At 45.2% G+C, this 265,534-nt stretch overlaps 51 protein-coding genes and 1 long non-coding RNA gene across 106 annotated transcripts in view; 31 read left to right on the forward strand and 21 right to left on the reverse strand.

Moving 5' to 3' along the window:
• LOC6549625 (SH3 and multiple ankyrin repeat domains protein 1) overlaps nt 1–6,663 on the reverse strand; it is a 63,062-nt gene extending 56,399 nt beyond the window's left edge. For all 4 annotated transcript variants that reach the window (XM_026979847.1, XM_026979846.1, XM_015156910.2 and 1 more), the window contains exon 1: nt 6,030–6,663. The gene's annotated coding sequence lies outside the window, so the exon portion shown is untranslated. The remainder of the gene's footprint in view (nt 1–6,029) is intronic.
• Nucleotides 6,664–14,738: 8,075 nt separating this feature from the next.
• Nucleotides 14,739–19,587, reverse strand: LOC6549624 (KAT8 regulatory NSL complex subunit 3). 4 transcript variants are annotated; one of them, XM_015156903.2, is made up of 7 exons: nt 19,311–19,587; nt 18,083–18,399; nt 17,496–18,022; nt 16,993–17,438; nt 16,697–16,925; nt 15,709–16,293; nt 14,739–15,654 (listed from the first exon to the last, which is right to left on the reverse strand). In XM_015156903.2, exons 1-7 carry the CDS (start codon nt 19,464–19,466, stop codon nt 14,909–14,911), a joined length of 3,006 nt encoding a protein of 1,001 aa, XP_015012389.2. In that variant the 5' UTR covers nt 19,467–19,587; the 3' UTR covers nt 14,739–14,908. The 4 variants fall into 4 exon arrangements, with proteins under 4 accessions (XP_015012389.2, XP_015012391.2, XP_001975685.2 ...); XM_015156905.2 differs by having other exon boundaries at nt 15,709–16,428; XM_001975649.3 differs by lacking the exon at nt 19,311–19,587 and adding an exon at nt 18,537–19,155.
• Nucleotides 19,588–19,623: 36 nt separating this feature from the next.
• LOC6549373 (ATP-dependent RNA helicase DHX8) lies at nt 19,624–23,595 on the forward strand. The gene is made up of 2 exons (XM_001975647.3): nt 19,624–22,889; nt 22,976–23,595. The coding sequence occupies exons 1-2, from the start codon at nt 19,715–19,717 to the stop codon at nt 23,521–23,523; spliced, it is 3,723 nt and encodes a 1,240-aa protein (XP_001975683.1). The 5' UTR covers nt 19,624–19,714; the 3' UTR covers nt 23,524–23,595.
• LOC6549372 (cytochrome c oxidase assembly factor 5) lies at nt 23,538–24,237 on the reverse strand. 2 transcript variants are annotated; one of them, XM_026981149.1, is made up of 3 exons: nt 24,144–24,237; nt 23,695–23,911; nt 23,538–23,635 (listed from the first exon to the last, which is right to left on the reverse strand). In XM_026981149.1, the coding sequence occupies exons 1-3, from the start codon at nt 24,176–24,178 to the stop codon at nt 23,594–23,596; spliced, it is 294 nt and encodes a 97-aa protein (XP_026836950.1). In that variant the 5' UTR covers nt 24,179–24,237; the 3' UTR covers nt 23,538–23,593. The 2 variants fall into 2 exon arrangements, with proteins under 2 accessions (XP_026836950.1, XP_001975682.1); XM_001975646.3 differs by having other exon boundaries at nt 23,695–24,037; nt 24,144–24,220.
• LOC6549371 (transmembrane protein 39A-A) lies at nt 24,197–25,888 on the forward strand. The gene is made up of 4 exons (XM_001975645.3): nt 24,197–24,600; nt 24,669–24,904; nt 24,959–25,520; nt 25,590–25,888. Exons 1-4 carry the CDS (start codon nt 24,331–24,333, stop codon nt 25,851–25,853), a joined length of 1,332 nt encoding a protein of 443 aa, XP_001975681.1. The 5' UTR covers nt 24,197–24,330; the 3' UTR covers nt 25,854–25,888.
• On the reverse strand, nt 25,845–27,706 carry LOC6549370 (probable cysteine--tRNA ligase, mitochondrial). Its single transcript, XM_026981148.1, has 2 exons — nt 27,608–27,706; nt 25,845–27,551 (listed from the first exon to the last, which is right to left on the reverse strand). The coding sequence occupies exons 1-2, from the start codon at nt 27,664–27,666 to the stop codon at nt 25,880–25,882; spliced, it is 1,731 nt and encodes a 576-aa protein (XP_026836949.1). The 5' UTR covers nt 27,667–27,706; the 3' UTR covers nt 25,845–25,879.
• Nucleotides 27,707–27,877: 171 nt separating this feature from the next.
• LOC6549369 (GDP-fucose protein O-fucosyltransferase 1) lies at nt 27,878–29,561 on the forward strand. The gene is made up of 2 exons (XM_001975643.3): nt 27,878–28,030; nt 28,086–29,561. The coding sequence occupies exons 1-2, from the start codon at nt 27,913–27,915 to the stop codon at nt 29,174–29,176; spliced, it is 1,209 nt and encodes a 402-aa protein (XP_001975679.1). The 5' UTR covers nt 27,878–27,912; the 3' UTR covers nt 29,177–29,561.
• Nucleotides 29,562–29,570: 9 nt separating this feature from the next.
• LOC6549368 (eukaryotic translation initiation factor 3 subunit M) lies at nt 29,571–31,323 on the reverse strand. Its single transcript, XM_001975642.3, has 3 exons — nt 30,988–31,323; nt 30,693–30,872; nt 29,571–30,639 (listed from the first exon to the last, which is right to left on the reverse strand). Exons 1-3 carry the CDS (start codon nt 31,030–31,032, stop codon nt 29,701–29,703), a joined length of 1,164 nt encoding a protein of 387 aa, XP_001975678.1. The 5' UTR covers nt 31,033–31,323; the 3' UTR covers nt 29,571–29,700.
• Nucleotides 31,324–31,427: 104 nt separating this feature from the next.
• LOC6549367 (solute carrier family 25 member 35) lies at nt 31,428–33,567 on the forward strand. Its single transcript, XM_001975641.3, has 3 exons — nt 31,428–32,022; nt 32,088–32,223; nt 32,726–33,567. The coding sequence occupies exons 1-3, from the start codon at nt 31,775–31,777 to the stop codon at nt 33,251–33,253; spliced, it is 912 nt and encodes a 303-aa protein (XP_001975677.1). The 5' UTR covers nt 31,428–31,774; the 3' UTR covers nt 33,254–33,567.
• On the forward strand, nt 33,554–34,758 carry LOC6549366 (solute carrier family 25 member 35). The gene is made up of 3 exons (XM_001975640.3): nt 33,554–33,905; nt 33,967–34,102; nt 34,210–34,758. The coding sequence occupies exons 1-3, from the start codon at nt 33,658–33,660 to the stop codon at nt 34,738–34,740; spliced, it is 915 nt and encodes a 304-aa protein (XP_001975676.1). The 5' UTR covers nt 33,554–33,657; the 3' UTR covers nt 34,741–34,758.
• A 253-nt stretch (nt 34,759–35,011) lies between these two features.
• On the forward strand, nt 35,012–36,647 carry LOC6549365 (solute carrier family 25 member 35). Its single transcript, XM_001975639.3, has 3 exons — nt 35,012–35,570; nt 35,884–36,019; nt 36,073–36,647. The coding sequence occupies exons 1-3, from the start codon at nt 35,323–35,325 to the stop codon at nt 36,610–36,612; spliced, it is 924 nt and encodes a 307-aa protein (XP_001975675.1). The 5' UTR covers nt 35,012–35,322; the 3' UTR covers nt 36,613–36,647.
• On the reverse strand, nt 36,517–36,930 carry LOC113564289. Of its 2 annotated transcripts, none has more exons than XR_003407881.1 (2): nt 36,712–36,930; nt 36,517–36,649 (listed from the first exon to the last, which is right to left on the reverse strand). It is a non-coding gene; the product is annotated as an uncharacterized LOC113564289 (long non-coding RNA). The 2 variants fall into 2 exon arrangements; XR_003407882.1 differs by having other exon boundaries at nt 36,517–36,661.
• Nucleotides 36,931–36,940: 10 nt separating this feature from the next.
• On the forward strand, nt 36,941–39,431 carry LOC6549218 (receptor expression-enhancing protein 5). 2 transcript variants are annotated; one of them, XM_026980527.1, is made up of 4 exons: nt 36,941–37,214; nt 38,761–38,993; nt 39,053–39,152; nt 39,213–39,431. In XM_026980527.1, exons 1-4 carry the CDS (start codon nt 37,064–37,066, stop codon nt 39,272–39,274), a joined length of 546 nt encoding a protein of 181 aa, XP_026836328.1. In that variant the 5' UTR covers nt 36,941–37,063; the 3' UTR covers nt 39,275–39,431. The 2 variants fall into 2 exon arrangements, with proteins under 2 accessions (XP_026836328.1, XP_015011651.1); XM_015156165.2 differs by lacking the exon at nt 36,941–37,214 and adding an exon at nt 37,645–37,949.
• Nucleotides 39,432–39,441: 10 nt separating this feature from the next.
• On the reverse strand, nt 39,442–40,073 carry LOC6549217 (probable 28S ribosomal protein S16, mitochondrial). Its single transcript, XM_001975637.3, has 2 exons — nt 39,827–40,073; nt 39,442–39,761 (listed from the first exon to the last, which is right to left on the reverse strand). The coding sequence occupies exons 1-2, from the start codon at nt 39,941–39,943 to the stop codon at nt 39,489–39,491; spliced, it is 390 nt and encodes a 129-aa protein (XP_001975673.1). The 5' UTR covers nt 39,944–40,073; the 3' UTR covers nt 39,442–39,488.
• A 74-nt stretch (nt 40,074–40,147) lies between these two features.
• On the forward strand, nt 40,148–48,708 carry LOC6549216 (zinc finger protein 436). 18 transcript variants are annotated; one of them, XR_003407880.1, is made up of 13 exons: nt 40,690–41,026; nt 42,788–42,921; nt 42,999–43,078; nt 43,555–43,857; nt 44,194–44,390; nt 44,457–44,562; nt 44,631–44,955; nt 45,023–45,187; nt 45,250–45,397; nt 45,465–45,610; nt 45,668–46,283; nt 46,739–47,124; nt 47,503–47,573. XR_003407880.1 is itself a non-coding variant. In XM_026980520.1 (12 exons), the coding sequence occupies exons 1-12, from the start codon at nt 40,901–40,903 to the stop codon at nt 47,668–47,670; spliced, it is 2,514 nt and encodes an 837-aa protein (XP_026836321.1). In that variant the 5' UTR covers nt 40,690–40,900; the 3' UTR covers nt 47,671–48,708. The 18 variants fall into 18 exon arrangements, 15 of the variants coding, with proteins under 15 accessions (XP_015011655.1, XP_015011653.1, XP_026836326.1 ...); XR_003407879.1 differs by having other exon boundaries at nt 44,457–44,559; nt 45,468–45,610; XR_001448475.2 differs by having other exon boundaries at nt 44,254–44,390; nt 44,457–44,559; nt 45,468–45,610.
• Nucleotides 48,709–51,435: 2,727 nt separating this feature from the next.
• Nucleotides 51,436–65,026, forward strand: LOC6549215 (titin). Its single transcript, XM_026980958.1, has 5 exons — nt 51,436–53,633; nt 53,753–54,019; nt 54,168–54,235; nt 54,292–54,353; nt 54,410–65,026. The coding sequence occupies exons 1-5, from the start codon at nt 52,074–52,076 to the stop codon at nt 64,873–64,875; spliced, it is 12,423 nt and encodes a 4,140-aa protein (XP_026836759.1). The 5' UTR covers nt 51,436–52,073; the 3' UTR covers nt 64,876–65,026.
• A 45-nt stretch (nt 65,027–65,071) lies between these two features.
• On the reverse strand, nt 65,072–67,875 carry LOC6549212 (vesicular inhibitory amino acid transporter). Its single transcript, XM_001975632.3, has 2 exons — nt 67,003–67,875; nt 65,072–66,937 (listed from the first exon to the last, which is right to left on the reverse strand). Exons 1-2 carry the CDS (start codon nt 67,353–67,355, stop codon nt 65,641–65,643), a joined length of 1,650 nt encoding a protein of 549 aa, XP_001975668.1. The 5' UTR covers nt 67,356–67,875; the 3' UTR covers nt 65,072–65,640.
• LOC6549210 (putative transcription factor SOX-15) lies at nt 67,431–79,478 on the reverse strand. Its single transcript, XM_001975630.3, has 3 exons — nt 78,182–79,478; nt 70,028–70,722; nt 67,431–69,853 (listed from the first exon to the last, which is right to left on the reverse strand). Exons 1-3 carry the CDS (start codon nt 78,232–78,234, stop codon nt 68,232–68,234), a joined length of 2,370 nt encoding a protein of 789 aa, XP_001975666.1. The 5' UTR covers nt 78,235–79,478; the 3' UTR covers nt 67,431–68,231.
• A 2,752-nt stretch (nt 79,479–82,230) lies between these two features.
• LOC6549596 (40S ribosomal protein S23) lies at nt 82,231–83,506 on the reverse strand. The gene is made up of 3 exons (XM_001975628.3): nt 83,404–83,506; nt 82,823–82,982; nt 82,231–82,576 (listed from the first exon to the last, which is right to left on the reverse strand). Exons 1-3 carry the CDS (start codon nt 83,405–83,407, stop codon nt 82,309–82,311), a joined length of 432 nt encoding a protein of 143 aa, XP_001975664.1. The 5' UTR covers nt 83,408–83,506; the 3' UTR covers nt 82,231–82,308.
• Nucleotides 83,507–85,260: 1,754 nt separating this feature from the next.
• Nucleotides 85,261–96,352, forward strand: LOC6549595 (monocarboxylate transporter 3). Of its 5 annotated transcripts, none has more exons than XM_026981366.1 (4): nt 85,261–85,279; nt 86,504–86,657; nt 93,239–95,120; nt 95,206–96,352. In XM_026981366.1, the coding sequence occupies exons 3-4, from the start codon at nt 93,242–93,244 to the stop codon at nt 95,358–95,360; spliced, it is 2,034 nt and encodes a 677-aa protein (XP_026837167.1). In that variant the 5' UTR covers nt 85,261–85,279; nt 86,504–86,657; nt 93,239–93,241; the 3' UTR covers nt 95,361–96,352. The 5 variants fall into 5 exon arrangements, with proteins under 5 accessions (XP_026837167.1, XP_026837166.1, XP_026837163.1 ...); XM_026981365.1 differs by lacking the exon at nt 85,261–85,279 and adding an exon at nt 85,291–85,726; XM_026981362.1 differs by lacking the exon at nt 85,261–85,279 and adding an exon at nt 85,853–86,058.
• On the reverse strand, nt 96,260–101,193 carry LOC6549594 (dynamin-like 120 kDa protein, mitochondrial). Of its 6 annotated transcripts, none has more exons than XM_001975626.3 (14): nt 101,013–101,193; nt 100,612–100,909; nt 100,415–100,550; nt 100,152–100,268; nt 99,978–100,052; nt 99,328–99,917; nt 98,899–99,272; nt 98,676–98,840; nt 98,429–98,616; nt 97,226–97,698; nt 97,049–97,167; nt 96,901–96,985; nt 96,628–96,832; nt 96,351–96,572 (listed from the first exon to the last, which is right to left on the reverse strand). In XM_001975626.3, the coding sequence occupies exons 1-14, from the start codon at nt 101,039–101,041 to the stop codon at nt 96,508–96,510; spliced, it is 2,919 nt and encodes a 972-aa protein (XP_001975662.1). In that variant the 5' UTR covers nt 101,042–101,193; the 3' UTR covers nt 96,351–96,507. The 6 variants fall into 6 exon arrangements, with proteins under 6 accessions (XP_026837161.1, XP_001975662.1, XP_015012386.1 ...); XM_015156900.2 differs by having other exon boundaries at nt 98,438–98,616; nt 101,013–101,178; XM_026981359.1 differs by lacking the exon at nt 100,152–100,268 and having other exon boundaries at nt 98,438–98,616; nt 101,013–101,178.
• Nucleotides 101,194–101,535: 342 nt separating this feature from the next.
• On the reverse strand, nt 101,536–105,647 carry LOC6549593 (SNF-related serine/threonine-protein kinase). The gene is made up of 9 exons (XM_001975625.3): nt 105,195–105,647; nt 104,661–104,931; nt 104,376–104,594; nt 104,122–104,297; nt 103,693–104,059; nt 103,505–103,630; nt 103,324–103,450; nt 102,598–103,260; nt 101,536–102,535 (listed from the first exon to the last, which is right to left on the reverse strand). The coding sequence occupies exons 2-9, from the start codon at nt 104,864–104,866 to the stop codon at nt 101,828–101,830; spliced, it is 2,592 nt and encodes an 863-aa protein (XP_001975661.1). The 5' UTR covers nt 104,867–104,931; nt 105,195–105,647; the 3' UTR covers nt 101,536–101,827.
• Nucleotides 105,606–109,183, forward strand: LOC6549592 (ubiquitin carboxyl-terminal hydrolase 20). The gene is made up of 5 exons (XM_001975624.3): nt 105,606–105,838; nt 105,936–106,302; nt 106,358–107,165; nt 107,224–108,620; nt 108,700–109,183. Exons 1-5 carry the CDS (start codon nt 105,755–105,757, stop codon nt 108,984–108,986), a joined length of 2,943 nt encoding a protein of 980 aa, XP_001975660.1. The 5' UTR covers nt 105,606–105,754; the 3' UTR covers nt 108,987–109,183.
• Nucleotides 109,184–109,375: 192 nt separating this feature from the next.
• LOC6549622 (SET domain-containing protein SmydA-8) lies at nt 109,376–111,833 on the forward strand. The gene is made up of 6 exons (XM_001975623.3): nt 109,376–109,765; nt 109,833–110,284; nt 110,571–110,999; nt 111,065–111,172; nt 111,262–111,446; nt 111,518–111,833. Exons 1-6 carry the CDS (start codon nt 109,634–109,636, stop codon nt 111,757–111,759), a joined length of 1,548 nt encoding a protein of 515 aa, XP_001975659.1. The 5' UTR covers nt 109,376–109,633; the 3' UTR covers nt 111,760–111,833.
• An 826-nt stretch (nt 111,834–112,659) lies between these two features.
• On the forward strand, nt 112,660–118,303 carry LOC6549621 (multidrug resistance protein 1A). The gene is made up of 9 exons (XM_001975622.3): nt 112,660–112,861; nt 113,727–113,952; nt 114,015–114,298; nt 114,471–116,424; nt 116,481–116,786; nt 116,852–116,991; nt 117,053–117,614; nt 117,677–117,823; nt 117,897–118,303. Exons 1-9 carry the CDS (start codon nt 112,746–112,748, stop codon nt 118,086–118,088), a joined length of 3,927 nt encoding a protein of 1,308 aa, XP_001975658.3. The 5' UTR covers nt 112,660–112,745; the 3' UTR covers nt 118,089–118,303.
• Nucleotides 118,304–118,305: 2 nt separating this feature from the next.
• On the reverse strand, nt 118,306–122,161 carry LOC6549620 (heat shock 70 kDa protein cognate 5). The gene is made up of 6 exons (XM_001975621.3): nt 121,803–122,161; nt 121,638–121,684; nt 120,803–121,381; nt 119,246–120,350; nt 119,044–119,184; nt 118,306–118,984 (listed from the first exon to the last, which is right to left on the reverse strand). The coding sequence occupies exons 1-6, from the start codon at nt 121,890–121,892 to the stop codon at nt 118,886–118,888; spliced, it is 2,061 nt and encodes a 686-aa protein (XP_001975657.1). The 5' UTR covers nt 121,893–122,161; the 3' UTR covers nt 118,306–118,885.
• A 337-nt stretch (nt 122,162–122,498) lies between these two features.
• LOC6549619 (dnaJ homolog subfamily C member 11) lies at nt 122,499–124,853 on the forward strand. The gene is made up of 6 exons (XM_001975620.3): nt 122,499–122,790; nt 122,856–123,432; nt 123,488–123,785; nt 123,838–123,954; nt 124,012–124,435; nt 124,496–124,853. Exons 1-6 carry the CDS (start codon nt 122,716–122,718, stop codon nt 124,625–124,627), a joined length of 1,623 nt encoding a protein of 540 aa, XP_001975656.1. The 5' UTR covers nt 122,499–122,715; the 3' UTR covers nt 124,628–124,853.
• A 118-nt stretch (nt 124,854–124,971) lies between these two features.
• LOC6549618 (beta-1,4-N-acetylgalactosaminyltransferase bre-4) lies at nt 124,972–127,148 on the forward strand. Its single transcript, XM_001975619.3, has 5 exons — nt 124,972–125,286; nt 125,355–125,656; nt 125,722–126,145; nt 126,205–126,423; nt 126,489–127,148. Exons 1-5 carry the CDS (start codon nt 125,162–125,164, stop codon nt 126,628–126,630), a joined length of 1,212 nt encoding a protein of 403 aa, XP_001975655.1. The 5' UTR covers nt 124,972–125,161; the 3' UTR covers nt 126,631–127,148.
• Nucleotides 127,149–127,197: 49 nt separating this feature from the next.
• Nucleotides 127,198–134,228, reverse strand: LOC6549617. 3 transcript variants are annotated; one of them, XM_026979866.1, is made up of 7 exons: nt 133,989–134,228; nt 130,173–130,258; nt 129,908–130,107; nt 129,634–129,839; nt 128,514–129,568; nt 127,978–128,169; nt 127,198–127,909 (listed from the first exon to the last, which is right to left on the reverse strand). In XM_026979866.1, the coding sequence occupies exons 2-7, from the start codon at nt 130,239–130,241 to the stop codon at nt 127,775–127,777; spliced, it is 1,857 nt and encodes a 618-aa protein (XP_026835667.1). In that variant the 5' UTR covers nt 130,242–130,258; nt 133,989–134,228; the 3' UTR covers nt 127,198–127,774. The 3 variants fall into 3 exon arrangements, with proteins under 3 accessions (XP_026835667.1, XP_001975654.2, XP_026835666.1); XM_001975618.3 differs by having other exon boundaries at nt 133,953–134,228; XM_026979865.1 differs by lacking the exon at nt 133,989–134,228 and adding an exon at nt 133,613–133,827.
• Nucleotides 134,229–135,013: 785 nt separating this feature from the next.
• On the reverse strand, nt 135,014–136,958 carry LOC6549420 (selenide, water dikinase). Its single transcript, XM_001975617.3, has 2 exons — nt 136,807–136,958; nt 135,014–136,440 (listed from the first exon to the last, which is right to left on the reverse strand). Exon 2 carries the CDS (start codon nt 136,426–136,428, stop codon nt 135,232–135,234), a length of 1,197 nt encoding a protein of 398 aa, XP_001975653.1. The 5' UTR covers nt 136,429–136,440; nt 136,807–136,958; the 3' UTR covers nt 135,014–135,231.
• Nucleotides 136,959–136,969: 11 nt separating this feature from the next.
• Nucleotides 136,970–141,317, forward strand: LOC6549419 (chaoptin). Of its 3 annotated transcripts, none has more exons than XM_026980566.1 (10): nt 136,970–137,234; nt 137,292–137,543; nt 137,600–137,760; nt 137,818–137,987; nt 138,047–138,649; nt 138,705–138,959; nt 139,018–139,629; nt 139,685–139,779; nt 139,840–140,727; nt 140,797–141,190. In XM_026980566.1, exons 2-10 carry the CDS (start codon nt 137,443–137,445, stop codon nt 141,188–141,190), a joined length of 3,279 nt encoding a protein of 1,092 aa, XP_026836367.1. In that variant the 5' UTR covers nt 136,970–137,234; nt 137,292–137,442. The 3 variants fall into 3 exon arrangements, with proteins under 3 accessions (XP_026836367.1, XP_026836366.1, XP_001975652.2); XM_026980565.1 differs by having other exon boundaries at nt 136,970–137,228; XM_001975616.3 differs by having other exon boundaries at nt 137,019–137,543; nt 140,797–141,317.
• A 2,571-nt stretch (nt 141,318–143,888) lies between these two features.
• Nucleotides 143,889–167,656, forward strand: LOC6549418 (potassium/sodium hyperpolarization-activated cyclic nucleotide-gated channel 2). 9 transcript variants are annotated; one of them, XM_015156170.2, is made up of 16 exons: nt 143,889–144,234; nt 145,078–147,443; nt 153,334–155,130; nt 158,918–159,083; nt 159,250–159,488; nt 159,564–159,727; nt 159,877–160,013; nt 160,060–160,212; nt 162,006–162,101; nt 164,693–164,842; nt 164,907–164,983; nt 165,178–165,489; nt 165,621–165,715; nt 165,775–165,863; nt 165,922–166,238; nt 166,382–167,656. In XM_015156170.2, exons 2-16 carry the CDS (start codon nt 147,373–147,375, stop codon nt 166,515–166,517), a joined length of 3,999 nt encoding a protein of 1,332 aa, XP_015011656.1. In that variant the 5' UTR covers nt 143,889–144,234; nt 145,078–147,372; the 3' UTR covers nt 166,518–167,656. The 9 variants fall into 9 exon arrangements, with proteins under 9 accessions (XP_015011656.1, XP_001975651.1, XP_026836363.1 ...); XM_001975615.3 differs by having other exon boundaries at nt 160,075–160,212; XM_026980562.1 differs by having other exon boundaries at nt 143,889–144,212.
• A 559-nt stretch (nt 167,657–168,215) lies between these two features.
• On the reverse strand, nt 168,216–170,411 carry LOC6549417 (tudor domain-containing protein 5). Of its 2 annotated transcripts, XM_026980567.1 has the most exons (7): nt 170,048–170,411; nt 169,875–169,993; nt 169,676–169,805; nt 169,121–169,606; nt 168,858–169,060; nt 168,428–168,800; nt 168,216–168,370 (listed from the first exon to the last, which is right to left on the reverse strand). In XM_026980567.1, the coding sequence occupies exons 1-7, from the start codon at nt 170,237–170,239 to the stop codon at nt 168,260–168,262; spliced, it is 1,614 nt and encodes a 537-aa protein (XP_026836368.1). In that variant the 5' UTR covers nt 170,240–170,411; the 3' UTR covers nt 168,216–168,259. The 2 variants fall into 2 exon arrangements, with proteins under 2 accessions (XP_026836368.1, XP_001975650.1); XM_001975614.3 differs by having other exon boundaries at nt 168,245–168,370; nt 169,676–169,993.
• Nucleotides 170,412–172,933: 2,522 nt separating this feature from the next.
• Nucleotides 172,934–220,221, forward strand: LOC6549416 (protein Shroom). Of its 4 annotated transcripts, none has more exons than XM_026979983.1 (10): nt 172,934–173,420; nt 184,456–184,749; nt 194,653–194,885; nt 195,670–196,043; nt 196,612–197,344; nt 197,413–198,409; nt 198,493–198,674; nt 217,776–219,231; nt 219,296–219,553; nt 219,624–220,221. In XM_026979983.1, the coding sequence occupies exons 2-10, from the start codon at nt 184,543–184,545 to the stop codon at nt 219,885–219,887; spliced, it is 4,704 nt and encodes a 1,567-aa protein (XP_026835784.1). In that variant the 5' UTR covers nt 172,934–173,420; nt 184,456–184,542; the 3' UTR covers nt 219,888–220,221. The 4 variants fall into 4 exon arrangements, with proteins under 4 accessions (XP_026835784.1, XP_015011665.1, XP_026835786.1 ...); XM_015156179.2 differs by lacking the exon at nt 172,934–173,420 and adding an exon at nt 177,227–177,415; XM_026979985.1 differs by lacking the exon at nt 172,934–173,420 and adding an exon at nt 177,424–177,602.
• A 406-nt stretch (nt 220,222–220,627) lies between these two features.
• Nucleotides 220,628–224,145, forward strand: LOC6549414 (spermatogenesis-associated protein 20). 2 transcript variants are annotated; one of them, XM_001975611.3, is made up of 5 exons: nt 220,628–220,955; nt 221,016–221,153; nt 221,475–222,932; nt 222,996–223,201; nt 223,264–224,145. In XM_001975611.3, exons 1-5 carry the CDS (start codon nt 220,804–220,806, stop codon nt 223,725–223,727), a joined length of 2,418 nt encoding a protein of 805 aa, XP_001975647.1. In that variant the 5' UTR covers nt 220,628–220,803; the 3' UTR covers nt 223,728–224,145. The 2 variants fall into 2 exon arrangements, with proteins under 2 accessions (XP_001975647.1, XP_026836348.1); XM_026980547.1 differs by having other exon boundaries at nt 220,880–220,947.
• Nucleotides 224,146–224,250: 105 nt separating this feature from the next.
• On the reverse strand, nt 224,251–225,800 carry LOC6549558. Its single transcript, XM_001975610.3, has 2 exons — nt 225,610–225,800; nt 224,251–225,440 (listed from the first exon to the last, which is right to left on the reverse strand). Exons 1-2 carry the CDS (start codon nt 225,670–225,672, stop codon nt 224,661–224,663), a joined length of 843 nt encoding a protein of 280 aa, XP_001975646.1. The 5' UTR covers nt 225,673–225,800; the 3' UTR covers nt 224,251–224,660.
• A 552-nt stretch (nt 225,801–226,352) lies between these two features.
• LOC26526601 (activity-regulated cytoskeleton associated protein 1) lies at nt 226,353–228,771 on the reverse strand. Its single transcript, XM_015157335.2, has one exon. It carries the CDS (start codon nt 228,652–228,654, stop codon nt 227,890–227,892), a length of 765 nt encoding a protein of 254 aa, XP_015012821.1. The 5' UTR covers nt 228,655–228,771; the 3' UTR covers nt 226,353–227,889.
• Nucleotides 228,772–230,096: 1,325 nt separating this feature from the next.
• On the forward strand, nt 230,097–230,925 carry LOC26526179 (activity-regulated cytoskeleton associated protein 2). Its single transcript, XM_015157271.2, has one exon. It carries the CDS (start codon nt 230,264–230,266, stop codon nt 230,843–230,845), a length of 582 nt encoding a protein of 193 aa, XP_015012757.1. The 5' UTR covers nt 230,097–230,263; the 3' UTR covers nt 230,846–230,925.
• Nucleotides 230,926–231,254: 329 nt separating this feature from the next.
• On the forward strand, nt 231,255–233,697 carry LOC6549557 (general transcription factor IIH subunit 1). 2 transcript variants are annotated; one of them, XM_015156181.2, is made up of 6 exons: nt 231,255–231,300; nt 231,467–231,735; nt 231,796–232,134; nt 232,194–233,159; nt 233,216–233,391; nt 233,447–233,697. In XM_015156181.2, the coding sequence occupies exons 2-6, from the start codon at nt 231,582–231,584 to the stop codon at nt 233,570–233,572; spliced, it is 1,761 nt and encodes a 586-aa protein (XP_015011667.1). In that variant the 5' UTR covers nt 231,255–231,300; nt 231,467–231,581; the 3' UTR covers nt 233,573–233,697. The 2 variants fall into 2 exon arrangements, with proteins under 2 accessions (XP_015011667.1, XP_001975645.1); XM_001975609.3 differs by having other exon boundaries at nt 231,264–231,343; nt 233,447–233,693.
• Nucleotides 233,698–233,865: 168 nt separating this feature from the next.
• On the forward strand, nt 233,866–234,870 carry LOC6549556. Its single transcript, XM_001975608.3, has 5 exons — nt 233,866–234,003; nt 234,060–234,176; nt 234,231–234,397; nt 234,449–234,559; nt 234,679–234,870. Exons 1-5 carry the CDS (start codon nt 233,914–233,916, stop codon nt 234,857–234,859), a joined length of 666 nt encoding a protein of 221 aa, XP_001975644.2. The 5' UTR covers nt 233,866–233,913; the 3' UTR covers nt 234,860–234,870.
• Nucleotides 234,871–234,925: 55 nt separating this feature from the next.
• LOC6549555 lies at nt 234,926–236,066 on the forward strand. Its single transcript, XM_015156182.2, has 5 exons — nt 234,926–235,164; nt 235,224–235,340; nt 235,409–235,629; nt 235,695–235,805; nt 235,868–236,066. The coding sequence occupies exons 1-5, from the start codon at nt 235,057–235,059 to the stop codon at nt 236,046–236,048; spliced, it is 738 nt and encodes a 245-aa protein (XP_015011668.1). The 5' UTR covers nt 234,926–235,056; the 3' UTR covers nt 236,049–236,066.
• Nucleotides 236,067–236,175: 109 nt separating this feature from the next.
• LOC26526377 lies at nt 236,176–237,264 on the forward strand. The gene is made up of 5 exons (XM_015157309.2): nt 236,176–236,324; nt 236,383–236,496; nt 236,633–236,862; nt 236,920–237,030; nt 237,083–237,264. The coding sequence occupies exons 1-5, from the start codon at nt 236,223–236,225 to the stop codon at nt 237,252–237,254; spliced, it is 729 nt and encodes a 242-aa protein (XP_015012795.1). The 5' UTR covers nt 236,176–236,222; the 3' UTR covers nt 237,255–237,264.
• A 115-nt stretch (nt 237,265–237,379) lies between these two features.
• LOC26526588 lies at nt 237,380–238,510 on the forward strand. The gene is made up of 4 exons (XM_015157334.2): nt 237,380–237,550; nt 237,609–237,725; nt 237,783–238,177; nt 238,240–238,510. Exons 1-4 carry the CDS (start codon nt 237,455–237,457, stop codon nt 238,508–238,510), a joined length of 879 nt encoding a protein of 292 aa, XP_015012820.1. The 5' UTR covers nt 237,380–237,454.
• A 14-nt stretch (nt 238,511–238,524) lies between these two features.
• Nucleotides 238,525–239,301, reverse strand: LOC6549554. Of its 2 annotated transcripts, XM_001975606.2 has the most exons (3): nt 239,122–239,301; nt 238,983–239,066; nt 238,525–238,925 (listed from the first exon to the last, which is right to left on the reverse strand). In XM_001975606.2, the coding sequence occupies exons 1-3, from the start codon at nt 239,215–239,217 to the stop codon at nt 238,560–238,562; spliced, it is 546 nt and encodes a 181-aa protein (XP_001975642.1). In that variant the 5' UTR covers nt 239,218–239,301; the 3' UTR covers nt 238,525–238,559. The 2 variants fall into 2 exon arrangements, with proteins under 2 accessions (XP_001975642.1, XP_015012385.1); XM_015156899.2 differs by having other exon boundaries at nt 238,525–239,066.
• A 75-nt stretch (nt 239,302–239,376) lies between these two features.
• LOC6549553 lies at nt 239,377–240,433 on the forward strand. Its single transcript, XM_001975605.3, has 2 exons — nt 239,377–239,637; nt 239,692–240,433. The coding sequence occupies exons 1-2, from the start codon at nt 239,437–239,439 to the stop codon at nt 240,202–240,204; spliced, it is 714 nt and encodes a 237-aa protein (XP_001975641.1). The 5' UTR covers nt 239,377–239,436; the 3' UTR covers nt 240,205–240,433.
• Nucleotides 240,399–241,232, forward strand: LOC6549552. The gene is made up of 3 exons (XM_026980497.1): nt 240,399–240,613; nt 240,672–240,770; nt 240,829–241,232. Exons 1-3 carry the CDS (start codon nt 240,518–240,520, stop codon nt 241,192–241,194), a joined length of 561 nt encoding a protein of 186 aa, XP_026836298.1. The 5' UTR covers nt 240,399–240,517; the 3' UTR covers nt 241,195–241,232.
• A 104-nt stretch (nt 241,233–241,336) lies between these two features.
• On the forward strand, nt 241,337–242,033 carry LOC6549551. The gene is made up of 3 exons (XM_001975603.3): nt 241,337–241,439; nt 241,496–241,591; nt 241,646–242,033. Exons 1-3 carry the CDS (start codon nt 241,353–241,355, stop codon nt 241,985–241,987), a joined length of 525 nt encoding a protein of 174 aa, XP_001975639.1. The 5' UTR covers nt 241,337–241,352; the 3' UTR covers nt 241,988–242,033.
• On the reverse strand, nt 242,021–242,622 carry LOC6549338. Its single transcript, XM_001975602.3, has 3 exons — nt 242,471–242,622; nt 242,233–242,410; nt 242,021–242,179 (listed from the first exon to the last, which is right to left on the reverse strand). The coding sequence occupies exons 1-3, from the start codon at nt 242,552–242,554 to the stop codon at nt 242,061–242,063; spliced, it is 381 nt and encodes a 126-aa protein (XP_001975638.1). The 5' UTR covers nt 242,555–242,622; the 3' UTR covers nt 242,021–242,060.
• Nucleotides 242,623–242,686: 64 nt separating this feature from the next.
• LOC6549337 lies at nt 242,687–243,605 on the reverse strand. Its single transcript, XM_001975601.2, has 4 exons — nt 243,454–243,605; nt 243,281–243,400; nt 243,064–243,220; nt 242,687–243,007 (listed from the first exon to the last, which is right to left on the reverse strand). Exons 1-4 carry the CDS (start codon nt 243,556–243,558, stop codon nt 242,793–242,795), a joined length of 597 nt encoding a protein of 198 aa, XP_001975637.1. The 5' UTR covers nt 243,559–243,605; the 3' UTR covers nt 242,687–242,792.
• Nucleotides 243,606–244,161: 556 nt separating this feature from the next.
• Nucleotides 244,162–244,976, forward strand: LOC6549336 (inactive peptidyl-prolyl cis-trans isomerase shutdown). Its single transcript, XM_001975600.3, has 2 exons — nt 244,162–244,187; nt 244,256–244,976. The coding sequence occupies exon 2, from the start codon at nt 244,275–244,277 to the stop codon at nt 244,860–244,862; it is 588 nt and encodes a 195-aa protein (XP_001975636.1). The 5' UTR covers nt 244,162–244,187; nt 244,256–244,274; the 3' UTR covers nt 244,863–244,976.
• Nucleotides 244,977–246,534: 1,558 nt separating this feature from the next.
• Nucleotides 246,535–253,509, forward strand: LOC6549335 (diuretic hormone receptor). Its single transcript, XM_001975599.3, has 12 exons — nt 246,535–246,955; nt 250,458–250,746; nt 250,933–251,131; nt 251,258–251,351; nt 251,503–251,677; nt 251,735–251,808; nt 251,876–251,986; nt 252,211–252,399; nt 252,472–252,587; nt 252,828–252,884; nt 252,948–253,155; nt 253,219–253,509. The coding sequence occupies exons 2-12, from the start codon at nt 250,491–250,493 to the stop codon at nt 253,243–253,245; spliced, it is 1,506 nt and encodes a 501-aa protein (XP_001975635.1). The 5' UTR covers nt 246,535–246,955; nt 250,458–250,490; the 3' UTR covers nt 253,246–253,509.
• A 5,298-nt stretch (nt 253,510–258,807) lies between these two features.
• On the forward strand, nt 258,808–260,341 carry LOC6549334 (lysosomal aspartic protease). The gene has a single exon (XM_001975598.3). The coding sequence runs from the start codon at nt 258,920–258,922 to the stop codon at nt 260,132–260,134; it is 1,215 nt and encodes a 404-aa protein (XP_001975634.1). The 5' UTR covers nt 258,808–258,919; the 3' UTR covers nt 260,135–260,341.
• The last annotated feature ends 5,193 nt before the right edge of the window (nt 260,342–265,534 follow it).

Raw genomic sequence — 265,534 nt, forward strand, 5'->3', positions numbered from 1 at the left:
TACAAATTAACTGGCTTTAGCTGGGAGCCAAACTTTAATTGAATTCACAGATGAGAAAGTTCTGGCGCAACTTTCTTCATAATTCAACTTTCTTCTTTGTTAATCCCCGTGCTCATAATGCCCCCTCCCCCCGTCGATCCAGCTCTTTATTTGTTCAACTTTGGCACGTTCTTGGCTTCTACTCTTCCTATTTTTGTTGGCCAAAACTTATTTATTGCACCGGCGACACCGCCCCTCATGCCCCTCATCTCAACCCACAATAAGCCCATGAATGTCGTGCCAAGGCTCAGCCAAGACAAAAAGAAAATGCCATCGTCTGCTAACGAAAATGTTGATTTACCACAATTGCAGGCGATTTCGCTTTCCTCCCTCGAATGGGCAGCCATATGCTTTGGCTTTTGTTTCGGTCTTAGCCATGGTAATGACGGTTTGATTTGACTATGATTACCTTAATAATTTCACAAATCACTCGAAGGGTTTCGAACAATCAAGTGTGGGGGCACTGAAATACATTTTGGGCTAATTGGATATTTTATCTTGGATATGAGGAATTTATTGTCTAGTACGTGCAGAGTCGTTTTCTTGATCTCCATATATCTCGATATATAATATATTTTAGTTATACAAATTTAATTTTACTACCTCTTCAAACTCATACCCACTGAAAACAACATCAAAGTAAAAAATGATTTTTCAGCATAAATTTCAGCAGCATGGCCGATATTAGCATAAAATCTCTGGAAGAGAGGACTTCGTTAAACAATCTTGTTTGCACAAGTATCCCATTTCCACACCCACTTATTCCCCCGCCAGTTTCCCCCCATTTTTCTTGGCAATGAACCGATAATATCGACTTGCACCAGTTGGCCTTGACTCAAAGCCGCAGAGGAAACGCGCGTGGCAGATTATTGCAAAACTTGCGCTGAATTATCAAGCGAAACTCCCCCGCAGAACAAACAATTATACAATTTGCAAATGAAATAAAGAGTTGTTCGGAAATATAATATATAGCTGGGGAATATTAATAGGCATTTCCTTGAGGCTGCTTATCTTACCACCACAGAATCAAAACCCTAACTTGGCTCAGCTGAATTTACTTGAAGTGAATGTAGTGAATCATTGTCGCGAAATTCTTTTAAGCACTCATAGATAAAAATTCAGCATGGTTTACAAGTGGCTTAATCTGCAACTGAATTATTTATGTACTTCATTATGATTGGCTGGAAATATATCTCTATATTTATATCTTTATATATGCTGGCAAAAAAGTGGAAGTTGTGAAATTTAAATCTTTTTTATTGTGTCAATGCTGTTTTCAATTACCCTGAATCACTGTAGCAGTCTTGCAATTTCGTTGTTTCAACATGATTAAGCTCCGGAAAATACAAACAAAACTAGGATATTTTTGATAAAAGCAATGAAAATACGATTAAAATCAATTTGCCTCTACTGCATATTTCATTCAAATACCAAATATCAATAGTAATCACAATACATTCATCTGAATTATTCAGGAGGCATACTTTCCACTTCAAATATCACACCTGATTCACGCCCAAAATGCGACCCACAAAAAGTTTTGCATACTGCGTTTTTAGGACATGTGTCCCTTGCATCGTATCTATAATATGTGGGGCACATTTAGTGCCCGTACGTGTAGTTTTATCCTTGTGCCAGATTGATTTTCCTCGCCGACTTTCCCACAGCCCATCCCATCTGCTGATGTGCCGCATTGTGGTGGCAGATTCTTTTTTTACACGCCCCATGCTCTTATTGATTTTTTTCTTCTGCTCACTCGTTTTTTCCCCCCCTTGTGGTGAAGCAAAAGGAAAATCGTATTTTTCCGTTCGACATTTTTTTTTTCCATTTTTAATTGCATTATGCAGTGTAAATCGCAGGGCGACAAAGGCGCGGGGAACCAAAGTTAATTTCATTTGCGAGTGTGGACAGGATGCAGGCGAAATCAGAGTCTTGGGCTCGGCCACGTCCATTGGCTCCCATTGTTCGTTCGGCCGTCAGAAGTTCAAACTTTGCTTTCAACAGATTTTCCAGGGGGGGTTAAAGCGGGGTAATGCGATTGGCTTTTCCCAAACATTTTCCTTCATTGCATTGCCTGAATGTGGACCAAGGATTTGAAGCATTTATCTGGGAAAATGCTTTGGAAATTTGCTAATTTTGTGCACAAAAGGTCTCCCACAGACTAGGTCTCCCAATGCAGTTACTAGATTTAAAAGACTTAAGTTGTACTTCAAAGTAAACAAAATAAATTAAATTGATTGAATTGGAAAAAGTTGTACTTCAAAGTAAAGGAAATAATTTATATTGGTAAAATATTGCACGAAATAAGTACAACTTCCACATAACTTAATGCAATTGTAGACTTTATTTAAATTTTTTTTGCAAGTTTCCTCCGATTTCTTTTACACTTTTCCCAATTCCCTTTATCTGGTTGGTCATAAATCTGCGTTGGGATCATTAATTTGGACCCGCTTAAAGGCTTTCGCCCGGGAACTTCATTTCTGTGCCACAATCCGTTGCACGTGTCCCCCACGTTTGCCCCCACAGTTGAAGCCCTTTATCACCTTCTCTTATCAGTGCAGCGACAGACAAAAGGGGGCGGCAGTGAAAATAGGGGGGAAGTGCCAACTATTAAGTTTTCCCAGCTTACCAGAAGGCAGGCACCCCATTATCACTGCGCACTTCGAGGGACTTTTCGGAGTTCTTCGGCTTAGAAGGGAGCGGCGGTGTGGTGGGCACATAAAAATGCTAATCATTTGCTCATTAAATCCGCATCATCCGCTGCCGACGTCGCTGCTAGTGTTAATGACAGGACACCAGTCGGAGAAAACCCGGAAAAACTGAGAGATAGAACAGAACGATAGAGCGCTGTGTAACTTCGAGGCCCGGGCATTTCGCACAGCTGTTCTGGGAGCCTCAAAAGTTCAACCAGAATTTGGCACAAGCCAAATGAATAACAAAACAAAAGCGACCAAAAGCAGCAGCCAGAGAAACAGGAGCGAAAACAAGAGCAGAAATAAATTACGGCCAGAAGAGAGGGAGAACAGAAGTTGTGCGAAGGGCAAGTGAGGGACAGTACAGTGAGCACCAACGCTAGTGAACGAATATTATTGGGGAAATTGGCGCTTATCAAATTGTATAGAACATATATTTACAAAAGATAACACTGTTCAAATAAATTTAGATAAGATATTACATCTACTTCTTTGTTGGTGAATCAATTTGGATTTCATTCTGCACAAAGAAACATCGATTTTAAAGCTTACATGCGCCAATTGGATGGCCAGCTGAACACCTTAATTGATTATTGATCACATTTCATCGCACTTTTATCCCCTAAACAGCCGAATATTATTTACTTTGAAGCTTAGCGAGTTGTACAAATAAAACAAGTGACTGTGTCAGTGCGCACTGTAGCCAATTTGGTTGGGGAATCCGCCCAATTCACCCATCTTAACGGCCTGTGAAGCATTGGGCCTGGATCTCGGAACCCGAAAAAGGGCCGGGAAATGCCGAGGTCCTTCGTCGGGGAACCAAAACAGGCCACAGGGATACAGAAAGCTGGAGGAGGTGGGCTGAAAAGGCGGGAAATGGTGCTGGGGTGATGCCAAATCATCTGTTTTAAATCGATTTTTCCTGGGTTTGTTGTTCTTTTTTTTCATACTCCATTGTGCGTTTTTTTTTTAGCCTCTTTACACGGAGAAATATAAAAGTATTACATACTTAAGGACCAGAAAACCAAGTATAATAGGAATACCGCTATATTTATAGAAATGCACAAAGGTTTGATACACTAAAAGAGGCAACAAATTTTAAATGAAATAAAAAAAGGAAAAATTTTCGGCAGTCATAGCCGCTAATTCAGCTCATAAATTTTCCTTTGGCAAAATAAATCTATAAAAAATACCTCTACGCCCACACCGCGCACCCCTTTTACTATCTACCTCCTCGTATCTGTAGCTCCCCCTCGAAACTTAATTGACCCCAAAAATAGCTACGAAAATTGCTTTAAATTTGTTAAACTTCAACGGCAGCCAACCAATCTGAGATCTACGCCTACGGGTCTGAAGAGAGATTACTTGAAGCGAGGGAGCCAAAGAAATCGAACGAAGCATTTTTGCTCATTAAATAAATCAGAAATTGCTTGGGCCTCTCGGAGTTTGCCCATAAAAGTCGAATTTCTCGACTTGGAGCATTTCAAATCGAATGCTCGAAATTTATGCAAATTGGGCGAAATGTTGGTCAAAATGTTGAGCAAAAATGTCACTGCTTGCAGGCCCAGACGAGTTCCGATTTCTTTTGATTTATCACTGCAAATGGTCAACTGTTTTAATGAATATGACACAAAGTAAGGAAATTAAGCAAGATCACGCAAACAGTTAACTGTGGGAGCTGCAAGTATTCGTGTTAAGTGGGTAAGCATGAGATCACGTCTTATATGCAACGTGTGACACTAAAACATTCCGAATATTTACATTTTAAAACTATTCTGACTGAGAGAAATCTGCTCTACTATAAGGGAGCATCACAAATCTTTTGATCATTAATATTTATATCAGTTTTTGGCACTAACTACTGGTATAAATCTTTGAATGTAAATGTATACAACGTTTTTTAAGAACAACTTAAATGGATATAAATAAACTATGTAAAATGCAGGCGATAGTCTTCTAAATAGTATATGATGTTAAAAGCTCCTCTAAAAACCCTTATATTTATATTCATTTTCCTGGGAATGATTATATCGCAGCACAACTGTAGGCGCAGCATAAGATATCTGATTTTTGGAACAATTAAGCCGCATCCACATTAAGTAACCGAGACAAAAGCAGCCGCTGACCCAACTCTTGGATCTCAGATTGTTCTCCGCTCGCTGATCTACGTGATATATGTGTGTACCTATATATGTAGATACATATATGTACATCTGAGCCCCCTTTCATGCCGCCTCTAAATCAACGAAAAAGTTAAAAACACACTGTGTTACGTGCCACAGGCGAGCAACTATCAGATAAAACATGATCATAACAGCACATGTATGTATAAAATTTGAGCTATTTTCGTGGCGGGCCAGTCTGAAATTTTATTGTTACGCTTGTGTAACAAAAACAACAACAACAACAACAACCAACAGCAATAAGCCACAACAAGAACCAGTCACGTTATGACTAAATGAGTATAGTTGAACAAAAACAACCAAGATAACTGCATTTGGTGGGCCAAAAGGGGGAGCGGGCTCCCCAAAAAAAAAAAGGCAAGCGTGCAATTTCCAAATCACTTGCGCAGAAAACGAAATTTATGAATGCCTTTTTATAGGCAGAACCCCTCGAGTCAAGGTCAACATTATAGTGTATTCATAAAAAGGTGCGATAGCGATTAAAGTCATTCAAATGGTAAACGTGCTGCCATTACGAATTTATTTCGAGTGAGTGTGCCTCGCAGTCCAAGTTTGCCAGCTCAAAAAGACAGTAAGACAGTAACTACCACAGAACAGAAGTAAAAGTCATTCAAGTTGAAGAAAAGCTGCTTCATATAAACTGTCATGGGTTCTAACGAGTTTCTTGACACCACCCATTGCAGTGACTAATGCAATAGGTCCCTGTATTTCAGTTACAGCTGGTGATGTCACAAGTGACAAGTCTTTTCTTCCAGTGTCTCTAATTTGTGAAATCCTTTTGAAATTTGATTTTCATTCAAGAGCTGCGACTTATATAATGCTTTCCAATGGATCTTGCCCTCTTGCCAGGGTAACGCACCTCACTAAATGCCCGCTTTTACAACCTGCTGACCATGACCATATGGGGGGGTCCCAATTAACGGCGATCAAGGGTAAGGGTTAACTGCTAGCCCGACTTTGGTGCTGGCAATTTGCGAGGGTGTCCATGGGTGAAGGTCAAATGGGGGACTATTAAAAGGCGTTTGGTTCAGCACTTCGCCACTTTCAATGACACTTGTCGGGTTTTTACTTTAATTTATTTAATTTTCCGGCCAATCAATTGCCGTGTACTGACCTTTTTCCGATGGCTGCAGTTTTCCGAAAATCGTTCGTTCAGTTTCGGCGCAATTTGTTTACTTTTGCAGTTTATCGGTGTGTGTGTGTGTTCTTGTTGTTGTTGTTGTTTTCTCCGGGAGTTTTTCGTTCAGTTTTCGTGCTCTTTTTTTGGGTTGGGTAATTTTGGGGCCGAAAAAGGACGAGTTCTATATCGGAACTGCGCTCTCTCCTTCTCTCACTCGCTCTTCCTCTTCCGTTTTGCTCCTTGCGCGCGCGCTCTCGCAAATTGATTTTCACTTTTGGCGATTGTCAAAAAGACGGCAACAGAAAAATAATAATAAAACGAACGGCGCAGGAATTTTCACTTGTGCCACTTTTTGCGGCCTCCGTTTATTTCTCAGATATTTCGCTTTTTTTACTTTTTCACCTTTTATATTTTGTGTGTTTGCAGGGAAACGGGTTTACGTGGATTTTTCGTTTTTGGGGAAACAAGAAATTCCTACTGCGTTTTTTTCCTCTCTTTTTCGTTTTCCTTGCGTACGCCTTTTTCCTACCGACTTGTGCGTTTTTCTCCTTTGCCGAGATGCTCACACACACTGGCGCACTCCCACACACAGACGCGCACACACACACAAGCACACACGCACCGGCCAAACAACAAAAATTCTTTCGCTGTCTTTGATTTTTGTTTCTTTTCTTTACCTTTTTGGCTTTGATTTTTGCTGCTGCAGAGGCGAACCGGTTTTTGTTTTTTATTATTTGTAATTTTTGTTTTCTACTTGTTTTTGCACTTCACATCGATCGGTTTCTCGTATCGGTATCGGTTGATTCGTTTGCTGCAGTTGGCAGTTTTAAATTCTAATAATCACGGCAATTATTTCCAATTTTTATTCGGGCGAATGCAGTGCACCGTTATTTTGCATGCACACACCATTGGCTGTCTCGCTCCTTCTCGCTCGCACACCTCTTGAGCCTGGGCGAAAAAATCGCGCACAAAATCGGTTTGTGAAAAATATTCGAAAATTCGTTAGTATCAAGATTGGATTTTTTCCCGGCGACTTTAACGGTTACCGATGTGCTCTAAGCATTATTTCTATAACGGATCACGCGAAAACACATGCTGCACGAATCGCGGTTGAAAAAGCAATAACAAAAATCGCTGGAGAGCGCCCTAGAGATGGCAAATGTTCGATTACATACCGATATCGTTGGGCTAGCAGCTCTAGTTGGAGAGAGCGAGTTCGAATTCGAAGAAAGAGCAGTCTCTGTTAACCGGTTGTACCGGCAGGTTTGAGGCAGCGCTTAGTTCTGATTAGAGTTCTTTATGATGGATTGAGCCCTGGCTACAGGATTGTCCTTAGAATTTTAAAAGTGCACTTTCTCCTGTTTCTAATTTAAAGTTAGTCTCAAATCTAACACTTAACTAGGAAACAACTGCTGCTTTAGAACTGAAATAAAACACAAAACTGAAACGTTAAAATTTAACTAATTTATTCTTTTGACAGACACTCTAATCAGAACATAGCGCAGACTCCAACACGACATGTTAACATCTAGTACGAAAAGCCAACCTTAACAGCCCACTTAACAGAAGCTAAACATTTTCGTCTAACTCTCGCGTTTTTTGCTGACTACTTTCGTCATTAGTTGGAAAACATCAAAAGCGTAGGAAAATCAAACGCCTCCGCAGCGCCCCTCCCCCTTCAATTTTCCCTCAAGCACCTTGACTATTTTCTTGCACAAGTTCTGGGTCACTTGGGTACTTTTCCAGCATTTCTTAAGGTTTTTTCCCCGATTTCTTTTCGCTCTTTTGGCGCTCGAATCGTTTTTCATTTTCCTGACCCAAAGTGGGTGGTTGGGAGGTTGCTGGGGGGCCACGTGCGGCTGATCCATCGCCACTGCTGATGTTGTTGTTGCTTGGGGGAGCGACAGCTTTTCTTTGCCGGTCCATTGTTCCCAATTTCCTCGTTTACTGTTTTTGCTATCCAAGGGTTATTTCCAAAGGCGCCTTAAGTTGTGGTTATGTTTTTATTGCGAAAAACCTGAAAGCCCAAGTGCTTTTTGCCCACTTTTTTACTGGTCCACAACGATTTAAAACTTGCTAATTGGTAACTCAAAAAATGCAGGTTAAGACCATTTAGGAGAAATTAAAATTGCATCTAAATTTACGGATTTTTGAAATCCATAAATACAATAGATTTATGAATTGGTTACGAACCTGAAATAATCTACCCAATTACATTTTTCCAAACAAGATTTACTATTGGTATTTAAGATTAGATTACATATCACTTTTCCCCCATTTTCCTTGTGAAAGTCGAAATCCTTTCCTGAAATAATCGCACATATGGAGCTTATGTAATTTCACCCCGTTTTAAGCTCAAACCCATCACTCATTTGGCTTTCCTCGATCTCCTCAATTGACTTGATTTATGCAAACTCCTCCGTTTTGCGAAAAACGAACATTTTCAATCATAAACGTGAGCCGAAAATGATGACGACCCCAGAGGTCAGTTTTAGTGCCAGTACCCCTATTAATATGAGAGGCCGGGAGATTTGCATGGAAAATTAGGCAGCCGAGAAATGCAATTTCACTGATGCTGCCGAAATTCGCCTGTAATATCAACGTGCAAATCTATATAAATTTACAAGATATAAAAAAGTGAAAAAATACCACAACATTTTTGCGTGGGCGTGACATTTTTTTGCGGTTTGTGGGCGTTAGAGTGGGCGTAGCAACAGACGTTGCGTCTTTGTCTCTGAAAGCTTTATGCTTAATCTCAGCCTTCTAGCTTTTGTAGTTCCTGAGATCGAGGCGTTCATACGGACAGACGGACGGACATGGCCAGATCGACTCGACTATTAATCCTGATCAAGAATATATATACTTTATATGGTCGGATACGTTTCCTTCTGCCTGTAACATACTTTTCATCGAATCTAGTATACCCCTTTACTATACGAGTAACGGGTATAAAAATTAATAATATTAATTATTCACTAATTGACGTAGGGAATGCTGTCAGAATAAATGAGTTGAGTTGGTTCTACAACTCATTAAAACTCGCCCAGTTTTCCATTTTCAATTTCAGGTGCGTGCCAGCTTTACAGTTTTAGAGCCACATGCCGACATAGTTATTAGATGTTTCGTCAGTTGGGATTTATGAGCCATCTATTCCGATGCAACGTGTGCTGCTGGTGCAACATGCAGTGTGCACGACACGCCCCCCGGCACCTCTTCGCCCGCCCATCGCTTTCATAACCCGCACTGAAAAATGCTTTAGTACCTACACTCTAAAAAAGAAATGGAACTAATTACATTATAATTTTTTGAGGTAAAATACATGCTCACATACATTTTATGTAAAGGGCAAATATTTTAAACTACAAGAAGATATTTTTTATTTACAGTAGGTGATCTTAAGAACCAGTCTAAGACAATTACAACCTTTTTCTTAATTCGAAGTATAATTTTGTTTCCTGTGTAGCCACAATGGGTGGCAAAGCGCCAGCCCGCGAATTTACAATAAATAACAATCAGCAGCGAATGCATCAAAGGGGCAGCAGAGGCAAATAGTGCAGCTAAATAAAACCCAGCTGCAGCAGATTGCATTCGATCAAACAAAGGTGTTCGATGCTCCAAAGCGAAGGATACAAACTATTTCCAATTTTATTAGCACATTACTTTGATTTTTACTAGCGCATATCTCTCCATTTACGAAGTGATTATTATTAAAATTTAAAGAAAATGTTTAATGCACTTTTTTAAGTTTGTTTAATATAAGCATAATATTTTCCGACCGATCGCAGCTGGAAAACTACCTTCTGCAACTGTGAAAACTGCAACACTGACAATTTTGCATATCAAGTTTCAGTCGCTTATATATTCGCAGAGCTTATGATCTGTAAATAATTTCGATAGCCTCTCAGCAGTGGTAAAATAATCACATTTTTTTGGGAAGGATCGCGTATCAGTTTCTGCGGCTCAGCAAAGCAGAAAAATGGGGGGAAGTTGGGGGGTATCAAAAACAAGGCTGTCCAAGTGAAAGTCCAACGTTCGGCCGCTTCGTTCACATCTCACTAACCTCGTGATTTATATATTTGGCCCAAACCGGCTGTCCGTTTCTCAGCCCGATTGACTGACAGTTGGAGGGGCGGCTGGAAAAGGGGCGTGGCATGCGTTGCTGCATAATGAAAACGTTAGCAGACAGCCCAAAACGGCAGCTGAAAAACAAATTTGCATACTTAGGCGCAGAGGAAAGTGAAAATTGCATCAAATTTTTACCAGGCCAAATGAGCGAAAGTGAATCGAAAAAAGGAGCAGCAAAAAAATTTGGCCAAACAGGAAATGCATTTCAAAGCGTTTGGCAATTCGCAATGCTTGCCAAACTGATATTTGATATTCAAATTCATTTTTTCCCGGGCAATTATGTAACTGAATTATGATGGAAGCTTATGCAAATTGCAGGCGAGGTTGCATACTGAAATATTTGAGCCAGGCAACGAAAACTATAATTAAATAATATGTAAATTAATTTTGATTGAAGCTACTTAAATTCCGATTAAAGATTATGGCAATCCATTTGGGCTATACGCCCGCCAAAATATATATAAAATATTAGTACAGTGATACTTGAATTCCAATCATTGATTCATTAAAAGTCTCTGCAGATATAACATTTTATTTATTTAGTTCTTAAGCTTAGCAAGTCAACGTCCATAAATAAATGTGCATAATTATTTCCTTAATTAACTTATTAATAGTAATACAGAATAAAACATATTTTTTATCAAGTCTTTGGAAGACAAATCAAGTTTGAGTTCATTGTTCATTTGTAAGTAACTGACTGCTGCTTAAAATCGTACTCTAAATATTCCCCATTGAGTAGGTACACTTTTCACACCCGTCAAACTGTAATAACTTAATGAGAAATTTATGCAAAGTATTTCGCAGACAGACAGCAACAGCCAGAAACTGAATTAAGCAATAAATTTGCGTTTTGACCCAGCTGAAAGCTGTAAACAGTCGTCTGCTGGCCAGCAAACCAGCTTTTTCCCATCATCTTCCTTTTTGCTTACCGCTCCCCCATTTTTTATTTTTTTGCTATTTCAGCACTTACACGAATTACGCGACCTGAGAAAATTGTAATTCATAATATTCCATTCCGGGGAGCGGGCTAACAAATCCTTGGGGACCGGCATCCTTGCTCTGGCTGAGGGATCTGCTCTGTTGCTAAAAATAGCACATGCTTCAAGGTTGTCCTGTGGCGCGGAAGGGGGTGGTGCCGGGTGGGGGTGGTGGATCAGAGGGCTTCCTTCTGCCACCGATGTGGCTTCTTTAACGTGCCAAACTTTTGGCCAGCTCAATTCCCCCAAGACGGCCAAGAGATGGAATCGGGCTTAAGGAATGTGGCGTTGGCGACAGGTGAGAAAGTGGCATAGTGCAAAGTCAGTTTCCTGGCAGTTTCACGGAACTTTCCAAACTTTTAGTAAGTCGTTTTAGCTGGACAACGCCAAGAGAACTTGTTTTTATTTTACAACCAAAGGGAGCTATAAACAAACTATAATATAGACCGCAGGTACAACAAATATGCAATGTAAATGAGAGTAGATGTACAGTCTTTTCGTGAGATTGCCAAACACATTACAATTAACTGGTTTCGATGTTTCTGTTTTGTTAACCAATCGTTAATGTTAACTACCTTTAAACAGTCATTTATGCCTACATGTTGCTTGCAACACCAGGTATGTTCCACTACGTCACATCACATGAACTGTTCGAATTCAAAAGACGCAGAATGAAACTTAACTCGGAATGGAGGATTTGTACGACTACCAAATCCGGATCAGTGTCACCTGGGTCTTTTCATCACGTGACTGCAAGGTAGTGGCCGATTCCCGGCATCTTTGTAATTAAATAAAATGTTGGAAAATAAAAATCTCTCCGTCTATATAATTCATACACGGTAGCGAAGTCCATTCCCAGGAAATCGTAACTTAATAGGAGCTACAAAAATAGTAAATAATTTAAATAGCCAAGGCGTGTTTGAAAGTTAACAAGAAATTAAAGCCACACCAAAATGACATCTTTCTGCACCTGAAGTCTGCAATAAAAAATGGCAGACAGATAATAATTCGGGTAAAAAAGAACAGAATTTCAGTTCTTCGCCTCCACGGCCACCTTTTCTGAATTTCTGAAGCAATCAATTTTTGGCGTAATCAAGCTGCTCCTGCTGATTTTCCGTCTGCCGGCGAGTGCTTGCCCTGGAAAATATTGAAAGTGCCAGGACGCACGTTGAATAAATGGAGGAGCAGAGATAGAGTGGGCGGAGTGGGTAGGAGTGGGTTGGAAGGAGTCGGCCAGATTGCAATGGAAGTGGCATTCGCCATTTTCCCCCCGTTTTTCACCGCGCACTTTCACAACATTTGCATGTTATTAAGCGTTATTTAATGGTGGACCTTGGCGGGAGGATGGGGGTGCATTTGTAAGGGCAACTATCAGCATTTGGCCGATTTCTGGGCCCACCCACTCTCGTTTTTCCCTCTGCCAGGCGTATGCGAAATCAAAAGTGCAGCTCTTCCACCCACTTTTCGGACAGCTTTTCGCTTGAATAAGCGCGCTTATTAGTATTTGTGCAGGGGATTTGTGTGAAGGATTTGCGGTGTACTTTACTAGGATGTTAAATTTTTCCCCAAAAGGGAATGGAGAAGTTGTGTGCAGCGCGACGAGTTTCATGAAAGGATTCGGAAGCCGAGTTTTATTACCATGGATTACAGTTTCAGCAGCACAGTGAACGAGTTTTTGGTTTTTATATTTGACAATGCATACTTCTCAGTTTGAATTCTGAAATTAATAGCAATTTGATATTAGGCACATTTGTATTTCTTGCTTTCATTCTAATCTAAGAATATTAATTTTGAAATTTAAAGCAATAAATATTAGGTGAACCTGGTTAACAACGGCCACCAAATGGGCAACAATCTTGCCACAAAAATTAGGCTAAACACAAAATAATAATAATAAGCCATAAACAAACGCACATGCTGGCTGCTGGCTGCTGGCTGGCCCAGTGGGTTTCTGGTCCGACAAATTGCCACAAATTAAGACCAGATTGAAAAAAAAAAAATTAAAAGGTATGGGCCAAATGCACCCGGCAGGTGGTAAGCGAAGCGAGACTGCAACCGAAATTGCATTGCAAATGCAACCAGCAGCCGGCTAAAGACATTTTTAAATCAAATTCGATTTGGGTCTTGGCATTTGGCGATTTACTGTGTCTGGGAATCGCCCGACTGACTCTCCACATAATTTTCCAATTGCGTAAGCCGCTGGGAAATGACCAGGGAAATATTCAAGATTTTTTGGCACGTGAAAAATGTATTCAAAAGTCGGAAAAAATTTCTCAGCTTGCTTTCACTTGTGGCTTGTGAAGTTAATAAAGATAAAGTTATGTTTTATCGCTCATGTTTGGAAAACTGTGTTAAAATATTTTAAAAGAAATGGGTTAAAACTTTTTTGTAGTTTTTCAAATGTTATGTGAATGAGTTGTGTTTCAAAGAAAAACCCAAAAATGCACTATGATTTAATCAGGTCCTTTTAGGGCTCCCAATTAGGTCCTTTCATTTGCACTGAATCATCCTTGAACACTCTGCTTGAACCATCCAATTGGATCCCTTTTAGCTGGCACTTTGTAATCCTTGACGATCTGCTCGTGATCACGTTTGTCGCGCTACTGAAGTTCCAAGAAGTTCGAAATGTCCGTATTACCCTTGACGCCTCAAAAACACTGAGCTATATACATAATCACGATTTCGGACTGTACATAAAATGTAATAAAATATATGACTGATACTTAAGCAAATAAGACATCAGAAGTATAACAGAAATTCTGCGCAAGCCGCATCGGGATCCGCGAAAATGTTCTCTAGCTTTTGAGAGAGCTTCGCTTTACATTTGCTGACTAGTCAAAAAGTAAAAAAATTTAACCCATTAAAGCCAATAAAACGGTCGAGTATATGCACATTTTAAATAAAAAAAATATGATTATTATTTATGATAAATTGATTGTTTTGTTCAATTAATATCAATTAAAGCCTGCCTTTAATAATAAAATATTATATATAAAATATTTATTATTATATGATTTATTTAGAGATTTCGATTTATTTACGATTTTAAATAAGTTCTGCTTAGATATATTATTAAGTATTTTTAAAGCCTTGCTTTAAATGGGTTAACGTGCACTACATAAACTGAAGAGAGATTTAACAAGAAACCCAAATATACATATGTATATACATCTATAGACACAAGTATGTGTAGCATTATCCATGCAATTGCCCATGAAACTACAATGAAACTGTAGCCTTTTTTCCAAGCTGCCGACAGCGAGCTGCAAAATGCAATTCTAAGCAAAATATCGGTCATCAGAATACAGTTTGATGAGCACTGAACGCGGAGCAGCCGTGTGAACACTTGTGGTTGGTTGCATAAAGCCAGAGAAATCGAAATCTTGGGCTAACGCACTTCGAGCAGAAGCATTTGAATACTTTTCCCACGCCGCTGCTGCTTCCTGTGCTCCGTCGCACTGCAGCCTAAGGTTTGCACATAGGACCAGCACATATCAAGTCTTGCCAATTGGTATGGTAACTTAAAACCCAGACATGGAATTTGCACGGGTTTGCAAGCAAAGCGTTCTCCGAATTCCGAGAACATAAAGTAAACCTTTTGTCGATTTACATTGTTCTTTATTTGAACGAAATTATAATCCTTGCAATCAAAGGAAGAGGGTAATTCAAGGCGCCTTAATCACTTATTAAATTAATGGCTTAACATATTTACAAAAGCTATCATCAAATTACTAAAATGTAACAGGCACAAAATTAAAACATTGTCCATCTCTACATTTTGTTCTGAGTAAAAGTAGCAGCTGTCGAAGAGGGTGCTGTCGACGTGGCCGTCACCTTGGAAACGGGCCCAATGTTGACCACCCGTCGCACGCCAGAAGCTGCGGAAGATGTTGATGCAACGGATGACGAAACAACGGCGCCACCCGGTATACGATTGCCCAGCATCTGCAGTGGCTTGAGGACAGTTGCGGATTTAAAGTAGATATTTCGTACAGAAGCCTTGCCGTCTCCAGCAACAGTTTTGGACGATCCCGGAGCGGTGTTGATCATCTGGAACTGGGGGTAGCTCTTGCTGCCCACGTTGCCCGCTTGACGGATAGTGCCTTGAGCCAAAAGAGAACCAGTAGACTTGATTGCCTGCACATTGACGGTCTTGGTAACCAGAGATCCTGTGGCTGGATCAACCATAATGGGACTACTGGAAGCTGTAGTCGTCACAGCTCCTCCTGTCTTTGGGCTGCTCACAATCCTTATTGGGACACGATGAGCACCAGGCACCATATTTGCCATTGGTTTAATTGTACTCCGGTTAAGATATACAACTTTGTTCTGAGTGGCAAGTGTTCCGCCGGTTGAAGGGGTTAGCAATTGCTGAAGGCCTTTGTTAAGCACAATATTTCCCGTCTTGCTGACACCACCAATGCTTCCACTGCCAACCATGCCTGTGGGTTTATTAGCCTCCTTTATGATTTTCTGACTGATGATCAGCGGGCTCTTATTGGCACTTCGAATGGGGGCTGTGAAAAATATTTGATTAAAATTGAGACTAAAAGCCATTCCACTTTATGTACCTGGCTTAATATCCTTATCCGCCTGTTGATGATCGGGGATGTTGCCTTCGTTGTCGGCAAAAACGATGGGCATATCGATTATGTTGGACAAGTCCATATTCCCAGAGCCGCTGCCAGAAGCTGTAGTGGGTACGCTCTTGGTAAGATGCAACATGGTCATACCGTTGGCGTTCTTGAACACTGAGTACTTTTGTTGTCCCGTTCCTGTTGATGTCGATGAGCCAACTGCACCTGTGGATGTGGCTGCTGTTGCAAACTGCTGCGTTTGTCCCGACGGCGTTTTTAGAGTGAAGATCTGCTGGCCACCAGCGGATGAGCCTGGTAGGGTCTTTACAATGCTGCCTATGGTGGCGGTGCTGGTTGTCCCGGCACTTGGTTTGTTTAACGTGTAGTTGATGAGTTTGCCCTGTGTCGGTAGCGATTTGATTTGTACAAACTGGCTGGATGGGATCATCTTTATCTTGGTGCCAGCTGCGAGATTAACGGGCGGCAGTTGCTTTCCCAAAACACCGGGAGTTATCACCTTTGGTACGCCTGATGTTCCAACTGCAGTGGTTTGGCCATCTTCATAGTCCAGGGCATCATCTAGTATGAATTCAATGGATTGGTTTAGTTCTTCACTGCTCAGTTTCGGTTTGTCTGGATGAGGTGCACCTTTTTGTCTAACAGAGCGTGCCGAGCCACCGACATTGGGGAGGGGGCGTGTTCGGGGTCTTCCAACTGAGGGGGTAAAAATGTTAGTTGAATCGGGGGAGACAGCCACAAGAGGCACTAGAGGAAGACCCGAAATGATTTTACCCTTTCGCTTCACAGCAAACGGATCAATGAGGCGCGGTGGCTTCGGCTTGTGGACGCGATCTTGGTCGGTGGATAAATTTTGATTGGGAACGTTTTGGTTAAGTGGTTAGTGAGTTGACATGCGGGATGGATGGTAGGATGATAAGGTTGTAATGATTCAATGGTCTACATTTGGAATACTGGTACTTACTGTGAGGGACAAACTTTGATTTGGACGGCTGGCCCATTGAGTCGTCTAAAGTACCGTCCATCTTTCGTTTACGCATCTGCTGAACAGCTTTGTTTGCGTTTCCATCGGCCAGGATGTGACCTGACTGCTTTTGCTGTCGCTGGTAGCCCTGTTGATGCATTAAAGATGTGGGCATGCGCGGTCCAGGTGGATTGCTTAGCGTTCTGTTCACAAACTCAAAGACTTCCTCCTGCAAATTATATTATATATTAATACAGAGTTATTGTTATATTAAATAGTTCCCATTTTGAACTTACGACAACCATATAATCAACCATGGACTGTGTAACGCCTTCTATTCGGCGCTTGCTCTTAGGAACACGCAGTGCATCATCTGCACTCCCCACTACCACCAGCGAGGATTCGGACTGCATTCGTTCGCGCAACCCTTCCATTTCTTCCTGACTTGTGCGTGCCGAATTTTGACCGATGACAAATAGTATCGGCGCTTTTATGTCCAACATGCGATCATCGGGGGTTCCTCGTGGCCCACGCATTGTGTTGTAAGCAAATCCCAAGCACACCACACAGGCAACACTCTCCGAAAGAGCAACCTGTAGAGCCAAGGCAGCACCAGCATTAAATCCAACAAGTATGATGCCACGGCTGGGGTTGTCTGTGCGCAATTCGTTGATTTTGACGCGTGTGAGCGATACAATGGTTTCGGACACCTGGTCTAGATTCTGATTGCCAATTCGGTTGTCTATAAAAGTAAAATTGTTAAATAAGCAAATCTAGGTAAATCTATTAGTAAACATACTTGTATTCGGCAGAGAAATCTGAACCACCTGGGTGATAGTGCCCAATGACTGGGACCATTTCTGCATGCGGTCTGACGTGGTTCCACTGGTCGGCATTGTGGGCAGCACCACCATGATGGCGTTATGCGTAAGCTGACGAGCCTTGTGTAGGATATTTGGTTCCCAGCGTTTTTTCATCACCGGTGCCAGTAGCTCTTGACTATTATTCAACGGCCTTCCAAACAGCATCTTGTCCACTAAAGTGGGCAACTTGGTCTTCAGCGTCTGCATAATATCCAGATAGGAGGCCATATACGAAGGAGACAAGTGCTCCATGAGCAGAGCATGAATCCACTGCGTAATGCGTGACTCCCAAGCCACGCTGGCCAAAAGTTTGCGAAACCTGGCCGCGGATTTGTCCGAGCTTATGCGACGGTGAATAGGTTCGTGCTGGCGTTTGTCGTTGGCCAAGCGTGCCAACTGATCCTGGTCCAGGATTGAGCAAACTTTTTCGAAAACCATCTCCTGCGTGGGCGTCCAATTAAATCTGTGTGGTGGAAAATATTGAATGGTACAGTTTTTCTATTGACCAAGGTCGAGAACTCACTTATTAACGCGCGCCACCCAATCTTGTTCATCTGAATTGTTGTTCTTTACGTATTTTGCAATGCGAGCGCATTCATTCATTGCCTCCTTGGCGGCTATCTCATCGTAGGGCGGCACATGTGCCTGCTGCATCTCAGACAGTTCCTCCTGCTGCGGATATGTATGGCAACTGGGACACTGTGGGGGATGACGGACCAGGATGTTCCTTGCGGGCGTGAGGCCGTTGTGAACATCGCTGCGAACTGGCGTATCTCGCATATAGCTGTGCTCCATTTTCTCGCTAAATGAGTATTCACTAGGCGCTGAAATGGTACTGGACTGAAGGATAAAAACAATAATTAGTGTTTAATACCGGCCAGCAGGTACATTAGTGAGATGATTGATCTGGTTGGGGATGTTAGGGCGCATGCAGTGCTGGTTAGTGGGTGATATGGTGCCTTTAGTTTAAATATTACACTCTCTGTTGGCGTGCAGGGCGATGTAACGACCAGGGCGGGTGACTTAATCATCGGTGGCGCCTTTGGTGGAGAACTGACTTTGATGGAGCCCGACATGGATGCAGCGCTGCCCAGGGAGCCGGCCTTTACCACATAATAAGTGGCACTGGATCCGCCCATTGGTGAATTGTTTGTTTTTGTTGCGGTCGTCGGCGCCGACGTTGCTGCGGATGTGTGTGTATGTGTGCTGTATGTCGTTCTGCCTGCTCCAACGCGAGTCAGAAATTTGCTGGGACTGTAGGTTATAATCGAGCCTCTGACCTCTGAGGCTTGCGACTGACTTTTGCTGGCATTTGCCAGTTCCTTCATTGTTAATAATTAATAATGCGTTTAACTGGCTAACCGAAGTTGATGTTCTTCTTCTTTTCTACGTCGTTGTCGCGCTTGTGACGTTAAGAAACAGCTGCGAATGCATCAACCCCTTAGCCTACGGTCCAATCAAAGGTCACTCGCGATTCACACTGATTTTAAACAATTTTATCAGCAATTCTTATTGATTTTTTAGTATTTGCCAGTACACAACGCGAATTTTCGTTCCTGCAAAATATGGCGTGCCCTAAGTGGCGTTGCCACATCTGTATATAAAACGCCGATCTGGCATCTCCGGGACTACCCCGAACCTCAGGCCCCGCGCTGGTATTTATTCTATTTCACAACAAAACGCCAACGAAACCAATATCGCTGATGAAGGACATGTGGAGCAGTTACTCTTCAGTTTAGGATGTTACTTACACTCTCGCTGGGTGTGGGGATGGTGGGCGGCACTAGCTCTATGACGCCGTCCAGTGCCTGGGCCGCGATTTTCTGTCCCTGCTCCTGGGACACATTCTGCACTAGATTGCCTCCGCTCTGCAGAAAATCATTGAAGCAGTCGAAGAACGAAGCCATATTCTGATGTATCTTTGATTCAAATAGAGATTATTTATACTTTTGACAACAAAAACGCGACAAAAATAAGCAGAGCGTCAAAAACCGAGTGATAGGGGCTAGAGCTGCCACCTCGTTCAGTGGTTTTCTTGGACTTGGCAACACCGCGGCGTGCTGAAACAGCTGATTGCGTTTTGTTGCAGCGGGAAATTTTTCTGAAATATCCACAAATTTTGGAAAATTTAGCTGAATTAGTACTCTCTGACGGCATGGACGAGCTGCAGAAGTTGGAGTACCTTTCGCTGGTCTCGAAGATCTGCACGGAGCTAGACAATCACTTGGGCATCAACGACAAGGACCTGGCCGAGTTTATCATCGATTTGGAAAACAAAAATCGGACATACGATGCATTTCGCAAGGCTCTGCTTGAGAATGGCGCCGAATTTCCGGACTCCCTGGTCGAGAACCTGCAGCGCATCATTAATCTTATGCGCCCCAGTAAACCTGGCGGCGATAGCCAGGAGAAAATTGGCGGCGACAAGAAGGAAGACAAGAAATCGCAACTGTTGAAAATGTTCCCCGGCCTGGCTTTGCCCAATGACACCTTTAGCAAGAAGGAGGAGAGCGATGGCGAAGAGAAGGTGAAACCGGATAAGCATGCCGAAACGCACAAAAAAACCGATATGAGCGATGTGGATGCAGCTATGATGGAACTGGAAGCGCTTGCCCCCGGTGAGGGCAACACAGTGGTAAGACCACCTAAGGAAGTCGGTTCCAAGGACCGCCACAAGCGCAGAAGTAGGGATCGAGACACAAAGCGACGCAGTAGATCGCGGGAGGATAGACACTCTGATCGCCGCAGAAGCAGGTCGCGTGACAAAGAACGACGTCGACGAAGCAGATCCCGAGATAATCGGCGCAGAAGCAGGTCCCGCGAGGATCGCGATCGAGACAGAGAGCGACGCCACAGGAGATCAAGCTCAAGAGATCGCCATGAACGCCGAAGACGAAGTCGATCTCGTTCCACAGATCGTAGAGATAGGAGAGATCGATCGAAGGATCGCAGTGAAAAGATGCCGCCACCGTCGGCCGCCATGAGCGATGATCCGGAGGCGGGAAAGATCTACTCCGGCAAGGTAGCTAATATCGTACCCTTTGGCTGCTTCGTACAGCTTTTTGGACTGCGGAAACGGTGGGAAGGCTTAGTACACATCTCACAACTAAGAGCAGAAGGACGCGTAACAGATGTTACGGAGGTAGTCACTCGGAATCAGACTGTTAAAGTGAAAGTGATGACAATAACTGGCCAAAAAGTTTCCTTGTCAATGAAAGAGGTGGACCAAGACTCCGGGAAGGATCTCAATCCACTGTCACACGCTCCAGAGGACGAGGAGTCTCTAAGAGATCGAAATCCAGATGGTCCCTTTAGCAGCAGCACATCGATGCTGAATCTGCAAGGTAATGGTTTGGATGGTGATGAGCACGAGTCCAGGAAACGTGTGACCAGGATCTCCAGTCCCGAGCGCTGGGAAATCAAGCAGATGATTAGTTCCGGTGTGTTGGACAGATGTGAGATGCCTGATTTCGACGAGGAAACTGGCCTATTGCCGAAAGATGAAGACGACGAAGCCGATATCGAAATTGAGATTGTGGAAGAGGAGCCCCCCTTCCTCTCCGGGCACGGTAGAGCCTTACATGATCTGTCTCCAGTGAGAATTGTAAAAAATCCCGATGGCTCCCTAGCTCAAGCTGCCATGATGCAATCGGCGTTGTCTAAGGAGCGTCGCGAACAGAAGATGCTGCAGCGCGAACAAGAGATGGAAGCTGTGCCTACGAGCCTCAATAAGAATTGGATTGATCCACTGCCTGAGGAAGAGAGCCGCAGCCTAGCGGCCAACATGCGAGGAATGGGTGCTGCTCCCGCTGAAGTTCCAGAATGGAAAAAGCATGTAATTGGCGGCAAAAAGTCCTCATTCGGTAAGAAGACTGATCTGACGCTAGTGGAGCAGCGTCAGTCGTTGCCCATATACAAACTGCGAGATGATCTGATCAAGGCGGTCACGGACAATCAGATCCTTATTGTGATTGGAGAAACAGGTTCAGGAAAAACCACACAGATCACCCAGTATTTGGGCGAATGTGGATTCACTGCTAGAGGAAAAATTGGCTGCACCCAACCCAGAAGAGTGGCTGCCATGTCGGTGGCCAAGCGTGTGGCGGAGGAGTACGGTTGCAGGTTAGGCCAGGAAGTAGGTTACACCATCCGTTTCGAGGATTGCACCAGTCCGGAAACCATAATTAAGTACATGACTGATGGTATGTTGCTCCGTGAGTGCCTAATGGAGGCGGAGTTAAAAAGTTATTCGGTCATTATGTTGGATGAAGCTCACGAACGGACGATCCATACGGATGTGCTCTTCGGCCTGCTCAAGACAGCCGTGCAAAAGCGACCAGAACTGAAGCTAATTGTCACATCAGCCACCTTGGACGCGGTGAAATTCTCGCAGTACTTCTTCAAGGCGCCAATCTTCACAATTCCCGGAAGAACCTTTCCCGTGGAGGTTTTATATACTAAGGAACCAGAGACGGATTATTTGGATGCCTCTCTGATTACAGTGATGCAAATCCATTTGCGAGAACCTCCTGGTGACATTCTGCTCTTCCTTACGGGTCAGGAAGAAATCGACACGGCTTGCGAAATCCTGTACGAACGAATGAAGAGTTTGGGACCGGATGTCCCTGAGCTGATTATTCTGCCGGTGTATTCAGCATTGCCATCCGAAATGCAAACGCGTATATTTGATCCTGCGCCCGCTGGTAGCCGAAAGGTTGTTATAGCCACCAATATTGCTGAAACTTCACTTACAATCGATGGCATTTTCTATGTGGTAGATCCTGGTTTTGTGAAACAGAAGGTGTACAACTCGAAAACGGGCATGGACTCCCTGGTGGTTACTCCCATTTCACAAGCGGCAGCAAAGCAAAGAGCGGGAAGAGCCGGGCGTACTGGCCCAGGAAAAACCTACCGTCTTTATACGGAACGTGCGTATCGAGATGAAATGCTGCCCACTCCGGTGCCGGAAATCCAGCGCACCAATCTGGCCACAACAGTATTGCAGCTGAAGACAATGGGTATAAACGATCTGCTGCACTTTGATTTTATGGACGCTCCGCCTGTGGAATCGCTGGTAATGGCGCTCGAGCAACTACATTCCCTCTCAGCGTTGGATGATGAAGGCCTGCTTACTCGGCTGGGCAGACGCATGGCCGAGTTTCCCCTCGAGCCGAATCTCTCCAAGATGCTTATAATGTCCGTCGCTCTGCAGTGCTCCGATGAGATTTTGACTATAGTATCGATGCTCAGTGTGCAGAACGTGTTTTACAGGCCAAAGGACAAGCAGGCACTGGCGGATCAGAAAAAGGCCAAATTCAATCAGGCGGAAGGTAAGTCAATCATTATTCCAATCATACGTAAAGTGGAATTTCGAGTGCTATTTCTGGAACAATTACTAACGATCCTTTATCCACAGGTGACCATCTGACGCTGCTGGCCGTTTACAACAGTTGGAAGAACAACAAATTCTCAAATGCCTGGTGCTACGAAAACTTCGTACAGATCCGAACCCTGAAACGCAGCCAGGATGTGAGAAAGCAGCTGCTGGGAATCATGGACAGGCATAAATTGGATGTGGTATCCGCTGGAAAAAACTCTGTGCGAATTCAGAAGGCGATCTGCTCCGGTTTCTTCCGCAATGCAGCGAAAAAGGATCCGCAGGAGGGGTATCGTACCCTCGTCGATTCTCAGGTGGTTTACATCCATCCGTCGAGTGCGCTTTTTAATCGCCAGCCAGAGTGGGTCATCTATCACGAGCTGGTGCAGACCACCAAGGAGTATATGCGTGAGGTTACCACAATCGATCCCAAATGGCTGGTAGAGTTTGCTCCGTCATTCTTCCGCTTCTCGGACCCCACGAAGCTAAGCAAATTCAAGAAGAATCAGCGCCTGGAGCCGCTGTACAACAAGTACGAGGAGCCCAATGCCTGGCGTATCTCTCGCGTCCGTCGACGTCGCAATTAATGGACTAAGCCCGATCATGTGTATAATTTTTTATATTTTAGGCGCTTATAATATAATTTAAGTTTAAACCTCAGTAGCCTTTGCGACCTCGAAAGCGCTGTCGGTTGTCCAACTGAAAGAAGGGTGATATGTAATAGCTTGGGGAACAATGGATATTTTATAGACACCCACCAGGGAGCGTTTGCACTCATAGAAGGTGTTGCGGAGCACCTGGCACTCAGATGGAACGTTGTTGTCCTGGAGGCACTGGCGCGGCGTCTTGCCCATTTTGCAGCAGTCGCTCTCTAGGAGGCACATCTTCAGATCCGCACGCACTCCCGCGCACGCTGTCTCATCGGCCAGCCTTTCGTTACCCTCGTAGCGCATCATTTTCGGATGTATTGGAGTACTTTAATGTATACTTTTGATTATTTAGTGGAGCAGTTACAAAACCAATAAACAGCTGATAAACAAGCAGCCGGTTTAATGTTGATTAACGTTCAAAGTGTAGTCAGCTGCTGTCATGGGCGTAGTGCTAAATCAGAAGAGGTTTATGGCAGATTTGTTTACTATATTACATTTTTAAGTTGCCCACTTATCTGAAAATTAATAAAATATATCAAATTTGGTATTTTTATTACCTGCTACAAATATTGCAGAGTCGCCTATGTCTCATGAACGCAAAACATTCTACGGTGTTCAACACTGCTTTTGATGCAGAAAAAGTGCTGTAAATGTTGCAAAGTTAGGTCCTCCACCCGCACAAAAACATTATCGCTTGAATTTATTTAAATGTAGCTCCCGGTACAAGCGATTAAACCAATCGATATGACCTACGACGAACGCAGTAGTGATGGCAGCAGCTCCAGCGAAACACACGATTCCTTTGCCCACCTGCTGGCTCGTAAACAGGGCCAATCCCAGACGCCGGCCACAGCAATGCCCAAGCACATTCCCTTCCCGGAGCACGCCACCACATCCGAGTGGCTCAGCGAACTCATCATGTGCGCTTTTACCATGGGCTCGGCCATCGTTCAGTTCATCAACATCTACAGAACCAACTGGTGGCTGCCACAGGCGCACACCAGACACATGGTGGTGGGTTTGGAGAGGTTCCCCAACTTAATCATGAAGGACACTAATCTATTAACTATCTATGCACCCAGAACATCGAGCTGATCGATCCTTATCTTCGCTATCTCCTGCTCATACTCAATACGCGAAGACTGATTTACTGTTTGCTGCTGGTGAAGATCAGGAAGGGAACTGAGAAGAGCCGGCATCTTATCCGACTGGGAATCAAGTACGGATTTGGGGGCCTTGTGCAACTATCCTTGGGCTTCTGCGCCATGAAACTTTACCAGCAGCACACCTATATACTTCTTCTCTTCCTGTCGTATCCGTAAGAATGGGAAGTATATTATGTCAAAAGATATTCTTACATTTGCTTTTATAGTGTGATCATCTACCTGCTGATCTTTGGCTTCCAGCTGGAGCCCTTCCTGCGCACCAGATTTGAGCTGCCGGGCGTGTATATCAACGACCTACCGGTTCACAGCTGCACCACCAATCCGGTCAGCATAAGAGACGAAGTGGAGACACTCCGACATGACTTCAACAAGCGTTTCAAGCAGCTCATTTTCACCTCCATGGTAAATGCATACTACTCTGGCCTGGTGCCCTGTTGTCTGGCCGTCAGTGTCCAATACAATGTGCTTCGAGCTGCCCAGCACTGCATCATCGTTTGCCTAGGCGCTTTCAGTCTATGCGCCGTTTTCCTGTATCCTGCCAAGTATAGTGATACATTACATCGGGCTACTTTACATTTGGGCTGCTGGCAGCGCATAGACCGTGAGCCAGCGCCTTCGCAGTTAATAGTAGCCGCCAGTGCCCTCACCTGGTCGAAGTACTCCTCCTACAACCACGGCACCGTGGTAAAGCACAACGGGGGCCTGTACAGAAGTCAAGGTATGGTAACTGTGGCCACTCCGGGAAACGCCAGTCACGCTCGATTTTATGTGAGTATTTTAGAACTGGGATTTTTGTTTTGATATACCCAACCCTAGTTTATAAATATTTTTTTTCAGAAACTCTTTCACAATCCCACCATAATTTATTCCACATTGGCCATTCTTCAGGCTGCCGTGCTGCTAGTAGAGATAGGGTCACTAAGCGCAGAAAGTGTCGAGTGGCACTTTGTCCTCTCCATCAGCTTCGTCGCCTTCACCAGCATGGGGGCCTTCTTTAAGCTGGTGCGAGACTACCTCATCACTAAAGACCTTTACAAGACGGAGCACGCCGTGGCGCCCGACCAACCCTTCCGACAACGCATGAGAGATGCATTTATGTAGTAACGATCCAAAGAATATATAAACTTTTATTCGGCTGAGCTTTTGCTCTTATTATCTGGCTTTTCGCAGGACACGGCAAACACCCAGGAGCTACCCTGCTTATGGTCGCGGACCTGTATACCGTGCTGTTGGAGCAGGTTCCTCAGTTCATCACAGGCGGCTAAAAGCTGTTGGTTCTTAACATCTCCGGAGGTGGCACTTTCCCGCATTCTCCCTCGAACGTTTATCACATCATTCACAAGCAAAGAGGGATCAATGCCATGATCCGAGAAGGAAACCTTTTCCTGCGACGATTCCCTATCTTGCAACTCCGATAGTCCAAACGTGACAATGACACGGTTTATGAAATTCCCAGCTGCAAGCAGCAGATCAATGCAGTAGGCTGGCTCTTCCTGCGCGTCCACTTGCTGCTCATTTATGCAGCGACTTATGCTGCTCATCTGATCCATTAGCACGCTGATAGCTCTGGCGGTATCAAAGTCATCTCGAAGGCAATTATCCAATTCGGTTACTGTATGAGTCAGTTGGGCCTTTAACGCACCCTCATCCAATAAGTGGATGGGCTTTAGGAATTGTGTATAGGCACTCAGATCTGCCTGAAAGTTTTTGAACCGCTGCAGGGTCTGGCGTGCCGTCAGCATCAACTGATCGCTATAAGGCATGGCATTGCGGTAATTGGACAGCAGGCAGGCCATACGAAACTCGTCGGCGGTGTACTTTTTAAGCAGTTCCGACACTGAGATCGTGTTGCCTAGGGACTTTGACATCTTCTGATGATCTCCAACCATATGGAGTTGTCCGGTGTGCAACCAGTAGTTTACCCACTGCTCAGTTTTATATCGTGCACAGCACTGCGCTTCCTCGTTTTCGTGGTGCGGAAAACGCAAGTCCAAGCCGCCGGCATGAAAATCCAACTGGCGACCAAAGAAAAGACCTGCAATGGCACTGCATTCGATGTGCCAACCGGGGCGACCCTCGCCACCCCAAGGTGCAGCCCAGGTGGGCTCACCGCTACTTTTACGCGCCTTCCACAGGGCAAAGTCGGCACTGTTCCGCTTGATGGATCCTCGCTCCAATTTCTCCTCGCTTAGACCTATGTTTTGTAGCTTTCCATAGTTCTGGCTTTTGGAGACATCAAAGTAAACGGAGTTATCCGGGGTAACGTAAGCCTGCTTTTCGTCTATCAGCTGCTGGATGAACTGAATAATAACAGGCATGGTGGTGGTCACATGACTGCGCACATCAGCCGGCTGAACATTGAGACGCAACATGTCCTGACGGAATTCTGCTTCATAAGCTCGCGCCATCTTCTGCCAGTCAAGTCCAGCGAGCTGAGCCCGCTTTATGATCTTATCGTCCACATCCGTGATGTTCATGGCTGTCACCAGATTGATTTTAAAGTAATCGCGAAGAATGCGCTGCAGGATGTCTACCTTGACGTAGGTGCTGGCATGACCAAGGTGCGCGGAGTCATAAACTGTGGGTCCGCAGGTGTACCATGTGGCCATTTGGGGATTGCGTAGAATTAAGGGTACCTTCTGGCGCAGTCCGTGATTATATATATTGATTCCTGTGTGCTGGCCAATCGGTTTTCGCCATTTAAATGTAGTTTCCGGCTTTTGAGTTTCGTCCGTAAAGTTGCGGCGGCAAATGAGAGCTGGTCTCGTTCGACTTTTAAGAGCCCGCAGCAACTCCTTACTTTGGATAGCATTAAGGTTTATTAATACAACAACTTCTACCAGATAAATACTTACAGGCTATACATAATTATTTTTGTTAAATTTTGGCTGAAGTCTAGAGTAAACAATAACATATGATTAGAAAAAAGTGGGTTGCCAGATTTGAGCTTTTTCGCCCACAGTAGGAAGTTTCACAATAAAATTAAGAAATACATTCACAAACATTTAGCAAATTTTTAAAATATATATTTAAAGTACGCAATTTATATTTTCATTATCAAATCATAAACAAACGAATTTTAAACATTTTGTATTCTTGCAAATAGAACCACCCTAATTTCAGAGGTGCCACCTTGTCAGAGAAAATCGAAGCCGGCAGAATGCAGTGGCTTAAAATGAAGCTTCGCTTTGTAAACTTAATTTTGCTATTAATTAGCTCAGCATGCGCCCAATTAGGGGGCGATCCGAACGGCTACCTCACCTACTGCCCCTGTATGGGTAAGTTTCACCTTGAAATCGCCAAGGAACACCAACTAAACCGCGCTTTCCAAAGGACGCTTTGGCAACCAGGCCGACCACTTCCTGGGATCATTGGCCTTCGCCAAGGCGCTTAATCGCACCCTGATCCTGCCGCCGTGGGTGGAGTATCGCAGGGGCGAACTGCGATCCCGGCAGGTGCCGTTCAACACATACTTTGAAGTAGAGCCCCTAAAGGAATACCATCGCGTCATCACCATGGCAGATTTCATGTGGCACCTGGCCGACGACATTTGGCCCGAATCGGAGCGAGTGTCCTTTTGCTACAAGGAGCGATATAGCCTTCAGCAAGAGAAGAACGATCCAGACAAGCCCAATTGCCACGCCAAGGATGGTAATCCCTTCGGTCCCTTTTGGGACACTTTTCACATAGACTTTGTGAGGTCAGAGTTCTATGCGCCGCTGCATTTTGATGTACACCATAGCAACGAAGCTGCCAAGTGGCAGGCCAAATATCCTGCAGATTCATATCCCGTACTCGCATTCACTGGAGCTCCGGCTAGTTTTCCTGTTCAGTTAGAGAACTGCAAACTGCAGCGATACTTGCAGTGGAGTCAAAGGTATAGGGACGCATCTAAGGATTTCATCCGCGAGCAGTTGCCACGGGGTGCCTTTTTAGGCATTCATCTGCGCAACGGCATCGATTGGGTACGAGCTTGTGAGCACGTCAAGGATAGCCAGCATCTGTTTGCCTCGCCGCAGTGCTTGGGCTATAAAAATGAACGAGGTGCACTCTACCCAGAGCTCTGCATGCCCTCCAAGGAGGCGATCATCCGCCAGTTAAAAAGAACCATTAAGAACGTGCGACAGACGCAGCCGGACAATGAAATAAAATCAGTTTTTGTGGCATCAGACTCCAATCACATGATTGGCGAACTTAACACGGCCCTCAGTCGCATGGGCATCAGTGTGCACAAGCTACCAGAGGATGATCCTTACCTGGACTTGGCCATTCTCGGACAGTCAAACCACTTTATCGGCAACTGTATCTCCTCCTACTCGGCATTCGTAAAGAGAGAACGAGATGTGCACGGTTTTCCATCATACTTCTGGGGATTCCCCAAGGAAAAGGATCGTAAGCATTCAAACGTCCACGAGGAGCTTTAATTGATCAACAGGAAAATGTACTTAAATACTCGAATAGGCCATTTTTCGGTTTTCTTTCCTTAGACACTTTTATTACATTGATTAAGAAATATTTTGACTTCACTTTTAAGACATAATACTTCTTCATTAAGTAAGGTAAAAGTTCCAACTTACATGAAAACGTAGTTATTTTAATATTCACAAAAAAACCGAACAAATTTTATGAATTTACTTCTGAAAGATACCAATACTTAGTATTTTTAACGAATTTATTTATCAGTACATCTAATGTTTATTCTTTTAGCTTTAGTTCTTGAAAAGGATTTTGTGAAAACCGTTAAATGCCTTTAAAAACACTACAACTTAATTGTAAGCTATTAAAGTATTCCTCGCATTTATCAAAACACTTGTTCGCTACCGATTTTACTTATAAATTTATTCAAGTTATCAAGCCCTCGCATTCTTGAAAATAATTTAGGTCGTAACTTCATTGCCCCGAGGCTAGCATTTGTTCATCATCAGTGCAGTTTTCGGAAGTGGTGCGCCTAGTGTATCAGCTTCTGGGAGCGAGCCAGGTCCAATTGCGCCGATGAGACGCTCGTTAGCCCCTCGCGCACTGTGCTGAGGTTCTCCTTCCATGCCTGCAGCAGATCGCGGAGCTGCTCCCATTGCGGTGCTCCGAAGGTTCGGTGCATTGTTGATGTAATGTGGACCTTGTGGTTGGCCTGATCTAGACGTGCGCGTACCAGCTTTGTTTTCAACACCTCGATGACGAAGGGCTCAACCTCGTCTTCGTTGATCTGGAGCTCCTTGGTTAGCGTCTCGAATGTCATCTCCGGGCTGCTCTCTGCCAGCTGCATGAAGGTCAGCAGACGCATCTTCTTCATGTTCTGCTCATGGTTTAATCCCTGCGAGTTCACGAACTCCCTGTGATCCTCGTAGAACTGCACGTACGCCGGCAGCTTCTCCGACACGAAGATGGACAGCAGGTCGTGGATGAGGTCGCCCTCCAAAAAGCGCACAGGCTTTAGCGCCAGCAGAGGATCCAGCAGGAATGTATTGGGGTCGGCCAAGGCAGTCACAATGCACTTCATGGCATCCTCACGGGCCACACAAGCATTGTCAGCCGTGTAGGTGCCCAGCAGCTCGATCATAACCTTGGAAGACAGCTCCAGGTTGGTGTCCTTGGTCACGTCGTGCAGAAGGCGATACAGCTTCTGCATTTGTTCCGACGAAGGTGGGCAGTTGGCAAACTGGGACTTAAGCTGATCCACACCGGTGAAGACCTCCAGCACCTGTTCGCACTGCTTGGCCACCTGGACGAGGTGGTAGTACACATGGTAGCGCAAGGGAGAAGCGGTGTCCAGATTGTTGAACAGACGCCACAACGACTGGAGGCACACCTTGCCAAGTGGAAGATTGGGAGCCTTGGTCATCTTCTCGCAGTATGCCAGCACAATGTTCTCGCCACGATCCAGGGGTATCTAAAATATTGAATTATTAATATTATGTTCATATTGTATACCGTATTACTCACCGTGATCATGATGGAAACAATGCTGTTCAGAATGCCGTCAATCTGCGAGGGCTCACCATCCTTAAAGCAAACGTCGCAGACTCCGATAATCTTGTGCAAATCATCCTCCACACCTTTATTGGACTTCTCCGATGAGATTTCGGCTCCCAGCTTCTTGAAATACTTGCGCAGCTCTTGCACCTTTAATAAATCACGAAAAATATTAGATTTGTTTTGCAGCAAGAGGAAGACATAACCTCAATTCAGACCAGGGGCCGCCCAAATACATGGCATGAATTGAGCACTTTTACGCTACCTGCTCGTCCAGGGACAGGTCTATGAAAACCGGATGAGAAGTCATGGTTTTGTTAAATGTTATTCCACTTTTTTAAACAAATGCAGCTGAAAATAACACGCACACACGTCTTCGGCGCTTTGACAGCTCGAAAGGAAAGAGAGCGAGCTGTGCTGCCGGCCTGGTCCGTTTCCCGCCAATTAGAGATGCTCTTAAACAAGAGAACTAAATTAATACGTATTTAATGATCGTGATTACTTCAAATATGTAGTATTCCTCTAAAATTCAATCAGATAAATATAATAATCAAAAACGTTTTGGCTCAGTGAGTGTATTTGTATTGACATGAAAATCAATTTAATTAATGTTTTGACGGGATTCGGGCTAACAATACATCTAGAAAAAAATAGAGTTGCCGGATCCGGTCAACCTTAAATCACAGTGATTTCTTCGCCGTACCGTTACTAACCGTTACTAATGTTCTGAAACATATTTGCCCTGAATTTTAAATCTACGATCCAACATTATTTATTTTACAACAAGCATTTTAAAGTAAAGCAGAATAACACTGTTTTAATTTCGCGACAGTGTGGCAACTCCACTGCATCTAAGTTATATTGCTCGCCAAATTTATATTATATTTGTATAACGGGCGAGGAGAGCACATTAGTGCCAGCTAATCGCGGCAGAAAATTATGAAATACACGGCACATACGCAACGTGCGGCTTCCTAGAGCCACCGAGATCCCGCAGCAGGCGGCACAACAGTTTCTAGTCAACTACTATCCTCAACGAAACTTGTGATTACATGGCTACATCGGATTTCGTTCTGGGCGGCCTAGCCTCCGTGGGCGCCACCTTCTTCACCAATCCGATCGAGGTGATCAAGACTCGGATCCAGCTGCAGGGCGAGTTGGCGGCGCGGGGAACGTATGTGGAGCCCTACAAAGGAATTGTCCATGCCTTCGTCACGGTGGCCAAAAACGATGGCATGCTGGGCCTCCAAAAGGGCCTCGCACCGGCGTTGTACTTTCAGTTCATCATCAATTCCTTCCGGTGGGGATTACACAGTACCTATACATTATATTTATTAATCATTAACTCGAATTTGCATTCGCCAGACTCAGCATTTATTCGGAGGCAATGGAGAGGCGGTGGATGCACAACCGGACTGGCGAGGTGTCCTATGGGCTGGGACTCATTTGGGGAGCCATCGGCGGCGTCGTCGGCTGCTACTGCTCCAGTCCATTTTTCTTGGTACGCCAATTGTGGGGATGTTTTGGGAGGTTACATAAACATATAGCTTATCTAAATGAGCCGCGTGCTCATCAGCATTATGGACCTTCCACAGATAAGAGCCTCTATTGGCAACTGTCTATCAGTATCTACATTTTACTATTTCAAGAAATCCATGCAGAAAGAAATACTTCTAAATATTGCATTTTCTTTGCCTGTCTATGGTTTGGCATAGCTTATTACTTTATGACATAACTCAGTTATTATTAGCTAATTTCTATTAAGACATTTTTCAGATCTATAAGCGGAAAAAACCTATGCTAAATAACTTAATTAGTATTGTAAACATTAACTTATTGTTTTCATATCACATTCAATTCACAAGTATATTTTATTGGTTGCACAGATTAAGATAATTTGCTTAGCACAGTAGATTTTTTTTATTGGATCCTGAATTTCGAATTTGTTCTATTTTGTACAATATTACTAAATCAATTTTTATGGTCCTTTCTTTTGCATGCAGATCAAAACTCAGCTGCAGTCACAAGCTGCCAAGCAAATCGCAGTAGGCTACCAACATGCCCACACTTCCATGAGCGATGCCCTGCGTCAGATCTACTCCAAGAATGGAGTACGAGGCCTCTGGAGAGGATCTGTGGCCGCATTGCCCAGGGCGGCTTTGGGATCAGGTGCCCAGATAGCCACTTTTGGCAAAACCAAAGCCCTGTTGGTGGAGTACGATCTGGTGACGCAGCCTACTTTGAACTCCTTTTCCGCTGGCTTGATAGCGGGATCCATTATGTCGGTGGCCATAACGCCGCCAGATGTAATTACCACGCGTCTGTACAACCAGGGCGTGGACGCGGAGGGACGTGGTCTTCTTTATCGTGGCTGGCTTGACTGCTTTGTGAAAATCCTGCGATCGGAGGGCGTCTATGGTATGTACAAGGGCTTCTGGGCCAACTACCTGCGCATTGCCCCCCACTCAACACTCGTACTGCTCTTCTTTGACGAGCTCATCGCCGTACGCACAAAGTATAGTAATAAATGACCCCAAAGAACACTGGCTAGGTAGCATAATTTAAGTACAAACTTGTTCAAATCTTTTCTAATACCAGCAAATATACACTTTGTTTTTTATTTTTAAGTCAAGTTCAGATGAACCAAATTTATATGCAACTTTTGTTTGTCTAAATCTGGCTTAAGCTTGTAGCGAGTAGCTAAAAGTCCTAGTTCCAATCTCTTAGATTAGCAAAGCCCCAGAACCAACTTGTGCCTTCAGTAATCTAATTTAAGAGTTGTTCTTGTAGCCATTAACCGTGCAATACTTTTATGAAATAAACCAGTTAGGCTGTTACATTTTAACGCATATTGTTTTCAAGTCTTAAGCAGCTGCTTATCGCAAGTATAGCGTTAGTGATCACTAGGCTGTGATACAGAACGGACGTTTCATTGATGGCTACATCGGATTTTGTGCTGGGTGGCGTGGCTGCCATGGGAGCTTGTGTCTTTACCAATCCCGTGGAGGTGATCAAAACTCGCATCCAGCTTCAGGGAGAGCTGGCCGCCCGAGGATCTTATGCTCAGCCATACAAGAGTGTTTTCCAGGCTTTTGTGACTGTGGCCAAAAACGATGGAATTCTCGGCCTGCAGAAAGGATTGGCTCCTGCCTTATGCTTCCAGTTTGTAATAAACTCGTGTCGGTAGGTAACAGTTGTAATCCAACAGAGTTTACAAAAATATACATATGTTTTCTATCCACAGATTGAGTATATACACCCATGCAGTAGAGAAGGGTTGGGTCCACAACAGCAAAGGCGAGATCTCCTTTCCAAAGGGCTTGTTCTGGGGCGCCTTGGGCGGCGTTGTGGGCTCCTATTGTGCCAGCCCCTTCTTCCTGGTAAGCGATTATGTAAATCAAACATTGGAGGTGTCTGCTTTGGCAAACATTTGACAATGTCTAGCTCAGATAAGATAAGACTGCTGATAGCTACGTTTCCATTTCAGATCAAGACGCAACTTCAGGCACAGGCAGCCAAGCAGATCGCCGTTGGTTATCAGCATCAGCACGCCTCGATGAGTGATGCGATTAGGAAGATATACCGGAAGAATGGCGTCTTTGGACTCTGGCGAGGATCTTTGGCCAATGTCAACCGCGCCACTGTTGCCTCTGCCGTTCAAATCGCAGTTTTTGGCCAAGCTAAGAGTCTTTTGAAGGAAAACGGAGTGGTAGCTCATCCCACAATCCTGTCCTTTTGCTCTGGCCTAGCCGCTGGGTCATTTGTGTCGCTGGTAATCACTCCATTGGATGTGATTACCACTCGTCTTTACAATCAGGGAGTTGATGCCCAAGGTCGGGGCATTTATTACAGGAGCTGGTCGGACTGTGTGCTTAAGATCTTTAGATCGGAGGGGTTATATGGGTTGTACAAGGGCTTTTGGCCCATTTATCTGAGAAGTGCTCCATATTCCACCTTGGTGCTTTTGTTCTTTGACGAACTAGTTGCCGTTAGGGAAAAGTACAATCTTCACTACTAACGCAAATTATTTGAAACGCTTAAAAGCATTGGCGTATTATGACCTTTTGTTTTCATTCGTTTATACTAGGTAGTTATGTACATATATTCGAGACACCCTTGTTGCAGAATATCATTAAAAATAATACGAATCTAGATCTGTATTTGCAAGAAACATGATAAATCGTGCAGCCTAAATTCCCATCCTAAAACTGAGCCAATGGAGAGGGTAAGTAATGAAATAGAAATTTAAATAATTTTTAAACATGTACACATGTAAATATAATTAATTGTTGTCTAAACGCGAGGCAAGAACATTCTTGAGAATCCATTCTATCGATACTATCGATAAAAATTGATATGAAATGAATTTCACAAATAATTATATAATATATTGTACTATATTAAATTAAAAACCAAATAAATCAGGCAAATTAAGTTAATTAACCTCCAAAGCAGCAATGTGAGCACTTAAGTTTTGATATGGGAGTACTAATTCGATAAATGTATTAATCGGTGGTTTCACAACTCTGGCCACAACTATGTATTTATGTAAACAAAATGATAACGTAAGATCAACTATATCCAAAGTTGAGGTGAAAGGATGACCAAGTCTGATTTTGTGCTGGGCGGGGTGGCAGCCATGGGAGCGGTGGTGCTCACCAATCCCATAGATGTGGTCAAGACGCGGATGCAGCTGCAGGGAGAGTTGGCGGCCCGAGGAACCTATGTGAAGCCCTACAGAAATCTTGCCCAGGCCATGCTGCAGATAGTCCTCAACGACGGACTCCTTGCATTGGAGAAGGGTCTGGCCCCGGCATTGTGTTACCAATTTGTCCTCAACTCAGTCAGGCAAGTACTAGGGTCATTGTCATATGAAAGCATTCTCACTAATTTTCAACCATTAACATCTATATCATTTAACTTTATTCCTACTATTTATATTAGAGGGAGTTTTTAACAAAATATTTACAAGTGACCAAGAAATTATGCAATGCTAGATGCAAGTGTTACCCTTCAAGTCCCCCGAAATGCGATATGCGAATGCATGTTTATCTTATCTACCATTGTGAAGTAATGAACATTTTAAATAAGTCGTTACGTTTACCGTTGAAAAAAGTTAATTTGAGCAAAATGCATTGTAAATACCTTTTCCTTATGATAGGCTAAGTGTTTATTCGAACGCATTGGAGATGGGATACTTGCAGAATGAGGATGGCTCCATATCCTTTTACCGGGGCATGTTCTTTGGAGCTCTGGGCGGCTGTACGGGCACCTACTTCGCAAGTCCTTTCTACATGGTGAGTAGTACTACATCGCCTAGAACTTTTGATCTGATCTGCCTCCATTATAGATAAAGGCCCAACAGCATGCCCAGGCTGTTAAGTCCATTGCCGTGGGTTTTCAGCACAAGCACACCTCGATGATGGATGCCCTGCTGCACATATACCGGACCAATGGCATTTCAGGATTCTGGCGCGCTGCTTTACCTAGCCTGAACCGAACGTTTGTTGCCTCCAGCGTCCAGATCGGCACCTTTCCCAAGGCCAAGGCATTTCTTAAGGATCAAGGATGGGTCACCCATCCGGTTCTCCTCTCTTTCTGTGCCGGCCTAACGTCGGGCACCCTTGTGGCGGTGGCAAATTCACCACTTGACGTGGTCACCACTCGGATGTACAACCAGCCAGTGGATGAAAAGGGCCGTGGACTCATGTACAAAGGCCTGGTGGACTGCTTCACTAGGATCTTGAAAACCGAAGGATTCCATGGGATGTACAAGGGCTTTTGGCCCATTTACTTTCGTAGTGCTCCTCACACCACATTGACGTTTGTGTTTTTTGAAAAGTTGCTTTATCTGCGCGATCGTTATGTTATCCCCCTGCACAAAAACTGAAAAGTCCAGTCTTGGAGGCCGCTAGATACCTGTAAGTCTAATGAAATGACTTTAAATAAACAATAAAAATGTTATTTTTAAATTATCCTATCACTGTACCTTGGAATACTAGTCAACTGTTATTAGTTTCTGTTTTATGTGCATTGTTGCATTTTTAACTTTTACTACAAATATTTTAAATGAATTATCAATAAAAATAGCTAGACACAACGAATGTTTTTGGCTTTAAGAAATATTTATTGTAAAAAACAACTAAAAGTAAAAAAAATGCCAGTTAGTATGACCTGTCCATATCGATAGGCGACGATAAATTCGGGAAATACCGCCTTCCGACTACGATGAACGATTGGCCCCGACTGGCGCAAATAACTATCGACTGGCATCTGGAAAGTCGGCGGCGTCGTATATTTTTGATTGACAACTAGATATATTTAAAAACAATTTGTGCAAAATGGCCGCGCAGGTAACTCAGGTGAAGCAGTTCTTGGACGGCTACAAGCAGGACGTGAATCAATCACTGCGGGATGCGTCCAAGCCGTGGACCAAAGTCTTCGACTCCCTGGAGGAGAAAACCGGCGTTGACAGGGTCAAGATTTTCGGTGGTGAGTGCGGGTTGCGGGTTATCTTGGCGACGTCATCGCACGTCCTTCGCTGAACCAGCGCCCCAAAGAGACCCCCATGTGACCTCCTACGAGTTGACTGCGTAACCAGTGAGATTCGCCTAGAGATGCAGTGGAATATTTCGGGATGCTTATAAATAGCAACCTATTATATATAGCTATGTTATGTGGCTGAATCAGGATAGAGGGGGCTTAATCACCGCCAGGTGACCAATTAGGGAATTAGTCAGACGACTTAAACGCCAGAGCCCAATTAAATAGTGTGTCTGTTTTATCACCAAGCGCCTCTAACCAATACACCTCAGTTTTGTGAGCATGTGATGTGTGCATGTAAAAGGCTACGTAGGCAGCTGCCGATGTGTGCGTCTGTTATCCACAAAGTTTCATGTTTTGTGCTTTTCTTTGTTTACTTCACCGAAAGTACACATTTTTCTCAGTACGCGGTGAGCAATACATCTCGCGCATTCCATAGCCACATTCTCTAGATCTGGAGAAAGTCCAGTTCGGCGGGGTCAAAAGGTCTGAATTATTGAGACGTGGCGCTGTTGGCACACGTGGAGCAAGTCTACTCACTCACCTGTGTGCGTTGGTAGAGCTTTAAGTTCGTTCGGTGCTCGCCGGAGTTATCGATGTGGCTCTGGGATTATATTATGCTAATCAGACAGCGACAGGAAACGAGGCGCAATGTCAGAGTTCCCCTGGTTTACCTCGGTACAGGTGAGAATGCGGTCATAATGGCAAAAGGAGGCATTTTAAAAAGCCGAAGTCTAAATAATCTTGCAAACATGACGTTGATTCATCATTCAAACATTTGGCCTCATTAGCTGTTAAACATTTGTGGGCTATATTTCTGTAAACAAACTTATGCATATTAAGGAACAGTCATTTATGGAGAATTCAAACCAATTGGATAAAGTAATTCACATGAACTGTGGTTTTTTGTGTTTTGTAACAGAACACACCTTTTTACAATCTTGTAATTAAAATAATGTACACTCTGGTAGGGTATAAATATAATTAGCCGCCATCGAGCATGAATGACATCATAAATTTATGGCAAAACAACAGGCTGTAGTCCGCTCATCTGGGTGGGCAAAATGCAACTGGCCGGGATCAGAGGCAGGTCGAGACATCTACTGACAACAGCTAAGGGTTTATAATTAGCCAACGGCATGGGGCGGTTTAGGAACCCCAGGGATCCACGAAGGGGCGCCCTGGAAAGGCGTACAAGTACATGGCATTATGTCCTTCGAACAGTTTGTCTTGTAGCTGAAGCGTGTAAGTTTAAAATCCCTATGATCGCCCTGCGCCTTGTAGAACCGCTCCTGCCTTGGATCTGCATATAGCCAAAGGGAAAATGCGCCACTAGGGCACTATCAATTGACCAACTAAACGGCGAACATGGCATTCGAGGAATTCGTGAGCAAAATAGTCCAGTTGTTCGTAGAGAACGCCCTCCTGCGCTTCGGTAGAGTTCCAGCAGTCACTTGAAACTGTTTACTATTAAGGTATTGTATATTATTCACAGGTGCTGTTGGTCTCTGCGCGCTCTATCTGATCTTTGGCTGGGGCATCCAGCTACTGTGCAACATCATTGGGGTTCTTTACCCTGCATACACTTCCATCCATGCCATCGAGTCCAGCACAAAGCAGGACGACACCAAGTGGCTGATCTACTGGGTCACGTTTGGCATCTTCACCGTGATTGAATATTTTTCGAGTGTGCTAACTGCGGTGATTCCCTTCTACTGGCTGCTGAAGGTGAGTTTTGAATTACCTACACATAAGTTTTTATTTCAAGTGGTATACTCCACCCGTAGTGTGCTTTCCTCATCTGGTGCATGCTGCCCACGGAACAGAATGGTTCGACCATCATCTACAGAAAGCTGGTGCTACCCTACTTCCTGAAACATCACGAATGTGAGTAAATTCACCTCTTCATTATAATTGTGCTAAAAGCGGATGTATTTTCACCAACAGCTGTCGACAGGATCATTGATGATGGCATTAAGAAGGCCACTGGTGTGCTGAAGCACGACTAGGACGCCAATGCTCCGCCCGCTACTCGCTTATCCATGCATTTGATTTAGGGCCTGGTCACCAACCTCACCTCGAATTGGTTACGTTTTGCAATAAATTTTAATTCTGTATTCATTTTGTTGTTAATAAGAGCACCACTGTTCGCTGAACCAGAAGAAATCTTCGTTTGTTAAACGTAAAAACAAAAAGGAGGCTTTTATTGAGGAACAGCTATCATTAAGCGGTTGATTCCTCCTTTTCTGACGATGCCTCCGTTTCGGCAGCTGCTCTTCGGTTCCGCCAGGCGGTCATGTAGGTGCGCGGGTGGATGGGCAACAGTCCGGCGATTCCCAGGAGTTCTGCAGCCGGCGTGGACAAGTGGGCACCTTTGCCCAGCCAATAGCGGATTCTCTCCGTGTTCAAAGCCACCAATCGTTCGTTGTAATCGTTGGGCAGAGGGTCAAAGGAGCCCACCTGCTCGATGACAGGCTGGTGCTGGTTCTTACGCCTCTAAACAACAAAATATAGTTTCCAATTAAAAGTTGTAACCATTTGAATAGCCAAAAAGTACACACCTCCATGACGACAATGTGATAAAAAGGCCGGTTGGTACAGCCCAGGCGAACGAAACGTATGATTTTGGCCGACTTGACATAGAAGCGGCCAATGCCACTGGCTGGCGATAGTGACATATCAATATTTTATATATCTAATACAAGTTTTGGTATAAAATAAGGATTCAATCAGAAAATGTGAATTGTTATGCAAAGCATGACCGTTGTGGGAACTTTAAAAAATACCAAGCGATTGGGTCACACTGTTCACATGCCCTGCCAGCGTTGCCACACCCCACCGCCTATGGCAGACTGTTTCCGTGCCTCGGCAACCCTGGCCCGCGCACACACAAGATGGCGTCAGAGAACGAGAAGCACGAACACTAAGGAATTTGTTCAGTGGTGTCTGTGTCTGTGAATTATATTGAAGGAAAAAGAGTGTTTTGTTTATAAATTTAATTGCAAAAACTGCACATCGTCACACGGGGCGCGTGCACACACATCGGCGGACACGCACACCCACGCCCAGGCGACACGCAAAACGCAAAACCGAGTGTGTGTTATCAATGGAGTGTGTGTTCCCCAACGCCAAGTGAATTTTTTTCGTTGAGACCGAGGGACGGAAAAAAATGGCGCCCGCAGCCAGAGCAACTTGACTTTCTTTTCGGTCTATATACAAGTTGTTCGCCCCCATCTCGTCGTCGGCGAGCGAATGCGGTGATTTTATTTCGATTTCGTCGCAGTGCGATATATCACAAGAAGAAACCTAACGAATATTGATGAAAAAGTGCTTGTTGGACCCCCCCAAACGTATTTGAATTTGTTGTGTACATTTTGGCTTCGAACACAGCCGCAAAAATACCATTACCAATTTCCACTTACTACTACTAGAGAGGAGGCTAGTATTTTGTACGTGCTTTAGAATACATACATACATACCTACATATACCACAAGCAAGCGAGAAGTGCAATTACATTTGCGTTTGGAAATTTTGCGCTTTTTTCTCTTCCGTCCTCCCACCCAACAAAAAAAAAAAAAAAATATCCCCGCTTCCCCCTCCTCTCTCTCTTTCTTAACCCGCATTGTGCTAAATAATGTGCGCCGCCCAGAATCCGCCGCCCTTCGGCTATACCTGGGGTTTTGCGGACAACGGCAACCGCGCCGCCGAATCGGTACTGGAGATATCGCCCAACATCAACTACACGGTCAGCGGGGAGTCGGTAAGTCCAAAGTTATATCGCTATGAAACAGATAAATCCGTTGAAAGCTGCCAGGCTAAGGATATTTTCCCCTTACCCCCCGCTCCAGGTGCGTGTGTGTTGGTGTTGCTGTTGCTTTCCCACACCGAATTGTGTTGTGGCCCACCAATGCATACACACAAACGCACACACGCACTGCGTTACACTCGCTCACGGACTCGCTCGTCTCACCAACACTCGCTGCTTTCGGCAACGAACTGTGTATGTATACGGCCCGAATGGCATTCACGTATACGGTATACGTGGAAAACGAGCGACTGCTATTGTGACATACAGACTTACGTACATGTACAACGTATATATGCATACGCCATACGCTTTATGTAACTGCGTTGTCATGCGAATATACGAATGTATATTTATATGGGGGGAATGGAGCGAGTGTGTTAGAATTCTTTTACCATACATCCATACGGGTTTTTTTCGTTTCCATTTCATTCGTAAACATTCATAATTTTGTATTTGTAAAACGAATGCGTACACAATTGGCTCTGTGTGCAGAGAAATTCCCAAAATACAATACGCGCACCTGGCGAGCAAGTAAATAAATAAATAGCTACAATTCCCTCCCACAGCCAAATCGGAGCAATTAATTAGCGGGAAGGTCGTGAAATTTTCAAAAGTCTGGCAGCTGGCAAAAGCAATCGATGCTAATCGATATTTTTCTAGGCTATTCATATATCGCTAACCTAATTTTAGTTCTATTAATAATTATTGCTTATCCATAGGTGTTGCTGCTATTTATGGCCTGTTTTTGTTTTGAAAGCAATCATTTTTGTTGTGCAATTGACAGGAGAAATTGTGTTTGTTGTTTTGTTTCTTATTTTTGCTGGCACTTACACAATGGCAACCGCGGCGAATTCGCCGCACTTGCGCGCCCGATATCTCCGCATGTGTGCGTCAGTGCCGAATTCGCCGCGCTTACTGCTCTGTGTTGTGTGTGTATGTATGCACGCACACACGACGAGAAATGACGTGTGCTCCTCAGTGTGCGTTTGGTGTCGTGCGTGTGTTTTGATTACTTTTGCCTCACCATTTTGGCGCCCATCACACACACTCTCATGCCACGATGTCCAATTGCACTCACACACACACAGTGAAAAAGGCGCGCTTTTTGCCAACATCCCCTCCCGTTCTCAGCGCCCGCCTTCCCTCTCGCTCACTGTTTATCATCTGTTGCCGCACTGCTGGCTGCGCAGGTGTAGCGTGGAGTTATTGGCGGTTATTATCAATCAGAGCGAAAACAAAAGACAAGCATTTCGCTAATGGAAGCACCAACCAGCCAGCTCCGAATCTCAGCCTACAGATCTTAGCATAGCGAGTGGCGACTGTACTAAGTTCAAGTTCCTAAAAAAAAAAACGGTTCATGAAGGTCAATTCATTCAGAAGTTTGAGCTAAATAAGACTAACACAAGTTTACTTCAAAGTAAAGTTTTTTCCAACTTGAAAAGTTTTTTTTCAAGATTTTAGGGAATTTTTGTATAGAATTATAGAAAAACCTCTAGGTACTACATATGTATGTATGTATGTAGATAAACAACAATTCCAAGGAACACGTGTACACTAAACGATCTTTGTTTTCTTGCTTAAAGCAGAGTAAAAGAAACTCCTGCAGCATTTATCTTAGTTTCTATCCTTGCAAGCTTTATCAGTTTCTTCAGAAATAAAGACTAACCTTTAATTTACGGAAAACAGCAAGATTACTAAAAGTCTTTGTTCCAGATGCCCTATCTATTATCGACGGATGGATCATTGGCAGTTCAAAAGGATGTCAAAGGGGTCACAGCTGGCGGCAAAAATAATGTCGTTCGTCGCATGTTTGTCGTGAATGATCCTTCATTTCCTGGAACACAAAGGTGCGTTGGCGTTCCAGCTGCCTAAAGGGAACCCCAATGTATCCCCAATTCTATATCCCTCTGTGTATGTCTTGCAGAGTTATCACTGCCGGAGGAGCATCGACGGTGGTTAAGAAGCAGGACAACAACCAGCAGGTCCTGAGTCTCGACAAGAACTGTAAGTGGATCGATTCAAGACGTATTAAAAACCATCGATTCGATTCAGTGTTGCACGTATTGCTGTTACTGTGTTGTGATTATCTATATATTTTGGGTTTTCTGTTAATCGATTGTTTTTCTCTCTCTACTCCCGTTTATTTATTTAATTTATTTATTTTTTTTATTCTCGCTCGATCTCGCTCGCCCTTGAATTCAACCCGAAAAACCGAACCCGAAACCGAAACCCAAAATCCACCATCTCCTCCAATAAATCCCATTGTGCTTGTGTGTTTGCCCGTTTTGCTATTGCACCCGTTCCACCACCGACCCAACGATCATCTCGCTAACTGCACCGCACCAAAACTTCAAAATTACCATCTTACCATATAACACCACACACACAACACCTCATCACTTGGCGGGCGGCGGGCGCGGGCTGATCGAACCTACTCCAACCAAAATGAAACGTACCAACCCATCGAATTGAAACAACAGATGTGCTGGTGGATCCGGCCACGGCCGCAGCAGCAGCAGCCGCTGCTGGTGGGGATTCGGGTCTCGCCCACCACCATACTTTGACCAACGGCAGCATTGTTGATGCGAAGACCGGACAGACGGTGCTAACCGCCGGATCTGCGGCGGCAAAGTCGCACTTCAGCTCGATCGGGGCACTGCATCTCACGCAAGAGGAGTGCAACGAGATCCTGATCAAGCGCGCCATCGCTGCCGGCCACCATCAGACGCACACGATCACCGCTGCCGACGGATCCCATCACCATGCGTCCGGCGGGACACCAAGTAAGCATCTCAAATCTGTGTTTCTTACCCCTGCTCCAGTCCCTCCTTCCACCTACTCCTCCACACACTACACACTACGATCTGATCCCCAATTGAAGTAAATCCCAACGGAAAATACCCGGCATACATTCTCGGTTCCGGTTGCTTTTACCTGGTTGCGTGGTTACGTTGTAATCATAGTTTTTGCCATTGTTTAGTTTGTCTAACGTTGTTTTAAGTTTGATTAACCCAATTGAACCCAAATAGTTTGATTTGCATATTCAGTTTGTTCGGATCTTTGATTTTTTTCCTTTGTTTCTTCTCTATTTTTTTGTATCTTCCTTTGAATTCCATTTGGCTTTTGTTCCGTTGGCGGTGCAACAACACTCTTAGGTGACATACTTCCTGGTATTTCAGTTCAAGTACAGAAAGTTATACAAGGACTAGAGGATAACGAGGACTCGCAAGGCGAAGCACCCAACTTGAAGTTGGAGCCAGGCACATTAGAGTTGTCCCCTAAGACCGAACTACAGGAATCAATGCATTTCAGCGAAGTAGGCCAACCTCTTTGGACGAATTATAAGTGCGGTATATTAATGCATTGTCCAATTCTTTTTTAGACGGACGCCACAATCAAGAAGGAACGCCCGTACAGTTGCGACGAGTGCGGCAAGTCCTTTCTGCTCAAGCACCATTTGACAACCCACGCACGCGTGCACACAGGTGGTTGTTCTTGTTCCTGGCAGAATACCCCTAACTATTGAGCAGGCCTAACCATTCCGTTTACCCCACAGGTGAACGCCCCCACATCTGCACTCATTGCGGCAAGAGCTTCGCGCACAAGCACTGTCTCAACACTCACCTGCTGCTTCACTCCACGGAGAGACCTTATCAGTGCCAGGAGTGCAAGAAGAGCTTCACCCTCAAGCACCATCTGCTGACCCATTCCCGGGTCCACAGTCGAGAGCGACCGTTCGTCTGCCAGGAGTGCGGACGCTCATTTCCGCTTAAGCGACACCTGGTCACGCACAGCAAGTTCCACGCCGGCGAACGACCGTATGTTTGCGAGGAATGTGGTGAGAGCTTTGCGCAGGAAAACCACCTGATTATGCACTCGCGGTAAGTTGGCCTTTTAAATGGTATATATGATTTTCTAGCTTGATTGTTTATTGCTTTTACCGCACAGCTTCCACGGTTCATTGAATCCATTTGTTTGCGCCGAATGTGGAGCTTCATTTCCACGCAAGTTCCAATTGGTTAACCACGGACGTATTCACGGCAAGATTCCCCATTCGTGCACCGTATGCGGCAAAGAGTTTCTACAAAAGCGAACGCTAGTTTCCCACATGAGGTGAGAACAGCGCATATATTGTTATATTTTGATAATCCACGTTTAAATAATCTCTTTTAAAGGCGGGTACATACCGGCGAACAGGCACATCCCTGTGTCAGCTGTGGCGAGGGATTCCTCACCAAGGCCGAACTGCACCAGCATGTGAGGACGGCGCACAATGGCGTCAATCCTAACACGAGCAGTGCCACCATCATAGCAAATCAACAGGTTTGTAGCATGAGCCTTTATTCTAACCTTTAAATAGAAATTGACTGATTTTAATTACAAACTCAAGCAGCTACAGCAGGCCCATCATCATCAGGCCGGACAGCAAACGCATCCGCAGACCATAACCGTGGTGAGCAATCCGGGTAACTCTACGTTGCTGACTGTATCCACCACGGATGCCAATGGCGTGGCACGACCGCAGTTTGTGTGCCGGTAAGTGGTGGCAATACAAGCATTGGAACTACCTTAAGCCTTGACATATCCTTGCAGCGAGTGCGGTAGTGCTTTCAATAGCCGAGAAGCCTTGGCACTTCACTTGCGCCTTCACACTGGCGACAAGAGCCTAATGACAGATCTGTGTGCCTTGACAGCCGCGCTGCCGGGTCATTTCTTGAGCACGGCTAGCCTGAATCCGGGCACCGTAGTCACGGCCAATCCGAATCTGGTGGGCCAGAGCCCTGTGCCAGTGCAGATCATATCGTCCACCGGTCAGGTGATGTCGCAGACCACGCTGGTGCAGGCCGCCAACTCGACCCATCCACAAGCCGTAGTCACTGCGGTGCCTACGATGCCCGTGCACGGCCAGCAGCAGCATCTGCAGCATGTGGCCCAACAGCAGCAGCAACAGCAACAACAGCAGCAACAACAGCAGCATGTTGTCTCCGTGGCGCCGGCCAACAAACCGAAGTCGCATTTCTGCGCCAGCTGCGGCAAGGGATTCGCCGCCAAACACGGACTCATGCAGCACAATCGGCGACACCCGAACGGCGGCTGCACGGTGCGCACACACGTGTGCGAGTGCGGCAAGGCCTTCTTCCAGAAGAACCACCTGATGCTGCACCAGCGCCAGCATCTGGAGACGAAGCCAGCCATATCGCAGCAACAGGTATGCTAGACTCCAGTTTCAGTCCAGTGCCTCTCCGATAGCCCGAAAATCAGATAACCAGTTAACCCACATAACTCGATATCCCGTCAACTCCGGATCTGATCCAAACCGCTCCGTTCCGCTCTTTAATGCTTTGATTTACACTACTTAGTTAGAGTTAAGTCTAATTCTAGTTGGGAGTAAGTTAGGCGGTCCTAACGTTCATGTAAAATACTAAGCACTTAAACAATGTTATCAAATCAACAATAAACGATTCTTATTGGCATTCTTATAAGGCTTTGTCAGTCAGTCGGGAAGCGGCGAACCGAATTAGCGTACTCTAAGATAAATGTCCCACTTGTTTTGCGTCTACTTTAATCAGCAATGCCCGCCCATTTATCCATCTATATATGTACCACTGAACAAATGAAACCAATCTGAAACATAATCGCATTACCTTTTCCAATACTTTGCAGCTTGTTGTACCAACTACTTCTTACTAAGAATTAAACGAAACAGAAAAACTGAAAAAAGATAAATAAAACCACAAATGAACATTAAAACCTAATCAAACGAAAACCAACTCGAGCGACATCCATTTGCACAAGCGCACACTCACATGTTTGAATGTAAATCCAAACTCAGATGCGAAAGCTACTGGAGACTTTTGATCCATTCCGTTCGGATCTGTGTGAGATGTGTGTGTGTGCGGGTGTGTCTGCCTATGTGAAGGTGTGTCTGTCTATGCGTGTCTCTTACCAAATCTATAAATTAAAAGAAACCCATAACTCTGCAATGAATACAAGCTAATCATATAGTATCAAATCAAATTCCATTCAAAGGCCTCAGTTTGCGCGTTTAGGTGTGTATGACATATCCAAATTATCGCTAATTGTCTATAAGTGTTACTATATATCATGATTTACGTATGTCTTTCGTTGATTTTGCTGTTTAATTTGTTGTTTGTCGTATGCTTGAGATAAACCTAATTATAGTCGACTCTGCCTGCGTCTACCCTGTATCTTCCCTATGATCTTTAAATTTTGTGCATTCCTATTCTTATTCCCTATCTTCGAAGCGTGCAACACGCTGCTTGTTCCCTCTTTGCCTGAGCGTAATCTTTAGTTTAGTTGATATTATTTCTGCATATATAGACGTCTAGTCTAGTTGAGAGGCTGCCACGGCCGAAAGTCTTTTACTGGCTGAAGCTAAACCTGCTTGTCCTTCCCCACTTTTACAGGAGGCCGCCGCCCAGCAGCAACTGGCGACTGCCAGCGAACAGCAGCAGGTGCAGGTGCAGATAATGCCTGATGGCCAGATTCACGGAAAGGTAATCAAGTACGAGATCTGCCGCAATGTGTTGCCTGAAGATCAGCAGCAGGAGCAGGCGGACATGAGCGCGGAGTAATAAATTCAGATAACTTGTAAATACATGGAACGTGCAACAGCAAAAGTAACAGCCGCAACACAAAAGTAGCAACAGCATCAGCGCATAACGGAACACCAGCACACTTGGACGTGGACAGGCAGACAGATCCCTACCAGAGCGGTCATCGGAGTGGGGCGTATGCGTCGTAAGCGATTCCCTTAAATGTAATATTTTAGTTAGCCTTAGGTTAGCGGTTAAGTGATCGCATTGTACACATAAAAGTTAACTAGCGTTACAGACATGAACACACCTTATATAATATATATACAGACATATATAGGTTTACGTATAGAAAGTATCTGTTAATTTTTGCGATGCCTTGGTCGCATCTAAAACAACAACCTGTATGAGTTGCAAGTTTTAAAGCGTTACGTTCAATTGGTTTTACGCATTACACGAGTTTTAATAACACAACTTATACACAAACTTATATTCAAATAGACGAAAAATATTTATGCTTAAGTGTAAACTGTATACATATTAACATGAAACGTAGACGACTATGGATAGTACTAGGCACTAGTATGCGTTGCACTTGAATACGTAACCAGCTGCCCGAATCCGGACGTGGGTGTTTGCGTGGTCCCATCGTGGGCGTGCACTTGGGTCTGGCTATTCCTGCCCAGCATCGCGTTGGTGCAGCACTTTTCGAATGTACATACAGAAACCGGAGCTAGCTGCAAGCCCAAGCAAATGCAGAACAGGTCTAAATAAGCGCAGACACTCCAGTTGGAGTCTGGGGTCTAAGGAATGTGGAGTAGGTGCCTGGCACAAAGACTAGCTAACACAGATAACCAACACGAGAGGCGAGTGAAAATTTTTAACGTAGATGACTGCAATTGTTTGACAACCCAAAATCACAATCTAGCAAACGAGAAACTTACAAATTATTCAATGCAAATAGAACACAAGAAGCAGCTAACAAGAACAGACACTCTTATAACCGACCCACATCATCCAATGCACGCTTGGCGACGTATATCACACTGTAAAAAATCTACATTAAGACTTAGGAGCGAGTTGAAGCAGACGGAACATAATTGGTAATTATCGTAATCGGATAAATGAAACAATAAATAATGAACCTACACTAAGCATATATTTTAATATGTAAGCCTTAAAGAAATACAAAAGGAAAAATATGAATTATAATAAACAAACCAACGTGTAATTGCAATCATTGCTAAATGGACTTAATGGACTGGACAATGTTCACGCTTCGTACAAATTTTAAGGGGATCTTATCTGTCCAATTTTATTAACCCGCCAAGCAGTGAACATTGAGTGTACTATCTTTTCATAGAACTTGCGGTTCATAAAATTGGAAATGATGTAATCATTTTACCACTATGTTTTAAAAGGAAAACTGTTTTATTTAAACCAAGTTCCTTTAGCTTAAATGGAAGAGATCAGAATTAGTTGAACCTGCCGTTTTGTCACGCAGTGTATTGCCCAAGGAACTTTCTTTTGTCAAATATGAATGAACATCTTATTTATAGATTTGCTGATTAAACAAAGAATCGCAAATATTTTCCATATTGACTGTGAGTCAACTCAATTGCAATTGCTCAGCAGCAAAATATTGAGGTACTTAAGGAATGTTGAAAGCAAAGTATCACAAAGTACAAAGCTTGTATGCAAATTTTGTAGAGTGTCAAGGCGAAGCTTAAGTCAGATAAGATAAAAGAAGTTGCCTAATTGTTTTGGCTAAGGGAAGATATTAGGCACTGTTTCCGTACGTGTCCCCAAGTGGAAATTAGATACATACATGTATGTGTTAGAGTTTCTGCCCCAACCGGATAGTCGGATAGGCTCGAGCACGTCGAGAATGTCCAACATGCGCAGCTACCAGTAGTCATTACAATTCATTCACCGCCATGGCTTTTAATTGCTTATAATTTTTTGAGGTACAAGTGAGCAATATAATATATTCGCCATGCTACGTGACTGGGCTCCTCTTCATGCCCATATGGGCATCGATTGAATACGTTTTCGGATTCGGGTATTCGGGCTTAAGAGAATGTCGTTTGCAAGTCGCCCTAAAAGTGCATCGTGCAATGGAGCTGGAGCAGCAGGCGGTAAAAAAAATACATTTTCGGAGATCTCGACATTTCGGCCAATTGCCAAATAAGGGCTGACATGGACACACGTTACCTTGATGTGCGTTTCGGCTCATTGTTGAATTAAAATTAATTGAACTTGAGGCTATGCGACAGCCGAAACTTGCGCATAAATTTCGAGCACGCCCCTGCCGATGATTCGGTCTCAGAATTTAATTTCTGTTCCAAGGAGACTCGATGGGATGAGAGATGTCATCATAGCCACACTCGATACAGCGATCTGCGTAGATGTCTCTCCCTAATTAGTCGGTGGCCATGCTTTCCGGCGCACTGCACCCAGTGGCATAGTTCCCAATTGGCATTTGATCTAAATTGTAGCTCGTTCCAGATCCAGTTGCACTTTTATGCCCATGCCCATGTTGAATGTTGTGTGCCGTGAATTGCTAAGCAGGCTCCACTGTGCCCGCTTTTATTTTCCACTTTAATTTTGCATTTGTGTCTTACTTCTATTTGTGTGATTTTATTTTGTGTACCCGGCCAGCAAACAAGTTTTGATTGCTTTTGGCTTCGCATGAAAATGAGTGGCGCTGCTCGTTGCTCATACGCCGCGTATGACGTCAGACCTCGAATTAAGCAAGGAATTGGGTTTTGCTTTTCGTGATAGCTTGAGTCGCCCGGTATACACACAAGGTTTGGAGGTCACACGGTGTTCTTCATCCATTATGCAGCTAATCTATTGCACTCCCTATTCGGACATATCCACAGATGCCTTTCATTGGCACCCACCCAAAGGCCGTTATAAATCAATTGGGCTATTGAGTGTATCGGGCATTATGGTGAATAAATCTTGATCTTAGCGTGGCTTACTCAGCTCCGCCGGAGACGCCCACGTAGCGCCGCTGCCGCTGCCGCAGCCACAACCGCTCGGCTAGACGATCTCTGAATGTATCTACAAACATGGCCCGCATGTGCTGACTAATCGGCGTCTAATGTTATTCAAATTGAATTGTGCATCCGACAGACGCAGCCGTTAGCCCGGCCTAATTTGGTTTGCCAATTTCGCGTTTTGTGTCAATATCGTTTTGGAAGACTGTTTGCTACGCAGCCGCACGCCCTGGAAGTTCGTGCTGCTCCGTTTTGTGTACCTGACAAGCTCAAACAGCAAGACCGCCGGCATCGGGCGTCAAACATCAGACATCTGTTTGTTTTGTTTTTATTGGCACTTTCACAAAAGATCGATGCGGTGTGCGTGCGGTTTTTATTGGCTTATTGAACCCAGTCTTCGTGGCAGACCGGGCCAGGGGCGGATCTGGAACTCAGACTCACTTTTGGGAAAAAACAAAAAACTTTTCAGTTTAAACGAAAATTGTACGATGGGCGTACTAAGATTACTCTGTTTCACAGAATTTTGTTTACTGACTATACCCCTAAATGTATTGCCTAATATTTGCTTGGCTAAGATGTGTGTTAGTACAGAGTGAGTCTCAAATATTTTCCCCAAGTTTCAGCCCCCTTGAATCCACGCCTGTAGCGGCCTACGCATCCGTCGGAATCCGAAAACCTACGCTGGCCTGGCTTTAACTTTTTTGCCTTTTGCGAAGGCGTCGCTGGCTCTCGCTCGCACCAATGGCCGAAAGCCCACTAAAAACGCTTCTGCCGGCGCCGCTGCCACCACTTTCAGCCGGCAGCGCACAGATAGTCGGTCGAAAGCAGCTCCAGACGCGATCAGTACGTTTTGAGTTGTGCTTCGCGACGGTTGGTGATCTTAAAAGTGCTCCGAACACGAACAGTGCCCGCAGTCTCTCGGTTTTGGTGTTATTTTTGTGGCTCTGCATCTGTATCTGTAACTGTATCTGTATCTCGATCGGCTCCAGCCCGCTGCATCCCTAACTCTCTCCCCCTCCCAAGTGTGTGTGCGTGTGTGTGAGCGAGAGTGCTAAGCTTTTTGCTCACACGTCTAACGGTTGCCAAAGTGTGCGTATCGGTGCCTTAACTTGAACTATGGGTCGCATGTTCGTGTGCGTCTAATAAATATATTTAAAAATAAGCATTTCGACATACCGTCGTGGAAATTATGTGACACACACCAGTCCAAATACCAACAAGCACGTCCCATTCATTCGTGCGTTTATATTAAAAAGCCATTCGAGTGCCAAAAGCAACGAAGCGAGCAATAATTGTGATTAATAACAACGAAACAAACGAATTCCGACCGCAAATTAGCCGGATAAGGCCATTCAAATAGCAATAGTCCAGCCAGGTGCACTACTCACGGCTCCCAAACGGTGATTACCTCATCTGTGTCAGCGCTCTGCCAGCAAAATGGTATCAAAAAGCAATAAAAAGAAACAAGTGTCTCAGCAGCAGCAGCAGCAGCAGCAGCAGCAGCAGACGTCAACGTCGCCGCCGCCGCCAGCCACATCGACCACAACATCAACGTCGTCGTCGGAGGCCACGAAGCTTACCAAAAAACTGGGTCCCGATGCGTTCGCCACTCTGACCACCAGCAACAGCTCCAGTTCCATGCAGCACGAATCGGTGACGTATGGCGGTGATCCTGTCGGTGCCAGCACTTCGGGTGCTTCTCTGCCAGCGGCCGGAGTGAGGAGCTACAGCAGCCGCAGACAGAGCAAGAGCAAGGCATCCCAGTCGCATTCCTCCTACACAGAGCAATCTCAGTCCCAGCTGCAGTCCGAGCAGTACAGCAGCAAGATCTCGCGGGATTATGCCAATCAGCAGATCATCTCATCGATTGATCTGCTCGAAAGTGAAAAGAAGGATCCAGTATTCTCGGTGCCCATCGAAGTGGTGGAGATCACAACGCCCACACTTTCCGTCTCCGCCAGCGGGGGTAGTGTCTCGAAAATGTTCACGTCCTCGTCGATGTCTTCCAGCCAACAGCAGCAGCAGGCCAGTAGCTCCAGCTCGTACTTCCAAGCCACAACCAGTTCCAGCCAGAGCGCCAACGAAACGCTGATTGCCAGCGAGAGAGCCGATACGGCTACCGGTATGACATCATCCGGGCCGAGGAAACAGGTTGGCTTCAATACAGACACCAAGACAGTGACAAACGCCGCCACCACCAGCAACAACAGCAGCAGCAGCAGCACAAGCACAAGCACAAACATCAACATCAACACCAGCGGCAGCCGCAGCAGCAATTTGAGCGAATCTCAGAGCGTGCCAAAGCTGGCAATGAGCGGAACAGCTGATGCTCCCGCATCGGTGACGTCGCACGGCTACCCCGAACCGGTTGCCGCGTCGTCTGGCGCGACCACAACAAAGTGGACGTCATCGACGCGACGCAACGATAAACTGGAAGTGGCCAGTGCTGACACAGCTGTAGACAGAGCTACGTCATCGTCGTCGATGGTCGACCAGAAGTCCAGCAAAGAGGTCAGCGAGAGTTCAGTGCTGAAAAGCTCCACCAGTAGCAAGCAATCGAAGACATCGTCCAAGAAGGAGGTGTTCGATGTGAAGACCAAAACCTGGACGGAGTACAGCGATGGCAGCTCTCAAGGACCCAGTAAGACCCGGCCGACCTTCGAGCGGTATGTCAGCAAGGAGTCCGATGGCACCTCCAAAGTAACGTACAAGAAGAAGATATACGACAGACGCAACAACCGGTGGCGCGTAGTGGAAGAACGGACGGTGGACAGCACCGCCGACACGGGCTATCCCGAAATAGTCGATGATGTCATTAACACAACAAGAACCACATACACCACCAAGGTGTACGACACGAAGCTCGGCAAGTGGACTGTTGTGGACGAGAAGTCGTTCACTGATACGAAAGCTTTTGTGCCCAATGACATTGCTCGTGAAATCGAGAAAGATAATACCGATGTTGCAAACATAACGACTACAACGGAGGTGACGAAGGTAAGTCGGTGATTGTGCGTGCCCGCGTGTGGGCGTTCCTTGGACTCTCCCAAATGCCATCGAACACTTCGAGCACTGGGTGTGTGTTCAGGCTTAATTCTAAGGTATTTCTTAATTAGATTTTCGATGCGAGCATCAACGACTGGCGCGTTCTGGACGAGAAGGTGCACACAGATGTTATTGAGAAGATCGTAGAGGCTCCCAAAAAGACCATTTACGTGGACGAGTTTGTGGAGATTGAGAAGAACACCTCGATATCTGAGAACAACGAAAACATAACCCTGAACCTGAAGGAGACATCGAAGCACAAAAATATTACCGAAAATATTTATGATGAAATCGATTATGTGCGCACTGATAAGCAACGCCTAAACGACTCAAAAACCGTGAGTAGATTAGTTAAGCAACGAAACTAAACATTTCTGGTAATCTAGTTCATCAGTTCAGAAGAACCACGTTCTTAGTTTATCAGTTTATCAGTTTATCAGAGCTCAAAAATAGCTTACTAATAGTTTGTTTTGCTTTTATCATTAGCGAGGAGTTGCAAAAAACAAGTCAACAACGCATAGTGAAAGGTGCATTTGTGAAATCTGCACATGCGGGTATGATTCAGTGTCCTCGTACATAAGTTGTTATCCTAATAGCCTCTTTATTTTAGGCGACACCATTGCTCAAGCAGTACAACGAAATCAACAGAAAATACGGTTATTCAAACCGATGGTAAGTGTAATTGCATAAATAAAGTTTAAAAAGTTAACCCCTTGTAACTTTTACAGATAACGTTGACGAAGAATATACAAGGATACGTACGAATACATGGTCGAAAAAAGATAATGGAAACATTCCCAAGCAAAACGAAGACATTCTAGTGGACTATATAGTCATTAAGAAACCAGAAGACAACTTAAGACCAGAGGGAGACTTTATAGTTCCTCCGAAGGAGCCATACAAGCCGGGAGAAAAACGTGATAAGATTGTACATACCGACAACCTCCGCACAGAAGGAGAAATGACTTTCGTAGAGAGGGAGGAATACCAATACACTGTTCGTCCGGGATATGTTAAGCCCACAGACAATCTAAAGCCAGAAGGCGAGTTTTACAGTCCAGAAAAACCTAAGTATCAACCTGGAGATCGGCCAACTCAAGTGCGACACAAGGATAATCTGAAGCCAGAAGGTGAATTTTACACGCCGGAGAAACCGGGATACGCTCCAGCCGATCGTCCCATACAAAAAAGGCCGGTCGATAACCTCAGGCCGGAGGGCGAATTCGCTTCACCAGAAAAAGCCAAATATACTCCTGCCGAAAGGCCTGAAAAAATAATAAGAAGTGATAACTTGCGAACTGAAGGAGAAATGACCTTTGTGGAGAGAGAGGAATATCAATATGTTACACGACCGGGCCAAGTTAAGCCAACGGATAACTTAAGACCAGAGGGTCAATTCTATAGTCCTGAAAAGACAAGTTATCGCCCAGGCGAACGTCCATCTCAAGTGCGTCCAGTTGATAATCTTAAACCAGAAGGTGACTTTTATACTCCCGAAAGGCCAGGATTTCAATCTGCAGAAAGGCCTGTTCAAAAGAAACCGAACGACAATCTTAAACCAGACGGGGAATTCGTTAGGCCAGAAAAACAAGTTTACAAGCCGGCCGATAAAACGGAAAGAATTATTCGGAAAGATAACCTTCGTACGGAAGGAGAAATGACGTTTGTAGAGAGGGAAGAATATCAATATGTGGTACGTCCTGATCAGGTTAAGCCAACAGACAATCTCAAGCCTGAAGGAGAATTCTACAGTCCCGAGAAGCCTAAATACAAGCCTGGTCAGAGACCTTCCCAGGTTAGGCCCGAAGATAATCTGAGACCAGAGGGTGAATTCTACACGCCGGAAAAGCCAGGATTTAGGCCTGCTGAGAGGCCCGAGCAAAATATACCGCAGGACAACCTTAAGCCCGAGGGTGAATTCTACAGTCCAGAGAAACCTAAATACAGACCAGGTGAAAGACCTTCACAAGTTAGGCCAGAAGACAATCTGAGGCCAGAAGGTGAATTCTACACGCCGGAGAAGCCAGGATTCAGGCCTGCTGAGAGACCAGAGCAAAAAATACCATCGGACAATCTTAGGCCTGAAGGAGAATTCTACAGTCCCGAGAAACCAAAATACAGACCAGGCGAAAGACCTTCCCAGGTTAGACCAGAAGATAATCTGAGACCAGAAGGTGAGTTCTACACGCCGGATAAGCCAGGATTCAGGCCTGCTGAGAGACCCGAACAAAAGAAACCACAGGACAACCTCAAGCCCGAGGGCGAATTCTACAGTCCCGAGAAACCGAAGTACAAACCTGGTGAGAGACCTTCCCAGGTTCGGCCGGAAGATAATCTAAGGCCAGAAGGTGAATTCTACACGCCGGAGAAGCCAGGATTCAGGCCTGCTGAAAGACCAGTACAGAAAAAGCCGCAGGACAACTTAAAGCCGGAAGGCGAATTCGTGAAGCCTGAGAAACAAGTTTACAAACCGGCCGATAAAACTGAAAGAATTATTCAAAAAGATAATCTACGTACGGAAGGAGAAATGACGTTTGTAGAAAGAGAAGAATATCAATATGTGGTACGTCCTGATCAAGTTAAGCCATCGGATAATCTTAAGCCTGAAGGAGAATTCTACAGTCCCGAAAAACCTAAGTACAAGCCTGGCGAAAGACCTTCCCAGGTTAGGCCCGAAGATAATCTGAGACCAGAGGGTGAGTTCTACACGCCGGATAAGCCAGGATTCAGGCCTGCTGAGAGACCCGAACAAAAGAAACCACAGGACAACCTCAAGCCCGAGGGCGAATTCTACAGCCCCGAGAAACCGAAGTACAAGCCTGGCGAAAGACCTTCCCAGGTTAGGCCAGAAGATAATCTAAGGCCAGAAGGTGAGTTCTACACGCCGGATAAGCCAGGATTTAGGCCTGCTGAGAGGCCCGAACAAAAGAAACCACAGGACAACCTCAAGCCCGAGGGCGAATTCTACAGTCCCGAGAAACCGAAGTACAAGCCTGGTGAGAGACCTTCCCAGGTTAGGCCCGAAGATAATCTAAGGCCAGAAGGTGAATTCTACACGCCGGAGAAGCCAGGATTCAGGCCTGCTGAAAGACCAGTACAGAAAAAGCCGCAGGACAACTTAAAGCCAGAAGGCGAATTCGTGAAGCCTGAGAAACAAGTTTACAAGCCGGCCGATAAAACTGAAAGAATTATTCAAAAAGATAATCTACGTACGGAAGGAGAAATGACGTTTGTAGAAAGAGAAGAATATCAATATGTGGTACGTCCTGATCAAGTTAAGCCATCGGACAATCTCAAGCCTGAAGGAGAATTCTACAGTCCCGAAAAACCTAAGTACAAGCCTGGCGAAAGACCTTCCCAGGTTAGGCCCGAAGATAATCTAAGGCCAGAAGGTGAATTCTACACGCCGGATAAGCCAGGATTCAGGCCTGCTGAGAGGCCCGAACAAAAGAAACCACAGGACAACCTCAAGCCCGAGGGCGAATTCTACAGTCCCGAGAAACCGAAGTACAAGCCTGGTGAGAGACCTTCCCAGGTTAGGCCCGAAGATAATCTAAGGCCAGAAGGTGAATTCTACACGCCGGAGAAGCCAGGATTCAGGCCTGCTGAAAGACCAGTACAGAAAAAACCCCAGGACAACTTAAAGCCGGAAGGCGAATTCGTGAAGCCTGAGAAACAAGTTTACAAGCCGGCCGATAAAACTGAAAGAATTATTCGGAAAGATAATCTTCGTACGGAAGGAGAAATGACTTTTGTAGAGAGAGAAGAATATCAATATGTGGTACGTCCTGATCAGGTTAAGCCTTTGGACAATCTCAAGCCTGAAGGAGAATTCTACAGTCCCGAGAAACCCAAGTACAAGCCTGGCGAAAGACCTTCCCAGGTTAGGCCCGAAGATAATCTAAGGCCAGAGGGTGAATTCTACACGCCGGATAAGCCAGGATTCAGGCCTGCTGAGAGGCCCGAACAAAAGAAACCACAGGACAACCTCAAGCCCGAGGGCGAATTCTACAGTCCCGAGAAACCGAAGTACAAACCTGGTGAGAGACCTTCCCAGGTTAGGCCCGAAGATAATCTAAGGCCAGAAGGTGAATTCTACACGCCGGATAAGCCAGGATTCAGGCCTGCTGAGAGGCCCGAACAAAAGAAGCCACAGGACAATCTCAAGCCCGAGGGCGAATTCTACAGTCCCGAGAAACCCAAGTACAAGCCTGGCGAAAGACCTTCCCAGGTTCGGCCGGAAGATAATCTAAGGCCAGAAGGTGAATTTTACACGCCGGAAAAGCCAGGATTTAGGCCTGCTGAGAGGCCTGAACAAAAGAAACCACAGGACAACCTCAAGCCCGAGGGCGAATTCTACAGTCCCGAGAAACCGAAGTACAAGCCTGGTGAGAGACCTTCCCAGGTTAGGCCCGAAGATAATCTAAGGCCAGAAGGTGAATTCTACACGCCGGAGAAGCCAGGATTCAGGCCTGCTGAAAGACCAGTACAGAAAAAGCCGCAGGACAACTTAAAGCCAGAAGGCGAATTCGTAAAGCCTGAGAAACAAGTTTACAAGCCGGCCGATAAAACTGAAAGAATTATTCGGAAAGATAATCTTCGTACGGAAGGAGAAATGACTTTTGTAGAGAGAGAAGAATATCAATATGTGGTACGTCCTGATCAGGTTAAGCCTTTGGACAATCTCAAGCCTGAAGGAGAATTCTACAGTCCCGAGAAACCCAAGTACAAGCCTGGCGAAAGACCTTCCCAGGTTAGGCCCGAAGATAATCTAAGGCCAGAGGGTGAATTCTACACGCCGGATAAGCCAGGATTCAGGCCTGCTGAGAGGCCCGAACAAAAGAAACCACAGGACAATCTCAAGCCCGAGGGCGAATTCTACAGTCCCGAGAAACCGAAGTACAAGCCTGGTGAGAGACCTTCCCAGGTTAGGCCCGAAGATAATCTAAGGCCAGAAGGTGAATTCTACACGCCGGAGAAGCCAGGATTCAGGCCTGCTGAAAGACCAGTACAGAAAAAGCCGCAGGACAACTTAAAGCCGGAAGGCGAGTTCGTGAAGCCGGAGAAACAAGTTTACAAGCCGGCCGATAAAACTGAAAGAATTATTCGGAAAGATAATCTTCGTACGGAAGGAGAAATGACTTTTGTAGAGAGAGAAGAATATCAATATGTGGTACGTCCTGATCAGGTTAAGCCTTTGGACAATCTCAAGCCTGAAGGAGAATTCTACAGTCCCGAGAAACCCAAGTACAAGCCTGGCGAAAGACCTTCCCAGGTTAGGCCCGAAGATAATCTAAGGCCAGAGGGTGAATTCTACACGCCGGATAAGCCAGGATTCAGGCCTGCTGAGAGGCCCGAACAAAAGAAACCACAGGACAACCTCAAGCCCGAGGGCGAATTCTACAGTCCCGAGAAACCGAAGTACAAGCCTGGTGAGAGACCTTCCCAGGTTAGGCCCGAAGATAATCTAAGGCCAGAAGGTGAATTCTACACGCCGGAGAAGCCAGGATTCAGGCCTGCTGAAAGACCAGTACAGAAAAAGCCGCAGGATAACTTAAAGCCGGAAGGCGAATTCGTGAAGCCTGAGAAACAAGTTTACAAGCCGGCCGATAAAACTGAAAGAATTATTCGGAAAGATAATCTTCGTACGGAAGGAGAAATGACTTTTGTAGAGAGAGAAGAATATCAATATGTGGTACGTCCTGATCAGGTTAAGCCTTTGGACAATCTCAAGCCTGAAGGAGAATTCTACAGTCCCGAGAAACCCAAGTACAAGCCTGGCGAAAGACCTTCCCAGGTTAGGCCGGAAGATAATCTAAGGCCAGAAGGTGAATTTTACACGCCGGAAAAGCCAGGATTTAGGCCTGCTGAGAGGCCCGAACAAAAGAAACCACAGGACAACCTCAAACCCGAGGGCGAATTCTACAGTCCCGAGAAACCCAAGTACAAGCCTGGTGAGAGACCTTCCCAGGTTAGGCCCGAAGATAATCTAAGGCCAGAAGGTGAATTCTACACGCCGGATAAGCCAGGATTCAGGCCTGCTGAGAGGCCCGAACAAAAGAAACCACAGGACAACCTCAAACCCGAGGGCGAATTCTACAGTCCCGAGAAACCGAAGTACAAGCCTGGTGAGAGACCTTCCCAGGTTAGGCCCGAAGATAATCTAAGGCCAGAAGGTGAATTCTACACGCCGGAGAAGCCAGGATTCAGGCCTGCTGAAAGACCAGTACAGAAAAAGCCGCAGGACAACTTAAAGCCGGAAGGCGAATTCGTGAAGCCTGAGAAACAAGTTTACAAGCCGGCCGATAAAACTGAAAGAATTATTCGGAAAGATAATCTTCGTACGGAAGGAGAAATGACTTTTGTAGAGAGAGAAGAATATCAATATGTGGTACGTCCTGATCAGGTTAAGCCTTTGGACAATCTCAAGCCTGAAGGAGAATTCTACAGTCCCGAGAAACCCAAGTACAAGCCTGGCGAAAGACCTTCCCAGGTTAGGCCCGAAGATAATCTAAGGCCAGAGGGTGAATTCTACACGCCGGATAAGCCAGGATTCAGGCCTGCTGAGAGGCCCGAACAAAAGAAACCACAGGACAACCTCAAGCCCGAGGGCGAATTCTACAGTCCCGAGAAACCGAAGTACAAGCCTGGTGAGAGACCTTCCCAGGTTAGGCCCGAAGATAATCTAAGGCCAGAAGGTGAATTCTACACGCCGGAGAAGCCAGGATTCAGGCCTGCTGAAAGACCAGTACAGAAAAAGCCGCAGGACAACTTAAAGCCGGAAGGCGAATTCGTGAAGCCTGAGAAACAAGTTTACAAGCCGGCCGATAAAACTGAAAGAATTATTCGGAAAGATAATCTTCGTACGGAAGGAGAAATGACTTTTGTAGAGAGAGAAGAATATCAATATGTGGTACGTCCTGATCAGGTTAAGCCTTTGGACAATCTCAAGCCTGAAGGAGAATTCTACAGTCCCGAGAAACCCAAGTACAAGCCTGGCGAAAGACCTTCCCAGGTTAGGCCGGAAGATAATCTAAGGCCAGAAGGTGAATTTTACACGCCGGAAAAGCCAGGATTTAGGCCTGCTGAGAGGCCCGAACAAAAGAAACCACAGGACAACCTCAAACCCGAGGGCGAATTCTACAGTCCCGAGAAACCCAAGTACAAGCCTGGTGAGAGACCTTCCCAGGTTAGGCCCGAAGATAATCTAAGGCCAGAAGGTGAATTCTACACGCCGGATAAGCCAGGATTCAGGCCTGCTGAGAGGCCCGAACAAAAGAAACCACAGGACAACCTCAAACCCGAGGGCGAATTCTACAGTCCCGAGAAACCGAAGTACAAGCCTGGTGAGAGACCTTCCCAGGTTAGGCCCGAAGATAATCTAAGGCCAGAAGGTGAATTCTACACGCCGGAGAAGCCAGGATTCAGGCCTGCTGAAAGACCAGTACAGAAAAAGCCGCAGGACAACTTAAAGCCAGAAGGCGAATTCGTGAAGCCTGAGAAACAAGTTTACAAGCCGGCTGATAAAACTGAAAGAATTATTCGGAAAGATAATCTTCGTACGGAAGGAGAAATGACGTTTGTAGAGAGAGAAGAATATCAATATGTGGTACGTCCTGATCAGGTTAAGCCTTTGGACAATCTCAAGCCTGAAGGAGAATTCTACAGTCCCGAGAAATCCAAGTACAAGCCTGGCGAAAGACCTTCCCAGGTTAGGCCCGAAGATAATCTAAGGCCAGAAGGTGAATTCTATGCGCCGGAAAAGCCAGGATTCAGGCCTGCTGAGAGGCCCGAACAAAAGAAGCCACAGGACAATCTCAAGCCCGAGGGCGAATTTTACAGTCCCGAGAAACCGAAGTACAAGCCTGGTGAGAGACCTTCCCAGGTTAGGCCCGAAGATAATCTAAGGCCAGAAGGTGAATTCTACACGCCGGAAAAGCCAGGATTCAGGCCAGCTGAAAGACCAGTACAGAAAAAGCCGCAGGATAACTTGAAGCCGGAAGGCGAATTCGTGAAGCCTGAGAAACAAGTTTACAAGCCGGCCGATAAAACTGAAAGAATTATTCGAAAAGATAATCTTCGTACGGAAGGAGAAATGACGTTTGTAGAAAGAGAAGAATATCAATATGTGGTACGTCCTGATCAGGTTAAGCCTTTGGACAATCTCAAGCCTGAAGGAGAATTCTACAGTCCCGAGAAACCTAAATACAAACCTGGCGAAAGACCCTCTCAGGTTAGGCCCGAAGATAATCTGAGACCAGAGGGTGAATTCTTCACGCCGGATAAGCCAGGATTCAGGCCTGCTGAGAGGCCCGAACAAAAGAAGCCACAGGACAATCTCAAGCCCGAGGGCGAATTCTACAGTCCCGAGAAACCCAAGTACAAGCCTGGCGAAAGACCTTCCCAGGTTCGGCCGGAGGATAATCTTAGACCAGAAGGTGAATTTTACACGCCGGAAAAGCCAGGTTTCAGGCCTGCTGAAAGACCAGTTCAAAAGAAGCCAGATGACAACTTAAGGCCGGAAGGAGACTTTTACAGTCCAGAAAAGCAACCGTACAGGCCTGGAGAACGTCCTTTGCAAGTTCGACATGAGGATAATTTGAGACCCGAAGGGAGTTTCTTTGCTCCTGAAAAGCCAGGATATATGGCGGGAGATCGACCGGTACCTAAGAAACCTGTTGATAATCTAAAGCCTGAAGGCGAGTTCTTTACTCCCGATCGACCAAAATACCAACCAGCCGATCGAGTTACTGTTGTAAGGCAGAAAGATAACTTGAAGGTGGAAGGAGACTTCTACGTTCAAGAAAAAGAGGTATTTAAACCTGCTGAAAGACCGAAACAGAAAAAACCTCATGATAACTTAAAACCAGAGGGCGATATGGTTATACCAGAAAAGGACAAATATAAGCCTGCCGATAAGGTGACAAGAGTTATTCATAAAGACAACCTTCGCAGTGAAGGAGAAATGACTTTCACGGAAAAAACGGAGTATCATCATGTTGTTAGACCTACCCCAGTGAAGCCGGAAGATAACTTGCGAACCTCTGGTAAGCTTTACGTACCTGAAAAGCCCGCTCATACAAATGGTGAACGCCCCGAGCCGGTTAAGCCTAAAGACAATTTGAAACCAGAAGGTATAATGTATACCCCGGAAAAACCGAAATATGAGCCCGCTTCCCGTCCAGAACAGAAGAAATATGCCGACAACTTGAAACCTGAAGGTAAAATGCACATTCCCGAAAAGGATGGGTACCGGCCTGCCGATAAGGTGAAGACGGTTATTAGAAAAGATAATTTAAGAACCGAGGGCGAAATGACCTTCACCCAGAAGGAGGAATACCATCACGTTAAACGGCCGGAGCCAGTAAAGCCAAGTGATAACCTTAAAGTCGAAGGCGAATTTTATACCCCCAATAAAACTTCGTTTAGGCCTGCTGAGCGACCAATTCAGAAAAAACCAAAAGACAATCTTAAGCCGGAAGGAGAATTTTATAAGAGAACAGACCGCAGCGAGACCGATAGCAAGATAGTTACAGAAACCATTAAGAGAGAAACGCCAAAACGCCCTGTTGACAATCTGAAGCTAGAAGGGTCTATGACTGTGACCAGAAGAGATGATTACAAAAATACGTCCAAAACAACGGTGGACAAAGTTCAGCGTACTCAAAGAATTAACCACAACAGTTCATCTATTACTTTGGGAAGTGATACTACAATCCGAAAAACAACAAATCAGATGAACTATGTGTCTGGCAAGGACGCTGTCAAACAAGTCGATTCGAGCGGTCAAAACCCGGTTGACGGTCTCATTGTTGTGTCTACAACAAAGGTAACTACTGTCATAGGAGGGCGTCATAAGAAGGAACCAGAAACCGAGTATGTCAAGAGGCCGGCAAAGGTAAACGTAATAGAAAATGTTGCCAAGAATACTACTACGACAAATATCGAAAACACTCAAAACATTCATAAAGAATCCACTTCTCTGCAAAGAAACCAAAACGTCATAAAAAGTTCTGCCTTAACTACGGAAAGTATCACGGGTACGGATTCATCCAATACCGCGATTGAATCTAGTCGTAGACATTTAACCGATAAGAACACTGGCGACATAAGCTCAAGAGTTATAACCAGTGGATCAGTCTCTAATAACGTAGGTGGCGAATCATCGTCTCGCGTGATTTCAGGCAGAAATGTTATTACTAACACGACTGAGAATTCCACTTCACGGGTGGTGTCAGGAAGAAACGTATCCAGTGATGCAATTGGCGAAACCACCACTCGTATTGTATCCGGAAGATCTGACTCCAATAACATTATCGGCGATACAACAAGCCGTGTTCTGCCTGGAAGCACAGTTGGACAGAACACTAGCGAAGATTCAACATCGCGAACGGTCTCTGGGGGTAGAACTTCCACCCATAACATTGTGACTGGAAGCACAGCCTCGCAGACGACCACATCAAAGCACTTCCATCACCGAAAGAGCGAATTCTCCTCAGAAGCTGACCTCTCCAACACGGTCTTCCATCGCAAGAACGTAACCACCGATTCGAATACAGCCAATGGCAGCTTGACGTCCAATGGAAAGATGCAGCGCAAGAGCATACTGAATCTGCACGAGCAGCCCTCGAGCACCAGTACCTATGGTGGGGAGCGTCAGAGTTACAGCAGCATCCATCGCCAAAACCGGGACTCTGACGCAAATGCGACTTTTACGACCGAGCGTCGTACCTGCAATGTGCACAAGGAGAACAGGGAGCACAACGTGAAGAACTCATCCTCAATGACCCGCATAATTTCTGGTGGGGCCACCAATTCGAATGCCGAACGGTCAACGGTGACACGCAGCCAAGTTTCGGGTGGTGGAGGCATTGATTTTTCGTCTCAATCCCATTCCCACACCGGAAGCCATACCAGCCGTCACCGAGGAAATCAGCAGGTGTCCAGCTTGGGCAGTGGCATCGATTTCCCATCCTACAGTGCTCATGGCCACACGGAGCGTGTGGTCACCCGGCGAGGAAATCAGTCCTCAATTAGTCTGGGCAATGAAAAGTTCACCGGCTCCAGTTTATACAAGAGCGAATACATAACTGCCCCAAAAACGACGTGTGCTGTGCATAAGATTAAACAAGGTGCATTCCAACATACAAGGAGTACTCAAGAACACAAGTTCTTCAAGACCTCAAACCAATAGTGCCCGACTACGAGTATATACATATCCTTTGCTTTACTAACACAGAAATCCCATATTAATGATAGGCTAAGCATGACAATATACGTTTTATACAATATACAAACCAATCCGAAAATGAAGATTAACAATAAAGACTACATTCTTAAATCGACAACTTTGACTTTCTTTGCACCAATAAGGGTTATTTGGGATCAACTGGAGATGATGTCTTTATTGAGAGTTTAAAAGATGCTAGTGTCGTTTTAAGGGCTAGTATGTATAGGTAACTGTATATTTAAACGTTAAAAAAATCCGCTCGGCTATATATAAACAATGAGTTCTATCTATAACATACTCATACACTTTGTTTTGCATTTGTATAATGGTGTACATTTGCAGTTTATCGTTTTACTCTGTTCAATTTTTCTATATCTTATAATGCATATTAACACAATAAATATTCCTCTTCTCATACTCGTACATACACGTACTTATGTATATTTATATAATCGTCTTTTCTCTTAATTTATTTATTGTGTATATCATAAATCATTATTACTTTCGTTTGGAAGACATTTTTTCGCTTGTTTGGAAGACTTGCGTTTCGTTTCTTACAGACTAACATTATTGTTTTATAATTTCGTTTCGCATGTGTGATATTATTAATTCAATCCTCGGCATTTTGGACATAGCCAAATGATGACAAAGCATCTGGAAGACTTGCCATGGCCAAAAGTGTCGAGTATCGTAAATAAAAATCTTTTGATTGGTTAGTTTACATTCAATTTAAAATGGAAGACCGATTTCAAATGCATTTATCAGGGCATTGCCCGAATCGTAGATACCAATAACGCCGAAGAGCACACCGAGCCCAATGATGAGGTAGTCTTTGGCTATTTCCTTCTGATCGAGCAGGTGCCCCTTGATCTTGATGTGGAAATAGCAAGGCCAGATAAAGCTGAGCATTGTGCCAGTGAAGCTGCCAATGAAACCCATCAGAATGGAGAAGTGGGGAATGAAGATGGCCATCAGTATGGTGGATACAATGACGCCGACGCGGAAGCCCAAACCCCAAACCTTCAGTTCCCCGTCCAGATTCCAGATGGTTGGAAATTTGGTCTTTGGCGGACCTCTAAAGAAGTTGCGCTCGAGCAGCTCACAGGCAGCATAGTATGGCAAGGGGTAGCTAAGAAGGGCCTTGATGACCAGAAAGAAGTTTACCATGCCTTTAAAGCCTTGCGAGTGCAGATTATTGGTAATCACCTGCTGGGTGTCGTTCTGGAAGGTCAGAAAGCAGATATACCCGAATCCGGCCTTAAACACAGCAGCCGCTATGTGAGACCAGTCCAGCATCCAGTTGAATTTGGATCGATCGATCATGTTGCCCTCGAGCGTGGGCAGAAAGATCTGAGAGGTGTACGAGAAGACGATCACGCCCAGTGAGATCGGGAAGTTCTCCATGTCGATGCTGAATCGGACCTTGGACCAACCCCAATCACCAATCTGCAGCAGGCAATAGCCCAGTATCACGGCGTTTATCACAATGTGCGACATTGTGCACCAGAACGAGAGCGTTGATACCATTTTCAGCGACTTAAGGAATCCCATCGGCAGCAGGAATATGCCCACGAACAGCATCCAGGAGCGCGAGTCGAACGAGCCCTGTGGATACGTTCCGGCCAATAGATCGCCGCACACCACCACGTACAGGATGCAGGTCATCAGAAGCTCGATGAGCTGGGCAATGCTGACTGCCCGTGCGCCCAATTTGGGTCCGAAACATACCTTGGCTATGGCCACATAACTGTCGCGCACTCGCACCATTTGCCCCGTTGCCGGATCCGGTTCGTATAGACACTGCACCAGGACCTTGCCCGTGTAGCAGCAGATGTGTGCTATTCCCACCATGGCCACGATGGCCCAATAGCCGCCGTGGAGTACGGCGAAGGGCAGCGATACGATGAACATGCCCTGAATGGCGTTGGTCACGTTCCAGGCCGCCTGGAACTCGTCGATTTTGCAGCCGCCGCCACCTTCTCCCTCGCATACAAATGAGCTTCCCTCGGAGGCGATGCTACCTTGCCTGCGGAAGATAGATTGCGTTTAGCGTTACAGTTCCCATAGTTCTACCCATAGTGATGAACCCACCTAAAGCCGTCCGTTTGCTGATACCTGCCGTCGTACTCATTGAAGGATGTGCTCTGGTACTCGTTCCTGTACTCGCCAACGCCATCGCCCTCGCCCTCTCCGTCGTTCGTCCAGCTACCGGCGTTCCGGAAGGGATTCGAGCTCATCTCGGTGGTGTCTCCGCCGTCCATGCCCGCCTCCATGGCCTTGTGCTGCGACTGCTGGCTGTGGTGGTGCTGCTGGGCGGTGCTTCCCGGCGGTTGCTCGTAATCCTTGCGCTCTGGAATTTGCTGTCGGGCCGTTTGCACGGCCACATTGAGTATGTTTCTCAGGGGCGGCAATGGCGTGGCTTTCAATTTGGCTATGAATGACATGTTGGATGCTGGCTATTAACGGCCCTGATGATGCTGGAATGGCTTATGGCGATGGTGGTAGTAGTGGTGGTAGTGGTGGTGGGGGTGGTATTGGCCTGATGGCGGCGGCTGCGGTGGCGTCAAGAAGGCGTGCGAAGTAGTGTATCGATTTTATCAGAATTTTCTTTAACAATTTCGTTGGCCTCCAGCTTCCGCAATGGTTCTCGAATTTCTCAACTACTGTGGTCACATGAGGATTAACAATCTAGAAAATAAAACTGAATTTTGACTCAGATTTTGCTTTTGATTGCGACAACTTGGCGCCCTTGTGCGAATGGAGCGCGTTAATCATGCGATTCTCGGATACTTGCACATCCTGCTCACTCGAATCTCGAAGTTCAGTTTCAAAAGCGATTTGAAAACTGCCGTAGGCGATGCGGAAAATAGTGGAAAAAGTCTTTTGAATTTTATGTAACGTGGGAAATCTGTGGCCGTGCGAATGGGAAAAGAAAATCTTTGCACTCCAACCTGATGGAACTGGCAGTGCGCAGGATCCGGTCGTGTATATATCGGGTGGCTGTGTCAGTGTCATATGGTCACGGTCCATCCGCGTTCCACCCCCAAGATGCTGTCATTGGGCGAATGCGTTCCACACTGACATTGACATCGATTATGCGTTTCGATTACTTAGGAATTACTTTATTTCGTTATGTATCTTTTTTGTCTCATCGTATCTATGCAGCTCTAATAATTGTACAATTCAAAAGTGTTCTAAAAGTGTAGTATCGGGGGAAGGGCTGGAAGAACATTGTGGGTGCGGAAGCAATCTTAAGACTACCTAAACCACTCTCTAAACTCTAGGCGCCAAATATTACATACACGTATGTCTGATCAGAGTCAGTTGCTGTAGCAGGTCTTGCGCACTCCTGCCAGAATGTTGCTAATCTCATCATCTTTGCGCTGCTGCTGCTCGAAGAGCATTTCACCAACTCCGACTCCGACTCCGACTCCCACTCCGACTCCGACGCCCACGCCCACGCCCACCATGCCGGGTGCGGGCGCAAAGTGATGGTGATGGTGCTGCTGCATGGTGATGGCTGCCGGATTGGAGGTCACCGTCTGGTTGGGTGGCGCTGAGAGGGAGGGCGGAGCCGAGTGGGATGCCTGCTGGTGCTGGACGGGCGCTTGGTTCTGAGCCTGACTCTGGGCCATGCCCTCATAGCCACCATAGTTGCCGTAGTGCAGGTAACCACTCTGGATGGGCTGCGCACCGTAGGCACCCGATGTCGTCTGCTGGAACGGCACGGCCAGCTGGAGGGGAAAGGCGGCCAGCGAGGTGGGCGGATACGGGAGCTGGGTGTAGTAGCTAGCTGCCGTTGCCGGCAGCATGGCGTTACTGTAGGCCTCCGCCTCGTAGTCGTCGTAGTTCTGATTCGTGTCCGGGTACTTGAGGCACTTCTGGACGCCCGCCGAATCGGAAGTAGGCTCCTTGTGCTCCACCGCCGACGTAGAGTAATCCATATCGTTGCTCTGATAGCGCAGGAAGTCCTCGTACTGCATTCCATAGGCATTGGCGCTGGGCAGATACTCATTGCCAGACAGCTCGTTCATGCTGAGCCTTAGATTTCCGCAGTTATCCGCCATGGAGACCGTGTAGCTGCTCATCTCGCTGGCTGGAATGGGACCGGCGGAACTTGAGGGTGTACTTGTGGCCACATTGCAGTGCTGCTGCAGTGCACTTATGCTGTTCCGCATGGTGGCGCTATTGTCATCCTCCGAAACGGATACTGGTGGGTAGAATGTGCCCTTGACAGAGTGACCATGATCCAGCAATCCCCGATTGTTGCACGTCACATACATGCCCCTGGCTGCCACCACGGCCACTGAGGTGGGTGCCAGCGGATAGGAGGCAGCATATAGACCCTGCTGGGACTGTCCCTGCGACTGCCCCTTGTTCTTCTCCTCGGATTTGGAGAGCTTATCCTGGCGCGACTTGGCCGCACGGCTGGGAGACGGTTTTGTTAACTTCTTGAGCAACAATGAGTTGTCGTAGCCTCCGCCCGTGGGCGACGATTCATTGAGCAGGGCGGGCGGGCAGTTGGCGGCCAGTGACTCAATCTGTTCCGTGCTATCCGCATTGCTGTAGCAGTCCACGGAACTGGGCGAATACGTGGGCTTCAGCGGCTGCTCGTAGAGGCCGCCCGGAGTTGACTGGCCGTGATTCTGGCTCGTGGAATTGCAGGTGCTCTCGTCGGTGGGCGTTGTATAGCTGGATGATGCGGTGGCCAGCGGAGGTGTGGCCAGCTTTGGATTCGACTTGGGTCCACCAGTGCCCGGATTGGGTGAGCTCTCGTTCTGATCCTTGCCACCCGGCTGCATGGCCCGCAGCTTGGACTGCTTGCGCCGCCGGGGTCTGTACTTGTAGTTCGGATGCTCCGTCATGTGAATCACCCGCAGACGCTCCGCCTCCTCCACGTAGGGCCTGCGATCTTGCGGCGTTAGCGAACGCCATTTCTTTCCTGCAGCGAGAAGATTTAGATAGAATGTGGAGGTATGAGATATTATTATTCGCCGAGTACAAGCTTTAAAAGATACAAGTCATTGATTAACTCATTAAAAATGAAAAATTTAAAACATTAAATCCATTAGGAACTTCTCTAACTGCACATACTTCAGATCTGTGAAATACTTACCCAACATCTTGCTGAGGTCGGCATTATGCAGGTCGGGATTCTCGTCGGCCAGCTTCTTGCGCTCGATCTTGGCCCAGACCATGAAGGCGTTCATCGGCCGCCGGATGCGCGATTCTTTGGCACTTTTTGACTGGGTTCCGCCGGGCCGGTACTTGAGGTCGGCGGGCAGCGGCTTGTGCCGCTCCAGATAGCCACAATTGGGGGCGCACAGGTCGCCCTTGTAGTCGTAGCTCCACATGGACGCCGCTTCAATCGGCGAGTGCGATGTGCAGTCCTCCATTTGTCCGCTTCCTCCGCCCACCATCCCAGCGTGCGGATGCGACAGAAATTTGTTCAGTACCGAGTTGCCGCCGCCACCGAGAAGGGGAATGTTGCTGTTAATCAGCGATCCGGAGGCAGTTCCTCCGCCCACGTAGGCGCTGGACACCATCGGCATGGGCGAGTGGCTGTGGCTGTGCGCGGCCAGAACCGCCTCGTTCAGGTGCTCATTCTCGTATCCGGAGCTCTGTATGGCTGGCGAGTGCAGGCTGGGCGAGGAGTGCTCGCTTCCCTGGCGCACGTGGTAGATGCCGGCATCGCTGTTGCTCTCGTGCATCAGACGACCATCCGTCAGGTAGCCCCCGTGCTCCGGATAATCGCTTCCGGTGGAGTGGCTGTACTCCGGAGTGAGCGAGACGTGCGGATACTTCTTTGAACTGCAAGTAGGCGGGAGGAATGGTACGCGTGGATAAGTATTTAAATGCCGGGGTATACTACACTGAGAGAAAACGCGGTATGATGAACTGAATCCCAAGATCAAAATTTAGAAGTAATTAAATTGATCAAATTGTTTTACCCTCGCACTGCAACATCAGATGCGAAATAATTTCAATGCCAAGAATGTTGATCAACCTTTAATCATCATCGGATACCTGCTCAACCGATAACTTGGCTATATGTAGATGCAAATGAAGCACAGCCCATGAACGTGCCCCATAGAAGATGGAGTTATCCCTCGAGTCGAGTTCCCGCCTCGTATCACATTCATGATCGTTGTTAATCCCTCGGTCGAGGAGCTACTGCTCCAAATTACGTACCGCCGGCAAAAATGCCCGACGCAATGTTCCTTATAATGATATTTAAAGGGGGCTGCTAAATACGTCGACAATTTTCGCGTCGCTGGCACGCACAGAAGATCAAAAAAAAAAAAAATAAAAAAAGAGGGGCTGCTGAGGGCGGGGTATACCTTTGCATTTATCAGACACCAGAGAGACACAAACTGGAACTCCAGATCGAAACGGAACGGATCGCTTGGGCTCCCGGCATCGGTGCGCTCCTTAATGTCAGCGGACATAAATGTAAATTGGGCGCGTGCAGCTATTGTATTATCAAAGGAGGCCGCTCCAGCTCCAACAAGCCACCGTCGCGGAGTCGGCGGAGTAAGCAAAGAAGCTGGAGCAGAAGCTGGTACCCAGACCCATACCCATACCCACACCCATACCTATACCCATATCCAGAGCCAGACGGAGGCTGTGGCTATGGCTCAGATTCAGATTCAGCTCTGGTGCAGTGCAGACCGCGACTCAGATCGGGATTGAGAATGAGAATGAGGCTGGCTGGAGTCTGGCTGCCTTGCCGGACCTTTATGCATAACTTTTAAAACTTGCGACATATCGACACATTTCAAAGTAATTCGCCTTCCAAGAATTCAGCAGCATTGGCGAGCAGCAGCATGGAGAGCGGCCCCCGGACGACAAGTTTAAATATTGCCAAAGCTCCCGAGATCCCGACGCTCGATCCTTTGGGGATCCATGGGCCATGCCGCAGTATGCGTGCTCCTCGATCGCCTTCAACCTCGATTTGTTACCGTTTGAATTTATTGCTGCCCACTACACTTTTGGTCTATTGTGTGCCGCTGCTGCTGCCGACTCCTGCCTCTTTTGCCTACCTACCACCATCGCAACCACAAGCGCAACCGCAACCGCAACCGCAACCACAGCCTGGACCAGATCCAGCACCACTGGGCCTAATTGTTTGCCATGGATCCCGGCTGCCTAGCTCTAATTCCCCTTGGCCCTGTGCCTTTGGTCTCTCGCCTTGGGAGGGAGTACAGCCTAGGCCCCAAAAGCCGCTCTAGTTTCGTCGACTTTCTTCCTTGACAATGCCGACGAAGTTGCAAATTTAGCCATACCCCATACCCAGCCGTGCTTATGAAAGCCAACTTAGCGGTGCTCAGTGCTCCTTGGGCCCCATCTGAATGTTCGGACCAGCCCTGGCTGAAGGCTCGATAATTTATTGAGGGTTTCGCTGTGACGTCGTTACGTTTTTGATATTCGGTTGCGGCTGCCGCTAAATACTTGGCCGCTGTCGATACGCCAGCTTGGCCGAAAAGGGGTACACAAAATTATACCGTCCACCGTCTACTGTCCACCGTCCGCCGTCCACCGTCCACTGTCCTGGTACCGGCCTGTCCGTCCGTCTGTCCATTTGCCGCTGCTGTCCAAACTGTCCCAACTGTCCCAACTGTCGGCTGTCTGGTCGAAGTCGGTCTGGCTTTATCCTAAGCCCGCTCACGATCCACGAAGCTCCGCTCGGCTAAGCCAGCTTCAGTTTTAAGTTTTCAGCTCCAGCTTCAGATTCAGTTTTGCAGCTTTGTGGATGCGGCCTGCTTAGCCATGGCCCTGATTTTAAAATAGGACACATACAGTGGCCGGTAAGTTGGCATTTTTATGCGCGCAAAATGTCAACATCTTTGCAAAATGCCACATATTCCACATTGCGGCCAGCCTCCTTAACCTCCTGTCCCCCGTTCCGAAATCCCCTGTCCAAGTACTCGATGTCCGCCGCCGATTTCGGGGACCCATGGAACGTTTTGTTTACGACAACATCGACTTCTCTGGTGGCTGCCAAGGAGTCCCGGTAAATGTGGAAAGGGGCCTTGCCAGTTGCAGGCTGCAGGCATGAGAGGGGGCCGCCCCTCGAGGCTGCCACAAAAGTAGGCAACTCCTCCCTTTTAACAAGCCCCGTGGCTTCATTCAGGAGCCGCCAGCCAACCAACTCCCAACCGAAGAAGCCGCATTGATCTGGAGAGTGTCAGGCGCTTTAGCATATTGTGATTCATGTGACGCTCTGCCGCGCTGCTCAAGACAGCCTTTTAAGTTGGATACCCCATCCTGAACCCCACACATAAATATACATATATACAGGTATGTGTGTATATTTGGGGGACAATAAAAAGCCAAAGTGGCGGCTCCCCTTAATCTAAACATTGTCTCCATATTTCTGGCTAATTTTAGAAAGCGTTTCGAGGCAAGTTGCAACTTTCGGTTGACAAACCGACATTCCAGCAAATAGGACAGTAATTAAGACAGAACCACCGCATCGTTGAGCTGTCAATACCTTTGTCTAGCCACTGGTCTATTCGCCAGATGGGGCCAGTTGGGGATTCTCTGAGTTGCGGACAGGTATGTGACAACAATTGGCCAGATTTGTCTCCGATGCTGCACACACAGAGTGAAGAACAATGGCATTCTATTATTCGGGGGATCTGTTTTTGATATGTCATAGACGACTTAGACACTGATAGGCAAATCAGTGCAGTTTTCAGAATTATCACGTAACTGGCGTTGGTAGGGGTCACTTTCTTTGGGAAATGTTATCTGCATATCATGGAAATACAATTGTGAGAATGCCTTCTAAATTGATCTAATAATCCAACAGATTGATTTCAGGTGATGATAGCATGTAGGTTGTATATATATATAAACCCATTTGGATTGTGCATGATTAAGCTCTAGTGCCAGCGATCCCATCGAGATAAGCCCCATTAGTAACCCGATTAGCTTCATATGCATTTTAGAAAGCTTCTGCCCAGCATCAACATGGTAATGAACAACCTTGATATATAATTAATGTAGATCTCGTTGCGAGCTCCACTTAGAACTAATTCGAGCTGGATCGCATAGTTGGGCATCCGAGATTCGCTCGCCAAAGAAATGCATGCCTAGAATGGCAAATCATTTGGCGCCTCATCTGCGATCGCATTGGGCCAGTTGGCTTGGCAGCCGTGGCCATGCAAGCGGTGCGGCAAGGTAATAAAAGCCATTTTGGTTTTCGGCCACAGTCGAAGCCAGCTCGCGAGGCTGGGAAGGATGATGTGGCGGAGTAGGAGGCTGGGGGGCCTGGAGGTGGGTGTGGCCAGCGCCTGGCGAAGAGGCATCTGCCACGGCTCTCCATTTGCTCCATTTGCAGTCTATTGGCTGCCTGCTGCGACTGCAGGCGCCCCAACCCGAATACAAAACAGATTTCCAGGGGCCCAGCGCAGCACAGCGCAGCAAAGCGGAGCTCAGCTCAGCTCAGCTCAGTTCAGGCCAAGAAAACGAGTTTGGCCCAAACGACTTGGCACGACTTGGGCCCAGTTCCAGTTGGAGGTTGAGGCAAAGGTACGGGGCAGTATGGTGGCGGCAGTATGGATAAACTTGTGGAGCTGGAGCTGCGGCCCAGGTGTGATGTACTTGAATAACTTAACGACGCAGGCCGGTCTTTCAGCGGTCCGCGATGAGTTGTCGGTCGATCGGATCGGCCATTTACGCATACATATGCATGGCCGCCTATATAAACGTACATATATATATATCCATGTATATGCATACGTCTGTATCGCCGCATGTAGATGCTGTTGACCAATAAGCATAAACATCCCAGCATCCGGGCCTAAAGAGCCGCCATCTTAGCTTTAATGAACATGAACATGAAGGTGAGCTACCTGCTTCGCTGCGAATGGGAATGGGAATGGGATCGGTACGCACAATGGATCGGACCATACCTGTGCCTTGTATATAGGGGCGATATATGTGCATATATGTGTGATCTGGTCTGGGCATACATAATTAAGCTAATGAAGCAAGCGACGAGCGGAGCGTCATCATCACCATCCATCTTCGAGGGCCGAGCGAAGCCGAAGCTGCTTTCGTTCGGCTAATGAGGTTTATTGCGGCTGTCGTCGCTGTGGATCCCCAGCCCCACTTCTTGGGGCACCACCCCCATTCCCCATACCCATACCCATACCCCCATACCATCGAAGAAACAACGAAGACCCAGTTCTCACACAAGCGATTTTAGGAGCATAAAAAAGATACAAAAATTTAATGGATTTTAGCACGCACACCAGCACACGCAGCACACACAGCTACAGATACTTGTTCAGACTCAGATTCAGATACAGATACTTGTACGTATGCACCCTCACAGGTGGAGGGGTACTAAATTACATGGATTGCATGGAAATGGAGGCAGTGCTGCATGCTCGTACCACTAAGTAGAGTAATTGCATGTGGAGGATCCGTACTTAGCTAGTTGGCTGGATCGAAAACAACTAACAGGGCACCAAACTTTAACTGAATGGGGGTGTTTTCAAAGGGTCCAAGTCTTAATACTTTTTAGGGGTGCGTTTTTACAGGGTGTTGACTACCTTAAATGTTATTAGACCACTAATTGGGGTTATTAAAATTAATTACCCGGAAAACATTTATGTGATTCGATGAAGTAAGTTCTATTTTGCGGACAAGCTAGGCAAGTTGTGATGATCATAATATATATTCAAACTTTCCTGTGGTGTTCGTTAAAGATGTTAAAATAAGAAATGTATTTTTTTAAATATTATTTTGCAAATAAAGATTACCTAGCATTCTCCTTACGATTAATACAGATTAATAAGTTTTGTATACGATACACATATATGTACACATGTGTCGCTTTAGCAATTTTGAAAGAATCTTAAAGATGCACATTTTTGTTCAGATTAGCATAATCGCAGAGTCTTATATTCTTAATATTAAATAAAATAAATGAGCGCTTAAAACGGCAAGCTAGTATGGATTTACCACTGTATTTAAAATCGACCTAATGTATTAGGTTTTCAAATCTACAGTGAAAGTCACCGAAGATTACTTCTCTGATATTCGGGGAATGTTCAATGAGCCATCATTTAATTTGTTTGGTATTGTGCCATGTTTGATGGCAAACATGACATGTCATTGATGTTACGTCGACTAACCACTTCTTCCCATCGTCTTCCCCATCGTCCTGCCTTTTCGAAAGTAAAAGATCATCTTATTTAAGCAAGCTACATGGAACGAAACTATATTAAATGTGTGAGCTAAATCGAAAGGTTCTGTTTTATACACAGCGTTTTTCTGAACAAGCCTCAACAGTTTAACTATAATCCTGACCGAATATAACAATTTTAAATAATATTGTTTTTGGTGATTCTCATTAGTCACATTTTTAAAAGCAACAGTTGGAGTAGTAAATATGTTCTTAAACCTAAAGACTTATATGTATTGGATATCAGGAGTTCTTGAGATCACTTTGTCAATTAGTGAATAGCAATAACAGCTTATGCTAAAAGCTTTACTAAGTGAAACAGAATATGTTTTTTTCTTAATTTTCAAAAATAATAATATTTTTAGATTTGATAATATATAATAATAATTTTTATCATAAAAATCGTAGTGCAGGCTTTTATGTTTTTTTCTTGTCATACTCTTCAGATTTATCAATACAATTAAGCAGTCAACTTGTCCACACACGACTTATAAACATTTAGAAAGATTTATCTCTCTTCCAAGAAGTTACAGCCTCTGGAATCTACTTCTACGTCAACGAAGAGCTTTAGTTCCTGGTTGCAGTGGGGAAAGTCCAGAAATGACTAGGCTAACCTTAAATACTATACAGTTTTAGTATCCGGGAAATGGTTAAACGCAAAGAATCTATAAACAATTTCAGAGGAAATAAGTAAATTTTAATTGAAAATGGGCATACGGATTTGCAACCGAGCTTAGTCATGGCGAAGCCTTAATTAATTTTCAAACATTGATTGGAAATCCACATATACAGATGGTTGTTTATTGGCCATAGAATTTTATTTTATGTTGCAAACTATTTAGATTGAAGCCGAAGTTAGCAAACTTTGGGTAGATCGCAGCCTTGACTTGATTTATGGATCATCCATAAAAGATCAAACTGAATGAAATGGCATCGCATCGAGTTGATTTGTGGCCCTGACTCGTGATGAGCCAATCCCAAGCAGGAAGATTTTTGAAAAATGTGACGAAAAATGCGACAGGCTTTCTTTCGCGCATGAGAGTTTTTGTGATTTTGGGTTTCGAGTTTCTTACGAAAAGTGTGCGGACTTATCAGAGCTTTTCATCTGTACTTAATTTAATTTCATGGCTTCATTTCCATTCATAATTTCAGCCAATTTGTAGACGGGAATTTCCCGTCGGAAACTACGAAAGTCAGTCAGCTGAATGGCTAATATATAGGGGAAGTACTTATATACGAACGGATATTAAAACCTCATGCGTATCTATCAAGCTGTGTAGATCGGATACAAATCTTTATAATGGTCAAAAGCCCCCTGACCTCTGGCCGAATATACATATAAATATACTCGTATACCGAATGTTAAAACTTCTTCTCCGTGCGTCTATGCGTTCTTGGCCTCCGCTTTTTCCCAGGGTCTCCACCCCCGACTTCTCCGGCGTCTTGGTTTACTTTCCACTTGACCAATTTCGAGCCGCGTCCAAAGACGGTTCTTAAGTTATTCGCAGTCGACCATTTACATATTTACATTTACGTTTACGTTTGGGTTTTGCCGGGGAAGAGGAGAGAAAACCGAGAAGCGGATACGAATACAAGTGCAAGTGCTGCGGGGTCCAAAAACTGGGGCCACACCAAGGAAAATCTAAGCAAAATTCCCAGATACTATATACTCTATAACCCCCATATATATGTATACCCGTTCATTATGGTTGTTGTTCACAGTGCCACAGTGTGCATTCGACATCCCCGACGGTGTTTCTCGCTGTCGTGCCCGCCGCTAGTATCTTTGTATCTTAGTATCTGTATCTGTATCTGTATCTGTACCTCTGACTGTGACTGACTAAGTCTTGAAAAGTCCCAGTCATGGGCCCATATACGTATATACATTAAATATATACATATTTATTGTACATATATACGTACGATCTAGAGAATTTCTTCACCACTACACGAGCGCCTTTTCCATTTTTCATTATGGTTATTATCTTGAAGATATGTATCTTTGCTTCGGTTGGATATAATTAAACAGCGAGAAAAAAATTTTTAGCATGGGAAAAATGTAAATATTACTTGTAATTTGTTAGCAGATGATGTGGATGTTCGTGATCATATGAGGGTTCCATTTTTATACGGCAACGGCGATGTTCGTGGTAACGGTGACGTTGATGTTGTTGCAGTTGCAGTTGTTGCAGTTGTTGCTTTTGCTGCTGATGTTGCTGGTGTTGTTCGTGTTGTTGTTGTTGCTGGCGTCGGTGGTGGCAGGTTGAAAACGGTGTTGTTGTTGTTGTTGGTAGAGGCTTTGCTTTAGCAGGGCCAGCAGCATTTTGCTTAATGTTGCATTATTCCGCTAGTTTTTCCCTTTGTCGGCGGTTCGGGTGGATTGGTGGGTGGTTGGTGGCTCGCTGGTGGAGATGGTGGTGTTGGTGGTGATGGTGGTGGTGCCACCAATGTTGTTGCTACTACTGCTGATGGCTGCCGGGCCGAGCATTTTCGCCCAGTTACAGTTCCAACCATAAATTTATGTGCCACGGCATGTGTGAATTTGCGTCCATTTGTTGTCAGATTTTGTTTTGTTTCTGGCTCAGAGCCTAACCCACATTTTGGCCACGCTTTTGCAATCGCCTAGTGATGTAAATATTTTCGTATCTCACTATTCACTGGCGATCATTTGGAAAGAGATATTGAAAAACACACTTAAAATTTGGATTCGATTGGCACTTGGTGTTTAAACGATACTTTTCAAAAACCCGGACGATCTAAACTCTTTAATAGCAGATTAGGTCACTTTTTTACATCTTCTTACCGGTGTAAGCGGTTCAAATACATAATTTAATCGATCTGGGTTCTCTTAAATCACTTGTTCATTTGTTTTTGGCCCTCAAGAGAGCTTGTTGGTTGTCGACTAATGAACGTATCCGTAGCCTAAAATCAAGGGTTTCGACATTTCACAAGATACAAACAGCGGACACTGTGACGGCAACAGCACTCTTGGGAAAATGAAAATTCACGGCACAGCAGCAAGCACAAGCTAAGTAACTAACTAACTAAGTAACTGGGCCTATGTACAGCGGGCCAGTCTGTATGTAGATATACTTGTATATTTATGATTACAGCCCGGGGACGCAGATGGCGATGTCAATGGAGAGCCACCAGTGCCACTACCGAGTTCCGATTCAAAACTCTGAATTTTGAGTCCGAATTAAAGGCGAACCGAAAGTCGGAGCCGCATGAACCACGCTGATGACGAACCGCAGGCCAACTGAACTCGACGACCGATCGACGCTCTCGCGAGCTGGGAGCTGGGAACTGGGAGCTGGTATCTGGGAGATTGTGAACTGAAACTGAGGTGTCTCTGCCTTCAGACCCCGTGCATAAGGCCAAAAAGCGAAAAGCTAAAAGCTGAACCTTTCGCGCAGTCTTGGATCGGAGCATTCGGAGAGCGGCGGCAGCAGCAGCAGCAGCAGCAGCAGCAGCTGTTCACCGAAGCAGAACGAGCAAGTGGCTCTGGTCCGAGCCCAGGTGACTTGGCCCTGTCTCCCATACCATACCATGCCACATGCCCAAGTATATGTACTATACCATAGCCCCCGAACCCGGGGCAGCGGCGAGTTCTTTTGAATCTAATGAAACAAAGCTCGTTTAATATTCATTCGTTCGTTCGCTGGGCTCTCGCGATCTCTCAGTCTCACTTTCAGAAATGGAAAACCTGTTCCCCGAGATCCGTTTGTTGTGGGAGAGACGACTTTGCATTTGGTTTGTTTCAATTGGTGGAGGCCCCAATGTCGTTGGGGTCCATATATACACAGCCGTACGTCTGTATGTGCACACACACGTATACTCGTGGATGGGGATAGCACCCATACACGGAAGCCAGCGTATGCAAATATCGTAATGTGCGGAGCCTCTGGGAAAAGGGTGTTATTTGGATCAAATGGGGCACCGTCTTTTAGAGAGAGATTTTGCGAAAGATTCGCCAATGCTTAAATTGGCAATCGTAGCAAATGGAAAGCAACGAAAGTCATTAATCAAAGAGGCATGGACGAAGGTGTCTAGAAGGGAATGGAACGGATTTTCATTCAGTTTGTAGGTAACTTAAACTTACAAAACAGTTGGTTAGTAGTTACACCTAGAATCTTGGTAACTACCATTAGAGAACACATATGTCAACAGTAACAAAAAGAGGAACTATCACGCATCTACACAGAAACTAATACATTTTGTGATCAGTAACTCAAAAGTAAATAAAGCAACCCTACAAATATACTAACAGAATGCACATATATATTGTATTTAATACATACGGAGGAATAGATCGCGGCAGAAAATGTTCATCTTATACTCACTCACTCCCCATTAAGTATCCGCCCAGTTAGCCCCATGCACTGCCTTGCAAGCGGTTGTAATATTCAAATAGAGCCATATTTAATTTTTATTTCACTCTCCACCCACCGAAGTTTTGGGGCCAAGCTGATTGCTATCCAACTGGAGATAAGCAGCCAAATTGCATATTGCAACAACTGCTGCCAGCGAACCGCACAGCCAAGCCCAAAAAATCAAAGGAAACAAAAAATAACCAGATGAAGATGAGGAGGTAAAAAGCGACGAACCTCCCAGAAGACGAGTCAAGTACGTTGGCAGGTAAAAGTGCATGCGGCCACGCGCAGGGCATTTAATAATAATAAACTCATACTCGGATGGGGGTACCCCCATCCCGAACCGAGCCGGAGTTCATAATTAAGCGCCAGAATGCCGGGAAAGCCTTCGCTTCTTCTTGCCATAGATGCAAAATATTTGTTTATCACATCGCGATAATTGCCGCCGGCGATGCGAGGGCCAAGTCTTCTTCGCGGATTCGTGGTCGTGGATTCGTGGATTTATGTATGTGCAGGGGGGCCGGGCAGCGGCCAAAAGGTTCCTCCAACCATCGGAGCATCGGTCAGACCAAAAGAAAGAAAAGCCCAAAAGGGGGGAGAATCTGCAGCGCAAGCGTGTGCCGATCGAGAAGACTGAAGTCTGAAGACTGGCGACTGGCGACTTAGCACTGAAGTCTAAACCCCAAAGACCAAAGACTAAAGGCCGAGAGAACGGGAATGGAGGTAAAGATTGCGAACGAGGATCGGATCAAAGCGTGCCTCGGTGGTGGGTACAAGTTTATTGGCGTGGCGTATGTGCAAATAGCCGCTCCATCGACATCGAATGCTCCAAAAATGTGGGCGTGTGACACTTGAGCGGCTATCGCCAGCGAATCTCTGCCTAAATGCGGCAAAAGGAGAAAAACAAATTATTGATAAGCAGATCGAACCGAGGCACTGTAAGAAATCGGCCAACCGCCCTCGACATCGAGATCGCTTCGAAATGCTCCGATTTCTCGCTGTGCACCGCCAAGTAGGAGGTGCAGTTTGCGACTCCTTATCGCTGATGAAGCCCGGCACACGTTGCTGTGGTCCAGGTCCGGGCCCCATGCTTTGATGATGGCTGTCTGTTTCCGCGGCTCTTGCCGTTCTGTTATGTAAGAAATACTTGGCAAAAGCAACTGCGGTAGGTACGACCGCCTGGAGATCGAACTGTTTGCATCGAGGGAGTGCTCTTGCATTGCACAATTTGGATGCCAAAGTTGGGTTGACAATTAAGTTATTAGTAGAATGCATAGTTTTCTAAACTGAAACTACATGCAAGTCCTGATTTTGTTTATGCAACTTTAAGATTTTGAATTTTCGCGGCTAGGCGTGTTGGAAAGCACTTTAGTATTTTCGCTTTGCAGCACTAACATGGTTGCCAGACAGTTTAAAAACTAATAAAAAAATGTTTATTTCTTAATTTGCTAAATTTACATAAAACTTGTACACGACTTTGCATTGACTTTAAAACTAACCACCAATTCTATATTACTTTGATATCCGGATAGACATTTTGAAAATTGTAAGATATCGCAAACTGAAAATGAACAGAATTAATTACGGAAATAATTCGAAACGGCTAACTTTCAATTTACTTATTAGTTCTTCACATTTATAAAACAATTTAGCTGGTAATCACCATTCTGTCATTCAGTAAACACAAACATGCGAACCATACACATATAGTCAAGAAAATCACATTTAATTGAAACATTTAACAGGTTTGTTTCTTTTTTTGTTTATTTAGATTTGTAAAACCCTAACTCTGCTTGTCTGGAAAAAGATTAGATGCATGTTCATCTAAGATCTTGGGCGTTCCTTCTTCTCCTTGTAGAGGGCCAACAGGGAGACGTTGGCGACCTTGACAACCTTGAAGCGCACACCGGGAATATCACCGACGGCATGACCCTTACGACCGAAACCGGCGACCAGGACCTCGTCGTTCTCCTCAATGTAGTTCAAGCTACCGTCACGGGGCACGAAGGCGGTGATCTTCTTGCCGTTCTTGATGAGCTGCACCCTCACGCACTTGCGGATGGCAGAGTTGGGCTGTTTGGCCTCGACGCCGCTGTAGAGAAACAGATTAGTTTCATATAATACTAGCAGATCGATATAATACAAATCTGGTCAGTCACTTTCTGCTGCTGGCGGCACGCTGGTCATCTCACAGTATAATCCTGTGATTTGATTTGCAAAACGAAACAAAACACAAAAATATACTGCGAGGCGTCGAGACGTGTGATTCCCCCCATATCATCCGGACGGCGGGCAAAGCACTTTGGTGGGGAGGAAGGGGTCAACCATCTGTACTTACACCTTCTCCAGGACGATTCCCTTGGCGTGGGAAGCACCTCCGAAGGGATTGGCCTTCCATCTGGTGCCCAAATGAGCCTTCTTGTAGTCCTTGTCGGCCCAACGCTGGTCACGACGGTGGTTCACATGCTTTCTGGCAGTGCGCAGACCTCTTGGCTTGCCTGTTATAGATCAAAGAAATACGTTAGCTATAGTTAATCTGCATCTGCGGTGCAACAACACAATGTAAACAAATGGCAGCTTGTGCGGCTTCGGTTTTGAGGTTAGAGAGAGTCCGGGCTCGGAAACACTGCCAAATGTGTTTTTCACACAAATAACTATAGTGCATTGTGCACTTCGATTGCTTTTGCATGTAAAACGAGATATTTGCTCGCTAGAATCAAAGATTCACTTGATTTTATGTGATTTTCGGCCAGCTAAAATCGCAAGTTTCCGACTTGTTTGCATTTGACAGTATTTTCGCACTTTTGGCGTCAATTCACTTACTCTTTCAGCCGCGCCGCATTGTAAGCTCCGTTTGTTCACTGTTTGGCTGCGCTTTACGCTTAATTCGCACAAAAACTACGCTTTTCAGCAACTCACCCATGATTTTCCAACTTTCTCGGCAAACGGCGGAAATAAAAAGAAGGATGGCAGAGTGACCGTTGCTGAGCGTTACGAAATACCAGCGGTTGTTTTAGTGTGACCGCCGCGCAGCAGAGCCGGAATCCCAGCGACGATAGTTTGTGCTATTCAACGTCGATATATCGTTCGCAACTTACGAACAATATTTCACTTACAATTCAAAATATGTTATGAGTTTTCCATAAGTTTAATATATGGTTTTATTACGAAATACATATATATTTGCGTGTGTGTCAAAATAAGAAATGAGAGCAGAATTTATATCTGAGTGTATTATTTCAATCACTTCGCACTTAAAGGTCTTAAAAGCAATTAACAAACGTTAAAATTGTTTCTATAAAAAGAAACTCATACCTAATATATCGTTAAATATTTTTAAATGTCCCGCATTTGAATCGCAACCGTATGGTCACACTGCTGGATATAGCGCTTATCCACCGTAGACTCAAACCAACATATAGAGCGCAGCCCTGGTATCGTTTTTTAGCAAATGTAACTTTTTGAAATTTTGAAATAAATGAACCATATTACTTATTTTAATGAAAGTAAGAACAATAACATTAACGGACGTATTTGAGTACTTTCAAATGTGAATCCCATTTTATTACCAAAACCCAAACTTAACCAGAGATGTGTCAACAGTTTTTTGGCTTGTACGCCGTTATGATAACCGAATTCGGAGCAAGTGAATCATCATTTTGGAACTCGCTTCGGGGAGTGATGATGCTAATTTATTTCATGACATTTCCCTAACGGCATTTTCGCAAACGTATGCTGATATGCCGGAAATTCCTAATCAAACATTGATACTTTAAATAATAATATTAAACAGGATGCAAAATCTTCTTGCCATTCACAGATGCATGAATTAATAATATTTCGGGCTCTGGATCTCTGAACTTGAAGTTCTTTGGGTGGCAGTTATGTAAGATCCCCATATTAAATATATTACACGTTTGCTTTTATTGCAGCCAGCAGAGACCGAAGTACATATTTATGTGCGCCGTATTAGTGCGATTAGATTAAACACTAAATCCGGCCAAGTTAGGTAAGATGTTGGCTGGCAGCGCTGAAAGAAGAATTTAATTTCACTAATCTAATATATTTTTATGACGTGCCACCCATGGCCATATAAATTTCGTCTCTTATCACTGCACAAGGGGTTCTCGAGGGTACGGCGGAGCGGCTTATCAATCAAAACTCAAATTCGGCGCACGGCCCGCTGATTGGTCGAGGCGATAGAGCCAAAACTAAAAGCGGAATTGACCCGGAATGATATCGATATCCATGGTCAGAATGTACTTGAATTAATTCATTAATAAAGTTCCCCGGGAAAAGGGAGCAAAGTTCGAGAGTCCCCCGGAAGATAATGCCACCGCCACCGCCACCGAAACCGGATAAACGCCAGACTGATAAAAGCGTAATCCTGATGGGTCTGCAAATCGCGCTTCACTTGCTTTTGCTTTAATCACTTAGCACTCCTTAAGTGCTTACAGTTCGCGGCCCTTTAAATGAATTCGACTACTAATTACAGCCGAACCGGGTTTATCTATCTTTTCGACGCTGCTCCGGTTTCATAATTTCTAGAAACAATTTCGAAATGTCCGCTTATTTGTTGTTGGGCCATTAGTAAGCAGAAATCTGGTGGTAACCTGCTGATGAGCAAACATAAGTCCCGAACTCCCAAAAACCCGATGAATGAGCCCCATTCACATTTTTGAGTTTATCTCTTTGCTGGTGGAAAAAGCCAAAAACCCTCCTCGCACACCAATAGAAATGGCCACAGCACGAGGGCAAACAAGCGAGCGCACACACGAGCTATCCAACTATTGATGTATGTAGTTCAGGAACACGATATACAAGTAGTATACGTACACTCATGTGTGCCGCTTTTTTTTCACCGGAAAAAGTCCCAAAAACGAAAGAGAACCGCCGCGGCAAACACTCCCAAAAAACTCAAATCGAAACCGAAAAAGAAACAGAAACAGAAACAGAAACGGAGGCAAAGTCAACAGCCACAGGCACAGGCACAGGCACACCAACAGCAACATCATCCACACCAGCAACTAGTGGCTGGCTGCTCGGCATTGCGTATACGACACAGTGTTCCCGGGCCATTTTGAATGAGAGCTGCGATCGATGCCGGCAGCTCTCCTCTCAGCTTTCAGCGCTCCAACTGCATGCGAAGCTACTCCACAGTGGAGCTGGGAGCTCCCAGACGTCGATCAGATCGGAGTAGTTGGGATTAGATCCTAGTGATTCCATTCAGAACGCACTCCATGTAAGCAGCAATCCGAAGAGCAAGTCACTAACACATTGCCGGCCGAGCACACACAGATACTCACGCACACTGGTTAGAACGTGTTGTTGCTGCTGCTGCTGCGACTGCGGCTGCGGCTGCTTTCTGCTGCGCGGTTTATACTGCCAACACATTCTGATTTCCCTTAGTTATCTTTAGTCCGCCGCGTCGAACGCATCGTACATGCGGCATTGCGATCAGGCGTCCTCAGCGGAAACCGCAGCCGAGTGTTGTATTCGATTCGAAAACGAATAGCAAGAACAAGACCAGAATAAAGTAAAGCATATAACACGCAGCTCGAAACGAATCGAAACGTAACGTAACAAAACGAAACGAAAAGTATTCCCGAAACGCGAAGAAAGCAATGGCAATATAGACAACATCGGCACAGGAACGAACTATAGCCGCGCGCACTTTTTTATACTTTATACATATGCTCCGCATATATACGTATGCATATACATATATGTGCATATACGCTGCCTGGCTCCATACCGCACCGCACCGATCCGATCCGATCCGCTCGGGCCACAAAACTATATAAACATATGTACAATCAGATACTGATAAATATATGCTAGAAGTATTTTTAAGCGTGTTGTTTCGTTGCGCGGCGATCCCGCTTCCTCGTTGTCTTTGCCGCTGTTGCCTTTGTCGTTGACTTTTTAACTTTCGCTTTTACTGTGTCGGCGTACGCGTTCGATTGCTTTCGCTTTTCTCACACGAAAACAAACCAAACCCACACCAAATTCTTTGCAGCGCGCCAAAAATAAGAGCAGCAGTTGCCACCAAATTAAGCTGCCTGAAACGCCAGCCTAACTGCAACACGACGCATCAACCCAGCAGCAGCAGCAGCAACATCGAACAGCAGCGACACCGCGACACCGACACCGACATAGGCATATAGACATAGGTAAGCAGCCAACTGCCAAGAACCCAAAGTTCTCGCTCTCCACTGAAACTTGGCTCAAAACGGGTTTTGGCCAAAAACACACACGACCACGACGAAAACGATGAAACGCAACTCAACGCAGCAGCGACATGCGGCAAAAGTGCGCGCGGTGGTTTGAGAAATTAACCATGTTCCCACTTGGTTGTTGTCGTTCGCTTTTCTCCTTGCTGGCCAAAAAGGGAAGAGAACCGGGAATGCCTCTGAACCTCTGAGCCAACCCCCCTTCGCTGACGGCTTTTGAGTCGCAATTTGCAGCCGTCTTTGTTGCTTTGTTGTGGCTCTCCCCCCTGAACTTGAACAAAGAACGAAATCAGCTTACGTTAGATCGATACTAACTAAGCCTATGTGGTTGCTCCCCAGCACCAGTTCCACTCGGGCACCACTCAAAAAACGTGATCTTAGCTTGTGATGGATGTGTGTTGGGTCCCGAGTCTTCAGTTTGGAAAAGATATCCAACAGATACGCCTGAAATGATGTTATGTAACTAATTTCGTAGGAACACTTAGTTCAATATCTTAAATTCTTAAAGTTCATACATTAAATGGATTTAGAGTTAAGTGCATTTAAGAGTGTATTTATAATAATATTCTAGTTTTCCAATTAAACTAATTGCAGTAGAATAATAAACTATTTGCATAAAAGCACAACTCCCAACAAGCAAGAACTTTGCAGTATTAGCATAGATGGCTGGCAGAGTATCTGACGGATACGTTTCGGATATCTTTCTGCACCTGCTACCTATGCAAATGCAGATAGATTTTGAGCTACTCTTGCCATCATTATCGGCACATTAATTATGGCCAGCAATTTGGCATGCAAATCGGCCGGCCAGCTAAGCTGGGCTTTATCTTCGATCCAATTCAATCCGAACAGATACAATCCGATCCGAATCGATCCGACACGCCTTTCGCCAATCGACGGCTGACTCACTGAGCGAATTTTTGGCATTTGCCCAAGGCTCGCTTTTGGATAGCTGCGCGTGGCTTTTGTTGCGTTTTATCTTCCAACCGGTTGCCGGCAAAAAACAAACAAAACGAGACGCAAGCCAAGTGTTAATGGCATATCCCACAGCTGTCGAGCAGTCCACCAAGACATCCAAATCGAAAATCCCCCTCGGTCTGAAAACCCAAGTAACCCAAGCCACACACATCCATATTTATATCAATGGGCCGTGACGCGAGTTGGAAGCATTAGAACTGCAAGATGCCAATGACCCAATTTGCCCCACTCCACCATTAATAGCCCTGCCTTGGCAATTAATCAATCCGAGTTTTAATGTGAAACAGTATCTGAGTTAGACTGGCATGCTTGCCATTGCTTTTCGATGATATTCGGCTAATTAGGAGTGTTGCTTGAACAGCAAATAGAAATCTTAAATTCACATTAGCCAGCAGCAAACATGTTTTCTGCATTCACAATGCCCCAACTCATTGCCAAATAAGTGGGGTTTTTCCAACTACTCAAGTACTCAAGTACTCAAGTACTGGGTGGAAGAATTCTCGCGTCTGGGGTTTCTAATTCTTCGTAATGGTCGAATGGGCTTGCGTGTGGCCTGCAGAGTTGGTGGATTGGAAAATCCACAGACGGAATCGACAATCTCGAGACTCGAAACTCAAACGGCGGGCTGTGGAAATTTTCCCTTAACACGGATCGTTAATCGGTGTGTAAATATTTACAGCAGATTAAGCCAATTTTAGACCGCAGTTGCAGTTTGTTTGTTTCCTTGATTTGCTTATCAGATCAGATCGTCGTCGAAAACAAAAACAGCAACTGCATTTTGGCGCCAATGTCGGGGTCGAAATGGATCGAACCGAATCAGATGGGATGGCACCGAAAGGGGGAATCGTATCAGCTCGCTCGGGGTCGAATCGGAATCGGAATTTGAATCTGAATCAGAATCGGATTCGGATGCGGATTCGGATTGGGAACAGAGCCTGAAACGGAGATGGAATGTGGATGTGGGATGTGAAAACTGGGCTGCGTCATGAGGCAATGACATCGGGAAATGACTGACACAGCCACGTGCAAGATAACCCAATAAATAAACATTTAAATAGCCATTGAAGCTAACGCTCAAATCACGACTTTTGTCGACTCAAATGCTCTCGATTTTCAATTAGAAATAATTGCGCTACTTGCACTTATTTTCCACGATTTAAACATGTTAATTGATTATGAATCCATGCTCTACTTCCGACAAAAGGGCGGACCCCAACCCCATCGACCATTGATCGCCCCACTAATTGTCGCTGGCTTTGTTCATGCCGATAGCCGATGAGGCGGTGATAGTGCTCTTTGGTCAACGCCATCAGCACCATGGAAACAAAAGAGCCAGCGGCTGATAGTGTCCCGCATATGCTTGCAGTAAGATTGCTAATTGTGCCAGACGCTCGCCGACGGAAAGATACTTCCTCCACAGCACAACCATATCGTGCTCTGTGGATTACTCCGCATTGTGCGTAATATGTTACTCCGGCTCCGGGTGAAAGGCCGAGCGTTGAACTTGAGGTGACAGCTGCCCCCGAGTGTACGCCATCCCGATCCCCGGATTGGGGCCAACTATGAAGTGGCGACACGAGCGTGGAGATCAGCCGCGGATCTCCGGAGAAAGCCATTCACCTACTCCATACGATTTTGTGACGATATATTTTTGGATCTTCCGGCTGACTTTGTGGGGCAGGGGCTTCTACTTATTCCGCAGCTGTTATGTAATTTCCATTCAAACTAACATATATAAATCCAGAAGGGTATATGTTGTTTTCGAATCTATGGTATTCGAAGTATGTATATTTTTTATCGTCAGTGAAGCTGCTTTCCAAATTCAATTCGTAATACATGTGAATTATTCAACAATGTTTGAAATTAAACATGTGTTTGTCACCTACTTTACTTGGTTGCTTAAGCATGAGTGTATTATCAAAAAAGCTAGTTTTGATTAGTTATTCAAATAATAATTTGGAGGAAAATATGTTCCCGGAACAATAAAATAAATACCTAAAAGAGAAATAACAAATAAATATAACAAAAAAAGTATACTTCGTAAATATTGAAGTTTATATAAAATCCAAAACACTTTGTGCGATTTATTTTGATTTTTGTAGAGCAACTTCCTATCCGTTTTAACAGTCACACATAATTTCTTGGGATCATTTTCTTAGAGCATCCCTATTCGTTGTTTGCCACGCCTATTTGATCGCGTTCACGGAAACCTCTTCGCCAGACTGGCCTTCTTGGGCACTCGCTCCATTTTGGGGCCGGCTTAGCTAATTAATATTTTGAGCGTAAAGTCGTTTAACGATTGCTTCACTTGTAGCTACAAATTGCGGCGCTGAGATACGGCACTCGGAACCTGTCCGAGACGGGATACCACCAATACCATGATATAACCAACTATCTAAATGGGTCCGCACGCACGAGGAGTGGCGGATTGGGAACTGGGAATTGGGGGCCCGTGGGAAGGACGCCCGGACGAAGACCAAGAACCGGACGCCCACAGTTGCATGTTATAAATAACAGGGCCGTGTACTACATGCGACATATGTGTGTGCCACACAAGCCGAGGGAGACGGCCTGCAGATAGAGATACAAATACTTGTAGATACATGTGCACGATTAAGGAAAACGGACGGACGGCAGGAACACATCTTAAGAACTTCGCCGTCTGCGTCTGCGACTGCGTCTGCGTTTTTGTCTGGCCGGTTGCTTCCCATTGCCCCCACTCCTCGGAATGCCCTCTCAAGTGCCCGTCCTTTTCTGGCCATATGGGCTTACCTATAACATTTATTAATTCAATCGACGCGCATCAATTTAAGCGCTGTCAGCGCTCACAATTGGCACTGACAAGTGTTTGCGACCTCCGCCCCCTGGTTCTGCTTAAAAAATGAATTATGGGTCGAGGTCGGAGGCGGGTGGCGGGAGGCGGGAGACGTGGGCTGTTTGCTCGCAGCGGGATTAGCTTACCGCAAGCGGGCGGAGGTCGGACTCGCAGGGCACGGAGGTCACATGGCCATGGAGGCCGCAGGAGCCACCATGTCACATTATCCGCCGCTTGTGGAGCCAAACCCACCGGGAAACAAACAAAACGGAGAGCGGTAAGGTTGGATTTTTCTAGCTCAAAGATGGGATACTCTTACGCAATGCCAGATGAATGAGGTTACGGATATTATATTGGGAACTAAAATGTTTCCATCTAAGAAATTTAATGGCGGAAATTATAATATCAGGGGCTGCATTAAAAAGTAAATATAATATATGCCTTGGATGGCCTTATATCAGATAAAGTCTGATAAAGTCTTACGGCAATGGTTTAAGACCTTTGATAATAACTTCGGTTTATTACTTAGAGCTATAAAATGTTATGTCCTTATATACCAAAAGTACATGGACAGTTACTAAGCAGTAGTAGATATTCGCTTCAAGCCTAAAAGCACATTAGGGTAGTTAACAAGGCCCAATAGCAGTTAGCCAAGACCCTATGTGGGTGCGTCCTCTGGCCAATTTGTAGCCCTAAGATGTCTTCGCTTTCGATATGGTGGCCACAATATGGGATCGGGCCAACAAGTAAACGCTAATGTCTATTTATACTTCTGTTGCTGTTGCAAGTCAGTTACGCGATGGCACTTGGCGGGTTTCCCTCGCTGGGTTCCCGATGCCCGGTTCGGTTGCCACATCTCGGTTATTGGTTCTCGGTTCTTGATTCTCGATTCTTGATGCCTTGGGTCCCGGTCGCAGTTCCACTTTGGAGCACTTCCCACTTCCCCATGCCGCCAACGTGGTCATTTGGGCATGAAAATGAAAACAAAATCTGAAATACGAGAAGGGGTCTCCCGATAGGGTGTGCGACCAGTATTATGTTATTGTGCTTGGAGTGGCTCGAGGATGGTTGTCGCAACACTTTCGATTGCTCAATAAACAAAAGCCAGCACAGCCAGACCCTTGTACTATCGGGACGCGAGGTCTTTATGGGATCCCATAAATTCGCCTGGTCAATGATATGGCCGAAATTTCTGCCATAAAGGCAATGAAATTATCAAACTGGGCCCTGTCACGTGGTGGACGTGGACGTGGAGGTGGAGCTGGAGGCACCACGGTTGCTAGGTACGAAACCCCGTATCTGGGGGCCATAAGCAGTTCACTATGCGGTTAAACCGTCGCCGGGCCGCGAAAATCCGACTTGATAAGCCTCAAAATCTGGCAAAATAATCAATTAATTTATGGAATGCAGCCGCAAAAGTTGGGATATCAGGAGCCAGCGATTACCAGTCAGTTATCCGGCTATATCTCCAACGATGAAATCTCGGCCATCGTAAATCCCTTCAATTTGCAGTGAGATACGACGCTTTTATCTCCGATTATCTCAGATCTGGTGGAAGATAGGTTTCGCTTTGGTTACAGAAGACAAAAGAGAGCTCATCTTGACTCGTGTGCTTATGAGGGGTCTGGATCAGCGGATCCATGTAAGCATCCGCTCCAGCTGAAGCCATGCGTTTGCCAACTCTATGGCGAATTGCCCTCGGCAGATCAGATTAGATAAAGGCAACAATGGCAACAAAGCCAGCGCCAAGGCCAAGAGTTTGTTAGCCGAAAGATGTGGACAAACAAGAAAAGCAATCAACAGAAAAAAGCCCAAAATCCACAGAACATTTTTTCGTACTGGTGTGCCTGGCATATTGAGTTCTCTGAATATTGTCGAGTTGAAAGACTGCTCCTCGGGCAAATGAAAGAACCATTTCGGATACATACTCGTATATTAATTGCAAATTCCATTTGGTTTTTGGGCCTGTGCTTGGCCAAGACAATCGTTGACGCACTAATGGCCCTGGCATTGGCCATGTCTGACTTTTGACAATCCACCACCCACTGAAGCACCACCTGCCACCCCCACAACCCCCACAGCACCCACCACCCACCACCCAGCGATGAACGCCCCCCTGTCAGTGCCATCTGCCGATTGACGTCGATGTGATAAACAGCAAAAGCCTTCGCACCACGCACCTTTGCAGATATCCCACAGATACATGTGTATAGTAGGGGGCAGATTCGTAGTGCTGGATCTAAAATTCTCATATCAGATTGTGAAATACCCTTCAGTGTATTTACCTGATCTGTTTGTAAGGCAATGAACACTTGTTTGTGCTTACACAGTGATTGTGCTGAAACGGGTATAAATACGATACATACGATTACTTAAATCTGATAAATTGTCTGTCTGCTTTATAAAGTCACACTTGGGAGAAAGAAAAGTGTTACAAACCTGTATTTTGAAAGCATCAATCCATTGCCGGACGTAGTCCTTTCTAATCGCCCAAATTGTGACCCTATTGTTGTGACCCACATAGTATCGGTACAGGTGCAGTTGTATGCTCAATGGTGCGACAATCGGGGCACGTGACATATAAAAATAGACTTATCCATGCAAACCAAAGGGAGTCGTGGGGGCGTATACGCAATGTGAAGGCCACACAGTTTGGGTAAACACTTGCGTAACACACACAACCCGATCTTGCCTGGGTGCGCCCACACTGAACTGATCTTTCTTCCAGGCAATGGCAACGCAACAGACCAAGTCGCAGGACGAGCTGGCATCCAAAGGCCTGGTGTCCAAGCAGCCGGACAACATAAAGGAGGAGAATGAGAGCGAGGAGGAAATCGAGGAGGCAGCCGTCGTCGTTCCTCCGGACAGCGGATGGGCCTGGGTGGTGATGGTGGCCTCCTTCCTCTGCTGCACGGTCATCGACGGCATCGTCTTCTGCTCCGGACTCATTCAGGAGCAGCTGATGAAGGAGTTTGGTGTGAGTAAGGCCTACGTGGCGTTCGTATCCTCGTTGCTCAGTGGTTGCTACTTGATGGCGGGACCCTTTGTTAGTGCCATGGCCAATCGGTTTGGATTCCGTCCGGTCACGATCACTGGAGCCATATTCGGAGCCATCTGCTTCGGACTCTCCTACTTTGCCACCAGTGTGGAGTACCTGTTCCTAATCTACGGCGTGCTCGGAGGCATTGGATTCTGCATGGTGTACATACCCGCTGTGGTGATCATTGGATTCTACTTTGAGAAGTGGCGTGCCCTGGCCACCGGAGTTGCCATGTGCGGCTCCGGAGTGGGCACCTTTGTGTTCGCCCCACTGACCAAAATCCTTCTGAAGAGCGGGTGGCGCCAAACGCTTGCCATCCAGGGAGTCATCGTGCTGTCGTGTGCCCTCTTTGGCTTGGCTTTCCGACCCATCCAACCCATTACGCTGTCTGTGACCAACGAGGAGGGAGATGAGCAGGAGAAGAAGAAGTTGAATGGTCATGGCAATACGGTGGCCCCCACGCCGCAACTCCACCAGGCCGCCTTCACCAAACCCCTGCCCGAGGGTCGTTTTGCCTATTCGATGCCCAACTCCGCCCACAATACGTACATGGGTGCCTCGCAGCGCAACCATTATCCCACCGCCCAGGAGATCTTCAAGGGCATGAACCTGGAGCGCCGACCATCGGGCACGGCCCAGGGCAGCAAGGGAACGGAACTGAAACAGCTCAGGAAGTCGCAGCCCACCACCCCCAACGGAGATCCGCAGCAGCTCACCTTCAACCTACACAAGGAACTGACCACCGTGGGTGAGAACGAGGAGGAGGCCGAGAACGATAACCTGTTGGAGACAGAGGCCAAGCCAGTGTCCATCCAGGCACGCCGACACACTGTATCAGGACGCAGACCTCAGGACATTGGCAAGCGATCGGCCGCTGCCGCTCACGAGACGCACCATGGACAGTCGCACTCATCCAGACCCATGTACCGAGATGATATCTTCTTCTCCGGATCTCTGACCAGGATTCCCCAGTACCAGTCACAAACCTCGCTGGCCTATCACATGTCTGTGACTCGTCTACCCACCAAGCAGGACATGCTGGAGGATCGGCAGAAGGGATGCCGCATCTGTCCGGAGGCAGTGCGTCGCACCTTATCCACCATGCTGGACACCACGCTGCTCAAGTCTCCCGCCTTCATGTGCCTGGCCTTTAGCGGCTTCCTCACCATGATGGGCTTCTTCGTGCCCTTCACCTTCCTGGTGGATCGCGCCAAGGACGCGGGTATGGATGAGCAGACGGCCTATGGAGTGCTTTCCGGAATTGGCGTTGTAAACACATTTGCTAGGATTGTATGCGGATCGATTAGCTCCTTCCCTGCTGTCAAGCCTCTCTGGCTAAACAACTTTGCTCTAACCGCCGGCGGCGTCGCTACCATCTTAAGCGGCGTGGTCATCAACACGGCCAGCCAGTGGACTTTCGCCCTGTTCTTCGGTATCTGCATTGCCTGCTTCTCGGCCCTGCGATCCCTGATCGCCGTGGATCTGATCGGACTGGAGAAACTAACCAACGCATACGGATTCCTCATGCTGTTCCAGGGATTGGCGGCTACTTTCGGCAGTCCCATTGCAGGTGAGTGTTCTACAAAAGTGGGAATGGTGTACAGTTTACTTAGTGATCGGAAGAAACTTGAACTAAAGATGTATATATCCAACAGGTATCCTCTACGTGGCGACAGATAGCTACAACGCCGCCTTCTACTTCGCTGGCGGACTAATCCTACTCTCGGCCTTCCTGTGCTACCCGCTCACCTGGGTCAGCCGATGGGAGGAGCGGCGCAACGAGAAGCTGACCCCCCTACCCGCGGCCTAAGGAGCTGCTTGGATCGGAGCAGGAGAAGACATGCCAGACAGCCTGAACACCTTGTCATCGCAGCCACAACTATCTCCGATAGCACCTTTCGGTATTGGCAACATTAATTGCCAATCACTCATCATGTCGATGGAGCTCCCGATATTCCGAATTACCGATGTCGGAGGGAAGCGAGTGCGGAAGCGTGTTCCGAGTACTTAATACGTTAAGATAAGACTAATCGTAATGTTGTGCCTTCAGCGATATCGAGTGCCTATCACACACACCCAAACCCAAATCACACGCATAACAGCAGAATGGAGCGAGTGTAAATTATGTTTCTATAAGCTTTAGTGGAGGAGCCCCTAGGTGGACTAGAATTTAGCAGCTAGGCTAAGCGGAGGATCGGAGTGGAGGAGAACCGAACACATTATTAATACTATTACGATAGCCGTAAGCAGCTGAGCACATGGCTATGGCTGGGCCACAAGTCGACTGCCAAGTTAAGAATCGTTTGTTGAGTTATTTAACATGATAGGGAACGAGCATTTGTTTACCTTGTAAGAGATATGGTACTGCACCGCCATCGCGGACTTGTTACATAGCTAGCTAGATATACGTACGTTTATCAATCAATCAATTAGCGACGCGGCCAGACGATCGGTCGGGGTTAATGCACCCACCACCGATCTCGATACCGATGCCGCCGCATCGTGGGATTAGCCGATCGTGGACGAAGCAAAACAAGCAATCAGCCGCACGATGAGGCATCTGGCAAAAGTGCTGTGCTCTTATGCAAACCGATTTATATATTACACGGATACAGATTCAGAAACACACACGGACCGCTACATACTCAGCACGATGAGTGCGTTTCGCGTTTACGTTTGTCAACTACAATAACATTAGGACAGAATGAATGATTTATATTACATTTAAATTAATGAGTTTACATTGCATTGCATGCGACATAAGGTTACATTTCATAAACAATAAAGACGATTTCAATAATACGAACTAACGATCTATTGGTTTATTACTTTCGGAGCACAAAGTATGCTTAACTAAGGGGCTCAAGCGTGACTATGAACAAACATTCCAAATGTGGCCTTAAACTATCAAGTTAAATAAGTAACGTCTCGGGTGTTGTGTCTTTGGTCATGGCACACTACTTTTCCTGATTAAGTGAATTGATGAACTCCTCTAGCTTCTCTTGTATCTGTCGCACTTTGACTGTTGAATTTAAAGCAATTAAATTGGCGCCAAACTCAATTAAGCAAACACTCACTTAGTTCCTCGGCTAGTAGCACGCGCTTGCCGGTGAGCAGATAACCCTTCTTCTCCTCATCATCGCTGAACTCGTCCAGCACCGCTTTGATCTCCTTGTCCAGCCGACGCGCCTCCCGATTGATTACTTGCTGTCTCAGTGCGTTGCCTGTTATCTTGATCACCTGCTGGATGCGCCAGAAGAGCACAACGTCGCTGCAGGATATCTAAGAACGCAGTAAGTAAAAGAAATTAAGTAAGTTGGTTCAGCTAAGCGTAAAACCTTTTGCCTTACCTCACACTCGGCTCCCTGCTGCGTGTAGAGGTAATAGGCCTTGCGGCAATCCTTTGCCCGCTGTAACGCCTGCTGAAGGAAGTGTCTGAAAAGGGGATATATTGTGCTCACTGATAAGCAGCCTAGATGGTTTGGCAATACAACATACTTTCTGTAGACCGGGAACCACGTTTGCCTTATGTAGTCCGTGTCCACATCCACGTTATCACGCTGAAGGTTCTTGCGTACCGTAGTCAGTTCATCATGAGTCAGGGTGGGCAAATGTTTCTGCCAATGTAATGAAAAGTGTGTAAGGGAGGAATACCTTTTAAAGGTATAGACATACCGTATCGTTTTTGAGTATTTTGTCCAGTTCGTTCTTAACGCTTCGCCTCTTCTGCTGGTCCTGTGTCAGGTACTGCCAGTGGGTAAGGCGTCGCATTTGTCCGGGTCCAAACATTTGTGCCAGCGTTTCCTCCGTCTGCACAAGCTTGGCACTCACCGAAGTCTCCAGGAACTTAACCGCCGAATCCCACTCCTGTTTGTCGTGCACAAAACGATCCTCCAGCGTGTTCAGCTGGATAACGCGGAGCATGTCGATGGCCTTGTCTTCCCAGCTGTGCCGCCGAATAGCCTCATCCACCACCGCGGCCTTCAACTGATCGAAGATGCCGTCGTGATCCTGCGCCTTCTTTGAGCGCTCCATCAGGGATATGAATTCCTGCTGCAATGCTTCCCAGCCAGCTTCCACCGATTTAGCGGGCAGTGCCTGCTCGGCCCACTGGCGCAACTTGATGTCTACCATCGTGTTGAAGGAATCTATAAAGAGCATAGTCATCGTATGAAATTAGTTGAGCCAAATTAAGTAGACACACAACTACGAGGGAATGATAAACAAAGCCAAAACATTCAGATTCCTAACTCGATAACTGCAATTTAATTCAATTAGACATTGATTTGGATGAATTCATTGAGCAAATTAACGGGTCTGTCATAAAATGCTAAATAAACACCCGCTGAACGGGTTTTTCGGTCATAAATCGCTAATAACGCATACATTTTTATAATGTGGACATAAACCAAAATCTGGTTTCGTTACAGGTGCTCGTACATCTTTGCTTATGATGCTTTCCGGCACATGACTGTAACGCAGAACCTGTGACAATCCCGGCTTAGTCACTACTTTCGGGGCAAAGGCAAACGGTGTTAATGGGATTCGAAATCGTCCGCCGGGGAGTACACATTAAATTTACACATGTGATTCAAGAAATGTGGCAGGAATCTCAAACCGGTTTGGAATTCTTGAACGCATGTGATTCCCTTGCACGGGAATTCGATGCCGAATGCGGGCCATGATAAATGCAAAATTAAACAAAACATTTTAACGACGCGACGCTTGCAGAGTCACGTGAAGTTCGAGGCCAAGTCATATCTTGCAAGAAACACACACAATGACGGAGCACAAGGCGGGCGATTGGATGGACGTGCCCCCATCGATGACGTCGGCGAGGCCTGCTTACAACCTACACTTAGCACTACAAAATATTACTTTGAGAACCTGACTGTGCAGCGGGCAGATAGATGGTTTCAAACACATAGTTGGAGAGCTTTTCCCACAGCTTGGTGTTAAGAGCGTCGTCCCACTTCTTGGCGGAGATTTGCGAGAGCGTTACCACCTCGTCCAGGATCTCGCCCTTTGCCTTGTCGAACAGCTCATCTCGGCCAGACTCGCGCAATCTAAAAGATTATACCTCATATGTCATGGATCTGTAATTATTTGAAACTGATTTACAAACCTGGGAAAGTTATTCTTCCATTCCGTTTCCAGATTAAATCTAGTCGCCTTAAATGCATCCGCCTGCTGCTCAATGGTTTCCCGCACCATCTTCCAGAAACGATCGGACACCGCCAAGCTCAGATTGCGGCTGGTCACCTGATGGGGCATGATAACCCCTCGACGACTAAGTATGGAGAGAGGTGAACTTTGGATTTTGCCCATCACATCCTCTCTATACTTACTGAAACAGCTTGGAGTTCTTAAAGAAGTCTTCCTCGTACTGCCGAATAGCATCGATGCTGTCATCCTTTCGGCCACGACCTGTAACGACGGCATAGTAACCCAAAGCCTTCATGGGGAAGAGTTTGCCCGAAAGGATTTTCCTTATTCTATCAGGATCCGCGAGCTCTTCGGCCAAATCCACCTTTGTGAGCACAAAAATAGTGCGTCGTCCCAAGGGATCACACTGCATGACCAAGTCCGTCACATTACTGCGCTCAGCGTCCACAGATCCATCCTGAATGCAGAGAATGATGGCATTCGGATTGCTCATATAATGCTTGGTCATCTGGTGAATGGAATCTTTTGTATCTGAAGCCATGTCGACAGTCATGGTCTAAAATAAAATTAGCATTAGATGTATGCAGTTTCACTAGTATTGACTTGCTCACCGAAATTATTCCTGGCAAATCGACTAGAACCATGCGTTGCAGACCGGGACCTTTGACCGTCATGGCAATCACTTCATTGCTGACAGTTTTACCACCTCGCACCGACGCCTTCATGCGGAACTCCACATCACGACGAAGGTCTTGCAGATCAGACTCCTTGGTGAGATCGTATTCCCGGTCAGAGTCACGGAACTGAGCCACATGATATGGGCCTTCAGCTAGAGTAACTTTGACTGGGGCTCGCGTCATCATCTCTCCACTGCCGCGGGGAAAGATGCGAGCCTTAGCAATGGATTCCAGCACAGAGGTTTTGCCGCTGCTCTGATCTCCCACTACCACAACACGGGGAAGGTGATCGGCCATGGTGTAGCCCGTATCGTAGCCGGATAGCTCATCCAGGACCTCAGAGTACATGTCGATCAGGGACTTTTTGATTTTTTTTGCCGTGGTCTTTTTGTTCGTTTTGAGGAGGAGGTATTGCTGGCGTAGCTCGCGATTCTCCTTCTCCATCTTCTCCAGCTCCTTTTGGTACTTAATCTGGACGTTCATGATCTCCGTCTGTAGCGTCTCCACCTGGCTCTGGAGTTTCTCTGCGAGATCACAGAAGAATTATGTATAATATTCTTTTTGCAGGTGAGCAAAAAACCTACCATACTTTTTCCGACTCTCATCGGATGTTATGCCTAAGGCGGCCACCGTTGTTTTCGCTTTTAAGTCATCTTTAGCTGCAACAGATGTTAAGAATAAGTCTCGAGTGCGGTGGACAGGGGTCTCTCACTTTAAATTGGCCCAACGTTGGGAGTCTGTGTATTTGTGTAACCTACTTTCGACAATCTGAACTCCTTGATAATCGGCCGCCTCGATGGCATCATCCAGACGACTGTCGAACCAGTTGCGCCATTCCGACAACTTATCCTCGCCCAGCTGCTTGAGCTTTGGATCTACAAGCAAACGCCCCAATAACATCAGTATCATTCAGTGCGAAAAATCAATCAAAACGAAGAGTTCAATGCGAATCTGACCAAGGTATATGACCATTTAAAGTGAGAGATTGAAAGGGGGAAGGTAGTGCAATATGGACACTCACCGACATCGATGGCGTTCTTCACCAGCGAGCCCACCTCAATGAGATTCCGCGAGAATTGGCTCCACCGTTCGCCCTGCGGCATGGCATCCTCCAGCCACTTAAAATCAGGCAGTCCATCCTTCCAGTCCTCGTATTTCTGGGGAAAACAAGTCATGTCTCTTAAGTTCAATACACGTTATATAACTTGCGAAACTCACTGATTTCAGCGTCACGCCCCCGCCGATGGCGCCGCCCAAGACGAGGTATCGCAGCTTGAGGGCACCCCGCAGGATGCGTACCACCAGCATCCCGTAACCACGCGACGGCGGAGGCATCTGCCAGCCCCTGGCCGAATTGCCGGCAAGTAAGAACTCCTCGTGGCGACGGTGCCTGCCATTTGAACTGGAGCTCCCATTGTCCTGCGATCGACGTGGGTGACTGGTGATGCCACAGAGCGTGGAATGATTGCAGCAGGCGACCTTGGTGGAGTAGACAACAGCTTTTCTCGCGGTGCGCCTGTGGGCAAAACACATTGGATGAAGACTCGCCGATGACGAAATCGTCCGGAAAATGGGCACGTAAAGCTCAGAGTTTTCACGTTTTGGGCGTGGATTCTCACCGGTATGTATTTTGATAGATGCGCAACATAATTGCTGGTCAGGTTTACAGCTTCCACTTAGTTTACTTTGTTTATTTCCGTGAATTATTCAATTTTCCTGCCGCAAACTCATCTCTGAAAAACTCTTTACGGGATGTGGTCAGTGTGACCATAGTTGAGAGGGGTGGTAGTACTCGTTCTGTGTACCTACATTAGGTACATCGTATTTTACATGGAAAGTTTTGTAAAATACAAAAGTATGTTTTTTATTTTGTAATTCTTATGATTAGTTATTTAAAAGTTGAACAATAATTAAAAAGTATTTTAAAAGCTTTGTGATACCATCATTTCGTAATTACCTTTTGAAAGCTTTAAGGAGTTCAATATTTTTTGCCTTATACGCTTTATTAACTCTGCATTATTTAGGGTGTGTATACACTGGCGCAGGGCGCAAAAATTTGAATGATCATATCGTACAAATCGCCTAGTCTCTTTTGTTCCATTTAATTGTGGGGCGATTTTGAAATAAAGTATTCTCTTTTTATTCAATTGTCATATGGGCATTAATGTATTTTCACTAAATATTGCATTGAGTGATTAGACTTACAATTATACATAAATTAATATATTTAGAATAATTTAAGCGTAATGACGACGACAGACAAAACAATTACGCTACCACTAAATTTAAATATTCTCGCGCGCTTTCCTATATACGGGGGATAACGTTGACGTCTATACGTTTTAATTAATACATGCATATTTTCTATGTACTTCGCTTAACCGAAATTGTTTTAATATTTAGAATGCACTTTGCAAAGAAGTAACTGTGTCTATTAAGAGAAGTTCATCACGGGAAAGTATTTTCCCAGCCGTCGGATTTTCTTCATGGTGACAAAGCATTTAGAGCCGGTAACGTGTATTGCTTTGGTAAGGCTTTTATCCTCCAAAATCAAATCGATTTGCTCGATTGAGTTTAGATTATAAATATCTTTTGGTGTTTCGTTGGACTTCTTGCTGTTTGCTGCTGGCTTCTGGCTGCTGATGTGGATGATGGTCTGGGTGTGATTGTTGTTGTTGTGATTGAAGTTCCTACTAAGATTGGTATTGTTATTAAAATATTGCTCTTGTTGAAGCGTTGCTTTGGCTGCATTCAAAGTATTCATGATTTGGTCCGTGGCATTTGTGGCGTCTGCCTCCTCGTCGTACTCTTCCTTCGTTTCGGCAACGGAGAATGTGCTAGTATTTAGGCTGAGTAAAGAGTATCTCTGATCGATATGTTGGGTGGACGAGGACGACGAGGATGCTGCCTCGCTCTCCGCGTAGCATCGATGCCGCATCTCGTATTCCTGAGCCTCTGTGATACGGTCCAGCGACTGGCTCTCGCGAATGCGTCGCCTCCTATTCGTGGAATTTCCTGTTGTAGCTGTGGTGCTATCCGCCACTTGCCTCTCAGCGTGGGAATGCTTGTCAACATGATCCTTGTGCTGTTTCCGACTTTTTTGGCTGTGAGATTTGCGATTTTCATCGGATTTATTATTTGGCTAAAAGCGAGAATGAGACTTTAGTAACTGTCTCCCTGGTAAGTATGCAATAATAATCATACCTCTTTATACTGCGATTGTCCCTCTTTTTTGCCACTTACGGAGCCGCTTTTGGATATAAAACTACCAGCATTGCCGGCCGAGCCGGGCGGCGGATATAGCTGATCTTGCGAGTCGCTGGAGTCGTCATGCGAGTCTCGCCGATGCATGCGAAACCGCACTGGCGTGTCGCCGACAAATTTGTTAATCTTTTTCTTGTTGCGTGTCTTGGTGTCGTCGTCGGAGGCCTCCGAGCTGCTACAGGAAGGCGTCCGAATCTTGTTCAGCTTTGTGCGGCGGTGGGTGAGCACCGGATTCTTGCTACTGCTAGGAAGGGGCTTGAGCTTGCCGATCTCCAGCTCCTTCAGACCACTTAGGGTGTCCTCATCTATCTTGGCACTCTTCTCCATTTGCTTGAGCTTATGGGCCAGCGTTGCATCCACCGAGACGACAATCTTTGTACGTGAATGGCTTGGCACTCCGCTATTACCTATCTGTTCCCCTTTCGTTTGATTACCGGGCTCAGAACTGGAACGCTCATGCATTGACCTATTAAAGAGCGAATCTGAGGAGGCCTCACGACGCGACGACGTTACCTTCAATTCATTGCCTATCGCCGAGCTTTCTGTGGCAGACTCCTCTTCGTCCTCCTCACGCACAATGCTGCATTTGCGACTGCGCTTGTCCTGTCAAGAGCACTTGCATTAATTAGATTTACTGCAGTTCAAATCGATTACTAATTAGCTTACCGGCTTGCCACCGTCGTTGGCAAACTGAGCTGCTGGAGTCACGTTAATGCTGATGGGTACTCCTCCTTTCTGGGCTTCTGTTGGACTTGGTTTCTCAGGCACTAGCTTGCGACTCGCATCTCCCACTCTGAATATTTATATTATAGATTAAGAATCCAAGTTGACTATAATTTAAACTCACTTCATGCTGGCATCATTGAGAAGCCTCTGTTTCTGAGCCAGCTCTTCTCGCCGCCGTCGCAGACGTAATTCCGCCAACAAAAAATATGTGGCTGTTATATGATTGTACTTATTTTTGTCAAGAGCTCTGTAATGACGTCACTTGGCGTTAGCTAGAAGAAATTTATTTAATATTTTAGCTATACTTACTGCAATATCTCTTCCTTGGACGCAATGTTTCCGTTTATCATTTTTTGTATGATAAAGGCGTGATCCTCTTCGCCCAACTGTTCGCGGCTGACCAAAGGCAGAAAGTGCTCTGCGGTGGAGGTCGTTGAGTCGGGCTCATCAATTGGCTTTAGCCAGGCCGATGAAGCAATCTCTTCCACAGTGGCCCGTTTCTTTGGATCCCGCACCAGCATTGAGGCAATTAGGTCCCGGCAATCAGTGGACACGTGCGAGGGTACCGTGTACTTACAGTCCATGATCATAGTCAGAGTTTCCGAGTCGTTGGCCTTCTCGAAGGGCGCCTGACCGCAGACCAGCATATACAGAATTACTCCCAGAGACCAAATGTCTGAAAGGATCGGATACAATTATAAAAAAAAGGGTTATAGGACATTGTTGTTGTTGACATACCGACTGCAGGCGCATCGTATGAGTCGCCAAGCAGGATCTCTGGAGCCGAGTAGGCCAAGCTGCCGCAGAAGGTTTCTAGCTTTTGGCCCGGCAAGAACTTGTTGCTAAACCCGAAGTCGGTGAGCTTGACGAGGCCCAGCTTTTCGAAAAACACCACGTTCTCCGGCTTTAGATCCCTTTGTAGGAGAATTAAATGTTACGTAAATGAGTGATCGTCACATTACGGCGTACTATCAGTTGGAGCGCGCTCTCACCTGTGAACCACGTGAAGCTGATGACAATACGTGATAGCACGTAGGATTTGGCGGAAATACTTTCGGGCCAGTTCCTCGCTGAGCCCAGAGTCGTGCTTCATTATGTAATCGTATAGATCGCCACCATCGCCGAGTTCCAAAACCAAGTACAGCTTGGTCTGGGTATCAATAACCTCGTACAATCGCACAACATTTGGGTGCTGCACCAATTTCATGCATCTAGAGAGGATAAGTGCGGCGGGATTATTAAATAAATTGTTGGGTTAGATTGCTATAGCTACTCACCGCACTTCCTGGAACAGATGCGCCTTGGACACATCGTCCAACTTGGTCTTGTCCACCACCTTGACCGCCACCTTAGCGCCGGTGAACACGTGCCGGGCCAACTTCACTACGGCAAAGTGTCCCGATCCCAGAGTCTCCTCCAGATCATAAAGCCCGGCGATCTTGCCGTCGCTCACCCCGCCAACGGGCTGCGTCTCCAGCGTCATGATGGCTCCTTGGCACTCTTCCAACGGCCTGCGTGTTGGGCACAACTATCCGCGATTAGCTAAAACTATAATTATAGAGCTCTATCATTTCGTACACGGGATGTTTCGCTGGCAAAGTGCTGCTTCATGAACGGATATTGATGTAATAGCTGGCGGCCTGAATGACTGTGGGCAGTAACGCCTCCCTCAGAGGCGCGTGTACATTCATCGCCTGCTCCAAATTAATGATTCATTTGGATGTGTCCTTTTTACATTCGATTCCCCAACAGGAGCAGCGCAAAAGCAGGTCTGTTACACAAGGGAATGCGGAAAGGCAGGGCCGTTTTACCTTATACAGCGGAGGGGGAAGTCGAATCTCCGCCAGCAGATGCAGTAAAAACTATGAGGCGTCACCCATTCCGGTGTGGGGACGACTAAACCAGGCCGATCACTGGCCGCTCGAACGTCTCGCAATAAACTCTTGACCCTTATCACTCATGAAAACGCTTAGTTACACTTTTTGTATACACATTTTCAACTATTTTCTGCGTTTTTTCCCCCGAGTTTTAAATTAGTGTGGCCGAGGGTTTTAAAGCATGCCAGCGATGCTCTTAACAAGATGTAGCGTATTGGAAAAAATTATAAAACATTTCCATTATTTATACTCGTTATAAAATTTACTTCGAGAAGTAAGCCTTAAGAAATTTTAAGCGAAAACATTACTAATACGCGTTCAGATTCTTTTAGATAAAAGTATCCGGTTGACTAACGGTTTTTAACTTTGGTCACACTTACGGCGAATACCAAAAATACCATCCAAAATCGCAAACGCCTTTTCTGCGGTCGTTTTCAATCAAAATTCTCAATTAAAATATAAAAATACAGAATACTGGCAGTTAGGGAGCTATAATGAGTTTGAGTCCCAACCCAAATCAGTACAATCCACATGTAGAGCACCTCAACCGCACCGCTGACAGCAGCCAGAGCTACAAGGTAAGGTGTGGAGGGCGAACTCCGCTCCAGGCGAAACTCGTATTTGTAGGCATTGTTTAATGCACGATTACATGACTTTCGATTTTCTCTCGGGCAGCTGGCGTACGGGTATGCCATGGGTGACCCGAGGAGCTACCGATGTCACGATAAACTCTTCAGCGGATCGCTAAATTCGCTGGCCAGGCGAGAGGATTCGAGTGCCAGTGACAGTGAAGGCAAAGACAAAGCCAAGGGCTCTGGCACAGGACTCGTCGGTCTCCAGAACATAGCCAACACCTGCTATATGAACTCGGCACTACAGGCTCTGAGTAACCTGCCGCCGATGACCCACTACTTCATCAACTGCAGCGACCTTGTGGAGTACATAGCAGAGCAGAGCGCCCGTCGCTGCAAGCCCGGCGGACTGGCCAAGAGCTACCGCCGCTTGATGCAGGACATCTGGCAGGATGTTGATGATCCCAAAGGTTCAGCCCTTCACCCTCTTAATCGGAAAACCTACTAAAGTTTGAGATTTTACAGAGTTTATTGCCCCGCGTGGTATTCTGTATGGCATTCGCACGGTTCATCCCATGTTTCGAGGCTTTCAGCAGCACGACACCCAGGAGTTCCTGCGATGCTTTATGGACCAGCTGCATGAGGAGCTGACTGAGCAGGTCTCAATGCTGCCACAGACGCAGAACCAGCCGCAATACCAGTCACAATCACAGCCACTACAACAGCAACAGCAGGCCAGCGAAACGGATGACGAAAACGAGTCTGAGGTGGCGCCGGTGTCTTTGACGCCTGCTTCTGAGAGCGAGTACGACACCTGTGAAAGCAGCATGTCGGAGCGATCGGCAGAGGTGCTGCTAAAGACAGAGTACTTTGTAACGCCCTGCCGGACAAATGGTTCGAACAGTGGGCTGCCAGAAGGACACACGGTGCATTTACAACAAGCTCCGTTGCAGCATCAGCAAAAAAATGCCTCCTCCAGCGAACAGAAACCAGTGGAAGCAGCACGCTCTATAATCAGCGACGTGTTTGACGGAAAGCTTTTGTCCTCGGTGCAGTGCCTGACCTGCGATCGCGTGTCTACGCGCGAGGAGACATTCCAGGACCTATCGCTGCCCATTCCCAATCGTGATTTCCTGAACGTTCTTCACCAAACCCATAGCTTAAGCGTGCAAAGTTTGAATGCCGCTGAAACCTCAGCTAGAACCAACGAGGGCTGGCTGTCCTGGATGTGGAATATGCTGCGTTCCTGGATTTACGGACCCTCAGTGACGCTCTACGACTGCATGGCCAGTTTTTTCAGCGCGGATGAATTGAAGGGAGACAACATGTACAGGTTAGGAGGTCCTTTACAGTCTATAGGCTTTTCAATTATCAGTGTATTTACTTTCCAGTTGCGAACGCTGCAACAAGCTCCGGACGGGAATTAAGTACTCCCGCGTACTCACCTTGCCAGAGGTTCTGTGCATCCACCTGAAGCGGTTTCGGAACGATCTTTCTTACAGTTCAAAAATCTCGTCGGACGTATACTTTCCGCTGGAGGGCTTTGATATGCGACCTTACATTCACAAGGATTGCAAGAGCGAGGTGGCCATTTACAACCTGTCTTCGGTGATTTGCCATCATGGAACGGTGGGTAGTGGCCACTATACCTGCTATGCACGCAATGCGCTGAACGGAAAGTGGTATGAGTTTGATGATCAGTTTGTGACGGAGGTTCCTTCGGAGCTGGTGCAGTCCTGCCAGGCGTATGTTCTGTTTTACCACAAACACAACCCCCAGATGAAGCTTGTTAAAGATCAGGCGATGACTTTGTCGACTTCACATCCCCTGTGCGATTCGGACATTCAGTTCTATATAACCCGGGAGTGGCTCTCAAGATTGGCTACTTTTTCAGAACCAGGACCTATAAACAACCAGGAGATGCTGTGCCCCCATGGCGGGATTTTGCATTCCAAGGCAGACGTGATCAGCCAGATTGCGGTGCCAATTTCTCAGCCGCTGTGGGACTACCTCTACCGGACCTTCGGCGGCGGACCAGCGGTAAATATAATATTCGAGTGCGAGATCTGCAAGCGGGCAGCGGAGACGCTTTCCCGCCGTCAACAATATGAACTTAACGAGTTCACAAAATACAACGGGCTACAAAACGAATTTGATTCGACGGCCATTTATGCCATCGCAATGCCATGGCTGCGCTCCTGGCAGCAGTTTTCGCGCGGAAAAACCCACAAGGATCCAGGACCGATTACCAATGAGGGCATCGCTGCTCCCGTGGAAAGTGGTACCCAAAATGGAAGTGCCACTGTCAGTTGCGTGCGATTGGGCTCGGATTATGCCCAACTGAATGCGCGCTTGTGGCGGTTTCTGCATAACATCTATGGTGGTGGTCCGGAAATTATACTCCGACAGGCTCTCTCAGATGACGACGATGCTGAGGAAATAGAAATCATTGACCAAGATGATGAGTGCGACGAAGATGAGGATCAGGACCAGGAAGAGGAAGACGAGGAGATTCCGACAGCAAGCTATCAGCACAATCATTCCGACACCGAAAGCAATTTGGGGCTTCGCACAACTCCGAGTCCAAGTCTCAGTAGCAGTTCCAGTCCAAGCCTAACGGGCAAGCGTCAGGCGATGGAAACGGAGTCCGACCTGCGACTAAATAGTCCGAAGTCGAAGCGCAGCAGGTCCAAAATGAAGGTGTCCGCGCTGCGTTTAAATATGCGAAAGAGAGGCAAGCGCAATCGCAGTGCCTTTAAGCAACACGCCGAGATGTTTGGAGCTAAAGGTGGGTATTGGATTGATGGATTTTTATTTTACAAGACTACCTTTGTTGGAATTGCAATGTTTCTTTATCTGTTTTGTAGGAAACTACAATGCCCACGCCAATGCCGAACCCTTAGTGTCTGAGAAAAAGGATAAGGACAACGACCGAACTGTTGCATTTCCGAGCGAATATAGCTTACCCATTTCCATTCCATTCCAAAGCGACAATTTTCAGGTGAACGGCGTGCACGAGAAGTCACGCGACAAGGGAAAACTGAGGAACAGCTCAAAGAGCGGCAACACAGCTGCCACCAAGGAGAACGTCACGCTGCAAAAGTTCGTGACCCTGCGCGAGGCCAATGGGCCGAGTGACGAGACTGATATTTGATCGACGGCGTCTGATGATCGAGGAGGAGGAGGAGAAGAAGAAGGAGCTAGTGCCCTTGGCCAGAGTCACAAAACGGCACCGCCTAAACGCAGGCCAAAATCCAAGTTTAGGCGTAAGCGTTACCGTCAGTAGTTTTATACCTCAGTGTTTTGTTGGGGTGGAGGCTTTATAAAGTATGTAAAAACTGTATTTATAAATTAATCGTATTGCTATCCCGGCGCCTTACCAGTAATGTTGTCCCAGCTACTGGCCAAGGGTGAGTTTGTATATAGTATGGGAGTGCTTTAATTGGTGTAACGATAGTGAATAAATCGTAGAAATCTTGGTCAAGATGCGGCTTCTCTGAATCTAGGCTTTTAGCGTGGCCCAGATAAAAAAAGAAGAAAATCAATCTCTGTTTTAATTTCATTACGGTTAGGGTGGCCCGTCCCGCACAGCATTGGTCCACTCAAGAGCGTTGAGCTATTTATAGAGGACCGAGCATAGAGCACAGCAGCAGATGTGTTCTGCTCTTCAGCTGCCCCAGTTTATAGAAATTCAGTGAGGCGTGCGGAGGTGGATGCACATCTCGCAACTGTTTGAGAGTGCGGACGAGATTCTCCGACTGAAAACCATCTCTTTTTGCATTGTACATCTGCCTTGCCACCATGAATCCATGCCATGTGTGCGAGGAGCCCACGAAGAACAAGTGCTCCAATTGTAACCAGGTCTCCTACTGCAGTGTCCAGCACCAGAAGCAGGACTGGAAGAGGCACAAGCCCAGCTGTCATCCATTCAAGGTACTGCGGTAATAATATCCAAACGTAAGGCCTCTGTTGGCCCAACATAACCTCAACCCATTCACAGATCGACCACAATGAGCAACTGGGTCGGCATCTGGTGGCCACTCGCACCATCAAACCGTACGAGATAGTCCTCAAGGAGGCGCCTCTGGTTCGGGGACCAGCACAGATCTCCGCACCCGTTTGCCTGGGCTGCTTGAACGGCATCGAGGCGGAGGATCACATCGAGTGCGAACAGTGCGGATGGCCTCTGTGCGGACCGGAGTGCAAGTCCCTGGATGAGCACAAGGCGGAGTGCCGCCTCACCAAGGACCGGGGTCAGAAGGTTAATGTCCAGGAGTTCGGTGGACCTCATCCCCTCTACACGTGTTTGAGCACCGTAAGGTGCCTACTGATTGGCGAAACTAGTCCGGAGAAGGCCAGCAAGTTCCAGGAGCTGGAGTCACTGGAGTCCACCAGAAGGGGGTCCAACCAATGGAAGGCGGATCTGGTCAGCATTGGACAGTTCATCCCAAAGTGTGTATTACATAGACAAATTTTTTAATCGGCTTCACATATACATCCGATTTGAATGAATACTACATATACTTTTATAAACATAAACAATCTTATCTTATCTCTCATCGATATAAGTACGTTAGACTGGCTTTTGTCTGACTGGTCATAAGTATTAATGATTGGATCGCTATCAAAATGATAATCTAGTAACATAAAAATATTTCAGCAATATTTTCAAATATTTCGTTTTCTGTTCTTTAAGATAGTTACAAGCATAGTTTTTGATGGAATGTGAATATTTCAGGTTTTTTAAAACCCAGAAGTTTACCGAGGAGGAGATTATGAAGGCAGTGGGTGCTCTCCAAATAAATGGGCATGAGGTGCCCACCACTGATCCTTCTCATGTAGCAGTCTTTTACACTGCCTCCTTCACGGAGAACTCCTGCCTGCCCAATCTGGCCAAAAGCTTCAACAAGAACGGGCACTGCATCCTCTGGGCACCGCATGAGATCAAGAAGAATGCCCACCTGAGCATCTGTTACTCGGACGCCGTGTGGGGCACCGCCGATCGCCAGCGCCACCTGATGCAAACCAAGCTGTTTAAGTGCGCCTGCGACAGATGTGTGGATGTCACCGAGTTGGACACCAATTACAGCGCTATCAAGTGCGAGGATCGCCAGTGCGGTGGACTGATGCTGCCCACCAAGGCGGACGACTGGAACGGCAGTTGGCGGTGAGTCTTCTTGTGCCTTCACCCAAGTCGTCCTGCAATGTATGAGCTTTGCTAATCTCTTCTAGCTGTCGCGAGTGCCACAAGCAGGTGCAGAAACACTACGTGGAGCGTATTTTGGAACGGGCTGGCAAAGACATTCAGAGCATGGAGAAAAACGTTGAAAACGGATTGAAGTAAGTACAAGTTATTCACTTAAATATGGGAAAATGCCTTTAGAAGCTTGTTTCTATATTTTTAAATCGTGCAAATTTGTATTTCATAGATACCTTAAGCACTACGAAAAGTGGCTGCCCCCGCAACATTTTCACATGAGTGAGATTAAAATCCTGCTCGTTCAGCTTCTGGCCAAGGATCAGAAGGAGCTAATGGTGATTCCAGACGATAGGTTGCTGCTGAAGCTGAATTACGCCAGGGAACTTGTTGAGTTGTACGAGAAACTGACGCCGTGTAAGTGTTATTGTCGAATATTACGTATACGCACTGTTATCTCAAGTGGTTGCTTGTTATCTACTCGGCAGGCGAAGTTCGCACGCTCGGCACGCTTTGCTTCGAGTTGCACTCGGCAATTGCCGAGCAGACTCGTCGTGTAGCCCTGGAAACGAGCCTGTCGCCCAAGGATCGACTGGAGGAGTCCTTGTTCTATGTGGACAAGTGCGTCAACTACCTGCAGTACGAGTCGGACATCTTCATTGAGGGTCACATGCTCAAGCAGGCCAGGATCAACCGCGATGCCCTTCGCATGGTCACCAGGATCTCCTAGGCAGCTAGATAAAACGCGAATGAAATCAGAGAACTTGCTTGTATCGAAATTGCCAATAAACTGTCATAGCTAAATCCCATTGCATTGTAGATAATCGGTGGAAAACCGGTGTGAAATTGACCAGTCATGTCATCAGTCACAAGCCCAACGTCATGGGTTGGGTTCTACATATATGCATATATCGCACTGTGGGTAAACCGAGTTGACAATATGGGCGATAAGGATGCAATGCGTGTGAGCCAGCCGTGGCGATTTAATTTGGCGAATGCTCTGATATTGCTCAATTCCCAGCAATTGGTGGTCTGTGTGAAACTGAAAAGTATTATAATTCATTCAATAAAAACCTCGTTCATTAATATTGCTCTTGTGGGCTCTAATATTGCTCTATATAAATATGTATATATGTAATATATATATATAAATATGTATATATATATATGATGCCTTGTCCAGTATGCACAATGCCTGTTAACCATACCTTCAATTTATCTAAGGAACGGAATTATGGCATCTTTTATAACCCTGTAGCACTTGATTTCATTAAGTTGCTTCAATCTCAATTATATTCGAGTGTAATAAAATAAATTTCATATTATAATAATGATATCGTATTCCTTATAAAAATGAAAGAAAACATTTTTCTATTTACTGACCTAGGGTTTTGAAAAAAGCGATTTTCGCCGGCACTTAGGTGCCTAGCTATAAAAATATCATCAGATTCGGTTTCACGTGCAGCCATTAAATTCCACTTGATCACGAATTTCACAAGCAGTCAAAACTCACCGTTAGTCTTAAGAATCGTTTACACGTTCAGTATGCGCCGATAAGCGAGCATTATCAATTGATAAGGCCCGGTGGACATTTAATAAAAACCCCACCTGGTGCCACATTCTAATAGTCGGTTTTAGTCTGCGTTGCCAATAGGTTCTTCTTTCCATACGAACTGATATTTATATTGGTATTTGCCCTCGAGTTATATATACACGATGACCGTTAAGAACGGCGATATCGTCAAGGACGATGTGGATTCGCGGTCGCAGTACAAAACGAACATCGTCCTGGGCGCCAAACTAGAGGATTCGGAGCGAAATCAGAAGAGCTTGTGAGTTTTCAAAAGTGTATCATTACAGGAAGTCCTTATAGGACTTTAAAGTTAGGAAAACTAAATGTGCCATCGTGAGAAAAGTGGCTATAATCTCAATAAATCTTGTTAACGGCTAATAACTCACTAATTGATACATAAAAAGAGAAAAGAAACACATTTAATTAATTGACATGTTTCCATCGAGTGCCCAATGCCATTCAAGTTGTTCACCTCTTACAAATTTGCACTTCAACGATGACATTGCTCAATTTTTATACGTGTACTAAAGTTTATTTAATTGTGTACCCTTTGCCGAGAAGGTATACAAAATGTTCACAAAGAATTGATTAAATCTATTTCATTTGCAAGGATTTTCTTAATCAAAAAATTCCAAAAGTTAAACGTAAGGATTTAGCTATAAAAAAGGTTGATCCTTAAAGCAATGCAATTTTGGCCTCCTTTTTTTAGACGTTTTATAAGCTCTACAGTTCTATAACCCACATCAAAGATTATATGGATTGAGTGCGAAATGTAAATAAGTTTCGGAAACAATAGAGTGTATCATGCCTCCGTTATAATATTCAATCAATTACTACTTTATCGTTCATTGATTGCTAATGAGTTAAGTGTCGCCTACCCAAATGGGAGCCAACCGAACAGGTAATCTTATAGCGACACTCAGATATATGCTAGCTTTATGGAACTACAGATAGTAACTTCGTCGGGAAAAACCGAAGCGTGGTCATTGTGTTATTGGTTGTTGCAAACCACTTCCCCACGGTGACTCGTAGCATTGTAGGGTTCATGGCAATGGCGTCAATAGAATCACATGCTGATAACCATCTATGATTTGCGTGCGCGCCACCCTTTATTATTATTGCAGTGAACCCAACAAATCGAAAAAGAAGTCCAAGCATGACGCGACGGATGCCAGCGATGAGAAAGATGGCTTCCATTTCGATGAGGAAGTGAAGCCGGTTGGCTACTTCCAGATCTTTCGGTATGCCACCAAAAAGGATCGTGCACTCTATGTGATCGGACTACTGTCTGCCGTGGCCACAGGCTTGACCACTCCGGCTAACAGTTTGATCTTCGGAAATCTCGCAAATGTAAGTCGAAATTCATTTTACAAAATCATAGCTCTTGATCTACATCTATCTAAACACCTAAGGACATGATTGAGTTGGGCGGTTTGGTGGAGGCTGGGAAAACGTATCGAGCTGACGATGATGTTAGTAATTTGCTCCTGGACAAAGTGCAGCAGTTCTCCCTGCAGAACACCTACATCGGCATCATTATGCTGGTGTGTTCCTACCTCTCGATCACCTGCTTCAACTATGCGGCTCACTCCCAGATCCTTATCATCCGCTCGAAGTTCTTCCGCTCTATTCTCCATCAGGACATGAAGTGGTACGACTTTAACCAGAGCGGGGAAGTTGCCAGCCGAATGAATGAGTAAGTGACTCAAACATCTTATCAATTCCTTAGTTAATCACGGAATTTTTGTCACGCATAACCAAATAACAACAAGTCATATGTATCTTATCTGTTACTTTTCATAGTCACTAACTTGAAGTTAGGAAAATCGAAGACTTGTCAATCTAATTAAATGTTGCACCTTTTTCAGAGATCTCTCCAAATTGGAGGATGGCTTGGCCGAGAAAGTGGTCATGTTCGTCCATTACCTGGTTGCCTTCGTGGGATCATTGGTGTTAGCCTTTGTCAAGGGCTGGCAGCTGGCACTGGTCTGCTTAACCAGTCTGCCACTGACTTTCGTTGCCATGGGCTTGGTGGCCATGGCCACGTCCCGCCTGGCCAAAAAGGAAGTGACCATGTATGCCGCTGCTGCCGTGGTGGCCGAAGGCGCTCTCTCTGGCATTCGAACCGTGAAGACTTTTGAGGGCGAGGCGAAGGAAGTGGCCGCGTACAAGGAGCGCGTGGTTGGTGCCAAGATCCTGAACATCAAAAGAAATATGTTCTCCGGTATCGGATTCGGTCTGCTTTGGTTCTTCATCTACGCGTCCTATGCTCTGGCCTTCTGGTATGGAGTGGGACTGGTTATCAAGGGATACGACGATCCCGCATATGAGAACTACGATGCTGGCACCATGATCACCGTGTTCTTCTCGGTGATGATGGGTTCCATGAATATCGGAATGGCGGCTCCTTATATCGAGGCATTTGGCATCGCAAAGGGCGCCAGCGCCAAGGTCTTCCACATTATCGAAAAGATTCCGGAAATAAACCCCATTGATGGGGAGGGTAAAAAGTTAAATGAGCCCCTTACCACCATTGAGTTTAAGGACGTGGAGTTCCAGTATCCTACGCGACCGGAGATTCCCATTCTGAACAAATTAAACCTGAAGATCCATCGTGGCCAGACGGTGGCACTGGTGGGTCCCTCCGGCTGTGGCAAATCCACCTGCATCCAACTGGTCCAGCGATTCTATGACACCCAGGCTGGTGGGCTCTACTTCAATGGTTCCAATCTGAAGGACATCGACATAAACTGGCTACGCTCTAGGATTGGAGTGGTGGGTCAGGAGCCAATCCTCTTCGGCACTTCCATATACGAGAATATCAGGTACGGCCGAGAGGACGCCACTCGCGAAGAGATCGAGGCAGCTGCTGCCGCCGCCAATGCTGCCATCTTCATTAAGAAGCTACCCAAAGGGTATGATACTCTGGTGGGAGAGCGAGGAGCTCAGCTTTCCGGAGGGCAGAAGCAGAGGATAGCTATTGCTCGGGCATTGATTCGGGACCCCGAGATCTTGCTGTTGGATGAAGCCACATCTGCACTGGACACCGCCAGTGAGGCTAAGGTACAAGCTGCCCTGGAGAAAGTCAGCGCTGGTAGAACGACCATCATCGTGGCCCACCGTTTGTCCACCGTTCGTCGGGCGGACAGAATTGTGGTCATCAACAAGGGTCAAGTGGTGGAGAGTGGAACGCATGAGGAGTTGATGCAGCTGAGGGATCACTACTTTAATCTGGTAACCACTCAATTGGGCGAGGATGATGGCTCTGTCCTTAGTCCCACTGATGACATCTACAAAAACTTGGACATCAAGGATGAGGATGAGGAAGAGATCAAAATACTGTATGAGGATGAGGACGAAGATGTGGTGGTTGCAGACAAGAAAGATAAGAAAAACAAGAAGGTCAAGGAACCCAACGAGGTGAAACCCATGTCGGAGGTGATGAGGATGAACAAACCAGAATGGCTTCAGATCTTAGTGGGGTGCATCTCCTCCGTGATCATGGGCTGCGCCATGCCCGTCTTTGCCGTGCTCTTTGGTAGCATCCTTCAGGTTCTTTCGGTTCAGAATAATCCAGTATACGTGCGCGAAAATTCCAACAAGTACAGTCTGTACTTTTTGATTGCTGGTATCGTGGTGGGCATTGCCACTTTCCTGCAGATTTACTTCTTCGGAGTCGCCGGTGAGAGACTGACGGAACGCCTTCGGGGACGCATGTTCGAGGCCATGCTGCGCCAGGAGGTGGCCTGGTTCGATGACAAGGCTAATGGTACCGGTAGCCTTTGTGCCCGGCTCTCCGGAGATGCTGCTGCAGTTCAGGGTGTAAGTAAATAAGTAAGTAAGTAAGTATTTAATTAATTATTTCAATGTTACTTCAGGCCACCGGTCAACGAATTGGAACCATTATTCAATCGATTTCTACCCTGGCATTGGGCATTGGGTTGTCCATGTATTACGAGTGGAGTCTCGGATTGGTGGCCCTTGCTTTTACGCCCTTCATACTGATCGCCTTCTACATGCAGCGTATTCTTATGGCAAAGGAGAATATGGGTTCCGCCAAGACCATGGAGAACTGCACCAAGCTGGCCGTCGAAGTGGTTTCTAACATTCGCACTGTAGCTTCTCTGGGTCGTGAGGAAATGTTTCACCAGAACTATATTGCCATGCTGATTCCAGCTGTTCAGGTAGGTTCTATATATATACATATACATATTTATTTTTTCATCAATTTCCATTATCGATCTTTTAGGTTTCCAAGAGGAATACCCACTTCCGAGGACTGGTCTACGGCCTTGCCCGTTCCCTGATGTTCTTTGCCTATGCTGCTTGCATGTATTATGGAACATGGTGTGTGGTTCAACACAAAATCATCTTTGGAGATGTGTTCAAGTAAGTTACGAGATCATCACACTTGACTTAGAAGATTTGCTAACACCCTCCTCTCTTTTAGGGTATCCCAAGCCCTGATCATGGGTACAGCTTCCATTGCCAATGCATTGGCCTTTGCTCCCAATATGCAGAAAGGAGTTTCGGCAGCCAAGACGATCTTTACGTTCCTCCGCCGCCAGCCGACGATTGTGGACCGACCTGGAGTGTCTCGTGATCCCTGGCACAGCGAAGGAAATGTTCGCTTCGACAAGGTCAAGTTCAGCTATCCCACCCGCCTTGAGATTCAGGTACTCAAGGGGCTGGATCTTGCAGTGGGCAAGGGTCAGAAGATCGCCCTGGTGGGTCCTTCTGGTTGTGGCAAGTCCACGTGCCTCCAGCTGATACAGCGATTCTACGATGTGGATGAGGGCGCTACTCTTATAGATGAGTGTGATGTGCGCGAAGTCTCTATGACCAATCTGCGCAACCAGTTGGGTATCGTGTCACAGGAACCAATTCTTTTCGATCGCACAATCAGAGAAAATATTTCCTACGGTGACAATGCAAGGGATGTGACTGATCAGGAGATCATATCAGCATGCAAAAAGTCCAATATCCACGAATTCATCACTAACCTGCCGTTGGTAAGAACTCTTATATGGAATTTTCTCTTGAATATATAGTAATATAGTACTTAAACCCTTAGGGTTACGATACGAGAATGGGCGAGAAGGGTGCTCAGTTGTCCGGAGGTCAGAAGCAGCGCATTGCTATTGCACGAGCCCTCATCCGGAATCCCAGGATCATGTTGCTTGACGAGGCCACTTCTGCCTTGGATGCTGAAAGTGAAAAGGTTGGTATACAGATCCTTTTATATATCCATATTAATTATGGATATCCATATTAATTTCTTTATTCTTCTTCAGGTTGTCCAAGATGCACTCGATGTCGCCTCTGAGGGACGTACCACGATCAGTATAGCCCACCGACTCTCCACCGTTGTCCACTCGGACATGATCTTTGTCTTCGAGAACGGATTGGTGTGTGAAGCTGGAAACCACAAACAACTGCTTGCGAATCGGGGTCTCTATTACACGCTCTACAAACTTCAGAGCTGAGCCATGTAGATAGATCGTAGTAGGCGCAGCCAATCAATCACCTAGCTCAGTGAATTGCGAACAACATCATCTAGTATTTGTACAAAACACCATAGTTTAGTTAAACTAAGATTATTTATCGCCGCTAATTGTTTAATAACTCGAGGAATTTAAAAATGAATTTTAACCAGAATTTCAAGTCAATAGTCTAAGAAATAAAGATATTTTTGTATGTAAATGTATGTTTTTGTTTTATTTTAAGTTTACATCGATTTGTTTAAATTTACTTGCATATTACCCAGTCAATTTGGTTATCCACTGGAAACCAACATACAATTTATCTTAAATTTAAACCACCAAATAAGCATCTGCTTAGTTGTCCGCGTCTACAACGCCGTGGCCGCCTTGCGAATTTAGTTTTTGTGCTGTGCTCGTTATTGTACAACTACAACTAGTTTAGAAGATACGTAAAAATAATCAAAATCTTACAGGAACACAACACAACGGTGACCACGCGTTTTAAATAAGGGAAAACTAGATTGATTGCATAATAAACAATAAAAACTTTATGCAGTCCATCATTGATAATCCCTGGCGGCTTGGTCTTCGTCTGTTTACTTGGAAGTCTCATCGTCTGATTCGACCTAATCGCATCTGATAGTTTACTTCACATTTTGGGTAAATGCTTGTGGCTTTGAGTGATTCATGATTTAATAAGGGAATACGAAGTGTTTTGTGTTTAACGTAGAACTTAATCGAAATCCAGAAGCGGTTATTATTAAATAGGGGAACAACAACTATGACTATGGTTGCCTAATTTAGTTCTTCTCTTCCTTCTTGGCTTCGCCGGAAGTGTTGCTCGAACTGCTGCTATCGGAGGAGCCGGCTCCTGCGTTACTCTCGCGCTCAGCGGACATCTGAAATGGAATGAATACATTATAATATGTCATATACAAGGAGTATATCCAATACACACCTTCTTGTAGGCCAGCTCGAACAGCTTCAGAGAGGACTGCTGCAGGGAGGAAGTAGCTTTCCTGACCTCCTCAAGGTCGGCAGTCTCCTTGTTGGCCAGCAAAGTGCGCAGATCGGCAATTTCCTTCTTTAGCTTCTCGCACTGTAAGTAATTAATGAATATGAGTACTTTCTTAAGATAAGAGTCTTCTTGAAGTGCTTACCTCCTCAGCGGGCAGCTGGCTCTTGAACTCCTCCATTTTGGTCTCAGTGTCGTGGACTATGCTCTCGCCCTGGTTGACGATCTCAATAAGTTCACGCTTTTGCTTGTCGGCCGTTGCGTATTCCTCGGCCTTTTTGATCATGTTCTCGATTTCGTCCTTGCTCAGACCACCGCTAGACTGGATAACGATTTGCTGTTCCTTGCCAGTGCCCTTGTCCTTTGCAGACACGTGCACAATACCGTTGGCATCAATATCGAAAACAACCTCGATCTGGGGCACGCCTCGAGGTGCAGGGGGAATTCCGACCAGTGTAAAGGAGCCGAGAAGCTTGTTGTCGTTAGCCATTTCGCGTTCGCCCTGGTGCACCTTAATCTCCACCTGGGTCTGACCATCGCTGGCCGTCGAGAAGACTTGCGACTTCTTGGTGGGAATAGTGGTGTTGCGGGAGATCAGGCGGGTGAACACTCCACCCAGGGTCTCAATACCCAGCGATAGGGGAGTAACGTCGAGCAGAAGCACATCGGTGACATCTCCGGCCAACACACCACCCTGAACAGCGGCTCCAACAGCCACAGCCTCATCGGGGTTCACAGAGCGCGACGGTTGGCGTCCGAACAGTTCCTGCACGGTGGACTGCACCTTGGGCATACGGGTCATACCGCCAACCAGTAGCACCTCGCCGATCTCGGACTTCGAGACCTCAGCATCGGACAGAGCCTTCTGGCAGGGCTGGATAGTACGCTTGATCAAATCACCCACCAGGCTCTCCAGCTTGGAGCGTGTCAGCTTCAGGTTCATGTGCTGAGGACCAGCGGCGTCCATGGTCAGATAAGGCAGATTGATGTCGGTCTGTTGGGAGGAGGAAAGCTCGCACTTAGCCTTCTCGGCTGCCTCCTTCAGGCGCTGCATGGCAATGTTGTCTTTGCGGATATCAATTCCACTATCCTTCTTGAATTCGGCCACCAGGAAGTTCACAATATGGTTGTCAAAGTCCTCACCACCCAGGAGTGTATCACCATTGGTCGACTTGACCTCAAACACTCCCTTCTGGATTTCCAAAATCGAAATATCGAAGGTGCCGCCACCCAAATCGTAAACGGCAATGCTGAAAGGTAAGAAATTTTATATATACATACATAGGTTAAAATATTAAGTTTTAAAATTGGTATTTTTTCCGAAACCACTTCAAAATCCGATTAAGATAAGTTTAGTTATGGAGTTTAGAACATCAGCCCTGGGACATTTTTAAATTTTTTTGAATTTCTACATCAGAAAAATTAAAAAAAAAATGTTTTTTTAATAAATTTCTAAATTTGAATGCAGATTTTTAGAGAATTGCGCCAGAAACATTTAGAGGTATCCCACTTCAAAATCCGATTAAGATAAGTTGAGTTATGGAGTTACGGACGGACAGACAGACGGACGGACAAGGCCAGTTCGACTCGGCTATTGATCCTTATCAAGAATATATATACTATATATACTTCTGTCTGACACATACTTTTATTCTACGAGTAACGGGTATATTGAACCCCATAAAGATATCTAAACACTTACATTTTGTCCTCTGTTTTGTCCATTCCATAGGCCAGAGCGGCAGCAGTGGGCTCGTTAATCACGCGCAGTACATTAAGACCGGCAATCTGGCCAGCATCTTTGGTGGCCTGGCGTTGGGAGTCGTTGAAATAGGCGGGCACGGTGACCACGGCGTTCTTCACGGGAGTGTTCAGGTATGCCTCAGCGGTCTCCCTCATTTTCATCAGGATGAAGGCGCCGATTTGGGAGGGAGAGTACACCTTGCCGTCGGTGGAAGAAACCCAGGCATCGCCATTTGAAGCCTTGACCACCTTGTAGGACAGGTTAGTGATGTCTTTCTTGACCTCGGGATCATCGAAACGTCTGCCAATCAGTCGCTTGGTGGCATAGAAGGTGTTGGCCGAGTTGGTTACTGCCTGGCGCTTGGCGGGCATGCCTACCAGACGCTCACCATCCTTGGTGAAGGCGACGTGGGAGGGTGTGGTGCGGGCTCCCTCGGCATTTTCAATCACCTTGGCCTGCTTGCCCTCCATGACGGCCAGGCAGGAGTTGGTTGTTCCCAAATCGATTCCAATAACAGCACCTTTGACTTCGCCGGACCTGGAAAACAAGTTGGTAGGTTTGTTTTACATATGGATAGAGTGGACTGATAAGGCCGCCGGCAACAAGTCCAGATAAGCACCACGTTTCTGGCTATAGATCTTTGCAATTATCAAGGTACTTTCTTTTAAATATCGTACATTATGATGCAACATGAGGTAGCTTTTGGAAATCTATCTTATGTTTGTCTAGTGCTTACATAATTGGGTTCCGGTAACAAGAGAAATTTGCGAAATAATGAATCGATATCACTTACTTGTAACGCAGCTGGGATGATAATCCATGGCTAGCACCGGGCAGATTCTGGAAAGATAAAAGGGTGCTCCGCTGTAGAATCTTCCCGCAAAACATGAGACCGCATCATCGGCATGCCGGACTTTATATAATAGTCGGTGGGTCAAGGCGGGGGAAATGTACTTACGCGGAACATGCTAGAAGCTCCGGAAATATTCGATGGCACCACGCCGGCTTGGCGGGCGAGACGGGGCAGAAACTTGGGTACGCGCAGCATTTTGCCTTTTTACTTCTGCAATTTCACACGAGCAATTGTCAAATTTAAAGCAAAAATTTCGTCAGAACGGCGGAGCACGTTTCTTCCCGTGAGAGGACTGTAAGGTAAGTGATGGACTCGGGTTCGTCTCTGTGCGATGGGCACTGCGATAGTTTGTCGCAGCTCGTGTGCCAGAGTTGTCAACGGTGTGAAAGTGTTTCTTCAAATATTTGTGGTGTACAAAACTTCAAATATTTCACTTGCCCTTCAGCACAAAGTGGTTTGAAAACATAGTAAATGAAAGCAAACTAGATGTAAAGTTGAAAGTGCCAAATGATCTCTCTTTACAAAAGTTAAGCCCACTATAAAATGTTTAGTTTGGATAAAATATGGTTTACCTTCGTCATTTTAATTAGATATTTATTTTCATTGCTTCAATTAATGTTGTTACCGAAACAAATGGCTTCTAAATAAAAAAAATTAAGACCAATAATAAGTTTAACCATTGATTAATTTCGAAAAGAGTTCTCTGTGAATTTAAGTTTAGTTTTTATTTTTTTAACATCGTCCCACCTCTAGCTGACAATGGTTAGTGACCCCATCAGCAGTTCGCCGTTTATAGTGAGACCGTATCTCCGCAGTATGACCGCATCCCACAACAAACTCCTATTGGAGCAAACCATCGTCAACTATCGGAACAGTCAACACATGTATAGTCATTGCGTAAAAGTACCGAAAAATTTCGAAATCCAAAACTAACATAGAACGCCGGTGAGGTCCGTGCGCTGTCTCGTCCCCGCCCCTTTTTGAAGCCGAGCAGGAACCGCGGGACTAGTTCACCGACATGGCTTCTGATCACGAGGAGTCCGACGCAGAGCTCGACGAGAACTACTATACGTTTCTGAATTTGCCCCGCGATGTACGTGCAGCGTCACCGGCCGGTACACTATACCATCGATCTAATCCTCTTGTCTTGATTCCCAGGCCACAGCGGAGCAGATCAACACGGCGTACAGGAAACAGAGCCGCATGTTCCACCCGGACAAGCACCTGGATCCGGATAGCAAGAAAAAGGCCGAGATTATGTTCAACCGCACGAAGCGTGCTTACGAGGTGCTCTCGGATCCACAACAGCGGGCAATCTACGATTCGGTGGGCGAGAAGGGACTGCACACTGGGGGCTGGAAGATTCTGCACCGGACAAAGACTCCGGATGAGATTCGGGAGGAGTACGAGCGTCTGGCGGAGGCGGCCGCTGAAAGACGTCTTCAGCAGCGAACCAATCCTCGTGGTAACATCACCATCAACGTGAATGCCACGGAGATCTTCGCACCGTACGACGACTCCGAAATGCCGCGCGTAGAGATCGGCTCCATGAGCATTGCCCAGTCCATTGAGGCTCCGATCACGCGCAAAGATATGATCATCATGAGCGGCAACCTGTACTCTTCCAATGGCAATGGTAGCGGTGGCTTTGTGATCGCCGGACGCCGGCTGCTCAACAAGGGCTGGTTAGAGCTGTGTGCCGGAGCGGGCAACGGATTTCTTCTGGGTCTTAAGGGTAAATGTTTGCCTTTAAATCTGATCTATGATGTGTATAAAGATATATTTTTTAGGTGGTCGCACCCTTAGTCAAAAGCTGACTCTAAATGGAGGCACTAACCTGAACTTTCGTGAGCAAGGCGTCATACCCGCCCTGTTCTCCACGCTGGCCGTGCAGCTGGACAATCACACGATGGGGAGCCTAACGCTAAACGCCGGTTCGCAGTCCTCTATGTCCACTCAGATCGATCACTCCAAAGAGACTTACTCGCTGAGTTCGTCAGTGGTGATTGGAACGCCGCATATTTACTTCGGACTTTCCTACACCCGCAAGATGATGGAGAATGAGCTCAAGCTTAAGCTGGCGGCAAAGTAGGAAGATTGCATTTTTTATAATCCGATTGAATCATTTCCTTCGTTGCAGAGTTGGAACCTTTGGCTTTATGGGAGAGTATGGAGTGGAGAAAAAAGTTTCCAAGTACAGTTCTGTGACGGCCACGGTATCGATTGGCGTGCCTTCTGGAGTCATACTTAAATTCAAGTGAGTGAACTTGTAAATCCGGAAAACTCCGAAATTTATCCACATCCTCCTCCACAGAATACTTCGTTCAAATCAATCGTATGTGTTCCCCATCCATCTAAGCGATGAGATAGTACCAGCTGCAGTTTTCTACGCCTCGGTGACTCCAGTGATTGCGTGGTTCTTCATCAAAAAGACTGTGATGGACCCCATGGTGGCGGAGCGGAAGACCATCGAGGTGGAGCGGACGAAGCGTCAGAATGAGCAGAGGCTGTCCACTAGGAGGCAGGAGGCGAGTGCCGCCGTTCACCTAATGCAGGCTACCTACAAAAGGATCATGACCGAGGAGATGGCGAGGAAGGGGCTGATTGTCACACGAGCCATCTACGGCTGTACCGCGGAGGGCGGCAGTCAGTTCTTGCCAGAGCAGTCTCTGGACGTCACCGTACCCATTCAATGCATGGTCAAGGACGGGACCCTGCAGCTGCATGACTCATCAAAGGTGAGACAAGTTCACTGATTGTAATTGGCGCACAATAATAATAATACTTACATATTTCAGAGTGACCTGCCCGGCTTTTATGATCCGAGCATCGGCGATGACAAGATTCTGCGGATAGAGTACACCTATCAAAGCGAGTTCAAAGTGATTAACGTCAAGGACAACGAGGCGCTGCGATTGCCGCTGCCATGATTGTGGGGCCTTACTGCTCTGCACTGAAATTAGCATAAATCTTCAGTTGTGTTTATAACTTGTTTTTATTCTTGATAGTATAATCGCATAATTCCCCAGTTTACCACACCATTCTGTAACTCGCTATTTTTGGGATACTTAAGAGATCCGAACAGCGCAATAAATCACAAAACCAATAGAAAGTTCGGAATTTAGCTTTAATTACTTATACGTATTGCTTTTTAGATAAAACATTCAGCTTTTCTTTAAATTTTGAAATGCATTAAATATTTTTAGCAATAACAGACTGAAAATGCTAGTGATGTCTTTTTTTTAAATTTGCCGCCTTCAACTATCGGCAGGCAGCGATTTATGGCTGCAGCTAGTTCGCAACTCTGGCAACCCTGGTTGAGGGGGACTCTCAGCTGACTTTTCTGATTGGCCCTGGAGTTGCAAGTTTTAACGTTTTTTGTTCGGTTGGCGAACGTTTTGCGCTTGAAAATGCCAGTTCGCAGAGCCAGAGCATCGAGCAAGGTATGATGCAATCCGCGGACCATGTCCCTCTTCACAAAGGCGAATCTCATACGCTTCCTAGCCGGCGCGATATGCTTGTTGCTGGTGCTTAACTTTGTGGGCTTCCGCAATGACGGAGGCAGCGGCACGTCCCTTAGCAAGCTCAGGTAACTAATCCCATCATATTGGCTGTATAGAGGTTATCTTATCAATACTTTTTGTTAACGAATGTTAGCATTCGGCGCGTGCATAAGTATGCTCATATCTACGGGAACGCTAGCAGTGATGGAGCCGGAGGCGGAGAAGTATCCAGGCTGCCCGCCGCCCCGCTCGCCTTATCCAAAGACAGAGAGCGGGACCAGGAGCTCCATGGCGGACCCAACTCTACCATAAGAACTGTGATTGCCACGGCAAACTTTACTTCCATTCCACAAGACTTAACGCGCTTCCTGCTGGACACAAGCAAATTATTGCCCCCGGGAAAGAAATCCAGATCCGCCCTCCTTGCAAACTGCACTGATCCCGATCCCCGTAATGGTAATATCCGTCTCTGCTTGGTCCTTTTCTTCAGTACGATTTTTAAATACGTCTATCCTCTTCAGGTGGGCCCATCACGCCCAACACGACATTGGAGTCACTGGACATTATTGAAGCAGAGCTCGGACCTCTCCTGCGCCCTGGTGGCGCCTTCGAGCCCGAAAACTGCAATGCCCAGCACCACGTGGCTATTGTGGTGCCCTTCCGCGATCGATACGCCCATCTTTCAGTTTTCCTGCGCAACATCCACCCATTTCTGATGAAGCAGCGCATCGCCTATCGCATTTTCATTGTCGAGCAGACCAACGGAAAGCCCTTCAATAGGGCTGCCATGATGAACATTGGTTATATGGAGGCCTTAAAGCTGTACCAGTGGGATTGTTTTATATTCCACGATGTCGATCTTCTGCCTTTGGATGACCGCAATCTTTACAACTGTCCACGTCAGCCGCGGCATATGTCAGTGGCTATAGACACGCTGAACTTCAGGCAAGTACAGCCAACAGATAACAGCATAATCAATGGTAAATTTTTTCTTTCGTTTATAGGTTGCCTTATCGATCAATATTTGGAGGTGTTTCCGCAATGACACGAGAGCACTTTCAGGCCGTTAATGGGTTCTCTAACTCGTTCTTTGGCTGGGGCGGCGAGGATGACGACATGTCCAACAGGTTGAAGCACGCCAACCTATTCATATCAAGGTATCCGGTCAACATAGCCCGCTACAAGATGCTGAAGCATCAGAAGGAAAAGGCCAATCCTAAGCGGTCAGTACTTCATACTGTATACCATAATTTAGACATACAAATGTCATTTGTATTTATTTCGACAGCTATGAAAACTTACAGAACGGCATGAGCAAAATAGAACAGGATGGAATCAACTCGATACAGTATGCTATCTACAGCATCAAGCAATTTCCAACCTTCACTTGGTATTTAGCTGAGCTAAAGAACTCCGAGCGCAAGAGTTAGCCTGCATAAGAGACAGCGTAATAATACGTGACCTTTCCAACTCTTAAATATGCGTATGTACAAAGGACAACATTACTTTCACAAAAGGTAGTCTCTTTTAATAGAAATACAGATCATGGCGGCATGGTTAGAATATTAGACACATATTGAGTATATGGTAGTATGTCCAGTAACTATACTCATATTACGATGTAGTATACTTTTAATCCATCATTTAGCTTCAATTCGTAATCCAAGAACAACAATAAGAACTCGTCTTTGTAGCAATAATCCTCCCGTTCACTACTCAAAGTGCTCAATGATACTTATCTATATTATATACCTCCGTTGATTTTTTTTATTGTTTTATGTTTTTAGTTTTTTGTTGTTTGACTATAGTGTTTTACTAACTTCTCAAAAGACAGCTACACCTATTCCTACAAGGTGAAATGTAGATATTACTTTTGTGATATGCAAATTGTTATTCGATCAGAACGATTTATACCAAAATAAACTTAAAAAACTTTTACTATACCAAACCCCCACGCTAATCGATCCATTCAAAGAGGCACTCAGAAAGTTCATCGCTTCGTTTGTTAGATCTCGTTTTTTATTATGGTTACTACGTGTATTAGAAATAGTATTTATGGCTCTGTAACGACTGAGTTACCTTTTAAGTCGCTGTTACGATTATGGTTTATGATTAGTGGGTATTCGGGGGCGCTGGCGAAACGAATAATAGGAGGAATTGAATTCCACGGCTCATTTATTAGTGTTTGGTATGCGGTATGCAAATTTAATTTAAGGCAATTGGCATCAAGTAAACTTTTTTGGCATCCCACTGGTGAATTTAAATGCTTGAGCAACAATTTTGAGCAAACTGGGTGCTGATGAACTACCAAATCCAAAAAAATAGTATAACAACTGGCCCATCCGTAGATGACGCTTCACAAATTATATACATAGACAATAACGTATAGATATATAGACATACAATTTGGCAAACAAATTACGCGTACAACCAATTGACAAGCAAGCCCGATAGAAGTTAGACGACCTAGTAGAGAGCAATCAAAAACAAGGGGCAGGATTTAGCGTTAGAACTATAAACGGCAAATATTAGAAACCTATGTACAAGTTACGATGTCCCGGCAATGTCCGCCCTCTACATAATGGAGCAGGGCATGGCACAGCAGAGGGGCAGGCACACGGGCACCACGGCGGCGCCGGACTTGGTTTTCGTCTTTGACTTGGAGCCGGACTCGTACTCGTACATTCCGGATCCCTTGGCCCAGCGACCCTGCGAATGTAAGATTTGGGTAGTTGGGCATATTTCTGGGGTAAGCTGGGTAAGTATCAAATACTCACGCCTGAAGCAGACCCGGCATGCATCTCCTCGCGCTTCATGACGATGGTGTCGTGACCAGGTGGATAGTAAACCTCTTTGCCCGCCTTGTTCACGGATGGCACATGCTGCTGGTTGGGCGAGGCAACTGCCGTCTCGATTTCACGCTTGCGCACTGGAGTCTCAATGCCCACGCGATCCACATGGTCAGTGGTCTAAGCACGGAGATGATAAAGAGGTAAAATCAACAGAAATCATAAAAATCGCTGACACTGAATCACACTTATGGTATCATTAAAGTGATACTAGTCTTATCATTTTCCAATTGCAACATGTTAGGGTGCTAATTAGGGTATTTCGAGTTAATACAAAAGTAATCTCTAACTATCGTTTTTAGGCAGCTTGATAACGGTGGCATAAGTTCTTCAAGTTTTTATTCATTTAATTACTGACTTGTAAACAAGAGTCTATTACTGATAACAGTTTGAACAAAAAAACTGAACTTACGTTTAATTTTAATTTAGAAATTCGAGTCTTTAAGAATTCTTCGAATACTTACAGTTCCGAATGACTGCATCAGATCGTCCACTCGCTGAGGAGGATTGCTATTCACTGGATACTCGACGCCATCCACGGGGAATGGAGATGGGGAGCCGTAGTCCGGACCACGTCGGTTGTTTGTGTTGGTGGTCGAGGAGTATTTGTAGCTGTAAGTGGTCGAATTTGGTGGATAACCATTTCCATTTTGTGGCTGCTGTGGATACGCGTTGTTGGGCGGCAGCTGCTTCAGGGGAGCGGACTGAGGTAGACCCGGCTCGTAGGGTCCACCGTTCGGCGGTCCGTGGATGCTGTTCACCGTGTTTGAGGTCTCCGTCTCCTTGTAGTAGTAGCGATTCACTCCCGGCTGCATTGGTGGACTGTGTGGTCCGCCGTAGTTAGGACTGTGAGCCGGACTGCGCGGCGGATAACGCTGCTGTGGTGGCAGCTCATTGACTGTGTTGACGTGATCCGTCTTGTGGATGTTGTAGATGACCGTACGATTGCCCGGTGGAGTTCCTGCCGGACCCGATCCCAAGGGCAGTTGACGGGGCTGTGGGCTCACGCCGCGAGTGGTGGTCTCCTTGTGCTCCCTGATCTCGTATGACTGGTTGCTAACCACCGGACGATCGTTGTTCCTGTTCAGCGTGGAGTAGCTTTCCGTGTTGTAAACCACCGTCTGTGGCACTTGCGTGGGCTGTGGGTGCGGAACGGGCGACAGCTGCGAGAAGTTCTGACTGGAGTTGTGGCTCTCGTGGAGCTTGTAGCTGCTGCTCAGCGTATTCGAGTTGTTCAGCGTGTGAGTGCGGTTAATGGTGCTGGTGTTGCTGCCGGGCCCAGTGGCCGGGATCTCGTACGTGTAGGTCCTCACCGTGGTGGTCACCTTGGTGCCTGGAGCAGGCAGTATGCCATCGCTCAGTGCGATGTCCTGCAGCTCCTTGTCGATGGTGGTGCCGCTGGTCAACGTCTGATGGGTGCTGCTAGTTGCAGGCAGCAGCTCTACGTTGTTGTTAATGGTGCGATTGCTCTCGTAGATCTTCGACTTGCTCTCGTAGTGTCCACCACTGGGCGAGTGAGCTGTAGTGATTGGAATGGCGTAAAATTAAATGGTGTACTAGAGATGCATGATTTTCAACTCTTACCCAGAGTATAGGGCTTGTCCTTGGTCTGAAACTCATCCCTCTTCAAGCTGGAGTACTTGGCCGTGGACTGAAGGGTGCTGTAGTCGGTGGGGCTGAAGGTCTCCACATCATCAATAAATGGCTGCTGGCCACCGGTACCCGAGTGTTTGCTGGTCTTGACCACTCGCGTAGTCCTCGTTACGGTGCCCGAAGGATCAGTGCGCTCACTACAGCAAAACATTAAAACATTAATCATTGGAATGTTGCTACAATTTGAGATCGTTGTCAAACTCACAGTGTCCTATAAGTGGTTCCATTGCTGGGCAGCAGATCGCGTTCCCTGTTGGTAATCTGGCGCTCCTGCTTCAGATCCTCCAGCAAGGCATCCAATTGATCTATGTTCTGGTCGGGGGACTTGCCCTGATAGGAGACATTGTTGTCACCAGAACTGGAGTATTGATAGGATGACTTCTTATAGGCGTAGTTCTTGTCGTTCTAAGGAATCAATGGTGACGTGTTAGTGATTTACTATCAGATGTGGATAATAAATCAAGGCTCACCCTGCCCCATTTCGAGGGCTTGTCCCGCAACGAGGATGAGTAATTTTCCGAACTGCTCGAGTACTGCATTTCCAATTAGTTTTTAGCTGAAACGGAAACCAGTATCATTCATAAATTATTCAAATTCTACGTGTGAGTTAGTCAAACGACTCGTGGGTGTCTGCGAGACACGTAATCACGGATTCCGACCCCGAACAGCAGGTTGATTTCGCGTCAAGGCGGTTCGCCAGAATCCCAAGCATTTTTCGCACCCACGCAAATATCCATGTTCGAAAATGGCCGCATTCGCCACTCTGAAGTGAGAACTTTTGGCGCATTAATGGAAGCTTAAGTCATCTGAAGTGGGCATCACTTGAGCACACAGAGCATGGAATGCCAAACAACAATGGATGCGATGAACAGACGGAGTCTGTCATGCGAAGATGAAATGCTCTAGAAAGCGGCGGAGATGGTTCTTAAGATCCAGGCTCTACAAAACTGAAATCTACTTGGTAAGGATGGGCTGTTCATCATCCACTAGCCATATAAGTTGAGACTTGATTTAAGAATTCCGTAGTTATAATCTATATCAAATATATACAATTTCAGATTAGTATTATCTATGACATTATGAGGCTTTACACTAAGATTATGATAAGTTATGATAATATCTTTATCTGATAAACGGAACTTTAAATTGATAACAAAATGTATTTTCTTACTTCATAATTAATCTTCTTTAATAAATGCTTATATTGGCAAAGTAGATCTATAGTTTTATCAACCGGATTATTAAATCACTTAGTGAGCTTTTCTATAGTTTAAAAAAGTATTTATTCCAAAATGATAAGGCCTTATGAAATGCTTTACAGATTCCTTAAGTGGATTCAATTTTCTGCGTGTAAAGCTATAAATTTCCATGTTAATATCTACAATAATCGTAGCAAATTTATTTGTCACTTCAAAAGCTTTTAATTTGAACAATAAATTCCCACAACCCTGAAATTACAAGGCAAAGTATTAATAATAAATATATCATCTTTTAATAGATGATATTCCCATTTTTAGGACCTCTAAATAATCATACCCTTTGGCAGAGAAACCAAAAGTGCTGGCATTGATTTTCAGAACTGACAACATGCAATAAACAAAAGAAGAACAAAACAGGCAAAAGACAGAGGCAAAAGTCGAAATTTCAATGTCAAACAGGTTTTCACTTTCGGCGGCGTGTCCTTAAACTCCTTTTTTGTCTGGCCCGGAATATATACATACATGCATATTTGTATATACACATGTATGAATGCAGTTTTTTCCCATTTTCAGCGATAACCTTGGGGTGAGAGATAGTCGGAGATGATGCAAAAATTCGAGAAGGATGACCGACTACCGACTACCAACGATGATGTCATAAGACGAAGCTTGTGACAGCCACTGCATTAAACGTCAACGCAAATTGGAGCTTAAGTAATCAAATCAAGGCGAACTAAATAAGTCACCTTTCAATGGAAATGGGTGATGGGGGATGGAGATGGAGATGGGGGATGCCACGGCATATGGTCAACGGAATACAGCTAATAAAGAAATAAAGCTACCTAAAACACGAATAATAATGCCTCACGTCAGCCAGACACTCGCATAAAATAGCCCAATGGAATATAGATAAAAGGCCAAATCTAATTGATGCCGCCGCCACCATCGCCCCCAACCCACTATACCATACCCTACTACATACGCACGCTATATAACTCGGTTCCCTCGATCATCTCAGCACGTTTTTAGCAGTTCGGTGGGCCTCCGATTGGCGACAAAAGCAAACACAAGTGACCGGAGAGCGGAGCGCATGGTTTGTTTTTGCATATGTGTACACCAGGCAGCTCAGAAATGATCTCATATACGGGGGATTGGAGCTTTGGGGAGAAGAAACATGTTGCTGTCTGTCTGGCGTTCGGCATTAACCCATTGGCCACTACGTGCCAGTTTAGCACTTTGGGCAGTACCACTGCATATTGGATTCGATTTGCAGTTTTATGAATGAAAAACTTGGCATTACGAATTTTTACAATGATCACATATATGAGTTGTCTTAGTTCATTTTGTTCAGTGCAGTACGGAGAGATTTGTTTGCGAATATACGATATATATAATAAAGCACACTTTCCTATTTTCCAGTTTAGGCTTGCGTTCGTTTATAATATTAGCCTACTATCTTATAAGGCACTAGAAAGTTTGCCAGCGATGAGAAGCCACACCACCTAATAGTATTTTAAGGCATTACAACAACAAACTAATTAGATAACATTGCATAGTGAAATAAAACAACAAGCAAAGTTATGAAAGGTAAGGACATTAAATGAAGGAGTAGTTTACATTTGTATCGCAAACAAATACGAAAATAATACAAAGATATTTCTATTTGATTAAGATTAAAGATTTCGAACCATTAAGTTCAAGCAAATACCAATGATCTACAAATAACTTTAAAAGGTAAACATTTATCTAAAAGGTGGGATGTTTGTTATGATTCACAGATAGAAATGTGGAAAATATGCACTTTTAAAAGACGTAGGATTTTCAAGAGAAAAATCGGAGAACTTTATGGAATTTTGTTGATTCACCACGATGCAAGCACGTGTATTTTGAGTTTGTACATCTAAATTAAAATTGTTCGGTATATCGAAGTGATCATCAATTCAAAATAGATATTCATAGGCAAAAATGTTCCGAAAGTTTGATTTTCAAACAGAATGGGAGAGGATGCTTTCGCTTTGGGTTAAGCCACTCAAGTGGGCGGGGCTGCGGAAAGGGGAAGCGAGATTGCTGATCACAGATCGCCAAATGCCATAAAGCATACGTAGGCACTGCCAAACAAACTCGTAAAATAAACAAATATCGGGCTAACAACGAGTTTGAAATGGCCAAATAAAAAAAAGCGAAGGTGTTGTCGTCGTTGCTGGCGTTCTGTTGTTGAAATTTCCGAAAATCAAATATCGAAACGTAGGCGAAATCTAACGACTATATATGCGCCAGGCATGTATCACTATCTATATGTAGATATGTTTATGTTCTACCAGCGGTGCGAGTGTGTTGCGTATCTGTGTGTGTCGAGTTGCCAATTTGTGGCACCCACACAAAGCACCAAAAACAATCCACGAGTTCAAGTCAGGCGGACATAAACAAGCTATAGACGCCGTTTGAACTTGGCTAAATTAAACGAAAGTTTAGCGAGCGTACGATTCGGATACAGATGCAGAGATACACAGATACATTTACTAGGCGAATTTCCGAGCGAAGACTTTTCGACTTTTGCCGAGCCATTTTATTTCTTGTTGTTTTCCTTTTTTTTTTCTCATTTTCGTTGGTTGGTATATGAAAACAAATAATTCTATTTTTAGTTCACTGCCACTGTTCTTTCAATTTGAATACTGCGCCGTTCCGTCGGGAAATAAATCGAGTGTACGTACGAGTGCCCACCGTACATGAATCATCTGGCCAAGAAGAGATACACAAGCAATAGCGATCCGCCAGATACATCGCTACATAGCCGAGGAGGATGCGTTTTCGAATTTCACTTCAAAAAGCGAGTACTTCCACGTTCATGTAAGGCAGCGACTGCCACCGCCACAGCCACTGCGATTGCGACCACGACCACGACACGTAGGGAAAACTAGTTTCTAACTGCGGTTTCCGAGCTCGTCTTCCAAAGACCAAAGAGCCCCAACAGCCCACACACTATCTAGCTATCTATCTATCTCCATTTGTATCGCTATGTGGCTCTCGGGCACAAATACTTGCAGCACTCACTGTGCACTTTTCCAAAACTCCAAAAACGCAACGTACGTCCAAGTACAGTTCAATGGGGAGGGAAAATCTCTTCAATGTGCGGAAAATTCGTGGGTCAGTGTATTAGTGTTCGATCGCTCCCAGCACAAAAGTGTAACGGTGTAAGTTTCTCGTGGTGGTTACGATTCGGTTTCGGATCTTAACGCGTCGCTAGCTCGGGCGGTACTGAGGCCCACGATCCGCACTTGCCACCAGCGATCCCGATCCCCACCAGTGCGATCCGATCCGATGGCAACTTGCCGGAGACCTGTTCGCCCGAGAGCATCTCTCGCTCGGTTTTGGTTTTCGGAGCTTGCAAAGCTTTTCGCTCTCTGCATCTAATGCCAATGGATCAAGCAATAGAGGTTAGCCGGGTAGTGTATCTGATAGCCTACGCCAAATACTCTTCAATTAATCCACGTTCTTTAAATGTTCCTCCAAAAATTATCATAAAATTTTAATTTTCAAATGAAGTTCAGGATAAAATTATCCAAAACGACTGTTAATAAAGTGTATCTTTAATAATAACATAAAAAAATTCCGCTACTCAAATAAATACTGTTACCACACGTCGTTGGATTTCTTAGTTAAATAAACATGACATTTATTTCTTTTTGCTAGCTTGATACCTGACAATTACTTTACTGATAACCCGCTCCCAAGTTTGAACTGCAAAACAAAGCTAAAAGATTAAAATTCACACAAGCCTCAAATAATTTGACTTCCAAAACGCGCTGCTGATTTCATTAGCGAGCGACTGAAAATCTAAATTAGCGAACAAATTTCAAATTTGCATCAAGAGAGTTTTGGTTCCAAAGTGCTGAGGTACTAACGAAACGTAAATACGAGAGTAAACCCTTCTACAACTTATTTAGTAGGTCAAATAATTCGATTAAATAATCGAATCACACACGACTGTTCAAAATGTAAGATATTCCGAAGATGCTCCACTTTTTGACAAGCTGTGAGGTGCAATTTAATAACAAAGTTTACTGAAAAAAGTTCATTCAGATGCCCCGCATTCCCCGAAACATACGTTCTCGTCCGTTTACTCGATACAAAAGAGTCAAGTGTTTTCATTTTATTCACTCGTATTGCAGTAGAGACGTCCATGATTATGATGATCAGAGAATCTGTAGTTGATAAGCTTTTTTATAAAAAACAAAGACCGATCATGCCGGTTACAACTGAAGGGAGCAGCAGTTACGTTAATATTACGATACTTAAGGTAGACAATAGCGACTGGTCAAGCAATGGAGACCTAGTCCTTGGCGGGAACCTCGATGACGCGGGGCTTGTCAATGATGCGAGCGGTTTTATTGCCTTTCTCAACGATGCCGATGATCCAGGCCTGGTAGCCCTCCTGCTTCTCGATGTCCTTGCAATAAGCTGCGGCCTGCTCTCGCGGCAGGCAGATCAGTAATCCACCCGAGGTCTCCGCTGAGTGGCCCTGCAGAAGCTGGAACATGTTGCCGCAGGCTTTGGCCACTGCGGCCATCTTGGCGATCACCGGCAGATTGTGAATAACAAAGGAGACATCCTTCTTCTGATGCGCAGCCAGGGTTTGAGCGTGACCGAGCAGTCCGAATCCGGTGATGTCGGTGGCCCCGTGGGCATTGTACTTGTGCATGAGGCGTGCGGCTACGCGGTTAAGCCGCGACATGGAGTTCATCGCCCTGTGGTAGGCCTTGCGCACATCTTCCTCGGACACCACCAGTTTGATGCGGTTCCACCGCTCCGGCTGATCAATCCATTGGTGGGCATTCACGGCCACCTGGGTGCCCAGTGGCTTGGTCAGCACCAGGACATCTCCTACCACGGCGTTATCTGGCACAATATACTCATTTGGTTGGCAAATAGTCGAGGCAACCCCTCCAATGGTGCACCACGGATTGACCACGCTCTGGCCTCCAGTCACAGTGGTGCCCGCCTCCAAAGCGGAATCCTTAAAGCCTCGCATGATCAGCGGAATGACCACGTCACGCTCCTTCTCAGTCATCTTGGTGCTGACCGCCAACAGCATCAGCATGTTGTCGCAATCCGTGACTCCCATCGCGTACAGATCGCTGAGGACATTGGCGCACGCAATTTTGCCCATCATGTATGGATCATCGACAATGGGGTAGAAGAAGTCAGTGGTCTGCACCAGGCAGAGACCGCCGTGTCGCAGTGGGATGACGGAACAGTCCAGGCCAATACCGATTCGGGGAATGGCCACGTTGAGGAACTGCGGCTCCTGGTCCTGGGCGGAGTAGTCCTGCTGCAAGGCGGACACCAGCTTGGAGAGCACATCCTGTGGCACCTTGCAGCCGCGTCCCTTAAGATCCGCGAATCGTGTGAGCCGGAATGAAGCATCCAAATCGTGGGCCGTGGGATCGAAAGGACGACGCAGCTCGGCGTCGCCACCGCCATGGAGCTCCAAGTGGGCCGAGTTCAGCACATCAGCGGCGTAGCTCATTTTGTTTTATAGCTGTGGAGTGAGGGATGCAAAGAACAGGAGGTAAGTAGTGGTTTCAATCGATTAACGCACTTTTGCCGCGCAATAAACACATAGTGGGCTACTCTATGCAGCGAGTAACTCGCGTTCTCCCCGGCCACCAATACCACAGCGCTCAGACGTGTATGTACACGGATTTTCTGCCGCGTGTGTGTAGCGCGGCCTGTGATTGGCTGTTGTCGCGATGGCGGCTAAAACGGGCGAAGTCAGTATTTCTCCCTGTCGGCGAGGCGATCAACGTGAACAATGCCCACTCATTTCAATTGTAAAATGCCAAAAAAAATCGAACTTTGCATATTCCATATGGTTTGTTGCGTTTGGCTGTGCCTTGGTACTTACGTTTACTTGTGCGAATGTACAACGATAATTGTAGGGTAACGTGAGCAAATTTTATTTATTTTGCGCCTGGTTTTTGCTTTTCCAACGAGCGAGATGTCACAACAGGGTTGTATTTCCATGTGCGGGCGATTCGATGTGCGGTTTGCCGATAGTCCGCAACGATAGTTTAATAGGACTGCCAACTCGACAAAAATCTATCGATTGCATTGTGCGCCAAGGGTAAAATAAATAAAAATGTGTTAAAACGACGGCATAAATGGGGGAATCCAAGAGAAACCCGTGGTTTGCAGTTCCCTGACTTTGGGGGAAACTGAAAATAGTTGGCGTTAATTCAATTAAACGATGTTAGAGCTCCAAAATGCTGCTCATAAAGAGCGCATGAGAGCGGCCCATGAAAACCTGTTGCGCCAGCAGAGCGAAAAGTAAAAGTAGAAGAAACCATTTACCTTTGTTCGTTGATAAGACAAGTAAACTTTACTTCTTAGGCTTAAAAACCCAATTCATTCGAGCGGAACATCGTAAAACAAAGAACAACAACATCCTGGAAATCGAAACCCACACAAAAGACATAAGCAACGAACTTGGTTTGGGGCCATGGGATAAACTAAATCAAAACGGTGACGAAATCGTTAAAACATGATTCAGCTACGCCTGCGCAGTCTCGTTTTGCTGCACTTTATAGCTCTGGCAAGTTCGGAATATGTCTATGGCGAACCCGAATTCAAATGCCCCAAAAAGTGAGTAATCCCGAAAATATTACACATTTCTTCATTAATATGATGTTTTTCAACAGATCCAAGGCCTTGTACCCCTGCGAGTGTGTAAAAGGCAGCGATAATGGTCTCTACATTCGCTGCGAAAATACCAACTTGGCTACTTTATCCGTAGCCCTCCAGAATTTGGCCTCTTTTGGTATGCCCATCGAGGAGTTGACCATCTATAGAGGACATTTCGGTGCGTACTAGCAGTCCAATTAACTTGTAAAAGTTTCAAATCTAATTCTTTTTCTAGTTCGTCTATATGGACCACTTTTTGCACATATCAAAGCGCGAATGCTGATCATAGAAGAAACACCATTGGCCACCATTGAGGATTATGTTTTTTATGGAGTAAATAATACTTTGGAGCAACTACATATACGCCACACAAATCTAAGCCAAGTGGGACAACTAGGATTCGGCGTAAGAACCAAATTATATACCGATATCATCGTTATCTAAACGGCATATGCCTTTTACAGATTTTAGGGAAAACTAAGGAACTGGTAATCGACGGCCATGCGTTCCAAGAGCTACCCAAGGATCTATTTGCTGGCCAAGAGATCGCCAATAGTCTGGGCATCATACGTGTGATCAATGGTAACCTCAGTGATCTGCCCATAGAGACTTTTCAGCCATTGCGGAAACTGAAAACGCTCGACTTGCACGGAAATCAGTTGGAGAATCTGAAACGCAACCAGTTCAAGAATCTGAGAGAGTTAGAGGTCCTGGATATAAGTCACAACATGATTAAAAAGCTGGAGGCACAGCACATAGCTGATCTGACAAAGCTGGGATGGTGCAACGTTTCTCATAATGCCCTAACCGAACTTAGTCGTGGAACTTTTGCCAGAAACTCGGTGCTGAAGGTGCTCCATTTGTCCCATAACCAGATATCACGACTGGATGCAAATAGTTTCAGGGGTATGCGTTTCCTCCGGCGCCTTTTCCTGAGTGATAATGTGCTCACGGATATTGGCCGTGGTACTTTCGGCTCGATTGCCCGCATTGGAACTATTGATTTGGCACGCAACCGTCTTAAGAAGGTCGAGTTCCAGATGTTTACCCAGATGAACTATGTGGAGGTACGATTCTTAATACAAAATTTAGATGTTTTGACTTTATATTGATGCTTTACAGTTGCTCGATTTAGCGGAGAATAACATAACCAAGATTGAAAAGAATTCATTCAAAGATATTTACCAGGCCATCATAAACGTATCTCATAACGCTCTTGAGCTAATTGAAACAGCCGCATTTGAAAATTGTGTTAACATTACGGTTCTTGACTTGTCTCATAATCGGTTGGCCAACTTTTCGCGTCGCAGCTTCGATGAGACCACTTTCGCCACCTATTTTCAGCTGAGCTTTAACAATCTTACCAACCTAGCACAGGTAATAGTGAATGCTTTCAAGGTTAAACGATTACTAATTTTTGTATTTTATACTACAGATTCCCATCCAAAATATGACAGGCTTGAAAGTATTGAATGCCTCGTACAACAGCATAACCGACATACCCAAAAACTGTTTTCCGAAACTCTATGAACTGCACACCATCGATGTCTCGCACAATAACATCTCCAGTGTATTTAATGGTGTTTTTCAAACCCTATTCTCGCTACGTTCAATTGATCTGAGCTATAATAGCATGAGGGAAATCAAGTCCTCGACGTTTGGCACTTTGCCAACCCTCTTAGACATGGATCTGAGTCATAATGAACTGGTGTCCGTGGTGCGAGGATCGCTGGCCAAGTTGACCAGCTTGCGACAGCTGTATTTAAATAACAATCAACTGGAAAAACTCTTCCAGTTGCCTATTTCACTAAATGAGCTCTACTTCAGCCACAACAGACTCACTCAGATACCAGCGGGCACCTGGCCAGTGATGAACTCACTGATCTACTTGGACCTGAGCCATAACCAGCTGGGGGACAGTCTAAACGGCGAAAGTTTTACTGGTCTGTTGGTGGTGCAACGACTGAAGCTGCAAAACAATGGCATCAGTCAGCCTCCAATGGAGGCGGTAGCTGTCATGTCAACACTGCAGTACTTATATTTGGAGGTGAGCAAATCTTATGAAAATTCTAAAATGTGAACTCATCCAACTTTTCGTTTAGAACAACAATATTACGACCTTAGAGCGAAGTGCCTTTGGTAAGCTGCCCGTCTTATTTGAGTTAAATCTGTATGGTAATCAAGTTAAGGATATAAGGTATGTTTTTATATAAAATTTGTATATTTTTTTATAAAATCTTGCTTTTATAACTTGTAGCAAGCGAGCTTTTGAGGGCCTGCTGCAACTGCTCACTTTAAATCTGTCATCCAACGGAATAGAGACTCTGCAAAATGATATATTTATCGGCTTACCATCGCTGCGAAACCTTGATTTGTCATTTAATTTCCTTACCAAATTGGACAACAAAACCAATGGTGTTCTGGATGATTTGCTCAGCTTGGAAACCTTAGATTTGAGTCACAATCGTATAAGTTTTGTGACCAAGAAAACATTTCCTTCTCATCAGTACATTCCATATAACCTGAAAAACTTGAACCTGAGCTACAATTTAATGCCAATATTGACCTATGATATTACCTTTGGTACTAAAAAGCTAGTTAAGTTGGATATATCGCACAATCAGATCAACGATCTAAGGAGAGGAGTTATCTCTAATTTCACTTCACTCCAAAGTTTGGACCTGTCTCACAATGATCTGTCTAATCTAAAGTCTGAAGAGCACATCTTTGATCTGCCACAAAACCTGAGCCGCTTGGACCTTTCCCATAATCGAATCTTCCACTTGCCCTTCGCCAATCTGGTGAAAGTGAAATCCCTCAAATACGTCGATATTACCAACAATATTCTGGAAGATGTGCCAGCTTCGATAGTGGGTAGCATGCGGAATGGTAGTCAAGTGCTTCTGGCTGGCAATCCCCTGCACTGCGGTTGCAATGCACGACCTCTAAAGTACTTTATGCTGCAGCAAACGATAGCTAGTGAAGATTTGCAGAGAACTTACTGCGCAACGCCGGCTTTGATCAAGGACAAGCAGCTCATATCTTTAGACGATGAGTATCTGCACTGCGCCGAGGATGAGCAAGAGATGTATAAGGGCATTGACTATGAACAGCTTACAGATGTCAGATTCCGAGAAGTGAAAACGTATGCATATTTTGTAGTTTGAACTTAATGTAACTTATAACCCTTGTAAATCATATATTTTTCCCATAGCAACAAAGCTGGCATGTTGACCCTAAGCTGGTATGTCTCCGGCTTTTCAGACGTCTCGGACTTTCACGTTTATATACGGAGCATTCACAACGATGTGCTCTACCAGTCGGACTATGCCTATAACAATCGTACTGCCCAGATCCCGGTGGAAGAACTCTCGGCGCTAGGAGAAGAGAAACTGCATAACGCTGAGATATGTATAGTATCCCGGGACAGCGATGGAAATACGCGGAAGTGGTTCTCCGGGCAGTGCCAGCAATTACCTTCCCTGAAGCGACCGCGGACTTTCTTCTTCGGAAACTTTCAGGTCAGGGGAGGCGTTTCCCGGACCTCTAGTAGTCTACCTCATTGCCTTTTGTATATAATACTCGTTTTGTTTGTTGCCCGATTGTAGTTAGCACGGGAAAACTGTGCAACAAAATAGTAAGTAGGTATCTAAACTCAAACTTAATATCCTCTTTTTATTATACCCGTCACTCGGAGAGTAAAAGGGTATACTAGATTCGTTAAAAAGTATGTAACAGGCAGAAGGAAACGTTTCCGACCATATAATGTATATATATTCTTGATCAGAATCAATAGCCGAGTCGATCTGACCATGTCCGTATGAACGCCTCGATCTCAGGAACTTCAAAAGCTAGAAAGTTGCAGCTTCCAGAGTTTTGGGTTTAGATTAACAATGAATAAATAAAAATGGATTCGGTCGGGTACGCCTGAGCCTTATTATTGGAGATCGAAGTATGAGATCCTTCGGTTTACATCTATTGAGCCTTCCTGGTGAATGGGATCTAGTAAGGTTACTTGCGTTATAGAACTTACGTTATATGTCAAGCTTCTACTGAGACGGAAAGCACTGCAGCCTCACAAATCACCATCGCCATACAGAGGATAGCGCGTCTTGACAATGCCTTTAAGGTGGCATTAAATTTTTTCTTTTAATTTTTCTGATGTATTATGTTGTAGGCTGAAGTTCTAAACTCCATAACTCAACTTATCTTAATCGGATTTTGAAGTCTAAATCTAAATGTTTTGACTCACCCGCTATTGGCAGCACTGTTGGTTTAGCCTCCAGCTACTTAACTATCCGGATGCCCTTAATCAGCCGGAGGATCTTTATTACCATGAAACCATAATGGTGGTGTCCAGGAATCGTGGAAATGCTGTGCCGATCCGGAGGAATTGGAAGCCCTGGGCGAAGAACCACTGCGGAAACAAGGTTTGATGGCAGCTTACGTAGCCCGTTTGAGAAGCGCAGAGGAGGGCCCTTCGAAAAAGCGGTGCGTTCCATGGCAGCTTATGTAGCCCATTTGAGAAGCGCAGAGGAGGGCTCTTCGAAAACTCGAAGTTATGCGGCTGCTTAGGTAGCCCATTTGAGAATCGCAGAGAAGGGCTCTTCGAAAATTCGGTGCGTGCGATGGAAGCTTACGTAGCCCGTTTGAGAAGCGCAGAGGAGGGCTCTTCGAAAAATCGGTGCGTTCCATGGCAGCTGCGTTCTGCATCGAACTGCGTTCGATGGCATCGTAGGTAGCACGTTTGAGAAGCGCGATATTGAGAAAATGATATTTTACACTTTTTTATATATCTTGTAAATTTCTATAGATTTGCCAGAAAACTTTTTGACGCGCCCACTCTAACGTCCACAAACCGCCCAAAACTCTTACGCCCACTCTTTTAAATATTTTTTTTTTATCATTTCATTATTTTTGTCTTGTTTTCTCGTTTGCACTTTCAGTAGCTGAGTAACGGATATCTGATAGTCGGGGAACTCGACAATAGAATTCTATCTTGTTTTTTCTAATAAAGATTATGATAGTTTCCAAGTGCATGTATGTAAAAATCTTCTTAAGCTCGAATCGATGTGATGACATGAATCTTGAAAAGTGATCAGATTGTCCTTGATCTTTAATCCCATTGTTGGCCGTGTGCTTGCGTCGCTGTGGCCATGGCTCACTGTAAGGACACGCTGTGCTCTGACCTTACAGCTGAACATGTGCGCGACGCCCTATTATCACAGCCGTGCGCACATGTATTTGTTTACTTGGACGCCGCCTCGCGTGGGCAGCGCAATTCAGAAAGCGTTGGAGCCCACAGCCAACCGAACGAGCCAGCTGATGGCTGATGGCCCAGGCTGGCTGACTTTCATTCAGGGCGAAAACACAAAGGCTGTAATCCGAAGTGCTCCTCGGCGCGGCGATTCATTCTCAACTCGGACTCGGATTCGGCTCCTGTTTGTGCAGCGGGAGCGGACAAAAGGACTGCGAGCGAGTGAAAGGACTCGCCTGAGAGCCTGGCAAATGCGCACTCGCGCTCTCAGCCGAAAAGGCATGCGAGTAACACACTGGCGGTCCAAATTATTTGCACGGTTACAGTATCGGCAGACCCCTAGAAGTAAGCTATTGTTTTTGACGAATGGTGTTTAATTGCCCATTGCATTTTTCTGAAAGTATATTTTAGTTAATACAGGGATGGCAATACTTTTAATGATTTATAATTTCATATACATAATGTAGATAAATAATATGTACAATATGAAATTAATTTCTAAACACTCGAGGTTCTTTGTTACCCATGGTAACAATTACCATTGTATTTATGGTAAAAAAGTAGTATGTAATTAAAATAAGTTTTATTTTTAAAGATGTTTAGAGACATATAAAGTAATTAATTATCATCTTTATTATAAGCGTATCACTGAGTTAGTCATTTATCTGTATAAGTGGGTACGTATGTATTTAATTATGTTACCATATCATATATTATGATCTGTATGATCATATTAAGTCCGATCTGTATGCTCCACGAGATATTAGAGGAGCATCCAAGGGACCTATCCATTGGACACACCCTTCACTGTGCCGCAGGACACGAGACACTCAGGACATGTGCACTTTCACTGCCGCGCCACCCACATGCTCTCGGTTTCACTTTGGCCGCAGAAGAATGTGCTTTTGTGCCGTTCGCCTTTGCCATCCCGGTCCTCCTGCCCCGCCACCTCCTCCTCAGGATTTTGGCAGGCGACTTTGCCTGTCCTTATCGATTTTCAGCGAATCTCGCGGACTCGGCTCGGCCGTTTCTGCTTCTGTTTCTGTTACCACGGCGCACGTCAGTGGCATGCGAATCGGGAAGCCAAGTTTCACTTGTCGCGCTGAGTTCGTTCGTGTCGCAGCAGCAGCAGCAGTCGCAGCAGCAGCAGTAGCAGTCGCAGCAGCAGCAGCGAGTGTGCCGTTATTCCGTTCGTTACATAAAGAAGAAATTTCAAATAGCAAGTTTAAGTGCGCTGCTCGGTGGCGAATGGCATAAATCAGCATTCAGCGATAGCAGCATTGTGATAAACACTTAAACGAAAGGAGCCAGCGCGACCCAATAAAAAAGAGGAAATAGAATAACCAAGTGAAATCAAAACGAAGTAAAGCAAAGTAATCAAATAACGTGAATTTGGTGAGCCAGCGACTGTGTATCTGGTGCATTGAGCCCTACATATATGAAAATATGAAATATTAAATGTGCCGTAACACGGGCGTTGAAAAAATTGTCAGGTAGTCGTGGGCTCGGGAAAAAGAGGAGTTCCAAAGCGACGAGGGCGAGGTGGAGCAAGCTGGTGGAGGAGCAGTAGGAGGTGGAGGGAAGATGGCAAAAGACGAAAGCGAACGAAATTGTAATAGAGGTCAAAAGAAGCATTGATTTAACGTGTGCACTTCCTCCCACTTTCAGCTCCACTCCTCCTGGCTTCCTCTTCGTCGGCTCCTCCTTGTTGTCCGCCCACCACCACCACCACCACCACTACCAGTACCATTGCCACCCACCGTGTGTCCTGTGTGTCCTATGCCGTTCTTCGTGCCACGACTGTGAACTGTGTCTGTGCGTGCCTCTCTCGCAGCATTTGCGTGTGCGTGCCTCCTGTGTCTCTGTGTGTTATAAATAATTTGTTTAAAATTCGTCAAATCGCTTGACGTTTCATTCAATAAATTCCATCTAGCAGGACACACACTGGCACACGCACACACACGCACGTACACACACACACACACATACACAATGCCCCGTGTGGCGCCCGTGAATCGTGTATGTATGTGCGAAAAATGTTGATGACGAACCACTTACGTCTATCGCAACCCACGAATCCAACGAAACCACCACAAACACAGCCGCAGCAGCTGAAAAAATCGCATGTAACACACCAACACAACCGCACACCACACATACACACACACACATAGCCCTAGGACACACGTACCGTTCAATATCCAATAAGAAACCAAGCATAATTACATAATCAAATAGAACGACTGGCAAAAAATAAGGAAATATAAAAGACAAGAGACAAGCACGAATAAATAAAAATAAAACCCCGAGCAACAAAAGCGGAAACCAGCGAAAGCAAGGACACGAAAGCAAACACGATAAATCAGCGCAAAGTGCAACATTATTTAATCAACGCCAGAGCCAGTCAGCAAGTGGAAAAACCCTGGAAACGCCTAAAAATATAGGACACGCGATAACCAAAAATAGAACGTAATGATAAAACCAAAACCAAAGTACCTGCAACAATGAAATTGAGCAAATCTTAAAGGCGTAACCCGACAAGCAAACCCAAGATTAGAATTACTTTTAGAATTATACAAAGGGACACTCGCTATATACAAAAGTGCTATAGATAAACGATAAACGCTATCCGCAAACCACTACAAAAACCAAAAACAGCAAAATATTAACGTAGTTCGTTGACGTTTGTTCACCGCTGGAAATTATCGATACAGCCCAAGGATATAGAGCGTAATCCCCGTTGAGATAGAGTAATGGAACTAACCTCGTAGTTTGTAGAGAGACCTGCGTCTCAGCCCGTAGGACAGCAAATTCAAATAACCGCAACATAAACGCACTTATCGACTAACTAAAACTACCAAGTAGTTGCCTCTCTATATACAATATATATATATATATACACCTACGAGATATATACAAGATACTTAGCCGTAGCGAATAGAAGAAAAGCGCCAGTCTGTACATCTACCTATATGGATTTATTTTTATAATGCCGCTAAAGCTAAACTCGAACCCCGCCCTCGACCTAGGCCTTTCAAATTGCATCTGAATAAGTAACGCCACACGGAGTCCCAAGGAGGGACTGTTGCCGGGTCCGGATCCTTTGCGTGTTGCTCGTGCCAGATACACAAATACGCCCTAAACCGTAATCCGTGGACCCACAGAGGAGGAGTGATACGAACGTACAGGACGAATTAAAGCTACCTGCTTTGGGTTTCTCGTGTTGCCTCGCTGCCTTGACGTAACTCCGCCTTAACTCGCGTCGCTTCCATTTGCCGCAAAAGTGAAAGAAAAGTGAAAAAACGCAGAAAATAAAGGGCGACCGACCGCAAAGCCAAACTGCGGTGCGTTCGTGAAACTTTCATGACCAAACATTAACTTAAGCAGGGAGGAGGAGGAGGAGGAGGAGAGGCGTGGCCAGAGGCCAGGTTGGAAGGCGGCGGGATAGCAAACATTGCGGAGCAAGGAAACTGAGCTGTCATCATCACTGTCCCATCCCCTTCAACAGCTAGTTTGTTATTTGTGATAAATTATTCAGTGATCCACATCTCGGATCCCGATCCTGCCCACCCCCACTTCAGCTCCAGCTCCAGCTCCAGTTACCGTTATCGTTACCGTTACAGTTCCAGTTCCACTTCCAGGCCCCACCATCACATCTGTACACCAGCAACCACCAACCGAATAGCAACAATAACTATACCCTAGAGGATAAACGTCATTTATAATCCAGAGTACAAAGTACGATTAGCCCCGAAATAACGCTGTTAACGAAACTAAAGCTAAAACTAAAACAAAGCTACAACTATAAATAGTAACATATGGTATTATTATACACGCAACTCAAAACAGATAATGTCATAGTCACATAACCTCAAAGAAACGAAAAAACGAGCGCATAACGAAACGAAAAGTGAAGAACCATAAGCAATATAAGCAGTGCTGTTGACTATTTTAGAGGCCACCTTTTAGATACCGATACCTTCTCACCCAACCTACGTTACTCAACCAAACACCTAAGAACCCACCAAAAACGAATCGAAAAACCTAACCTAACCTAAAACTTAAAACCTTAAAACACGGATAACGACGAACAGCCCCATGTGCGAGTGAGATAGCCCGAAAAAAGAAGAAAGAGAGCGAGGAAGAGCGAGAGTAACACAACGAAAAGCAATTTATTTTTGTTTACGTGAGCGTGTGCTGGACTTCTATTAGTTAATGCCAAAAATCGAAGCGGAAGTTGCACCCACACCTGCACACCCAACTACCACTACAACATACAGACACACACACTGAGCCACGATGACAAGGCCAAGAATTGCAGTGGGCATTGCGGGGCCTTTCCGGCGGCAATAGCAATAGCAACACCTTGAAAAAAAAACCAAAAAAAAAGAAACAAAAAGAGCACCAAAAATATACGCGATAACAACAACCACGTTACGTTAGCGAAGGTGGCGCGAGTGGTTCGATGTGGTTCGAATTCGAGTTCGAGTGCAGGTGGTGACGTGACAGCGGCGGCGTCGTGGGTCCAAGAAAATGCACGTTAAACACACTCAGCGCCGAGTCAGCGGTCCTGGAGCCTTCGGAACCTTTACCAACGATCAACGGTATGCGTTACCCACTCACTAGCCATCCTTGTATGTCCTTGTACTGTTGTTGTGCACGATGTACGTTGTACTGGCGTGGGAGGTCAGGTCCGTACAGGATGTCCCTTATTCCGTATTTCGGACTCCTCTGGCCGGGATCTCCCACTCAGTACAGTTTTGAGATGAATGTACTTATGTATCAGTTTCAATGTGATCTCTGGGGTGGACCAATTTAATTATGATAGAAGTTATTTCTTATTCCAAAATTTGCATTGTATTTTCGCTATTTAAAGATACAAACATTTCCTTTGTTTTTCATTCATTTTCATAAATATTTAAATACAAATAAATTTTAAGTAAACTCAAGGCTGCACACCAAATAATAAAAGTAATAAAAGTCAATTGTCTAGGAAAATGTTTTAGAAAACGTGCGGTATTTTTTATGAAAAGGGTCAACACTTCGTATGAGCAATTTTTTGACACCATGACGTATGAGTGATTTATTTTGGAATCACATAGAAGTAATGGAATACCCTTAATAAGTAATATCAAACATTGTAAGGTCTGTGGTCCACCCTAGCAATCTTGTTCCTTGTGTTGTTCGTTTTGTTTCGTTTCGTACCGTTATGTTCAGTGTCTCTGTTTCGTTCTTTGTTTCTTGAGTTACCCTGTTATTGTTGTTGATGTTGTTGCTGCTGCCGCAATTGCTGTTGTTGTTGTTACTGTTCACATTCATATGTGTGTGTGTGTGCCTGTGTGTATGAGCGAGTTGCCAAGTGCCTTTTTGCTGGCCTCCTGTGAACTGATTTCCTGCTCACAACGACCATCCACCCGCCGCCCACTTTAAGGGGTCATCCGTCACTCCAGTCAATGCAATTACGAAACTAGATTAAAAGTCAAGCCAGGCCGACAACAATGGCCGCACCGATACCAATACAAATACCAATACCAATACGAGTACCAACACAATACAATGAATTGCATTGCTTGAGAATAGTGTCAAAGTACTTTGAGTGCAAACGCACGCAGTGTTGCATACTTTCAGGGGCCACTGTACGTGTAATGGCAATCGTGTGGGTGTGGGCCTGTCTGTGCGGTTGTGTATGTGTCTGAATGAGCGGAAGCTTTCTCTTTTACTTCAATGATTAAACCACTGACCGAATTTCGGCTGGCATTTGTTTGTGTGTGTGTGGGTGTTTGTATGTATCGATAAGCACTTGCCGACTACTGCATTGTTGTTGCCTCCCACACATACATAGCTTATTCACCGATATATACACTGATACACACACACACACACGATAAAAGACAGAGACGACGACAGTGAGTGAGTGAAGCAGAGGGCCAGATAAGCTGCTCTTTTCTTTTGTGCCAAAAAGGAAGCCCGATGTTTCCAATTGAGCTAGTTCTAGTTCCACATTTCCATACACTCGACAGCAACAAAAACACCAAATACCCTTTCAAACAAATAGGCACTAGCCCCCACACATACACATACAGACACACATACAAACACATACATGGGCAGGACCCTCTAGTGTCTGTGTGCTTTGTGCAGTTAATTTAATTTCTTATCCCCCAAACGAATCTCATTTCAGTTATTTCCCGCTCAGTTTGTTAGTTTTCAGTTTCGTTTCCTTCATTTCTCGTTTATCGTTTATAGTTTATTATTTCCATTTTGGTACTCGTCACGTGAATAACTTGGATTTATTTCGTGTCCTTGTCGTTGTTGTTTTGCAGAAAACTTTGCTTGAAAGTGCAAATACGTTGAATACAGAAACTAAGAACCAAGCAAACCGAACCAAACCAAAAACCAGATCAAAATCACAAACCGAAACCGTAATCGAACAATTTGCAACTTACATTTGCATTTGGAGCGATCCTAGACATCAGCTGTGAAGGTACCGCCGACCAACTTCCGAATTCTCCCCACACTTTCTCTCTATCTCTCTTTTGTATCTCCGTGTCTCTGCCTCTCTCTCTACATATATAGATCGTAGACTCTGTATGGTACTTCCCTACTACTCTACTACTACTAATACTAACTACTTACCGTTACAATTCCAACTGCAACACAGATATAACACTCACACACACACACGCACACATTTAATGCTTCTAACTTTTCTGCTCGTTACTAGAAAACTAGCCATTAGCCCGAAAACTAAAAACCCACCACCCCCGCAAGTTTCAACTTTTGAGCTTTACCATTTCTGGCTGCAAGCATAAAGTAAACTCATTAACTTTGATGCACTTTGCCAACTTACCTGTCGTCCCTCAAAAGTCCATCGATAAGAGTTTCGAATGCATCGCTTTAATGACTTTTCCCCCACCTTGACCTGCCTGCTTAAGACCTTTTGTAGCCCCACACTGCTCAGAACCCTTAGATGATAATCCCGTTTGCCATGTATCTCACACAAGTCGAATCCAAATATATTTACAATTGGCATGCCAAATGGTTGTGATGTAGCATTTCTTTGTTTGTACACTCCACTGATTTACACAACCCGCTGCCCGCAAGCCTGATTTATTAATTGCTCGGCTGTCGTTATAATTAATGGATAATTTGGCTGAATTCTGGTTTAGCCGAAAATCGTGTTATTTATAGTTGAGCTAAGCTCTCATCGAGTTCTACGTTCATTTGCCTGCCCAGCCGGAAATCTTTTGAAGTCAAAATTTAATTACCGACCGAGGAGTGTATTTAAAATGGCATTTCCATATAAACGACATTGGATGAACCATTCATGAACTTTGTTTGTTATAGCAATGACCTTAATCAGGTCATCACTGGAGTTTTCCAGATACAGGTGGCTGTTTCGGATCCGGTCTGATTATATGTTTATAGAAATACAGTCTTTGGAAACACAAAATTCCCTTTCCTTGCATTACTTAACATAAAATAGAGTAAAATATATTATAGTCGGCTTTTCTAAACGTTCTTGCCCAATGTTCTTATAAAGATCTTAAAACTGTGTAAAAGAAATCGCAATTTAATTTCCGATTCTGATACTGATTCACTTTCCCCCTACAAAGAAGAATCGTAAATATATATTTGATCAAATAAAATCCGCCTGACTGCACGGACTTTGTAAATTGGCACAATGGTAAACATTTGTGCACTAAAAATGGAAATTTTCGTAATTTGTTTACACGGAAATGTGTATTGAGTGGCATGTTTGGCAATTTGCTTTCAATTTTGTTTGATTTTGCTGGCGGGCGCTTTCAGTTCATGAGCAATAAAATGCATATTGAAGGTTTTCGGAAACATTCGCCCAGAATCAGAATTAGAATAGCTAAAGCGGTCACGCTAAATGTTCCAAAGGTCAAGACCATGAAAGAATTCCATATTTGATCGGATCAGGGAAATTAGAACACAGTCTCCATGTAGATCAGTTGCAAATATAGCTGTGGATCCCCCATTTGGGGGCTCACAGCTGCATTTGATTTAATATCGATGAACGAAGTGGAATGCAGGCAGGCAGCGACTCAATTACGTACGCCTTACGAATTTACGCTTAATGCCTTCAATTGGCTTTTGAATTATTAATTGAGGCATATTGTGTCTCAGCCGCGGGCGGGGGGCAGTGGTGGCTATTTCGATGCCAGAAACCTGCTCCATCAGACTCGTTTGGCCCCCAATCCCAAGCTCTCGAGGATGGGCAGCACATGCTCCGAACTCAAAGACTAATCCGCTGGCCGGAGGGCCACTCCAATGCGCCAAAGTTGACATTGGACGTAGGCCACGCCAGAAGGTTACACTGAGAGAAATCGACTTCTACATCTGTAAAGATGTCTCACACTGCGACATGGCAACAAGAAATGTATTGAATGTAGCTGGGCTTAAAAGATATGTGTAAGATAGTCAGATATATAGGGTAAGCAGCTTTAAAGTATTGGATGTCATTTGATATATATATCTTTTTTTATAATATATAATTTGAGTAATAAGTGAGATTACTCTCTCAAGTAGCCCACAAAATGGGCCCAACTAAGCCAGTGAAATGGGGCAAGGGCAACATTTGACTGCAGCACTTGACAGGTGGCAAATACTCGAAACCGAGATGAAAAAGCCATCAGATACGAGCCCGAAGAGCTGGAATTCCCCGGGGCACTCGATGCTTTCGCTTTGATTTGGCTTTGCCAGCGCCATTGCCTGCCTTCCCGAAAGTGACTTTCGGCCAGATTAGGTCCGAGATTGCCAAGAGGCCGCCGCTCGGCAGCGGATGTGCGACTGTATCTGGGTATCTCGTTCGGTATCTGCAAAGTGCACACTCATCTGCTAAGCATTAGCGTGCAAATATTTGACATATTTACTGGTATTTGCACAAATCCCATTCTCCGATCCGCATTGAAATTCGAATCAGAATTCGGATAATTGCGCCTCTGGCGTGAGGCAGCCAGCCTCTGCCTAATTGACCGAAATTGATTCGACTCGATTCCGGGCTGGGAAATGCTATTTGCTCTGCACCAATTTCCCGCCCCATTTTTCGCGCTCAACTCTCGAGCTGGCATCCGAAATCGGAATCGGAAAAGTTCGATGCACGCACACCGAGAATAGGGCAGCCTTTGTTTGAAAAAAGGGGGGCAGGGCCTCACACACCCCGTCACCCCCTGACTGCGCCGGTGTTTAGCTATAACAACAATAGTTTGCCTCACGTTTCGTAGCATTGATTACCCAGGGCACAGTGGGCCTGGGCAGCCCTCCAGCCCTCATTTCCATATCACTGGCACACACTCGATACAGCTTCCCTTGGAGCACCACTGTAACCGCTGCGCTCCTACGCTCCCACGCTCCCTTATCAGCCATGTCCGTCTGGCGCAGCCTTATCTTATCTCGGCCATTTGGCCATTTGATTTAGGGCACTTCCGCCGCCCACCGTGCGGAATGGTTTCAGCGCCATTCGGGCACGCGTTTCCAGCCATATATCTCCATCGAATCGGTGTGTATCTGTATCTGCATCTGTAAATGTATCTGTATCCCTATCTGTATCTGTATCTGTGTGTAGTTGTTTGTTACCGCTTGTGTATCTGCGGCTCTATCAGTGCTAGGCCTGCGTGCGGCCGTACATTAATTTAGTTGAATTTTTCGCGCGATCAGAAACCAGATGAGCATGTCAACCATTGTATATAGATGTCTCTATAAATTGTATCACACATCGCGGTTACATTGGGCACTCGATATAAGGGAAAGCGTTCTGAAGAAATAACTAAAGTACACATATTGAAAGGAATGTAAAAAACGAGCCTGTTCCGAATATTTTGTAAAATAAGAAGTGCATCAAGATGCTATCTAGGCAATGATTTTCATCTTTCATTTCATCTAATACATTTTTGTAGTCGTTAGTTAAGTTGTTTGAGTCCATTTAAGACTAATGATCAGATTGAGTCACACTTGAGATCTTGAGATCACGAGACCGCTGAACTCAACTACAATTAGTGAGTAACATCATACTATATCCTATCTTTACCGCCGGGCAAGCGGATTAATTGCCCAGATTTTCGGAGGTTTATATATCCAGTGTCCTCTGTGCGGTGAACTCACATACATGCCGGGAATGCGATACTCCCCCACCTCCACCTCCACCAACCCCCCACCGCCCCTCACCGCTCACATGTTGCACAATCAATATTTATAATAATTAAGAATTTTCTTTGTTTGTCTCGCGGTTTTCCACACTCGCTCACTCTGTTTCCTGCTCACTTTAGCGTGGCCCTCTGTCCCACGGAACCTGCGTTTCGTCTCCCCCCAATGCTTGCCTGCCAATTTGAAATAGATAAATTTGAGTGTTTGCCAGTGCCGCTGGCCATTTTTATTCTGCCATCGAACACGGTACTTATTGAAGTCTCCTCTTTCTTTCCGCCCCACTCCTCACGCGGCTCCTTGGGCCGCCCGTGATGATTCCGCCAGCAGTGCCAGCCGCGACAACTTGTGCCCGGACAATCCGCAGCAGCAGCAGCAGCAGCGGCACTCGCACTCGCACCAGCACTTGGTGCGCCAGTCTCTGGTGAGTCTCAGCAACGGCCAGCCGGCGGCATCGGCGGCGCCGGACAGCGTCTCGCTGCTGCGAGCGGGCGATGATCAGCAGCAGCACCTCCAGCAGCAGCAACAGCAGCAGCAGCCGCAGCAGCAGCATCTGCAACAGCAACAGCAACGGCACCGCAGCAGCAGCAGTCGACTATCGACGAGCGGCATCTCCAAGCAGAACTCCTCGGACAGCAGGAGCGGCCTGCGCATCCTCGACAGCAGCCACAGTCCGGTGAGCTGTGGCACTCAGAGCGTTAGCAGCACTGGTGGCCAGTCGGCGCTCTACGATGCCTGTCACGAGTACACGCGCAGCTTGAGTGCAGCGGCTGCCGAAGGAGCCGGTTCGCTGCTCAAGAGCCACTACAGTGACCAGCAGTTGGCGCAGCCGGAGCCAGACCCAGAACCGGATCCGGAAAGGGATCGGGATCGGGACAGGGATAGAGACAGAGACAGAGACAGGGAACGGGAGCGTCGCCACCTAGCCAACCTCAATCTCAATCTAAGCAGTGAGTACGACTACAGTGGAAGTGACAAGCAGCAGCTGGTCAACGAGACGTACATCTTCAAGTGCATCGCCAACAGTCCTTCGTTCCTGCGCACCAACAAGATCAAGGAGCAGTCCAAGAAGCTGCGGAATCTCTCACTCAAGACACGGACCGCCAAGAAGAAGGGCCAGATCATCTCCAAGTCGAACGCGGTGTCGGATAACTCGCTGCATCCGGGCGACAAGTACCTGAACTTGTATCTCGTGGAGAAGAAGCACTCCCTGCAGCCGCAGGTGGCCTCCACGTCCAGTTCCAGCACCACCCCGCATCCGCAGGCTTCCTCGGCACCAGCCAGTTCGTCCTCCACCTGCACTAAGGCGCCGCAGTTGCCCGCCTTGTCGGCGGTTGCTGCCCGCCAACAACAGTTGTTGCTGAACGGATCGCTGAAGGGCAAGGGGCAGAGTCAGGGTCAGGGTCAGGGTCAGGGGCAGGGGCAGAGCCGGCAGACGCTGCCCGGCCATCGGGCGTCGGTGAGGAGCGAGAGTGGAAGCGGTAGCAGCCACACCATTCCGGCGACGGGCAAGAGTCCGCCGGTGCCGCACTCGCTGGCGGCCAAGATCAGCAGCTCGGCAAGCGGCAGCAAGAACTGCAATTTGCTCAGCGCCAGCAGCAACTCATGCCACAAGCTGCACGCCCACGCCCAAGGATCGGGAGCAGGATCGGGATCTGGACCGGTATCAGGAGCCGGACACAGTCACTACGCGGCGGCCTCGCCCAAGAGCTCGGTCAGCAGCAACGGTCACCTGAACAAGTACTGCCTCACGGACCTCACGCGCCGCAAGGCCGAGTTCAATCGCCAGCTGAGCGCCCCCACGGACTACACGCACCACTCCTCCAGCAACGGATCGCAGCAGGAGGGCTCCTCGGAGGCCAACGAGGGCCACGAACCGGTCGGGGAGTCCACCATCACCGTAGCCAGTGCCGGCGTATCGTATCCGCATCCGTACTCCTATCCGTATCACTACGCGCACCACGCCTCCTCGGCCACAGCGCCCGCCAACCTCAAGGCGTCGCTGCAGCTGCACAGCTTCGGGAGCCACCACCCGTGTCCTTATCCGGCAAGGCCCACGTCCACGTCGTGCACCAACAGCTTCAACCGGCGCCACATCCGCCGGCACAAGGGCAAGCTCGGCGATCGGTGAGTACTGTACATACTTCTGCATTTCTATTTATATTTATATATTAAATAATATATTATATATTTTTTATTATATATTTTATTATATATTAATTTACAGTAATATAATCAGCGGGTTCATAGGAACGCTGTATTGCTACCTACTGTAGTTTCTTTCCATATATTTTAGATAGCATTACAAACTTATCTCTCGTTTTGTCATTACAATACCGATGCACATTTGACAGAATTATTTAATATTGCCAAAGACCAGGGCCATTTGATTATTGAAATATTTTTGTATATAATATATAGTAGTACTAATCGGGAAATAAGTGAGATAACACTGTGATGCATAACATCAATTGCTTGGAAAATATACCCTTCGTGGAACGCAGTTGCCTTGAATAGGTATAAAAACAGGAAGAACCCATTTCAAAACAGAAATTCTAGAAAAGAAGGGGATTCCAGAGTCCACGACGACTCTTGTCGCAGTTTAACGGATTCCCCGAAAAGAGAGCGACCCATTCCAGACATTACCTCGGTTTACAAGCGGGAATTACGCGCATGCAAAGCGCCTGATCGCCTACTACCGGTTTTTTTGAGTGCTTTGGTCCGCTCCGCTTATCGCGGGGCATTTGCATAATTCCGTCGTCGCAGACCGAGGGAATCTCACTCCGAACTGCCTTTCGAACTGCCTCGGTTGGCGCAATAAACTTCTAATGGTCGTCGAGCAGTGAACTCCCCATTTGAGCGGATCGAAAGTTGGAGCGTCAAGTTGAAAGTTCCGAAATCCCAAGGGTTCTAGAGTCTACAAACGGTGTGTGACGGCTTGTTTCTAGTGCAAAAGTTAAGGCAGATTGTTTTGAGGAATTAATGAACTATTTTAGCGTTTCTAAATACGTTCAAAAATGGATATAACATGTGTATGAACGTGTTCTTTCAAACAAATTGTTGAACAAAACACAGAAACGCACACAATAAACTAAAACAAGTTTATAAACATTAAGATGTTGGGTAAACATTTGCAGATTTACCGCTTGCCTTGAACATTTTTTATTAACCAGGAGTCCGCCGGATTAATCACACAATCGGTCGTCATTGTGCGTGATTTCGTATAGTAATTGAATCGAGCTCCATTATCAGCCTGATTGCGAGTGCCCTGAAGTAAACACTGTTTCAATCGGTCGTGTGAATAACATAATTCCACAATTTGTCGTGGCCACTCAATGCCGCAAATTGCGACCGAGAGCGAGACCCAGACCCAGACCCAGACCCACTAAAATGGCTTCCTCCTTCCTGTGATCCCGTGATCCAGTGATATCCAATCTAATCCGATCCGAGGCGAGGCGAGGCGAGGCGATCTCCACGTGAATGGAACGCGTTACCCTCGCATACATTTGCATAAAATCCAGACATATTTGCGGATCACTGTTTATGTTCCCTGTGCTGTTTACTCTTTTCGGATAGTTTTGCTGTATTGTACTGTATGTGGTGTGGTTTTATTGGCATCAATTTTTGTGAAGACAGCCGGGCAGGGAATTACAAGCAGCCATAATTTGCGTCGTCGATCGTCGCGCAATCAATTAAAAGGCAGCACAAATTCGTTATTTATTTATTGTGCAACGGCCGCGGGGTTCAGAACAGGTTATCAAGTCGCCGCAGCATCAGCAGCAAAAGCACCGCAGCACCGCAGCAACTTAACAAAAGTCTGGCAAATAGCAAACCTAACTAGTTGCCATAAAAGCAAGGGAAAAAGACAAGAAAAGATAGAAAACAGTGAGATAAAAACCAGCGCCAAGTGCACGGTGTCAACATCTCAATTATTTAATTAGGCAATTGCCAGCCAATTTCGGAAGCGAACTGCAATTCCTGTACCAATTGATATTCGAGGTAAGAATATCGCTCGACCAGCCAGCCAGCCAGTCAGCCACACAGAAAGTAAAAATAAAGAACTATACGACCTAAACAACCCAGCCACCCCCTCTTTCGCTTCTCGAGGACGGCCGATCCGATACGATCCAATACGATACGATACAATACGAACCATTCCATTCCATGCCGAAGTAGCCACGATCTGGTCTCGTTTTCGGAGTGTTTGCCGGCGATTTCCAGGCGGTTTGCGAGCGGAGACTCAACGACCGCTAGTCGCAAAAAGTTTGCCGCTGTAATCACTCCAAGTGCCGGGTTCTGCTCTATATACGTACATAGCTCTATAGCACGCTTCCAGACTTCTCCGATTCCCCGACTCTCGGCAGCCGTACTGTGTGAGTCGGTCGAGGCATCCGCATCCGCATCTGCATCTGCATCAAATCGACGGAAAACATCTGCCACAGCACGTTTCCGTGGAAGTTGCCAAGCCAACGGGCGGGCAACAAACGGATAGTTTCGAATGCAAAACGCCAAACAAAAGTGAACAAAAGTTGCGAGTGCCAGTGCCAGTGAAGTGAGATGAATTCGAAACCACAATTATGAAATGTAGCCATCAAAGTGATTGGATTGGATTTGATTTGATTTGTTTTGTGTAATGCAATAGCCGGCGGTTAACAATAGCAATCACTAATAAAATCATTAGGCTAATGCCAATGGCGGCGGCCAAGATTAAATTAAATCAGCCTCATCAGGCTTAATTAAAACGAAACTTTCCCATTTAAAAGTACATTCAATTGAGTGTGAAGCGGCGAAAGAGAGCGCTGCTTATAATAATAATAGAAGCACAGACACAATTACGAAAAAGTATTATCAATGTACGAAAATATCAGTACGTCTAACCGTGACGCGAAAACCCATACCCAAGCCCAAGCCCAAACTGAAACTGAATTGGAAACCAACGTAACCGCGAGCACGCGTCTCCATCTCTCCGGGCTTTAACAATAGGTCCGCCGTGAACGTGAATAATATCCATATCCGTGCCACGCGATTTGTCGTTCAGCATTTTGTAGTTAGTGCCTTCGGTGTTTGCTGCTCCAAAAAACGCGAGCAGCGACAATAAAAAAGTACGAATACGAAAATATCAAGAAAAATACCGGGCATCGCCGACAGGGGGAACCGCGAGGTTTGGGATTCCAGTTTCTCTGGCTGCCGCCCCGGAAAACCTTGACAATCACCATCTAGTCGTGGGCAAGGTGAGGGCAGCAGCCGTATCTCTGATTCAGCCTGCATTGTGCGTGTGTTGCAATTAAAAGTAAACAAAAATGTCAAGAAAACTAGCTAGTTTCCAGCTTCGAATGTTGCAACACCCTTTCCATACATAGTACTTTACATTACAATTAAATTTTCAAACTCCAATAGATCTCTGTTAAGCTAAATAAACTCAAATTAAAAAATTAAATTAACTTAGATCGTGAATGGAACTATAAAGTTATTCCAATCTTATCAACCCAAGATAAATACAGAAGCAGCTCATTGCAATTGTGAAAACATGAATCTTAATAACTACATAACGCATAATCATCGCAAGCAATTGCGTTGCATATATGATTTACCAAAACTGCGCTCTTTTTACCATAAATTTAACACGATTGTAAACATAGTTGCCTACTCTGTGCCACCTTATTTGGAAGTAGCCCGAACCAATGGCTATTTACAAGGCTCCGTGAACTGTAATACCCTGCATAAGAGTATTTGCAATAAACAAAAAACCGGTGCGTTTACCGACATCGCGCCATCCCGCCCACCTTGACAGTCATTCGGTGTAGTTTCACTTTCATTTTGGGCAGGTCCGCCTTGTGGCACAGAGTCGTGTAACGGAATTTTTGGAGGCAGCACTTCCGTGTTAACTGATCCCCATCTCGCAATGCCATTTCAGACTGCTGAGCGGGGATAGTGAGGAATCGGTGCGCTGCTCCTACTGCTCGGTGCTGAATGTGAACGACAACGACCTGCGCATTTCGTTCGAGAACACCTGCACCGACTCGCTGGTAACCGCTTTCGATGATGAAGCCCTGCTAATATGCGACCAAGGAACCGAAATGGCAAGGACAAAGGTTTTATTTATACAACTTGACCAGGACACACACTCCAACCCCCAACCCCAACCACCAAACACTCATTTATGACCTTGACTGCCGACTGCCAGCCAGGCAATTGGTCTGGTGCACCACACGACTAATGAGTTTCCACTCTGATCCTTCGATGCAGGTACACTTTGATGACGTGTCGTTGTACGGCACTCCGAAAGAGGAGCCCATGCCCAACATACCGATCGTGTCGGAAAAAGTCTCTGCGAATTTCCTAAAAAGTCAATTGCAATCATGGTTCCAGCCGACGGACAACCGACTGGCCATGAAACTGTTTGGCAGCCGAAAGGCGCTGGTCAAGGAGCGCATACGTCAGAAAACTTCCGGGCACTGGGTCATACACCCGTGCAGTTCATTCAGGTGAGCACCCACAACAAATATAGATATATCTCAGCGAAATCAGAGATCTGACAATCTACTAATCCATTTCGACAGGTTTTACTGGGACCTTTGCATGCTTTTATTATTAGTAGCAAATCTTATTATCCTGCCAGTCGCAATATCATTCTTCAACGATGATCTGAGCACACGATGGATTGCCTTCAACTGCCTAAGTGATACTATTTTTTTAATAGATATTGTAGTCAATTTTAGAACAGGTAATGCACACTCAACCAAGCCAACTAACTAACAATTAACCCCCCAAAATCCGATCCGTAACCCTGCCAATGATAAGTGGCACCACCATGTCCCCGATTTCTGCGCCCCTGCTTAATTGAGATACTTTTGCCCGAATATATGATTTCAGGAATTATGCAACAAGACAACGCTGAACAAGTAATATTGGATCCAAAGCTTATAGCTAAACACTATTTAAGAACTTGGTTTTTTCTCGATTTGATTTCGTCGATACCGCTAGATTATATATTTTTAATTTTCAATCAAGTAAGTCAATGTATTTAAGAAACAGTACGCAACATTTTAATTTAAGATTATGAAATTGCAGGATTTCTCTGATTCTTTTCAAATATTGCATGCCGGACGCGCCCTGCGCATCCTGCGCCTGGCCAAGCTGTTATCCCTGGTGCGACTACTCCGCCTTTCCCGCCTCGTGCGCTACGTGTCCCAATGGGAGGAGGTCTATGTGAGTACACCCGGCTCATTTTGGCAACGCTCAGTCCTTTAGTTTCGTTGCGTTCGTTACCGTTTCATCTTGAGTTTGCATAACGAAGTACTTACTTACTACTTACTGCCCCTGGTTTTCAGTTTCCAATTTTTACCACACATTTGTACAATATATACACAGAAAATATAGTGATATTCGAGAAACTATGGTATTCTTCTACTTGCAAATATTACGTTGACGCTTTTAATGTCGTTCTTATAATTTCAACTAATCAGATTAACAAAAGCTTATCTTTATATCATACTATTCACTTGAATTTGTTTAGGGCTTAAGACAATAGTTCATATACCATATTTTACTATGAACTATTGCCTAAGGCTCATGGAATTCGCGATAAAATATCGTTTCACATCTTTTTTTTCTGTGTATATATTTGTCAACGTCCTCTGTTTCGTCATTACCTTATCGGTTTTACTCCAGGGATCGTTGGTCCCTGGGCGACCCCATTTTTAGTTACGATTTCCGTTCAGTTTGCTCCAAATTCTCGACCGTAAGATCAGCATTCTACTCGTTCACTCCACACCACAAAAACAGATTCGAGGATCTAGGTTATGTGTAGGCAACTGCAGTTAGGCTTAGCACAGTGGTCAGTGGTCAGAGGTCAGAGGTCAGGGGAGTAATATAATCCCAGAAGTGCTCACTTTTCTTTGTTACATGTGTGCGTACATGTGTGTGGCATTACAAAAAAATGTACTACTAAATTGTGGATGGCGCGCAGAAATGTTCAAACTATGTATTTTCTTTGAGTTGTTATCTGGAACCTCTGTGTCTATGATTTCCGTTAAACGTTTAAATCCTTTGCGTTCGATTACCAATCGTTTTGTTTACCAAATATGATATACCTCCCTCCAACCTATGTGTGTCTATAAAGCCAATCAAACGTAGAACCAGACAATCGCTGTACCATAAGCCAACTCAGTTTGTACATTATACAGTTGTGTGACCCCGATGTTTGTTTCGTGTTGTGCGCCTGCTGCGCTTCGGGTCCACCAGACCAGATCCAGAGTAAACCCCCCAGGCCGATAACTGCAAGAACATACCTATCTTTCACACCCACCACACACCCACATATTCGTAACACACTCAGATCGAATCGAAAAAATATATATCTCTCCTTTTTTTTGGGTTTTTCTCAAACCATCTGACGCGCTCGCTAAGCTTGAGAACTTGTTCCTTGTGCCGCGGGAAGATTCCTTTGCTTTCTTTCACATTTCTTCAGTTGAGTCTACGATTTATCGCTTCTGTTGTACTGATATTCTGTATTCGATTTACGATTTACAATTTACGATTTCCTATTCATTTCTTGCCGACTTTGAAGCACTCAAATCGATATTCTTCATTGCACTTTGTACAACTCTTTGATCTTCTTGGAAGGCATTTTCGCAATTCAATACCCTATATCCAATATATCTGCGTCCAAAACCGAAACTCCCACCCACTCTTCCCGTGATTCCCACACCACACCCCCTGAGATACGTACAAGTACAGATCCCGTAATCCTATGCAAGAGATAGCCTAAAATTGGAAACCACCGTATATTATGATTTATGTTTATTTTGTTTTTGATGCGCTCAACTTAAGCGATGAAAAGAAAAGTATTCTGCTAAATGCGACTAACAACTAATGATGCTTTTGACAATCAGTTTAAGAACAACAAACAAAACAAAAATAAAATAAACAAAACAAAACAATAAAAAAATTCAACTTAGCTGAATCAGGGCCTAAAATACCTGTGTATATATGGTTTTTAGATTCTGCAGAATCTACAGAAAAAAAGTGCTGATCGCAGAGGGAGAATGAACAGAAAAGACAAAGATGGCTTGACAAAAAGCAACCTAATTCTCAAGGTAAACCATCCAATAAAAAGTAACAACCCAAAATCAAAAATCAACAACACAACAACTTCAGTATATATTGATAAACAAAAAAACCAAAAGCCTTGATTGATTGATTGAAATTATGATTATGTATTATTGGCGCAACATAACTCACATTTTTGAGGAATGTTAAAGCCAAAATTGAGTTTTAGTGCATAATTTCGTTCGATTGTTCGTTCGTTCGATTGTTCGTTGATCATGTTTGCTTGATTTTAATGTTCGTTCGTTCGTACGTTCTGTAAATTTTCTGAGACTGCCTTTTTTACATATTGATGATTGATTGATATTGCCATACATAATCTCTATTTCTCATTTGATGCATAATGAAAATCTCGTTAAATCAATAATGAAGAAGAGAGTTTAGCCCAAAAGCAGCATACGAAAAACCAAGCTTTTCAGATATAAATCTTCGGTGCCAAATCGAAGCTCTTTTCATGCTCTTCACGCGACGTAGAATCAGTCAGAAGGATAATGTAATATATCTCGCTAGATTCCGTAGTTTTGGACTCCATGCATGGGCATGATCGGTAATCCTATTGTACTGCTATATCTATCATTGTGAACCGCAGATTAGCTGGGTTATTTATCGCTGCGAAGAGCATGAAAACACTACAGATCTCAGGATATATTACGGATTCGAAATGTATAGTGTGTTGAATGCTTATTGCTTAAAAGGGCCCAGGCAGCACAGATCAAAAGTTTACCACTGTAAAGACACAAACAAATCCGCACTTTATAATATAGTAGCTAGAGTAATGGCTGCTGCTGCTTTCGCTAGAGGTTTAGGTCTTAGAAACGGACACAAGACACATATTCAATATAGTCAATCGATCTGAAGCAGGAAAACTGATTCAACGACCAATCAGATCGAACACGAACACTGTACTATATCTAGCCACATATTACTCGTATTATATAGCATACATTTGTGGGCCCGTGCCAAACGCTTTCCACATATCCTAACCTAAATCGTATCTTTCGTACTCAACTTAACCTCACTTGACACTGTTCAATGCTTTCTGCTTTTGTGCTGCGCGCTTTCCGCTCGAACTCTCTCTTGTTCTCTCCCAACTACACAGAGAAAATCTAATTGATTCTATACAAAAAATTACAATTTATATTATATATTTTCTATAAAAATAGCTTTGAATATATCAGCATAAATGGATCTTAGCAGTAAGAATTTAAGCAATCCCAATTTTGAATAAACTGATATGTTCAAAGTGACCTAAATCTCATTAAAAGGATCGTTTTTGTTATGATCCTCCGCAAATGTAATGGTAATTTTTCTCTGTGTAGAAATACAACTCTGTTTTGCTGCCTCTGCTACCGTTACTTGTTGTTTGGTTACTGTTACTGGTTTGGTTTTGGTTTCCCTGATTTTTAATTTAATCTGCCTCCTCTTCTCTTGTTTTGTACAAAAGATTTCAGCAGGAGCGCGATAAAAAAAAATGATAAATAAGCTTCTTGGAGTGACACCCACACACACATGTACACCCACACAAGCAGCTACAACCACTGAATTCTTGAATGCAACTACGTTATTTTGTTATCTCGAAAACGCTCCCTCTCTCTCTCTAACTTTCTCTCAAGCTCTGTGTTCCTGCTCTTGCTCTATGTTTTTTATTTACCGTTCGTTTAGTTTCCGTTAATTTCTCGTGTATATTCCGTTGGTTTGTTTACCGTACTTTGTACAGAATTACGTAGTTCAATTACTAACAACTGCGAGAGTCAGAAAACAAAAAACGCTTTCATTGTAAAATACGAGTTTCGATTTCGATATTTTTGAACGTTTGAACGGCTTAGTGTTTAACAAACGTAAAACAAAACAAACAAAAATGAAACAAAAAACAAAAGTAAAGATGAGCACTTGTACCATAAATTAGCAGCTGATTTTGCACCTATTCGATACGTAGAAATGGTTTGAATTTGAATTGATTGAGTTTGAATTGATTGCTCAGGTTGTACACTGTACACAAAGTACACCCAGTACACCGGACACTATTGTATTGCCTAACACTAGACTAATCTTATCTTATTTTATCTTATCGGATATACCATGTATATCGACCATGTATTTCGAGCCGCTCTGCTCCGATCCAATCTAATCCGATGATCTGGAGACCGAGGAATGCGAGTATCCGTTGCATACTTATCGGGCAGAGTGGCGAGATTGAGTAATTTTGTTGTTTTAATGGCTGTGGTCTGGTTTTGTTTTAGTTGCTTTGATTGGCATAATGCAATAACTGTCATGTTTACTACCGGTAGCTGGAAACGCCAATGACGCCGCCAAGTTGCAAATAAATTTATCCAAGTTCCAAGTTTCATTTCCTCGTTTGGGTTTCCTTTCTCTTGTTTACTTGAGACATTTGGTTTTAAATATGTGGAACTCACATACACATATGTAACACATGCATACACTCTCGAACACACCGAAACCACCCCACACACAAAAACACACTCACTCACACACATGGAGACACACACATACACACACAAACACGAGCGGTGTTGGGCTTTGGTTAAAGTGCACTCTTTTTGATTGACCTCTCTGGTTGCAGTTCCTCAATATGGCCTCGGTCTTCATGAGGATCTTCAATTTAATTTGCATGATGCTCCTGATCGGCCATTGGAGCGGTTGCTTGCAGTTCTTAGTGCCAATGTTGCAGGGTTTTCCATCCAACTCCTGGGTCTCCATCAACGAGTTGCAGGTGCGCCAGATTGGTAAAACCCCTCCACTGCTATCGGCTATCTAAATGGGCTGTTCCATTGCAGGAATCGTACTGGCTGGAGCAGTATTCGTGGGCATTGTTCAAGGCCATGTCGCACATGCTCTGCATAGGCTACGGCAGGTGAGTTAATGTCCCAATCTACTTCGATTATTGGCATCTACTTATGCTGTTTCCATCTACGATCCTTTGTAAAGGACAAGCAAGTAGCTATATTCAAAAGAAACTAGCACTATTTGTAATATATATAGGAGGAAGGACGCACTCTAGTCAACTGGCTCATACAGGTTTATCAATAATAATCTCGTTTCTTGCAGATTCCCGCCACAATCATTGACGGACATGTGGCTGACGATGCTTTCCATGATATCCGGGGCCACCTGTTACGCATTGTTCCTCGGTCACGCGACCAATCTCATCCAGAGCTTGGACTCCAGCCGGCGCCAGTATCGCGAGAAGGTCAAACAGGTGGAGGAGTATATGGCCTATCGCAAGCTGCCACGCGATATGCGGCAGCGCATCACGGAATACTTCGAGCATCGGTACCAGGGTAAATTCTTCGATGAAGAGTTGATACTTGGCGAGTTGAGCGAAAAACTGCGCGAGGATGTCATCAACTACAACTGCAGGTGGGCGATCTGTCACTATCCAGTGATCTATCAATTGAATCTACTTTCAGCCACTTAGTATCCTCTAGGATTAGTATTTTGCACCATACCAAAGTTAATCAATAATAACTTGCGGTTCCGATATTCCACAGATCCCTCGTGGCGTCAGTGCCTTTTTTTGCTAATGCCGATTCGAATTTCGTTTCCGACGTAGTTACCAAACTGAAATACGAAGTTTTCCAACCAGGTGGGTGGCTCAAACATCTTAAAGACCACTTTTAACTAACCAACTGTGGTTATTTTTAGGTGATATTATCATAAAGGAGGGTACGATCGGTACTAAGATGTACTTCATACAGGAGGGCGTGGTGGACATTGTCATGGCCAACGGCGAGGTGAGCACATCGCTTGAATTCAGCCAAGATCCCCCCGTCTAATTACCAACTTTTACAGGTTGCCACCTCACTTTCGGATGGGTCTTACTTCGGTGAGATCTGTCTGCTGACCAATGCGCGTCGTGTGGCCAGCGTGCGAGCCGAAACCTATTGCAATCTATTCTCGTTGAGCGTGGATCATTTCAATTGCGTTCTGGATCAGTATCCGCTGATGCGCAAGACCATGGAGACTGTGGCCGCCGAGCGGTTAAACAAGATCGGCAAGAATCCAAACATAATGCATCAGAAGGACGAGCAGCTGAGCAATCCGGAGTCGAACACGATTACGGCTGTGGTTAATGCCCTGGCTGCCGAGGCGGATGACTGCAAAGATGAGTAAGTTGACGGATGGACTAGCAATACCTAACACAACAAAGCAGGTTAAATTAATCCACGTTAAATAAATCACTTTAATGATCGAATACAATCCAACAACTTGCGCTATATATGTTTGTTAATACTTTTGATATCCGTTTCAGTGACATGGATCTCAAGGAGAATTTACTGCATGGGTCAGAGTCGAGCATTGCTGAGCCGGTGCAGACGATACGTGAGGGTCTCCCGAGGCCACGGAGCGGGGAGTTCCGGGCCCTATTCGAGGGTAACACTCCATGACACTGAGGAGCTGTGACGAACGGTGCCGGCGTGCACCGGGCAACCATCTGAAGCAGCGGTTCGCTGGACACTCACTCACCAAAACCCACATCCATACCCCCACACAGGACAACCACACTCACACACACACTGCGTATATAATAATTTAGTAAAAGGAACCCCAAGACGCGATAAGAGTACACTAAAAAAAGAATCAATTTATGGTAGACACTCTATATATGCAATTGCGATTTAGTAGAAAACGTATTAAAAACAAAAAATCCAAAAAAAGATAAAAACAATTACACAAAAAATGTCCTCAATAATTATTCATAATTTCAGCTCCGCTAACTGTGATGACTTTAATATAAGAATCGAAAAAAAATTAACAAACAAAAAAAAAAAGAAAACGAGTACATACAGAGATAAATTATGCGATAGAGATAGAACTCAGCAGCCAGCAGACAGATCAGAAAAAACCACAACCCACAGCCATGAAAGATCTGCCACCCCAATCCACACTACACACCACACGACACACACCACCACCCCGATCACACACACCAAATACTGACATATAACGTAAATCTACATATAAGTTTTATGCCCACGACATTGTAACGATAACGAAGTGAATAGACTTTTGAATTGCTACCTAGGCGTTAGTCCTATGGACCTATTACAAGAACACACAACCACACAGCAGCAAGCACACCTGTAGGTGGCCAAGTCAACAGGTCACAGGTGACAGGATTCAAGCAACAGGCATCAGGCATCAGGGGGCGACAGTGACAGTCAGACAGACATGCATCAACTTATGATATAAACGAAGCGAAGCGTTACAGCATACCAAAACATATTTATGCGCGTAGCTATTATGTACTCGAGCAACCAACAAACAAACAACAAAACAATTATGTATTATTGCGATTATATAGCATATTTAAATACGCATTGCAAAAAAAAAGAAAAGGGAAAACATAACTCAGCAATATACAAAACAAGAAAACAACCAAGAAACAAAACAAAATGAAAAGTATTTAAGCAAATTTAACGAATGCGCATTAGTAGTTGAACTATTAGTTTTTCACTCACTAACAAACAAAACACCACTCGACACACAACGTAGTAGAGAAGCCTCAACAAAAAAAAAAAAAAAACAAAATGAAAAATATATTAAAAACCAACCTCAGGGTGCCGTCGTTTCAGCGGTCACCAAAAAATAACAAAAAAACAACAAAAAAATCTAAGAACAGACAAGAAACCAACTATATACACAACATATATATACAAAACATAGACAATGTTGTCTTTTATAGGGAATTGTTAAAGCGCCTCAGTTACATTTCAAGTATTTATTGCAGGCCTGCCACCAGGCAAGATCATGATTTTCCATTCAGATTCAGAATTTCCGTTCAAGATACCACTTTTAGTTGCGAGCGAGATCTCTTTTGCAAGTGGTTCGTCTTTGAGTCCTTGTTTGTTTTACTTTCGGGCATAAATCAGACGAAGAACAGCGACTTGTTGAAGGATTTATGTAACCTAGTATTTTATTACACGTAAACTAATAAAAAGAAAGCAGAAGGACAGCGTTTGCCTTAAAATAATACGTTAACGAGTTTCATTAAAGTCCTACTGGAAAACATAAAAAATCCATTCGACATCCATGTCGAAACGACAGAGATTTGAATTGAGCTTAACACTAAGAGTGGACATTAAATTCGCATAAGTGGTAATGAGTGAAATATCAATATGATAAAAGTCTATGCACTTATGCAGCGACGCACCCAACCGGAGTCTATGAGCGACCTATTTAAATTGACAGCGTGTGCATGTGTTTCCGGATCCACTAGCACAAGATAGGCAATATTGTTCTGCAAAGGTGGAATGTATATCGCGTTTTCCTAAACAGTCGGGATTTATCGACTTACCTTAATAGCTTCTACCTTGGCGTAAAGTCTGCGAAAGGATACCATCTTGTAGAAGCAGTTGACAGCTTCTGCCGGCCAGTTTGGAGCCTTCCATTGCGTTATAAAGGCCAATCGCCCGGCCAAACATTGCGGTGGCAGCGACGCAAACTGCTTTAGCAGGAACTTGACATGCTGGTGGCTCACGCAGATTATGTCCCCTTTGTCAACCAGTTCTACCTCGATCGTCATTCCCCTGTTACTGGGCTGGTAGCCTACTACTTTGGCTCTTTCCCAGGCTCTCGTGCAGCTGGAGCGCACCACACAGAGATGATCCGTATTTATCAAACTCATTGGCATTGTGTATTTATCCGTGTCATGACTTTCATAAAACATCCTACAGAAAAAAATATATATTGTAATGTTTCTCCTAATGTTAATATTGATATCTTACTGCATATTGGCATACAGTGCCTTGTAGTCATTAAACTCTTCGTTGTATATCCAGAAACTGAAGTTGTGTGGATTGACCAAACTCACCAACTGCACCTCAATACGCTGCTGTAACTCGATAACGGACTCAATATCGCGAACAGGCAGTGTGAAATCAGAACGAACCGAATCCGTAGGATAGTCAACGCCTAGAACTCGATCGTCCTGCAATAACAGAAGCCTAGTATCAATAATGCTTTATATAGAAATCATCATATACCCTACCACAGCATTAGATGGAATGGCACTTTCATCTTCCCCATCGTCAGAGGACACGTAGTCAAAGACATACTTCTGGCGTTCCAGAGGCTTGACAGCAATCTTTTGAATTGTGGACTTGGAAACGGGCACCATCGCTTCATCTTCCTTCTCTGGATCTTTAACCTCATCAGAGGTGAAGAGGTTCCTTACAAGTTCCTCTTCATCAGCCTCATATACCTCGTACTCTGGCTTCTCTTGGTATCCAATGGGAGCAACATCCACAGATTGGTTTTCAAACGCTTGGGCCAATGCTTGGTTTTCTTCCTCTAATTCCTGAGCAGGCTCGACTTGCTTATTCTCAGTAGAGCCACTCTTTGAATCATCTTGTGACTGGTGGATGTGGTCTTTTAGGGGCTCCGGTTTCAGGCCGTTCTGCGACCAATTATTAACTCTTAACGGCTCAGATTTGTCTTTATAGGAAAAGCTTGGCCTTTGGGGTCTAAAGGTACTCTGCGGAAAGGCATACGGATTAATCAACGACTGAAGATAATGGTTGTACTGCAGATGATTATACTGCACCTGCTGCAGTCCGGCGCAGATTATTTCGTTTATATTGGCGTAGACGGGATATATCAGTCGATTATAGTTGGGATACGAAACAGGAAGATTGAGATTGCTGAGCCTCTGATAAGTTCGAGGCGGCATGTTTCTGTTATTCATTTTACGGACAATTTCGTTAATAAAGACCAGATCGGATCGCTCGGAGGCGTAGCAATACTTGGGTTTGTGAGAGCCTCGACTCCTGGACTTCTTTTGGTCATGGACTAGTTTCTGAATGTGCGCCGATTTGGCAGTGGCTACTGGAGTTATCAATGCCATTGGTCCATGGCCCATCAACTGGTAATTGGTTGTATTATTATAATGCTTATTTGGATGTATTCATTAACTTACCTTTACCGTATCCGGAATGGATCGGAGGAAGGAATCGGCGTCTTTGAATCCCAGCTCCCTGTAGGGCAAACTACAGCCCTCTTCGCTGCGGTAATCCCGCATCAGCTTCTCGATGGTCATTTTTTCTGGTGAGGACACCACCAGCGAGTGGACTACCTTCTTCACAAGGCTCAACACTCCGCGATCGTCCATGCTGAATAAATGCTTGTGATTTTGCAGTAAAAAGTTTTTGCTGTATGAATATTTCACAAGAATTCACTAATATGATTCGTAAAAAGCGCGGCGGCCATGCTTCGAACTAATGAATCCAGCTAACTGTTAACTAGAGTTGCCAAGCCAAAGCATTGCAGATATCGATTAAGTCTAGAAATGATCGACTTGCTTATCCAGTATATAAATGAATTGTACTGCAATGATGAGCGTAATGTTTCAAAATATGAAAATTTCCTAGAAACTGGTATCAATGACATACAATTTTTTTAACCACGGCTTATTCGCTTATTTATATACATATGTCATTAATATGAAATATTTTTATAAACTATATCGTACATTTTATTGACCTGATATTTTAAAATTACATTTGAAACTCTACCGCCGATAGTTTAACCAACCAATAAGTATCGGCGCTCATAATATCTTGTGTGAATATTTAGAGTAAATATCGTTCACTGTTATCGATAGCACCGTGCTGCCAGATATTAAGACGACCTACGAGAAATTTCCAGCCACATCCAAACTTATGTTTTTTTTTAAACAAAGTTTGGTACAAGCTTATTGAAAATTTGAAATCCAAATTTTATTCTTTTGCAAAAAAAAACACAAAAGTTTTTGGTTAGCTAGAGTTGCCGTACCCCCACACATATGACCGATTGGCGCCACTTTTAAAACCGGTTGAGCCATATGGCGGTATTAGCTTTCGTTTCAGTTCTTTCTCCTGTAGTTGTTTTATGTAATTCTATACCCCCAACAGACGTCCTTCCTTGTGAAACTCAAGTAGCTGAAGGAAGCTACAAGTTCAGCGTAAGTTCAAGTCACATGTGGGGCTTGATGGAAGACCACCGGCAAATGGCATGTTTTTTTTGGGATCGGATCAGGTTGAGTTGATCTTTGACTCGATGTTTCCATAGACATTTACAACTTTTTTAGCTAGAACTTGGCCATTTAGATTTGCAAGTGCTGGTTGTTACAACATCCGCTTACAACTTGGGCGGTGGGCAGATAAATCATAGCCCAAATCCCGCCCAAGAAATGGAGTTATTCCGGGAAGGTGCCAACACTTTCCACACATGACACATGAACTTGTCCGGAGACATTGTAGACAGTGGCTCCATTAATAATTTTCACACGACCGGCAAAGAGGCCTTGTGCCATGTAAATTTTACAAGCGGCTCTTCCACATTTTCTGGGTTGCGTAAGCAGATACGTTTGGGTTTTTATGCAGCCGCATAATTATATTCTTTATATTGTTTGTGGGGAAACAAGAACTGGAACAACAGCAACAACATTCAACTTTATTGTGGTTTTTGTTGTTACCGTTTTGGTCACTTTACAAATAGTTGAGTTGAGGAGGAAAAAAGCTCGATGGGATCTCTGCAGTTGGCTATGAGCGGGTGACTTGGCAATCAAACCGGTTGTCCCTGCTCCACGGCTCCATCTTTTTGCCTGTGTTCGTGTGTGATTTATAGTTACGCACAAGCGCGCAAATCCAATTAGACGAACTGGCTAACTGACTGACTGACTGACTGACTGCCTGGCTGCCTGGCTGCCTGACTGGCCAACTGACAATCCGAAGCATAGCCCGCAGCAAATGCCACCAGGTTATAGGACGGCCGCTGGTTCGATTCGATCTGAAGATCTGGGTCCAATCTTCCAGGCATATTGCCACAGTTGTCATTGGCCAAGAGCAGAATTATGGCCTAAGCGAGAGCATAAAATATGTGGACTACTGTGCCACTTCTGCTTTTGATTCTTAAACATTTTAGGATTAGTTCAATATCTATCAGCACTTAAATCAAATTTAAATATAAGTAAATCTAATTTTACTTTAATTCAAGAATTCCGTTTTAGGGAGATATTTTTGACCACTTAAGAAAATATACACTCAGAAGCGAATGTGATGGAAGCCAATTGATTTCCCGATTCATAGGTTGTAATGCCCCGTTTATCTACTATTTACTGTACCCATAAGATACATATGGGTCGGGAGACTGTATCTGTTTTTGATGTTTACATCATCGCCAATGGCGGAACTTCAGTGCCCGGCCACACAAATGTCGTCCACCGTCCGCTGTCCACCGTCCGTCTTTGTTGCATTTTTTTTGTTTTTCAAAAATACACACATTTGAGGAGCGAAAAAAAACGAACTGCAGCCGCATCTTTATCTAAAAATTGAATTGAAATGTGTGTCATAATACCTTTGGCATGCCGGCCAGTTGCTTGACATTAAAAATGCCATGCCCCCATGCATTCCCCCTTCGACCAGAGAAAAAACAAGATAGAATGCTATAGTCGTGTTTCCCGACTATCCGATACCCGTTACTCAGCTAGAGGAAGTGCAAACGAGAAATTAAAAAATTTTCTAGAATATCGGTTTAAAATGGGGGAACAAAATAATACAAAAAATAAAAAAATTGTTAAATGTGTGGGCGTGAGAGTTTTGAGTGGTTTGTGGGCGTTAAAGTAGGCGTGGCAAACAGTTTTTTGGCAAGTCTACAGAAATATACACGATATATAAAAAAGTGAAAAAATATCAAAACATTTCTCAAAAGTGTGGGCGTAACAGTTTTTCTCGGTTTGTGGTCGAGCCAAAAGTTTTTGGCCCTCCTCTGCGCTTCTCAAGCGGGCTACCTAAGCTGCCATCGAACGCACCGAGTTTTCGAATAGCCCTTCTCTGCGCTTCTCAAACGGGCTACCTAAGCTGCCGTTGAACGCACCTATTTTTCGAGGAGCCCTCCTCTGCGCTTCTCAAATGGGCTACCTAAGCAGCTACCGAATAGCCCGAGTTTTCGAAGAGCCCTCCTCTGCGCTTCTCAAACGGGATACCTAAGCAGTCATCGCACGCACCGAATTTTCGAAGTGCACTTCACAAATGGACTACCTAAGCAGCTGCAGAACCTCGAGTTTTCGAAAAGCCCTCCTCTGCGCTTCTCAAACGGGCTACCTAAGCTGCGAAGAAACCTTGTTTCCGCAGTGGTTCTTCGCCCAGGGCATCCAATTTCCCCGGATCCGCACAGCATTTCCACGATTCCTGGACACTACACAATGATGGTAATAATGATCCCCCGGATTGAAGAAGATGCGTGGAAAATCCGGCTGATTTAGGGCATCCGGATAAATTCGGAGGCTAAAACCACAGTGCTGCCAATAGCGGGTGAGTCCAAACATTAAGAGATATGCCACTTTAAAATACTATTAAGATAAGTTGAGTTATCGAATTTCTACAACATTATACATCGGAAAAATTACAAAAAAATTTAAAAAAAATAAATTTCTAAATTTGAATGCAGATTTGTAGAGAATTGCGGCAGAAACATTTAGAGATATGCCAGTTCAAAATCCGATTAGGATAAGTTGCGCTGCGTCTATGTCTCTGGAAGCTGCATGCTTAATCTCAACATTCTAGCTTTTGTAGTTCCTGAGATCAAGGCGTTTATACGGACAGACGGACGGACAGACGGACATGGCCAGATCGACTCGGTTATTGATCCTGATCAAGAATATGTATACTTTATATGGTCGGAAACGTTTCCTTCTGCCTGTTACATACTTTTTAACGAATCTAGTATACCCTTTTACTCTTCGAGTGACGGGTATAAAAAGCGACATATGGCTGAATGCAAATTTGCTGCCATATGGAGCAGAAAAGTCGATGACGTCGTCATCGTCTCACTGAAATTGAAATGCAACTCACATTTGGGGCCCGCTCCTAGCAAAACACTTTGTTCCTCATTTTTTCGCAAAAGGGCCCTGGTGTTTGAAGGTTTCGGATTCCCACGTTAAATGGGTCTCCAGTGCGGTATCGCTACATCGAGATCTGGGTCCCCATGTCCGATGAGGGTGTGTTCCACACACGTTCCGCACACCTGAATGCTTAAACAGATCGGACCTGGCCACGAAATTGGAATCGGAGTCCGGATAAGCGATAACCTTCGGCTGATTTCGGGCTTTTCCTATGGAAAGTCGAGCCGGTCTACGGATTTGGTAACAGCCGCCGGACAATAGACCGAATTTGGTCGGAAGGGGGCAAGAGCCGATTGATTGATAGTCTCGGCACATTCCAAGCTTCCCTTTGAAAGCACTGCGAGAAATTTTGACTTTCTTGTTCACACAAAATAGTTATTGTCATATACCCATGTAAGCTTACTACCAAAAAATTCGTTTTGCTCTTGCATTCTATATTATTGTATCTTATTAATTATGGAAATTGGTCCAGTTTTTAAAACATCATACTTACAAATTTTTGTTTTACAGAAAACATTTTGTCCAAATTCAAACAAGTTGCTTAAATTATTTTTAAAATGCATTATTTTACCGATGCATTACTCATCGGTGTTATCTACTTTACTAATATTTAAATGCCAAACCGCAAATTTTTACCGTGTACACCCCCTCCATAAACGTGTTTCGCCCTCTCTCTTTCGCACTTTCCCAGTTTGTAACGCTCTTGTGTCTTTTGCAAAGCAAATGCGATTGGATCAACAAGCCAAAGCGATGATTAATTGGGAATGACGACTGGAGGTGCGAACCGCGGATCGGGAATGCGGATGGGGAGGTGTTGTACCATGCGATTGCAGATGGGTCAGATCCCAAAAAAAGATCGTCTAAAATCGTTCAATGAACCAATCGGAAATAGAAGAACAGAAAATGAAGATCTATGATCTGTCTGGAAATAAACATCGTGCTTAGACTAAAGCCATTGATTGGGCTTTGTTCTGGGTTCGGGATTCTGGCGAAGTGATATTTGCATGTTTGGGCCAACCTTTCGCTTGTACCGTTAAATCTGCGCCACTCTCTTAACACGGCCGTAAACAATAAATTAGCCAAAAGCAGAAACAAAATGCCTCATTAGCACCTGGTTTGCGTGCGATATGCGAGAGCTTTCGATTTAACGGTTCGGTCATACCCAATAAACTGATTGAGGCCCAATTCGATTTGGCCTAAAAGGGTTCAAGTTCGAATTTAATTAGATTCTTTCCTTGAAATTCAGCCTATTATGTGTCTAACTCTTATGTACTTCCTATTATAATTAAATTGGATTACTTCCTAGTTCTGAGAGTTATAAATTATCTTTTATCAGTTTTTCATTGCTTTGATTTTTAAAAATGTTTATAATGTATTAGAATGCCTATACACTATATGTATATTTATCACTATACTACAATCTAAATTATAGGGTTGCATATTCTAAAGAAAAATATATGTCAGAACATTTTTCCAAGAACCTTTGCTTTGAACCCAACCAAAAGGTAGGAACCATTAAATATTTTTTGCTAGTTTTAATCATAATCTATCAAGAGGGTTTATTCAGTCGATGAAGATTTATTATTCAACAAAGTGCTGTTAGGAATCGATTTATAAAACCATCATATATGTCGTTATATCAATCAAACTCTTGGGACTTTTGTCCAAAAATATGTTTCATGTCATTTTTGGGCATATTGCTTATTAAGCAAATATATTTTTTCACTCAGACCACTAATTTGATGATGATTTAAGCATTTAGAAATATGAAATTGACAATGTCAAGCTGTGAGCCTACAATCAAGTATTTCACTACAAACAATAGTACTATTTCTGTTAAAACTCTCTATATCGATGTTGTACGAATTAGGAAAGGCAATAAATATTCATGCTAGCTGCAAGCCAAAACGTGCAGTTTTTAAAGAAACACATCGTATTGTTCTAAAATCTTTTTTGGTAAGGAGTTCAAGTTCAAAACCCCGACTTCGTTGGTGGTCTTGGGTATTCTGCCACATCTTCTGATTCTCCTGTGAGCACACACACTTAATTAAAATCAACTTGCGCTGAAAATGAAAAGTGCAAACAGAACATAAATCAACTTTGAGTGAATCAGAATAAGAATCAGAATCGGATTCGGAATCGGAGTCCTCAAGAACTCAGTTTTGAAAGACTGGACCCAACGGCCTTGCTTATCAGCCGTTTTCCCTTGCTTTCCTCATTCGCTGGCTCTTTTGGCTGTTCGTTCTTGCCACACGATCTTCCTATTCCCTTTGTTTTCTTTTTCGGGCTCAGTTTTTTTTTTCTTTTTTTTTTGGGTTTTGGCTAAGTTGCAGGCCATTTTGCCGCAACAGGTTCTTGGCTCGCTTCTTGGCCATATCTCTCTCTCTCTCTCTCTCTCTCTCTCTCTCTCTCTCTCTCTCTCTCTCTCTCTCTCTCTCTCTGTCCGTCTGGAAGTCTATCAATCCCACTTTCCCCCCTTCCATGAATGAGAACTGGACAACGGCAACAGGTTCTGAGCGAAAAGAGCCGACTCTCTCTCGGTTGTACCCTCTGCCACTGAGATAAGTGACTTTCAATACGAAATACAAATATACCTGTTTGCCGTGGCTTTACTTGATAAGAGGCTCTAACCCCCATTATTTAGCACTAAATTTACCACTGGGTCTTAACCCATCGCTCTCCCTCTCTCACACGCGCACACACTCTCGCACTCGCAGGTAGAGCTACAACAACAACAGCTTAGAGGTGTCTCAAGACAGCGATACCCTCTTTCTCCGGCTCTCTGGTGGACTGATTTCCAGCTGGCTGTTTACGTGGCCTAACTTAAAAATGAAAGGTATGATAGGCATATTAATAGGAATGTAACAATAATGTAATAGTAAAACATACTACGCAAAACGTGCAATCCTCAAATAAACAAGGATGACTACCCAGTCGAACTAATGAAATATTCATATGTGTGCACTACTTGAAATATTTACTTCTTTAAAGAAGTTACAAGTTAAATGTTCCATTTAGAATTGAATTATTTATTATTAATTTTATTATTACCCGAAAGATTTGGGGAATCGGTTGTTCAGCGTAATTCTTCAATCACACTTACATTACATGGTAATAGGAAAGTCGTGCACTTGGAGTGTGCTCAAAGAGGTCTGCTGCATTTTCGCAATCTCCGAGAGAGCCGGTGGGAGAGTGAGCACGAGTCCGATTGGTAGACCCATGTGGCACACGAGCTTTGCCTGATCGCGAGTTTCAGTCTTCTTTTGGCTCTCGCACCGTGCAGTTCGTGAGGAAAAGCGGAAAACCCAAGGAAACCCAGAGCGTTGCATGCCCCGCGATTCGGGGCTCGTGTCCGTGTACTGTGTACCTGTGTGCCCGCGTGCTCGGCTGTGTGTGTGCTAGCTTGTGAGTTAACAAAAAATGAAGCAACCGAAAATGCACAAAAAATTAAATGCAGTTTCTACTCAATGAAAATGCTGTGAATAAGTTTAATCAGCTCTCAAGCTCGTGTAAAAAACAAGGGAGAATAAACAAACAACAACAATTAGTGGCCAAAAGCACGAAACGGCATAAGAAGCGAGAAAAACAAAAGGTGTCGTGTAAAAATGCGCCCGAAAAATTACAAAATTCAGCAAACATAAACAAAAATAAAAAAACCCGTGTACAAAGATCAACCTTCAAGGCGAGAAGAATTCTTCCGCCATAAAAACAAAGCTTAGTTTTGCCTTTTAGCGGGTGGCAAGAAGTTTTCGATTCTCCCTCTTCTTTATCTTCAGCGTATTCTTCTGCGTCTTCTCATTTTTTTTCGTGGCTGCTTCAACAAGTTTTCCCCCCAACAGCAGGGATTTTCCAACCAGTTTTTGGCGCTTGCCATTTTCCGCGCTTCAAAACTTCTGCCCCTTCTTCTGCTTCTTCTTTCTTCCTTCTGCAAGTGAGGAGTCGCAGATAGAGTCGGGAAGAAAGAGCGTCAGAGAGAGACGGGGATATAGACAAGGTGGAGCTCAAGAGCAGCTGCAAATTTGGCATGGGTCAGTTTAAAAGACGAAACCATACCGATCTCGTTTGCATTTCTACACCTTTAACCATAAAACCTAGCTTACAAAATAAAAACCCCCCAACTTCCCCCATAAAAATAGGTGTCGGGCAGTACATGTTTTGGATTATTTTCGACGGTTGCCATTAGTAAGAAAACACATTTGCGGTAAGAAACACAATTCATTCAGCAAATGTATCTTTGAGTGGTGATTCGTGTGACCACCAGCGAAATTACATAAGCAAATGCACCAAAAAGATTGAGAGAACTCGAAACTGAAGGTGTTTTCTTCCAGACTTTAAGGAGTGTTAGAACTCGGACAAAGAAGGTTAGGAAAACACTAATGCAATTGAAAAGCTGATAAGGCAGGTAGAGTGAACTAAAGAAATGGAAACAATTAGGTTACTGATATGGAAAACGAACAAAGGTGCTACTAATCGAGGAGAACTTGGATGCTAAGGAAGTTCACTACATGTTAATATATAATTCAAGTTAAATTTTAATAGTTCAAGTTTCAAGTTCTTTTGAATAAAGCTTAAGATAGAACTCAAGCTTTATAACTGCCTTAGTTATTAGACTACCGTTTAATCGATCAACTTGCTTGATAAAACGTATTCAATGTAATTTAAATGCAGAGTTTGGCCTGAATTGGCCTAAACAATAACCGAGGCAGAGGCCGCAAGTCAGTGGAAAATTTGCATAGACCACAAAGCTAGGAGAAAACAAATGCTCGAGTGCTAAAGAAATCCGATTCAGATTCTGCCAGCGATAACGGATGATAAAGAGCCGGAGGGGCAGAAATAATAATTCAAATCCCCTCCGCCCAGGTGACAGTTCTGCAGTGCAATCCAGGGAAAGTGGGCGTTAATCGGAGACTCTGGGAATGGGCGGGTCCCATTCTGAGGGGAAGGAACTCGGAGCAGGCGTAGGGTTTCCATGTCGTTTCCATGTGACGACTTATCAACTGTCCCGACGGCAGGCGAGGGGATGGGGGGATCGCTTAGCATCAACATCGAATACTACTCAAGAATTTCCAAGCAAACTTGTTTGCTCAACTTGCCAGCGATTTGTGGGAGGAATGGGGGGTTTGCTACACAGAGAAAAAGTCTATAGTATTTAGACTATTTAGAATAGTACAGCTCTAGGATGTTTCTCTGGAATAATTACAATAGAAGAATCCTAAGAAGAAAGTCATAGACTGTTATTATGTTTTCTTTATGCAACACATATAATATAACATATTCGTATGGTATCTTATAAAAATGCTTTCTAAACCTCAAGGGCAATAGCAAACGCACTTAGATTTTTTCGACGTGTAGGCAGGAAGGTAGGTAGGTGGATCTGGTGGTAAAGGTGGAGGTGGAGCAAAGACCGAGTTCAATACACTCGGCGGCATTCAGTGACGAACATTTGGCTTTTGGGTGTTTTGAACTCATTTCGAAATGCGTAAAATTTGTTTTGTCTTTGGGTCTTTTATGTGATTGACGTTGGAAGATTGATTAAATTATAGAGATGTGTTGTCGAGCGCCAATTGGTTTGCCGATGATCTATTTAATTAGGAAGGCAAACAAAAACATCCGTGGAATGCGCTGCGAGGCGACCTTGCCATATTTGACAACTGGCTTTTCTATCTGCTTTCCACTACCAGCCTACTCGAGTCGTCAACTTCATTGGCAACCCGTTTCTGCTTCACCTTCCCAGTTTCCCCCAGTTACCTCTATCCATGGAGAGTTTTATCTTATCGTGCGCTGTTGCCGGCTTGCCAGGCTAAGACTAATTATAATCTTATCTGTCACAACTAAGTAGTGCAAACATCAGTGGAACTGTAACCGAAACAGAGACCCAGTGAAACATCTACATCAGATCTGTGTCGTTGGAGTTGTAAATTCCTCACATAATAAGCTGAAATTTCGGGAAAGCAACATGCAGAGTGTTTTCCCAAATTTCGCAAAAAATAAAATGTATATGTCTTTGCGACCGCCTTGCCAGCTAAGCAAATAAACAGTGGCAATGATATAGGGGCGAGCACCATCACCAGAGGAATTCAACGAGTCCGAAAAATAACTTCCTAAGAAATTGCCATTTCATCATTATTTGAGATAGAACGGAATGTGAGGTGGAGAAGATTTACCAGAGGTAAAAGCCACAACAGTTCTTTTCGAAGCGATCAAACTTTCTAAGACTACAGGAATGCTTAAAGTGAATAACATAAGCCTTCCAAAAATGGTCGGCCATAAATAGTTGTTTTAATGATTATTTCCTTTAACTAATAGCGCATATTTGCTTTCAAAACTATACGGAAATACGCAAAGTAGCTTGTTCTTTGGGGCTTACTGCCTGGTTTTATTGCACATAATTTACAGATCTTATGTAGGTAGAGTTAATACAAGCAAGCTACAAATAGTTGTTGCTAAGAAATATTCCAGTATATTATAATAAGTTTCCTACAGTTATTCTTAGATTTCTGGGGTTTCCAAGTTTTTACAAATTCGTACAGGCATTGCATAGAGTGCGAGGAATTCGCTAAGCAAATATTTGTGCTCCATACCACTTGTACGTGTGTATTTGTATCTGCTGTATCCATAGACCAGATACTTTCCACCTTGGGCCAGCATCTCACTGTTGTTGTGGAAATAACGAAATGATAAGCAAAACGAACGACCTTGTTGCTGAAGCCAACGACCTTCGCAATTTACCAAACCAATTACAACTTCCCCGGGCAAGCGAGAGATGTAGCATCCTGCTGCGAGATTGTGATCTGGGATCAAGGATGTGGGCTCTGGGATCCGAATGCCCAATGCCGAAAGCCGAGATCCGACGGAAGTAAGGTGGAACAATTGACGGGATCGCGGGATCTGCTTAGGCAGTTCTTAGTTGACAGGATCATAAACAAATGCCGCTGCAGAGCCCGAAGAATGAGTTTCAAATCTGCGCCTTGCCTCTCTTTCACACTCTGGCTCCTGCTGGCTCTTTCACACTACATGGGGCATTTTTGCGAGGGTTTCTCGAGCTGTGGGTGTATTCACCATCTGCAACTACCAAGAAGCGCGGCTTGGGAATATCTTTTTCCCATTTCGTTTTCCATCTTTTTGTTATTTGCTGCAAGCCAAGCGCGGCGGAGCACTAAAGAAAGCGTTGAACTTGCAGCAGGTTGCAATTGCCCATGTTGCCAGGCCCTTTTTTTGCGGAAATCCAGCGAACGAATTGCATTTAATTGTAAATTTATGCGTCTGCTTCCGCCCCCCGCCACCAACCCCAATCCCTCACCATCCATAATTTCCCTTTGCTTTGGACTCGTGTAGTGTGAATGCCTCGTGATCTTCACCTTTGTGTGAATGTTTCTGCAACAGGTAGTTGTGTGAGAATTGACAAAATTATAATGAGTCGGCAATGTTGGGAGTGCACAGTGCGAAATATTAGAAGCCTTTCAAATGAAAAACAATGCATACAAGTTGAAATAAGCATAGGTCGACTTATAAATGCAATTTGGAATTAAACCAGTTACAAGTTACACACATGAAATACCAAAAGACTTCACCTCGATTTAGTTTAAATATCCAACATGAGCTGGGAATATGGAGCATACTCGTATTGCGGTTTTTGCATTTTTGGGTGGATTTTTCCAAGTGTGCCGCTGGAAGCCACCAAAGCAAAGACAGCAGCCTGGCCAAACCAACACCTCCGCCCAGGTACATAATCATAACACATAACCGGGCGGCAGGTAACAGTTTCCATTCATCTTTGTGCTGCTTTGTTACGCTTGTTAGTGGCTGACACTACGGTGCGGAGTACAACTTGGATTTACGACGACCTTTGGGCCGCTTTGCATGCCGCTGGCTAACAGGTATACTCGTGCATAGGTATCCGGGCATCTCAATCTCGGATCAGTCTTCTCCGGAATGCGACCGACCACCTATGCAGCGGGTAATATTCGGCAGATACGTTTAAGCTGATAGGCAAACAGTTGGCCAAGTGAAGTGGAAACAGGGGTCACAGTTCAAGAAGGGAACCGAAGGTTGCCAAAACAATATCTCTGTGATTTATTGTCCTTTCAAGAAATGCTCGTTGCGGAGATTAAGATATCAGCCGTCAAATAGGAAGTTGTTGGAACCGTGTTTAATGCGATGTTTACTTTGAGCACTGTATCTTCTGGATCTGCCGAACATTATTTGCTAATAGAGATCAATGCGTTTCGCTTTGGCGGGGCCATTTAGACATTTGTGACCTCGCCATCGATTGGCTGACTATAAAAACCCGTTCTGGGGACTCGAACTGGGGAGCTGCTAACTGGAATTGGAACTGGGCACTGGGAACCGACTAGCACTTGGTATTGCTATTGGGTATTGGGCATTTGGTATTGGGATTGGGATTGGGTGTGTGTGCTCATTTCGCTGGCGCCACTCCGATTTTGCATGTTTTCCGCATTATTTTTTGTGTTTTTTGTCATTCTGCATTTTGCATTTTGACGTGGAATTTTGTGGCCAGCAAAAGTGTCTAATTTCGCTGGCCAGATAGTCATTTCAACAGCAATCACGCAGTTGTCGGCAAAAGTTTCGGAACCGAACGATCAACTGAAAATCAAACAATTCTAGCCAAGGCCATAATTAACAAATTGGCGATTAGTTGGTAAGAGTTCGCAGTCGAAAGTGGAGGGACCAGGGGGCATAAAAGTGCATTTAGCAATGTCATTGCACTTTTGAAGCTGCTGCAAGCAGATTTATCTACCAGGTACTTTGCCCCCATCCCGAAAACAGGCTTCCTCTTCGGAGGCTTCTTGCTTAGGCCTAGGTCTTCTGACTGTGCACTGGGAGAAAATTGCTTCACAAACAGAAAACTTGATATTGATGAACCCACTTTTGACTAAGTTTCCTATGTTGTAATTAGAACGGCTATGGATTACATGGAATTAAGGAAATACTCAGTCAGAACTTGCGATATTTGTAATCTGTCAGAACTCGATTCCGGGCAACGAAAGGATTATGTTCCGGCCAGTGTAGCTCAGTGTTCGTTTTGTGTCTGGGTTTGTCAACAGCCTGGCAGAATCCAGTTTTCAGAGCCTAGGAGTTGCTTGGCCGTCCAAGTAGGAGCACTACTCGATACTCGATGGCGATGGCGATGGCGATGCCTTCCGATGCCTTCCGATGTCTCTCGATGCTGAAGCTGAAGCCTGTGCAGTTCCAATTCCAGTTCCAGTTCTATGGGCCGGCGCAGCAGCAGCTCATAATTATGCATTAAACACTCGAAGTTTACGGGCGAGAAGTGGCAGCTGCAACTGCGGCTTTAATGGACATCAATTTGCATGGAAACCATACAGAAAACGATGACATTTGAAAGAGCCAACTGCGTGGGCCGTTTCACAGCAAACGCTATATGCTATAGGCTATATGTTAAATGTGGCTATATGCTGTCCAACCGAATCGAAACGAAACGAAACGAAATGCAGTCGCCAAATCGCATATGAAAATGCACAACAAAAACTTGTTTATTGGCTTAGGCCCCTTAGCGTCGCCTCACTGCATATTGGTAACGTCTCGTCTCGTCTCCTCTCGACTTGACTTGACTTGACTCTTCTCGCGCCTCGTGGGTCAATGTTATGTAAACCTGGTTCACTTTTTTCAATACATATATATTTCTTCTGCTTTTTTCTCGTGTTTTACCGCACACATAATACGCTCAACTTATTACACAAAAACCCAAATAACTCAACAAATATTTACGGACGCAGTCAACAGAAATCGATTCAATTTTCCCTCCGCATCCAACGCGGACACGCTCCACCCGTCTCTTTCTGCCGCCACATAGCCGTCTCTTTCGGCCGGCGTCTATGTGGATTCGTCTTACTGGTTTGGCTGCACTGCATTCCAAAGATGCGAGTTGCGGACCGGACCCGATAACAGATATAAAAGTGCAAAGCAGCCACATCCAACGATCCAACAGTCCAGCCGCCACGGAAAAATGTCGCCAGACCAAATTAAAATAATTTAACACATATAATTTCGTGTATTTTTCGCTTACATCATAACTCTTGTCAAAAGGTGGCCGAAAAATGAGATTGAAATGAAAATCGGGCAGCTCTAATCGCACAATCACATCAGCAAAAAAACCAAAAAAAGAAGGGGGAGAAAAAACTGAAAACTAAAAAATAATTCCTGGCCTGGTTGCAAAACAAACGAGATAGCCCACAGCCAAACTAAAAGTGTTCAATTGTTTAGCATGAAATATTTAAATAAAGCCAGGATCTCAGAAACAATAATATTGTCAATGGAACTTTAGCTTCTACCCTAAACATAAATTCCATAACTGAAGGCAGCACTTCTTTTTGGGAAACGTACGGACCTTTAACTTACAATAAACATAAACAACTCTTTGATACCATCAACCTCATAAACCTTGTCTGTCTGACCCTTCTCAGAGGTGGCCGAAAGATGAGATTGAAATGAAAATCCGGCAGCTCTAATCACAGCAAGCGATCGTCAGCAGTAAGCGAAAGAAAAACTAAATGAAAATGCGCAATCACAAGGAGAACGGAAGCGGCTCCGAAGTGGGCGAGTCCAAGAACTTGGCCAAAATGGAGCCGGAGAACAACAATAAGATATCGGTGGTGTCCGTATCGAAGCTCCTGCTCAAGGATAGCAATGGGGCTAGCAGCCGGAGTAGCAACAGCAATGCCAGCTTCAGTTCCGCATCGGTCGCCGGTTCTGTACAGGTAAGTCTCTCTCTCTATTTTTCACTTTTTTTTTTTTTAAGCAACCGGTTTCGGTTTTCTTTTCTCTGGCCGTCTGAGTTGTGTGTGCTTCTTGTTTTTATTATTCTTGTTAATAAATCCTCAAAAGCGCGCAGAATTCCAATAGCACACGGTCTGAGTCAGAGGCCCAAAGAGCCGAAAGAGCCGGCTTTCGGCCAGAAAATGAAACAAAAGTGAAGGCTCGAACAAAAATCGACCAATATCGAAAAGCAAACAAATGAAACGAAGCGAAATGAAACCCACGCACAGTGGTTTCAAAGTCTGGGAATTCGGTTTTCGATATTCGGACCACTGCAGGTTCCTAATTGAATTATGGGCCTGACCTCCATTTGCATTGCCCAACCCGGGAAGTTTCGTTTTCGATACCCTCCAGCATCCACTCTGTGTCACTCAGTGGGGCGAAAAATAAGACAAAAAATTCGGGAGAACGGTACATTTACCATTGTTTATTTTTGGGGATCATCTGGGGAATCCGTTGATCGATCATGAAGCGAGCACTCCCCATCCCTCTCCTCCGCAGGATGCGAGTTATTAATTGGACAAGTGGCCATGAATGAAGCCGTAGGCATGTCGACTGGCGTGTGAAGTGGTTTTCTCGATGCCAAATGAATGAATGAGTACTTCTTGTTTTGGTGCCTTTTTTCTGCACACGATCCAAGGCATGGAGTTTGATAAGGAAGCTGTAGAAATGTGGCCCAAGGTGCGGTTCTGAGAGTAAAGCCGCGAATATCCGCGAAGTCATTAAACTGGTATTACTTTCAAACGGAAAATGTGCATTTAAATAGATTAAATCAAGCATGAACAAATAATTAAAATTTATTTTATGTACTAGCGTTGCTGGCGTTGAAAAGAAAGTGGCCCATACTTGTGTATTTTTCCCGGCTATAGGCGAGTATCTTGTGGTGCCACGCATAATAGAATAATTACTTTTAATGATTACTTTGTGGCTGCCAAATTCCCAGAATATTTTTGGAGTCTTTCACTTCTGCTTTACGTGCCCCCAATGATCCCATTCTCCATTAGACACACGGCCATATGTAGGGTTACATACATACATATCTATGTGCCTCGATTCTGTTTGATTTGCCCCGTCACCCATTAACCTTAACTGAATTATTTGGAGCCAGGGCCGCTGTGTAATCCCGCCATCGGCCGCCATTCGATGCTCCACTGCTCCACTGTGTGGCAGTAAATGCCACACGTTGGAAAATGGATTGGGTTGCGTCTGAAATGCAAAATAATTTACCAAATTAACGGTACCATTATCAACAGCGACGATCCGATCAATCAAAGTGAATCCGATCAATTAAATGTTGCCTCCGAGCGTGGCACAAAGAATCGAGGAAACCCGAGAAGAAAAAAGAGCAATGTGAGGAAAAGAGGTTGTGAACAGAACGGAGCAGAATGCTAAGAACATAGCTTCTAGATGATGGTGCACTGTTACAAACTGGACGCACCTAGCAGTAATAATTGATCTTGCAACACAGATGATGGAAAAAAATGTGGAAAATTAAAGCACCTGACTGTACTCATCATTTTAAAAATATAATGTTACGTGTGACTTTTTTGTAATACTCCCGAACTTCGTTCCAATTTCCCTCGATTTTTCGCAGTGCAGCCGATCGTGTTGATGATAGCTGGGCGAAGCTGGAGAAATGTGGCTGAGAATTGGAACAGCATTGACCTTATCACCGAAAGCTCCGTCTGCAGGGGGCTTTTGATTAATCATCTCCATTCTTAATTGTGGCCCCATCTTCATCTTCATATGCCGATTGTTATCATCTCTGCGCCTTCCTCTCGGCTTTGCAAAATAGCAAAGATATCTTAGTATTTTTCATAGCCTTTGGGCCTGGCCTGGCATAGAAGTCGAAAGAGAATGGCCAAGCGGCGATCGATAGATGGATCGATTCGCGGATCGATGGACGATGGACGATGCCTGGCTGGCAGGTTATTGAACCTCTTTATTCTCGGGCATTTGTAACGTTTTTATTTTTTTCATATTTCTCCATACATTTTGAGCGTCTCCGCAAACGCTAATTACTGGCGAGGCGCACGCTTTAGTTCCAGTTATTAGACCAGACTCCAGCTGGCTCGAAAGTACTCCCCGACTTCAGTACCTCGTCCATTGATGGCGGTGGTCGATCCTCCGAGCTTAGAACTAGTTTTGGGGCCTGGCTCAGATATTTTTGCATCGATTAGGCCACATTCCACGCACCTATATCGCCTATAACGCCTATAACGCCTATATCGCGCCGCTGGGCGTTGCAATCTCTTTGGGGCTATTTATAGCTGCAATCGAATTAATTGTGGCCACGCCCCAGCGTTAGTGCCGGAATCTCTGACAAAACAAACTGTAATGGTAATGGGCCAACTGTGTAATGGATAGAAGTAGAGGGTAATGGCTATGGCTCTGGCCAGTGGGCAGTTGCCAATGGGCTTGACGAAGGTCGTCGCTGTCCATTCTTCTTCAGCCTCTTCTTTGCTTTAGATGAATGCGCAGATTTCTAAAGAAAAATATTTTGGTTATAGATGTAAAGATTTTTTCCTCTGTTTTGCTTCTTTTTTTGCTTCACTTGGGTCTTGTTTTTTGTTACTTCTTTTTTTCTGTCGAATCAGCCAAAGCACTTGACGCTGCACTGGAATCGCTTTTTATATGTATGTACCTTGGCCAGGTTCAAGTGTTTGTTGGGACTAAAGCCGAAGCGTGAGCTGATCAACTTGAAGCCAGTGGGGCACCTTAATCGCCGCTTCATTTCCGCGCAGAGCTTTCCTTTTAGCGGCGGAAATGATCGCATATTTCGCCAAAAGAGATCTCCGCCAGCCGAAGTGGCCCATTCAGTTGCGCAATTAGGGGCGGCTAAGCGGTCTGGACCACGCCTACATGGTTCGCACTCTGGGCGGAATCGAAGGTCTTTACATTTATGATGGAAGGAGGTAGTCTTTGGGGTGTCATTAATGGATTGTTTCAGCTTAAAATCTAAATTTATTAAAGATTCACTTTTCTTAGATAGAACTTGGCGAAGTTTCAAGTCTTTCAAAAAATTTATAGGATTTTTACAAGCACTTACAGCCCATTCTGTGATATAGACTTTCGAAAAGTATCTCAGCATCGTGTTCGCTGGCGTTTCCTCAGCCAGTCTTCTATTGCATTGTAATTTCCAATGCCTGTCGAACGCTTCAAGCTCAGCTCAGTTCAGCCCGACTCTTAACGCTCATTAGTTCTCCAAGTCCGCCAGTCCCAGCTCTCAACTTGTTTCTCACACACCACACGCCACATAGGAGGCTTCAGTTCTGCAATTAATTAATGCCAACAGTCCGGCAGCAACATCAGCAGCAACATAAACAGCAAAAGCAACAGCAGCAGCAGCAACAGCAGCAACATGAACAAAAAGCTGCAACAATGCCGCCTGCCAGCGCTAAATTCTAGCCAGATTCCAGCAAAATTGTTTTGGCTTGTCTTTGAACTCGAACCGCCGGCTTTTTAGCTTTAGCTTCTTCCCTTCAGCTGTCGATGGTTTGCATTTTTTCAGCAGAAAAATAAGAGAATTATAACAAATAATTGCGCTGCTCTGGCGACAGGTGCACAACAACACTGCCCCCGGAAAAATGTAGTGGAAAATTTCACCTACGAGTATGTCGCTATGCTGTTGACTTAAGTACGGATTCGGTGTGGGAATCCATTGTTCCGGACATGGAAATGCGGCGCACATTGTATGCACTTCTTCTGGCCATCGGGCATGAAGATTTCTTTATGAGCGCGCGCACTGACTTAATTAATTAACAAGCCAAGTGAAAATGCATTGGGCCAGGTGCCGTTGGTGCTCTGCTCTCCTAGCCAACTTCGATTTCATTTTCCGTTGGCTGCTGTCTGTTTCTTGTTGTTTTTTCGGCTAGTTCTTGAACCCACACGAGCAACAAATTTCACTTTTGTTTCTCCTCCAGCAAAGCGGCAGACAAAGCGACATTCGAGCCACGAAAATTTTGAGGTCAACAGCAAGAAACGGTGACGGAGACGAGAGAGACTCGTTCCCATTGCCGGGAGATTCATTCGTCTGGTGGCTGTTTTGGCCAAAAGTGGCCGCTAACATTGTGGCCATCTGACGTCTGTGGCCTGTGGAGTCCATTGAAATTCTTGCCATCCAACTCAAACTCTCCGCGTTTTAATGCCAACTTAGAAGTCTCGAGCTCGTCAAGAGTCACAGCTCGCAACTTGGAGCTCAAGAGACAGCTGCCCTTTCGATCCAGTTGCAATTTGGCCAAAATAAACATGATTTGCCATTTCGATTTTGTGTGTTGTGTGTTGTCATCCGGCAGCCAGCTGGAGGATCGGATCGGATCGGTTCGGATCGGTTCGCATCCTCAACGCTGGAAAAACAGAAAGTGAGCGAGTGAAAGATTTTCGGCTTTCTAATTGGATCTGTGCCGGGTGACTCTTTTTTACTCAGATTTTTGTGGTATCTTGGTATCTGGACATCGCCTGGCCAGTGGGGCTTGGCTAATTAAGGGTCTCGCAGCAGGGCTAATTATGGCAAATATTTTCCATTGGCATATGTGTGAAAGTGAGTCCAAGAAGCGCAAAATGGGACTCAACTCGCTGTCTGCTCTTGACTTTATCTTTAGCCCCATAGTTTTTGGTTGCGCTCCGCTGGTCGAACTAAACTGAACCAAGCCGCACTGGACAAATAATATATATGTGTATACGAGTATATACATATATGCATATATAAATTGCGATATGTGTACGTGTTCTTCTGACCTTCTGGAGCTGGCATTCTCCCGCATCTCAAGAACCAGTTGGGGTTGGAGCACTGAAACAAAAAATTATGTTACCAATGGCATTCATTTCTAAACTATTTATGTTTGGTTTTGCTGGAAAGATTACCAAGGAACACCATGTGAATAACCATTGTATCTTTAAGGTGCGATAGCGAAGTGTTAGTTTTAACTTATTGTCGAGTCGCAAAATGGGTTTTCTTTTTTTCCTGTGTGCCCCGGCAATTTATTTGTTCTTGTCGCAGGCTCCTTTTGGCCAGGCCCGTTGAGGTTGAGTTGTGTTCCTCGACTGGCCATGTTCGTTCTTATTTGCTGCACGCCTGAAACTTATCACTGGCCATAAATCTAGCCGCATGCCAAGCCGGGCCATGTCGGCATACCAGACCAGTGGATACGATACGATACGATACCAGTGGATGCCAGTGGACCAGACCTGGCCAGGCCAGGCCTGACCAGTGGATGGCAACGGATCGGAATCGGACCAGTTGCCATGCCATGTCCATTACCAGTTCTCGGGCGATCGACCGATCGGCCAGCTTCGCCAAAGTTATTAACGCCACAAGCGGCCAATGAGGTCAAGGATGCATCGGATCCTGATCCCCATGCCCATGCCCAGTAAATCCATTCAATTTCACTGCATTGCATAAACTCATTCGCACTAATGAGACTCACCCACCGCGAGCTGCCAAAAATTATTACTAATGAACCGCAGATTCACTTTCATCGGTGGCCCACTTAAAGGGATTCACCGCCAGTTGGCCAGTTCGCCAGTTCCCAGTTTCCCGGTTGTCCGATCACTTGACAGCTGGCGAAAGGAGTCGAAATCGAAGTGGCAGACGTCATCGCCGCGGCGTTACCCCCTCCTCAGCCGCTCCCTCGCTTTTCCCCAACTTTCCCCGAAAGTGTGAGGCTCGCCGGGACCTCCGGAGCTCGCTGGCCACTTTGATTTTATAAAGCCAAGAGCTACGCAATCTGCGGCGTTGGTAGCGAGCGAGCAAAGTATTCATGCTGCCGGTCGTTGAACAGTGGTTCCAAAGGAGACATTTCTAGCAGGAAAGTGGGTTAACCAAATATTCCAGTCTTCTGTGTTTTGTGTAAGAGATGTAGTGGTAACTAACGACCTGCATTTTTGCAGGCTTCCTGTTTGCAAGCCCAAGAGCTTAGTGTTATTTATGGATTAATGCATTCGTATTTAAATATGGAATTGGAGTTGCAACTTACCTTCAGCTTGATTCTTTCGGGGCATTTATTTATTGATCCCTAGACGATCGTGGGGTTATCATGGATCAGCAATCCTTTTCAGTTATTCGACATAATTCAACCCAGTGTGCGACCACTTTTGGCCCGGCTCGCACTGCCGTTTTGTGACTGTGTCCAATTTGGGCGCAGATTGACAGCGATATGCGTTTAATTTGACGATAAATGGCCAATATAGCACGCAAGCCAGGTTGGAGGAGGTCCAGGAGGGAAGGACTCGGGTCTTTGGGCTCTTTGCAATTCAATTCTAATGCTCCAAGCCCGCGGGCTTCTCTGTCTTTTCGTGCTCTCGCCAATTGCCAAATTCAAATCCGAATCGCAGCACGATCCAGCTGAAGCTGAAGCTGAAACTGAAGTTGAAGTTGAAACTAAAGCCGAGAGGTTGAAGCTGAATTTGAATCCGAATCCGAAACTGAAGCTGAAGCTTAGCCACGTTGGCAACTGACACGTTTGCTCGCATTTTGATTGCAATTTCTTTTCTTTGGCCAACTCTCCGCTGGAAAGAGTCAAATTCGTGTTGGCCATTAAAAGCCAGCGACAATGGAAAACGCAAATCAAAATAGCTGTGCCAAAAACCAAAACAAAATAAAAACAATTTCACAAATTTTCCTCACGAAATCATTGTGGCCAAAATAAATGCCAGCCTGATCGGAGACACGAAAATCTCCAGTTCACTGCATTCTCGCTGCGAATTCCGCATCTTTTGCGAGACATGTGGGCGTCTGTCAATCTGTCTCTGTTCCCCCTCTCTTTCTCTGGCCCTGCTGCCGTCTCTTTCGCGTCTTATCACGCGACGGAAAACGTCTGACAGTCTGACTAACTGACCTTCTTGCGAGGCATGAGTCAAGCATTTCGGCGACAGCCAGAGATACTTCCAAACAAAGTCTGCTGGATGCAAGCTGAAGTGAGCTGACTAATGCCGTACAGTAGAGCTTCTGTAGCTTCAACTTTAATAGGGAAACTCTGGGTGATGGGTTTAGTATCAGTTGGATAATCGTATGCATTAGAATGCCATTAGAATGCAGCTTACTTAGATTGAAAGTAACTGAATTTATACTCGCATACAACTTATTGTACGCCTAACTCAATCATTTATAATTATTAAGAAGAAAACCATTTATCATTTATTAGTAATTTTAAAATCCCCTTAAAAATCCGAGGTTAAGGGTTAATAGTTGAATAGTTAATTGCTTCCCTTACATTTCAAGTGATTATCCCCTGCCAGCAATATGTTTCTTCTGGATGAATAGGAGAAAACAATTAGCCCAACGGAAATCGAGTTGAACAAACAGAGAAATGCTTTCTTAAGTAATGTGACCATTATCCCGCTAGCTTAGCCACAGGTTTTGCTGGCGGGTTTCCTCTTTATTGATATACTTTTAATGGACTTACAAATATTACGCATACGCCCAGTTGCCTGCAGTCACCTTTCCCCAGCAGTTTCCCAGGCAATTTGTTCAGCTTTTCCTGCAGGCCTCAAGTCGGGCACTTAGCACAATTCATCAAGTGATTTATTTAACACGCGCCGAGCGTTCGGACGGAAGTTTGATTTCGCCCGTGGCACGGAATCATTAAGAATCCCACTCCAGCGGATCCAACGGGTCCAGCTGTGACCCACTGCACCAGTTTTGCTCTTTGGATCCGCGGATCCCGCTTGGGCCTGGGCCTGGGCTTCATCTCCATCTCCATCCCGGACTTGGGCCCTGGCCATTGATTTATGGTGCTGCCGGAGCTGCTCATCCAGAGCAATTTCACATGGGCGCACAGCTGTTGCCGATAATTATGGGTTTTGGGCCACAGAGAGGTTTCTCTAGGAATAAAATGGGCCAAATGCCGAAAAACAGCGAAGGCAAAGTAAAGGGCCCCGTGGGACAGTTGCTGATTTAAATTCGTGTTAGAGAGACAAAATAATTACGGCAATTGGGCAGGAAAAAACCCCCAAACTCCCAAACCCCCCAAATGAACTGAAATGAAACTGCACGACGATCGAATGACTGACTGACTGACTCGGTGAGTGAGTGAATGAATGAATGACTCCACTTTGAGTCGGATCAACGGAGACTTGGCTTTTCGTCTTGGTCTTGGGAACATTCGGAGAGTGGCTCGGAACCATTAAAATTCTTGGCGATGAGCCCTGGGCAAAAACCAGACAAAAAAAGAAAAAACCAAAATATATCTTCGAGAGACAGACTTGCGACCTAAGTAGTTGACCCAGAAAACGATTCTATTGCATATCGGCAACTGTCAGTCATGTGATTCGTTATTATTGTTATTATATGTATTCGCCATTAAGCATTTATGATTTTCTGATTTATTTCAGCTGCTTTTGTGGCGCCAAAGTCAAAAAGACAATCAGCAGCTGCTGCCCACGTAGCTACCAACAAATGTAGAAACACATATACATAAATACATATAAATATCTTTGAAAAAACCCTCCGCAATACCCAATCTCAATGCAATCGAGACTTCAAGCCAAGTCAGTCAAGTGGCTTAAGGCTTGGTCTTGTAACGTTTCTTTTTCGTTTTCGTTATATTGAACGTTAGTTTTATTTTGAGTCGACTTATATTTTTACCCATTCGCTGTTCGCTATTTCTCCATGTGTTTCGGCTTTATGCTCGAGTATTTACAATTCGATTTGGTTTACGAGAGTCGCAGGCGCAAACATCCAAAAATTAAGTATACGACACGAGGGCTGGCAAGCAAATTGACTTGATGAGTTGCTGAGTGGTGGAAAATTTCAGTGGGTAAGCTTGGCTGTGATCGCAATGGTAATAAATGTTTGACAAGCAAAACAGTGACTGTGATTTATTGGAAAAACACTTCCCCTAGTAGCCCATAAAACTTTTCAATGATCTGATGCTCAGCGAGCTAAAGCATGTGAAGTAAAAGTAGTTTTTAAAGATTATATAATGTTTTCAGTTAAGCCAATCATTTTGTTTGTATTCAGTAGAATGATTAGGCAATAATTACAATATCAATCTTTATTGGTAAATACGTATTATTCAGTAAATGAATAAAGTCACAGCTGATAACGAACAATGAAAGCAAAAGTAAACAATACTAATTGAGTGAAAATTATGAATCATTCTGCTTGTGAATGAACAAGCAATGATTCTAAAAGATTACTTCCTGTTTATGAACCATAGTAAAATGAAACCTCGTTGGGTTCAATGACTTCAATCAACGCTTTCGAGATATAGTGCAGTATGTAGCATTTTCGAAGAGTAAATCACTATTTAGCCAAACCCCAAATCCCAGCAATGATCATGCTATCGATCTGTTATTTGTTCGTTACCAAATTTTCGCCCAATCCAGTGAACTTGATCACCGAATCGCAGCATGAATCAGAGCTCGAAGGCTTGGAGCCCTGCTCATGTGGCTCCAATACGCTCGCCTTGTGCACACCATTACTTAATCCGGCTTATTATGGACGCTCCGCTTGGCGGCGGTGTCTGCATCCGTCTGAGCCCCCGTTCCCATCCCCATCCCCTTTTGGCTCCCTCCCACGAGCGGCCCCCTGGTTGTGTACATAATATATATGCTTTGGCAACATGGCAAGTTTGGGTATTGCCGCTGCACTTCAAATATGTTTGTTCGACGGCAATTGCATTGGCTGCACTGCAATAATTTTCACTTAATTATCTAACGAGGGACTCCATTGTTGATTTTTTCTTTATTTTTTGGTATTCGCCCAAGCTGTGGCCGTAATTATGGCTGCGGATCATTTGCAAATGTGAGCTATCCGGTCAGCAGCGGTCACATAACTAATGATTAAACCATTTAAATGCTGCGGACTTATGCAACATCGATTTCTCTTGCCCGATCTCTTGCAGGATGACCTGCCGCACCACAACAGCAGCAGCCAGCTGAACCAGCACCACGGATCATCGATGGACCAGTGCGGTCTGACCCAGGCCGGCCTCGAGGAGTACAACAATAGATCCTCCTCGTACTACGACCAGACGGCCTTCCACCACCAGAAGCAGCCATCCTATGCCCAATCCGAGGGCTACCACAGCTATGTGTCAAGTTCGGATTCCACATCGGCCACGCCATTTCTGGATAAGTAAGTTGTTGCGGAAAAACCGGGGGAATCACTTTTGTGCAGAGAGAAAAACAAGATAGATGGACTGTACAGATAGTATCTTATACTCCACTTCCTGTTCAATTTGCTATACGAGTATTGTACTGTGGACAATATCGGCAATATGCGTATACACACATTTAACAGAAGCACTTGATGTTCAATTGTCTATGTAATTTTCTGTGTAATTTTCTCTCCGTGTGGCTGCATTGCAAACACGTTTTTCGCGCACATACTCGCATCAAATGCCGAACGACAATTATGAATTTTATTTGTACACTAAAAAACGCCATAAAAAATTCTTGGTAACGCAGACACATGAGATACATAAGTCGCAGACGGAGCACCGCACCGAGAAATAAAACCGAAAACGAGCAGCTTAAGCTCTACTCTCAAGGTCTTCTTGGCTCTGTCTCCAGCTCCATCTCCATCTCCAGCTCCAGCTCTATCTCCATCTCCGGTTTTAGCTCTATTTTCTGTCCAAATGGTTGGCTGTCTATCTGTCCGTGTGTCCGACCATCTGAGCTATCTGAACTTGCCCCAAGTGCCGAAGAGAGTCCGCCGGCGGCTCCATTGCCCGATCCGAAGGCTAGGCAAGAAATTCAAGTAATTGCGGCCATGCGAAAAGCAGAAACCAGAAATCGCAAATTTCTGTAGCACGCAATGATTTGCCAAAAAGCTCGGCTTGGCTTAGACATACTCGTGCTTTAGCGTTGGCTCCAACTCTAATGCCCATTTCGACGGGCTGTTCCATTTCCACTTGCAGATTACGTCAGGAGAGTGATCTTCTGTCGCGGCAGTCGCATCATTGGTCGGAGAACGATCTGTCCTCCGTGTGCAGCAACTCCGTGGCGCCTTCGCCCATTCCGCTGCTGGCCCGCCAGTCCCACTCCCACTCCCACTCCCATTCTCACGCGCATTCCCATTCGAACTCGCAGGGCCATTCCCACGGCCACGCCCACTCCACCTCCTCATCCTCATCCAGCAACAACAATAGCAGCAGCAACGGCACCGCCACCAGCAACAACAACAACAGCTCGGAGAGCACTTCCTCCACGGAAACCCTCAAGTGGCTGGGCTCCATGAGCGATATATCGGAAGCAAGTCATGCCACCGGCTACAGCGCCATCTCCGAATCGGGTAAGTAACTCGTGCCACGACTGTCATCCAGAATGCCACCACATGTTTAGGTCTACTTAATCACCAGGGCTATGTAATCGTGAACTCTTCGAGTTACGTAATCCATTTCAAACTAAATACTATTAGATGCATTATATACTATTACATTGCTGTTTACAAAAGTATTGTAAGCATGCTATTGTATTTTCTACTTGATAGGAAGTTTCTGTTCCATTAAAAAATTAAATCTAGTTAGAGTTAGAGTTCTATCTGCATTGCTTATAACCCCTCAGTTATATTTCAATGAAAACAAATATGTGTAGCACAGCTGAAACATATAATACTGCGCCCAAAGAATGGATAATCGTGGCCATAATTCGAGTGGGGTCACAGTGGCAGTTACAGCTTTTTTTTGGGGGTGAACGGTTAGCCAGTTGCCAGAAGAGAAGGTTGCCGAAAATGCTGGGCGACTGGCGGGCGAACCCACTGCCCCACGACCTTGGCTCACCGTTGGCCCACTTTTACTTGCCGCAACTCCTTTTTAGAATGGCCGAGGACACGCCCTAACCGTTCTCCCTTTCGATTGCAGTTTCCTCCTCGCAGCGGATTGTCCACAGCTCCCGGGTGCCGACACCCAAGCGCCATCATAGCGAGAGCGTGCTGTACCTGCACAACAACGAGGAGCAGTGCGACAACTCGCCCACTGCGAGCAGCTCCTCCCAGATGATGATCTCCGAGGAGGCGAGTGTCGAGGGATCCCCACCATCGGTGCAGTCGCTTCGCATCCAGCACCGCCACAGTCCCAGCTATCCGCCCGTGCACACCTCGATGGTGCTGCACCACTTCCAGCAGCAGCATCACCAGCTGCAGGACCACCAGCACCCGAACCGCCACCACAGCAACCAGCAACTGGCCTCGCCCACGGAGAAACCTCGCTCCCTCATGGGACAATCCCACTCCATGGGCGACCTGCAGCAGAAGAATCCGAATCAGAATCAGCTTCTGGGACGATCGGCTGGCCAGCAGCACAAGTCCAGCATTTCGGTGACCATTTCCAGCAGCGAGGCAGTGGTCACCATTGCTCCACAGCCGCCGGCTGGCAAGCCGAGCAAGCTGCAGTTGTCCCAGGGAAAGTCCGAGGCCCTCAGCTGCAGTACACCCAATATGGGGGAGCAGAGTCCCACGAACAGCATCGATTCCTACCGCAGCAACCACCGCCTGTTCCCGGTGAGCACCTACACGGAGCCGGTGCACAGCAACACCTCGCAGTACGTGCAGCATCCCAAGCCGCAGTTCAGCTCCGGGCTGCACAAGTCCGCCAAGTAAGTAGATCTAATTAGATCCGAGATAAGTTCACCTCAATTAATATGTGTTCGTACTTGCCCATCAGACTTCCTGTGATAACGCCAGCGGGGGCCACTGTGCAGCCCACCTGGCACTCGGTGGCCGAGAGGATCAACGACTTCGAGCGCAGTCAGATGGGGGAGCCACCGAAGTTTGCCTACCTGGAGCCCACCAAGACGCACCGCCTCTCGAATCCGGCCCTGAAGGCCCTGCAGAAGAACGCGGTGCAGTCGTATGTGGAGCGTCAGCAGCAGCAGCAGAAGGAGGAACAGCAGCTGCTGCGTCCACACTCGCAATCCTACCAAGCGTTGCATGTGGAGCGCAAGTCGCTGCCGAATAACTTGAGTCCCATCATGGTGGGCCTGCCCACCGGGAGTAACTCCACGTCGACGCGGGATTGCAGCTCACCCACGCCACCTCCACCACCACGACGTTCGGGCAGTCTGTTGCCCAATCTGCTGAGGCGCTCCAGTTCGGCCTCGGACTACGCGGAGTTCAGGGAGCTGCATCAGGCACAGGGTCAGGTCAGGGGACCGAGCATTAGGAACATAAGCAATGCCGAGAAAATCTCCTTCAATGACTGCGGAATGCCACCTCCGCCGCCGCCACCACGTGGACGGGTGGCCGTGCCCACCAGACGCACTTCCTCGGCCACGGAATACGCACCCATGCGGGACAAACTGCTGCTGCAGCAGGCCGCCGCCCTGGCCCACCAGCAGCACCACCCGCAGCAGCATCGCCATGCCCAACCGCCCCATGTGCCGCCCGAGCGTCCGCCCAAGCATCCCAATCTCCGGGTGCCGTCGCCTGAGCTGCCACCGCCGCCGCAGAGTGAACTGGACATCAGCTACACCTTCGATGAGCCACTGCCGCCGCCACCGCCGCCGGAAGTGCTCCAGCCACGCCCACCGCCCTCGCCCAACCGGCGCAACAGCTTCGCCGGAGCATCCACACGTCGCACCGCCTACGCAGCACCACCGCCCACCGCAGTTGTCGCCGCCAAGGTGCCACCGCTGGTGCCCAAGAAGCCAACGAGCTTACAGGTGGGTCGTCATGCATGATGCAACTACTGTTTGGTAATTGGATTCGAATACGTTCTAAACATTTATATTATTTCCGACTGCAGCACAAGCATCTCGCCAACGGAGGAGGCAGCAGTCGCAAGCGCCCGCACCACGCGACTCCACAGCCCATCCTCGAAAGCGTGGCCGGTCCCGTGGCGCCACCGCCACCCCTCTTGCCGCGTGCCAGATCCACCGCCCATGACAACGTGATTGCCAGCAATCTGGAGAGCAACCAGCAGAAACGGTGAGTTATAGCTCTATAGGAACTGTTAGCACTAAAGGATGGCATCTCTCTAAATTGTACAAATTATGCAAATTTCATTTGCATAATCTATAGATAGCTATTACCAGTGTTTAAACCATAAAATTGTCAGCCTTCAAGTATAATTTAAAATGCTTAATTAGATATGAAATCATTTCCTATATGCGGTATCCCCTTAGTATCTTAAATTAGACAAGTTAGATAGTAAGCCATGGCGAGGGTCACAGGGGAAATCACAGCCTCCACCAAGCCAAAACATACGAGTGTTCAGTGAGCTCTGCAGCATCCGTGGGCTTTGGACCACTCCCTGGCTCATTGTTCTTGACCTTATCGAATCCAATTAGCTGTGAATGGAGTGCGTGGCACGGTAGCCAGCGAGCTTTGCTGATCTTGGCTAATGAGCCGCTTCCTTTGCCGCTTGGCCGTCAGTCAGCTGTCGCCTAATGCTTAATTGGATTATGAAATACACTGCTCGCTGAGCAGCTCGACTTTCGCTTTCGACCCACTAAACCCGGCGACCGACTCCAATTGCCAATCGCCAAAACGCCAATGGAGCCAATGCAGCCAATGGAGCCAATTGAGCCGCCACCTGAGCGGCCACAAAAATGTGTCAACCAAGCAACGATTTATGTTTTGCTCCTTGGCGTGTGGGCAGCACCACTCCCCAGGTGTCCGAGATTCCCCCAAATGAACCACCCACCCCACCCAAGTTCTTTGTTCTGATTGTGCTGGTAAAAGCCAATCAAATTGAAAATCGAAATTTATCCGGCCAGCGGCACAAAGGGTCCATTCTTGGCCAGGCCAACGGCATGACATTGATAGATGAACGCCGGTCGGTTCATTAGCGCACCGAGCGCATAGTTTTTGCATTCACTGTATGGCATCGCACCCGATTTTCGGGCATTAGATAACTCAGAGCCGCACATTGAGTTCAAGCAACAGTTGCACAGTGGTTGGGAGCATAAATATATTGACTGAGTTACATAAATACAATGGTTTCCCAATTTAGTTCATTCAATTTGAGTCTGCAACAATGTAGTCACAGTTTCAATTGAATTTCTCCCACTGTGCCGTGCTCATGCTCAATAATTTCTATGGGCTGTCATGTTTTTTTCTCCGCTGCTCCTTTTTATTTGAGGCTTTTTGTTTTGGCCTTTTTTATGTGGTGGCTCAGTTGACACCGGGGGAGACCTTTGCGGCACGATTTGTTGCAGCAGCAGCATCCAGCACGAGACAAATATTGACACAATTTGTGGCAAAGTTTTCGGGCTGGCAACTTGTAAATGGGCTTGTCAGAGGCTTCGTTGCCGTTTTAGCCAGTTTGGGGTTCAAATGCCGTTCACCGCGAACGTGGCTAATTTGCATTTTGAAAGTTTGGCGTGCGCAAAATGGAGCAAAGGGCAGTCATCGCTTGCATTTCTCGAACCGACTCACCTGCAGACACTTTTCGAGCGACTTCAATTAGAGCAGATCACCGAAAAAACAGCCAACAGCCAAAAACGAACAACACCAAAGATACAAAAAATAAAAACCCTGAGAGGTGGAGGTGTGCCATATGTTCTCTTGACAGCCTCTAATTATCGCCTCGCACAGCCGTTGGCCAAAAAATCCGCAAAGTGCAGGCATTTGCCGAATTAATTCCCTCTTTGGCCATTTGGCAACACTCCAGCTAGGTCTCGGCTGTATTATTTTCAAATTAACTGCAGCATTGAGCTGCGACCACAGACCACGCGTCGTATGCGCGCTATAAATCACTCATGCGCCGTGTTGCCAAGGCAGCAAAAGGAACAAGCGAAACATAATGGCAAACGCCAAGCCAGACAATTCAATTTATCCAGCCGCAAGTCGCGACTGTTTCGATGCAGTTGCCGTGATTAGACGACGTCGCCAGGTTTTCAGGCCAGTTAGCTGCCTCTCTGCCTTGCTGGCTGGCTGGCTTGCTGGCCACATTTAACAAAGTGTTTGCCATAATTTCTGCCCGCTATCAACGGCTAAATATCGACAGTGCACACAATGATCGATTGAACTTTGCTCCGATGACGATGACGATGCAACAGCCGCGACAGATTGGCGATGAGAACATGCCAGTTGGGTCCAACAAAAGGCGATTGAATTTAATGGCTTCGGGGCTTGGTACTGACAGATCCAGTACCTATAATAATAAAGCTTGTTTAATCCAAGAGAAATCTCGATAGTGGTCTACACAAATGCACATGTATGTGGAGAACAGGAATATTACTATACCTTTTATGGCGTTTACAAGGTTCCTTGGTCTTGTCAACTCGTACAAATCGTTGCCTACTTTTGTGCGTTGCTGTGGTAAATGCGCAATGTAAAATGCTCAGCGCTTAAAAGTGTGCTTTAATTTGAGCACTGCTGTTAACTGAACTGTTAACTGTTAACTTAAGAGTATTCTTCTCTCTTTTCGTGCTCTTAAAGTGTCTTTTGTGTTTGGTGTGCCCGTGTTTTTGCGGCTGCCGTCGCCGCAACTTCAACTTCAAACGTGTGAAAACGTCTGACGCGTTCGGACGTTCGACGCTAGTTGACGCGTGTGTGAAAATAAATCAATTGCAATTGCCAGCGAATTTGGAAGTTGGTTACTCGAATTTGGGCAATTAAAAATGTAAAACTCTCGCGACACTTGCCTGCATGTGTATCGATTTCATGTGCTTTTCGCGACCCCGACTTCCTCGTCTCCAAAAACCAAAACCAAAACCAAAATAAGGAAGTTCAGCGCTCGGGTTCAAATGTTGGGCCAACAAACTGAAACTGCATAGCATTTGCACAAATAACTGGCAGTCGAAAGGAAGCAAGATATCACGCAAAAGTTCGGTTTATTTTGTTGTCATTTGAAATTGCCATTGGTATACACATATATCAACAGATACAGATACAGATACATCTTGCATCTTCGCGTAACCAGTGCGTGTGTGTTAGTGTGCTGGTCTTCCCAAGCAAATTGGATTTCACAATACTGGATACCGTCTACCAATTGAAAATGGTGTTCGGCGGCAAGTTCCGAATCAGAAGGTAAACATTCGCACAACTCAATTGCCAGCCAAGTCGGTTGGTCAGTTATTATGATCTCAGCTGATAACGCCGGCTATTAACGATCGCCATTAGTCAGCCTATTAACAGGAAACTCAGTGAATTCACAGAACTGCGATTTAGGCACAGAGAAAAATTCTAGGGGCATATTAAGTGCGTTTTTTTCGTTTTGCAATTAATGGGAATTATCTCAGAACAATCGGGGTTTTAGGTAACTTCTCTACATAGGCATTAAGAGTTTACAATCTACCTATTATAAATTGATTAGATAAAGTAAAGTTAAATAAATCCCTTTCTTTATGCTTACAAAATATATGTTTTGCTTTGTTCAAATTCATAAGTATGAATAAGTATAAATTCCAAAATCTCAACTGTTAGTTTTTATTTTATCTGAACGCCAACTAAGCCGCTTGAAAATAAAAACTTGACTTTTATTAAGAACGCGCTTGCAGCGAGCGGAGTATTTTATTTTTTCCCAAGATAAGCTTTTCTGAGAGTCTCGTTTGTAAACTGCATTGCATTGCTGGCCGTCTGGCTTTTGATCTGGGCTTATAGTTGTTGCCTGGTTGTACTAGTTTGTGGCGACGTTGTCGGCTAACTTCAGTGAAGCCATATTTAGCATGCTCAATGCCTAACGTCTCCGCTAATGACGACAGTTGTTGCTGTCTGCACACAGAAAAAAAGGATGGCAGTATATGTTTGGATACATTTTTTTATCAAGCTAATTAGGCTAATATTTGCTAGATAAATATAATTAAATAAACAGTTTAAAAGAGAATAGGATGTTCAAATATTGATGATTGTTTGTGGCATACCTCCTCAGATTTTCTCGCTGTGTGGATCTTTGACTTGTCTGAGGCTCTAACAACTTTGGCCCGAGCTGATAAATTTTCACAGCTGTTGTCGCTCCGTACTTATTTCTCCGCATTATGGCCATTCCCTTTGGCAGCCACGTAGGCGGCAGGTGCAAAACTGCGGCACGTCTCCTCCTCCTCCTCCTCATCCTCTGAGTTTACCTTTACCTGCTGCCATGGCAAATTGTCTGCGGACTCACTGCCTCCATTTCACATATATATGGTGTATTTCTATTTGAATTCCATTTGTATCGGTGTGACCGAGACACGCGTCATTCGCCATAATTCATAACGAGATCTATTGACATTCGGGCCATAAAAGGGGTATGTGGTTTACACTTTGTATGGAAAGCCGGCTATCAGCGCAAAGATCTTATCGATTTTATTTTATTTTTCTTTTTTTGCTGGGTTTGCTGGAATGAGAACAGTGAGGACCTTTGTTTGGGTTGGCAAAAGCGGCTAGAACCGGTTTGGGCCAAGGAACAGCTGGTGGTTGATTGGTGGCTCAGTTGGTTTGTTGGCTCATTGGTCACCCCTAGGAGTGGTCGTCGTATCCCCGGCAACTATAAAGGCCAACAACCCCCGAGGGATAATAAAATGAGGACACCACTTAAAGGAACCCCGGCCAGCAAATCGGTTTTACTTTTACTTCAATAAACAAAAGCGATTCATTTCGAAAGAACGCTATCAAAGAAATCGAACTACAAATAATACATATGTATATATGTACGAATATCCTTCTTAAGGATAAGCACTTTTCCAATAGTTGCAATAAGTTTTCATTTGAGCCAAGGTTTCTTTCAGTTAGGCAATACCTGTCTAAGGTGCAATTAACTCAGTCGAATGGATTGGATTTGCGTTAGCCATAGGCCATAAGCACTCTATAAAACAGCAAAAAACTGGAAAAATCACAGAACCCATGCAGCTCATATGCCCAAATTCGTCGAGGGTATAAGCCATTAGCATAAAAAAATAAATAAAATAATATTCAACTGTGCCGTGTTGGTTCGTTGGTATTTTTTATTGAGGCTTCGCACGAATTTCGAAATAAACGACCGGCAAAAGAATTCGCTGTCTACGAGTAAAAATTTGTTAGCTCAGCGACGACAGCAGCGAATTTCTGAATTTCTTTTGCAGCATAAACATAAACGAAACCGTAAACCGAAATAATCAATAAACATTTTTACAATATCAAAGCGGAGACAAGAATGCTCGATCGATCGATCTTGTTCCCAAGAGATCCGTGAAATCCATGAAATTACTTCGACCTTCTGGCCAACTTTGATTTGTTTGTTTGATTTGTTGTGTGTGGTATGTGTGGTGTGTAGTGTGTGCCATTCGCAGGGCTAAATGCTTTTTGTTATTGTGACAGCCTATTCAATAGCGAGCAAACATCAAACAATAAATGTTTATTGCGGCCTGCGTCTGTTTTCATTGCCAATCGATTCGCCGTGGAAAACTTGTAATACCAATCAAACCGCGTTCTTCGCTCCGCTCTGAATTTCTGCCTTGATTTGTTTGTGGTTTCCATTACGAAAGACCGGGATCTGTGATTTCTTCAATGCTAATTATAAAGGCGGCGGCGACAAATGTCAAGAGTTTTCAATTAGCAGCGTTTTGATTGTTCTCTACACTGCTTTGATTAGATTTATGGGGCTATTCGGGCTCTGTTCTAAAATTCAGGTCGCAGCACGTCTTTTGGAAATGTTTCGCGACTATTTTTATGGCTAACTGATCGGCAACAGTTGAACAAACAAAATACCCACGAATTTATATATGTATGGTGTATATAAATTAACATGCTTTCAATTGAGACACCAACAAAATGAATGGAAATAAAGTACACGCGGCCATATTTCAGTCTTAATAAAAATGTATAAAACTGCCATTTTTTAATCAACGCTGACAAATTGACAATTTGAATAACATCGACGATGCGACGGCTTTCACGGAAGCTCGATTATCAGAGTTTGGGTAGCTTCCTGATGAAGAGATTCTCTTAATCTGTAGGGTTCAAGAATCTCACAATCTATCAATCAATCCGGTTTTCTGGTGGGACCCCTCTATTCTGTATTTATGATAATTAGGTGGTCTCATAAAACCGAACGAATCGGTTAATCCGCTGGCTTCTCTAATGAGTTTGCCCTAACAACGATCAATTGTCGGGGTTCTGTGATTACGTATACGACGTGTAATGCGTACTAATTGCTCGGCTTTTGGGTCGCCCACGAAATGTAATTGGTGTTACCAATAGACACGTGAAAAGCGCTCCATTATCGCCCTGTTCTGGAACTTTGGAACCGACTGGGAACTGGGAATCCGACATTTCCCCGCAGGTGGGCCGGTCCCAAGTCCAGGGAGCTTCGAACTACAAAGAGCCGCTCTACAAATTGCTGGGGAAAAAGCGTAAAACAAAAGCTACCTACGTAGTAAACACGATTGCAATGTAATTCATTTTTTGTTTTTCGTTCTATATTGTATGTACAACATTCTTACTTTCCCAACTTATCTGAAAGTGAACGGGCATTGCGATCGTTACTCATCAGTGGCAACAGAACGCAAAACTGAAAACAAAAAGACTGGCTCAGCCAACCATCAAGTACAAGCAACCACATATCTGCATGAAAGCCCGGGGAGCACAGAACATATTTAAACAGATACCTATATGTTGTACGAGTATATGGAACAAAAAGCCAAATGAAGCTAAATGAGTGCAGAGTGACAAAGCCAAATGGAGGAGTTCCCCGCGTGACAAAGGCGACTTCGCAATGCTCTACAATTGAGGCGGAAGTGTCAAGTGAAATGGGTGGGAAAAGAATGGGAGTGGTGCCCTTTGTAGAAAGCTGACTTTTCATTGGGCCGGCGTTGAGTGATTATGAATTTGTCTCCCTTGATGTTCTGGAAAGATATGTCAGCGAACTGGGTCTTGTGGCTAAGCAAAACATTGATCTTTTCAAGATTATTATAATCCGAAAGTTGTCACGATGGGGCTTACAAAATGGCTTTACAGGACGGGTATTATTACATTTCGTCTAAGTCATCAGCGATAAGGAAAGTATACAAAGTCAAAGAGTGCACCTGTTGATCTAGGCCTAATTTCTGGAGTTTTGGGCCCATTTCAGGCACACTCTGTGGCATGTGGGCAGGGTATAATTACGGCGACGGTGCCCCTGCCACATATGTGTGTACAGCGCACAGGGGCAGATAAAGTTGCGGGTTCCTCCAGAAGAATAACAGAAACAGTAAGAGGCAACAAGTTCAAGTCGAGCGGGCAGACAAAGTACCGCAAAAGTCAAACAAATGAGGGAGATATAGTCTATATATATATTCTTAAATAGGTGGGGGCACCGCAGATGGGTTCAGCTGATCGGAGTGGAGTTAAGAACATTTGGCATGTATCTTTCGAGAAGGGGGAGCCCAGGTCAGCGGATGTGCTCGGGGCTCCAGCATATTTATATATCACCTCGGCACAAGGTCAGAGTCGTGGTCGAATTAATGGCAGCCACAGTCGATTCAATTAGCCACGAAATTAATGGAAAACAAAAAAGCAAAGACTAAACGCTCCACTAACCTCCGGCTGCGAGCGACTTCCTTTTGAATTCGTGGCCAAAAGAGCCACGCAAATCATTAAGAAACAACTGAAAATTTCACAAAAAATAACTTTATAACACGAAAATTTCTCGACGCCAGACGGGCCGAAGATGGTACATCAGATACTGGCCAACACACAGACGAAAAAATTAATAATTATGAGCTGAAAAGTGGCCAAAAGGTAAATAAGTCTGGCTTCCTACTCAACTTGAGTTTTTTTTTTCATTCGGCTACTGTGGAAACTCGATTGGATCTTTGACTGCTCCTCTGCAGGGTTTTGGGCACTTCGATTTTCTGGTTTTGGGTTTTTATTTTATTTATGTTTTATTTCGTTGTTGTTGTTGTTGTCGTTGTTGTCCGGTGCCGTGCACGAAAATTGCTTTGACACAAAAACAAAGAAAAAACCTTTTTATTTAGTGGGTCACGCGCGTCATGAGCAAATGAAAACCACTGGGCAGTCAACAAACCAAACAACCAACCTACCAACCCACCCAGATGATAAAAATCAAAACATGCGCAAAAACCAAAACCCAAAAGCCAAAAACCAAAAGCCAAAAAGCAATACCAAAAGCAAGTCAAAGCCAAAAGAGCAGTCTGGAAACCGAATTTAAATCGGAGCAGCACTTGGACTTGGCTTGGATTTCCCGGCTTGAAGCGCATGCTTAAATTGTTTGCCTAATTTGTTTTTTTCTTTTTGGATTTCTGTTTTTTGCTTGCCCGCATTTGCAATTAACATTTTTTACATACAATGTATATGTAGTTTTGAACGCAACTATTTCTCATCGGCCTGGGAAGGTTTTTTGGCCACTGAAATGCTCATAAAATATGCAATTTGAGGCATTTTTTGGGTTATTTGAATTGGACAATAAAAGCAAGAAGTGGGAATAGTTGGACAAGACCACGTTTTATTTTGGGTGATTTTTATGGGACATAATCGGTTTAATTGGCGCTGTTAATTATGCCTGCTTTGTGGGCTATGAAATTTAACTGGGTTAATTGTGCTTCGAAAAAACATTCAATCCTCCTTTTCGATTTTTATACTTCATGTTTACAAACTTGTTTAAGAACAATGCATCCCTAAACATTTATACCACATTACAGTCTTATCTTGTTCGATTTATAAAGGTTGTAAATGGCAAGGCACCTCTACCACATACATACATATTTACGCAAAGAAATCTTATCTGGCCAATTTGCTTGGATTTATGGCAGCACAGACAGCTTTATTTGTTACAATGCCACTCCAATAGGGAACAATTTTGGGAATTCCCAGTTCCCGGTTCAAAATAATATTGTGAAATTGCAAGCGAGCAATTCCTTTGAGTTGGCTTACTGCGTCTCTGGTTTTAACAACTTTCTGCGGCCCTGGCAGTCGCGGTGTTAACTTGGCTATTGCCAAAGCTAATGCCCAAGTCGATAACCGCAGTCCAGCGCAATCGGGCGTGTCGACTTTGCGGCGATGACTGTCGCTGTCAATGAACTTCGTGGCTAAATTACGTGCCTGCAATTATTCTGGGGACCCAGGAAGAGGGCCTTCTGGATAAAAAAATCTGCATAAATTTGTCAGTTGCGCAATGGGAACTCGCTCGATGGGTGTACTTACACTTAAGTTTTGTGAAAGATTTTTATGGCCATACGTGTAGATCGCATTTGCGACAGTTCTGCGCCGCAAAGAGCCGTTAAATGGGCCCCAAAATGTGGAGCTGATCTGAAATTCAATTAGCGACACCCACAGGCCTCCAATTCTGTGTCGATCATAACGATCGGAGTCTGAAAACTTAAAAAGCAATTTCGTTTTATGATAGAACTCAAATTGACACCGAAAATGTGATTGCCGATCGCTCCATTTAGGCTGTCTGGGAATCTCTGGGGGCTGGGAATGCTTTCAAATTTGAAATTTCATTGAAATGTGCGTCGCACTTGGGCCAACACATAAACATCAAATTAGAGTTGGAGAAATGCGTGTGCATTATGCATATTAAATGCTTTCACTTTCGTTTCGACCAGATTAAAGTATCTCCCCATTTTTTGGCAATGGCATATATGTTAGATATCTCGATCAGTCGGGCGGCAAATTGCGTGAAAGCCGAATCTCTGGGCCACAATTGAAATGCAAGACGCGAGATGCAGCTATTTCTATATTTACCCCCATGACTGGCTATATCTAGGTATGTCTGTGTATCTATGTATCTGTATATCTGGCCATGGTCAGCTGTTCGTTGACTGATTGTCAACCAGCCCGATACATCGTTGCCTGCCTTGTGCTCAATCATTATTGCTAGTTGCATGTTTTATAACGCAGATGATCACATGTACTCGCACTTGGCATTGCATTGGCTGCAGAGAGAAAATAATCGGGGACCCAATCCTATATTATTATCTGAACTTCCAATAATTTATAATACCCGTAAGTACTGGATTCAGGGTCAGAACATTGTGTAGTTGCAATCACAGGGTTTTGATAACGCAATCAGAGGATTTTCCAAATGCTGATAAAGTAATATGTCTTAGAGCGCTAAATTAGATAGGAAATAAACAGAAAAGCCCCAAAGAAATGGTATATAAATGGATTTTATAATAACAAGTTACAACTTATCAGTTTTGAAGACCTACAGATGGTATCTTTTTCTAGTGAGCTACGAATTTTCTGCAAGTGCGGTTTATTAAGTCGTGGGTCCGTAAGTCTAGACAAAGTCTGAGGCGCTGGCCAAGTTCGTGATTGATTCCCACAAATGCAAATCAGCGAAGGCAAATGAAATGCAATCAGCAAGGGTTATATATAGGTATCCAACATATGTATTCCCTATTCTACTCTGAAAATTGCCGTAGCCATAAGCCAGGGTCATTATTATGCGTGCAAGTTGGGGATTTTGCTTTCGTACGTGGCCATTTTGCCATTTTTGCCATTTTGCCGCCGCCTCAAGGCCAAGAGTCTGTCATTGCGGCCCCAGCCCCTTTTCACTCCCATTCCCTTGCAAATCCCCTGCAAGACCCCTACAAAAGCGTTAACTAAGCTTTGTGCTGTTCCTCTCGACCACATGACGAATTCAGCCAGCCGGCAACAAAGAAAACAAAGACCACAAATATGCATCGATCGATCCGCTGATCCATCCAGAGACTCTTGGCGGCCTTTTGCGGCCTTCGGATCACGTTCTTCAGGGAAAACCAGCGAAGGAGCAGATGCTGATGATGATGGGCCTGCAGAAGAAGGCAAACAATTTTCAATCAGCCCGACAAAGTTGGAAGCGGCCAAATACAAATCCCTTGGCTCCCCGACAAACCAATTTGCAATTTAAGCAAATGAAATGCAAACCCAAGCGTACAAATTTCAATTCTTCGCACACACCGCGCATCATAAATACGAAATAAGGAAGAGCAAACGCCCCTGACAATCTGCATTCCTCGGAGATACATATGTGCCCATCCAAAAGCGCATTCTTAAGATCATATACTCGTACAGATTTTGGATCGCGCCGGTCAGCCACACTGAATAAATCAGAGCAGCCGCATTACATAGGAGCCAATATGTCAGGCTGCCATCTAATTTGTTGGCTAATCAGCTGCAGCTCCCGCCTCCTGGCGACTGGGAAATCTGTGTAAATGGAACGGCGCCGATGTCAACTTCGCCACATGTTCCCCACATCCAAGCAGCAACTCATCCCAACCCAACCCATCTCATCTCATCCGATCCGTACAGAAGCCATCCCATTGCGACGCCGTCATCGTTGCCAAATAAATTGTTTAGCTGAATTATGCCATTTATTTTTAGCCACTAAACAGTGTCGCGCTCATTTACCCAGTTCTGAATGGAATGCGTTCTATATGGGTGGGTGGTGTAGTTCCCAACAGGTTCAGGTTCTCTATGAGGACTTGTCCTACTAACTCATGGTTATGAATGAAGTGAACTCACCTTATCGATGTGACACTTACCCTGCTTTAATATTTATTTAAATGCACTGTGGCATATTAGATGTTAATGATCCATAATGATCCTCCATTATATAGCCATATTCCCTCAGCAAGACTTGCTCTGCCTCTATAATTATCTCATAATTATCTCATGTCCACGTCTTCTTTTATAATCAGTGTTTGGTATAAGACTGTTCATATATATACTCGTATATATATATACATACATCGATTTCCATATAATAGAAACTATCAGCTACCCCTTATAATATATGTGATGATGATAAGATTCCACCTGCCCGTATCTCATTATTTTCAGAACACCCATAGTTGGAACAAAGGGTATTGAGTATTCCCATAGGGTCTCACGTTTTTCGCACACACATTTATCTTTCGTTTATTTTCAATTTGATGATGGCACATATCACATTATGTCGTCTTCCCTCCCTATCGCACCCCGATTTTCATTCGCCCTCTCTCTGTTGCGCCGAATGTAAATTTTCGCATTTTGCCAGAGCCTTCAGTTTTGTTTTGTTCAATGAATCGCGTTGTCGCGCTTTTATTTTCGGCCGTTTATTTGATTTATTTTGCGAGGCAATTTGTTCGTGCCCCAAACGATTCGCCGTTCAGATACAGATACAAAGTGCCGCGTGCTCAATTGTTGTGATCTTGCCCATCGACTGGGTTTCTGAACTCGGGCCGCACAATGGCTCAGTGGTTTCAATGGCTCAACTTTCGGTAAAAATGGCAAAAGCCGTCTAGACAAAAAACCCATTATGCAGAAAATCATCGGCGGGAAAAGCTCCTCTGACGTCATGCGGTGGAAAAGGCGCCGGAGGAATGCGTGAAAAGATTCGAACGTTTCCTCCGCCATATGTGTATGGCTTTTAATTGCAACGCCAACTTGGGCCATGCAATATACCCATAACAACCTTGAAAACGCAATCCATGCCGCCGTCAAATCTAGATCTCGTTTTTGGTTATTTTCGCTTGGTTTTATTTGTATTTTGCCATATAATTGCGTTTTTCATTTGCTCTTGGCATTCACAGAGTGGAGTTGTGCACAGAAAGAAATGAACTGCGCTGTTTAGCTGGATGGAATAGACCAACAACTGTATTTCTATCAAGTGCACTGTCTTTAAATATTTTGGTTTAGTAGTTGCCGAGCTGAATGTGATATTAAATCAAAAGTGTACCATTTTATTTCTCAAATAACATCCATTTCGTTCTGTGTACTGACTGGCGTTGCACGCGATCGACACCAAATGAATGCCAAATGTGTTTGGGGCTTCATTTTTGAGTTTTCAGTTTTGTTTTTCCCCTTAACCAATTTTGGGGCCCGGCCCAACGTAAAAATGGAAGACAAAAAACCGACATCCAAGCGACGGGGATGCTTCCTGTCCTGCGGCATCCCAAAAGCTGCATTGCTGCAATGTTGCAACAAGTGGCCATGCGGATTTTTCAATTATTATTATTATTATTATTTTTATGCCGGGTTCGTTGAACATTTCGCAGAGGGGCGAATGTCAATTTCACGCTTTGTATTTGGCAAACAAAAAAACTGAAAGAGTCAGTGGAGAATTATGTTTATGACGATAGCGAGTCAAAAACGCCCATTAAAGCCACAAGAGACGATCATCATTACGAGCATCATCGTTAGGGGGAAGACCATCGCGATGAGGTTGTGGATCTTTTATCAATAAACCGTTAATTATCAAAGCGCCCAACTGCAGCGATGCTTCGCTTTGCTAAGGCAAAACAATACGCGGATGTATTTCTGTATTTCTGTAGCTATTTTATTTTATTTTCCGCACTTAGCTTATGCAGCTCCGTCTTATCCCCAGACGCAAAAGCTAGGAGTGCCACTCATCCAGCGGCCAGCTGAACAGTCCATGGGGCAACGCTCGAGATCGCCACGTCCAAGGTTTTGTAAATAACCCGGCCACTGGCAACTGGAGATCGTGTGGGCGTGGGTTGGGTTTGGATTTGGCTTTGGGTTTGGGCTTGTGTTTGGGTTTAGTGCGGCATGGCTATGGGTATGGGTATGGGTTGAGGTTTGTCAGTGGATTCGGAATTGGAATGGAAATTGAATCGGGCCTGTGAATTGGGTGTTCCGCTCCACAAATCCTCAGCTTTGCGACGCAAATTGCCGCCGCCCGAAAAGGCCAAGAATAACAAAGAACACTTTTGGCAAAGTTGGAGCCGAAGATCTCTCTAAAAGACAAAAGGGCGGGCCCCAAAAAAACAAAACCTCGGATGAGTTGGCAAGGTTTATCTGGGCGTCTTTTAGTTTTTTTCTTTCTTTTTTTTGTGGACATTTTGCAGCCTAATGGGAGTGACCTTGTGAAAATACGGCTAAATTCTACCATTGTCATTGTTTTGCTGCACTCATTCATCAAGCCAAGTTCTGAAGCTCAGAAAATAGTGTGGCTTAACCTTGTGACGTCAGAGCTGAAGAAACTCTTTGTTTATTAAACGTTTTGCGCTTTTTTGGGTTGACAGGCGCGTGACATGCTAAACACGAACAAAGTGCAGGGGCAGTTCTTAGAAAACCTATAAACTGCTATCTATGAAGTTGCCATCAAAAATCGATCAATCGATTCCGAATCGGTTCGGCAGCACAGCGTGAGAATATCTGAACTTTTCGCCCCGACTTCTCACACTATCCAATCCAAAGAGAATTTGCATAAATAATTGCTGATTGATGCAAATACAGCGATGGTGTTCACCATGCTTGCCAATGCATTAATTACGCGGAGTTTCGGTTCGATTTCATTGGATTAACCTTGATTTGGATTCCCTTTGTTCTGCCTTACGACAACGATGATCATTGTTTATTCTCGCCAATCTGCGATCAGTATGGCTCATAAACATAGTTATGTATATAAGTATATATGTCTGCTAGAGGTCACACTCGCAATTAAATGGTCCGAAACATAAGCGCAAGACCATTCATCAATCTCTCACTTTCGTTCCGAAAAACAAGAAACAAGCGTACTTGAAAGTACAAGTATCTGTATCTGTGGCACGTTCAGTGTATCTGTATTCGCGGTTCCTGGTGATCTCACCAGTGGATTCCCTATGAAATTGCAGTTCTGCATAGGTGACATCATTTCATATCATCACGGCTATTTGTTGGCAAATTTCCCGCATCATAAAGCCCACAATTAACGGCTAATGAAGGTTCATGACAAGGCCCTACTATATTTTATGGTGTAACCTAGGAAGTTGTAGTTCTCTGGCTTAAAAGTTTTCAGAATTCCATCGCTCTCTCTCCCTCTCTCTCTCTCTCTCTCTCTCTCTCTCTCTCTCTCTCTCTCTCTCTCTGTTTTTAGTTGGTTGAGAAATTTTTCTGTTATTAAGAAATTAAGAGCCGCTTCGCATGCTTTTCTTTTCTTTTCATTTCTTTTCTTTACTTTTCTTTGCAGTACTTTTCTTTCCATTTCACTTCTCCGCCGCCGGATCTTGGCTAATAAGTAAATGTTGGCCCCTGCGCTCTTTCGACCATTATCTTTTGCTCTTTTTCGCCAGAAATTAGTTGGCTAAAAACAATGAGAAATCCGTATTCAGGGCAGTTCCTTCAATGGCCGCAACACTTTGGCATTCGGCGAGCAGCGAACAGCGGCTTTTGTGTAATATCTAAAACAAAACACAGAAAAACGCAAATGGCCCAAACTCTTGTAGCGACCCCCACCCCACCATATCCCCACCATAGCCCCACCATAGCCCCACCATATCCCCAACTTTCGGCTGATCCGGCCATGGCGGACGTGTTGCGCATGCGCCGGAGGGCACTACAAGTTGGTCGCTGTGTGTACAATTTATATGCCAAGTGGGCTGAGAGTGAAAATGTCATTGGCAGATGTGTCGCGGATATTAGCAGTGCCCCTATTTACACAGCAAGAAAATCCCATCGAAAGTCTACTACAAGTAATGGCCAAACACCACTTGCCTGCGTTCAAACCAAACATAGTTCTTTAGAGATATCCTATGGATATATTTTTATATACGAGTATATTGGAAAGAGCTAAACCCTTTCGACTCATTTGGTAGATAGCATGTTGATCTACAGACTTCATGGCAGCATTTTCTCGTTGTGCACCATTCAATCTGCCACTTCCTCTGCAATCCCCTATCAACATCCAGCGGACAAAAGGCCCGCACTTGGCTGAATAATTTGTTTATGCAAACGCAACTTGGCGAATATCAAAAGTAACCATTTAAAGTGCGGGAGGTGGGGCCTGAATTATTTACAAGCTTGTTGCTGTCGTAGTCCAGTGCGCACACATGTTGCCCCTGCTGCTGGTTGCAACTGGTGTTGCTGCCGTGTTCGTGTTGCTGCCGCTGCTGCTGCTGCTGCTGTGTTGCAGATGTTGCTGCCGTGTTCTGCCCCCTGGTTGGAGGCATCTTTTTAGCTGTAATTATGATGAGCTACGGCCGTTTAGCTCACAAGTTAATTACCCCGTTTCATCGGATTCAATGGGACAGGCCGGCCACTTTCGACACTTTCAATGGGGCTGGGCCCAGAGCAGGAGGCATCTGTTGCTGTTGCTGCCACTGCTGCCACTGCCTCTGCTGCATTTCCCAAGCCATCTATTTTTGGTGCTTGAGGGCCGCGAGCGAAAAGCGCCATTAAATCGATTTTACATTAAAAATATTGCACAAGCCATCATTGTTGGCGTTGCTGCCAGAATTAATGGATCATAATTATGGTAGCAGCAGCAGCAACAGCAGCAGCAGCAACAGAAAAAGCTGCAACAGTAGCTGCGGCATTAGAAAAGAAAACAAGAAACCAAGCGGAGAGGCACACAATTGGAGTCCGATCACGAGGCAGATGAACAGATGAACAGATGAACAGGCACAAATTGCTCGAGAGGAAAAGTTTTCGATTCGGATTTAGGTTGCGCGGGGAAATCTGATGCGGCAATTGTGGGATTCTCCGCCAGAAGGTTAGAAGTAAGTCTTCTCCTACTCATTCCCAGACAAAGATGCCCACTTAGCTAAGATTGTCAGTGAAAGAGAACTTTTCTTTTCTTTTTCGCTGCTGCTGCATTGTTTTTCCCGGAGTTTTCCAAGAGAAATTCATGGCATACTTTGATGGAAGATGATGCGTGGCTGTCTTTGCCTGAAGAGCGGGGAAAAAACACAGACAATTTGTTCTGGCCGCAGTGCTGACCTCTCCTCAAAGAAAGCTAACTGCGCTGATGGCCATCTGTTTTGTTTTACTTTTTTGGTCTTCTTATATTGTATTTTGTATGTTGGCTTGACGTCATTTTGCGGCAAGTGAAAATGTGTGCGATGCGGTGCCGACAAACCCGTTTTCAGGTTTCGGTTTCGGCCAGGCTTGTGAGATGTTTATGTTTTCAACAACAAGCGCTGCAGCAACAACAGCCGCAGCAGCAGCAACATTTGTTCGCTTTTTTTCGGTTCAACGTGGAGACGAGATGTTAAAAACGTGATTTCCATGCGTCGCCAGCGTTGTCGTCGTCGGCATATTTAAATAAAATACTTTTACTATCATCGAAAACTAGTCAGCCAGCCAGCCAGCCAACAGCGGCAAACAGCTCGTTATATTGGCGATCAAAAATTATAGTGCAACAGTTGCAGCAGCAACATCCAGTGCTGCAGTTGCCGCAGTTGCCGCAGTTGCCGCTGCTGCAGTTGCATACGCAATGCGCAACGCAAAAGGCCACTGACCAAGACCTGGATCGGCAACACCACCCAAAAGCCACTGAACCCACCAATTATCCCATTCCAGGCGGGTGGCTACTAACCAATCCGATGTCTATCTATATCTATATACGCACATATCCGATTTGCCTCAGCCCTATAGACGAACCGTTTATTGTCGACATTGCCGACAGTTATGCAAGGCCAGGCAATTTATCAAATTTTTCATAATTTGCATCACATAACCAAGTGGAACGCCCCGCTCGGCTTAATAATGCCAAATAGAGGGAAAGATAGCCAAATATACAGGTATACAAATATACATATAAAATATGCGTTAATTGTATGGAAATGTATTTAGCCCAGTGTCGAGCATTTCTTTTGACCCTTTCTTTTGTCATTGTCTTTCGGCCCGCCGCGCATTATTGGGAATTATACAATATTAGCGGGCAAAATAAAAACCCAGAGTTATTTTCGATCTGTGAAGTGAATCATAATAAAGCTGTTGTTACATTTCCTCCATCGAGGGTGTGTATGTTTAATAGGCTTATGCCTGGTAAGTCCGGTGCTTTGAAGCGGAATTCTTGGAGATTACAAGGGTTTGTTTGCCAAGGCCTTATCTAGGCTGTTGGCGCAAGATTACAAGATGGTATCCAGCAGATAGAGACAATTATGTATCTAGCTCTTCGGCAAGTGCAAGTCTTCTGTGTGTTCTGGCTTACTTTCAATTAACGCACGTGATGTCATCGGCCTGATATGCAAACTATGCTAATGCTGCTTGCCTTTGTCTTAGCCAAATGGGCAGTAGAAAGAAGAGGCTTACTCAACAGGCCAACGGAAGTGATTAGGAAAGGCGAAATGGCAGCATCCATCTCCATCTCTATCTCTATCTCTCCGAAGAAAGCGAAGGGGGAGCGGTGGGGATCCGCGATGGAACCAGACAAAAGACTGTGGCTTATGCAAATGCTAACTGGGCAAAGATACATACATCCAACAGCTGTTTTGTCTAGCTAGCATGTGATGTAAGCCAGTCGACTTGGACTTCTTCTGTTTCACTCCGCTCTTAATTTATGCAAATGCGACAACATTTCTTCGACGGCTTTCTTCAGATGCAAAACACCATAGAAATACGTATGGTTATATATCATGTGGGGGCATACATACACGCGTATACATACCACGTGTGTAATGCAGAAACAATAAAGATTTTGGCAACCTGGGGGTGGCCAAGCCGAACGAGATGCGCCAAAATATCCAAATCTCCACAAAATAAAAGCGGCTTTTACGACACAAGAGCCGTGATGATTGGTACACAAAAACATAACAAATTAGTTTAGCACTTTTGAAAGTTGTCAAGGGGAAGCGGACGTAGCGGCGGCTCGTCATACGCCTTGCACACTAAAACGAGGCTGACTTGGCTTTTGCTTTTCAGAAACTCAAAAACTGAAACATAAAACTCTTTATAATTGCACTGTAAACATTTCACTTTCGTTTTTATTCCGCCTTTTTGTGCCCTGTGTCTTGGAAATCAGCTTTTTAGCTTAACACACGACGAACTGTCGTTTCCGCGCGTCGTGCACAGAATAATTTCATCGCTCGTCGCTTTCGCCATCATATTACAATAATTTACAATATGTGGGTGCTTTGGGATCCAGATTGCATCGGATTGCGATGGCGACTGCTGCGCCTGCGCCTGCGCCTGTCGAGGACTCAATTAGCATCTGTCCAGATTATGGCCGCCCATTTGCATTAATGAGACGTGCGATTCGGGCAATATTTTCGGTGCTTTCGGGCTTTTGTTTGCCCCAAGTCGTGGCGGTTACTGCCGATGACCCCATGGATGGCCTAGGGTGGCTGGCATTTTGGGCCAGGGGGCACTCCTAAACAGCTAACTAAACAGATAACTGGGTATACTTGCAATGCCCACATTCGATCGAGGAACTAGACACTAAAATAATAATTGAAAGTAAATAGCAGCTAACAAAACTCCTTTGCTCTTCAATCCTTACAGGTCGAATTCCAAGGCCTCATACTTGCCGCGTCAGAGCCTGGAGAAGTTGAACAACACCGATCCCGACCATGGCATCTACAAGCTCACCCTGACCTCCAACGAGGACCTGGTGGCCCATACGAAGCCCAGCTATGGGGTCACAGGAAAACTGACCAACAATCTGCCGGATGTCCTGCCGCTGGGCGTCAAGCTCCATCAGCAGCCAAAGCTGCAGCCAGGATCGCCGAATGGCGATGCGAATGTGACCCTGCGCTATGGCTCCAACAACAATCTGACTGGGAACTCCCCGACGGTGGCCCCGCCCCCCTACTACGGGTGTGGCCAGCGGTACTCAACTCCTGTGCTGGGTCAAGGCTACGGCAAGAGCTCGAAGCCCATGACCCCGCAACAGTATACGCGATCTCAGTCGTACGATGTGAAGCACACTAGTGCGGTGACCATGCCGCCGATGTCCCAGTCCCATGTGGATCTCAAGCAGGCCGCCCACGACCTGGAGACGACGCTGGAGGAGGTGCTGCCCTCTGCCACGCCCACGCCGACGCCAACACCGACGCCCACGCCGCCACGCCTCTCACCGGCCTCCTCGCACTCGGACTGCAGTCTGAGCTCCAGTTCCCTCGAGTGCACAATCAATCCTATAGCGACACCGATTCCTAAGCCTGAGGCGCACATCTTCCGCGCCGAGGTGATTAGCACCACCCTGAACACGAATCCGTTGACAACGCCACCGAAGCCCGCGATGAACCGTCAGGAATCCCTGAGGGAGAACATCGAAAAGATCACCCAACTGCAGTCGGTACTGATGTCGGCGCACTTGTGTGACACAAGTCTACTAGGTGGTTACACCACTCCACTGATAACCAGTCCCACTGCCAGTTTTGTTAATGAGCCACTGATGACACCACCACTGCCGCCCAGTCCGCCACCGCCACTAGAACCGGAGGAGGAGGAGGAGCACGAGGAGAATGATGTGCCCGACAAGCAGCCAGAGATCGAAGAACTGCAGCTGATGCAGCGCAGCGAATTGATTCTGATGGTGAATCCCAAGCCTAACACAACGGATATGGCCTGCCAAACGGACGAACTGGAGGACAGGGACACGGACCTCGAAGCGGCACGCGAGGAGCACCAGACCAGGACGACTCTGCAGCCCCGACAGCGCCAGCCCATCGAGCTGGACTACGAGCAGATGAGCCGGGAGCTGGTCAAGCTTCTACCGCCAGGTGACAAGATCGCCGACATCCTCACACCAAAGATCTGCAAGCCCACCTCGCAATACGTTAGCAATCTGTACAATCCGGATGTGCCACTGCGCCTGGCCAAGCGGGATGTTGGCACCTCTACGTTGATGCGGATGAAGTCCATCACGTCGTCCGCCGAGATCCGAGTGGTCAGTGTGGAGCTGAAGCTGGCAGAGCCGAGCGAGGAGCCGACGAATTTAATCAAGCAAAAGATGGTGTGTATTCTACAGCGATAGTAATCTATTCCGAAATCCTTAACACAAACATTTTCCTTTTTAGGATGAGCTCATCAAGCATTTGAACCAAAAAATTGTCTCCCTGAAACGTGAGCAGCAGACGATCAGCGAGGAGTGCTCGGCCAATGACAGACTGGGCCAGGATCTTTTCGCCAAGCTGGCGGAGAAGGTGCGACCCAGCGAAGCCTCCAAGTTCCGTACCCACGTCGACGCTGTGGGCAACATCACCAGTTTACTCCTATCGCTCTCCGAGCGTTTGGCCCAAACAGAGAGCAGCCTGGAAACGCGCCAGCAGGAAAAGGTGGGTCTATTCATGAGTTCGATACCGAAAGGATGCAATTTACTAAACCATACTGATTTTTACCTTTTAGGGCGCGCTGGAATCGAAGCGGGATCTGCTGTACGAGCAGCTGGAGGAGGCGCAGCGCCTCAAAGCGGACATAGAACGGCGTGGAGTCAGCATCGCCGGATTACTGGGCAAAAACCTCAGCGCGAACATGTGCGCCGACTACGACTACTTCATCAACATGAAGGCCAAGCTGATCGCCGATGCACGCGACCTGGCCGTAAGGATCAAGGGCAGCGAGGAGCAGCTTAGCTCACTCAGCGATGCGCTAGTCCAAAGCGATTGTTAGCCTGGCCAATAGCTAATGGCAATGGCAACTAATGGACAGCTGGGCCGATTCGATTCTCCCTGCTGTCAACTCAAAGTTGAGAGCCGATCGCGAGAGTCCGCAGGATCGGCCAGTCCAGTCCGCAATGTGAATGTGTATTAGTTTAAAACGATGTGCTTAATTACCACACCCACACTATAATGTATAAATATTGTATGTTCATTTGTGATTTTCAACTAGCTAGTAGGTTAATTATTCTATATATCGGCCGCATAGGTGTAAGCATTTTCTACATAATTATCAAAGCAAAGATATACCGTATGCATTAATAAAGTATGGAAACTATTAAATTTAACTTTTTGAATGGAACTAATTGCTAGAGCAGCCTGAAAGTAGGCTACGAAACTCTTGTCTTCAGTAAACTTTATTGGGATTCCCACGAGTGAGTGGCTTTTGGAGTTTAACGTGATAAACTCGGTGGGTTAATCGACTTAAAAATGTTTTTACTTTCCTGCCACATTCACCCAAAGCTGGAAATGTGAATTAATTTTAAAGTAGTCAAGATCAGAAACAATACTTATCCTCTTATAAAAGCAGTTATACTTACTTCCAAATGAAGTCTGAAAGATAAGCATTGAAATATTAGTTAAAAAGGCGGAGTATTTGAGAATCCAAAAATTAAATTAAACAAAAATGATAACTGTTAGTTTAAAGTAAAAATAATCGATAAGTGCGCTGCAAAATAGGCTTCACTTGAAATTGACCACCCGATGGTATCGAATAACATCGCATTTGGTACCAGCACTATGCCGATATGCTAAACAATATTAAAAACATTGGTCAATTCGCGTCGTTTGCACACGTTGCAGTTTTGTTGGCATTGGACGAGGTCGAGTGAAAGCACAGCGCAAGCCCCGAGAATCCCGATTCGTTTGCTATGTTCAAGGTCAGGCCGCTTCTCCCCCGCATACGAAGCTCCCTGCAAACGACCTTGAAACTCCAAGCAGATACATCGCCATCCGAATCCGAATCGGTCCGTCGGAACCTACGACTCCTACACAACGGTTGTCGTAGTCGCGCGGTGAGCAAGTAAGCCCTGTCCGTCCTATCAACCACCTGTTTTGATATCATTTATTGCGTGTGACACAGCCAGAAATTTCGGACAATGGCCACCGGAGGAGAAGCACCCAAGGAAGAGTCCGGAGCGGAACCCGCCAAGCAGGGCAATCGCTTGGTCGCCTCCAAGTCTCCGTATCTTTTGCAGCATGCCTACAATCCAGTGGACTGGTGAGTAGTGAAGGACTGAGGACTGAGGCATCGAAGTGCGTGGGTGTTATTCAGTCTTAAATCGCGTGTGATAAGAGAAGAGATAAGGTTGATAAAACTCAAGCACTTGAGGAATGGCAATGAAAACAATAATAAAATATATGCGTGCTTAGCCCCTGTCACTACGAGTATAACTGGTTTTCGCTACCTTTAGATTTACATTTTAAATTACATTACTTACTGATCAGTCACGTCCCTTGGTTATTATATAAACTTGTTATTTGGTCTTAATCTAAATGTATATTGACTACATATATTTTATTGCCATTTGACCCCTTGCAGGTACCCGTGGGGTGAAGAGGCTTTCGAGAAGGCCCGCAGGGAGAACAAAATCATCTTCTTGTCAGTGGGCTACTCCACCTGTCACTGGTGCCATGTAATGGAGCACGAATCGTTTGAGAACCCCGATACAGCTGCCTTTTTGAACGAACACTTTGTTAGCATCAAGTTGGATCGGGAGGAGCGTCCGGACATCGACAAGATATACATGAAGTTCCTTCTGATGACCAAGGGCAGTGGTGGTTGGCCGATGAATGTTTGGTTAACTCCCGATTTGGTTCCACTGGTGGCGGGAACTTACTTCCCCCACAAACCCCAATATGGAATGCACTCATTTATAGTTGTTCTGAAAACCATTGCTAAAAAGTGGAATGCTGACAAGGAGTTCCTTCTAACAACCGGATCGTCTATGCTCTCTACTATACTGGAGAGCCAGTCGGCTGCAGAAGTGTCATTTAAAGAAGGAAGTGCTATTGACAAGCTAAGCGAAGCCATCAACATCCATAAGCAGCGATTCGACGAAACCTATGGAGGATTTGGATCGGAGCCCAAGTTTCCAGAGGTGCCGCGCATAAACTTTCTTTTCCACGCCTACCTCGTCACTAAGGATGTGGATGTTCTGGACATGGTGATTGAAACACTAAATCAAATTGGAAAGGGTGGTATAAATGACCACATTTTTGGCGGCTTTGCTCGATACGCCACCACTGAGGACTGGCACAACGTCCACTTTGAAAAGATGCTCTATGATCAGGGTCAACTAATGGGGGCCTTTGCCAATGCCTATAAGGTGTCCAGGGACGAAACATTCTTGGGCTATGGGGACAAAATCTACAAGTACTTGGTTAAGGACCTAAGTCACCCTATGGGGGGATTTTATGCCGGCGAGGATGCGGATTCTCTGCCTACCCACGAAGACAAAGTAAAGGTAGAGGGAGCATTCTACGCTTGGACCTGGGATGAAATTCAAGCTGCGGTCCAGGATCAGGCGCAGCGTTTTGACGACATTACGGCCGAGCGTGCTTTTGAGATATATGCTTACCACTACGATCTTAAGCCACCGGGAAATGTTAAAGCCTCCAGCGATCCCCATGGTCATCTCACTGGCAAGAACATTCTAATCATACGAGGATCAGAGGAAGACACCTGTGCTAACTTTAAATTGGAGGCGGATAAATTGAAAAAGCTTCTTGCCACAACCAATGATATATTGCACGTTCTCCGGGAACAGCGACCGCGCCCACATCTGGACACCAAGATTATATGCGCCTGGAACGGCCTGGTGCTGTCGGGACTCTGTAAGCTAGCCAATTGCTACTCCGCGAACAGGGAGCAGTATATGCAGACAGCAGAGAAACTTCTTGATTTTCTTCGCAAGGAAATGTATGATCCGGAACGGAAGCGGCTCATCCGCTCCTGCTATGGCGTAGCCGTTGGTGATGAAACCCTGGAGAAGAATGAGTGAGTTTTAAATTACTTTCTACATTTTCCCGATACGTGACTCAGATATATTGCCGTTTGCAGACCGCAAATTGATGGATTCCTAGATGACTATGCGTTCCTCATCAAGGGCTTGCTGGACTACTACAAAGCTACACTCGACGTAGATGTTTTGCATTGGGCAAAGGAGTTACAAGAGACCCAGGACACGCTGTTCTGGGACGATCAAAACGGAGCGTATTTCTTCTCGCAGCAGGATGCGCCCAATATTATTATGCGGTACAAGGAAGGTGAATGGGATAGCTTGTAAATACATTCTTTACCAATGATTAATTTCTTAAATTTCGTTAAGACCACGATGGAGCCGAGCCTTGTGGCAACAGTGTATCCGCAGGCAATCTCGTCCTACTGGCGCACTATTATGACGAAAGTGCCTATATCCAGAAGGCCGGAAAACTACTGAACTTCTTTGCCGACGTATCGCCCTTCGGCCACGCTCTCCCAGAGATGCTGTCCGCCCTGCTGATGTACGAGAACGGCCTGGATCTTGTGGCAGTGGTGGGACCGGATTCGCCAGACACCCAACGATTCGTGGAAATTTGTCGCAAGTTCTATATTCCAAGCATGATCATAGTGCACGTGGATCCCTCGAACCCAGAGGAAGTCCTCAATCATCGCTTGCAGAAAAAGTTTAAGATGGTAGGCGGTAAAACTACAGTTTACATTTGTCACGAGCGAGCTTGCCGTATGCCAGTTACCGATCCGCAGCAGCTGGAGGATAACCTAGTGGCATATTTCTTCTCAAAACGTGATTAGATCAAACGCAAATTTACTCGAAATGTATTTTTAGAACTTCTAGATGTTAATTAATTGTTATTTCTTTGCTTCGAAAGCGAAAAGGAGTTCTCGGAACTACTTAGTGTTAAGAGCCCGTTATTAAAGACCCCAGTAGACTAGCGACTTCAGCTTCCTCCGTTGTTAAGTCTAAGAGACTGCATTGCTCCCTAAATGTCTAGAGTTGGTTAAAGTTGCTGTACAAGGCCCCTCTTCTCATTTGAATGGTATTAAGCTATTATGTAGATTTTAAACTGCCGATTCAACAAGTCTCTCCAGCTTAAAACCTACAACTAACTTCCCTGTGAACGAGAAAACGAACCTAACAGCGACAAATTGCCGAATTAACCTTATACATGTCCATATAAAACGTTAATAAAGACAGCAGGTGGAAAACATATACAATGTGTGGCATATATGTTCTATATATTCTATAATAATCGTTAAAGTTGAAGTAAAAGCACAATGCACATCACACCATTAATGAAACTATCGTCGAATAATCTCTCTTCTCGAATACAACACGTTTTGTGCATTTATTGGAATCGTTCTGTTCGTGGAGCTATCAACCATTCGGTGGTCGGCTGCACCTGCTCCGCCCCAGAGGCGTAGGCGTAAAACTAGGCTTTAAACTAAATGCGTGCCCTGCGCTGCGTCCGCGATCCGCCACCAAACCCGATCGATTGCAGGAGTGGTGCTGGGATCTCGAAGGCCACGGCAATCGGCGTACAAGGAAACTAAACGTATGGAGAGAACAGCTCGGTAATCGGTAATAATAATCGTAATAATAGTAGTTTGTAGCAATTAAAATAATTTAGTTGAAATTCACATTCATCACATTGGTTGGCCGACCATCTGCCATGCCTCATCCTCAACTGTTGCCGTCGTCGTCGTTCTCGTCGTGCCCTCTGCCTCTCAGGTGTCTGTATCATTGAAGCTCATGGCTGCATCGAAACTATCCACGATGGTCTCCATGCGCTCATGGTGCTCAAATCGTGCGAACTTTCGCGCGAATTTCCGCCCGGATCGCGCAGTACTGTACCTCCGCGAGAAGCGCGCTCGCCGAAAGAAACGGAAGCGCGTATCCTCCTCCTCCTCGTCGTACTCCGGCGCCGACACCGAATCCTCGTCCGTTTCGCGGAGAAACTCTTTCGGATCCCGGTGGATCTTGAAGATCTTGGTGGCCGTCGCCCCGTTTAACTTCGATATGGTGCGCGAGGCATTGAGTATTCCACTGGAATTCGAAATGGAATTGCTGCGGTTCTTAATAGCCGTCAGCCGGTTTGTAATGGACACCACGTTGAATAACTTGGACAGCTCCGAGTCGACGCAGCGCGATTCGCGACGCAGGTTCTTGCCATTCTTTACGTAGATGAAGTGGTTCAAGGGGCTCTGGCTCAAGCTTTGGCTATCCAAGGGATGGCTTCCAGCGGAGCAGGTGGGTGAGATGGAGACGGATACGGAGTTGCTGCTGCCGCCGCCCCCGCTTGTCAACAGAGTGGGCGTGGAGGGCGGCGCTGGAGGTGGCACATGCGGCATTGTGTAGCAACGCTGGCGGCCCGAGGCCAAAGTGGAACCCCCTCCCGCCGGCCCATCGTACAGGTTGGTCACGTTGTATCGGCTCAGGCGGCACAGCGACGTGGACTCCGGTTCCAGTTCCGCCTCCGGATCGTGGCTGGTGGGCATGTCCATGGCCTGTGCATTAGTGTGCGTGGTTTTTGGCCAGGTTTTTCGAGTGGGTGGAGTATGGCGAGCGGAGAGCGGAGTGGTGTCGTGTGGTGCGACGGGGCGAAAAGAAAGGGCGTTGTAGTAGCCTCTAGATTAAACCGACTCATTCATTCGCGGACGCATTGCATCCAATTACCTGCAGCAAGCCTTCGACCTCCATGTACTGGCTGTCGGTGGTGAGACGGTGTGTTTTGTGCATCAGTTGTTGATATCAGGTATATTGATTAGGAAATATATAAATAAAGACTGTCATCGATATTTGCTTCAGCCTATCGGGCGGCTTAACTTCGATATCATCAGGCTTTATTTATATGGGACAATCGGCACCCATAGCACGTCGATACTTGTAGGCGTTATCGGTCTTCAGCATGGTGGATGTGTGACCAGCGCATTGACTGGAGCAACAGCTGACTTCAGATTGGGATGTCATTGGCCAGCAAGTGAATTCTGTTTAAATTTGAATCTGATTGGAGCGATTTCAAAATAACTATTATTTAAAGCTTGAAGTTGGTAACGCGCTTCACTGTTAATCCAATACAAATTGAATGTTGTAGACATTTAAATCGTGACTAAAGTTATATAACATTTTGCAGACATTTAAATCGTGACTATAATTATATCAAATTTTGCAGACATTTAAATAGTGACTAAAATGATATTAGATTTGGCAGACATTTAAATCGTGTCCAAAATTATATGAAATAGGTTTTTCTTTTAAAGGCTTGAGCTTTCTTATTTTTTCTCTTATTTTATATATAACTTTTGAAATAATTTTTATAAAATCAATTTTTTTTGTTTAAGAACAACTTTTTAACAATGTAACTCATTTCCTGTACAATTGTTGTATTCCAACCACCCCATAAAACGAAAACAAACGCATAGTTTTGCTGGTTCTGTAGTTTAATAATAATCTGGTTTCAGTCTTACAAGTTTGTTGTGTATTTATCAGCCACTTGCGGTCTACCATAGGCCCCACTCTTGGTTTCTGTATGGGGATAGCGGGCCAAAGCCTTGCTGTGCTTGTGGCCAAGACTCCAGTTGAAGGCGCACGAGCAAGTCTGGTCACCATTTTCCGGAGTTGTTCCAGGTCGGATGGCTGGTCGCGCCTATGGCATCTGCACAAGCGGCCGATTTTACATGGTTGGGGGCGGGGAGGTCTGTGCCGGCTGGAGGAGTCCGGTAGTGACGTGTCCCAGCCCCTGGATTTTGTGTGATGGATACTGGCGTGCCGAAACCTGTCGCGAAATCGCTGGGGTCGAATGTTAAACAGCCCTAGGCCCCTGATCTCGAAGAGACAACTTGGCGTGCCAACCGCACGGATGGCGAATCGTTAGCCATCGTAGTGCTATGTGGTCAATTAGTTTTGAAAAATTCAAAACAAGTTGGTTGGTTGGTTGGTTGGTTGGTGTCCTAAATTTCTGACGAAATTTAAGTTTTGCCCGGCTCACGCCCATTGTAGCTCCACTCGCAGGGGGGACATCGCGAAGGATTGCGTCACCGGAAACCGGAAGCAGCCGAAGCCACAACCGGAAACGAGTGGCGCCCGCCTTCGGGGCCGTCGAAATCCCTCGGCAAAAGGATCTAAGTGGGCGTTCACCGGACGGGTTCGCCAGCTTCACAAAGGACCGGGATCAGACGAAAAATCACAAATAATGGATACAAAAGCTATGATTGCCATGTCTTTCAACACAGCAATCATCTCTCTTGACAGCCAACTAATCGCTGCTCCTCCGCTGACCGGCACAAAGTGGAGCCGGCGGTTGTGAGAATCAACGGTTGTGCGGGGCGACTGGAGATCAAGCAACATCCATTTCGGACTCGCGATGTCAGAGCATCAGATTCGAAGAAAATGGGGGCTCCATGCCGAGGCACTTTACCCGCCATCTGGTTCGAATTTCATAGTCCTCCATTGCGAATAACCGATTTTACGGACGAAATGCCTGATCCTCAGCCGCTCCGCCCGATGATTCTCGAAATCTACATACTAGTTGAAAATACATGTTCAATATTCTAAGTAATTATATAAATTACTTTCCAAATGCTGGCGTTCTGTGCCAAAATAGCCGCGAGTCGGCGTGAAATATTATAGAAATAGAGCCGTTTTCGAGGTATTGCGAAGAGCAATACAAACAGCGTGGGTTTCAGAAGCTAAATCGCGGCTTACCGGCACGCCGATTGCCAGTGAGTATGGAGAGTATGAGATGTGGCTGCTGCTGCTTTTGGTGTTGCTGCTGCTGATGCTGCTGCTGCTGCTGCTGCTTTTGGTGTTGCTGCCGCTCCTCATCTCCCCGGTTGTTGGGCGTTGTCTCTGGCGTCGATCGGCCGGCGAGGCTACGAAAAGTTCTGTATTGGGCAGCGATGAGGTCACCAATGACGGTGGCTGCTGCCCCTTGGTATTTGGCGGTGTTTGTGCCGCCTACTCCTCGCGTTGATCCTCCTGCCGATCCTTCTGGCGCTTGCGACAATTGTCGACTGTGTGGCCCCGGAAACTGCAGTAGGTGCAGCGGGTGGTGCGCTTGGAGCCACGGGTGTTTTTTGCTGCGGCGACCAGATCCTCGTCCTCCTGGTTGTTGTGCTCGATGATGCGGCCCTGTTCCAAGAGATCCTTGAAGGTACGGATGCTCTGGCGGGAGATGTGCTTGCGGTACTTGATGTTCAGCAGACCGAACAGGAGATCCAGTTCCGTTTCCTCGTCGTGGCGACCGCTGGGCAGCTGGGCCAGCAGCGCTCGCTTCTGGATCACGAAGGTGTCAATGGGGTCAATGTCTTCCTGCTTCCTTTGAAAGAACTCCATGTAGACCTGGTATGCGGGCTTGGTGGGCGAGAAGTGTTCGCGGATGAGGTTGATGGCTTCCTTCCATGTGGCGGCCTCCTTGCGGACGCCCTGCCACCAGGTGCTGGCCATTCCATAGAACAGCAGTGAGATGCCCTTCAGAGCGTTCTCGTCGCTGATCCCCTCCAGCTCCTTGTACAACGTGATGTTGGCAATGAACTCCTCGACCACGTCGTGATCGCGGGTTCCGCCGAAGCTGTGCGTGCACGTGGAAAAGTTGCCCTTGCCTTTGGTGGCGTCTGCTCCCTCGGCTGCGGCTGCACTTCCGGCGGCAGACACGGCGGCTGCCTGTACCGCTTCGATCAGCTTCTGGAGCTGCTCGTTGGTCATTTGCGTAAGTTGTGCCATTTCTGCTGCTCTGTGGGGTTGGGTGACAAAGTGTTTGGTGGTTCAGTCGGCGGACAAAGCCAGTGTGGCGAATGCGGCCGGTGATTTGAACTGAGGAGCTCTCCCCACATGGCGGCCTTTTATACCCGCCGGTTGTGAAATCGCACTTTGAAAAAGCTCTGGGAATTTGGGAGAGCCGATGTGAGAGCGGTTTTTGGTATTGCTACTCAGTGAATCATCACGCTATACTTATGTACGATAATAGCAGTTTGAATGCCGGTAACTACATACCACTGATGGACAAACCTGATTGTAAATATGTCCCAAAACTGATAAACAAATCTAAATTTGGTAGAACTGATAGCTCCTAGTTATTTGAACAACATACTGAAAGGAAAGTTTTTAGAGGGGTTTGTCTGCAGATTTTAGCGAGTTTGCTCGACTTATATTATTTCATTTTCATGTGAAATTGTCACAACATAAATGTTGAACATATTATATGTATTTATACTCCATGAAAAAAGTATCAGTTACAGAACATGACGAAATAAATGTCGTGTTGTTTTTGGACTTCTTTAGCATATTACAAAAAACAAAAACAATTCCATTTGATTTTATTTAGAACAACAACCAACCTATTTTACACGCATTTTGTCAACCCCATGTGCATTTTATTATATTTTTATTTCGATTTTATTATATTAAGGTAATATTATTATTGCACTACATGCAATTTTAAAACACTGTAAATTAGCTGTTCAATTGAAAGAGCTATTAAACTATGTATTTTTTGTTCTTTACAATCTTTTATAATATGAAACTATTCATCTGTTTGTATTTTTAGTGTGTTTCCTAGAACTACATAATCGTTTTTCATTGTCGTACGAAATTCTTTAAACTGACTCATAGCCTAATTATCAACACGCAAGAAACATTGGTTAATTTTTTCTTATTAAAGGGGATTTATTCATGTTTTATAAACATTAAGAAGTTATTTACTTTTAAATAAACAATATTCTGAAAAACAATAACATATCAAGAAATTATTTGGGTATTACTACTAAATGGAATTTCAAATGACTTATGTACATACATGTGTACATATGTATGTATATCCGAATTTGACCGAAAACTGTGCTTTGCCTACGAAGTCATTTGATGTATTAAAAATTCAACAAATCAATAGAGATGACGTCATATAACTTGAATAATTTGAAATGTGCACCCCATATGAAGTAGATGTTCCAAATAAATCTAAGAGTAAAAGTGCATGCACTATGTACATACATATGTGTGTATATAGTTAATAATTCCACCCATTATCAAAGTGACATGTTTGAATGCCACCTGTTATCTGGGTGCTTTATCTATAGAACAAATTCGTGTAAATCGGAATGCAGATAGCAGGAGGGAACCCCCAGAGAGTCCAACGAAAATATTGGAGCTTTTTTTGCTCACAAAGAAGAGAGCAAAGTTGCTTTTGATTTCACAACAAGCGAAATCGCTGAGCAGGCAAAAATCGACGCCAGTTGCCCCCCAGTCATCAAACGATTGGGGCCTGAAATCGTTATTGAAGCTGCCCCGTTCCCGGCGTTTGGAACCCAAACAAACCCAAGAATCCGGCGACAAAATGACGCAGATGTCGGATGAACAGTTTCGCATATTCATCGAAACTATTAAATCGCTGGCGCCGATCAAGGAGGAACCGCCATCCAAGGGCAGCTTCAGCAACTGCACGGTGAAATTCAGTGGCCAGCGGGATCACGATGCCGTGGACGAGTTCATCAATGCCGTGGAGACGTACAAGGATGTGGAGGGCATCAGCGATAGGGATGCGCTGAAGGGTCTGCCGCTGCTCTTCAAAGGCGTTGCGGTGATGTGGTGGAAGGGTGTGCGCCGGGATGTCAATACCTGGCCGGAGGCCCTCCAGCTGCTGCGCGATCACTTCTCGCCCACCAAACCCGCCTACCAGATCTACATTGAGATCTTCGAGACGAAGCAGGCCCACAGCGAGGTAATCGACTCATTTGTGTGCAAGCAGCGAGCCCTCCTGGCCAAGTTGCCGGAGGGACGGCACAACGAGGAGACGGAGCTGGACTTCATCTACGGGCTGATGCAGCCCAAATACCGGGACAGCATTCCGCGCCACGAGATCAAGACCTTCCGGGAGCTACTCGATCGGGGCCGTAACGTGGAGCGCACAAAGTACTGAAGCTAATAAAATTATTTAAAATTAGGCAATAAGCTCGGATTACAATAAAAAAAAAATCTGCCTTTTTTGGGCAGAATGAATGTGGTGTGGTTAGCTTTTATTTTGAAGCTTTTTAGAAATTATTCATTCGATGAAGAAATTGTCGAAGCCTGTAACATTAATCAACATTAATTAAAATCAACAACGAGAATCCCAAGCGTTCAACTACATTTGATAAGAACTCTGTTAACAAGTTAAAATCAAAGAAATCCATATTCCTGAAAATACTGCTACTTGTAGTCTAATAATTCAAATGGAACAAAAAGTGGCTGTGTGAAAGGTCTATAATTCAACAGCTGGCCCAACAAACACCGATATGTTCCGAAGTATCGGTATCAACAAAAAACATCGAAAGTTAAGGGCACGGAACATCGATTCTCGATGCATCGTGTTTTTACATCCCTAGCCTGGCCGAGGTGCGTTGCGTTTTCAGTAATATCGTGGAAATAACGTGGGATTGTGCGTTTCGTCGACCGCCAAATGGGGAAAAGTATCGCCGGCGCAGGCGACATACGCAATTACCAGGCGGCACTTTTCCGCCAGCCAAAGATGCTTCTCAGATCGCATTTCATGCTCTTTCAGGTGGCAGGAAACTTCTGGCGTCCCCCTTCTCGTCCTTTCGAAGGCTCTCATGTGAGACGGCGTCCGTATATCTGCGACTGGGACTTCGACTGCTGAGCGCCGGGCGGAGGACACGATGACCACCAGCAGTGAGGACGTGCTGCTCCAGATGGGCGAGGTGCGGTACAAGAAGGGCGACGGCACGCTCTACGTAATGAACGAGCGTGTGGCCTGGATGGCAGAGCACCGGGACACGGTGACAGTCTCGCATCGCTATGCGGATATCAAGAGTGGGTTGTTCTCGAATCCTTCTTTACCATATTTGGTAACCCCTATTTTTTTATATTCAGCTCAAAAGATATCTCCTGAGGGAAAACCGAAGGTGCAGCTGCAAGTGGTACTCCACGACGGCAACACGTCAACCTTCCACTTCGTCAACCGCCAGGGACAAGCAGCCATGCTTGCCGACAGGGACAAAGTCAAGGAGCTGTTGCAGCAGCTGCTTCCCAACTTCAAGCGTAAGGTGGACAAGGACCTGGAAGACAAGAACCGCATCCTCGTCGAAAATCCCAACCTGCTGCAGCTCTATAAGGACCTCGTCATAACCAAAGTCCTAACCAGCGATGAGTTCTGGGCTACTCATGCCAAGGATCACGCTCTTAAGAAAATGGGCAAGTCCCAGGAGATCGGTATGTATAACAAAGGTTTTGTGCCTTTTATTCCACACTCTTATAAATTGTAATCTTAGGTGTTTCTGGCGCCTTTTTGGCCGACATTAAGCCGCAAACAGACGGCTGCAATGGCCTCAAGTACAACCTCACCTCTGATGTGATTCACTGCATTTTCAAGACCTATCCCGCCGTTAAACGCAAGCATTTTGAGAATGTGCCTTCCAAAATGCCCGAAGCCGAGTTTTGGACTAAGTTTTTCCAGTCACACTACTTTCATCGTGACAGACTGACAGCTGGCACAAAGGATATATTCACGGAGTGCGGCAAGATCGATGACCAGGCATTAAAAGCGGCTGTACAGCAGGGAGCTGGTGATCCCTTGCTGGACCTTAAAAAGTTTGAGGATGTTCCTTTAGAAGAGGGCTTTGGAAGCGTTGCCGGGGATCGCAACGTCGTGAACAGCGGGAACATTGTGCACCAAAACATGATCAAGCGATTCAACCAGCATTCCATCATGGTGCTTAAGACCTGTGCTAACGTGACTTCAGCGCCGTCAAATATGACCAATGGTACCAATAATGCCAACGGGCCTGTTTCCCAATCCGCCTATACGAACGGTATGAATGGAAAGGCCCAGGCCACGGCCACCGCCACGAAGAATTCCGCCGACCAGGTGGACAAAGACGAGCCGCAGAGCAAAAAGCAACGACTGATGGAAAAGATTCACTATGAGGATCTCGGGGACCCTCTATTGGAAGGAAATGATGATCCCGCCAACGGCGAGAAAGCCAAGTCTAAGCAGTTCGAATTGTCCAAAGTGGAGCGTTACCTTAACGGCCCTGTCCAGAACAGCATGTACGACAACCACAACGATCCAATGAGTCTGGAGGAGGTGCAGTATAAGCTGGTGCGGAACTCGGAATCGTGGCTGAACCGCAACGTGCAACGGACGTTCATCTGTTCCAAGGCGGCAGTAAATGCTCTCGGTGAACTGAGTCCTGGCGGTTCCATGATGCGCGGTTTCCAAGAGCAGTCAGCGGGACGTAAGTGAAAATAATTCCTAACCAAAATTGTTACCAACTTTAGGATGAAATTACAGAACTTGTTCCGAATGATTTCCAACGAGAGCTGCGCCACTTATACCTTTCGCTGTCCGAGCTGCTAAAACACTTTTGGAGCTGCTTTCCACCCACCTCGGAAGAGCTGGAAGCGAAGTTACAGCGTATGCACGAGACTTTGCAGCGCTTCAAAATGGCCAAACTAGTGCCTTTTGAGGTGGTTTTTATCCTATTTTCCTTAAAAAGATATTACAAAACTCCTTATATTGCAGAACCGCGCCATGCACGAACTCTCGCCACTGCGCTCCTCGCTGACCCAGCACTTGAACCAGCTGCTGCGCACCGCCAACAGCAAGTTCGCCACTTGGAAGGAGCGAAAACTGCGCAACACCAGGTAGCAAACGCTCAACGGAGGCGAGCTCGAGCATCTGCCACACACCTCAAGAACCATTATTATAGACTAGGCTAAACTATAAACGTATGCGGAACGCATTGGAATAAAACATTATTTGCAACTTGGTAGGCTAGCCCTGTTTCCATGTCTTGTTTTGGGCAATTCTATGTCTGTAATCGTGACTGCTGTTATTTTGGTACAGCGGCAGACTGTGGTTAGTTATGATGGCTACTCACGGGCCATCAATTAACAGGTTCGATTCTATAAAAGTTGTCATCTTGGGCGCTCGACGGTTTAGTTGGATGGCAGTTATTGGTCGCGACTCCTCAAGCATATTTTGAAGAAATGAATATTTTAACATTATTTGGCCTTGTTTTTCTAAAGTTCATCTTTGTGGAATCCACTTTATTATTTGAAACCAACTCGGAATTCGGTGTAAGTATTGTAATTGTTTCTATTCCAGCATAAATGCATTTATTAAAAATATTTAGATCTTTATGGCCATATCAGTGCCACTTTCCTTGAAGAACCGCAATGTGTTCCTTTCCTATAACTATGAATTCAACTACTACCAGCCCGAGCACGTCTACAAGTATCCTCCGATATTGGTAAGTTTTTACAAGCTCAGATGTATCGGGAAAAATATTTTTCGTCCTGCTTAGATGGGTGATAACTGGGAGGATAGTTATTTGACGTATAATACCACCGGTGGTAGGAGCGGCAGCAGATCCTTTCGTGCTGTGGATGATAATAGTTTAACCAAGAAACGGACTTTACCGATCATGAGTCGGACGAATTTTTACATAATGCTCAAGGATAAATTGGAAAGGTTTGTCTTAATAAAAACTTTAGGCATATCTACTAATAAAAATCCTCACAGATTAGGATACCCTGCTGAGTCCTGCCTCCTGCGCTTGATTTGCGAAACGAATTCATCAACACTTGGCCAAGTCAATGGACTCTTGGGCAGCATAGTGCATATCTTGTTCACGTAAGTGTACGATTTTCTCACGATCTGCACATGATAATGAAAGCTCTGACCACACCTGCTAGCTTTAAGCGCTAGATATTTTTAGCACCACACTTAATCACTGGGGTTTCCTCTTGCAGACCTAGCAGCTCCAGTGACGAGAATCTCGACAAAGCCTACTACCAAGCCGAATGGGATGGCCTTCGGTATGGCGACTGCTCATCTTATGGAAGCCAATGTGAAGAGAATGTATTGGATTTGATATCAAGGCCAGTGCACGATGTTCTTAAGGAAGCTCTGGATAGAAGAAATGGAAGATAATAAACTGGATAGTGGAACAGGCGATTACAGCTTAATCTGCATTGAACCAATTCGACCCGACGTAGATTTCCAATTCTTCGTTTTAATTAACAGCTTCTTGGACACGCACCTTTCTTGTCGACTTTTGCCAAGGCGGTCTCCAGTTGCTTTTAAAACGCTCACAGTCGAACATCGGAAATTGTTTACCATTGCTTACCATGTACAGATCTTTGATATTTTCACCATCTTTTTTCCTTTGTGCCATAATAAATAACCTCAATTTGGCGAGGGCTGCGCTGCTTTTTACCACCAACTCCGAGTATGGGGTAAATTCAACTTAATTTCTAATGATCTGTTTACTAAGAAGTGGTTCTTTCCTTAATAGATATTCATGGCCATATCGGTGCCTATTGGCTTGCCACATCGCAATGTCTTTTTGTCCTATAACTACGAGTTTAATTACTATCAACCGGAACACGTGTACAAATATCCACCGATCTTGGTGGGTTTCTTATCGAGGTTCGCTACTTGAGTCTTTTGTTTGAACGCTTTGTTCGTCAACATTTTTAGATGGGTCAGGACTTTGAGGACAGCTATCTCACATATCCGACCACGGGACGTGAGGCCAAAGGCCGACACTGCCAAAACTGCACAGATTGGAAAACTGAGGAAAATACAAATAGCACTTCCTCAAATAATAACTCAACTAAAGCTGCGTCGCGCGAAAAGCGTGGTCTAACTCTGATGAGTCGATCGGTTTTTTATGCAATGCTAAGGGATAAATTAAGGAGGTTGGTGCCAAACTATCAAGACTATTAAATCAAAGTATTTAATAGTACAATTTACATATTTTCAGATCAGGGTTTCCAGCTGAACCCTGTTTGCTGCGCTTGATATGCGATACAAATGCTTCACAACTGGGCGAAGTTAATGGATTTTTGGGCAGCCTGGTTCACATTATATTCAGGTCAGCTCATAACTTTCTTTAAATAAGCCCCAAGATCAATCAAACTTCTCATATTATTGTAGTCCCAGCAGCTCGAAGGATGAGCACCTGCCCAATGAGTATTACCAGGCCGAATGGGATGGTCGGGAGCACCAGGAGTGCTCCGCGTATACCAAAAGCTGTGATCACAACATTTTGGACCTCGTTTCCGTGCCACTGGAACAGGCTTTAGGCGACATTGTAAGCCGACGAAGGCGCAAATAAACTGGAGTACTGACCAAGAACCAAGCCAAGTAACTTTCTGGGGGTTTACCTATCAAATTAGCGGCCACTTGCTTGGCGTTCGCCACGCACTTGTTGCGAGTACTTGGCGTGGATTGCAATTCAGTTGCTGTCTGAGCATCGTGGTGGTCTATCGTCTGTCTCTGGTTCGAGAAAATGAATTTCACTAGCTCATTTCTTGGAGTGTTTTTCCTTTTAACCGTCTACCTCGACATAACCAACTCCTTTGTGGCCTTTACACCTGCCAGCACACACGGTGTAAGTTCTTCAAGAACTATTTAGCCTAGGAAGCACACGTGTATCATCTTGATTTTAGATCTTCGCCGCTATTGCCGTTCCCCTCGAGTTACCCCATCGAAATGTGTTTGTCTCGTACAATTTTGAGGCCAACTACAATTTGCCCACGAACTGGGAGAAATGGACAATATTTGTAAGTTTCATTTTAGGTTTGTTTACGGCTATAAAACGCCACATTTGTTGACAATTAACACGCCTTTATGGAGCAATTAACAGTTCAACCAGAAAGGGAGTAATGTTTGGTTATTTACCCATGGCTCGAATTCTAGCAAAATGGTCCCATAGAGTCGGAGGAAGTTTTAGAAGCAACTGATACGGAAACGGATGCAGAGTCTTCTCGGAAATTGGCATCTCCTTGCAAAAACTGCACTGTGGAGGAAAATGAGGAAGGTGGTGAAGAACTGGAGGAAACCACTGAAGTCCTTTCCAAAGAACGCAAAGTTAGATCCTTGCTCACACGTTCAAATATCTATCGCATTTTCATAGATAAACTGAAAAGGTTGGTTAGATATAAGCTATAAAGCCAGGACCAGGCTAATTTAACTAAGTATTCTAGAAGTGGTTTTCGAGGTGAATCTTGCTTGCTGCGGCTGATTTGTGAGGCAAGTGCTGCTCAATTGGATGAATTCAACGGCGTCTTGGGCAGTTTAATGCACGTTTTATTCAGGTATTATTAAGGCATCTTCTAATAACCCAATATAACTTTTTGAACTTTAAAGTCCCAGCTCATCGGAGTCTGAAGAGTTACCCCTGCGCTATTACCAAGCGGAGCATGATGGTTGGAACGGTCATTGCCATTTCTACGAACCAGGTTGTGGCGAAAGTATTTTGGAGCTTATATCAGAACCTTTCGAAGAGATTTTCAAGCATTTAGAACGCAATAAAATATAGATAAAAGATACCCAAAATGCCTCTTAAATCTGTTACTAGAACACACCATTTGGCCTGAATTGACTGGCTTTTCAATTAGCAACTTTCGCTGCTAGAAACTAGAAATCATTAATTGGATCATCACTTCTAGCTGGAAAGAAAGGTTTTCACATTGGCTTTCCAAAACGAACTCTTCAGTTGAATAGGGGTGGTTGGATACAATGGACGGACGTGTAACATTCCTAGTTCTGTTGATTTTTGGCTGCATCAAGGCCTCGCAAGCCAAATTTGTTTGGAGTACAGGAGGAGCATCTTCGGTAAGTTTTTCTTTGCTAAATAATGCAGAATAATATCTATTATTCACGCCCTGGTTAGCTATTTGTGGCCATCGCTTTGCCTTTGGACTTAAAGTTTGAAGAAGCCTTTTTATCCTATAACTTTGAAGTTTCCTACGACTTGCCGAGAACCTGGAAAAAGAAACCACCGTTTTTGGTAAGATTGAAGATCAAACTCAGGGGATATACATATAAACATTTTTTCCCTCTTAAGCGACGTGGAAATGGCACAAATGATGATAGTTTACTGAGTGATCACCACGGCCACCATGAGAATGAGGATTTCGTTTACGATGACTATTACGATGATGATCAGCACTCTGGTAACAAGCACAAACACAAACACCATCATCATCATGATAAGAAAAAAAAGAAGACTAAGCCTAAGCCTGGTTCTGAGCCACAGAAAAATAAGCCCAAGCATAAGCATAAGAAAAAGCATAAGTCAAAACCGAAGCCACCACCAGAAGAGGTGGACGACGACTACAAAGACTTCTTCCAGGGGTTTCCCTTGGATGGCATGGGTGATCCTGTGGGCAGAGATCGTCAGAGGAGGTCACTACTCTCACGTACCAAGTTCTACGAGATTATCAATCATCGGTTCGAATTGTAAGACAAACTACAGCATTTGTCTGCCCTTAAGCTCCAATACACTCTGTATATACTTTCAGGCATGGACTAGGCTCGGGCGAGAATTGCTTACTAAGACTGATTTGCGAGGCGAATAGCTACCAATTGGGAGAGCTAAATGGTGTTCTCGGCACCCTAATCCATGTAATGTTCACTCCCAGTAGCTCTCGCTATGAGGAATTACCTAAGCGTTACTACATCGCCGAACTGGATGGGCGGAATGGGAACTGCGGGGGCTATCAACTGCAGTGTAAACATAGTGTTCTCGACATGATCACGCAACCAGTGAAAACTAAAACCAAAATGCACTAAAATCCTCGCTAGATATCACTCTCATAACTGGTATTCGTTTTAACATCTTTTAAGTATTCTTCATAAACATTTTTAGCGCAGCCCATGGACATTTTTTCGCGTAGTTCTTGGCCTCCTGGCACATCCTATTTTTCCTTTGCCACATTTGCTCCGGACAGGTGAAAATCAAGCGAGCATACGCACAAAGGCTGTAGAAGAGGGCGTGTCGGTCACAGGCGTCGCTCTGACGACTTAGTGGAGAAAGCTCCAGGTACTTGCTCCTGACCACCGATGAACACCTGGCAAAGTTGGACTCGTAGACATCGATGGTTGGTTCGCTGGTAAAGGCCCGCTGCAACATGGGTCGAACTTTCGCTTGGTTCAATCGATTTCCTTGCAGAACTGAGCTGGCATTGAAGATGCAATCTAAACGGCACTTGATGAGGCAGCTGGCCAAATTATCTTGACTTTGAGATATGCTTTTACTACTTACACTTGCCTGAGTGGCCGATTTAAGGCACTCTCTGTTGAAAACTCCCCAGTTTGGCAGGGGCGCTGAACAGCAAACGTGTACATTCTGTAAATAATGGATTAAGCATAGAGAAATAAAAGTATATTAACTATGCACTTACTTGCACAGATTTGGGCGCTGCCTTGCACTTTGCTGCCCGAAAAGGAACTATAAAACACAACGAAATTAAGGCAACAAGTATACGCCCCGTCCGCATAGCTGAAGCTTCCACAGCCGAATGATCCAATTCATTGCGGAAATATGTGCTTGCGTGTGGTTTCAGGGAGATGACATGAAAAGATCAACTGTCCCCACATGTTAACCCACTAAGGCTGTGAAGGTTTTACTTTGTAATTTACTTCATTTGGCAGCGAAAAAGGCATTATCAAAATTTTACGTTTAATTCTTGTCCCGTTCAGAAAGAGGCAACTCCAAAATGTCTTCGGTGCTGCATCTACTTGGTTTTCTGTGGCTTCCTTTGCTGGTTTACAGTGACTCCAATGATATAGGGGGATTGCAGAAATGTACAGAGCTTCTAAACACGCAAAAGTTGGTCTACTGTTGCGGAAAGTCCTTTCTTGATAAGTTCCTATTCGTTGGCAGCAATTGCACACCGTATTGGGATGACTATGGTCCTGTGAGTAACTTTAGTGCAGACGCCTCAATGTGCTGAATAAGAATCATTCCGCAGTGCCGCTATGAATGTCTGTATAGGCACTGGGAACTACTGGATCAGTATAACCAGATCAAGAAACCGGAGCTCTACATGATGATCACAAGCCTGTACAGTCCCTTGAATGGTTACGATAAATACGGAGCCGCTCTGAAGGCAGCCCACGAGACTTGCGAAGCCCTGGGCTCAAGGCACGCTGACTTTTTGCTGCTGTACTCCAACCAGGTGTCGGATAGGATGGGCATGGCTTCCTCCACCTGTTTGCCATACGCCATGCTCCATGCCCAGTGTACCACGGTGTACCTAACCGCGAACTGCCCCCTTGAAAACTGGATGGAGGATTCCACGTGCAACAGTCTCCAGAAACTGTTGTCCAGTTGCACAAAGAAACTGGACGAAAAAACGAACGTACTAAAGGGAAAAGAGGATGGACTACCGGACAAAGGCTGTAGGCCTATAGGTTCAGAGGGACTCCATCTGCTCCTGGCCAGTTTTCTAACCCTGATGGTCTCAATGCTCTTATCGGCTTAGTAACTGGGGATCTGTGTACTAGGGATTACCTATATGTATCTGTCTGGTTTTCCAGTTCTACAACGCTAAAACGATTGCATTTAAGCTGATGAGCTAGTTTAATGGCAATTGTCTGGCTTAAGCCGAGCCCCCGATCGAACATAATGTTGGACTTTGAGCCGCTATAAGTCCACTACAATGACTGCACATTTTCGCTCACAAGACCGTCACCGGAAAGAGTTTTAGCTGTGCTCGATTAATTGGTGGATCGTCACGCACCTGGAGTTATAAAGTAGGCCGCCGGCACCAGACGGAGCTCAGACTGACTAAAATAATGGCACGGCAAATAGCCCTGCTGATCTGCTCATTGCTGGCGATGGCTGGGTGTAATCCAATCGATGTGGACTGTACTCGGCGGCAGGATTTCAATGTGAGCTATAACGAATCATCACTTCGATCATCAATATATTGGTTTCTTATTCTTTCAGGTTGTCAAGGACTGCTGCGCCTATCCCACACTTAGGTTTTACCAGTTCAAAGGCCAGTGTGGTAAATATATGCCAGTTGGAGCTCCCAGAATTTCACCCGTATGTCAGAGCTTATCCCTATAAAGTTGGCACCTGATGAGCCGGTTTTGTTTTATAGTGCCTGTATGAATGCATTTTCAATAAGACCAACACAGTTGTGGACGGAGCTATTCATCCTGGCAATGCCCAACTCATGCTGGAGAAGCTTTTCGGGAATCAGGACTTTGAAGAAGCCTACTTCAATGGCTTAATGGGCTGTTCGGATTCTGTGCAGGAGATGCTAAGCAATAGGAGGCCTCGCCCCCAAGGAAGAACAGAACAGTGCTCTCCGTTTTCACTTTTCTATGCACTTTGTGCCCAGAGATATGTCTTCGACCACTGCCCATCATCCAGCTGGTCCGGCACTGAATCTTGCGAAGTGGCCCGATTGCAGAACATGAACTGTTCGAAGCCGACACGTGGTTCTAGTAATCGCCTACCATAAAGGCATATACGAGTACTTGTAATAAAAATATAAACGAACATGTATTCGTTTGATGGGATGCGTTAAGCTAATGGGCCGCATTGAAAGTCGTTAGGATATCCCATTCAGGTTGTATATATGAATACTGGGGAATGTTAGTACCGCAGAAGTAACTCGAAATGCTCCACCTGCTGACTTGGGCACTGATACTTATACCAGCCTATCGGGCTGCCGATCCCCTTTGCTCCAATAGGCCGGATGTAACTGTGGGTACCGCACTTAGGATTTAGGACTTAGGATAATTATAGTTCATACCCTGTAGGCCTTGAAAAACTGTTGCAAGCTGCCTAACCTGAACTTCTCAAGTTTCAACTCCAAGTGCAGTCAGTATTTGGTCAATGGAGCCCATATATCACCTGTAAGTCAGCTGATTCACCCAAAGAATTCACATTTGACTAACCCGATCCTTCAGTGCAGCTTTGAGTGCATCTTTCAAGCGGCGAACGCATTGAACGGCACGCATTTGGAAATGGAAAATATCGAAAAGATGATGAAAACCATTTTGGACTCTGATGAATTTGGGCAGGTGTACGTGGATGGATGCAAGAGCTGCAGCAGTCAGGAAGAGGTACTTATTAAGGCCCTGAAACGCCGCCGTGTGCCCCTCACCGGAAAATGTGGCTCAATGGCCATAGTGTATGGTCTGTGTGCCCATCGATATGTCTACCGGAATTGCCCGGACCGGGTTTGGAGCAAGAGTGCCAGCTGCAAGGAGGCCAGGGATTACAACATTCGCTGCGATGACATATACTAAATTTGACTTTGAAGGTGAAATAAATCGCACAAATTCAGCTGCTTTGATCACCGTGTGATGACATTTATTTGGCTTAGTTGAAGAGTACATCCCGCCAAGTAGGCTTTTCTGGGTATCCGAAGACGTCTTGCCCAGACGAACAACCAAGTTCGCTCACAGATTCCTCATCTTCTTGCTGCATATTTAAGCTAGCTGTAAAATACCTATTTTCAAACTGAACTACCATGCGAAGTCCGACTGCTCACCAAGTTCCTCCAAACTCATGCCCAATCGTTTGGCATGCTGCATTAGAGCCTTCATCAGCAGATTGGTATCCACATATCCATCATGTTGCACGTCCTGGAATGACACCATTGAATCCTCGTCCATCTCCTCCGAAAAATCTTGACCAAACGGGACCACATCGTTAGCATCTTCATAGGACTACAAGGACACTCATGCGTTTTTATTACAGTCTAAAAGTAGTGCCCAGGATTATTTTACCTCAGGTCCTATCACAAAGTCCTGGAAGGCCGCTTGAGATCCCGACCAGAACAAAAGACAGGTGACAAAGGTTAACTGGTTCATTGCAGCCTAGTGGACAACTGTGGTCCAATCGAACATCGAACTTTGTGTGATCATAGAGCCCAATAAAAAGCAGATGACAAGTACTCGCACTGGGTTATGGTCAATTTGCTGGCTAATGGTCAACAAACCGAGGTCGGCTTTAATGACTTTTAAACGGCTAGCGACAAATTAAACTTAATGGACGAAACTTTTACTTTAAATGTAGGTTCACATTGGATAAATCAATCTATATGGAGCATCAGCTGCTGGGCAGCGGAACATGGGGCAGTGGATTGCACTGCTCGGCGAATTGCTTGGCCAAAGTGCAGGGTCTCTCGTCTTTCCACATTTGCGGGGGGCAGTGGAGAAAAGTCTCGGCATTCACGCAGCTATATATGATTCCGGCGAAGGGGGAACAGCCATGGGGCAGCACTTTGTAGGACTCAATGTTTAATGTCTTCATGTGAGCCTTAACTGCAAGCAAATGGCATAATGGTATCTACAATGTCAATGGCATCACACATACGCACCGTTGGACAGACAGGACTCGAAGGAGTGCACTATATAGGAGACGATGTCCTGATCCCGCCGATGAACGTGCTCTTCCAAGTACTGCTTAACTCTGTCTATTTTAATTCTTCCATTGACCATGGCGCCCGTCTCGCGGTAAATGCAATCGGGATAGCACTGTATTGTGTGCAGAAGTTAAAGGGCTGTCTTTATCCTTACTCATTTGCAAATATTTACCAGATGAGCATAGCTGGGGTATTTCGAGTTCGCCGACTTCAAGCCACTCACATACTTGTGGCACTTCTGGGGCACATCACCCATATCCAATTCCGGCGTGCGACAGCATGAGTTGATGTCCTACAAGGTTGAGTTTCAATTACACTTACTCTTCTACGATTAGTTCCACTTACAAAGTTGTTGAAGTTCGGCGGTGCTGAGCAGTTAAATGTCGCCCGCGAACAATCCAGAAAAATGAGTAAAAAACCAAAACAAATGGCATACTCGTATTTATGCATATTTAAGGTGTGATTCACTGTGGTGCCGTGAAATAAATAAAATTTTTCTAGCTCTCCGCCGCTCGCTTTATATAGCCAAATTTCAGCCCGCTTTTAATGGGCTTGTAATGAAGTCGGGTCGTCTGCATTGTTTGTTGGTTCAATGAGTCTGCCGAAGGCTGGGCGGCACAAAGGTTGACTGACTGATGACCGGACTCGATTCCACTCGATTTTATTTGGGCAGAGCTGGTGCGTGACAAGAGTTGGGGAAATACCAGAAGTATTGCCGCAAATTGGGCGAAAAAGCATTACGGATGGCAGATAAGCGCGGGCTAGAACCGAGTGATTCACTGGAACGGCAACCAGGTGATGCTCCGAGTAATCCTTTCCCCATGCCGTTACAGCCTAATTAGTGCGGCGTGTAATTAATGAGAATGCTGAAAGACGAGACCCCTTGACACCGAGGTGTTGAAGATGCCAGCTAAGTAATTGTTGAGTGCTCCTACCAACCACCAGCTGCCATGCATGTGTACACTGCGAGAAGTAGGCTGGGCATTTGCTGCTCAAAGACTGTCACGTTTGAATATCTCTACTCTTACTTAGCTTAGGCCGCAATAAGCATTACAGAAATCACAAGCTGTTGCCCTTTTGTAAGTAGAGACTGGCACAATCCAAATTTATAGTTGCCTGAGTAAGCCATTGACTATTTGAAAGCTAGGAAATCCTAATATCGCACAATGCGCCCCTACAAGCAAGTGGTTCTCAAACTACCGAAACACAGTGGGGCCACGACCCTTGGCCTGTTCCATATGGATGTGGACGACTACTCACTGAGCCCCGATGAGGATGCCGACATTTTTTACGTGATCAATCGCAGGGCAGTAACTCTGTTTCAGCAGGGAAGGTCTTGGATGAGGCGTTTTCGTTATTACAGTGCAGGAAACGCTTTTATGAAAGCAATAAACTCTATGAAGAACTGCAGAGTTTGCAGTTTCGAGCAGGAGTGCCAGCGAACTGATCTGCTGATCGCGCTCCTCGAAAACTTGATGGTCTGCTTCAACAAGATTAGGCGGTCTAAGTGCGTCTGCACTGCCATGAAGGACTTGCGCCTCCTGACCAAAAACAATCCTTCGTGGTGGGCGCTCTGTCAGGAGGGTCGTGCCCTAGAGGCCTTGGGTAAATACTATCCTGCCCGTTTGTCCTACACAAAGGCGCTGAAGAAAAAGCCCGGGGAGCAGAGTATTAAGGAGGAGATTACCAGAATCAGCAAGAGAATCGGCGATCTTGAGGGGACGAAACAAATGCTTTCTCAGCTGTCCATATAACGTGCCTGTTGCGTATAACCGAAGCCCTAAATATGAAAATCAACTGAATTTACCATAAATCTCCATTTGAAGCATCAAGCCACTCGCTGATAATAATATATGAAAAGCAGTATATATACATTGATACATTTCCGATAAGTATTTATAATTGGCCTGAAATGCTAGTACTTTTCTTCAGTGTAACTGTGCGTGTGCGAGTTTCGCTTTTGTGTGCTCGTTGTGTCTTCTGCTCAGTGATTTGCTCCTTATGGTCCTAACCACTAAGCTGATGGCATTTCGGGCATAAAACGATTTCATCGCAGTTCCTTTGTGCTTAAGGCAGGCTTAAATGCTGCGACAGTATATTATTTAAATGGAAGTAAGGCAAGTGCATGATCCGAATGAATTAATGCTAGCTTATCCCAGTTTCACACTCTGATTGATTTTAGTTTTCCCATTTCCTCAAGCATATCAGGTGCAGCAAAACAGCATTTTCTATTGAATATCGAAACAATGCTTGCAACAAAGCTGAAATGAATTAAAAAACTTTCATGTGCAGGGATGTGAAAAACATTTAAGAAGAGAAAAATGTCCGCAAAAAATACAGAGAAATGCGTGTGACATTAAATATGCATGAGACAGGACGAACGCTTTTAAACGGGTCAGAGAATCGGAGAAACAGGGACAGAGACTCGAAACAGGACAACGAACATGTCTTTGCTTTTGGCATCGAGAGAAAGCATTTTTAAATTGGAATTTAAATGCCTCTGAGTGGCAGTTGACATTAGCATTTGTTTGAAAATCAAACAGTTTGCCTGGGTATATCGCCGCCCCCGAAACCCTTGTGTCTGCGACTTCAAAATCCACACAGCAACCCTCATGTGTCGCACGCATTCCAAGCAGCCAGGACATCCGTCTAAATGTTTATCATTCTGATAAAAAATTTAGCAGGCAGGAACAAAAATGCCGGTAAATAAAAATGTTGCCCTTGTTTTCTCTACAATTTCATTTCAGACATTTTCCCGGAAACCATTTTCCCGGGGCCTAGCCATATTGATATTTCAATAACTGTCAGACCCGAGGCGCTGCCACTTGAGTTTAATTTGATTAGGCCCCAAGTGAGAGGTGTTCTGAACGGCTCCGAAATTCACAATTAAATCAGGCTGCGACTTCAAAGGCGGCCTGCAACGAGTTTCACATCACTATGAGTCCTGAATCCTCCGAATCCTGCCGTATCCTGTGGAGGCCGGGGTATCCCTTTTTCCGCATTGCCCTAAACAAACAGGCAGCGAAATGCTGGGCAAACATGAGGCTCCGGCACATATTTGCATAAATCAAATAGGCAGATTTTCAGGCATTAGAACTGCAATCGAATCGGTTTCTGTTCGGGGTCCTTTTACCCAACCCCCTGCCAGGATGTTCCACCTGTTGCCCGGCGGAAAGCTTTGGCAACAGCTTGTGGAATGCAGCTTTGCGAGCTTTCCTCTTTGTGGAACCCAGAATTGGCGCCTTTTGGTAAGAAGGCGAGGCTTGTTAAGACACATCCTTCGGGTATCCCGTCAGTTATCAGCGGGATGTGAACGAGTGCGGTTCGTTTCGGAATTTCAAAACTTGCGCAAGCCTATTGTCCTCTTGGGAGCCGTTAAAGTGGAAATTCATTTTTAAATAATGTGCAAAGGAGAAATGGAAATTTTAATTTGGCAAAAGAAAAGAAATAGCAAATAATTGCCGTATAACTTTGCCAGTCAATGGCTTTGAGTGTTTCGAAAAAGTTCAAGGGTCGCTATAACAAATAATCCCGCATATAAATGTGAACACAATAAAGTTTTGCCCACGTAAATGGGCGTGTGTCAATAACCAAGGCAACTAGCAAAAACACCCATTCCTGCAAAAACCGCTTAAACAAAATCATTTCGCAGCTTAGAAGGCGTTAAACGCATTTAGGACGGGTCAAGTAAGTGGTCAAAAGGACAAAGGACCAGCCTCCTGGCGCTCTGTGGTCCCTGGTGCGAGTGTTAAACGCAAGAAATCCCGAGAATTCCAACGCTAGTTTGTGAGTGTGAGTGGGGAAAGGAATCCCATTCTGCGGATAGGAACTTGGCTGGGAGAAGAAGGTGAGCATTTTCAGGGCGGTTGGGATGCAGAGACAAATTGTGGTTAATTAAAATGCCACTGCATACACACGCTCAATTGCTGAACACAATGCTATCGGTTACTAAAACGAAAACTCTGCGGCTGAAAGAGCCGAGAATATGGGTATTAGTGGGCAGCAGGGGCATTGTTTTGCGTGTTTGCAGTATCGATTGTGGAAATTCCGGCCAGAAATCAGAAATCCCCCACTCCATGCACATGACCACTCCAATAAACGAACTGCCAACCAGGAAGGACTTGTTGCCATGGCCCTAAGGACTTCCCTCTGCAAGCTGAGTAAATCATCGGCAATCTCCGTGGCATTTCGGCCACTTGTAATGCATTAAACCAAATTTTTATTGGGCCAATAAATAACAGATTTGGTGGCCAGGTTCGTTTCTTTTGCGCTGGATTTTTATGGTCTTCTGCTCGGACTATCCGCAGCAGTGGAGATCCCTCACGTACATGACTCCAAATGCAGGCGCCTGCACGTGCCACACACAAAGGAGAGCTGTTAAAGGCCAGACAATAAAACGCAACACTTGTTGGCAATCGCTGGAGTGTCTGCCCCAACCCATCCGAAGGCAGTGGCCAAAGGATATGTGCTGACTTAAGCATGGAAAGTGGCCAGCAGATCAGGCTCGGGCGGAAATGGAAATGGCAGTGCGTGCCTGCAAATTATGATGTTGGCTTGTCTAGACTGCTTTTTCCTTATCGGCCTCCGAGGAGAGTCCAGTGAAGTCCGAACAATAAAAGCTAAGCGCCCCAGGCGGATGAATAAAATTAGTAATATATTTTCTCCGGATTACAGATTTCCTCCGAACATTCCCCCCCGCATACCCGATCGAATTCATTGTTTCCACGCTTAAATGGGCAGCTTAATTACAAACTTTCTATACGCTTATGCCTGCGTGCTGGCTTTGCAAGCAGCCTTTGTCCACGCTGCGTATACGTAATGTGTTGCTGGTCTCTTGTGTGGCACGCTTATAAATTTTAAATGCTTCCGTTTTTTGCTTGCAACTGGCAGCTGGCAGCTCGCAGCTTATGCATATAAAATTTAATGAGCTACATTAATGAGAACCGAAAATAGCACTTTTCCCCGGTGTGCCGCGCAATGGCGGAATGTTTGTAAAGGTACTCATACAAACCTTCACGCGTAAAAAAAAAAGCCCTCTTCAAGGGCCTGCAAAAGCTGGAATTTAATTTTTAGTCTGCATATTTTGTCGGATAAGTGGAAAATGCGAACGCTTGCCACTATTCGCACTGTTATTATGTTTTCAATCCCCTAAAGAAATCCCCGGCGAACATTTATAAGCATTATAGTAGCAGGAAATTGCAGATCCTCTCACATGGGCGGGAAAAAAGTAAAGGACCCACAAGCAAACCCCCCCCTTCAACAATCCCCTATTTTTTTGCGTGTCGCCTTTGGCAAATCCATTGTGTGCAATCGTACGAGATTAGATACAATCTTCTATAATAGCATGTGCAAAGAGGCAGAGGAGCAGAAAGGACGATGTGCGATTTGTCCGTCTCCTTGCAGGACCAACCATTTCTTATGCCACCGTATATGTATGTATTTCTGGTAATGTCCTTTTTATGCCGGCGATGATTCGGCCAAGCTGAATTTGTTTTGCCTGTTTCCCCGGCGGGCGGACATTCGTCAAATTGGCTGGTCATAAATGAGATTTGTCCAAGCGAGCTGTCAGAACGTATTTGCATTCGCACGCTGATTTGAAATGTGTACTTCTTGGGTTTTTTTCGGGTCTGTCTGCTGAATTAATTGAAATCAAATACGCAATTAGCGGTTATGACCATAATTTAGGCCTGCTAATTTCGCGCGACGTTATTTATGAGGTAATTAGAGGCAGTCCTCCGTCGTTCATTCCCTTTTTAAATAATATACTTTTCAACTTAAAATTGCGGCTGGTATATTGCGGCCCTAACTCATCCGAGTTGCTGTGAGCGTGCGAAGCTGGAAAACGAAGGCAACAGGGCGTATGTGTTATAAGTAAGCCAGTGGCTAATGAACCAGGATCCCGGATCCAGGACCTTGGCAAACTCCGGAAAGGACGTGCAGGCATGTACCGTGCAGTAATAATCAGCCAGCCTTTGTTTTATGTACATGCATTGCGTTAATTTACGAGAAAAACAAACAGGAGCAACAATGGAAAGAAAAATACGAAGGCGCACACAGTGGCAGCCAAAAGTGGAGCACCCAAGCCTTGGGGCAGAATTTTCAATTTCCCTGCGGGTTTAATGTTTCATGGGTTGTGGCTGGAAATTCCAGTGCCAATTAGAAAATCGCCTGGGGAATGTGCCGTCCGAGTAAATCGGAAATTCCACAGAAAGTAATTCGCTCGGGTTGGGTATCACTTCAGAGATTATCATTTTCCGTCCAAGTGGATTTAAATTCCTGCGTTCGCTTATGGCTTTCCCTTGAAAATAAGGCTTGATTGTTTGCCTAAAATATTTCACTGCTAAGTGGAAAGTGGAAACCACTTCCGATTACATTTTAGCGCGCACAGACAACTTTTCCAGCTCACTGTGAACAGGCCCATTTACATTTTTAATATATTGTATAAGTGTGTGTGTGTGTGTCGGTGTGTGGTTGTGTGTGTCTTACTTGGTGCCCCGTTTTATGTCCTGCATTAATGTAACGATGCATCATTTATGCCATTTATTATCAGTACATAAATGCGAGATTTCGTCTCAGAGGCACAACCAGCCCGAACCAGGCCACAAAGGCCACAATCTTTGGCCGGAAGTTAGCTCTTCTAATTTCTATCACCACCACCCCAGACTGAGGCACATTGACGTGCTTTTTATGGGCACATATCAGTGCGGAAAACGAGACCGAAAGGCTGCCTGGCGTTCCTCTGATTTGCTGACGCTTCTGTCCGCCTTTGATGGCAAAACTAATGAATTTTTATGGCATTGTGGGCCTGTGCATTTACTTATCTAGCCACCCTGTTTTCCCTAGAAATGGTCTTCGACTTAAAGCATGCTTCCCGCCGCGTTGATGGTCCTTTAAGCCTGGTTCGATGTGGGCGTGGCCCGAAGTCGGTGAAACATGGCCAATGCAATTAACGCACACTGGCGAAATGCCGCTGGCTGCGGTGGAGCGGGCAGAAGGGTTGGCAATTGAACTTTGCCCGACAGCTTAGTTACAGCCAACCGACGGGGAATCCCCTAACAATTGAGGAAATTATAACTTTCTGATTGAACGAATTCTGCTGGGGAGTATTATGAACGTTGTCAGTTCGCAGGGAACTGGTCGGAAATAGCAGCTATTTTGTTCGCATCAGTCTATAATGATGTTTTCGAATAATAATAATTTATTTCTAGTTAAAGTTGGTGGCTATTTTTGTAAAAACACACAGTCTTGTATATTTTTTAAGGTTACATTTTCAAAGTACCTCAAATATTTTCCCGTCCGCTCCAAGTGTTTTACAGTCTTTGCCTCAACTTTAAACTGACTTCTTTCAGTACCAGAGATGTCAAGTGCCAGGATGTTGTAGAATGAGTGACCACGACCACATCGATTCGGTGAATGCCAGCGGGAGTGATCCGCTCCTGGATCTGCACAACCTAGAAGGGAGCTTGGAGCTGCAGTGCCTGGTGCAGGAGCACATAGAGGCCTCCACCTATGGCAACGACAGCGGCCACTGCCTCACCCAGTTCGACTCGATCCTGTGCTGGCCCAGAACAGCGCGCGGTACCCTGGCGGTGCTCCAGTGCATGGACGAGCTGCAGGGAATTCACTACGACAGCAGCAGTTAGTACCAGTCCAGTAGTTTGACTTATCTCTTATTTAATTATGAATATAATTTGGAATTTTTGCACGTCCCTTGAAGACAGAAAAGACAGAAGTCATATACCCGATAAAGATTAAAGTGTATGGAACGAGTCTATTTAAAAACTGTTTACACTTTCCGCTGTGTGCGTTTTTGTATTTGACCAGAGAATGCAACGAGGTTCTGCCACGCCAATGGAACTTGGGAGAAGTACACCAACTACGATGCCTGCGCCCACCTGCCCGCCCCCGAATCCGTGCCGGAGTTCGAGGTCATCGTGGAGCTGCCCACCATTATCTACTACATTGGATATACCATCAGCCTGGTATCGCTCTCGCTGGCGCTGATTGTTTTCGCCTACTTCAAGTGAGTGCGCCCCTCCCTGGTGACCCCGATGCCCTTTGCATGGCACTTATTTTTGCCTAACCCCCGACTAAGCCCCGACTATCCCCCGACTAACCCCCTTCCTTTGTATTTGTCTTTGTGCCACAGGGAGCTGCGTTGCCTGCGCAACACCATACACGCCAACTTGTTCTTCACGTACATCATGTCGGCTTTGTTCTGGATACTCTTGTTATCCGTCCAGGTGAGCATTATGACTGCCAGATAATTGCAATTGCTGGCTTATTGAATCATACTCGAGCTTGAAAGGGGAGCGTCCAAATTGAAAGGAACTATAAACAGCCGCTGGCAGCTTGAAACTCATGGTTACCACTTAATCTCCATCCATCCAACAGATCTCCATCCGAAGTGGAGTGGGCAGCTGCATTGCTCTGATCACCCTGTTCCACTTCTTCACCCTGACCAACTTCTTTTGGATGCTGGTCGAGGGTTTGTACCTGTACATGCTGGTGGTTAAGACCTTCTCGGGGGACAATTTGCGCTTTAATATCTACGCCTCCATAGGCTGGGGTAAGTTTGAATGCCGGAGTGTGTGCCAGTCCAATTAAGTCTTCCCCCTGCTGGCAGGTGGACCGGCCTTGTTTGTGGTCACCTGGGCTGTGGCCAAGAGTCTGACGGTCACCTACAGCGCCCCCGAAAAGGTATGTCTATTTTGGGATTTGAAGAGGCCCCTGGAGAGTACGCTTCCTTTTGTTTCCTATCCGACAGTACGAAATCAACTGCCCCTGGATGCAGGAGACCCATGTGGATTGGATATACCAGGGACCTGTCTGTGCGGTGCTAATCATCAATCTCACCTTCCTGTTGCGCATCATGTGGGTGCGTATGGAATTTACACGGCACAAAAATATAGGCACTCCTCAGAAAAACTTTACAGAAGAAAAAGTGACTGTGAAACAATTGGTTTGCTAGCTCGCATCTAACAAACATCTTATTAGTCTTGAAACACTTTTAAGCCTTTAGAGGAATTTAGCAACCAATATTTTTCTGACTGTGAGTTGCCGAAATTACTGAGCCAGCTTACCGTGCTGCATCTCTTTTAGGTTCTTATCACAAAGCTGCGCTCGGCCAATACAGTGGAGACTCGCCAGTATCGGAAAGCTGCGAAGGCCCTGCTGGTGCTAATCCCACTTTTTGGCATCACCTACCTGGTGGTGCTCGCTGGTCCATCGGAATCCGGCCTAATGGGTCACATGTTTGCCGTCCTGCGAGCGGTATTACTCAGCACTCAGGTGGGTTTCGTGTGTCAGGGGCCAATCCTTTTGACTACTTTTTCTAAGCGAATGCTTGTGTGTGTGCCACAGGGATTCTCGGTGTCGCTGTTCTACTGTTTCCTCAACTCCGAGGTGCGAAATGCACTAAGACACCACATTTCCACGTGGCGGGACACGCGCAACATCCAGTTGAACCAGAACCGACGGTAAGTAGTCCAAACTTCTAAGTCTGCTTGTGAGCACACTTAAGAATAAAACACCACTCAAAAAGAAAGGACTGAAAACTTGTACAGAAACCACTGAGCTGCAGAAATTTCCCCTCAAATGGCTTTAAGTATGGCGTAAAGCGTGGCAGTGCTTGATTGCTTTTAGGAACTGCAGCTATTAACAACATTTTCACTAAAGTCTATTAACTTTTCCTATGCAATCTTGCTCTAACTTGGCAGTTACACGACGAAAAGCTTCACGAAAGGCGGTGGTTCCCCTCGAGCCGAGAGCATGCGGTAAGTTATGTGGCCATCGTGGCTAAGCAGTGACGGGATATCTTGACATCAACTCCGTTGCAGACCTTTGACCAGTTACTATGGGCGTGGCAAGCGGGAGTCGTGCGTGAGTTCGGCCACCACCACCACGCTGGTGGGTCAGCATGCCCCACTTTCGCTCCACCGGGGCTCCAACAATGCCCTGCACACGATGCCCACCCTGGCTTCAAATGCCATGAGTTCCGGCAGCACACTAAGCGTAATGCCCCGGGCCATTAGTCCCCTGATGAGGGTGAGGAGCAGAACTGAGAAAAGTCAGCCGCCACAGAGACTAATAATCGTTCTCGAATTTCAGCAAGGACTCGAGGAGAACTCGGTGTAGACAAATCCCTAGCAACTGCATCTTAAGAGACTGAACTTTCATTGAATTCCACTTCCGTGTCGCAGATCTGCGAGTGCGATTAGTTAGCTAGTACTACATATTTAAGGCTGGAGTACGATGAAAGGACGAAACCAAGTACCAAGCGGAGCAGCAAGCAACATAAGTTAGGTCAATCGTTTTAAACTGTTAGATGTCGTATATGTGAACAGCTGAGGGCCCCATAACCAACCCAACCAATGCCATGAACTCCAACTGTAGCTGTTGAATGTAACTCAATGTGCAAATGGATTAATTCTCTGTGTAAACACGAAATTCTAGCATCTAAATAAATGGTCTATTTACTTCGGAGTACTCGATCAGCTTGTACTTCTTTGTGGGGATTATCACTGCGGTTTTCTTTTGGTGAGTTTTCACTGCGGAGCGGATTTTCTTTATCGCCTTTGATGTACTCGAAAAAATTCCTAAAATACTTTCCTCGCAGATGTGTAGCTGCTATGGCTACATACTCGTATATGGCAAAAGTTGACATGGCAAACACATGTTCCGCTCTTTTCAACTTCCTAAAAGTATGCAACAGTTTGGCAAGCCAACAATACAGCGAAACGAAACTCAAAACTCTTTCACGATAATCTGCGAACAAAAAGTTTCATGGGCAAAAGTTTCCATCAAAACCGACATTTTATGAAGCTGACAGGATAGAGGAAATATGTTGGCGGCTTATCTTGGCTTCTTCTCCGGGAAATTCATGAAACTTTAATGCGTAATAGAGTCCTACATTATAATGGCCTATCCTCACACCTCCTGCTTTCGCTCAGTTACATTTTAATTAATTGAAATTTTGGTTGATTATGAAAAAGCAGCCCATAGACGGTATAATTGAAAGCTAATTGGGTCCGAGCTCGCAAAACGGTGCGCAGTTTAATGAGATAATTGACTCGTGTTGGGAAAAAAGGATTGCCTCATCCCCTTAACATGCTTAAAGGTCACGATTTGGGCAACTTAGCATCTAAATGGCATCTGCACTTAGCGTTTCAGACAACGTTCCCTGGAAATGTTGCGCATATCTCGGCGTTCTCAAAATGCACAGAAACTACTGCCAGTTGTGCCCCAAAATGCTCATAAATGTTGCATGAAAAGCGGCCATGCAGGCACAGAAAAAAACTAGAAGCCTTGGCCTTTGCTGTTATATTTTAGACCATTTAGATACCCATTAAAAAAGACTATTTCATTTCGGAGATTTCAAATAACAGAAATAATATATATTTATATTTGCTTATTAAATTAAAACGTGGAGCACAACCTTTTCTAAACACCTCATTCTTCTTTCCATGAAAACCGAATTACCCACCCTGTATACAGGGTATACAACTTCCAAAGCGGGGTGAATATAAAAGCCAAGTCCAGGCAAAAAAGAGAATTCAGAGCGGAATACAAATGTAAATATTTTACTACAGTTGTTGGTCCGCTTGCAAAGATTCATGCCGAAATAAAAGAATAAAATAAAAATAAATTTTTAATGTGCTCGAAATATGCACGAAACGTTCTTTTCTTCATTTGATATGCTGAGATTTCTTTTGTTATTCCGCTCCTTGTGGAAACCACACTACGTGGTTTCCTATATCCGCCGAAAGTGGCGATTGTGGTAGCCGTGTTTCCGTGCTTAGCCTAATTGAAATGCCCCAAGTGGCACTTTAATGAAAGTTCAAGAAAATCAAGTGCAACAAAAACCGAACCACTCGAAAGCCAGCTCCTTGAGAAACTTGTGTTTAAAGTGTGGCAAAGGCGCAAATACAATCACATCAATGTGTGGCAGGTGCCCAACTTCAATGCCCCCTCAACTTTCGAACTTCCGTCAACATATGCGTCGTGTGCAGCCGTCGCCCTGAAGATCCTTGTGCTTGCCAACCAGCGACAAGGACTCTTGCCTTCCGTACCTGAAGGACTCAGATAAGAAGAGGAAATGGCAGCGACGGCAGTCAAATGGGGCGCCACAAAAATGCCAACGCAATTGTAGCATTTTAATTAACCAAATTGTGCGCATAAAATGGCAACTTCAGCAGCGCGCGAAACGGAACTCAATTATAAGTCGCTTAGGCGGCCACTATACATGAAATGAAATCTTTTTCAAAGGGTTCGGCAGCTGCCTTAATTAACGCCATCCTCAAAACTCAGGGGGTGGTGTCATTTTGTGGTACGGGGTGCAAACTCAGACATTAACAAGTTGGCATCCGGTCAAAGGGCAGGCGAGCGTAGAAGAGTATTTAAATATGGTGCAGCTGGTAAATAACAGAATAAACAGAGGTTTCTGGCGGATTTTCCCAACTATAGGAAATGGGCATGCATTGATTAACCACTGAGAAATATATGTAAAATAAATAATATGAATGAAGGGCTCATTCAGCCGGCAAGACTGAATAAATCCGAAGTAATTATGACACATTCCACCAAAGAAACTTTGGTAGCACCGCTTTCGTCTCTAATTAAAGCCGCGTCCTCGGAACGAGATGAGCATTCAGTACGAATGTGATTTATGTGTGGTTTCTGCCTTTGCAGCCAAATCTCCTTAATGAGATGTGTGGACGTATTATGAATGGGAGCGAACTTAGCGCCTCGATGGCGGCGGGATTCCCCAAAAGTCCTTGGCCATAAAGTGTATTACATCCGACGTGCCTCTTACGCTCGAATGCCTGTGGCTGCCGAACAATTTGGCCGCAGGATGTGCGCTCCTCTCTCATCTGTTCAGTGGTTTTCTGGCCGGCAGGACATCGGCTAATTAAATATTTGCTCTTGTCGGCTTAAGCAATTGCATCATTGTCTTCGATGGGGGAAACTTTGAACTTTGGAGCGGCGAGTGGCAATGGAACTTTAAGCCATCAAGTGGGCTGGCAGAAACTTGCTCAATTCTCATGCTGCTGACGGCTTCAAAACAATTTCCACTGGCTGTCATCGCAACTGGGTAACATTCTATATGCAAATCGAATTGAAACAGCAGCTGCCAGGGAGGTTGAGTAGGTGGCTGTCACCTACAATTGCAATAAGGAGCATATAGCATATAGCCATTATTATATGTACATAATATATAAGGAGTTCTATTCCTAGCTAATTACTGATGCAGATTGCGATAAAATCGCTGCTCTTTTATTAACAGCCTTTTATTGCCGGGCAAATCAATCAAAATTGAGTGCAAAGTGGTTGACATCGTTGTTCGCTTAATTGATTGCTTCCACAGCAGTGCAGGATATCAATCAATGCCGCTGGCAAAGCTCTTTAACCGGCTTTAAAACGGCTTAATTTTCCCGCTAACGACCGCAAAGTTAAAGTGTGAAAATCACCGTGCTAATGGGTTAAGAGCAAGGCTTAAGGACATTTCCCCTTAGCCTTATTCATCACACTGTCGTTCATAAATTGCACAGACCGTAATTCTTCAGAAATGTAACACCTCCGGTGGCATAAAGTTTTCAATTTACCCCTTACTATTTGGATTCCCGTGGCATTGGCAATTTATTTCCATATTTCAGCTGCTACATTGACATTTGCAGCGCACAAATGCATGCCAGAGGATACGAGTTCTAGTGCATACAGAACAGGACTCACCGAGTCCTTATTTATATTTCTCCGCTCTGGGCCAAAAACTCGGTTAGGGTTAGGGCAAGAAAGGTTCTGTTTCTGCGGCTGTCTGTGCGAAATACAAAACAAATCAATAAACGGGATACCCAACTCGCGGGATTGCCCGGTTTTTGGTTTGTTTCGACCCCACTAATTGGCCCATAAATAATTTAAAACGGCAACAAGTCAGCATGCCGCATATATAAATATTTTTTGCTTCTTAGTCAGCCAGTTAAAGATCCAGACCCTTTTTTCATGACTTCTGAAATGTATATGTAGAGAGCTGAGGCAAAGTTTCACGTTATAATTGGTTTTTTCGGCATGTGAAAGAGACTTGGCCAGGACCACATGGCCTGAATCATCTTGGCCCGAACTTCTTGGCGAAAACTTTTCACCAGCTGTGGGTTTCGGGTTTTCCTGCCAGTCCACTCGAGGAACTCTATATCTTTCATATTATCCAGCAGGGAGCAGTTTTTCCCTCCTTTTTCTTTTCGCTCCTGTTTTTCCGCTCAAACCTAATTTATAAGCATCAAAGAATACAAAATGTGCTGCCTGCAATTTCCGCTTTCCAATTTAAGACAGAGTTTACCTTTTTGCCTTGCGGTGGACACAGGTCGAAAAAAAAACAAAAAAAAAGAGGAAACCGACAAACTTTTCGTTTCTTTGAGCAAAAATCAACAAGTGTTGCCACACACACAAGTTTTCTCTTTTGGCTCCTGACACTCGGTGACAGCTTTTCAAGGACTTCCTGTCACCGACATGACTTTTGACTTAAACTCTGTCCCACTGACGAATTTTAGTGACAGCTACCCGGAATCACAAGCGCAAACTTTGCCTTGTCCCTTAACTTTAATTGTGTTTGCCTAATTCAATGAGGGCCTGCTTTGCCTAATGGCGCATAATGCAATTTCAATTCACCCGATAATGTTATTTGCCCAGGGCCCAGCAAGTCGCCTTCAATTAAACGGTGCGATCCCACACTCGTACTTCTGCCAATCCTTTTTGGGCCAGGTCAAAAGCCTCAGTCGGCGCGGAAAATGCACTAATTAATTGTGCCGCCAAGCCCCCAGCGACTTTCTGCTGAAAGTAATAGGGCCAAGGAGCAGGAGCCCCGGGAATTGTCATATTCCCTGGCCCATTAGCGCAGGTGTGGCCTGCCATTGACAGCTGGCTTTCAGGACGAGAAGGTCGTCCAAAGAGGTTTTCGGGATTTGTCGTCCTTCTTTGCTTCTTTGCTAAAGGCGCTCTTATTGTCGCATTATCCACACCGGTTGGTTGGCATTTTAATTGGCGCTCATCCGGACGTGTGATGAGTAAGACCCTTGCAGTTTGCTTCAAGCAACTTCAATATGAACGATGTGAACATTTTGATAGACATTCGTATCCAAGCAATTGAGCACACATTTACGCAAATGGCAGTGCACAAATGAAAGTGCAATCAAACAGAGTCCCAGAATGGCAGCAAGTACAATTAGAAGACCCTGTCATCGGTGCACACACTTATATTTTTTTCGAGTCGAGTACACACATCGATTGAAGTGAAACTCAACACCTACAGACGCTTTTCACATTGCATTGAAAAGGTTTTCCTCGTCCTCTTTTCCAGCAACAGCAACGCATTCGATCAGTGCTCGATTCCAAACTGCTGCCACACAGACGTTTCACATTTCCAATTACATTTTTATGGAAATTTTTATGCTGCCGGGCGGTTATTTCAATGAATCGGGTACATCGACTTTTTTGCGACGAAACTTAAACCTATTTTAAAGGCGCAAACAATGCAATTTCATTTCGCCTGTGCTTAAAGTGTGGTTCTTTAATATCATTATGTGCATGAGCTCCTCCGAAGGTATTTTCATAAAGGGTAACCGCTGGTCTTATCCTTCAGGCCCTACTCCACATGTGTAATCGGAACCTTGGCATATTGAATTGAAATATTTAAACACAATTTATTACACAACAAAGAAAGCCTTCCATATTCCGCTCAATATTGCTTTGATATTTTATTGAGGCACTCACTCGCCTGGTTTTCAACATTACTTGGTTATCGGGTGCTTTTGATAGCATTATGTGGCTGCTTGTTTCGCTGCTTCCGGTGCTCTTCATACTTCCGGTACAGTTTCAACCTCCGGTCAGTTGCACTCTGCAGCTGTACCGCGTTCCCCTGCGCCGCTTCCCCTCCGCCCGTCATCGCTTCGAGAAGTTGGGCATCCGGATGGACCGGCTGCGTTTGAAGTACGCCGAGGAGGTCAGCCATTTCCGTGGAGAGTGGAACTCGGAGGTGAAGGCCACACCGCTGAGCAATTACCTGGACGCCCAGTACTTTGGCCCCATCACCATCGGTACGCCGCCGCAGAGCTTCAAGGTGATATTCGATACGGGTTCCTCGAATCTCTGGGTGCCATCCGCCACGTGTGCGTCCAGAATGGTGGCCTGTCGGGTGCACAATCGCTACTTTGCCAAGCGGTCGACCAGTCACCAGGTGAGGGGGGACCGCTTTGCCATCCACTATGGCAGTGGCAGTCTGTTTGGCTTCCTTTCCACCGACACCGTTCGCGTGGCTGGCCTGGAGATTCACGATCAGACCTTTGCGGAGGCCACCGAAATGCCGGGTCCCATCTTCTTGGCAGCCAAGTTCGACGGCATCTTTGGCCTGGCCTATCGCAGCATCTCAATGCAGCGCATCAAGCCACCATTCTATGCCATGATGGAGCAGGGACTGCTCACGAAACCCATATTCAGTGTTTACCTCAGCAGACATGGCGAAAAGGAGGGTGGTGCCATCTTCTTTGGCGGATCCAATCCCCATTACTACACGGGCAACTTTACGTATGTCCAGGTGAGCCATCGCGCCTATTGGCAGGTGAAAATGGATTCGGCAGTTATTCGGAATCTCGAGTTGTGTCAACAGGGATGCGAAGTGATTATCGACACGGGCACCTCGTTCCTGGCATTGCCCTATGACCAGGCTATACTCATCAATGAATCCATCGGGGGAACTCCGTCGTCCTTTGGACAGTTTCTGGTTCCATGCGAGAGCATTGCGGGGCTACCCAAAATCACCTTTACATTGGGTGGACGTAGATTTTTCCTGGAGTCTCACGAGTACGTCTTTCGGGATATCTACCAGGATCGAAGGATCTGCTCCTCTGCGTTCATTGCCGTGGACCTGCCATCGCCCAGTGGACCCCTCTGGATTCTAGGGGATGTGTTTTTGGGCAAATACTATACTGAGTTCGACATGGAGAAGCATCGCATCGGATTCGCTGATGCCAGGAGCTGAGGCCATGTATGCTGTTTGATGTGCTTCTTGCTTTTTCACCGACTGGTTGCCATAACACGCGAATCATTGAAAAATACAAACAAAAACGAACTGAACATTTTTATCTACACGCGGGCAAATACCCTTTACTTACCTGTTTCATTTTGGCTAGTTAGATCATTTTTATTAAAACGATTTTAAATATATTGGTGTACTATAATCATAGGATACACAAGTATTTGCCACCTTGCACTGCCTTTAGCTCAGTTAGAGGGTATCTGATGGTCGACATTTTTGTTGGCTTCCACCCGCTGCTTTGCATATAGGCATCCAAATGCTGTTAGCAAGCTGTTGCTTATTTTGGGCACGTGTACGTCATCGTACTTGAAGCAATGTTCAAGGGAATCCGGGGGAAGGAAGGCAAAAATCAAAACAGAATTTTATTATTTTATTACCTGCTGCTCCTTTTCCTGCCCGCCATGCACTAGTGTCCGTGCCCGTGCCCGTGCCTGTGCCCTTCGAATGTTGGCTTCCACATCCCGGCCAGAATTCTGTGTGGGCGGAAGCTAATCAAAAAAATCGCTTGCAGCCAGTGCGAGTCGATAGAGGCGAAGGACTAAAAGAGGACCAAGCAATGGGAAGATGAGTTCCTTGGGCGCACTGAGGATGTAATTGATTCCCTGGAAAAACAATGTCTTCCTTTGTGTCTCTCAATTCCCTCGACTGCGACGCTTCTGGCGGTTTTTCTACGCCGCTCCTAACGTAAATGGCTGGCTTTAAAAAATTAAATAAATAGCTTTAAGTTTACGAGTGACGCGTTGCGTTTGTATTCAAATGCCCAGTCGCGGTCGCGATATCCTTCCGGGTACTTTTGAGTTTACCCGCCGACTTTTACGAGCTGTCTCGAAAATTGCAAATTCCCAGTGGGCTTCACATGTATAGGGTAGTTCGAATTTGGAGCGCTAGCTCTTTGATTTTTTCAATCTAAACTACATATTTATTTAATTGATTAATATAAAAATGTAGTTATTGAAAAGGCTTACAAGAAAAAATAAATTTTAAAGAACTTATAGTGTAGAGTAGAGTTTCTAAAGTAAAGGGCATCGTTTGGTTGAAACATTCAGTTGCAAGCCGCCCACTTTATAGTTATAAGATATATTTACAAGCAATCTACGATGTATATTTGTGCGTATTGGCGTCGCTGTTTTATGTGCACGCATCGTTGGCTTTTGCGCCTTCAGCTTTTCTTCAGTTTTCCCCAGTTTTCCCCATTTTTGCGGTATTTATATATGTTTTTCTCTTTTTGGTGGCTGCGGCCACTGTTTCTTTTTATTGTGCCCTGGCACTTTTTACATTGACCTTTCGCCTTCGTTTGCTCTGGCTGGCGGCTTACACGGCCTTTATTGATACTCTCCGGGCGACTTCTTTTGGCCTTTTTATGGCCTCCATTCACTTTCATTCATGGACGCATTTTCCTGCCCTCCCCATTTGCGGTTTTAAAAACTGTTGACTTTACCGTCCTTTAAACACCCGGCCTTCTTTTGGAGGAAACTTGTCTTAGGCCAACCTTTTTAGGTACCCAATAGATGGGGAAAAAATCCGGTGTAAAATCCAGGGTATACCCCAAGCTCGTTCCACTGGATTGAATGCCTAATCCTCTCATCGAACCTTCATAACTTGGTGTTCAACAAAGCAAACAGAATTCCTGGTCAGCATTAGTTGTGCAAATATTCGATAAAACACAGCCATTAGCAGCAACAATTTTTAGGGCACTAAGCCACGAAGTAAGACGCTTTCCGAATGCCTTTAAAGCCAACTTGCCGATTAAATAATAGTCCCGGTTCGTCGGACCGGCTTTAAGGGATAAAACGGCAGTAGCCATTTAAATGATAAGCCGGCTGACGAGCTGCCAGGATTCTCTGTTGGGTTTATACGGTAGTTACAACCGAGTTGTGCAATGCGAAGTCCTGCATCCTGGCAGTGTGAAAAATTCAAAGAGGAGGCACTGCAGCGATTCGCTCGTTAAATGGCCTTTGCACAATCAACTGGGTGGCGCTAACAAGTCGGAAGCGCAGTGTATGCGACCCTTTGACAAATGTCAAAGCTGTTTGCGTACACCAGAAAGGTCGAAAGTTCAATAAATTATTCGGAAATGCAGAAGCCGCCAGAAAAAACCAATTCGAATTTATATATAAAGCAAGGAATTTGTAAAACATTCACTATGTATTTTATTTTGAAAAAAACAAACACATAAGAGCTTCTGGCATTTGGAAACGTAACCATGAAATATGCATATGAATAAGTAAATAAAAATGCATTATTTGTTGAACAACATATTTTATTTCTTATTTTAACAAATTTAATATAACACATGTTCAATACGAATTACAAGTTAATGGATTCTTTTTTTAGAGGAAAAAAGTTTGGAAAAAACGTTTTTTTTAAGCTATTTCTAGTAAGCATAAGTGCACTAAATGGATATAAATTGAATATGCAAAATTATGATGGAGCCGCACGAAGTAAAACAAGATAGAATGCTATAGTCGAGTTCCCCGACTATCAGATACCCGTTACTCAGCTAGTGGAAGTGCAAACGAGAAGTATCAAAATTTTTTGGAATATCAGTGGGGGAAAAAAATAATAAATTGAAAAAAATTCTAAACAAATTTTTAAAGGTGTGGGCGTGAGAGTTTTGTGTGGTTTGTGGGCGTTAAAGTGGGCGTGGCAGAAAGTTGTTTGGCAAATCTACAGAAATATACAAGGTATATGTATAAAAAAGTAAAAGAATATCACATTTCTCAAAAGTGTTGGCGTAACAGTTTTTCTCGGTTTGTGGTCGAGCCAAAAGTTTTTGGCCCTCCTCTGCGCTTCTCAAACGGGCTACCTAAGCTGCCATCGAACGCACCGAGTTTTCAAAGAGCCCTCCTCTGCGCTTCTCAAACGGTATACCTAAGCTGCCATCGAACGCACCGAGTTTTCGAAGAGCCCTTCTCTGCGCTTCTCAAATGGGCTACCTAAGCAGCTACCGAATAGCCCGAGTTTTCGAAGAGCCCTCCTCTGCACTTCTCAAAAGGGATACCTAAGCTGCCATCGAACGCACCGAGTTTTCGAAGAGCCCTTCTCTGCGCTTCTCAAATGGGCTACCTAAGCAGTTACCGAATAGCCCGAGTTTTCGAAGAGCCCTCCTCTGCGCTTCTCAAACGGGATACCTAAGCAGCCATCGCACGCACCGAATTTTCGAAGTGCACTTCTCAAATGGGCTACCTAAGCATCCCCCGAATGAAGAAGAATGAAGATCCCCCCGAATGAAGAAGATGCGTGGAAAATCCGGTTGATTTAGGGCATCCGGATAGTTAAGTTTCCTGGAGGCTAAAACCACAGTGCTGCCAATAGCGGGTGAGTCAAAACATTTAGAGGCTTTAGAATCCGATTAAGATAAGTTGAGATATGGAGTTAAGACTTCAGCCTTGAGACATTTTAAATTTTTTTTTAATGTCTACAACATAATACATCAGAAAAATTACAAAAAAAAATAAATTTCTAAACGTTTCCTTCTGCCTGTTACCTACTTTTCAACGAAATTAGTATACCATTTTACTTTGCGAGTAACGGGTATAAAAATTTAAACAAAAAATGTTTCTATCTTTTTTTGTAAGCATTTTGTCAAAGTGTAGATGAAAAAATCGAGCCGAATGAAAGGCAAAAATTGTTAATAAAAATCTGAAGCTTTGAAGAGTGCTTGACTATCATTTATATGTGTACATCTAAAGGTAATCGTGAACTGAAACGCGAGGAATCCACTCGAAGAGGATACCCATCAGAGTCTTTTAACTGGTAGTCAACCAAACGATTGCCATGGCGAAATGGGAGTAATTGGCCTTACAAAAGCCCCAAACTGAAGTCGAATATTTAGTGGTAGTTCCTTGCTGCTCATTTGCCCATGCTCTGCCAGATAAGCAAGAGGAGGCCTCTGCCAAGGGTACAGATAATCATCACAAAAGGACATCATGCCAGCGCCAGAAACTGGACAAAAAACCCGCAGAATTAAATCATTCGATAAGGTTTTGCCTACAATCACGGGCCGGCAGAATTTTGTCCCCAGCCATTACCATGCAAATTTCGTATCCCTGCCACTTGGATGTTTTTATTAAATTCCTCATGGGCATCGTGCCCGCAATGTCCTGGCTAATGACGCTCAAAACCGGGCTAATGAGTCAATAAGGCAATCTGACGGCGCCCAGGTCCCGCCCGTCCATGCATGCCCCAAAGTTGTTATGCCACTTAATTACTTTAATATGACGTTTTCTGTGGTCTGTTATGACAGTTGAGTGCGGGTGGAGACTGGCCCCTCGAACAGGATATTTAAACTATACCCGGCCTGCTGGGCCTGTCGTTTGTTTAGCCAGGCACTTTGACACCGACCGCCGGACATGTGCGTGCCGCCCGATTTGCCAGGACATGCGGCCAGGACATGCGGCATGTGGCCAGGACATGGACATGGACACCTGCATTGCCAATGCCAATTACTTTCCGGGCAATAGCAATTAATTTCGGGTGTGTGTTCGCAAGCCGGAAAATGAAAACAAATAACTTTAAGTGGCTGCTCCAAGTCGAAGTTTGCCAAGCCGAATTGGGCAAGAATCTTCGCATAACATAACTTTGCTGGCATAGCTCAAGGTTCCAGCATGGAACTTTTTCGTTTAAATTTCTTTAACATGGGAATGCAATTTTGCTATATATTTTGCAATGACTGCAATATATTATTTCGCAATCCAATATTCAATCAATTTCAAGTTTTTTCTACCAAGTTCTGCAAAATTCCATTCCACAAGTATTTTCATTCACATGAGGTTCCAAAAAATAAGAAAATGCTTAAAGTAGGAAGAAGTAACTAGACAATTTTAGAGATAAAACGATGGTTAAACAGTTTCCTTCAGATAAGGAACAGAGTTTTGAGAGCTCAGAGCCCGAATAAACTTTTATAGGTCCGTGATTTACTGATGTTTAACTGTTTGTCAATTGAGCTGCCTCAAGAATCTTGAACACTTAAAGACTGATCTCTATATAGTGGCCGTAAAAAGGACACCCATACGCGTTGACTCGTATAAATGTACTTACATATGTTGAGCGGCTAGATGAAGGAAAACATTATGGCCGGGATCATTTATCAAATATCCTTTGTGTCTGCCAGGCAAACATTAATCTAAGCGTCTGGCGAGTGGGTTTCGCCATCACTTTGAGGAGCCATCCAAAACCACTTTCGAAAACTGTTTTAACAGCCCTCGAAGCCATTGAAAATGGCGCTGCCACAATATATTTTGTGTTAAGTAAGATTGCTATTCGCCCTTTTGCCCCCTAACAGGCCGAAGAAGTTTCAGGTTCGGTTTTGGAGCTCAGAGCTGGTCCTTTAGTTTCAAGGAC

This window comes from Drosophila erecta, unplaced genomic scaffold, assembly GCF_003286155.1.
Source record: "Drosophila erecta strain 14021-0224.00,06,07 unplaced genomic scaffold, DereRS2 tig00000092-arrow-pilon, whole genome shotgun sequence".
NCBI classification, from domain to species: domain Eukaryota; kingdom Metazoa; phylum Arthropoda; class Insecta; order Diptera; family Drosophilidae; genus Drosophila; species Drosophila erecta.

Excerpts from the sequence above, each read along its gene's own strand:
- LOC6549624 (XM_015156907.2), bottom strand. The coding sequence starts at position 18,887 with ATGAAGGAACTGGCAAATGCCAGCAAAAGTCAGTCGCAAGCCTCAGAG. Across the intron at positions 18,400-18,536 it reads CCTGCACGCCAACAGAGAGT|TCCAGTACCATTTCAGCGCC; the intron begins GTAATATTTAAA and ends TTTATCCTTCAG. Across the intron at positions 17,439-17,495 it reads GATTTCTCTGCCGAATACAA|ACAACCGAATTGGCAATCAG; the intron begins GTATGTTTACTA and ends TTACTTTTATAG.
- LOC6549373 (XM_001975647.3), top strand. The coding sequence starts at position 19,715 with ATGGACGAGCTGCAGAAGTTGGAGTACCTTTCGCTGGTCTCGAAGATC. Across the intron at positions 22,890-22,975 it reads CAAATTCAATCAGGCGGAAG|GTGACCATCTGACGCTGCTG; the intron begins GTAAGTCAATCA and ends CTTTATCCACAG.
- LOC6549372 (XM_026981149.1), bottom strand. The coding sequence starts at position 24,178 with ATGAGACATAGGCGACTCTGCAATATTTGTAGCAG. Across the intron at positions 23,912-24,143 it reads CTCTGCAATATTTGTAGCAG|TACTCCAATACATCCGAAAA; the intron begins GTAATAAAAATA and ends TATACATTAAAG. Across the intron at positions 23,636-23,694 it reads ATGAGTGCAAACGCTCCCTG|TTGGACAACCGACAGCGCTT; the intron begins GTGGGTGTCTAT and ends CCCTTCTTTCAG.
- LOC6549371 (XM_001975645.3), top strand. The coding sequence starts at position 24,331 with ATGACCTACGACGAACGCAGTAGTGATGGCAGCAGCTCCAGCGAAACA. Across the intron at positions 24,905-24,958 it reads CTTCTCTTCCTGTCGTATCC|TGTGATCATCTACCTGCTGA; the intron begins GTAAGAATGGGA and ends TTGCTTTTATAG. Across the intron at positions 25,521-25,589 it reads CCAGTCACGCTCGATTTTAT|AAACTCTTTCACAATCCCAC; the intron begins GTGAGTATTTTA and ends ATTTTTTTTCAG.
- LOC6549370 (XM_026981148.1), bottom strand. The coding sequence starts at position 27,666 with ATGTTATTGTTTACTCTAGACTTCAGCCAAAATTTAACAAAAATAATT. Across the intron at positions 27,552-27,607 it reads AAAATAATTATGTATAGCCT|TAAGGAGTTGCTGCGGGCTC; the intron begins GTAAGTATTTAT and ends TGCTATCCAAAG.
- LOC6549369 (XM_001975643.3), top strand. The coding sequence starts at position 27,913 with ATGCAGTGGCTTAAAATGAAGCTTCGCTTTGTAAACTTAATTTTGCTA. Across the intron at positions 28,031-28,085 it reads CACCTACTGCCCCTGTATGG|GACGCTTTGGCAACCAGGCC; the intron begins GTAAGTTTCACC and ends CGCTTTCCAAAG.
- LOC6549368 (XM_001975642.3), bottom strand. The coding sequence starts at position 31,032 with ATGACTTCTCATCCGGTTTTCATAGACCTGTCCCTGGACGAGCAG. Across the intron at positions 30,873-30,987 it reads ACCTGTCCCTGGACGAGCAG|GTGCAAGAGCTGCGCAAGTA; the intron begins GTAGCGTAAAAG and ends GATTTATTAAAG. Across the intron at positions 30,640-30,692 it reads TTGTTTCCATCATGATCACG|ATACCCCTGGATCGTGGCGA; the intron begins GTGAGTAATACG and ends TCAATATTTTAG.
- LOC6549367 (XM_001975641.3), top strand. The coding sequence starts at position 31,775 with ATGGCTACATCGGATTTCGTTCTGGGCGGCCTAGCCTCCGTGGGCGCC. Across the intron at positions 32,023-32,087 it reads TTCATCATCAATTCCTTCCG|ACTCAGCATTTATTCGGAGG; the intron begins GTGGGGATTACA and ends TGCATTCGCCAG. Across the intron at positions 32,224-32,725 it reads GCTCCAGTCCATTTTTCTTG|ATCAAAACTCAGCTGCAGTC; the intron begins GTACGCCAATTG and ends TTTTGCATGCAG.
- LOC6549366 (XM_001975640.3), top strand. The coding sequence starts at position 33,658 with ATGGCTACATCGGATTTTGTGCTGGGTGGCGTGGCTGCCATGGGAGCT. Across the intron at positions 33,906-33,966 it reads TTTGTAATAAACTCGTGTCG|ATTGAGTATATACACCCATG; the intron begins GTAGGTAACAGT and ends TTCTATCCACAG. Across the intron at positions 34,103-34,209 it reads GTGCCAGCCCCTTCTTCCTG|ATCAAGACGCAACTTCAGGC; the intron begins GTAAGCGATTAT and ends TTTCCATTTCAG.
- LOC6549365 (XM_001975639.3), top strand. The coding sequence starts at position 35,323 with ATGACCAAGTCTGATTTTGTGCTGGGCGGGGTGGCAGCCATGGGAGCG. Across the intron at positions 35,571-35,883 it reads TTTGTCCTCAACTCAGTCAG|GCTAAGTGTTTATTCGAACG; the intron begins GCAAGTACTAGG and ends TCCTTATGATAG. Across the intron at positions 36,020-36,072 it reads TCGCAAGTCCTTTCTACATG|ATAAAGGCCCAACAGCATGC; the intron begins GTGAGTAGTACT and ends CCTCCATTATAG.
- LOC6549218 (XM_026980527.1), top strand. The coding sequence starts at position 37,064 with ATGGCCGCGCAGGTAACTCAGGTGAAGCAGTTCTTGGACGGCTACAAG. Across the intron at positions 37,215-38,760 it reads CAGGGTCAAGATTTTCGGTG|GTGCTGTTGGTCTCTGCGCG; the intron begins GTGAGTGCGGGT and ends TATTATTCACAG. Across the intron at positions 38,994-39,052 it reads CCTTCTACTGGCTGCTGAAG|TGTGCTTTCCTCATCTGGTG; the intron begins GTGAGTTTTGAA and ends CTCCACCCGTAG.
- LOC6549217 (XM_001975637.3), bottom strand. The coding sequence starts at position 39,943 with ATGTCACTATCGCCAGCCAGTGGCATTGGCCGCTTCTATGTCAAGTCG. Across the intron at positions 39,762-39,826 it reads ATCACATTGTCGTCATGGAG|AGGCGTAAGAACCAGCACCA; the intron begins GTGTGTACTTTT and ends TTTGTTGTTTAG.
- LOC6549216 (XM_026980520.1), top strand. The coding sequence starts at position 40,901 with ATGTGCGCCGCCCAGAATCCGCCGCCCTTCGGCTATACCTGGGGTTTT. Across the intron at positions 44,956-45,022 it reads CACCTGATTATGCACTCGCG|CTTCCACGGTTCATTGAATC; the intron begins GTAAGTTGGCCT and ends TTTACCGCACAG. Across the intron at positions 45,611-45,667 it reads CGACCGCAGTTTGTGTGCCG|CGAGTGCGGTAGTGCTTTCA; the intron begins GTAAGTGGTGGC and ends ATATCCTTGCAG.
- LOC6549215 (XM_026980958.1), top strand. The coding sequence starts at position 52,074 with ATGGTATCAAAAAGCAATAAAAAGAAACAAGTGTCTCAGCAGCAGCAG. Across the intron at positions 54,020-54,167 it reads GCCTAAACGACTCAAAAACC|CGAGGAGTTGCAAAAAACAA; the intron begins GTGAGTAGATTA and ends TTTTATCATTAG. Across the intron at positions 54,236-54,291 it reads TGTGAAATCTGCACATGCGG|GCGACACCATTGCTCAAGCA; the intron begins GTATGATTCAGT and ends TCTTTATTTTAG.
- LOC6549212 (XM_001975632.3), bottom strand. The coding sequence starts at position 67,355 with ATGTCATTCATAGCCAAATTGAAAGCCACGCCATTGCCGCCCCTGAGA. Across the intron at positions 66,938-67,002 it reads CAGCAAACGGACGGCTTTAG|GCAAGGTAGCATCGCCTCCG; the intron begins GTGGGTTCATCA and ends TATCTTCCGCAG.
- LOC6549210 (XM_001975630.3), bottom strand. The coding sequence starts at position 78,234 with ATGGAACCCTCATATGATCACGAACATCCACATCATCTGCTAACAAAT. Across the intron at positions 70,723-78,181 it reads CATCTGCTAACAAATTACAA|TTCAAAGAAGTATCCGCACG; the intron begins GTAATATTTACA and ends GCCTACTTGCAG. Across the intron at positions 69,854-70,027 it reads CGACCTCAGCAAGATGTTGG|GAAAGAAATGGCGTTCGCTA; the intron begins GTAAGTATTTCA and ends TTCTCGCTGCAG.
- LOC6549596 (XM_001975628.3), bottom strand. Across the intron at positions 82,577-82,822 it reads GGAATCGTCCTGGAGAAGGT|CGGCGTCGAGGCCAAACAGC; the intron begins GTAAGTACAGAT and ends GTTTCTCTACAG.
- LOC6549595 (XM_026981366.1), top strand. The coding sequence starts at position 93,242 with ATGGCAACGCAACAGACCAAGTCGCAGGACGAGCTGGCATCCAAAGGC. Across the intron at positions 95,121-95,205 it reads TTTCGGCAGTCCCATTGCAG|GTATCCTCTACGTGGCGACA; the intron begins GTGAGTGTTCTA and ends TATATCCAACAG.
- LOC6549594 (XM_001975626.3), bottom strand. The coding sequence starts at position 101,041 with ATGTTGCGCATCTATCAAAATACATACCG. Across the intron at positions 97,699-98,428 it reads TGCACAGTCAGGTTCTCAAA|ATTCCTTCAACACGATGGTA; the intron begins GTAATATTTTGT and ends TGCTCTTTATAG. Across the intron at positions 96,833-96,900 it reads AGCAGGGAGCCGAGTGTGAG|ATATCCTGCAGCGACGTTGT; the intron begins GTAAGGCAAAAG and ends CTGCGTTCTTAG.
- LOC6549593 (XM_001975625.3), bottom strand. The coding sequence starts at position 104,866 with ATGACGCTGGAGACGCAGCCCGTTGGCGGGGTGAGCGACGGCAAGATC. Across the intron at positions 104,060-104,121 it reads ATACGATGCGCCTGCAGTCG|ACATTTGGTCTCTGGGAGTA; the intron begins GTATGTCAACAA and ends CGATCCTTTCAG. Across the intron at positions 103,451-103,504 it reads CTCAATGATGCCAGCATGAA|AGTGGGAGATGCGAGTCGCA; the intron begins GTGAGTTTAAAT and ends ATAAATATTCAG.
- LOC6549592 (XM_001975624.3), top strand. The coding sequence starts at position 105,755 with ATGAGTTTGAGTCCCAACCCAAATCAGTACAATCCACATGTAGAGCAC. Across the intron at positions 105,839-105,935 it reads ACAGCAGCCAGAGCTACAAG|CTGGCGTACGGGTATGCCAT; the intron begins GTAAGGTGTGGA and ends TCTCTCGGGCAG. Across the intron at positions 106,303-106,357 it reads GGATGTTGATGATCCCAAAG|AGTTTATTGCCCCGCGTGGT; the intron begins GTTCAGCCCTTC and ends GAGATTTTACAG.
- LOC6549622 (XM_001975623.3), top strand. The coding sequence starts at position 109,634 with ATGAATCCATGCCATGTGTGCGAGGAGCCCACGAAGAACAAGTGCTCC. Across the intron at positions 109,766-109,832 it reads CCAGCTGTCATCCATTCAAG|ATCGACCACAATGAGCAACT; the intron begins GTACTGCGGTAA and ends ACCCATTCACAG. Across the intron at positions 110,285-110,570 it reads ATTGGACAGTTCATCCCAAA|GTTTTTTAAAACCCAGAAGT; the intron begins GTGTGTATTACA and ends TGAATATTTCAG.
- LOC6549621 (XM_001975622.3), top strand. The coding sequence starts at position 112,746 with ATGACCGTTAAGAACGGCGATATCGTCAAGGACGATGTGGATTCGCGG. Across the intron at positions 116,787-116,851 it reads TGCTGATTCCAGCTGTTCAG|GTTTCCAAGAGGAATACCCA; the intron begins GTAGGTTCTATA and ends TCGATCTTTTAG. Across the intron at positions 117,824-117,896 it reads TGGATGCTGAAAGTGAAAAG|GTTGTCCAAGATGCACTCGA; the intron begins GTTGGTATACAG and ends ATTCTTCTTCAG.
- LOC6549620 (XM_001975621.3), bottom strand. The coding sequence starts at position 121,892 with ATGCTGCGCGTACCCAAGTTTCTGCCCCGTCTCGCCCGCCAAGCCGGC. Across the intron at positions 121,685-121,802 it reads GAGCTTCTAGCATGTTCCGC|AATCTGCCCGGTGCTAGCCA; the intron begins GTAAGTACATTT and ends TTATCTTTCCAG. Across the intron at positions 121,382-121,637 it reads TCATCCCAGCTGCGTTACAA|GTCCGGCGAAGTCAAAGGTG; the intron begins GTAAGTGATATC and ends CTTGTTTTCCAG.
- LOC6549619 (XM_001975620.3), top strand. The coding sequence starts at position 122,716 with ATGGCTTCTGATCACGAGGAGTCCGACGCAGAGCTCGACGAGAACTAC. Across the intron at positions 123,955-124,011 it reads GGAGTCATACTTAAATTCAA|AATACTTCGTTCAAATCAAT; the intron begins GTGAGTGAACTT and ends CCTCCTCCACAG. Across the intron at positions 124,436-124,495 it reads AGCTGCATGACTCATCAAAG|AGTGACCTGCCCGGCTTTTA; the intron begins GTGAGACAAGTT and ends TACATATTTCAG.
- LOC6549618 (XM_001975619.3), top strand. The coding sequence starts at position 125,162 with ATGTCCCTCTTCACAAAGGCGAATCTCATACGCTTCCTAGCCGGCGCG. Across the intron at positions 125,657-125,721 it reads TGATCCCGATCCCCGTAATG|GTGGGCCCATCACGCCCAAC; the intron begins GTAATATCCGTC and ends TATCCTCTTCAG. Across the intron at positions 126,146-126,204 it reads ATAGACACGCTGAACTTCAG|GTTGCCTTATCGATCAATAT; the intron begins GCAAGTACAGCC and ends TTTCGTTTATAG.
- LOC6549617 (XM_026979866.1), bottom strand. The coding sequence starts at position 130,241 with ATGCAGTACTCGAGCAGTTCGGAAAATTACTCATCCTCGTTGCGGGAC. Across the intron at positions 130,108-130,172 it reads AGCCCTCGAAATGGGGCAGG|AACGACAAGAACTACGCCTA; the intron begins GTGAGCCTTGAT and ends TTGATTCCTTAG. Across the intron at positions 129,840-129,907 it reads GGAACCACTTATAGGACACT|TGAGCGCACTGATCCTTCGG; the intron begins GTGAGTTTGACA and ends GTTTTGCTGTAG.
- LOC6549420 (XM_001975617.3), bottom strand. The coding sequence starts at position 136,428 with ATGAGCTACGCCGCTGATGTGCTGAACTCGGCCCACTTGGAGCTCCAT.
- LOC6549419 (XM_026980566.1), top strand. The coding sequence starts at position 137,443 with ATGATTCAGCTACGCCTGCGCAGTCTCGTTTTGCTGCACTTTATAGCT. Across the intron at positions 137,761-137,817 it reads CATCTATAGAGGACATTTCG|TTCGTCTATATGGACCACTT; the intron begins GTGCGTACTAGC and ends TTCTTTTTCTAG. Across the intron at positions 140,728-140,796 it reads AGATTCCGAGAAGTGAAAAC|CAACAAAGCTGGCATGTTGA; the intron begins GTATGCATATTT and ends TTTTTCCCATAG.
- LOC6549418 (XM_015156170.2), top strand. The coding sequence starts at position 147,373 with ATGCACGTTAAACACACTCAGCGCCGAGTCAGCGGTCCTGGAGCCTTC. Across the intron at positions 159,489-159,563 it reads CACCCGTGCAGTTCATTCAG|GTTTTACTGGGACCTTTGCA; the intron begins GTGAGCACCCAC and ends CCATTTCGACAG. Across the intron at positions 165,716-165,774 it reads ATACGAAGTTTTCCAACCAG|GTGATATTATCATAAAGGAG; the intron begins GTGGGTGGCTCA and ends GGTTATTTTTAG.
- LOC6549417 (XM_001975614.3), bottom strand. The coding sequence starts at position 170,239 with ATGGACGATCGCGGAGTGTTGAGCCTTGTGAAGAAGGTAGTCCACTCG. Across the intron at positions 169,061-169,120 it reads CCATTCCATCTAATGCTGTG|GACGATCGAGTTCTAGGCGT; the intron begins GTAGGGTATATG and ends CTGTTATTGCAG. Across the intron at positions 168,801-168,857 it reads GCACTGTATGCCAATATGCA|GATGTTTTATGAAAGTCATG; the intron begins GTAAGATATCAA and ends TTTTTTCTGTAG.
- LOC6549416 (XM_026979983.1), top strand. The coding sequence starts at position 184,543 with ATGAAAATGCGCAATCACAAGGAGAACGGAAGCGGCTCCGAAGTGGGC. Across the intron at positions 194,886-195,669 it reads GCCACGCCATTTCTGGATAA|ATTACGTCAGGAGAGTGATC; the intron begins GTAAGTTGTTGC and ends TTCCACTTGCAG. Across the intron at positions 196,044-196,611 it reads CAGCGCCATCTCCGAATCGG|TTTCCTCCTCGCAGCGGATT; the intron begins GTAAGTAACTCG and ends TTTCGATTGCAG.
- LOC6549414 (XM_001975611.3), top strand. The coding sequence starts at position 220,804 with ATGTTCAAGGTCAGGCCGCTTCTCCCCCGCATACGAAGCTCCCTGCAA. Across the intron at positions 220,956-221,015 it reads CGTAGTCGCGCGGTGAGCAA|CCAGAAATTTCGGACAATGG; the intron begins GTAAGCCCTGTC and ends CGTGTGACACAG. Across the intron at positions 223,202-223,263 it reads TATTATGCGGTACAAGGAAG|ACCACGATGGAGCCGAGCCT; the intron begins GTGAATGGGATA and ends AATTTCGTTAAG.
- LOC6549558 (XM_001975610.3), bottom strand. The coding sequence starts at position 225,672 with ATGCACAAAACACACCGTCTCACCACCGACAGCCAGTACATGGAGGTC. Across the intron at positions 225,441-225,609 it reads AGGTCGAAGGCTTGCTGCAG|GCCATGGACATGCCCACCAG; the intron begins GTAATTGGATGC and ends ACTAATGCACAG.
- LOC26526601 (XM_015157335.2), bottom strand. The coding sequence starts at position 228,654 with ATGGCACAACTTACGCAAATGACCAACGAGCAGCTCCAGAAGCTGATC.
- LOC26526179 (XM_015157271.2), top strand. The coding sequence starts at position 230,264 with ATGACGCAGATGTCGGATGAACAGTTTCGCATATTCATCGAAACTATT.
- LOC6549557 (XM_015156181.2), top strand. The coding sequence starts at position 231,582 with ATGACCACCAGCAGTGAGGACGTGCTGCTCCAGATGGGCGAGGTGCGG. Across the intron at positions 231,736-231,795 it reads TCGCTATGCGGATATCAAGA|CTCAAAAGATATCTCCTGAG; the intron begins GTGGGTTGTTCT and ends TTTTATATTCAG. Across the intron at positions 232,135-232,193 it reads GGGCAAGTCCCAGGAGATCG|GTGTTTCTGGCGCCTTTTTG; the intron begins GTATGTATAACA and ends TTGTAATCTTAG.
- LOC6549556 (XM_001975608.3), top strand. The coding sequence starts at position 233,914 with ATGAATATTTTAACATTATTTGGCCTTGTTTTTCTAAAGTTCATCTTT. Across the intron at positions 234,177-234,230 it reads ACAAGTATCCTCCGATATTG|ATGGGTGATAACTGGGAGGA; the intron begins GTAAGTTTTTAC and ends CGTCCTGCTTAG. Across the intron at positions 234,398-234,448 it reads CTCAAGGATAAATTGGAAAG|ATTAGGATACCCTGCTGAGT; the intron begins GTTTGTCTTAAT and ends AAATCCTCACAG.
- LOC6549555 (XM_015156182.2), top strand. The coding sequence starts at position 235,057 with ATGTACAGATCTTTGATATTTTCACCATCTTTTTTCCTTTGTGCCATA. Across the intron at positions 235,341-235,408 it reads ACAAATATCCACCGATCTTG|ATGGGTCAGGACTTTGAGGA; the intron begins GTGGGTTTCTTA and ends CAACATTTTTAG. Across the intron at positions 235,630-235,694 it reads CTAAGGGATAAATTAAGGAG|ATCAGGGTTTCCAGCTGAAC; the intron begins GTTGGTGCCAAA and ends ACATATTTTCAG.
- LOC26526377 (XM_015157309.2), top strand. The coding sequence starts at position 236,223 with ATGAATTTCACTAGCTCATTTCTTGGAGTGTTTTTCCTTTTAACCGTC. Across the intron at positions 236,325-236,382 it reads CACCTGCCAGCACACACGGT|ATCTTCGCCGCTATTGCCGT; the intron begins GTAAGTTCTTCA and ends TCTTGATTTTAG. Across the intron at positions 236,497-236,632 it reads GGGAGAAATGGACAATATTT|CAAAATGGTCCCATAGAGTC; the intron begins GTAAGTTTCATT and ends CTCGAATTCTAG.
- LOC26526588 (XM_015157334.2), top strand. The coding sequence starts at position 237,455 with ATGGACGGACGTGTAACATTCCTAGTTCTGTTGATTTTTGGCTGCATC. Across the intron at positions 237,551-237,608 it reads GTACAGGAGGAGCATCTTCG|CTATTTGTGGCCATCGCTTT; the intron begins GTAAGTTTTTCT and ends CGCCCTGGTTAG. Across the intron at positions 238,178-238,239 it reads ATCAATCATCGGTTCGAATT|GCATGGACTAGGCTCGGGCG; the intron begins GTAAGACAAACT and ends ATATACTTTCAG.
- LOC6549554 (XM_015156899.2), bottom strand. The coding sequence starts at position 239,217 with ATGCGGACGGGGCGTATACTTGTTGCCTTAATTTCGTTGTGTTTTATA. Across the intron at positions 239,067-239,121 it reads CAGCGCCCAAATCTGTGCAA|AATGTACACGTTTGCTGTTC; the intron begins GTAAGTGCATAG and ends CATTATTTACAG.
- LOC6549553 (XM_001975605.3), top strand. The coding sequence starts at position 239,437 with ATGTCTTCGGTGCTGCATCTACTTGGTTTTCTGTGGCTTCCTTTGCTG. Across the intron at positions 239,638-239,691 it reads ATTGGGATGACTATGGTCCT|TGCCGCTATGAATGTCTGTA; the intron begins GTGAGTAACTTT and ends ATCATTCCGCAG.
- LOC6549552 (XM_026980497.1), top strand. The coding sequence starts at position 240,518 with ATGGCACGGCAAATAGCCCTGCTGATCTGCTCATTGCTGGCGATGGCT. Across the intron at positions 240,614-240,671 it reads CTCGGCGGCAGGATTTCAAT|GTTGTCAAGGACTGCTGCGC; the intron begins GTGAGCTATAAC and ends TTATTCTTTCAG. Across the intron at positions 240,771-240,828 it reads GAGCTCCCAGAATTTCACCC|TGCCTGTATGAATGCATTTT; the intron begins GTATGTCAGAGC and ends TTTGTTTTATAG.
- LOC6549551 (XM_001975603.3), top strand. The coding sequence starts at position 241,353 with ATGCTCCACCTGCTGACTTGGGCACTGATACTTATACCAGCCTATCGG. Across the intron at positions 241,440-241,495 it reads CCAATAGGCCGGATGTAACT|GCCTTGAAAAACTGTTGCAA; the intron begins GTGGGTACCGCA and ends CATACCCTGTAG. Across the intron at positions 241,592-241,645 it reads ATGGAGCCCATATATCACCT|TGCAGCTTTGAGTGCATCTT; the intron begins GTAAGTCAGCTG and ends CCGATCCTTCAG.
- LOC6549338 (XM_001975602.3), bottom strand. The coding sequence starts at position 242,554 with ATGAACCAGTTAACCTTTGTCACCTGTCTTTTGTTCTGGTCGGGATCT. Across the intron at positions 242,411-242,470 it reads ACTTTGTGATAGGACCTGAG|TCCTATGAAGATGCTAACGA; the intron begins GTAAAATAATCC and ends GTGTCCTTGTAG. Across the intron at positions 242,180-242,232 it reads CATGAGTTTGGAGGAACTTG|CTAGCTTAAATATGCAGCAA; the intron begins GTGAGCAGTCGG and ends GGTATTTTACAG.
- LOC6549337 (XM_001975601.2), bottom strand. The coding sequence starts at position 243,558 with ATGCATAAATACGAGTATGCCATTTGTTTTGGTTTTTTACTCATTTTT. Across the intron at positions 243,401-243,453 it reads CGCCGAACTTCAACAACTTT|GACATCAACTCATGCTGTCG; the intron begins GTAAGTGGAACT and ends TCAACCTTGTAG. Across the intron at positions 243,008-243,063 it reads CGAGTCCTGTCTGTCCAACG|TTAAGGCTCACATGAAGACA; the intron begins GTGCGTATGTGT and ends ATTTGCTTGCAG.
- LOC6549336 (XM_001975600.3), top strand. The coding sequence starts at position 244,275 with ATGCGCCCCTACAAGCAAGTGGTTCTCAAACTACCGAAACACAGTGGG.
- LOC6549335 (XM_001975599.3), top strand. The coding sequence starts at position 250,491 with ATGAGTGACCACGACCACATCGATTCGGTGAATGCCAGCGGGAGTGAT. Across the intron at positions 251,987-252,210 it reads TCCTGTTGCGCATCATGTGG|GTTCTTATCACAAAGCTGCG; the intron begins GTGCGTATGGAA and ends CATCTCTTTTAG. Across the intron at positions 252,400-252,471 it reads CGGTATTACTCAGCACTCAG|GGATTCTCGGTGTCGCTGTT; the intron begins GTGGGTTTCGTG and ends TGTGTGCCACAG.
- LOC6549334 (XM_001975598.3), top strand. The coding sequence starts at position 258,920 with ATGTGGCTGCTTGTTTCGCTGCTTCCGGTGCTCTTCATACTTCCGGTA.